This window comes from Trichosurus vulpecula, chromosome 1, assembly GCF_011100635.1.
Source record: "Trichosurus vulpecula isolate mTriVul1 chromosome 1, mTriVul1.pri, whole genome shotgun sequence".
Lineage (NCBI taxonomy): Eukaryota > Metazoa > Chordata > Mammalia > Diprotodontia > Phalangeridae > Trichosurus > Trichosurus vulpecula.
The window spans coordinates 195,437,098-195,688,881 of record NC_050573.1 but is presented as its reverse complement, the minus strand read 5'-3'; the positions used below and the strand labels follow the sequence as shown (position 1 = coordinate 195,688,881).

General features: G+C 40.5%; 1 protein-coding gene, 1 non-coding gene and 2 pseudogenes across 2 annotated transcripts; all 4 read right to left on the bottom strand.

The window, feature by feature from the left end:
• Positions 1 to 24,151: 24,151 nt before the first annotated feature.
• On the bottom strand, positions 24,152 to 182,303 carry PARD6G (par-6 family cell polarity regulator gamma). Its single transcript, XM_036766905.1, has 3 exons — positions 181,931 to 182,303; positions 138,405 to 138,627; positions 24,152 to 26,041 (listed from the first exon to the last, which is right to left on the bottom strand). The coding sequence occupies exons 1-3, from the start codon at positions 182,000 to 182,002 to the stop codon at positions 25,185 to 25,187; spliced, it is 1,152 nt and encodes a 383-aa protein (XP_036622800.1). The 5' UTR covers positions 182,003 to 182,303; the 3' UTR covers positions 24,152 to 25,184.
• On the bottom strand, positions 82,933 to 83,036 carry LOC118835029. Its single transcript, XR_005009394.1, has one exon. It is a non-coding gene; the product is annotated as a U6 spliceosomal RNA (small nuclear RNA).
• LOC118856550 lies at positions 125,296 to 125,831 on the bottom strand (annotated as a pseudogene).
• Positions 182,304 to 238,426: 56,123 nt separating the features above from the next.
• LOC118834742 lies at positions 238,427 to 239,261 on the bottom strand (annotated as a pseudogene).
• Positions 239,262 to 251,784: the final 12,523 nt, after the last annotated feature.

Here is a 251,784-nt window from a genome sequence, read left to right as displayed (position 1 = left end):
GGGGGGCGGCGGTGCAGAGAGGACAAATTACCAAAGATCTCAGGAAGAAGAAAACTCAAAGATCTTGAACATAACCGGGTAAATCACCAGGGAAAACAGTAACAGCAGAAGGAAATATCGTCTCCAGATAAAGTAAATGAATTCAGGCATTTATGAATAGATACTGCAAAACAGAAGAAAATGACCCAACTGTTGACGAGAAGGACCACAACACACTGTTTCTGAATGATTCAAAAGAGACATGAAAATTATAAAAGCAGAATTTTTGTGGCCCGCACAGCAAAAATAATGGGCAGAATAGAAAAACTGGAATCTGTAATGGCAAGTGTCACCAAAGAAACACAAGAGAAAACAATTGTTTGGGAACGCAAATTTACAAAAGTGAAGGACAATCTAGAAGAGAAGCAAAAGACATTAATATTATAGAAAGTATACTCACTATGCAAGCAAAGCATACTGATCTCAAAGACAGGATGCAGGATCATAGGTCTTCCAGAAGAACACAACAGTATCAAAAGCTTAACACCATAATGCAAGAAATAATGAAAGAGAACTGCCCAGAATTTCTATATGTAGTTGTAATACAAGGAAAATTAGGAACCCCTGAGAAACCCCTAGCTACTGACAAGCACCCCCAGAAAGAATGGACTCAGATATCTTTGGCATTTAGCAAACCCCCTGGGACTCCATGACTCCACCAAGGAATGTCAGTAGATAGGACCGTCCCACTGAAGGATAACCTGGCAGACCCTGTCTAGCAGATATCCCTGGGGCTCCGTGACTCCACCAAGGAATGTAAATGAGATTATCCCACTAGTACGATAACCTGACTGAATCTTTTGATTAGCCAGGACCTTTGTTCCTGTTTCTTCCCCCACTCTGTACCCCCATATCCTATATAAGCCAAGCCATCACCCCAACACATTGGCCATTGATTTGTGGTGCCATACCCCGATGGCCGCCGGCTAATAAATTCTCCACTTAAAACTTATACTCTGTGGTGTGTCTCACTCGCTTCTGGTACAACATTTTGGAGGCCCCAGCGAGATGCGGCGGTATTTCGTGTTACCGCCCTGGAGACACACACAGAATTCCGGACCTCAACAGGGAGTCTCTGCCCCCGATCCACCTTCTCTCACTTCAGAGGGCCAGCTCCTGGGGATTTCTTTTTCTAGGACTCTGATGTGGAGTGATGGTCTTGATGAAGGCACAGTCTCTGGGAACCCCTTGAACCCTTGAATTCTCCTTGAATCTTCCCACTCGACCTGGCCTTGGCCTGAGGCTATAACCATTAAGCCCAAATGCCTACCTTGCCCAGTCCTCTACTGTCCAGTTGTTTCCCACCCTTAATCCTGTTTCCCATCCTTAATCCTGATCAAAATATCTATACCCTAGCTCTGTTACCCTAGCCCTTTATGGTCTGTCATTTCCATATAGCCTTCAGCTATTTCCCCCACCCTGGAGTCTGACCTCATCCTTAAGTCCCTCCCTAGACCCCTCTTCTGATCACCCCAGACCACCCCTCAATCCCTCCCACAACCTTTGTGTATATAATCTCCATCTTGCCTCCTTGAAGGTGGTCAGATCCAATCTAGCTCAGATTGGTCTGGCCCTCTTTCCTTACAGGCGTTGCAAGGGGTGGGATGTCTTGGGGCAGGCCTATTTGGCTAACTCTTAATAAACTTTGTCTTTTCCCTTGGCTGAGAAAGCTTGAGTCGAATTCTTTCGGCAGGACCCAGTGTGTCGGTACTTTGGGGTGTCGAGCACCTCTCACCCCAAACCCTCATCAGTCTCGGAGAATGGGCTGTTTGCTGACCTGTCCCTTTTTGGCCTACGAAGAATTCTGGTTTTGTAGACCTCTAGAGGTAAGGTTTTTCTGGTTTGGTTTCTGGTTTGGGGCTAGCCATTTGGGTCTCTGATACCATGCTAAACCCTGACGAGGCTGTGGTACAGAGCTAGGGGGGCTGGGACGCCACCCTTCCTATTGGGGTGTGGGAAGATTGGGGTGTTTTCCTTGAAGAGGGAACCTGGTTTATTTTCTTTCCTCTGAGGGGACCTGCTTAGCCCCAATTAACTCATGCTATTGGTTATCTGTTTTATGTTGGGGTATGGGAAGATTGGGGTGTTTTCCTTGAAGAGGGAACCTGGTTTATTTTCTTCCCTCTGAGGGGACCTGCTTAGCCTTCAATTAACCCATGCTGTTGGTCTCCGTTTTGTGTTGGAGGTGTGAGAGAGGTTGGGGGTCGTATCTTTGAGGAGGAAATCTTTCCTCTGAGGGGACCTGCTTAGCCTTCAATTCGATCCACACCGTGAATTTTGTTACGTTTTGAGTTTGTCTCTGTTCGTGTGTCTGTGTCAAAATTGTGAAATGTCTGTTTTGTTAAAAAAATCTGAAACATAGGCAGCCAGAGATATCAGGCTGCCACTAGGGAAACAGACTCCCTTCCTTGTGGCTCCCGTTTGGCCAGCATGGAACTACGGGGAATGGGTTAAAATCTGGCAAATTCTGGGTTTTAAATTGTTAAAGGTTTGAAATTTGGTTAGTTGAATTTGGGAAGAAAGAACTCCTGAAATTGTAAAGTCATTCCAGGAGCTCACTCTTGCTAGAAACATCTCCTCCCAATGAATGCCTTCTGGCTAAAACCTCCTGATGGACTCTGAATGCAGAGTGAAGGATACTATTTTTCACTTTCTTTATTTTTATCATGATTTCATTTCTTTTGGTCTGTCTTCTTTCACAATATGACTAAAATGGAACTATGTTTTGTATGATTACACATGTATAACCTATATCAAATTACTTACCATCTCAGGGACAGGTCTTCAGCGGGACTCTCGCATTTGTCTTGGTCCCGGATTCCCTTAGATTCAAGTACAAAAGAGGTTTTTGGGAGTGAGCAAGGGGTGAAGTTTACCTGAAATGACAATCATTGAGATCTTTTCACTAGGGCTGCAGTAAAGGTTAGAGCAGTTAAATCAAACTCCTCTCCCCCCAGATCCCCCAGATCTGATTAGTAGAGAATGCAGGAGAACTGTAGGGAAAAACTTAAATCACCCTCCCCACCGGGCAAAAGGAGGAGAGGGACTGAAATTCACAGACGGACAGTCAGTCCTGTGCCCCTGCATTCAGAGTCCATCAGTTCTTTCTTTGGAGGTGGATAGCATTCTTCATCATGAGTCCTTTGGAATTGCCTTAGATCCTTGTATTACTGAGAATAGCTAGGTCATTCACAATTGATCATGGTACAATGTTGCTGTTACTATGGTGTCCTGGTTCTGCTCGCTTCACTTTGCATCAATTCAAGTAAGTCTTTCCAGATTTTTCTGAAAGCATTCTGCTCATCATTTCTTATAGCATAATAGTGTTCCATTACAATCCTATACTACAACCTGTTCAGCCATTCCTTGATTGATGGGTATCCCCTCAATTTCCAATTCTTTGCCACCACAAAAGGAGCTGCTATAAATACTCTTGTACAAATGCATCCTTCCCTCCCCACCCCTTTTTAAAAAAATCTCTTTGGGATACAGACCTAGTAGTGGTATTGGTGGATCAAAGCGCACGCACAGTTTGATTACCCTTTGAGCACAGTTTCAAACTGCTCTCCAGCACGGTTGAATTAGTTTACAACTCCACCAGTAGTGTGTTAGTTTCCCGATTTTTCCACCTTCTCTCCAACATTTATCATTTTCCTTTTCTGTCATATCAACCACTCTGATGGATGTGAGTGGTACCTCACAGTTGTTTAATTTGCATTTCTTTAATCAATAGTGATTTAGAGCATTTTTTCTCATGACAATACATAGTTTTTATTTCATCTGAAAACTGCGTGTTTATATCCTTTGACCAGTTTATCAATTGGGGAATGACTTGTAGTCTTATAAATCTGACTCAGCTCTCTATATGTTTGAGAAATGAAGACTTGATCAGAGACTTTTACTGTAAAAATTGTTTCCTAGGTTTCTGCTTTCCTTCTAATCTTGGTGTTGGTTTTGTTTGTGCAAAATCTTTTTAATTTAATATAACCAAAATTATCCATTTTTTAAAATTTAGTAATGCTCTCTATGTCTCGTTTGGTCATAAATTCTTGCTTTCTCCATGGATCTGACAGGTAAACTATTCCTTACTCTCCTAATTTGCTTATGGTCTCACCATTTATGTCTAAATCATGTACCCATTTTGACCTTACTTTGGTATACAGTATAAGATATTGGTCTATACCTAGTTTTTGCCATAATGTTTTTTTGGTTAATCAAGCAGTTTTTGTCAAATAGTGAGTTCTTGTCCCAAAAGCTGGGATCTTTCAGTTTATCAAATACTAGATTACTATGATCATTTACTACTGTGTCTTGTGTACCTAACCTATTTCACTGACCCACCACTCTATTTCTTAGCCAGTATCAGATAGTTTTGATGATCGCTACTTTATGATGTAGTTTGGGATCTGATATGGCTAAACTACCTTCCTTCACATTTTTTTTCACAAATTCCCTTGATATTCTTGACCTTTTGTTCTTCCAGATAAACTTTGTTGTTATTTTTTTCTAGCTCTATAAAATAATTTTTTGGTAGTTTGATTGGTATGGCACTGAATAAGTAAGTTAATTTAGGAGGCATTGTCATTTGTATTACATTGGCTCAGCCTACCCATTGATATTTTTCCAGTTGTATTTGTGTGAAAAATGTTTTGTAAATGTGTTCATATAGTTCCTGGGTTTGTCTTGGCAAATAGACTCCCAAGTATTTTATATTGTCTACAGTTATTTTAAATGGAATTTCCCTTTCTGTCTCTTGCTGCTGGTCTTTGTTGGTAATGTATAGAAATAGTGATGATTTATTTGGGTTTATTTTATATCCTGCAACTTTGCTAAAGTTGTTAATTATTTCAACTAATTTTTTAGTTGATTCTCTAGGATTCTCTAAGTATGCCATCATTTCAGCTGCAAAGAGTGACACTTTTATTTTCTCATTGCCTATTCTAATTCCTTCTATTTCTTTTTCTTCTCATTGCTTTGGCTAACATTTCTAGTACTCTATTAAATAATAGTGATGGTGATGATGGGCATCCGTGTTTCACTCCTGATCTTACTGAGAAGGCTTTCAGCCTATTCCCGTTACAGACAATGGCTGCTGATGGTTTTAGATAGATACTATTTATCATTTTATGATTTTTGTGGTTTTGTTCTTGATATGATCCATTATGCTGATAGTTTTCCTAATACTGAATCGGCTCTGTATTCCTGGTATAAATCCTGCTGGAACGTAGTATATGATCCTTGTGATTTATTGCTGTATTTTCCTTGCTAGTATTTTATTTAAAAATTTTGCCTCAATATTCTTAGGGAAATTGGTCTGTAGTTCTTCCTGATTTAGGTATCAGCACCATATTTGCATCATAAATGGAATTTGGTGGGACTCCTTTGCGTAGGTTTCCAAATAGTTTATATAGTATTGGAATTAATGGTTCTTTAAATGTTTGATAGAATTCATTTGTAAACCCATCTGGCCCTGAGGATTTTTTCTTAAGGAGTTCATTGATGGCATATTCAATTTCTTTTCCTAAGATGGGGTTATTTAAGTATTCTGTTTCCTCTTCTGTTAATCTGGGAAGTTTATAGTTTTGTAATATCAGTCTATTTCCTTTAGATTGTCATTGGTGGTGAATACTCCCTTTTCATTTTTAATGCTGATAAATTGCTTTTCTTCTTTCTTTTTTAAAATCGGATTAACCAATGGTTTATCTTTCTTATTGTTTTTTTCATAAAACCAGCTCCTAGTCTTATTTATTAGCTTGATACTTTTCTAACTTTCATTTTTATTAATCTGACATTTGGTTTTCAGGATTTCCAATTTGGTGTTTAATTCAGGATTTTTAACTTATTGTTTTTCTAGTTTTTTAGTAGTATACCCCATTGATCTGCTCTTTCTCTATTTTATTGATGTGAGTTGGAGAGAGAAATTTTCCTTTAATTACTGCTTTGGCTGCAAGTCATAAGTTTCGGCATGTTGTCTCATTAAATTATTGATTGTTTTTATGATTTGTTCTTTGACCCACTCATTCTTTAGTAGTCAATTATTTAGTTTCCAATCTTTCTACTGCCCTTTATTGAATGTAATTTTTATTGGATTATGACCTGAAAAGGATACATTTAATATTTCTGCATTTGATTGTGAGGTTTTTGTGCCCTAGTACATGGTCAGTTTTGTGTAGGTGCCATGTACCATTGAGAAAAAGCTATATTCTTTTGTCCCTGTTCAATTTTCTCCACAGAGCTATCATATCTAACTTTTCTAAAATTCTATTCATCTCCTTAACTTCTTTCTTGTTTATTTTGTGATTAGATTTATCTAGTTCTGAGATGGGAAAGTTGAAGTCCCCCACTAGTTTAGTTTTACTATCTATTTCTTCCTTTAACTTACTTAACTTGTTGTTTAAGAATTTGGATGCTATGCCACTTGGTGCATATCTGTTTAGTAGTAATACTACTTCATTGTTTCTGGTACTTTTTAGCAAGATGTAGTTTCCTTCTTTATCTTGTTTAATTAGATCTATTTTTGCTTTTTTCTCAGATCAGGATTGCTACCCCTGCCTTTTTTTTTACTTCAGCTGAAGTATAATAGATTCTGCTCCAGGCTCTAACCTTTACTTTTTGTATGTCTCTCTGCATCAGGTGTGTTTCTTGTAGAGAGCATATTGTAGGATTCTGGTTTTTAATCCACTCTGCTATTTTGTTCCTTTTTATGGGTGACTTCATCCCATTCACAGTTATGATTACTAGTTGTATTTCCCCACATCCTATTTATCCTCCTCTTTCTCCTTCTCTTTCTCCTTTTATCTTTTCCCGCCTCATCAGATGTATACAGTTTAGCCTTATCGAATCCCTTATTTTTCTTTTTCCCTTTTTATGCTTCTCTTGAGTCTTGTATTTAAGATCAATTTTTGTTGTTGTTGTTCGGCTCTGGTCTTTTCATCAAGAAAGCTTGAAAGTTCTCTATTTTGTTGAATGATCATTTTTTCCCTGAAAGATTATGCTCAGTTTTGCTGAGTAGGTGATTCTTGGTTGTAGTCCTAGTTTCTTTGCCTTCCAGAATATCATGTTCCATGCCCTCCAATTCTTTAATGTAGAAACTGCTAAATCCTGTGTATTCCTGACTTCGGCTCCATGATACTTGAATTGTTTCTTTCTGGCTGCTTGCAATATTTTCTTTTTGACCTAAGAATTCTGGAATTTGGCTATAATATTCCTGAGAGTTTTTATTTGAGGATCTCTTTCATGAGGTGATCAGTGGATTCTTTCAATGTCTGATTCTAGATTATCAGGGCAGTTTTCCTAGTCCTATTATTCTTAAATTATTTTTCCTGGATCTGTTTTCCAGATCAGCTGTTTTTCCAAAGAGATATTTTACCTTTTCTTCTATTTTTTCATTCTTTTGATTTTGATTAATTGATTCATTATGTATCATGGACTCATTAGCTTCCACTTGTCCAATTCTAATTTTGAAAAGTTATTTTCTTCAGTTAGCTGTTTTACCTCATTCTCCCTTTGGCCAATTCTCCTTTGTAAGGAATTGTTTTCTCAGTAAATTTATGTATATCTTTTTCCATTTTTTTTGTGCTTCCTTTATCAAGCTATTGACTCTTTTTTCATGATTCCTTGTAATATCAATTGAGTTGGGACTTTCTTACTATTTTAAAATGATTAATTGTCTTTGAGTCTTACTAGGTGCTAAGCCCCAGGCCCAAACCCCAATTAGGAGCTAAATCTATGTGGGTGTGACTTGGTAACCAAGGTGGGGCCCCAGGTGGGGCTAACTAAGGGAGGGCCTAGTTTACACATGAGTTTGAGTGATAGGTTTGGGACATCAGAGGCTCTTAGACCACGTGGGTTTAAGTCACCTCTTTGTGACGATTCTAGGTCACGTGGGTGAGTCGAATGAGTGACTCACCCCCGACCCTGAAAGAGATATAAAACCAGGGGTTGGCTTTCTCTTCTTTGGAGCTCTTACCCACAGCAGTGGTGGCATGAGTGACTCTGGGTCAGCCCTTGTTATGAGCTCCCAGGCTGAACCTAGGTGTTGGTAACTATGAATCTGTATTTGGTCTGTCTGTCGATGTTTGTAATTTGTTTAGGGGCTCTCACTCGAGATGGTGCTGATGCGGAGACTCTGGGCAGCTGTAGCTAAGGGCCCTCCGGCTTGTAACCCGGATGCTGAAACTTTGTTAAACTCTGGTAACTATGTATTGGGATTTGAATCAGAAGAGGTCTGTCTGTCCATGTTTGTACTTTGTTTGTATTTTGCTCTGAAGTTCAGGGTGCTGGTCTTTTCCCCTGAACTAAGTGAATGATATTTGTATGCTGAATTAAAGTAAGCTTGTCAACCCCTTAACGTTGCTTTCCTTACTAAAGCAGATCAAAAGAACCTGTGCTTATGCAGCGTGTTGGCAGCTTTCTGGGTGCCGGTTGTTGGTGGATCTTACACCCCCACAGAAACTGCTAGCCGGATTGTTGAAACATTCCTTTGCATCATTCTTATTTCTTTTCCCAATTTTTCTTCTAATTCTCTTATTTGATTTTTAAAGTCCTTTTTGGGCTCTTCCAAGAGTTCTTTTTGGGCCTGAGACCAATTCACATTTGTCTCTGAAGCTTTGAATATAGGCATTTTAACATCGTTGTCATCTTCTGAATTTGTGTTTTGATCTTCCCTGTCACCATAATAACTTTCTATGGTTGGGTTCTTTTTCTGTTTTGTTTTGGTTTTTTTTTTCTCATTTTTTCCAGCCTAGTTCGTTACTTTTAAAGTTCAATTTGTTCCTGGGGTGGAGTGGACACTGTTCCAAACCTCTGGTGCTAGGGACTATGTGCCTTGGTTGCTAGCCTGATGTTATACCTGGGTTACAGGGGGCCTGGCTATTCACCTGGTGCTGTGCTGGGGCCATGGGTGGCAGGGGCAGTTGGCTGGCCTCTTGCCTGATGTTGCATTGGGCCCCACAGTGGCGGGGAGCCTGGTGTTGTGCTGGGGCTACAGGAGGCCTGGTGCTGTGTTAGGGTCCATGAGAGGCCTGACTGTCCTCCTGGTACTGCAGTGGGGTGGGGAGGGTCCTCTGGCTGCTGGCCTGGTACTTCGCTCGGGCATACAGAAGGTATGGTGACAAAGGGCTTTGTTGTGCTGGGACCCAGGGCTTCCTGCTGGCTTGCTGAGGTGGGCCCTTCTGCTAGCTTGCCAGGACGCTGCCCTCTCTGGACTGTGCCTTACCTGAGTGAGACAGACCTTTCCTGCCAACCTTCCAAGTTGTCTTAGGCTGGAAAATTGTTTCACTGGGTCCTTTTCTTGGTTCTGCCTTTCCAGAATTCGTTTTGAGGCTCTATTTTATGGTTGGTGGAGGTGGATTTGGGAGAGTTCAGGCAACTTCCTGTTCACTCTGCCATCTTGGCTGACACCTTTGAGCGGCCCACTCTCTCCTTCTTTGACTTTTATTACCCAGCTGTCTTCTGGGATAAGTTTGGATATTCCCCAAGAGTCTGTCCTTGGCCTTCTTTTTTTCTCCTATTATTTTACCAACTTTCAGTTATCATCTTTGCTTGGTTGACTCAAAAATCTGTGTCTCCAGCCCTAGTTTCTCGCTTGAACTCCAGCACAAAAATAAATACAAAGTTATTTAATCATGGTTGGCAATGTGAGCATTAACAACTGGGGGGACCGTGTAGAGGGTGGTATTTGAGCTGAGCCTTGAAGGGAGGTAAGGGTTCTAATAAGCAGAGGTGAAGAAGAATCTTTTGGGTATTGGGCACAGCCTATGCAAAAGTAAGTGGGCCAGTTTAACTGGAATGCCTTCTTGCCTTCCTCCATGCCTAGACTGTACACTCCTCATCTGACTCATCATAATCCTTTTTTTTTTTTGCAGGGGGTGGGGAGGGGAAGGGGCAGGAAGGCAGATAGATCACTAAGGCAGAATTTGTGACTTCAAAGATAACCATGAATATGGCTGAATGGTCCAGAATCGCAGGATATAAGGAATTCTCTAAGTAGAAGGCAGAGGAGTTAAAGCATTTATTGAAACTCAAAAGTAGTAGACCCATGGACCAGTGTCCCCAATTCGACATCCTGGCAAGAGCCTTCCAAAACCAGTATGCCCATCTCACAATAGTGACCAAGAGGCTGCAGAAAAACATTATGGCAGCAAGCCAAGCCATACTGGTGCTTTGCCCCCAACCAATGCCAGGGCCCTCCAGCAAGAAGACCACCCACTGGCCTCAAGCCCCTGCTCAGCACTCTCTGGTCTCCACAAGGGTCACTCCTGCTTTTTATAGCACCTGCCCCCGTTGCCGCCGCTCCCGCTGCTTCTGCCACAATCTCCAAGCTATGTTCCAGCTAACTGACTGCTTCCTCTCTCCTTTAGCTCTTAACTGCCCTCACTAACTGCCTCACCAACTGCCTCTTAGCTCTGCTTCAACCATTCAGCAAGCTCCTCCCACCACAGGCTTCATGTCATCATGTGGACCAGAACTCAGGTGCCTACCATTGGCTCCAGTCCTAGCCACTCCCCCCAAGACCCTGAGAGCCCCGCCCCCAAATGGGTGAGATTCAAATGGGCGGGAAAGATCTTCCCATTCACTGATTGCCCTTACAGCAAGGCATTTGGGGATAAGTGACTTGCCCAAGGTCACGCAGCTAGTAAGTGTGTCAAGTGTCTGAGGCCAGATTTGAACTCAGATCCTCCTGACTCCAGTGTCGTTCATCATAATCCTAACCTTTTTTAAAGGCTCAGCTCAGGTCTTACACCCTGTGATTCTCCCAGTTATTAGTATTCTTTCCTTCCTCAAATGACCTTGTATTTACTCATCTTGTATCTTTCAATCAATATGCTCCTTGGGGACAGCAATTTATATTTTACATTTATATTTCATATTTCCCCCTGAACCTGTTTTAACTCACATATTAACCATATATTATATATTATATGCATATAATATAGAATATGTAACATATAACTATATTATATATTAATTCATTGTATTAATGAAGTACAAGGGCCAGTTTGGTTCCTTTACATCATTGGTCTTTTTCTTGCTGTTCCTTCAGTCTTGCTGTGCGTGGTTCTACAATTCTGCTGCTTGGTTCAGAAATTTGGCACTGCCTGGTAATTTCTTTTACTGTAGACATGTTTAGTTTGAGATATCTCTGGTACATCCAAAACCTCCCATTTAAAGTGTCCAAAAGGCCAAGAAAGATGATGACTGAGAAAAGGCTGTCCTCTTTGACAGTTAAGATATAACTGATGATTTTGGAGAAAACCATTTTAATAGGGGGGTGGGGTTGGAAGCCAGCTTGTCAAAAATTGAGGACCGAGAGATGAGGAAGGGAGGTAGCTGAGGAAGGGGAGGGAAGGGTGATAGAATAGCTACAGTGGCTGCTTAAAATGCTTATTGACCTGATTAAGCAGACTCCTCCAGGTCTTAACACTCTATATTGAAATACAATAATGGGAATAATTAAAATATCCACTTTCCTACCCAGAAGTGATTACATTTTAAATAAAGATAGAGAGTGCAGGGAGAAGAGTTTAAGCCAAAGGAATATACTTCTAATAGAATTTAATGTATTAGCAGTGAGCAAATTTAGGAGATGTTTAGGCAGCTGCATTCCGTACTGTTTGTGAAAACACACCACTAGGTGGCCACCTATTCCGCCCATTCACAAGACAACCTTTTTTTTTTTTTAGTTTTGTTATTAAATTAATGGAACAAAACAGCTAAGGGATAGCAACTATGACTACCTCTACAGTAATACTGCTTTTGGGAGAGGGTTGCCTTTTAGTATATTTTCTTTTTTCCTTTATGCATTTTAGAAGAAGAATAATGGCATTATAGTTGGACATTTCCTGTCTCCTCTCAAATGACTACGTTCAAAGCCTGAGGCAAACTATAGCATTATCTTTACAGCTAGGAAGTAGTAAACCAAGATGGTATTAGAAATAAGACTATTGTGTAATTACCTTTAAAAAGGCAATTTTCATTCTCCTTTTAAAAAAAAAGGATGTAAAAAAACCACTATCCTAAGCCCCCAAATCATTATACAAACACCAGGTAGCAATTATTCTATTATTTATACTATTCTTATAATTTGGTGAACTAAATAAGGCTTGTTGATATCAACAAACCTGCAAAATATAACAACAAATTAGATTCAGAACCAAAGTCTTAAGCATCTGTATTTTACTGGCTTCTATCTGTAGATAAGTCAATTTAAAGGAAATAATCTTTTGGGTTTTTTTTCTCCCCTCAGAATTGTCAGAAATAAGATTAATTTTGAAGGGAATAGAAATTAAAAAATAAAAATAAAGATAGAGAGCTGGCTTGAAATCAGGAGACACAGATTCAAGCCCCACCTGTTACACACTAGCTGTATGAACTTGTCCAAATCACCTAATTGCTTTAGGTCTCGGTTTCTTCATCTGTAAAATGAGGGGTCCCTATGGCCTTGTCTTTTGATTGGCATATTCCTAAGAGGACTAACATTTTAAGGAGGATGCCTAGGCCAGCCATCTCTTCCTTCTTCTCTAGGCTGCCCTCCTGACTCTCCAGACTTTCTTTATCATGTCTAGAAATGGGTCATCTTCTCCCATTAGAATGTAAGCTCCTTGAGGGGCAGGGAATGTCTTTCTTTCTGCTTGTATTTTGTGAGTGCTTAATAAATGTTTAACTTAACTTGAAATATGTATCCAGTGCCTACTAAGGATAGAGCATTACGTTAGACACAAGTTTAGATAAGATTCAGACCTTACCCTCATGGAATTTAAGACCTAGTAAAGGACGGCATATAGAAGTGACTATAGTGCAAAATACTGTAAGTGTAAGAGGCTGATCAGGGGAATCTTCTGCTCGAGTAAGTCTATAGGGAGGTAACCTTTTGTTTGATGTTGCTGTTCACTCGCTTTTAGTTGCGTCTGACTCTTCATGACCTCATTTGGGGTTTTGGAGCGGTTCTCCATTTCCTTCTCCAGCTCATTTTACAGAGGAGGAAACTGAGGCAAACAGGGTTAAGTGACTTGCCCAGGGTCACACAGCTAGTCAGTGTCTGAAGTCAGATTTGAACTCAGGAAGACTCATTTTCCTGACTCCAGGCCCAGCCACCTAACCACTGCACCACTTAGCCGCCACCTACTCGTATCAAAGGCTGTGAACATTCCTTGTTGTTTCCTCTTTCTCCTCCCCAGCTCCCGAGCCTGGATTCTAAGCCCAGGTACCTGGGCTCTGATAGGTGAGTTTTACACTTTATCTTGCCAAGAGCAAGCTCTCTACTTCCTGGTTATCTCACAAGGATCAAATGAAAAGGCTTTTCCAAATGCCTTATTAAAATGTAGGTATATGGTACCTATGGTATTATTCACCTTTGTGACATTATCAAGAAAGAAATAGTCTGAAAAGACTTGTTCTTGTTGAAATCAAGCTGGATCTTAATATGCATAACATCCATGTCCAAATACACACCATTCCTTTAATAAAATATTTTAGAATTTTGCCAGGAATTGAAGTCAATTTCACCAGCTTGTAATTTGAAGACCACTCTTTTCCTTTTTTTTGAATCAGGATATTTGCCCTTCTCAGGCCTGTACCAGCTCTCCAGTCTTCCCAGTCTTTCACATACCCACAACAGCAGCTTGGTAATCATATGTACCATTTATTTTAGTGCTCCAGGTGGTAGTTTATCTAGGCTTAGAGACTTGATCTCAATGAGGGCAGCTAGGTATCCTCTTACCAAGCTCAGGCTTATCCTGAGGATCAGCTCCCCATTTGAACTTTATTTGTGTAAGAAGAGTCCCTTGAAGGCCCCCTGAGGATTCTGGCTCTGGAACCCCATGCCACTTCTCAGGTTCAGTGTAAGCTGTTTTGAGTCATTTATTTAAATTATGGCTTGAGTCCTGACTAGTGCAGTTCTCTTTTCACAGACCATGAGTGAGGTGGATCCCCTTAATACTTGTACCTGACCTCTGAGACAATCTCCAAATTGTCCTGTATATATTTTGTTTGCATGTGGCTGTTTGCATGTACCCTTCTCCAAGAAATTATAAGGTGCTTAAGGGCAGGAACTGTTTTTGCTTTTCTTTGTATCCCTAGTGCCTAGAACATAGTAAGCAATTAATAAATGCTTGCTTGTTGACTTGATACATCAGGTGGCCAAAGAGGTGATGTAGCGAATAGAGTCAGGAGTTGGGAAGTGGAGTCAGATACTCACCAGATATTTGCCAGAAAATACCATGATGGTAGCAGGGGGAGAGTAATGCTTCAATCACACACAAAGGCACAAAGAGTACAGAGGCAAATGGCTGGGGTGGGGATAGGAGATGGGGTGGTAGAAGGAGGTAGGCAGTGGTAGGGGAGAGAATAGGGAGTGGGAAGGGCACAGAGAGTCATTTATATAATCTTGGGAGTTGGGAGCACCCAGACAAAATGGACCTGTAGCAGGGAGAGGAGTGCTAAGTGGGACAGGAATCTGGGGTCCCATTTTTATAAAGTTTTGGTGATGGGTGATAGACTAACGCTTATCCATGCCATGGTAAGTTTAGTTCAATAACATAACCACATCTTCTCAACGCTTATCAACAACATCTTAGATTTAGTTCATGAGCTTAATGTTTTGCTGGTCTTACTGAGAATGTTTGGAGCTTATCTGAGGCTTACAGACCAAGGGCAGTTGGCAGGACTGAGGGGCCATTACATTAAGGCTTAGCTGCCTTCCCCTAATTTAGCACAGTTTCAGGATGTGGCCTTAGTTAATTTATGAGGCAGTTTCAGCAGCTCCTGTGCTCCCCTAATTTATGAGATAGTTTGTAAATGATTTCTAGGTTCCCCCTTGCAATACTACTTCCTATTAGTATTATCTTGTACTGACTACTTATAACCTGACTGTATTAACTGCGGAGAGGGGTGGTCAGGGGGACCAGAACAAGATACAATTTCAACACACTGGGGGACTGAGAGGATGGTGGTGCTGTTGACAATGATAAGGAAATTTTGAAGTGGGTAAAGTTTAAGGGGAAAGATATTTTCAGCATGTTGAGCTTGAGAGGTCTACTGGACATCCAGTCAGAATGTCATATCTGTAGCAACTGATGGGACCTCACCCAGATGTGAGACCGGAGATCAGCAGAGAGGTTAAGGCTAGATAAGTAGGTTTGAGAATCATGAGTATAGATATGATAATTACATCCACAGGATCCAATGAGTTCACCAAGGGAAGTAGTATAGAGGGAGAAGAGAAGAGGGCCCGGGATAGAGCTACCATAGGATACCCAGGGTTAGTTGTCACAACCTGGATGGAGATCCAGAAAAGGAGACTGAGGATTGGTCAGATCGGTAGGAGGAAAACCAAGAAAGAGAGTTGTCATAAAAACCTAAAGAGAAGAGAATATCAAGGAGCAGAGGGTGATCAACCACGTTAAAAGTTACAGAGAATTCAAGAACGATGAAAACTAAGAAAAGGCCATTGGACTTGGCAGTTAAGAAATCATTGTTAACTTTGGAGAGAGCAGTGTTGGCTGAATGATGAGACTGAAAGCAAGTTGTGGAGAGTTAAGAAGAGAGTGAGAGAGGAACTGGAGGCACCTATTGTAAACGGCCTTTCGTTTTCTTTTTAAAATTTATTTATTTTCAGTTTTCAACATTCACTTCTGTAAGATTTTGAGTTCTAAATCCCCTCCCAACTCTCCCCTCTCCCCAAGACTGCATGTCATCTGATATAGGCTATATATGTATACTCTTATTAAATATATTTCCACATTAGTATGTTGTAAAGAAGAGTCAGAACCAAAGGGAAAAACCACAAGAAAGAAAAAAGAGAGAAAAAAATGCTTCGATCTACATTCAGTCTCCATAGTTCTTTCTCTGAATGTGGATAGCATTTTCTATCCTGAGTCTTTTGGAATTGTTTTAGATCATTGCATTGCTCAGAAGAGCTAGCTAATAAAGTCAGTCATCCCACAATGTTGCTGTTACTGTGTACAATGTTCTCTTGGTTCTGCTCACTTACTCAGCATGAGTTCATCAATCCACCTGCTCATCATTTCTTATGGAACAATACTATTCCATTGCATTCGTATACCACAGCTTGTTCAGCCATTCCCTGTAGATGGCCTTTTCAAGGAGTTTAGCCACAAAGGGGAGGAGAGATATAGATGATGATAGGGACAGTGGAAGTATCCAGTGACGGCTTTTGGGGGATAGGGGAGACACATATAGACATATTATAGGCAGTAGGGAAGCAGCCAGTAGACAGGGAGAACATAAGTGAGAGGAGAGATGGTAGAGGGGACAATTGGCTGGAGGAGATGGAATGGAATGGGATCACTTGTGTAGGTAGAGGCAAGGAGTAGGGCCACCTCTTTGTGTGAGACAGGGGTGAAGGAGGAGATAGTGGCAGAAGATGTCTGAGTGATATAAGATGGAGAAAGGGGAAAAGAGGGAGCTCTTGGCACAAATGTTCTCAGTTTGTTGTTTTTTTTTAGTAAAAGTTCCCAACTGAGAGGGGTGGCTGGAGGGGAGCCAAGGGAGGTTTGAAGAGAGACGAAAAGGTTTGAAAGAGCCGCTATGAAGAGTGGAAAGTGAGTTGATTAGGGAGATATAGAAGGATTGCCAAGCAGCAGTGAGGGCCCAGTTGATGTCATGTAAAAAAATCCTATTGGACCCAGTCAGAATGGTTGTGTGATTTTCTCCACCTTCATTAAGCAGCACCTTTGTAGGAATGAAGGCAGAAGATGATGGGAGTGATTGAAGACAGAACCTTGTTCTTGGAACTATTAGTGATAGGATAAGAAGAAAAGACACTGTGTTGGTAAGCAAAATGGGCTCTTAACACTCAGTTCAACCAAGTGCCCTTGAAGAGTTTGGCTTTTTGTTTCCTTTGATTAATTCAGTGTATTTCATTGAGTCTTACCAGGTGCTAAGCCCCAGGTTCTAACCCCTATTAGGTGCTAAGCCTATGTGGGTGTGAAGCTCCCAGGGTACTAAGGGGAGGTGCTAACTCAAGAGCCAATCATAGGAGCCTAAGTTCTGGTCATTCAGATGACGGTTGATGACGTCTGAAATGGTATAAGAAGAGAAGACAGAGCCATTTGCACGGGGCTGTCACTCTTGGTGGTGCCCGCTGATGCGGAGACTCCAGGCAGCTGTAGCTAAGAGCCCTCCAGCTCATAAACCTGGATGTTGGGACTTTGTTAAACTCTGGCAACTATGTATTGGGATTTGAATCAGACAAGGTCTGTCTGTCAATGTTTGCACTTTGTTTATATTTTGCTCCGAAGTTCAGGGTGCTGGCTTTTTCCCCTGCACTAAGTGAGTGATATTTGTATGCTGAATTAAAGTAAGCTTGTCAACCCCTTAACATTGCTTTCCTTAGTGAAGCAGATCAAAAGAACCTGGGCTTTGGCAGCGTGCTTGTTGTTGGGCTGGTGTTGGTCTTTCACCCCCACAACAGCTGCTAGCCAGATTGTTGAAACAGACACTGGAGAGAAGAGTACAGAGAGCTGAACTGGTTCACCAAGGGGTCAAGATGGGAAAAACACGAGAATGTGTTGCATGCAGGGGTGGTGACCTGGTCACCTAAGGGGTCAAGGGATTGGAGGTCATTGTGTGGATGAAAAACAGGATTTGGTATTGGAAGTCAGCAAGAGAGGTGGAAATTCAATAGAATATGATCAGATAAGGCAATTTTAATGTTCAAGAACATGAAGATGGTGCATTTGTGAGTGATGGCAAGATCAAGGGTATGACCATCTTTGTGTACAGTTGAGGTAGAATAGAAGATTAGGTCATGGGAAAGAAGTAAGCAGGTTGAGGAACTGAGAGATTAGGGTGTTTGAGTGAGTATCGGTATGTATATTGGAGCCCCTTAGTATGAGGGCAGGATTTGGGGAGGGGAGGAAGACTAATCCAGATACTGAACACATTGAGAAAGGAAGGACAAGGTCCTGGAGATCTGTAGCTAGCAGGATTTTGATTGGGTGGCACATGTGGATTGTATGGACCTCAAGGGAAGAGGTTACTGAATGATGGTTGTAGGAGGAGAACCTGGGAGGGGCAGTGGGGGGAGCAAGGAATAATCTAATTCCCCCATGACCAATGAGTCAAGAGGTATGAGTGAAAGTGCTGCCAGTGCTGGAAATGGTAGCCAGGGAGGTGGCAACATTAAGGAGGTGCCAGGTCTCAGTGAGAGCCAGAAGATGGAAGGAATGGGAAAGGAAAACATTTAGGATGAAATCCAGTTTGTTGTTGATGGTATGGGCACTACAGTGGAAGGAATAGGTAGCATTTGACTGGGATTTTGGATGGGTGGGCTGAAGGAGATGGGAATAAGGAACTGGCTACTAGGGGATGTGGGGATGGGGTTTGGATGATGACCTATAGGTGTTCAGAATCGCTGGGATGTATAGGATATGAGCAGGTGGGGGTTTGTTTATCATTAAGTGACAGCTACCTCTCCCCGTTCCAGAGGAAGCTGGAGATGGGGCAGGAGAACTGTGTACCAGATGGAAGGTATCTAGGGTCACACAGCCCTTATGGATCAGATATGGGACTTCCTCAAGCCTTTTGGCTTCCAGTCCAGCTCTTTCCTCTACACTAAGCTGCTACAAGGTGGCAAGTAGGAACAATGCCAGCCTAAAATCATTTCTGTAATGCTGGTGGTTGAGGGAACTCTCTGTCAGCACCTTGCTATTTTTAGTTTCCTTTGTTCCATAGGTAGCTTGACCTAAAAGTTAAATTGGAACTTCAGAATGGATACTGAAAGGTGACTGTGGCATTGTGGATAGTGGGCTCAACCTGGGGTCAGGAGTCAGGCTTGACTTCTGCCGCAGATACTATGTGATCCTGGCCAAATGTCCTAAATTTCCTCTGTAAAATGTTGCTAATGCTACTAGTGAGGCACTGCTTTGTAAATGATGTAAATGAGTTAGTTTTTTTGTGTGGATTTGTGATTTCATTTAAGGAATTCCTGGTGTGGAAACTGAACCAGTGCACATCAGCAAATTTTCTGCCACCTCTAGTTTTTCAGAACACAAATGACTTAACTAGAGGGTCACATAGCTATTGGCAGATAGGTGGTGCAGTGGATGGAGTCAGGAAGACTCATCTTCCTAAGTTCAAATCTGGCCTCAGACAATTACTAGCTGTGTGACCTTAGGCATGTCACTTAACCCTCTTAGCCTCAGTTTCCTCATCTGTAAAATGAGCTGGAGAAAAAAAACGGCACACCATTCTAGAATCTCTGCCAAGAAAACCCCAAATGAAGTCACAAAGAGTGGGACACAACTGAAAGTGACTGAATAACAAACATAGCTATTATGTGCACATAGGGCATCACACAGCTAGCATGCGTCAGAGGCAGGACTTGAGCCCAAGTCTTCCTAACTGCAAGCTAGTTCTCTGTCCACTAATTTATGTTGCTGCTCAGTTTGAGTTATTGTTATTAATTATACCTAAAAGCTTGACTTTTAAGACTTTGCCTTGAGATTCATAAATTCAAGAATCTTAGATTCCTAGTGCAGGCAACATCTTCTGTTCCAGTCTCCTAATTATATTTAGCCACCTCAGATAAACAAGGAAGGAAATTTGATTGAAGGAACTGGGCATGATTTAGGCTAGAGAAAAGAATGCCTGTGGAGCATATAGCTGTCTTAACATATTAGAAGGGCTATAATGTCCAGGATTAGCATGTGATGATAGCCCTGTTGTAATCTGCTCTGGTTAGACCATATCTGGATTTGAGGAAATCTGTTGACAAGCAGAAGAATGTCTAGAAGTGGGTGACCACAGTGAGGGATTTTGAGATCATAAGAGATCAGTTAAGGAACAAGGGAATGTTTAATGTGGGAAAGAGAAGACTTATGGGGAGACGTGATAACTATCTTCAAGCATCTGAATGGAAGTCTCGTGGGAAAGGAGTTACACTTGTTCTGCTTGGCATTCAGAGAGAACTAGGGTAGAAGGAAAAGAGCCACATTTTTGCTTGGGGGAAAAAACCAACTTCATAATATTGAACTAGATGGCGTCTCAAGTCCCTTATAATTCTGATGTTCCACAAAGGATAGTTTTACCCAATAAATTATCACTTGAGGAACGAGAGAGTGCCAGCAACCTGAAGAATTAAGCTCCTGTGGAAGAGGTAACAGAATTAATTTTTTAAGGGAGATGACGATTCTGAACTTGATTTTAGCCAAAAGGCCAAGAAGCAATGAAGATAAAGGATTCTGAAAACCAGAGATGAGGGGGAAGTATACATTTTTCAACAAATAAGGGAAGGTACTAGAAATTAAAAGATGAAAGATAATTTATATGTATTGACATAATCAGACTTGTACTTTAGAAAAATCAATTTGCCTACTCTGTGAATGAGAGACTCAGGTTATTGCAATAATTCAGGTGGTGGTGTAGTATGAGCAGAGAGAAGAGGATGTATCCAAGAAGTTTCATGTGGAATTTTTAAGACTTGGCAAGTGATTGGATATGGGGAATGGAGAGTGAAGCACTGAGGATGGTTCTGAACCTGGGTGACTGGAAGAATGGTGGTACTCTTGACAGAAATAGGGAAGTTGGGAGAGGTGCATTTAAGGGAAAAGAAAATGAGTTCTTGCACATGCTGAAAGAAACTTATGGGATATACAGGAGATGGTAAACAGGAAGTTGTAGATGTGGGACTGGAGCTCAGGGAGGAGATGAAAGCTAAATATTTCAGGATTCATTTGCATAGAGCTGATTGACTCCATGGAAACTGATGAGATCATTAAGAGAGAATATAAAGGGAAAAGAGGAAGGGACCCAGGACAGAGCCCAGACATTTATCTACATATTGGGGTGATCTTGCAAAGGATACTGAGAAAAAGAAATCAAATGGGTAGTAGAAGCAGTATAACAGAAGCCAAAGGAGAAGAGTGTCCAGGAGGAAGGGGTGATTTCCAATGCCTAATACTGCATAGAGGTCAAGAAGGACTGAGGACTGTTGAGAAGTCATGAGGATTGGGTAAAGGCCATTCGATTTTGCAATGAAGGGATCATTAGTGACAATGAAGAGTGCAATTTCTGTCAAGTAGTGGGAATTAGAAGCCAGACTGTAAGTGGTATAGAAGTGAGTGGAAAGTGATAAAATGAAGGTAGAGTTGCTGGGTGTGTCATAGTGGATAGGGTTAGGCCTGGAACCAGGAAGATGTGAATTCAAATTTGGACTCACTTATTAGCTGTGTGACCCTGGGCAAGTCACTTAACCTGTTTGACTCAGTTTCCTCAATGGTAAAATGCAGATAATAATACCACCTCCTTCCCAGGGTTTTTGTGAGGACCATATAAGATATTTGTACAGTGCCTGGCACATAGTAAGCACAGTCATTTTTCAATTGTGTCCAACTTTTCATGACCCTGCTTTGGGGTTTTCTTGGCAGAGATACTGGAGTGGTTTGCCATGTCTTTCCGTAGCTCATTTTATAGATGAGGAACCGAGGCAAAAAGGGTTAAGTGACTTGCCCAGGGTCACAGTTAACAAGCATCTTAAGACAGATTTGAACTCCAGAAGATGAGTCTTCCCGATTCTAAGCCCAGCGCTCTATTCACTGTGCTAACTCGATGCTTCTTCCTTTCCTCTTGGAGCTTGGTCTAGAAAGGAAGGAAATCTTTAAGATGATTGCTTGAAGGGATGGTATGGTCAAATATTTTAAGGTTGGAGAGATTAGGGCAGGTTGCAGGGAAGGAGCTAGTGAATAAGGAGAGTTGTATAAGTTGCATTACCTTTACCCCAGTCATATCGGATTTTAGTTTCTCTCAAAGATCCACAAAATACCTCTTCCTAATCTCTTAACTTCATTTTAAAAGTCCTTTGGTCTCCTGCCACAGGAAAAGAAATTTTTGACTCATAGAATCTGGATGTTATTTGTCCTTGGCTTTTAGATGCAGACTCACAATTTTAGAGCCAACAGATGTCTTAATACCAACTTCTTCATCCAGTCCCTTATAAAGGGGAATCCTTCATTTTGGAAAGGATTGAGCATGCTTCTTAAACTGAGGGTTAGGGTCAATTGTTTTCCTTCCAACATACAGTATTTGTCATATGTGAATGTATATATCTCAAAACAGTACTTCGATCAACCAGTAAGTGGTTAAGGCATATGGAGTTGTGACCCAGAGTTTAAGAAGCCCTGAAGCTGTTCACTGTGTGCTTTCAAGTTCTAATATTCGGTGGTTCTGTGTTTTTATCAATAACAGAACTGAGGCTGAAACATGAAGTAATATAGATGACAACACCGGCAACCAGTGCTATTGATACCTAGTTAAATGTCATTAGTGCAACGTTATGCTTCTCATCCCCTTGGCTCCTTTGTCTCCCTTCATTCAAAAGGGAGATTATTTAGGCATTTAAGTCTATTATCAGTAATATTCTTTACTTTGTCTAGCTTGCAACTGAAAATCTCTATTAACACATTTTTAGTACAAAGGCAAAGGAAAAAATACTTATTCTTCCACATACAAAAAACCAAAACTTTAATAAGCAATACTACAAAGTTGTTTGTTTTTTTTAAGAAAATGACAAGTAGCCGAAGGTAGAAAAATACACTTTGTTCTTAAAATTGAAGACATTTCCAACTGAGTTTTCTTTTCCTTTTTAATAGCTGACATTTTCTGAATTGGGCAACAGAACTAGGCTGATACAAAAGGATTCTTGACTTTGGCTAATAGAATGAATTACTAAATGAACCAAGCAAGTCAACAGCCAGCATAATATTTAGCATATGATTGTTAGGGTTGACATGATGAAGACAATAATTTGTTCAGTAATATTCATGTTTGCATTCATTTTTCATTATTGTGTATTGTGTTCATCTTGCTTGAGTCTTTTTCCCTAGATCTCTAAAAGCAGGATCATCTTCAGATTTACATACATTGTGGACCAGAAAAGCTTATTAAAGCTGTTGGCATCCCACAGTGTACAAAAAATAGTAGCACAGGTGAAGAGAACCACAACACCAAAAATACACAATTTCTGATATAAATATTTTCCAAAAGAAAAAATTACTTTTTCACATAATTCATTTAATTAAAAACCCTTTAAGTGAACTGTTTTCCTTCCAACATACAGTATATGTCATACATGAATGTATGTATCTCAAAACAGTACTTCCATCGACCAGTAAGTGGTGCTGATCTAAAAGAAAACACGGAATCAGCAGCCTTAGCTTTCCGTGTCTGCTGCAGTGTTTGAAACATATTTTATACACACATATTTATACAAAAATTTATTTTGGATGAACTCACAGAATAAATGTTGGATGTCCCCCCCCAATAAAATACATTTCATATAAAATTTAACTAGAACATTAGGAAATCTTTAAAATTAGTTAATATGTAAACACATTTCTGGAAGAATAAAGGGAAGTGGCCATAAAAACTATGGAATTAGGATTTGCAAGGTAACATTGGTCTCTGTTAAAAAGCAGTAGGTTCTATATGACCTGTAAAAACTTAAACAAAAGAAACATATGCATCATATAAACATGTTTGTGTACATATATAAAAATGTGCATGTATGTAAATATGCATGTATTTGTGTATATATATATAGATGGCCTCATATATAGACAACATATTTATACACACATGTATGTATAAATATATGGACTGCCTATATATGCATAAGCATGTGTTTGTGTCTATATAGATATGGCATACATACATATAACACACACTATATACATATACATGAATACATGTGCATGTACACAAACATGTTTATATACCTACACACACATACAATATATATTTATATACATTCTGAAGGCTATTCCACAACTATTTGTAGAAATGGAGCAATGGAAGCATCATAGCGATAAGTTCATGCCTTCCTCCAAGAACACTACTTCATAAGACAACAGTTATTTGACTGTATAAATTCTGATTTATAGGTGTGTGTGTCTAAGTATATATAGCTATAGACACTCATACATACATGTATACAAGCATATATATATGAACACATACATATGTATATGTTTCCTAGAGACATACATATACACCTATAGAAATGTATATGTATATATGCGTTTCTGTGTGTTTATAACAAGTATATGTAGATATACTTCAGAACTTAAATATTCAAATGACTGTTGTCCTACAAAATAGTCACCTTGGGGGGGTCACACGCTTACCCAAAGCACTGACACTGCTATAGACATTTTTTGGAATTGCCTTCAGACGTTGGAAAAAATTATATATAGGTTCTTTCCTCTTCCTTTTTTTAAACCACTTCTTCCTTGTTAATGTGCCTAGTGACTTTTGGATTTTCCTAAAAATCAATTCCCTCATTCAAAAGAGGGGACTCCAGAATTTTTAAAGTAATGGACGATAGCTACCACCCACCCCCGGTGCCTACTTTGACAATACTGTGATGTAATTAGACTGATTTATACAAACAGCATAGACAGCATATTTCTTTTTTTTTTTTTAATATATAGCTGTACCTTTTAAGACTCAGATATGTTTGTAACATTCAGCCTCATTCCTTATAACTAAGCCTTGTGTATAATGTTAATGCCTAGATGCACGAACCAATACATTTGTAAAACCCATCGGCAAATAAGGAGAGGAGATTTGCCCATGTGCAGTGGCCAATTAATGTTGGTAAATTATATCCTTATTTGAGAACTTGTATGTGTTTTCAAACTCATTTGGTTTTTTTACATACAACAACTTGGTTTCATATTTTAAAAGCTTTGAATAAGGCTTTTATTGCATTTGGATGTGATATAATTGATTTGCAAATGGGCCAGTTTTTGCATGTAAGCATTAATATAAATATAATTTATATGCATTTGCAAAGTCATTATAATTACAGAACATTTCTATTTGCCAATCTATACCTTTGAAAGAACCGTGCAAACAGGAAAAGGAAATTGAAGACAAACAGGAAAAGAAATATACAATTGAGTTTCTACTTATTTTTAATTGGGGATAGCTACTTTCTGTGTTATTTCTCCCTCAGTGTTTTTGCAATGTGACCATTATGCATATAATCAATGAGATCATACTCTCCCGCAGTTTTCCTTCCACCTGTGAGGTTTGTAAAAATATAGGTCCTTTAGTCCTGGGTGTGTGTGGTTCTAGTCATTTCTGTTCTGATTCATTTTCAGATCACACACACAATGGAACCACTAAAGGGTGATCACTGTTCCATCCTCCTCAATACCTCCCCTAGGAATGACCAGACTATGACGTGGATCTGATTTTAGGGAACTTAGTAGTTTGTGGAGGCTGCCATTGCTTTCTCTACTGGAGTTGTTCAGTGTAAGATCCCGCTGTAGTCTGTGGCTGAAATTGGTGCCATTGACCCGTGAGAGGCTGCCAGAAGGCAAACTTGGTGTTTTAGAAATATGCTGGGGCTCCAGAGCTCCTTCAATGACAATGTCGGTTTCTTCATCACTCTCCATTTCATCAGGGTGGAAGTTCTGTAGCACATGGGAGGAAGGCAAGCTATGGTGACTGGCTGTACTGTCTGTTGACTGACCTGAGCTACCAGACATCCGGCTGCTACGGATAATATTGTTCCTTTGGTTGGCTGGCTTAACGGTGATAATAAGATTATGGCTGTTAGCAATCATCATGTCTGTGACCTGGTCAAGGGTTTTGCCGGCCACTTCAATCCCATTCACTTCTAAGACTTCATCATTCACAGCCAGCAGCCCTGTGCTTTCAGCAAGGCCGCCAGGGACCATGCGGGAAATGAAGATGCCCGGGACTTTCTCAAGGCCATGGGGTGTCACCCGCACACTCGTACCATCACGAATATAAAAACCAAGTGGTTTCTCACACCCATGCCGATACAGCCGGACCCTCCTGTGGGTTTCAGGAAGGATGTCCACATCAATGATGGAAGATACTGGTCGGAAGTCATGGGGCATGCTGATATTGAGATGAGGACGCCGGCGGAGGTTATCATTACGAAGGGTAACCAGGACCTTCTTCTTCCTAGTTAATGTGCTGGTCCCAAAGTTACAGTAGTCTACCTCTTCTGAAACAACAAAAAGAAATTAAAATTAGTAATGATCTCCATTCCCATAGATCACAAAATAACAACTTCTATTTTTATAGTGCTTGAAGATTTACAGAGTAAAATCTACAATCCAGTAGAGGAGGTGGTACATGTATTTGAACCCAGGTCTCTTGACTCTGAGCAGTGTTGTACTGATCCTTAAGACTTGATACCACCTCACACCCATCAGGTTGGCTAATATGACAGAAAAGGAAAATGGCAAATGTTGAAGGGGGTATGGGAAAATTGAGACATATTAATACTGTTGGTGGAGTTGTGAACTGATCCAACCATTCTGGAGAGCACTTTGGAACTATGCCCAAAGGGCTATAAAACCTTGCATACCCTTTTACCCAGCAATACCACTACTAGGTCTGTATCCCAAAGAGATGCATTTAAAAAAAAAAAAGGAGCCTATATGTACAAAAATATTTATAGCAGCTCATTTCGTGGTGGCAAAGAATTGGAAATCGAAGGGATGCCCATCAATTGAGAAATGGCTGAACAAGTTGTGGTATATGATTGTGACGGAATAATAATATGAAATAAGAAATGACACACCGGATGCTTTAAAAAACAAAACAAAACCTGGAAAGACTTAAATGAACTATTTCACAGTGAAGTAAGCAGAACCAGGACAACATTATACACAGTAACAGCAGCATTGTACGGTCATCCACTGTGGATGACTTAGCTTAGCAATACAATGATCCAAGATAATTCCATAGGACTCATGATGAACAATGCTCTCCACCTCCAGAGAAACAACTGATGGTGTCTGAATATAGATTGAAGCATACTTTTTAAAAACTTTCTTTTTCTTGTTTATCGGTCTGTGTTTTCTTTCACAGTATGACTAATGGAAATGTTTTTCATGACTGCATGTGTAATCTATATAAAATTGCTTGCCTTTTCAGTGAGGGGGGAAGACTTGGAATTCAAAATTTATAAAAATGAATGCTAAAAATTATTTTATGTGTAATTGGAAAAATTTTTTTCTTAAAAGACAGATGACATAAAAGACACATTGCCTTTTTTTAACTTCATGTTTTTTAACAGTGTTGTTTTATTAGAAAATTAATTGTGAGAGCATAAAAATAGTTTTTAGGGATAGAAATCTGACTGTGGATTTGAAGTCACAAATTGGTTTGAGTCCTGGCTCTGCTACTTACTACTAGTGTCCTCTCATCTCTGGGACCTCTTAATAAAATGAGGGGCCTGCACCAAATATTCTCTGTGGTACTTTCTAGCTTTCAACCCTGTGGTCCTATGCCCTTCTTAGTGACCCAACTCTAGCTACACAGAAATGCTTTCTAATTACTAACTTAGTACTTGCTCCTACTCCACTGTCTTTTCTTCACCTCTTGCCAACTTCAAGTCATCGACTTTTGGGCATTATGAAAAATCCCTACTTGGTTGCTGCTGAGCAGGCTGCCAGAAAGACCCACATTTAGTTAAATACTTTGCATACTGGCTTCTGTTGGGAGTTCTCTCTTGGTCTCTCAATGGCATCTGCTTTGTTTGGGTTGGTGAAACTGTTTGCCAACTGAGAAGCGTGGCTAGTCAACAGTTTCTTCTTCCTCCTTCCCCCATTCTCAAATGCTGGCAATTTTTCTGACATTTCTCTTTATATGTGGCACCCTCTTCTTTACCTCCATCCTCCAAATCTCAACCTCAATGAAGTATCTTGAGAAAGAAAGCCCCTTAAATCTGTGTATACCTAACAGAACCCTAGAATCCTGTTGTTTGACCTCTGTGAGGAAGCTGACCTACTTCACTTACAACTATTTCTATAAAACTCAAACAATCAATTCATTTTACTTTAAATATATAGTGGGGGTGGGAATTGTGGCAGAAAACACTTGCGAGGAATTCGGAAGTATCAATGGAATATGGTAAGATTTTCTTTTAAGTGGCTAGTTGTTAAAGAGAATTAAGATCGTCTCTAGGGCCTAGCTCTAGCCAAAAAAGCATAATATTTCTTTAATTTACAAGAAACAAGAAGTTATAAACCTTCTGAAATGGCACTAGGAGCACCAGCCACACCCACTGCTTAAACAGCTGCTTTTTGTAGGACTTGCTGCCAGACAGAATACCAAAACTCAGCCAGATAAGATTCTATAAACAAGCTGAATTCCTCAGAAAAGCAAGGGACTAGGCTCCTATAGAAACAGTTTAAACTCTTACATTTTCAGTGTGTGAGAGCTCTTGGCTTATTATTTCCTTTGGGAACCATGGAACATTAGTTGACAGCTCTGGAAAGTACTTCAAAGACAGAATCACTTCCACAGAGGAGAGCAGCCCTTCAGGCAGCTTGGGAATGAAGCCAATGACTCATTAAGAGGGATGTGCATTGTCCCTCAGCCCTGAAGATCACCATTACTGAATATTAAAGTAAACAGAAAGGTCCTCCTACCACCAAGGGACCCAAAACAGGAGGGAGTAGCTCCCAAAACTAACACTACGGTCAGACATTATTTCCTATATCATAGGTATAATAGAATCATAGATTTTGAGCTGGAAAGAATCTTAGTGATCATTTAGCTCAACCCCTTAGGCAGCTAGATGGAGCACCTGGCTTGGAGTCAGGACAACCTGAGTTCAAATCTGACCTCAGGCATTTATTAGCTGTGTGACCCTGGGCAAGTCACTGAAACCTGTTTGCCTCAGTTTCCTCATCTGTAAAATGAGCTGAAGAAGGAAATGGCAAACCTCTCTACTATCTTTGCCAAGAAAAATCCCACATAGGGCCATGAAGAGTCAGACGTGACTGAAACAACTGAACAAGCTCAACCCCCTCATTTTTCATCGAAGAAACTGAGGCCCAGAGCTAGGTAAAGTGATTTGTTCAAGGTTGCACAGGTAGTAAACAGAAGGTACAGAATTCGACACTTTTGATATCAAATACTGTTCTGATACACCAGGGGTTCTTAACTTTGTGTCATGGACCCTCCTTGGGCAAGTATGGTGAATTGAATCCTATGTACCTTTTCTGAGAATAATCTAAATTTAAATGCATAAAATAAAATACAAAGGAAACCAATTATATTGAAATATGATTATTGAAACATTTTTTAAAACATTCATAGACCCTAGGTTAAGAATTTCGCTGCACTACATCATGCTTCCTCTCTTTATGTCCATTGTTTTCTGCCCAAGTCCTTACAAAGAAAGCTGCCACAATAAAGTTCTCCAAGTATCATTTCAAAAACTAATCCACTTAAGTAGGATGTCATTAATAGTATCAAATGTCTAAGACCTGAAGTTTCACAATCATTTTTATCTCCCGTAATAACTTTCCAAAGATGCACGGTATCACCTATTATGTAGTCAATTTTTAAAATGCATTACATTTAATTTGCCTTTTAATATATGTGGTTTATATGGACAAGGTTATCTTGCAGAACAAATTCAACTCAATTTAATGCTCCAGCCAGTTAAAATCTTGTTGATTCCTATCACCCAGTGATCATGTTAGCTATCTCCATAATACATCATAGCTATGATGGTGCCATGCACTTAATCAAAAATCTTCATCGGCTCCAGGCTTAAATACAAACTCCTTGGCCTGGAATTTAAGGCCATCCAAAATCTGCTTCAACCTACCCTTCTAACTTTATTTCCAGCCATTTGAGGCTACTAGCTGTTGCCTTAGCTCACCCTGTCGTCTTCTTCCTCCTTGTAATTTTCTAGGCTATAGTTAATTGATTTGCCCAAGATCACACAACTAATTTTCTGTCTTTATTTATAGATATCTACTGTTTCTCTCAAAAGAATGTAAACTCTTGTGGGCAGTCACTGTTTCATTTTTTCTGTCTTTGTATCCCTACAGTATCCCACAGTAGCTGGCACAGGTACTTAATAAATGAGTACATGAATAAATGGATGGATGGCAAAGCTGTGGTATTTTTCAACCACTGAATATTTTCCACTGGGCTAACTTACAGGGAAAAAATTGGCTACAAACAAGAGCAAAGGCACATTTACATTTTCAAAATTCTGCTTCCAGTGATAAGTGTTATTAAAGGGTAGGCTTTTAGTGCCTGTGCTAAAAATTAAAAGCAAAAGTTTGGCTGAGTTTTCTTGTTTTCACTTGAGAGTATTTTACCCATCACAGTGAGATTCCACAGATTAATGCAATTACTTACTTGATTTTGAGCCCAGATTTCCCCATTTGGAATTTTAAACCACTTTTAGGATATTTGTTGTATACAAACAAGCAAGAATCCAAGGCAGACTATATTCACAACATGTTGGCAGTCCATTCTTGGGAGGGCAATCACAGACAGAAGACAAGGTTATTTAACAGGAACCACAAGTATTCCCCAGAGCTGACAAGTTTTCCAGCACTTGTGACAGTTCAGTGAATGACCTCTTCCTGGAAGTGAGAGTTGGGGTTGGCTATGAGGAGAATCCTGAAGCTCTCATAATGAGAACAGGGTTCTCATTACCTTCCCTCTAAAACACTGGGCTGATAAACACCTGATGAGGATTACACCATGGGAAAAAGAGCTGGAAGGCAGTTATCCAGCTGGCCCGAGCTGGACAATGGGATATCTTACATCATCTCTCACATAAGCAAGCGGTCCTTCACTAACTGGAAAACAGAAGACTCTCACGACTGATTATCACTGAGAGGGCGTGTGAGTAGAGTAGTGAATGAGGCTGAAGAGTATGAGTTTTTAAAACAATGAAAAATGAACCCCAATCAAGATATTAGATCTGTAACTATTCCTTTAAAATATTTTTATTTTAGTCATTTGTTCTATTTATACATATTACATTCATCATATTCATATCATGCATATTTTTACATAACCAAATAGAATAAAAATCATTCCTTTAAAATATACTACTTCAATTTATCTCTTTCTTCTCACTCTAGTCAACTACCTTCCAACTGCTCCTTAGCCTAGGAAGCTTACAACTTATAGACAAAGCTACCTAAATTACTACCAACACAGAAGTCCTACATGGATGCCTCATTGTACTATGGCATTAACCATGGTGGTATATTGGAAATTGTGCTGGTAGTAAGTAACAGCTGGCAGAGTTTATCAGGCTAGAGAGAATTAGAATACAATCCTCATCGTAGATAGCATGTGCTCTACAGCGCTTCTTAAATTGTGGGTCTCGACCCTATATAAGCGCTGAAGGGGTCGCTAGTGGAAAAATGTTAAGAAACTGCTCTAGAAAGACCGGCCTAGCGTGGCATGGAAAACTGTATCACCATTACATTGTCCATAGGGTGATGAATTCTTTTTTTTTTTTGGAGGCGGGAAGGCAGGGCAATTGGGGTTAAGTGATACAAACAAGGTCACACAGCTAGTATGTGTGTCAAGTGTCTGAGGCCAGATTTGAACTCAGGTCTTCCTGACTCCAGGGCTGGTGGTCTACTCACTGTGCCACCTACCTGCCCCTGGGTGATGAATTCTTTGGCCTCAATATCAAATTCATTGTATCTCCTCCTAGGGTATGATTCTACCAATGCCCCCACTGCCAAGTCCATCAAGTCTGAATTCTTGTACCTTCCTAGTCTTATTGTTCACAATGCCCCAAAATAGACAGAAAAAAACCCCACCCCATAATATTAGAGATGGCAGTAGGCAGAATGGCTATTCTGTGCCTGGCAGATATTAAATGCTAAACAAGTGTTTGTTGGTTGAGCCATTGATTCCGGGCCCAGAACTCTATCTACTGTGCCACATAGCCGCATGAAGTCACTGAAGATCCTCAAGTTTCTCAGAAGATGATCTTGAACATTTTAAGATAACTGAGAATCCCTTTTGGGTTACATTTCTTTTATACTCCTGTGACTGTAGGACAGTGCTGGAACCAACGGAGGCATTCAGTAATTATTTGTTCATTGATTCGTAGAGGAAGGGATTTTATTTCCCTTACCCCAGCTCACATTATGTAGTCAAGGGATATTGCTCAGTTTTGCCAGGTGTGATAGTACACACCTGTAATCCCAGCTACCAGAGAAGCTGAGGCTGGCAAATCTCTTGAGTCCAGGAGTTCTGAGCTGCAGTAGGCTATACAATTATATTTCCTCACTAAGTCAGCATCCATATGGTGAATCCCCAGAGCAGGGGAGCATCAGGTCACCTAAGGAAGGGTGAACCAGCTAAGGTTGGAAACACAGCAGATCAAAGCATCCAGACCAATTAACGGTGGGATCAAGCCTGTGAATAGCCCCCGCATTCCCCATCTCGAGTGAAACGGGGAGATCCAGTCGTTTAAACAAAGAAAAAAAAAAGATGAGATTTAATTTAACAACGTGTTCCTTGTGATCCCTTTAGGAAGTGTGAATAACTTTCTCTGATGAGTCTTCATTAAACAAGCAAAAATTAGCCACGTCTTTGCAGGACTAGAATTAGCTAAGCCTACCAACAGTTCTTAGCAGTCTGAGACAGTCCAAGCCTGGGATCCAGTGGTGGAAGAAGAAACCTGAAAACCCCCAAGGAAGAATCACTCTTGGAAGACAAAGGGAATTTTCCCTTCATCACTCATGGCATCTAGCTGCTAGATGGTAGCTGACCAGAAGTAGGCACTGCATCCGGCAGCTGACATCACATACTCGAATCAGACATAAATACAGAGAGGCAGTCATTTAAGGCCAGAAGCAATTCCCAGGAGTGTGACATCTGTCAACAGAGAAGAGAGCTGGCTATGAACTCAAGGGAGGACTAGTCTTGGCAATTGAGAATTAGGTTTTAGAAAAGCCTACACAAAGAAAGGACTTGGAGGTTCCAGAGCTGTGAGTGGCCTTTGGCCACAAGACCCCACATGTGTGTCTCACTATTACTGTATTATGTTTGTGCCTCTTCTTTCCTTGGATGCTGTATAATTGGAGGAATGTGCCCCAAGTTTATGGCTACCAGTTTTGTAGCTACTGGTTTTGTAAATGCTTTTTACTTAGAGCCATTTGTGCCTACTGATAGACTGTTAAAAAGGAAGCAGACGCTAGTAGGGACTCGGGAGCTATAGGACCTGGAACCCACAGGATACCCTAAAACCCATGGGAATACTTATTCCTCTGGGGACCTAATCTACAAATACAAATTGAAGGAATGGTCCAGAGGGGAGTGCTACATATTAAAATAGGGAAACTTACTTACAACTACTGCTCCTTTAACAGACATTTTAAAAATGTTCTAACTTTAATTTCTACTTAGGTCTTTAAAAGCCATTTCCCTGCCACATCATAAAGTTTGGGTAGATTCTTTCTTATGATGTATTTCTAACCACCTAGTGTGCCTTGCTAAAAATAAGATGCAATTTATTCTTTTAAGTCCTTTCCAGACTAAAAGACCTACCATTTTGTCACCATCTGGATGTGTAAACAAATGCCGTCCTTTTTCATTAGAGTTTATCCTTCTGAAAGCATGACATAGGGAGAGATCACAGTGTAATGACACCATATGGCCAAGTCAGCTCTAACAAAAATATACTGAATTAATCATTCATTTGTTTCTGTTCTCACATAATGGACACGCATGTATGCCAAAACAAAACCCTCAAGGTTCAGGTGTGTAATCTTTCTGAAAAACTGGACTATTGACTGCATTCCATACTGTCCCTGTCAGGTTCCTTTGGAAAGGTGATGGCAGAAGCTGAGTTGATCCAGATTCTCAAACTTTTTCAGACTTTGCTGATACAAGGGAGAGCTGTTCTAGATCTTGGGTCAAAATTCTACAATTAGGCTTTCAGGAAGAATTACATTTCTACTTTTAGAAGAACGAAGAGTACAAAACAGGTTCTAATTTATCCACAGATGACGTGGAGGCTTGATGTTGTGCTCCAACACTGAAGATGTCAAAGGGCCTGACCAATTGAATTGTTAATCATAAAGCAAATAGCGAAAACCTTTTTAATATTCAAACAATCCAAACACGGCGTAAGGAAAACACCACGTTTCCCATGTCTGTATACTTCCTCATATTTTTTGGTAAAGAATTTAGGTTGCAAAATTTTACTTACATGATAAATTTCTCTCCTTTAATATTAACAAACTATTTAAAATTATGAAGTATAATAACATTTTGACACGGCCTTATTGATGTAAGCAGGAAGTGGGGTACAGGGGAAAGACGATGGAGTCAAAGGATCAGTTCCCATCTTTCTTGCTGACCACTTGTGTGACTTTGGGCAGTCCCTTTAACTTCTCCGGGCTCCAGTTTCCTCAACTAGCCTAGACAAGAGGTAGGTCAGATGGTCTCTGAGGTACCTTCCAGCTCTAGGTTGGTTTTTTTTCTAGCTCTAGTTGTGATACTCTGTATTAGTATTTAAACATCTGAAAGTCACCAACCTTCATACCCCATCCAACTGTGCCCACGATCCATAAGCTATGAGAAGATTCTACAATGTTATTTATTGTGAGAGCAGAACAAAGAATATTCATTTTACTAAGTACTTTCTACTCAGAATTTTAAAATTCTAAATCTTAAGCGATTAATCTATAACTCTGCCATTTTGAGTCATGATCCCTGGGGCAGGGGGGAGAATGGGGATTTTTTTTTTACTAGTCACCAACACTCCCTCACCCCAAACTATCGAATGTTGCTCAATCCAGAAAGCTAATTTTAAATGTAAAAATATAAAAAAAATCATTATTTGTCAGATGCTATCAATCAAAAGTCAAAATGTGACTGGAAGGAAAACTTATATAACTCAACTGTCAATTCTAAAGTTATAAATAATTGTTAATAGAAATTAATATAGTACTTTAAAGTCTGCAGAATGCTTTAAAATACATTATCTTATTTGAGCTTACAAGGTATAATAGAACTTACTATCTCCATTTTATGTATGTGAACATGAATGTCTAGTACAGCTCACACATTTGAACCTTGGTCTTCCTTATTCCAAGTCTAGCAATGTACCTACTATGGGACTTCTTGTAACCAGCTGGAGATGCAAAATACCAAGGGCCTTCAAAATTAGAAACCATATATTGATTAATGTCTATCAGTGATCTGCTGACTGATAGATCTCCCTGGTTTGTTTTTTTTTAAAACATAGCTACCTAGTACATATAAAAGCTATTTGGGAGTGGGACTGGTGGTTGGAATTTTCCTTAGGGTGACCATAGCAAAAACTGGAGGGTAATTTATCATTTTACTTGAATCATACAAAAAAAAAATACTTATAATCCTTTGGTTAAATAAACAAACCATTTTTCTGCAAGTGGGATCATGTCTTACAGGAGGAAGAAAACTTAGATTTTCATCTCCTTCAAACCTCTTCTTTTACAGAGAAGTGACTTGCCTAAGGCCACACAGCAAGTAACAGAGGGAGAAATCAAACTCAGGTCCTCTGACTGCAAAACCAATAGACTTATCTGTCAATTCAACAAGGCCTCATGTGCATACTGGTGGGAACTTTAAAGTATAAAGAACTTTGTGCTTCATGATCTTCATTATGTTTTCATTTAATTTGAATGATATAGGTCCAAATCTAGGTCACCCTTTCCCCCAAATCTGACAAAGAAATCCAGAAGTCATAGTCCAAACCAATCAAACAAACAAAAAACCACTACTGAACACTGACCGTTTTATTTTTCATAAAAAGGATCATTATTAATCTGATGCCGTGAGTCTGTTTTTTTTTAGAAATTTTTTTAGAAAGATAAGACATAGTACACAAAATTAAACACAGGCAGGAAGCAAGGTAGTGAATGCCTGTAATCCCGCTGAGGCTGATAGATTGCTTGAGCTCAGGCGTTCTGACATGCAGTTCCCTAAGCTGTTTGGGAATCTGCATGAAATGTAGCACCGAGATGGTGAACTCCTGAGGAGGAGGGTTTGGAGGGAGGGGTGAACTGGTCCAGGTCAGAAACAGATCAGGACAAAGCTTCCATGTTAATCATCAGTAGGACTGGCCTGTGAAAGAATGGCTACACTTTCAGCAGGGTGAGATAAAGAGACCCCCACAGCTACCCCAAAATAGACAGACACACAGATAGATATATGGACAAGTGAATGGATAAATGAATAAACATATAGATAAATGAAATTTAAGAAATGAAGGGAAATAGTAAACAACATAAGAGACAAATACTATTATTTATTACACAAGTGAAACCTTCCCCAGTAGGTCAGAATAGTCAGTGAAGCCTTCCTGGAGGAGGTGGGGATTCTAACATAAATGGTTAGAAAGATGGAACATCCCAGGTGGCAAAAAACTGTAACCCCAAACAGTTTTCAGTCTCACAACGTAGATGAACCGTCACAATCGTCTTCTCTAAAGTTTTACCAGCTGCTGTCCCATACAAAAATACCTTCCTTTCGAGGTAGAGAGGGAGGTGCCTGGCATCACTCACAAACAAGTCCTGGGGCAGATTAAGGAGTGCCACAGATAGCGCCCTAAAAGGAAGTAACATCCTGTCCTCCTTCCCAGAGACTGCCACTGACCTGGCCTTCAATGCTTTACTGAGAGAAGGGAACAAGGGGAAGAGAACATTTAGGTTTTTGTCAAGGAAGAAGAGGAAAGGGGCTTCTTCACAGCCTGTGGACCACTCTTAGATCTTTGTTTCCTGACACGCAGGACGGTGCTTATGTGTGGTAAGAGCTTAATATATGTGGAATGAAAGATTAATGTTAAATATCTTACTTGTCTGAATATAGCCACCCTTCCTCTAATGACATCATTTGAAAGGAAAATTTTTGTTTTGAAGGGAAAATAAACAGTTATAAAATACACACACTTAAAAATAACTGATTTATTTGGCCTTATACTGTATAATATTAAAATTAATAGGGGCAGCTAGGTGGCACAGTGAGTAGAGCACCAGCTTCGGAGTCAGGAGGACCTGGGTTCAAATCCAGCCTCAGATACCTCAGATAATTGATATACTTACTAGCTGTGTGACCTTGGGCAAGTCACTTAACCTCAGTTGTCCTATCTTCCCTCCTCCAAAAAAGAAGAACCCCAAGGGATTTCCAAATAAGTGTAGTGATTTTATGTTGAAAAATCACTAAGCATTTAGGTATCCCAAATAATGACAATAGCTCACATTTATATAATATTTTAAGGTTGCAAAGAACTTTATGTCCATGATCTCATTTGATCCTCATAACCCTGAAGTAGGGGAATTATCCCCATTTTATAGAAAGGTTAAGTGGCTTGCTCTGCAGTCACAGAGCTAGTTAAGTACCTGGGCTGTCATTCGAACCCGGGTCTTTTTTTTTGTCACCAAGTCCAATCAATAATCAATTAAAAAACGTTCTCTTTCCTCACTTCAGGGGTTGGCACACCACCTGTTTCTGTACATATAGTGAGCTAAGAATGGTTTTTACATTTTAAAATAAAGTTTTGTTGCTTTTTTAACAGGGGGGCAGGCTGCATTTGGCGCACAGGCCATAGTTTGCTGACCATTCCACCGGGTCATACTGCTCAAAAACATGGTCCTAAAGTGAGAAGTAAGTATCTTTCCCAATGAAGAAGTAAGGAAATGAGATAGCATCTAATCTCATCCTGCCTTCACGCATGGATGCAGATATCCAAGATATGCAGGTTTATTTATCAGCACATGGCGCTGGCCCTGTTATTTATCAGCACATGAAGCTGGTGTTTCTGGCCCTATTTTCCTTCTATTTTCAATGAGTTATGTAAGTATAGTAAGTGAACCAGCTTTTTCCACTCTTCTTTTCCATTGTGGAAAAGTTGGGGAAAAAAAGAATGCTTCCCTTTATGAAGCAACTTGCTCTTTTTTTGGTCCCAATTATGATTTTGCAGTTGAAGGGAAGAATATCCCTCTACCAGTACAGATCAGCAACTCTTCTGCAGCCTACTAGTCTTAGAAAGTGCCTCTGGCATTTTACTGGAATGACTGCCCAGCCACTTGTCACAGAGGTAGGCCCTAAATCTTAGGCCTCCTCCCTATCCACTAGGGCCACCCTTTTTCTCTAGACAAACCGACTTAGGATGGTATACAAAAAAATTATGCGTATAAATATAGTGATGGAACCAACAGTGATTGATAGGAGAAACTCCTTTTGCCAAGAAAACCCAAATGGGGTCATGAAGAGTTGGGCATAGCTGAAACAAATCAAAAAGTTACGCATATACATTTTAATCTATTATGTTTCTTTTTAATGATATCCTTTTATATGATGATATTCAATTAGCCAGGTTCTTCTAGTTATTGTAAAAAACAAAGGGATGGAGATGGCCCTTTAGTTTCTAAAGATTCCAACATGTTTTACTACATGAGAACACACTATTATTTCCTAAATGCCTTTGGATAACAATGTGGACCGCCAAGGGTAGTTTTTTTTTGGGGGGGTGGGTGGGGGTGGGTGAAGGGGGGTTGCTTTTTTACTAAAGTCACATTTCTGATCTCGTGCTACATTTTCATAGCAAAAGCCAACAATTAAGGGAGAAGAAATGTTTCTGAAGCAAATCATGGCCACCCACCCACTCGCCACACCCTGCTTAACATTTTCACTAAAATAAAGTGTATTTTTCTCCATTTCCCTCTACTTCAAAATTCATTCACAAGGGATGCGGGAACGAGAGCATCAGTAGAAGTAAAATGTTTAATTTTAAGCTGAAAGATTGGTATATGAAACATCTTGTTGTCAAATAATCCCCAAAGATCATGATGGGGGTTAGTGTATATGTGTTTTAAAAAAGATTTAAACTGTTCCACCTCTCCTAACTGCAAGCAAGGGCTTTTGCCCTCCCACTGGAGTGAAAAGGGGTGTGAAACCTGTATAACCGGTCTCTTTCCCATTTTCTGACTGACATCTCCCTTGGCACAAGAACCTGAGGAACCAGACTCCTACGAATGGAGAGAACTTAAATGAGGGAGGAAGTGTAATTCTCTAAAGGCTTCCCTCATTTTGTCACATCTGGGGCCATAATTAGGGGGCAGGTAGAAGAGAATGGGGGGAAGGGAGAAGCTGGAGGAGGGAAGTTGAGTACAGGGAACTTGGCCACTCTTTCTAAACCAAAGCAACAGACATTTATGAAATGCCTGATATATAATGTGCGTGCAACACACTGTGCTTGAGACACTAGGGAAGTAGATACAAACAGACACAAAAAAACTGTTCTTACCTTCCACATGCCAAAAAAAAAAAATTTCCACGGAAACAGGTAGACCCCAATATCATGATGTGGATGATGGAACAGTCCCCTCCTCCCCCACCCAGTTGGAAGTAAGCTTCTTCCTCCCATTTGACCCTCACCACAACAAATGTTCTTTTGTTTCCTCAATAAAGAGTAGGTAGTGGCTTTTTTGGATAGATTGCCTTCTCCCTTTATCTTTCAGGCATTTCCTAAGTAGTGACTAAATGCCCAATCGTTCCTTTTTAAAAGCACCAAACACATGGTTTGCATACAGGAACCAAAGTAAAATATGTTCCAACTCCATCAAAGTTACTTACTTTAAACCTTCAAGGACCTATATAATTTGATTGATATAGATGCTTTCCCTCCACCTACACAGGTCACAGCCATTCTACACTTTAGTTATCTTAGGTGACAGCCTGCCAGTGTTATTGCTTCCTCCCCAATGCCCATTCCCCATTACCAAAAACCCTCACAAAACATCCCCCTATGTTCAGATATCTAGAGATGAGTCTCTCTGACCTTAGTCTGGTTCTTGGCCAACTGGCACAGATTCTGTCATTAGTAACTAACACTCCACGGGTACGGCCCCTAAGAACCCTACCACTATAAGACTCTGGAGCAGAAATTTATGAATTATGTATTATTTCTATTGACGTAGTTAAGTTCAATGCAATGAATATTATGCATGCATAGTGCTTTCAATAATCCAACCCCCATCTCTTTAACACTAATGTTCTCCTAGTGATACTATTTGGATGATCTCAGAAGAATTGTAAGTGCTGTGGGGTTTGCAGCTTATTACCAACGATGGCTAGATATTATCCAGGACACATACGACAATGAAAGAAGTGAATAAATAATGTAATAAAAATGAGAGACAATAGAGGAACATTTTGAGTGTGTCTTTGGTACACTGGAGATATCAAAAGAACCAGAGAATTAGCCTCCATTATACTGGATAGATCCTTTATGGAGGATTTATAGGTGGGCATGGATGAGAATCACATAGAAAACAAGGAGGGGTAGCCACCTGCCCAGTGGGGGAAGTACCCAGACTGATAAAACTACTACTCACTGATCCATCCAGGTATATGAAAATTATTTATTACAAATTACAGTTACAAATACTCTGATGTTACCTTACTTTGAAATTCTTTATATAAATAGCACATATATGTCTTTAACTAGGAACGTTTCCTAACAGCACTGTATTATACCCATTTCAAAGACTTGCCCATCTTACCAAAAAGTGAGCCCTGGAGGAGTGGTGGATGTGAGGACAGTTTGTGAATACACACCACACTCCATGCTTTCCTTTGGTAACCTAAAGGCCACATTTCCTTTTAGTGAGGAAACCCAAAATGAGGTTAGTCTTTGGCCAGGGGTTCTGAAATTTTCACTTACTCAAAAAGGAAACATCTTGACAACCCCTGGCTGGCTACAGGCCTCCTGAATGTCACATGCACTGTGTCTATGAGTTTTTGTTTAAAAATCAGGAAAAATAAAAAAGTAGAACTATCCTATGAATCATATAAATCACCTACTTGTCGGGACAAGTTGCATTTAAACAATCTGTAGAGGACTGGCAGGCCTGGAGGCTTGGACTCAGTGATTTCCGGAATAGGGTTATCACAGCTGGACACTTGATTCAAAATACGAAATAGCCAACACCTCATGATTCTTTTCCCAACTAAGATGGGAAGTTATGGAAACTATGGACAAATAACATCACTAATATTCCCTAAACCTAATGCTTCCCTCATGCCCCCTCTTCCAGTAAACATCATCATTCGCAACTCTTTGTTCCCTGTTTTTCCAAGTGCCTGAGAAAACTTTTTTTTTTATCTGAGGTTGGTTCTTTGACTATTTTAATGAAACCATATTCCTTGTACTACACAGCTCCCAGGAAAAGAGGAGTGACTTAACCATATAATAATGTTAGCCAAGAGCTCCCAGCACATACTCATTACCAGCATGCAGTCTATGAACACGGCATTGTTAGCTCGACACGTCGTGGGATGGTGTTGGAGACGAGACTGGTCACATTGTGCAAAGTCAGCCTTATTCTTTTCACAATGAGAGCTTTCTGTGATGGGACTGATTTCTAAAAGAAAAGCTTCATAAACGATAGAACCAAGTAAGCAAGTTAACTGAACTCAGATTCAACTCTGCCAAGCTCAAATAATGAAAACAAACAGAGGGAGACTGGTGGTTTGGCTTGTACCACATGGGCCTGGATAGACATGGTCCCATAACCAGCAGGAACCGATTCTCACCCACAACCAATGGATGACTTGTCAATATTTAGTTTTCATGCTTAATTTAAGGCCCATTATTGTATAGTCAGGACTGTGGTTTAAATCATTTAATGTGACCTTGGCTAACAGTTACATTCTCTGGGAAGAATGTTGCCATATTTATCACAGATGATGAAAAATGATGTAGGTAACCAAAGATCTGGAATTAATAGGATGAAAACATGTTAATAGGCTCATTTAAGTGGCAGACAGACTTACTCCCACATTTTTCCCTCCTGTGACTGTAATAGCAAACATTAAAATTATTTGGGCCCATCAAGATTTTATTTTGCTCTTTTCTTCACAGAACTGAGGGATTCAATGGCACATAATGCTTGTGAGTGCACCTGTTATTATGAAGTGTTTTCTCATACTCTTACTCACAGGGATCAGCCTATGACAAATTCATAACTAACACTCAGAATTGAGACATACCCTTTGGGCTCTCGGAGGACCTTCAAAAATTTTGCTAAAACTCCATAACCCACTACAGGTTGGATCATTCTGACAGTCAGTCAATAAACATTAGGCACCAACTATGTACAAGGCACTGGGAATACAAAGAAAGACAAAAGACAACCCTTGTTCTCAAGGTACTCATAATTTAATGGAGACACCACACAAAATAGTTTATGTACCAACCAGCTATGTAAAGGAGAAACTGGAAATAATCAATAGAGAGAAGGCACTATAATTAAGGGGGGTTTGGAAAAGGCTTGCTGTAGAAGGGGTGATTTTAGCTGGGACTTGAATAAAAGCAGAGCATTTTATATTTGATCCTGAAGTTAATAGGGAGCCACTGGAGTTTATTAAGTAGGAAAGTAACATGGTCAGATCTGAGTTTTAGGAAGGATAATTTGACAGCTGAGCGAAGGATAAACTGTAGTGGGGACAGACTTCGGGCAGCCAGACTATTACTAATTACTATTACTATATAGCAGGCTATTACAACAGTCCAGGTATGAGGTGAGAAGAGCCTGCAGGAAGGTTGTGGACATGTCAGAGGAGAGAAGGGAACAAATATGAGAGAAGTTATGAAGATAAAAATCAATAAGTCAATTGATTAGATATGAGGACAGAGTGGCGTGTGGAGGAGGACACTTCAGATTGTAAGCCTGAGCATCTGTGAGGATGTGGTACCCTCAACAGCAATGGGAAGTTAGGAAAAGGGGAGGGTTTGAGGAGGAAAGAGAATGATTTTGGTTTTGGACAGTGAGCTTAAGATGTCTACAGGATATCCAGTTGGAGATCACTAGAGAAGAGAGGCCTGGGTAAGTAGCTCTGGTGATCATCAGCATAGAGATGATAATAATATCCCAAGGGAGCTGGTGAGATCACCAGTCAATATTCCTAGGTGCTAGTGACCAGCTCTCAGTGGCCAAGCCATGAATTTGGAAGTTTGTCAGAAGCACAGGGGATGGGATGATGAATGGGGTTATGACTAAACATGCTTAGTTAGGGTGCGGGACGCTTTTCTCTTTTTCTTTATTTTTTACTGTCTTCCCATTGGGGTCACAGATTGGTTTGCTAGCGTGACTGGATGCTTACAGGTATTTCAATTTACTTTGAGATTGGACTTGGAGAAGGTCTGCTCCAACCCCCTTGCTGGGATGTGGAGGTGATCTTGGCCTTTCAAAGACTACAGCAGCAGAACGCAAGCTCCGACAGGTCCTGGGCTGTGTGTCTTGTCATTTACTTACGTGGCCAAAGATAATCATCTTTGGACTGGAAAGGACAGCGTAAGAAATGACTAATAGGACGGTTAAAACTCTTGATAAGGAAGGAGGTAGTAAGAGATCACTCAGCTGCCTTGGATGAGTTCAAATAAGATAAACTATTTTCCAGGGTACTGAAAGAACAGGAGAGGTCCCTCAGGCAGAACAAAGTTGAATGGTCTAATTTTCCAAAAGCGAAGACAGTAAAGTGTCTAAACCATGTGGCCTTTTGGCTGAGTCCAAGTTTTACAGAACAAACCCTTTTATTAGGGGGCTTTGTTCAGTGAAGTTTGGATTGAGTCAAAGGGACATACCTGAGGACCTAGAGGGCCACATGTGGCCTCAAAGCCACAGGTTCCTCTCCCCAGTCTAAACTATAGGCCATTGACCTTGACTTTGATTTCCAGAAAAAAAATTCTAGAACATTATCAAAGGAACAGTTCCTGAGCATTTATATCAGGAAGCTCACTAAGAGCCAGCATGGCTTTAACAAGAATGAGTCTTGTGGGACCAATGCCTTAACTTGTGTAGGCTTCATTTTCCTCGTCCATAAAATGAGGGAGTTAGATAGCCAAATGGTCAACTGTGCCTGAGTTGCCTCTGCTAGGGAAATCTGTAGGTCGTTTTAAATATTCGAATGCTTTAAACTGAACAGATCAACCCAAAACCCACAGGAGTAGGGGCGCATAATCTTCTTAATAAAGATGAAATCATGACCATCGATTCACAATGACCCTTCTCTTCCCCGACTAGTCCTAAGTAGCATGTGTCATTCTTAGTCACGTCAAATCGTTCACTGAAACATTTCTAGTCATTTCTTTTCCTGGGGCAAAACTTCCAGAATCAAAGTTCAGTAAGAAAGTTGATATCAAAGATACTTCCCAAGGCTTTAAGACCAGAAATTCATCACACATTTTCTCCGTCTTAACTGCTTTAAAAGAGAGACCTAAGCTATGGGAGATATCGAAACAATTTGTTTTCTGGAGTTATCTCAAATTATCTTTTCTGTACCAGGAACCAAGCGGATCATTTTGGCACCACATAAAGCCTTTTAGCTGGAGCATAAGCATCAAAGCATACTATCTCTTAAACGTACAAGGGACATCATGCTTCCATTTCCTCCCTTGGAAGTTGGTTACCTTGCTCTGGTTAAGATGGAAAATGAACCTAATTTGCATCACCATTAATAGAAAACTACAACAAAAAAAGAAATATACTAGCCAAGTTAGGAAATCTCGCACAGAGGCACCATGGTTTTATTAAGACTGTGTTACAAATAGAAGAAGTAAATTTAGAGGAACCCAGGGACTTGACAACTTCTGGTCCAAAATATTTCCTTTTTGGCTCTACCACTTTTGCTCAGAAGTACAGGATAGTCCATGTCTAGCAAGTGACTGCCATTTAACAATCTGAAGGCTCTCCCAGCTGTCCCATCTTGGGACCCGGTTAACTATCTAATGGAACCACTGGACGGTAAAAAAGGGTTGGATTTGTCTATCTCAAGACCTTTTTTTATTTCTTTATTTCCAATTTCTTTATTTCTAATTTATTTCTTTCCATGTCCATAGTAATTTAGTTCACTTTAAATTCACAAACTTTGTTACTGATTTATTATAATGCTAATAGTTTCTTCTATTCAAGTTTTTGGCTATTTCTCTAAAGGCTCCTAACAATTCAGCCCTTAAATTCAGCAGCTGTCATTTCATTTGCTTGTGTGCAATGATGTAGAATTTCAAGAAATTTTGAAGCTCTGAGGGGGAAGGAGAAAATGTTTTTCCTCCATTTGTATCAGAAAAAAAAGCCATGGGTAAATTTCAAACATATGCAATGTTTTTTTCTTAGACCTCTTTACAGATCTTAAAGTCAGCTTAGACACATTAAAAATTATATTATGTACAACATGGTTTGCTAATAAAATTGTGTTATAGTAGAAATATATTTTTATCCAGCTATATCCAGTTATTTTAAAATGTCTAATTTTGTTTTACATGGAGCTACATGATGCCAAATTTCAAGGAATCTTGTATTGGGGCAGGAGTTTATGAGATATTATATAGCTATCAAAATTATTGTATACAAAGCTATATGCCAAATAACTATGACCAAAGAGATGAAGAACTTTCCTCCTTTCAGGAGAGAGATGGGAGACCAAGAATGTGGAATGTTACACACAGTTAAGTGCTATGTACTTTGGGATTTGCTTAACTGTTTTCTTTCATTTCTTTTTTTATTTTTTTTAAACCAGGAAGGGTTCATTTGTTGGGACAAGGAAGGAATACCTGGGGAGATACTGATGGGGAAATATCTGGAAATTACTGTAACCTAAAAACAAAAGATAAAAGCTTATTTTTTAAAAGTTATATAATGTCTTGCAGGTATCAAGTAATCACAGAAAGCACTTTTTTTTCAGGAAAGAAGCTGGAAAAGAAAACACCCCGAAATTCAATGAATACAGCTTTTGCCATGAGACACTCATGAGACACTAATCAGATCTCATTTTCTGATTCAACATTTTCCAAATTGGTATTTGGTGAAAGGGGGCATGAGAAAATGGTTATGCCAGCGATATTTTCTCCTTTAAAATATTAAATATGAAAAGTATATATGTATCAAAGATATGTTTTATACAGAAATGTTTTGTAATGAAAACTGGCTTATTCATTTTTCATTCATTTTTCCTATATTTTGTATTAAAACTTTAATAAATACCTATTGCCCCTTGCCTTGATCCTCAAAGCTGCATTTATGGGTTCTAGCAATGAGTATCAATGAGTGGTACAGTGGAAAACGTTCTATTTGGAACCACAGGACTTGGGTTCAAATTCCAGTTCTATCATTTGCTACAGGTATGACTTAGGTTAATCTCTTTACACTTATAACATGAGATTATTTGATCAGATGATTTCTAAGGTCCCCCTCCTGCTCTAATCTATGGTCCTATGTTATGAACACAGCAGGTTGAGTTTTTTTTTTTCACTTGTCACATTCAGATGTTTCTGCTGTCTCTGGGGCTTCATTTTTAACAGCTTCATAGAGAATTCTTGCTCAGATTAAGATAAGCTTTATCACGTCACAGTTTAGCTTATTTCTTTATTTAGTCTGACTCCCAACACAGGCTGTTTTCTTTCACATGCTGCAGAAGATGGAGGAATTGTTAAGTAAGAAAGCCAAGAAGAGACAAAGGCAGAGGGAAAACCACACCACCTACCACTACATTGCATATGGGGTCCTCTACCTATCCTACTAGATCTCAGGTGACAAGCCCACCTGGGATTCTTGGAGCACACCCCTTTGAGTCTTCTGGATTTGGCAATGTTGCAAAACAGTAACAAAGAACAACAAAAATACAACCTCATTACATTTAGTCCTAATCAATGAATATGCTGCTGATCTTGTAATCCAAAGGCACAGGGCCACATTTCTTACATTTCTGCCTCTGAATCATGACTCCATGAGATATACAGGAGCACAAACTGACTAATAATCTAAGTAGCCATAAGTACTTTTGTCCCTATCTGTATTTTTCTTGAAAATATTTGCTTTTGCCACCATGAATGAGAACATATGCTCAAGTCAACTTTTAGGCCAAATGACAGACTGAATTGGTGGGTAAAGGGCCACAAATCGCTTCTTAATTCTACGGGAACCAACAGAAGCTAATGAACTAATAGGTATTGGCCAGATTACCACATTGATGCTCTCAGAATACTCTGGAATGAAGAGCAACAGCAAATCCACCTTAGGAAATAACTTTTAAAAAAATCTGTATTTTTGGTTTATTAAGGTTGCCAACTCCCTTCCCATTAACAAATAAGTCAAATATTTAAACACACTTGGGGCTGCAAGGATTGAGGCTGGATACTCATGAAGTACTCAATTTATCTCAGAGTAGTCATACACTTGAATGTGGTCCAGTAAAGACTGCTGACGGAACCTTAAGTGACAAATACCCAGCAAGTAATATTCAATAATGGAACTGACCCAAGCCCTGGGAGTAGACTATTAGTTTGGTGTCATGGTGCTCTTTCTTGGGCTCTAAATGTTAATATATATTAAATATGATTTCTAAAATTTATATATCTAGCCTTATCTATTTTTCTAACTCTAATCCCACCATCTTGCCTGCTATAGATACCTGAAACTCAGTTGTGTTCAAATTAAGCCCATCATTTCTCTCCCTTCCTCCATCTTTCCCTACTTCTATTGAGGGCACCACCATCCTTTCCCTATTATCAAGTTTTTAACCTCAGAGTTGAACTTTTCTTTCTCACTCACCCCAACCCCATATCCAAACATCTATCACATCCTGTTGATTCTCTTTCCACAATGAGTTTCAGCCATCACCCCTCATTTCATGAGATTCTTATCACCACCTCCCTGGACTATTATTATAACCTACTAATTAGTCTCCTTGCTTTGGTCTCTCCTTTTTCCAATCCATTCTTAACACAGATTCCAAAGTAATCTTTCTAGACACAGGTTTGACTATGTCATTTTCCTGCCCAAAAGCTATCATTGGCTCCCTGGTGCTTCTAGAATAACATACTAAGTCCTTACCATGGTATTTAGCCCACCAGAATCTAGTTCCAGCCTAACTTTCCAGGCTTACTTCGTATTTCTCTCTGGACTATTAACTAGGCCATCTCTTGCATTTGCACAAGCCATTCCCCCATGTCTGGAATGGACTCGCTCTTCAACTCTGTCTCTCAAAGTCTACTGTTGAGCAGGATAATGTTAATGGATATGTTATCCAGAAGAGTAACTGGGATAGTGAAAAGACCATGTTATAGAAGGATCGAATGAAGAAAGGAAGGATATTTAATCTGAAGAGAATATCTAATTTCTATACTTCAAAGAGAAAAGGAATATGATGGCTATTTTCAAACATCTGAAACTCTCCCATGGAAAAGGGAACGGTGCTGTTCTCCTTGGTCCCCAAAGGGAGAGCTAAGACAAGAGAATGGAAGTGGAAGAGAAACAGATTTTGGCTCAATTTAGAGAAAAATTTTCCTAACAATTAGAGTTAAGAGTAGTGCATCTCCCTTCCTGGAAGTTAAGTAGAGGATGATCACTTGGGGACATAATAGAAATAATTCTTGTTCCGTTGTGGTTTGGACTAGGTGACCTCTTAAGTCTATCCCAAGATTCTGTTTAGTTTTTTTTTTTAATGGGACCTGTGATTTCATTGGTATAGGGAACTTCCCATGAGGAAACTCCCTCTTACCAATGTAGGTCAACACCTGCTCTGCAATTTATAGTCTTAGTGGGTTGCCTGGGGCACTAAAAGGTTAAACCAACTAACTAGACCGGAGTTACATGGCAAGTATATGTCAGACACAGAGAGTGGTGTGCTAGACCTGACTTGTTTATACTGGCTCTACAACAGCTGGTTGTTAAATTTTAAATGAATTTTAAATGAATGGAATTTAAATTTTCAGGAATTTTGGAAGCTGATTGTTAAGTAGCTATTAGTAAAAATTAAATTATATAAACTTATAATTAATTATATCAAAAGTGATAAATACTTAAAACTCATCAATTCATAAGAATTTCAGTACATCTTAATATTATCTGTACTCTTTAGGCTACTTACTATTACTAATGATATACATATATCTTCCCATCCCTGAGTTCCGTGTTGTCACTATAGCTTTATGGTGGGAGTATTTGTACCACAGAAATTAAAAAACCATATAAATCAGGACTTGAGGGTTTTGCTGGTTTCTAGACTTAAAAGTTGTGAAGAAAATGTTAATAATGGCATATAAAACTTGTATCATGTCTGTTACATTGTGAATAGTACAAAAATCATGGAAATATTTGAAAACTATTATCTAATCTAGGAAAAAGTTGCTTGTCATTAACAAATGAATCAACCCAAATCTTCCTGATATGGATAACAGCTCTCTGTCATGTTCCCCCCATTTAAGTATTAACCTTTGAATGTATACTTTTAAAAATCATCATCAACCCTTTACCAAGGCCCCAGGTTAGGAATTCATTCTTCCATTCAAGTTCTACTCATGATAGTGAGCAGATTAAATGAGATTTAATGATGACAAATTTAAAGGGAAAAGAGCTGGTGGTTTGGGATGCAACTTCATTTGGTGCATAGGGTTCTCACAGACTTTGGCAGTAGGGCCACCAAGCTGGAAAGGCTGATTATGTTAAGTCTTAGTCAACAGCCTAAGAGAACTCATTAGTGGATCCTAACTGCAAGGAGCCATCAGGGTAGCAAGATTTTTAGCCGTAGCAATTCTTAAACCCCTCCTAAATTTCAGAAGAATATACATTAACAACTGCTTATTATTATGCACATCTTTATAGTTTCCAGCTTACACAGCATTTTCCTCACAACTACCATCTAAGGAAAGTAAGGCTTTGCTCATGTCCAGATCACCTAAGATGAAGTCACCTATGTAGATGCCCGCCCGCTTCTGAGATAGCATCCTCCTTTCACTGGCTCTGTAAACTGTCTCGACTATCAAAATGGTACAGTCTCCCCTTCTGGCAGCCTCCAGAGGACTGAAATATCTGTTCACCCAAAGCACATGAGCCATAAACTAAGCTGGGTGGAAGAAAGGGAGAACTTGCAAAAGAAAAGTAAGCCAGTAACGTAGAACCTGGGGGGCTAGGTAGAGTAGTGGCTAGATCACTGGGCCTGGAGACAGGAAGACTGGAGTTCAAATGTGATACTTACTACCTGAGTAGTGACCCAGGGCAAGTCAATTTCCTCATCTGAAAAATGAGCTAGAGAAGGAAATGGCAAACCACTCCAGTACGTTTGTCAAGAAAACCCCAAATGGGGTCAAGAAGAGTCAGACACGACTGAAGAACAAAAATGTTGAGCCAGCAGAGGGCGAAAGTGGACCTTCCGATACGATCAAGAAACAGAAAACTTCAGATTTTTAAAATCCAGGATCACTTTTTTAAAAAATTAGATAAGTTGTAAAATAGGCCAAACTCTAAGACTAAAAAACAGAACAAAACAAAATATGACTTAATTTGCTTCCATTTTGGGAGAATTTAAGAAATGGGTGAATCAGATATCACCCTGGAAAAGTGCTGGTCAGTGGAAAGAGTCAAGTTTATCAGCTGACAAACATCTAATAAGCATCTACTATGTGCCAGCCAATGTGATAAGCAATGCAAATACAATGAAAATCTAAAGTTGTTCCTGCCCTCTAGGAGCTCACAATCTAGTGAGGGAGAGAGAACACGCAAAGGACTTGGGTCAAAGACCAGCATTGCTATTTATTACCTATGTGACCGTGGGGAAATCATTTCACCCCCCAAGACCTCAGTTTCCTCATCTGTAAAAGGAGGGCATAGGACCACATGACCTCTAAGGTCTCTTCATCCTCTTTGCTATATGCTAAAATGTTTCAGATTGGCATCTGCCTGAAATGCTATTTAAAATTTCATTTGATCTTCACTGTCTCATAAACAGAAGGTAACCAAGAAGCAAGAGGAGCATTGCAATTTCTTCCACATTTATTTTAACGAAAACTTATTCCAATACTAGGCCTTGGTGAATGCAGAATCCATTCAGAGTCAAGAGTTTTGTGAGAACACATTATCTTTTCTAAGAGGAGTTTCTTTTATTCTCAATAGCTTTCTTCCTTTCCCTGCGACTATTTGCAAATTATAAAAACTTGTACTACCAGGGGAAAGTTTTAGAAGGAACAGCTAGAGAAAGAATGCCAGTTTGAGCCTAAGTTCAGCCATCTGTGGTGCTTTTTGACACCTGGTGTCCACAGACATAAAGAGGTACTTCACTTGAACAAGTCTATTTCAGATACTGGTCAAAAGGGAAAGAAATGATCCAAGAAAGGTAACTGAAATGTGTTCATGAGTCATTATTCCACGTAAATTTTGGAAATGAATTTATGATGGTACAGGTGAGGCTGAAAACCAGGTCCAAATGGCTGTGTGTGAGGAAGGATGCATTTAGAAAGGCAGCATGTGATTAGGGGGAGGCACAGCGGGAGTGGGGCTAGATGAGAGAGTCAAGTCAGCTAAATAAGAGCCTACCTTGTTCAAAATAATTTCTGTTGAGTAACTCTATCCTTTAAGGGAATGGGATTTGGCTTTAGATAGAAATAACTTCCTTCCAGAATATTCCTGTTTCAATGTTGTGGGCTTTAGCCACGAGGAGAGCCATAAATAGCATGGAATGAACAGGACTTTTTGCCCTAGGATGCTGACCCTGAAAGAGTGGTGTGTCCTTCACATCCCTAGGGTTCTGTTGCCTAAGCAACAAGTGCAGATGCTACACCCACGACCTCTCTTCTGGGGCTACCTAAGCACCATCCCCACCCAGGCCCCTGCTGAAGTGTTTTTTGATCCAAAATGTCTAAAAAAAAGTCTAATTACAAGTGTATCATGAAACAAGTGCAACAGAACTATGTGGTACAAGATAAATGTACAAGGCAGTGAGTGGTAAGGGAGTCTTCTGTGCAAAACAAAGCACTCTCCCATATCCACATTCTGATGAAGGATTATGTATTTCTGACTGTTTCCTGTTCACTCCTACCATAAACAATTTTTATACTTCCCCAGAGGTAGATTTGCAGATGCATAAAACATCAATCAGACCTATAAGGGTCCTTAGAAAGTGACTTATCCAAGGTCTCACAGCTACATGCCAGGACTTAAACCCTGGGTTTTTAATTCTTAGAACAATAGTCTCTATTTAAAAAAAAAAAAAGGATACTTTCTGCTTTTGCATCCCCTTCATTTCATTTTTCTTCCTCTTTTTCATTATCCTTCCTGAAAGAACCATTCATTATACCCATGGATCCATCCATTAAAACAAAGAATAAAAAATAAAGAGGGGGGAAAAAAGCATCTCAGTAAAACCAACCAATACAGCAAGTATAATCGAGGGTATAGGTGATATTCCATACCCATAGTATACCTGCCCCCCACCTCTGTTAAGAAAGGAAAGAGTTGTCTTCTTAACTCTTCTTTAGAGCCAAGCTTGCATTCAGTTTTCCTTCCCTCCCTTTATGTAGTAGTAGTAGTAGTAGTAGTAGTAGTAGTAGTAACAGAGTAGTAGTAGTTTGGGACTTCTCTAACTTACTTCTCCCTACCATGTTGGGTACCTTCTCCTCCTCCCCTTTCAGCTTCCTTTTGTGTTTTGTCTTCCCCATCAGACTATAAGCTCCCTGAAGGCAAGGACTGTCTAGTTTGGATTGGTTTTGTGGGCTTGTTTTTTTTTTTTTTTTGGCATTTGTATCCCCATCACTTAGTGCCTGGCATATAGAAGGTGCTTAATATATATTTGACTATTTTGACTAGTCTATTTGACTAGACTATTTACTGCTTTTCTGATTCTGCTTATTTCATTCTGTATCAGTTAATATAACTCTTTCTATGCTTTTCTGAATTCATTGTATCCGCTTATTAATGTACAATAATATTGTTACATGTATGTTTTGCAATTTGGTTAGCAATTCCCCAGTTGAAGGGCATCTATGTTGGTTCAAGAAAGCACTAGGAATATTTTGGAAGGACCTTTTTTTGGGGGTGGGGTAGGGAGGATCCTTCGGGTATATGCCTGTCAGTGGGGATCTCTGGGACAAGGAACAAGGCCACTTTAGTCACTTTATTAAAAAAACAACAACATGATTTCAAATAGCATTCCAGAACAGCTGGACCCCAATACCCCTTCAACACTGTCAACTTTGCCAATTTGCTGACTATGCAGTGAAATTTCAGGGTCATTTTGATTTGTATTAGTGAGTTGGAGCAATCTTTCAGTGTTGTTGTTTATGGTTTTTCTTTTAAAGGCTGTTTGTTCATATCCATTAGCTACATATCCCTTGAGGGAACCCCAGATCTCTTTTTGACAAAATGCTTTCTAACTATGCCTCCCTCATCTTAGCTCTTGGTCTTCTCATATAGGATGTCCCCCAAGTTTTAGTGCAGTTTTAAGCTTTATATCTATATCTTTGTTAGTTCTATGCAAAGATATCGCCACTCTCCTCCACTGGCACTTTCCCTTTGCTAGCTTTTCCCAGCCTCTGCCCCTCTGCCTTTCTCCTCTCTCCCCACCCCATCCCCCACTTTTTTTTCCTATTCCACTAAAGAGTCTTGATCAGGGAAATCACTTCTTTAAGTGAAACTAAATGAAATCGATAAATAGTTAATATTTAACTATGGCAACCAAGGAAAATTTCACATTCCTGACCATCCCTACCCAGAGAAACTACTAAGGCAGCATCTTCATTTCTTTGAATTATGTTTTCCTGAAAGGCTTTACATCATAAGCCCCTATTTAAGTCAGTATTTAAGTCAATGATGACTTTAGCTTGAACTTTGGCTGCTTTACACGTGGGTGTGGTGTAATGGAAAGAGGGCTAGTCAGGAGAAATCTGGGTGTGAATCCTTAGTCTGGGGCTTACCAGCTGTGGCAAATTGCTACCTTTCTGTCAAATGGGGAGAACAATGATGAAGATCAAGTAAGATAATGTATGTAAAACACTCTGCAAACCTTAAAGCACTATATAAGTAGAAACTGTTACTATCATTATTATCAATTTTTATCAAAGGGAGGGGGTGGTGAGGAGAGAGAAAGGAGAAAGGTATTTACATCTTTGTAACAGCTGACAGGGAAAGGGGTACTGTCATACAATTTATAATTTCAGAGATTAAAAAAACCTAGTCCGATTTACTTGTTTTCCAGATTTTGAAATACTTTGCCCAGTGACATGAACCTTTATTGAGATATTATTGCATGTTACTTTTGTACTTTAGAAAGCCCATGGGGGCCTCTTCAGAAATGTTGGCAAAGGGATCTGTGATTTAGCTTTTCAGTGATCACATAATAAAACCAAGTTCATCATGGTTTGTGGTGCCCAGCAAGGGAGACTTGCAGAACTGACCCTCCTTGCATAAATATATATCATTATAGGCCTTCTGGTTTGAATGAAGCTCTACTAGAGTACCCTTCTTTGCTCCAACAAAACCAAATCATTTTTTACAGTTTAGCCACAAATTCTTCTGTTTTACAGAACACATACAAGACTAGATGGGGAGGAATCCTTATGTGACCATGTCTATAAATCTGGTATAGATTTCTCTATTAGCCAAAAGAACTTGTGTCCATGTACGCTTCAAGACATTAGGGACCCCTCTCTTTGCTTGGCCATTTCACCCCTATCAAGGATCCTTTGTGTTTAGGGGGCTCTTGGCATTTGCATTTTAATATACCCAGGAGAGAGAGGGAAGAGAGAGATGACTGAAAATAAGGAGGGCCAAAGTGTAGTGGAAAGAGAAATCGGAGCATCTGGGTTCAAATTCTGGCTCATCATTTACTCCCTGCGTGCCCTGTAAAATTTAAATTTCCTTCCATTTCTAAATCTTAACCCTGGGCAGGAAGAGGGTAGGAAGGAATGAAGAAAATAAGGGAAGGATGCACTCAAATCAACCCTGTAAACAGTCACCTCTTAATATAGTATACTAACTCCTTGGAATTTGGAATATGTAATGATTTCCCTCCTAAAGAATATAGGTAAACAATTCAAGCTGCAAAAGTGGACAAAAGAGGAAACATTTTAGCTTTCTGTCAATGGATTTAATGAGAACTAAATTTCATTAAGATTCAGGCCTGCAAAATTGGCCAAATATTTTATTTCCCCTGATCACAACTACACATATTATAAGGACAACCTATTCAAGCAGTTGATCTCTAATGGGGATCATCTATGTTTAGTGCTGGAAGAAACCTTCAGGATCTTTTCAGTTTTGTGCTATGTCAAATGTATCTGCAGAAGGCCTACCTTTATAGACAGGAAGGAAAACAAAACTGAGTGACAGTGTCCTTGAATGACTTCATCCCGGTTTCCCTGCAGTGATACAACCCTTGAGAGCTACCAGAAATCAGAGTCCCAGTCTATAAAATCTGAACTTCAGCTTCTCCTCTTCAAACTTCTCAGAGCACTCCTTTGCATATTCTGCCTTGTATTATAGTTAACTCTATACATATCTTTTATCCACCTTAATAGAGTAAGTTCCTTGTGCCTAACTTCATCTTTGTTCCTCTAGTGCAGAGCACAATTGTAGGTACTTAGTAGGTCCTCATTGAATTCCCTATCTGTTTAATAAAAAAGGACATGCTTTAAAAGTGCCTACTATGATCTTCAGAAACTGATCATTCTGCAACATCATCACTCTGAATCTCAACCTCCTTAGTACCCCTGCCCCTACACCTCCGTCCCTCTGGTTGGAAAAGGTGGAAGGTGAACACTGGATACCTCCTCCCTGATACAGACCAGAGAAGCCAGTGTAAGATGGGCCACTGGACTTCATCACACACCCTCACCTTTTCAACTTCTTTTAATGTGGCGTCTTCCCCTGCTAGACTGACATACCTGATGGTTAATAAATGTTTGATTGACTAATCTGACCATTACAAAGACAAGAACAGTGCTTGCTCTCCAGGACATAATAGTCTAATGGAGGAGGCAGCATGTAAATAAGTAACTGCAAGTGAGGCATATATAGAATAGGGGGAAGGTAACCTTAGAGCGGAAGGCTCATTAGTCAACTATCTTAGCCAGGATGCTTTTTGTGTCTTTGGTATCTGCCTCCTCAGGCCTCACTCCTAGTATGTCTGTAGATGGCTTGGTGGGAAAGAGGGTGGCTTAAGACCCCTTGTTCACCAATGCTCTCTCAACTATACTAATCTCACTGAGCTGCTCCTTTTCTCTTTCCTGTTGCTGTTCAGTCCTGTCTGACTCTTCTGGACTCTGTGGAACAATACTCCATGGGGTTTTCTTGGAGTGGTTTGCCATTTCCTTCTTCAGAGGTTAAGTGACTTGCCCAGGGTCACACAGCTAGTAAGCGTCTGAGGCTGGATTTGAACTTGGGTCTTCAGACCCAGTGCTCTATCCAATGAGCCATCTAGCTGCCTAAAAAATGTCATTATCCCCACTTTTCTCTTTTTCTATGTATCCAGATTAGAGTTGCAGGAAGGAAAAGAGCCTGTAACAATCAGTCCTTGGCTCTATGATCAGTCCTTACATTTAGGAGGTAAGAGCTTATCTGTTGCACTGCTCTAACAGCAGGCCAGACCTCCTCTAAAAGTTCACCCCAAACCCTCAATCAACCCTTCCCTTCCAGTCCTATCCCCCTCACAAACAAAACAAAGCAAAAACCTCCAGTCTGCCCCAGTTCCTCACTCGGTAAACCTGTTTCCCTCAATATTACTAGGAGGATTAATTAGCTGCTTCCAAAATAATATGAAGAGAAGTCGGCACGGCTTATTCATGTGTCCACTTCATTTGGGTATCAGAAAATCTGAGTACCACTGTATTCTACTGGGGCCACTAGAAAACTTAAATCACCTAAATCAAGTACAAAAGGATGGGCAGTCGGCCGGCTCCATCTCATTACAACCCACTCAGCAGGGTTGCTGTGAGGACGAGCGTGCTGTACAACTGTACAGTGCCATCTGTATAAATGGAGCTGTTGCTGTCTCTTCATAAGCATCCTTCATTCTCCCCTCTGAAGCCAGGATGTCACACGCACAAAAGGAAGACCAGAAATGTTCACATGAGATTACTTTAATCCTGTCAGACCAACATGCCCCTGTTAAAACACCTTCCAGCCCTGGCTTGTTCAACCATAATTAAGACCCAATATCTTCCCTCCACGCACTTCAACAGACATGCAGACACACATACTAAATATTCCAGGACTACAGCAATTTGGCCAAAAAACAAGTCTAAGCAAGGTTGTGTTGTTTTTTTTAAAGAGATCAGAAATGTCAACATTTTAAAAGCCTGCCACTGACTAGAAAAACAAAACACATGCTATACGAAAAAAGCAAAACAGGAATACGCATTGGCCATTTTATTTCCATCTTCACCAAAACCTCATGAAAACTTCTCACACTCCCTTCCCAAAGCTCCCTTCCCTATATCTTCTCCCCCACCCCCACCTTAGGGCCCTAACCCATAAACACAAAGTTAGTGAGAGACACTGAGTGATAGATCCTGTGTTACCGCTTGAGGTTTTCCTGGCAAAGATACTGAAGTGATTTGCCATTTTATCCTCCAGCTCACTTTACAGATGAGAAAGATAAGTTAAACAGAGTTAAGTGACTTGCCCAGGGTCATACAGCTGGTAAGTGTCTGAGGCCAGATTTGAATTCAGGTCTTCCTGACTCCAGGCCTGGTGCTCTATCCAACACACTGCACTAGTTGCCCATAAAGTGACAATAACCCTAAAGTTCCTTAAGATCTGTGTTCAGTAATGTTTGCCAAGGGGAGGCTGTTTTGAAAATCTGGATGCCTTTAATTGAACAAACACTGGATACCAACTAGGTGCAATGCACAATTAAGGCATAGTCCCTGCACTCAAGAAGTTTACCATCTTATTACGGGTAGGACAAAAGAACATAACATAACACAGGATAGAAGATGAGTAAAAATAATAAATAGCTAATATTTCTATAGCACTTATTATGTGCCAAGTACTGTGCTGAGTTTGACCCTCACCTCAACCCCAGTGGGTAGGTGCTATGATTATCCCCATTTTAGAGATGAGGAAACTGAGGCAAACAGAGGTTAAGTGACTTGCCCAGGGTCACAAGTAAGTCTTTAAGGCTGGATATTTCAATTCACATCTTCCTGACTGTAGGCCCAGAGCTCTTTCCACTGGACCACGTAGTGTCATAAGAAAGGTATAAACATGAATGTAGTGGAATACTATTGTGCTATAAGAAATGATGAACAGACAGATTTCAGAAAAAGCTGGAAAGACTTGCATGAACTGATGCTGAGTGAAGTGAGCAGAACCAGGAGAACATTGTACACAGTTACAGCCACATTGTGGGATGATTGACTTTGATACATTTAGCCCTTCTCAGCAATGCAAGGACCTGAAATAATTCCAAAAGATTCATGATGGAAAATGCCATCCACATCCAGAAAAATATGGAATCTGAATGCAGATCGAAGCAGACTCTTTTCTTTTTTTGGTTTGTTTTATGTTTTTCTTTCTCATAGTTTCTCCCATTGTCCTATGTCTTCTATACAGCATGACTAATGTGAAAATATGTTTAATAGGAATGTGTATGTAGAGCCTGTATCAGATTGCAGGTCTTCTTGGGGAGGGGGAAGGGGAGGCAGGGGAGAAAATTTAAAACTTATGGAACTGAATGTTGAAAACTAAAAATAAATAAACTTATTTAAAAAGGAAAGGTACAAACAAATTACTCTAGGAATCCAGGAGGGAAAGATCAGCTCCTTTTCAGTGAGGGTTGTTTAATTCACTGTATTTATATCCCCACCCCACAGCCTAGCACATTATAGATACTTGATAAATGTGTGTCAATCATGTCTAATCTATGTCAAATTGCTTGCCTTCTCAAGTTGGGGGGAGGGGGAGAATTCAAAACTCACAATTTTAAAAAAACAAATGTTAAAAATTTTTGTTTACATGTAAATAAGAAAAAATAAAATTTTAAAAAAGAAATGTTTCTCAACTAATTGATCACATTCAGATTCTGGAAGGGAGGAAGGTTTGGAAAGACTCCATGGTGCCTTGGCATGGCTCTTGAAAGAAGATTATGAGTTTAACAAATGGACGGAGTGGAGGAGGGATGGGCATGATGGGCAAATGGTGCAAAGCGAGTGGACACTCTGACAGTCAGAGAACATGGGTGTGTTTGAGGAATAGAAATAACAACTCATTTATATGACACTTTATAGGTTTACAAAGTGCTTTCCTCATCAATTCTGTGAGATGTAAGTGCAGGTGCCATTATTCCCACTTTACCAATGAGAAAACTAAAGTTCCATGAGGTTGCTTTGTGACATATTCAGAGGACTGTGGATTTAGATCTGGAAAGGACTATAGGGGACATCTAGTACAACCCCTTTATATCACAGCTGGAGAAAGGACATCACTCTTAGACCGTAGTCAAGGCAGAGGAGTAAGCTGTAAGAATTAAGGTAGGCTGTGGCTTCCTCTGCTTCTGCTTTTCCAGACTTTGCTACTGTGCCTCAGGTGCCCCTTTCACCCTGGACCCCTTCAGTCCCTTCCTCCCATCGATCAGTTCTTCCCAGAACCTTCGTTTTGAGGAAGGGCCCAAGCCAGTCATCCTTTGCCAACATGCCCCTTTGTAAGCTCCTTGAGAACACAGATTGTATTTGTATTCCTACCACTTAGCCCAGTGACTGGGGCATAATAAGCTTCTTGATTTGACCAGATTACATGGGCCTCAAGCTGAGGAGTTTTGTTCTAGGCTTTCCTCAGTCAATGGAAAATGGTGGCAAAGGATGGGAAATACCCGGGAAGCGGGGAAAGGACACTCTAGTTCTGTGCTTCAGTGACTAGGGAGCCTGTGTGATCATTCTATTAGATATCTTAATTACAGTATTAACATACCTATAAGTATATGGTAGCTGAGACATTCTCATGACCCATTCAACAAGAAGAGACCAAGCTACCACAGCACCTCCTGGCCCTCTACCCTCCATTCTCCCCTCAACTCTGACCTTGGTCAGGATTAGGGGCAGTGGAGATATTTCTGGGTTTACTGAATCGATTTTCATACAAGAATTGTCCATGTAATTTGACCATTGGTTCTTGGGGTCTTGGGACCAAATGCTCAAGTTTTCCTAATGGAAAAAAGGATCTCAAATGAACCTGGTGAAGAAGAAGAGTGGGGCAGGTAAAATAAGAATCAATTACTCTCAACCAGGGTGAAAATAAGATTATTTTCTGCCCTCTGTGAGTCTGATTGAAACAAATCTCAGAGATAGAGTCAGGATTTCAATCAGCATTCAGATAGTAGGAAAATGCTTTCCTAAGGGTCTTTTAACCTCCCTAGACTATTTCATTTTATATGGAGCATAGGACCAAACTTCCTCCCTCCTATCCAATCAACTTGGCTGCTGGATTGCCATATGACTGCCATGGGAGAGGTCAGGACAGTTGTCAGAGACTTGGTTTTATTTTTACTCTAATTTCTTGATGTGGCAGCTACATGGCATAGTGGGTAGAATGCCAGGCCTGGAGACAGGAAGACCTGAGTTCAAATATGGCCTCAGATACTTCATAGCTGTGTGAGCCTAAGCAAGTCACTTAACCCTGTTTGCCTCAGTTTCCTCATCTGTAAAATGAGCTGGAGAAGGAAATGGCAAAACACTCTGGTCTCTTTGCCAAGAAAACTCCAAATGGGGTCATTAAGAGTCAGACATGACTGAAATGACTACACAATTATTTATTGATGCCCTTTGTCTTTGTCAATCACAGTCAATTCCCACCCTACCTCCAAACTAAATCAAGTATTTTAATTATCTCAAAAGGAAAAAGAAAAGAATGTGCAGTTGGAATCCTTTCTGGGCTTACTATCCTCATTTGAAGCAGCCCAGCTGTTTGCTGCTGGAGTCCTCAGCCTGATTAAGGAGAAGGAGCCTGGGAACAGGAGGAGAGAGTTCCTGAATAGTTGGGTGGGGGACAGCTGCTCCCTGAAGGATGGAGCCACCATGTTCTTCCCACTTTTCACTTTCATGTCCCTCTTTCTCTAGTAAACATGATGGTTTGAAGATGAACATTATTTCTTGAGTGCTAAGTGTCAGCCAGTGCCTCCTGGACAGCATGTTCTCACGAACCACTGGAACTTATTCCTCAATATAATTTTACTCAGTGCTATGTAACCCACTTCCCTAATTCTATAAGGTTCTCTTTAGTATTTATTATCATTAGATGAGGCTTTACTGGGTCAACAGCGTATATTAAGAAGCAGTGCATTATGATGGGTTGAGTCCTAAACTATGGGGGTGAATAGGTGACTAAAACCAGATATTCTCAAGAGGGCATAAGAAGTGACTGAATGATGTCAGGTCATATTTATAGAAATCCTCTTTTTGGGGGGTGGAGAATTGGGATTAAGTGACTTGCCCAGGGTCACACAGCTAGTAAGTATCTGAGGTCAAATTTGAACTCGGGTCCTCCTGACTCCAGGGCTGGTGTTCTATCCATTGCACCACCCTAGTTGCCCCCAGAGAAATCCTTTAAGGGATGAGTGAGCCTGCCTCAGAACTGGAAGACCTGTGTTCAGGTCCTGCTTCCATTCATCTGTGTGACCCTTAGGGCACTTAATCTCTCCATGTTCTAGGCAGTTTGCTAAAATATAAATTTTAGCTCAGTTCTCTATATATTTTAGAAATGAGGCCTTTATCAGAGACACTGACTGTAAAAATTGTTTCAGAGAAGGTGCTAACTGGCAGGAACAAATGGAGAGTTTCTTCAAATGGGAGTTCTCTATTACTGATATAATCATAGTTCCAGTCCCATTCCTGGAAAGTTTACAAAATGCTCCCCCACCCCGATTTGTAGCTTTAGTTTATTTTTTAAATAAAATTAATTTTTCATTTTCAACATTCACTTCCATAAGATTAAGTTTTAAATTTTCTCCCCCTCCCTTCCCTCCCCAAGATGGTATGCAATCTGATATAAGCGCTACTTATACATTCATATTAAACATATTTTCACCTTAGTCATGATGTAAAGAAGAATTAGAACTAACGGGAGGAAGCATGAGAAAGAAGAAACAAAATAAAACAACAAAAGAAAAGGAAAGCAAATAGTGTGCTTCCATCTGTATTCAGACTCCAAAGTTCTTTCTCTGGATGTGGATAGCATTTTCCAACATGAGCCTTTTGGAGCTGTCTTAAATCCTTGCATTGCTGACAAGAGCTAAGTCTATCAAAGTCAGTCACTGCACAGTGTGGCAGTTACTGTGTACAATGTCCTCTTGGTTCTGCTCATTTCACTCAGCATCAGTTATATTTAAGTCTTTCCAGGTTTTTCTGAAGTCTGCCTGCTCATCATTTCTTATAGCACAATAGTATTCCATTCCATTCATATGCCACAACTTGTTCAGCCACTCCCCAGTTGATGGACATCCCGTCAATTTCCAATTCTTTGCCACCACAAAAAGAGCTGCTATAGATATTTTTGTCTATGTAGGTCCTTTCCCCGCCCCGTATGATCTCTTTGGGATACAGTCCTAGAATTGGTGTTGCTGGGTCAAAGGGTATGCACAATTTTATAGCCCTTTGGGCATAGTTCCAAATTGCTCTCCAGAATGGTTGGATCAGTTTACAACTCCACCACAACTCTACAACTCTTTACAACAATGCATTAGTGTTGCAGTTTTCCCACATCCTCTCCAACATTTATCATTTTCCTGTTTTGTCATGATAGCCAATCTGATAGGTATGATGTGGTACCTCAGAGTCACTTTGATTTGCATTTCTCTAATCAATAGTGATCTAGAGCATTTTTGCCATATGGCCATAGATAGTTTTAATTTCTTCCTCTGAAAACTGCCTGTTCATGTCTTTTGACCATTTATCATTTGGGGAATGACTTGTATTATTATAAATTCTACTCAGTTCTCTATATATTTTAGAAATAAGGCCTTTATCAGAGACACTGGCTGTAAAAATTGTTTCCCAGCTTTCTGCTTCCCTTCTCATCTTGATTGCATTGGCTTTGCTTGTACAAAAACTTTTCAACTTAATGTAATCAAAATCATCCATTTTGCATTTCATAATGTTTTCTATCTCTTGTTTCATCATAAATTCTTCCCTTCTTCATAGAAGGGGCAGCAAGGTGGTGTAGCGGATTGAGCACCAGCCCTGGAGTCAGGAGGACCTGAATTCAAATACAAAATGCTTTCTTCACAACAAGTATAGTGATTTAGATTTGAAGATCTTTCCCACTCATTAATAGCCATGTGACCTGCTTACAACACAGGAAGCCTATGTTACATGTGGTAGAACGAGCTTCCTGACAGGAAAAGGAAGTTATGTAACAGGAAATGGGGGGTGAGGGGGGAGGAGAGAGAGAGAGCGTGTGAGCGAGCGCAGTTATGCCTGCTAATGGCTGGCTTGTGTTTCAACAATCCGGCTAGCAGCTGCTGTGGGGGTGTAAAACCAACAACAACCAGCTCACGGAATGCTGCAAACCCAGGTTCTTTTGATCTGCTTTACTAAGGAAAGCAACGTTAAGGAGTTAACAATCTCACTTTAATTCAGCATACAGATACCATTCACTTAATTCAGGGGAAAAATGCAGCACCCTGAACTTCAGAGCAAATACAAAGAAATTACAAACATCAACAGACAGACCAAATACAATTCATAGTTACCAACATCTAAGTCCAGCTGGGAGCTCGTAACAATGGCTGGCCCAGAGTCACTTGCCTGCTGTGGCTCAGAGCTCTGAAAAAGGAAAGCCAACCCCTGGTTTTATATCTTTTTCAGGGTCAAGGGTGAGTCACACATGTGACAAAATTGTCACAAAGATGTGACTTAAACCCACGTGGTCTAAAAGCCTCTGATGTCACAAACATGTCACTCAAACCCATGTAAACTAGGCTTTCCCTTGAGGCAAGGAGGTCATGAAGGACTCCTAATTTAATCAAGGAAACAAAGGCCAAACTCTTCAAGGGCACTTGGTTGAATTAAGTGCTAAGAGCCCATTTTGATTGCCAATACACGTTGTGATAGAGCTGAACAGGCTGACTTAGCTGTACTGTGAGTTTGTGTTTGGGGAAGACCCCAGCAGGGGGTCAGAGAGGTTTTGGGATGGCGAGGCTCCATGTTGCGATATTGTGTATTGAATGTTTTACTGCTCTGATAAATTGGATAAGTGGCTTGTGGGATCTGGTTCTCTGGTATCTGAATAAATGGTTTACTTCTACCATCTATGTGGAGAGTCTCGTATACTTGCAATACAGAACTACACAGGCATTTTGACAATTATCATCTACATTGTTATTACTGCCTTACTGGTACAAAGCCCCAGGCCTGATTGTAGTTGTGACAACTCTTTGCCCACTACTAAAGAGTATAGCTACCAGCCAAGGGTTTTGTCTCTGAGGCTCCCCAGAAGGGAGTTGTGGAAGGAGTGGCAGATAGTTTTTTCAATGTTGCTGGCCCATGCTGCAGGTCATAGGAAATCACTGAAGGTTTCTGGAGGGCCTCTGAGTTCCCAGGTCTGCTCAGTCTGAGAGTGCAGGACTCTGCTTTAATGAAGATGCATCTGACATTAACCAGCAAGATTTCTCAAGAGGCTAGAGCCAGGAAGGTCAGTGGGGAACCTACTGCTTCCAATAATCCTATAGTGAGAAAAAGAAGATTGAACTACGCTTAAGGCTGTATGAATGGAAAGAAGGGGAAGAGACTGGACCCTGGGAACTGTACATAGTAAGGTTAAGAAAAACAGGAGCACACAAAGGAGACAAAAAGAGTTCAAAGAAATAGGAGGAAAATGAGGATAATTCAATGTTAAAGAAGCAGAATGCAGATAAGAGTTCTAAGAAGGGGTGTGGGTAGTATTCAATGGTTTTGACCCAAAAAAGGGCTATTGGGTTTCCTTTGTCTGGAAAAAAAAAAACAACCACAAAACTTGTAGGCTCATGGCTCATAATTTACTGTGACAAGTTCAGTAGGGACCAAGTTTCTCTCTTTTTGGTTTATACACAATTCAGTCTCAAGACTTTAAATGGATTATTCTAAAATCAATGACCTTATTTAAAACACCAACTGAGGGAGGAAGTCTGCAGTGGCAGACTTGGGACAAAGGGTGGGTTATAAACAAAAGAAGGGTTCTTTGCCTACAATGAGCCTCGTATTTTCTCTTGATATGAATGCTAGAAACTCCATATTCACTTAAGATATCATATCTGACCCTCTGCTCAAAATATTCTAGACCCATGATCTTGGGAGACATATACACCACCTCTCTCTATAATATACTGGCAATCTAATTTCAATTCAGCGATTATTTTTTGGGTGGAGGTTTAGAAGGAAACAAAGCCATCCCAACTTCCTGGTTAAACGTCAGGAAGTCTGACTTTGAGGATTCATTGTAGAGCTACATAGAGACAAGGATTTAGTCTTTAGAGTAAGAAACTGAATGTTTGGGGTTCCTTACAGAAGTATATTTTAGAACTGTAGCATTTCTCGATTTGAAAAAGAAAAAGAAGATAGAGGCAAAGAAGGTATCAAACATATTCTATGAACATTTCAAGACTGGCTTACCAGTTAGAGAATTACTGTGAAACAGGGAGGTTCTGCCCTCAGGAGACAGCAGTGAAAGTGAAGAAGGCAACAGGAATGGTTATGGTACCAGAGTTGACAAGACTTGGAAACTGGATGGCTCAAGGATGAGGAAGAAGTCAAAGATGACTCCAACCTTTTTAATTTGGGTCACTAGGCAGATAACAATACCATAGTCGAAGGAAAGAAACAAAAGGAGTGTAATTTTGGACATGGTAAGTTTGAGACACCAAGTTCAGGAGACAAAGATCTTGGTGTCATTTCTTCAGGAATTATAGTTAAAGACAGAAGTGGATGAGCTCACTAAAAGACTGTGCAGGACAAGAATTTTCCTCATCAACTCAATTTCAGAAGAGGAATTAATTTATCTTTTGCTACTCAAGTGGAAACTGACTAGGTTCGGTACCCAGCTCTCTTCTCTTCCCTTCTCTCTACTCCAGAGCTTCTTAACCTTTCTTGTGTCATGGGCTCTTTGGGCACTCTGGTGAAACCTTCTCAGAATAATATTTTCAAAATATCTAAGACTGCAAAGGAAACCAATTACATCAAAATACAGTTATCAAAATATCAGAAAAATTCATGGACCCAGGTTAATAACCACTGCTCTATTTCTACACTCCCCGCAGAGCGCATCTACATGCCTAGGCCAATTTATCAATATAAAACAAAGGATTACTTATAAATACCTATCTTGAGTCCCATCCTCTTTCTTGAGTACCATATTTCTGTAGTACCTTATTTGTTTTTGTTTGTTTTTTTAAATTAAGTTTTATTTTTTCACTTAACAAGCAATTTCTTTCTCCCTCTCCCACCCTGATTTTTAAAAGATAAAACCTTTGTAATAGATGTTCATGGTGAAGAAAAATTCCCATGCTGGTTGAGTCCAAAAATATATATCCCATTCTATATGTTTAGGCCATCACTTCTCCATCAGGAAGTGGGTAACGTTCTTCATCATTAGTTCTCTGGAATCATGGTTGGTCAATGAATCTAGTTCTGTCCATTTCATGCCACATCAACACATACAAATCTTCCCAGGTTTCTCTGAAACCATGCCCGTCATCCTTTCTGACAGTACAATCGTATTCTATTATATTCATATACTGTTGCATAATTTGTAGGCATGCCCTTAGTTTCCAATTCTTTTCATCACAAAAAGAGCTATTAAAAATACTTTTGCACACATCAAGTGCTTTTCCCTTTGACTAGCTCAAAAAGTACTATTGCTAAGTCAAAAAGTACACAGTCTAGTAGTTTTTTGGGTATGGTTCCAAACTGCTTTCCAGAATCACCAATTCATAGCTTCACAAGAGTGAGTTAAATGTGCCTGTTTTGCTGCAATCCTTCCTACATTTGTCATTTTCCATTTTTTGTTAATTTTATGCTGATCTAATGGGTGTGAAGTGGAACCTTAAAGATGCTTTAATTAGCATTTTTCTAATTATTACTTATTTGTAACTTTTTCATGCAGTTATAGAAAAATTCTTTCCTTCAGAACTGCCTTTTCATATCCTTGGACCATTTAATAGTTGGGGAATGGCTTCTAATACCATATTTCCACGTGGATATCTTCAGGCCCCACAGGTCTAAAGAGGATCTCCTCCTCTTGACTTCCATATTTCTGTTAATGACAGCACTATTTTCTTTGTCACTAGCCAAACACCTTCATTTTACAAGTAAGAAAGCTAAGGCCTAGAAAGGTAAGATAAGAGGCCTAAGGTAATCCAGGGAATAGAAAGGTCAGGACTCAACTCAAATCCAGTGTTCTCTCCATTTTGCGGCACCAGCCATTCTACAGACAATCTCACCACTAGCTAGGCTGACAGTTGCACACAAGCCAGTTTCTTTTCAAAACTTCTTTGTTGTTACTTCATGAATGAGGTTTCCAAAGGCCATGAAAGAAGAATGAATCTAAACCATGAGATTTCACTAGTGAGAATGGCACACTATAGCAATCAATAGTGATAAAAATAAGTACAGGGACTCCCCGAAGAATGGAATATAAACTACAAAAACATGAATGGGCAAGTCCAGTAGGGGAAGACCTACTCTTTTTTAGGAGCAACCACATAGCGGATTAGGATTGGATGAAGACTATATTCTGGCCTGGGGGAAAATGGCAGGCTAACAAAACTCATGGGCAACCGGGCTTAAATTCTCAACTCCAAATGAGTCCAGTGAAACACAAAACTGAACATGGTGCCTACATCCAAGACAATCCTCCAGGCATATGACGTCTGGCAGTTCAAGTCCTATTCCAAGAGACTATGGGCTACTTTCCACAAGTTGGAGCAAAGGACTTTCAGAAACATTTGAAAGTTTGGCTTCGTGCCTTAACCAAACATAATCCTCTTGCCTCTCCATGAAGAGAGCTGCCAATCAGCAGCCTGAGCTGGGCTACTTTGAGCACATTTCCTCACCATAGTTATTTTGTTTACTGCCATTTATGACGTGGGTTGAGGTGGATGATCAGAGATATTTTCCTAGCTGCAGTGGAGAAATATTGCCTCCTCACTCCCCAATCAAAAGAAATCACTGATTTAAAAAACAAAACAAAAAAACCTTATGAGGGATTAGGTCAAAATAACAATTGACATTTATATAGCATGTCAAGTCAGTCATAAGCTAGAAATTCTTGTAAATGGGGGCAAATTCAGTCAGGATAGGGAATTTGCTGCATATTTATATTTATTTTATTTATGCTATATTTATTTTTATGCTGTAGATAGTTATACATGTACTTGTCTCTTTCATTAGAAGCTTCTTGTATGTTGTTCAGTCATTTTCACTCATGTCTGACTCTTTGTGAGCCCATTTGGAGTTTTCTTGACAAAGATAATGGGGTGGTTTGCCATTTCCTTCTTCACCTCATTTTACAGATGAGGAAACTGAGGCAAACAGGGTTAAGTGACTTGCCTAGGGTCATACAGCTAATAAGTATCTGAGGCCAGGCCTGTCACTCTCTCCACTGTGCCACCTAGCTGTTCTTCTTGCATGTAGGGATTGTTTTCTTCTTTGTATTTCTATGTTCTCAGGATCTAACATAGTGCCTAGCACATAGTAGGCACTTAATTAATACTTGTTGATTGATTGGCACCCTCTCCAACAGAAAGTATCAGAATATTTATCCAAACACCAAACTATTTAATTCCCTAATTGTATCATCATTAGGGTGGGACTTTCTGTTTTCTTTTTTAGAATGCTAAAGTAATCAAGTGCCTTTGATTAAGTCTTGCTAGGTGCTAAGCCCCAGGCCAACACCCTTTTGCTGATTGGGTATGAAGCCTTCCAGCCCTTAGAAGGGTATATAAACCCAGAGGTCAGCATTTTGTTTGGGGCTCACTCATTGGAAGAGAGTTGGTGTGGATACTCTGGGTAGGCGTTAAGAAGCCCCAGGCTTTGGAAAACCCAGATGCTGGTGCTTCTCTGGTAACTATGTATGTTGTGATTTGGTTAGACAGAAATGTTGATCGGTTTATATTGTCTCTGTTTGTAATTTCTGTTTGTATTTTCTCTGAAGTTCAGGGTGCTGGTTTCCCCCCCTGAGCTAAGCGAATGATACATGTATGTTTGATTAAAGTGAGATTGTAAACCCCTTAAAGTTTCTTTCCTTAGAAAAGCAGATCAAAGAACTTGTGCTAGCAGCCCCGCCCCCCCCCCGCCCCCCCCGTGTGCTGGTGTTGGTCTTACACCCCCACAGCAACTGCTAGCCACATTGTTGTTACACTAATCAAACACTGGGAAGAGATCTATCAATGATAATAGGGCTATATTAAAGGGAAGGTCCTATGCCATCTTTCAAACAGGCAAGACAGCTATATCATTAGGGCTATAGTTATATCTTCATATAGATATACAATACCAGGGTAGGCTGTCCTCTGGGGCAAGCCTCACTCATGCCCAGCTCAAGGGACAAGGACAGGGGAAAGGCTAGTGATGGTGCCCTCAGCAAAGCTCTGTTCACCCGGCTCTCCCTAGTTACAGCTCTGTTTTAAAGTTTGCAAAGCACTCTATAGGCATTCTTTCATTTCAGTCTTACAACGATTCTATAAGGTTGGTATGAAAAATATTTCATTGTACAGAGGCAGAAACTGAAGTTCAGAGAGACTGAGTTGCCCATTGTCACATGGCTAGTAAGTGTCAGGGATGGGGTCTGAACTCAGGTCTTTATGTGCTACTAATGCCCATCACCTGGATTTGGGTTGCAGCAGCCACTGTCGGTGGACTAGCTAAAGTGCCCATTTCCCCCAGTTCCCTTTCTGCCTGAATTTGGAAGTGAACTGTAGCTACATTTGGTCCCTAGTTCTCAAGTGTGTGGTCTCAAGATGGTTAGTAGTGGGAAAAGTCTCTCTTGTTGTTATACACGTTATATTTCTGTCATTTTAATTATGTAAAAATGGCTTTTTTTTTTGGGAAAGGCAAGAATAATTTACTGATGACATTTCCTATTGCGTTGTTTTAGCTTCCCCTAACTATGAGAAAGATGTTATTTGTGTCTGAATTTCCTACTGACAGATTACTTTGTTTCTTAGGAGTAGTAGAAATCATTCTGAAGGCCTGGTCAGTATAGCTGAAGAAGAGACACTGCTGTAAGAGTTTTGGAGTTGAAGACCAGGTCTTCAGAGACAGTGTCTCTTCTTCCTCCCTGCCACCCTCTCTCCCTTCCCCCAATGGTCTTGGTTGCAAGAACTTCTTTTATTGGGAAAGCTAGCACCAATTCACCAGCACAATTCTCCCTCTGCCTCTGACCAATCAATCACTCCAACTCACCTATGCTTACTTTTTTTTTAAGAGTGGAGGGTAGTAGGGAATGGAGAATTAACTAAATAAATATAATTACAAAAGACAGACATCACCTCACTAGTATCTCCTTAGAAACAAGGCCATTTCCCCATTAATTTTGGTGATGATATTTTCTTGTGTCTAGCAGGAATCAATGAAGGTAAAGGAGTTCGAGTGGCATAGTGGATAGATTACCAGCCCTGGACCCAGAAGGCATGGAGTCAGGAAGATTGAAATCCAGCCTCGGACACTTAACTAGTTTTGGGACCCTGGGCAAATCACTTCACCCTGTTTGCCTCAGTTTCCTCTTCTGTAAAATCAGCTGGAGAAGGAAATGGCAAACCACTCTATTGTCTCTGCCAAGAAAACCCCAAATAGGTTCACAAAGAGCCGGACACCAATGAAATGATGATCCAAGTTTGAAACCCTCTCCTTCAGACTGATTGTTTGATGAGTACTTCATTCTACATTTTCTTCATTAAAGTGGGACCTGTAAACAGGATTTAGCTGTTGACTTATCAACATAGGGACATCTTTTCAAAGTGAATCTTTATTTTTTAAGCCCCAGGATTTTCTTCTTCTATTGATTAGCAGTAATGTAAATGAAAGAGGGAAGGAATGAGCATTTGTATAGTGCCCGCTATATGCCAGACACTGTGCTAAGCACTTCACAAATATTATCTCATTTAACCATTCTTACAACAAGTCTATAATGTGGGCAGTATAAGTCTAACTGTGGCTCAAAGCCCACTTCCATATGATTCAACGCATTGATGGAGAATAGCGACTGAAATCTCCCTGCCTTCAAGACGGGCAAAGCTGCCAAGAGCACGAGAGAAGAGAGCCTTCTGGCTTCCAGCTTCTAGAGAGAAGGATGGTCCTAAATGGTCCCAATTCTCTTTTTAGGACAAGATCCTTAAAGGGACTTTGGGAAGAAGCTGACATGTAGGAGAGCTGGAAAGCTGGATCATGCAAGGGCAGAGCACTCACCAATCAATTAGGAGAATTCTATGCAAATGGGCTTTAATCTCAGATTACGTAATGCATCCTTGTTCACTTGTTGCATCTGACTCTTCGTGATGCTATTTGGGATTTTCTTGACAAAGACATTACACAGCGTTGCTCATACCTGCCACTCAAAGCCATCTTTTAAAAATTAGTATCAACTGCCTTAGACAAGTGTTCCCCTCCCCTATCCCCCAAATGCTAATCCTAGCCCCTGCTCCCAATTTACTTTGTGTTCATTTTGTGTCTATTCTGTACATATTTATATACAGTACATATCTTGCCTCTCTGATAGAATGCAAGCTCCAGGGAGTATTTAATTTTTGTCTTTGTATTTCTAGCACCTAGAACAGTGCTTGGCACACAGTAAGGAGATGCTTAATATGTGTTTGTTGACTGATTGATTGAATCTGTTTTCGAAGGAAATAGTAAATTGTGGAAGGGTCAGATGCCTGTTTCCAACCTTGGGAATGAGGCTGGGTCTGACCAAAATCTAGGGATGTGGGAAAATGTTTCAACCCCCCAAAGGTCTTGCAGAGGAGAGATGACTTATGAAATGGACCCAGAGAATCTGTGTTAACTTGAGAAAGCATATGTGTGTTCTCCTCACTCTTACCAGAAAGCTCTATGAGCCTTGGCTTATCTATCTGTAAAATAAGGAGCTTAAGCTTGGTGAACTTTGTTTCCTCCCTTCCAATCATGGGAGGGATCTGGCTGTCTCATTCTTGATATCCCGCATAGAATAACATATAGGAAGCAGTAGATATACAGCAATTAAGAAAATAATTCACCTTCTTTGCTTAGTTGTTCTTACTAAGGTGAACAACAAACATGAAGAAAAAGTCTTGGGGGTAGGGACAGAATAATTTTCACAAGTACCATATAGAAATCCCAAATGTAGTTAAATGGGAATGTTTTCTACCCTCTGAATTTAGGAGAAGGGAAAAAAGAACTTTTTATCAGTTCATCAAAAAGAATGATGGGCTATCTAGGAAGAGTAAGGAGAACACACACATGCTTTCTCATGGGTTTGAGAGAAAAGCTCATTAATGAGATTACTAGTCCTTGACCCTTTTCCTTCCTTTAACCTCCAAACATATTCTTTCAAAATAAACCTTCCTTATGAGAGATTTCGGAGGGATTGGGGAGCTTAGGGTGCCTAATAACAAGCTTGCTTTCACCAGAGAAACGCATAAAGCAGTAGTTTTCATCTAAGTGGTGCTTTTTTTGGGGGGTAATTCTTCAACAATATTTTATTGCCACTAATATAGGAGGCAAAGAATAGGGTTGTATACTTATTTTTGGATTCTGCCTTTGGTAACACTGGACTAAAATGTGGCAGAACCCAAGCCATGCTTATATGGAGACTGGTGGTTTTCTCCAGGAAGAGAAGATATTTTGAAATGGAGGAGAAAGAGGACTCCTAATGCTAATGGCAAGAGATGGAACACAGAAAACTAACTGGGGGGACGAGGTGGGGTGTTGAGAAATGAAGGGAAAGAGTATCAGGGAGAGGAGAGTGACCATGTACAACACCAAAAGAATTAAGTAGTAAAAACTTAAATCATCAAACAACTAAAGAAAGTCAGTCCTTGGGGCAGCTATGTGGGCCTGGGGTCAGGAGGACCTGAGTTCCAATCAGGACTCACACACTTACTAGCTGTGTGACCCTGGGCAAGTCACTTAACCCTGATTGCCTCCACCCCACTCCCCCCAAAAAAGGTCAGCGCTTGTTTTAATTCTTTAATTCTCTTGTCATGATTTATCCCTATCATATGTCTGACTTGGCAAATCTTTAGCTTTCAACTCTTTCCTTTTCTATCATAAAGAATCAATCCATCAACAAATATTTATTAAGCACCTACTGTGTGCCAGGCACTATGCTACTGGGGATACAAAGAGAGACAAAAAGAAAGTTCCTTCGCTCAAGGAACTTACAATCTAATGGGGGAGACAACACGTTAACCAATACATACAAAACAAAGCAAGTGATATACACAGGGTAAATAGGAAGTCATTGACAGAGGGAAGACATTAGAATTAAGAGGGGTTCTGTGAAATAGGGTATAATATAGTATTCCCATTTTAGAGATGAGGAAACTGAGGTTCAGAGAGGTTAAATCATATGCTGGAGGTCATATCAGCTAGTAAATAAATGACAGAGTGGGTCTTCTTATTCTAAGTCCTTTAGTAATTTTTTTGGTTATACTGAGTCACCCCTCCATGGGAGAGTTAATGGAGATTTGTTTGAACAAGAAGAAAAAACTTCTGAAGGTGTACTATTCTTAATCAGTTAGCAAGCAGACATATTGACTGTATGTAAAAAGCACAGTATTATTAGGCACTAATCAAGTGGGGAAAGAATAAAGTGAGAGCTTTACCTAAGAGCTTACAGCGGAGTAGGAGATTTTCTGCCGGACATTTGGGAACTACTGTAAACTTCAAACAATGGAACCTTGCAGAAGACAATTAAACAAACAGCGCCAACCCTGAAATCCTTTCAACCTTCTCCTAGATAGGACCTCATGCTGAAGTTCTGGGCAGATCTTGGACTATTTTGCTGACATCAAGCTCTATTTAACTGCAACATTTTCCAAGATTTTGTAAAAGTCTCTAACATCATAAGTAGGCCAATGGGGCCAAGTCTTCTTTAACATGGTATGGTGAGATTTTTTTTTTGACAAGTTAGTGGGTACAAAATGCAATTCTGGGTCTCTAAGAAAAGTTAAGACAGAGCAGAGGGGAGACCTCCTGAAACCCAATGCGATAGTACCCTTTGTATCCATCTTAGGCTGCCCCTCCCCCTCCATTTTGGGTGCTTCTAATCAAGGCCAAGGGAGCTTGGGCAAACAAATGGAGCCCTATGTTTCCAGCCTTTCCCTTTCTGTGGTTTCATTTTTTTCACTACCAAGGTCACCTACTGCATCCTGGGTCATCACAAGATGTCTTGATTTTTGACTTAATGACTGGAGGAGAGAGTGAGGCTGATGACTTTGTGCAGCTCCACCTCACTCAAATCCAATTCACTAGCCAGTCAAGACATTGCTCTTGTGATGCATTCCCAACACCTAACACAGTGCCTTGCACATTTTGTATTGGGCTGGGGGGGCGGTGGCAGGGGATGAGGGAGAAGGTACACAGCTCCCTCCACTGATAAAGATCTGCAATTGGGTCTGTAACTTAAGAGGGTTGCCTAGGGCATTGAGAGGTTCAGTACCCAGGTTCATATATTTATGACTTGAATTTGGTCTTCCCTTTCCAAGAACAGCTCTCTATCCAGACTATTGCTTCTAGGTACACACAGTGGATGCTTAATAAATGTTGGCTGGATCAAACTGAATTGAAGTAATGACTGCTTCTGCTGTTTGAGCCATAGAACTGGTAGGCCCCAGGGAGGAGGCCCATGTGCAGATAAACGCACCCTGGCCAAGTCCAGCCTGTTACCAGATTCAACAACGAACTGCTTGCCTGTGCCAACACAGGGATTTAAATTTTGAGTATTATGAAAGGCAGACTTTAAAGCATGTGTTTCTCCTTTAGCATAGTGTAGGGGGTAGATTATCCAACTCTGAGGGAGGCAAATTCTCACCAGCCACTCAAAGTTGGAAGAAATCTGAGAGATCATCTAATCTAGTTTCTCATTTTTACTACACATAAAGAAGCATCCCCAGAGGTGCCTTGCCCAAGGTAACACAGAAGCAGTACTGAATCCAGATCTCCTGATTCCTGGCTCAGAGCTGCTTCCACTACACCCTGGTGAATGAGGGGAGAAGTGGCTGAATGAAGGTCCTGGAGAAAAGGAAAGAATGAAGACAGGAGAGCTGAGGGACAGATGAGCACAGGAATCAGGGAGATCCAGGCAACTCAATGTCACTTTCATGTGAGAAGCATCTTTGAGCCTGAGGTATTCTGAGGACTACAATGAAAGAAGCAGGCAAAAAACAGAAGTGAGCAGAGAAACTAATTTTAAAATCTCATATGGAAGGTTATCTCTTTGTTCTTATGTCCTAGAAGGGTTTAAGGTATTTGATGGGAACATCTCAGTGGGACAGTGTTTTCATTAATACTAATTAATCTGTCTCTCTCCCCAAAAAACGGAGGAGGAGCTTTCTTGTTTGCAAAGGATTTTACACAGGCAATCTCATGTAGCTCTTGTAATAACACTGAGATAAGTGCTATCATCATTCTCACTTTATAGATGAGGAAGCCAAGGTTAAGGAGGGATAGAGTGATTTGCCCCAGGTAGCTAGGAAGTGAACTCTAGGTCAGGTTCTCTACCCACTGGGCCACTTAGCTAATCAAAGCTACCAAGACTTATCAAGAGGTTAAACAACTTGTCTGAAGGTAGACACAACAGTTAGCTAGTGGCAGAATGAGGAGTAGAACCCAGATCTCCTGCCAGGACCAAAGCTCTTTCCCATCCATCACATCCCATGACCTCCTTGACTCCACAGAGATTGGGGACTCCTCACTCTGACAGCTTCAGGAGACCTGGGAAGAAATATCATTAAAATCTTTGGAGACCTTGCAGAAGGACAAATGTGTTTTTGCCTTAGCAAAACCATTCCTAAATAGCAGCCATTTGTCAAATCAGACAGTTAACTGCCTCTCCTCACTGTGTTAGCTGTTTCAGGGGAAAAGTAGAGTCAAAATGAGATTTTCCTTTAGGAATAAATGTGTATTTATTGAATACAGATTCATGATTGATGATCCAGGATCATTTTAGGACATTATTTCTTTTCTTAGCTCACACTTCAGATTTCAACCAGTATTAACAATATCTTTAGATATCAGCAACAGGTTTTAAATGATCATGGGGAAACTTTTGAGGACTGTCTTTTGTAGGAAGGTTGGAGAGCAGGAAAGTAGAAAAGGACCACTACTTTTGTGAGGAATTGTGGAGAAGAAAAGGAATAAAAAAAAAAAAGTACTGGTTAAGAAAGCTATTGATTTCTTAGGAACCGTTCCTCAATTTGGGAGACCCTTCCCTCCCAAACCCCCAGGAGCCTTAAGCAGTAATGGCCAACCAAGCTTCTCTACGTCCTATATAAGAAGTTTTAGAAAAGCTCACTTTTTTCCTTTTTCATAAATTGAGTTAGTTACAAACAGCTCTAAAAGGATAGAGTATACCTGAAAAACATGCATCTTCATTTTTTCCTATGAATTGTCATTCAAGTCCCCAAGATTTAGCTTTAGGCTTCAAAAAAAGTCATAGTGTCATTCTTGTCAAGAACCTCCATCACATTCAATTAAAAAATGACTATGTACCTACTGTGTGCAGAGCACTGTGGTAGGCCTGGGGAGAGTCAAAGTTTAGACAAAGTGGGACTCTTCCCTGTAGCCGCTGCTGATTCAAGCCCAATATCAGTGATGCTGTTCACCTCTTAGCCCAGAAAGTAAGGGTGCTGCCTCCAAGATCTCTATCACTCGTTCCTTTATCATCCCATGTATACCCTTGGCAAACTGGCCTGGGCTTCATTTCTCCTTTTCTTCCTTAACTGGCTCCCTCTTCGCCCCTTCAGATGAACTTAGCAGTTGGACACAGGTCTTGCCCAAAAGATCCAGAGTTTCGCAATACTGTCCAAGCCCACTGTTCTCTGGGATATAATTAAAAGAGGTAAACAAGCTGTAAAAATCACTGTATGTCCTGCCTCAAAGAACTTCTGAGTACTACTCCACACCAGTGCCTGTTACTGTACGTAGAGTCAATCATTCCAACCGCTCCTGGATTTGGTGGCTCTCTGATGTCACTGATGTGGGTACTCCCTCAAACACAACCTATGTATGCAGCTGCAACCATGTATGACTGGTTCATGACCTTCCACAAATCTGCAGTGGAGTGGGGGTAGTCCTAAGGAGCTTTTCTTCCTTTCTCTGGACTGCTCTACTTTGCACGAGAGTCAACAGCTATCCAATGGTTAACTCTTGTTCTTGCTATGCTTTCTCCCCACCTCATGATTCCTTTTTCTGATGGTGGCCTTGAGACAAAGAATAAAAAATGGCCTCAGTCTTGAGTGGCTGGCCTAGTGATGCTTCTGCAATAATGGTGGCCCACTGACAGGAGAAGCAGAGAGTGCTAAGACCCATTATTTAAAAACACACCTCCTGTAAACATTAACTTTTAGGAGTTAATACAATAAATCTTTGCCCTTTCAGTGGACATGCTTCAGCCACATCCCTTGTCATTGCCAGTTTCTCTCTGTATTCCACCTGAGAAAAGAGCTGTATGCTTTTGGCTTTGGATTTTTCTGGAACTGCTTCCACTCCCAAATCCACATTATCTTTTGCGGGAAAAAACAGATCTTGACCCTCACTCCTGGCTACCTGCAAATGCACAGCAGAAAACACTGTTTTTCTTTTTCTGTGAGCCTTATACTTTTCTACCCTGCCACCCCATCCCCACCCCAAGAATGTAAAGGGGAAAAGGACTTCTCCTCTCCTACCTGTATCCCTCCAAACCTAAGCTTAAAAAAAGATTATATATACACATATATAATATAAAGTATAAAGTGTGTATACGTATGTGTGCATATACATTATATGTGGGTTGTGTGCGTGTGTATAAAACTTGTTATAGACCAACTTAAATCCTGCTGCCTAAGGGAGTCAGAGTGATTCCTCTGTAAGACTGTGTTGGATGGTTTCTCTTTCTTCAATAGGCCAATGATTAAATCCTTCTCCAGGACAGAGAGGAAGTGCTCATTAGGCTTTCTGAGCTTGTCTGTATCCAGAATTACCAGTTTCTGAGAGCAGGACAAAAATCCTGGGATAACCAAGGGCTTCCCTATGTATAGTCACTTCCCCATATGATACACTGTACCTTTAAAGGAAAAAGAAAAAGTCTTGAAAGAATGACTGAAGCATTTTTTTAATTACAACTAGAGGGGAACATTTTTTCCTTCAGTAATCCCCACAAGCTGAAATCGCTCAGGTGTGTCTCCAGTGAAGCAAGCCTCAGACGCATGGCAAGACCAAGAAAGGATGAAAGGATGAAATCATTCCCTCCGCAACTGAATGGCACATGCCCCAAAAGCGCAGGGACATGCTTTCCCTCCCACTCAGCCCATCTCAGGGAAAACCCTGACGTGTGCATCAGAGTTTGTGAGCACCTGTGGTGGCTGCTGAGCTCCCACAGAGGACTTCAGGGGGCTGGGAGCTGGGTTTGAAGGACCCTTGCAGAGACCCAAGAAAGAGAAAGCCCATTCCTCTTTTATGGGTCATGTTGTAGAATCTCATCTCTGGCCCAGACTACAAATCAGCTCTAAAGTTACCAAAACTTTTAAGTTTAATATGCATAATTAACATTTTCTTCCTTGCTTTCTCAAATCTATACAAACAAAATAAGTTGTCTTGATTTTTAGTGTTTGCTGATTTCTGAGATGTAAATATTCACAAGGATAATTTAACAATCCCCTCCTTCTGTTATGTGCTGGCTCAAGCAAACCATTGGGTGTACAAGATATAAAGCCTAGAGAGGAAGGATGGTGTAGTACCAGTGGTCCTGACTTTGGAATTAACAGGCCTGAATTTGTGTCTAGGCTGTGATTCATGCTACCTTTGTGGCTAGGGATAAGGTACATAAGTTCTCTTAGCCTTCATTTCCCCCTCTGCAAGATGAGGAAAATAACACCTCCACAGGGTTGTTTTAAGGAAAGGACCTTTGCATGCTATAAATATTACATGAATGAGTTATAATTATTATCTGTACTATTATTGGGGAGCAACAATTTGGATAATCCAGAAAAAGCACAAAATGCAAAATCATTTATATTTGGTTTAGCAATAGATGTTGCCTGCTTCAATCCAATTCAACAAAAAATATTAAAAGTCTGTTATGAACAAGTTAGGGCAGCTAGGTGGCACAGTGGATAGGGTGCAGGGCCTAAAGTCAGAAAGCCTCATCTCCCTGAGTTCAAATCCGGCCTCAGACACTTACTAACTGTGTGAACCTGGGCAAGTCACTTCACTGTTTGCCTCAGTTTCCTCACCTGTAAAATGGGCTAGAGAGGGAAATGGCAAACCACTCCAGTATCTTCCAAGAAAACCCCAAAAGGGGTTACAGAGAGTCAGAAACGACTGAAATGACTTAACAACAACCAGAAGGACAAGTTATTGTGATTGGTGCTATGGGTACGAAGATAAAACAAGAGAGTCACTGCTATTCAAAGAGTTTATGCTGTAAAAGGGGGGGAAAAGACACGATATCAAGAAGAATGTGAAACATGTAGCCTAAAATATGACATAAACAAAGTAGAGGAGCAAGGAAGGAGATTCTTTCCCCAACTACAGACAAGACAAGATCACAGCCAAAGAAGGGACAGGGAAGATTACAGAAGAGAAAACGGGCAAAGATGCGTCTATAGGGCTCCATGGATAGAGCACCGGACCTGACATTGGGAAGATCTGACTTGGGAAGTTGGGAAGATTCTGTCCCAGACACTTGTTGGTTGTGTGACTCTGGGTGAAGTCATCACCTCCATCTCCCTCAGTACCCTCATCTGTAAAGTCAGGATTAATAATAACGCTTATGTCACAGGGTTGTTGTGAAGAGAAAATGAAGTACTATTTGTAAAGCACATTACAGATTTTTAAATGCTAGCTATTGTTTTAGCTATTTATATATTATAGTTAATTTTATTACTAAAAATGGAAAGGTCTTTGGACAAACAGAAACAATGCAGTTAAAATTAGAGAGAAATTAGTTAATTAGTAAAAAAAATTTGTAGCAAGACTCTCTGATAAGGTCTGGTATCCAGTGTATATAAGGAACTGATTTAAATATATGAGGCATTTTCCAATAGATAAATGCTCACAAGATATGAACAAGATAATTATCAAAAGAAGAAATCCAAGCTATCAGCAGCCATATTAAAAAATGCTCTAATAAACTAATAATAAGAAGTAATGCAAAATAAGACAACTCTGAAGTTTACTATCAGATCGCAAAGATGATAGTTGCTATAGGGGCTGTGGGAGAAGAGGTATACTAATAAACTGCTGAGGGGGTTAATGATAGGAATGTTCTCCCCCCACACCCAAAAATGAGAAAAGAAAAGAAGGGCATTGGAACACTTAAAAAATGCATAGAAAGTTCAAAAGCAGACAAACAAGTAGAACAGCTTTGAAACTAACACACCGAATTTATGTTTTTAAAAATTTAAATTCTTTAAAACTAATAAAATGAAAAAATAAATTAAAATTCAAGCAGAATGTACTAGATTCATGCACAACCCATTTTCTATTCTTCAGACATGTTTGATGATGTCTGTCAAGTAGAGAAACAAATTAAATAAAAGCAGAAAGAAACAAAGGACCTGAGCTCAAATTTTGCCTTTGATGCTTACTGCCTGAATTTAAGGAAGGAGAGAGTGCATTTTCAAATTAGATGTTCAGGGGTAGTAAAGGAGGGAAAATCATAGAAGGCTCCATTTATAGAGGAAGTAACACCTGCATTTCAGTGTTTGAAGTTATGAGAATCTGCTATACTTCAAAAAAAAGCTAATCAAACTGCACTGAAGTGCCAGCCGTCCCATCCACTTTCCCTTTTCCTAGCTGATGCTTGGGATGGACAGCACCCCCTCTCAGAATAATGCAAAGCATAAGTCTAAGCAAAGTTGTCTTTTCCTTCATTAAATGGAATCCTTAGTGAGACTCATTCAAGCTCCTGCTTGGCCACAGGCTCAACTGGAAGTATTGAGTAAACAAGAGTTAGTGGTAATGTTAGCAGAGGAGTTAGTAAGCAAAGCAAGCCATGATAACATCAGAGTCTAGGGCCTGATCCACAACAGTGCAGTGATCAATGACGGTGTGTAATTAAAAGTGGATGGGATTGCCAACTGTGACTTACCCATGCTAAAAGAAGGGACAAAAACATAAATAAATACAATTCTCGAATAACCTTTAAGCATAAGCAAAGCTGCCACCCAAGTATCCCCCATGGTGATGAGGGTCTCCAGGAGTAGAAGAACCTTTTCTCTTTCTATCATGACTGTTGAGGCTCTTCTTGGGGACAGAGAGGCGGGGAAAGAGGCCATTTCCATTTTGTTTGAGACCCAAAATTTAAACATTAAGAACCATAACCCCTAAACCTCTTCTTATGATCAGAGCTTCTGTTAGACTTGCAATGATAGATCTGCTTTCAATCGTACCTCCTCATTCTGCTTTAGGTGGTGGTGAAATTACCCAAAAATCAGATGAAAAAAGGAGGAAATGCCAGAGCACTGAATGAATAACTACCTCTTTTAATAAGTTGAAACTGGGGGGAAAAATAAAGAAAATAATGATCATGGGAGACGTACAGCCAGCAAATTCCTTATTCTCTTGGGGCTTCAAATGTATGCATCTATAAGATGAACAGGTTAGATTAAGATGATCTCAAAGGTTCTTTGCGGCTTCAGCATTCTATGATTCTCTGACCCCAGGTCCTCAGATCTTTCTTTTTTTTTTTTTAAAGATTTTGTTGCTGTTATTCTATATGTGACAAACATCAAACGAGAAATTTCCATATACATGCCATCTTAAGGAGGAGGGAGGGGAGCTAGAGAAATCTGGAACTCAAAATCTTATAAAAAACAAATGTTAAAATTTGTCTTTACATGTAATTGGAATAAAGTACTATTTGGAATTTTTTTAAATTTCCATATGCAGAGAAGGCTAGAAAATACATACAGCTTGAATTTTTTAAAAGGACGTAATAAATTCAACGTGTTAGTTTCAAAGCTGTCTAGTTTCTCTCCTGAACTTTCTTCAGTTCTCTCCTATGCATTTTCAGTGTGTTCTATACAATGATGCCCTTTTTTTCTGTGGGGGGGTGATCCCTATCATTAGTCCCTACTCCTGCTCCCCTACCCCAATTTACACCCCCTCCCCTCAACCTCCCCTCTTGTGACAAATAAACATAATCAAGCAAAATAAACGCACACAACAGCCGTGGCCAAAATGCTTATCTCAAATGACCCCTCTGTCAGGTGATGGGTAATATGCTTTATAGAATGTTTGAGTAATGTTGTAATAAGTAATAGTGCTTTAATCTTGAAAATGTTGATATTTTATTGTAAAGAAAGTCAGAGAAAGCTAATGCAATTTGCTGCAACACCTTCATTGACCTGCCTTGAAATTAATCAAATACAGTAAAAAGTAGTTTATCTAGCCTCCTAGAAATCTGAAACTATCAACTAATTTAAACCCAGTTGAAATAAACATTTGTCCAAGCACCTACTAATTATGCTAGGTGCTGAGGGGACCTAGATGGATAAAGACCGTGTCCCTGCCCTTCTGGAGCTCATAACTTTAGAAGACAATCTGCCATATATGCAGACAGCTGTAATACAAAATAATGCGTGATCAGCATACAAAGAAATACTATAGGAAAGACAAAGAAGGAAGAATCATGTCTGACTTTGAGGGGCAAGGAGGAAAGGGAGAGAACCAGAGAAGTCTTCATGAAGGGGATGGCATTTGAGGTGGGTAAAGTTTCAAAGGATGGAAAACAGTTTGTTTGAATTTTCTGACATTAATGACACTGAGGCATTTGTAAGATCCTGAATTACCTTCTAAAACATTCAAGAAAAAAAGAAAGAAAAAGAAAATTCAATGGACTTTTAGTGTTGAATAATTCACTGGATTCAAACTCTTCGAAAAACTGGTGATCTACATTCTCCACAATGGTGATTATGATTATTACAAATAATAATGATAATCAACTCACTTAAAAAACTTATTTATTCATTTTTAGTTTTCAGCATTTGCTTTTATGAGTTCTAAATTTTCCCCCTCCCTCTGATTCCCCTGACATAGGCTACAGATGTATGGTCATATTAAACATATTTCCACATTACTCATGTTGTGAAAGGAGAATCAGAACAAAAGGGGAAAACTATGAGAAAGAAAAAAAAAAACAAAAAAGAGAAGAACACTTCACAAATTTGCATGTCATCCTTGCACAGGGGCCATGCTAATGTTTGTATCTTTCCAATTTTAGTATATGTGCTACAGAAGCAAGTACCAACTTACATTTGTAGAGAATTTTCTGGTTTGTAAAGTGCTTTTCTCACAACAGTCCTGTCAGTTTATTCTTACAATCAATATTATTGCCTCCATTTACAGTTGGGGTAAACTGAGGCTAGAAGGGATTATTAAGTCACTTGCCCAGGTCATACATCTAACAAGTGTAGGAGCTCCTTTTAACCCTAGGGCCTCTTGCTTTCAAGGTCAAAGGAGTTTACAAAAATAATTGAATCAGATGCTGATATAATTGGACTAGTAAAAAAAGAAATGCTAAGCACTTTCCGTGTATTCAACCTTTTCTATGCTCCCAGTATAAACAGCCTATTTTCTTAGAATGAAAACTGGTTGGGGGCTGGGGGGGGGGAGTTATTCTTGTGTATGTTTCTTCATAGCCCCTGGTGCATCGGGGAACTCAAGCACAAAATAAAAAACACTTGTTCTTTGACATATTGATTCTCTTTGAAATTTTCCAATGTATATTCAAAAAGAATAACCTGGGATTGGCACAGCTATAGGGGGAAGGGTTTATAGCATGTGTCTACCAGACTATGAGAAAGGGGAAACCCAAAATTAATTCAATTCAATTTCAAAAACGTTTACTAAAAGCCTGTTATGGCCATGGCACTTTTCTAGGCTGTAGGAATAAAAGACTAAAATGAAACAGATCTTGTCCTCAAAGGGCAAGTATTCTATCAAGGGAGACAAGACAGGGACACAAATAAGCAACAGTACATAGGTAGTTGAGGAGAAAAGGAGAATTAAACTGGCAGAATCGAGGAAGGCTTCATGGAGAAGGCATCTGAATAAAGCCTGGAGGGAAGACGAGAATTCTGAAAGGCAGAGATGAGGACAAAATGAATTCCAGATTTGGGGAAGAGGTGCCTGGGAAAATGCATGGAGGCAGGAGCTAAAGTGTCATATCTGGAGAACAGCTAGTAGTCTAGTTTGGCTGGAGCATAGAGGTCTGAAGTAAGGCTAGAAAAGTTAGACATCGGACAGACTGTGAAGGATCTTAAATGCTAGGTTGGAGAGCTTTCATTTTATCTTAGAGGCAATGAATGGGGAGCCATTGAAGACTTTCGAGCTGGGGAGTGAATAATCTCCTCTTGGAGATTATTTTGGCAGCTGTTTGGAGGATAGATTAAGGGGATAGGGAGACTGGAAGCAAGGAAATGAATTAAGAAGCTATTAGCAAGAAATCAGGGAGAGAAAATGAAGACCTGAACTAGAACAGTGTCTTGTGTGAGTGGAAAAAAGGGGATGGATGACAGAAGAATTGAAAAGTCTTGAGTAAAAGAGAGGGAAGAATCAGATGACTTTGAGAAGGTGAACCTTGGTGACTAAAAAGATGGTGGCAATTTAAACAGAAATGGGAAAATTTGGAGGAGAGACAGATTTAAGTAGAGAAGCATACTAAGGGTCCATTTTGGACACACTATTCCCACAAGCAGCTAGGTGGCGAAGTGGACTCAACTTACTGAGTTCAAATCTGGACTCAGACACTTCCTAGCTGGGTAACCCTGGGCAAGTCACTTTAACCCTGTTTGCCTCAGTTTCCTCATCTGTAAAACGAGCTAGAGAAGGAAATGGCAAACCACTCTAGGAAAACCCCAAAATGGAGTTACAAAGAGCTGGCCTGAAACCATTCAACAACAACGACAAAATTCAGGGAATTTTGGGAAATTCAGAAGACATCTGTGGGTGGTTGATGATGCCTAACCGGAATTCCCACAGGATTTACTTCATGGACTAAATGTAGATCTAACTAATCAATTTTAGGCTTTAGATGTAGGATGTAGAGCTGTAAGGAATCTTAGAGATCAGCTCCTTTCATCTTAATATGACCCAAAGAGGTTAAGTGTTTTGCCCAAGTTCACACATGTAGAGTGGAACCCCAGTCCTCACACTTCGAAACTAGCATCCTTTCCACTTCCACTGCATGTACAGGTATGAGGATGGGAAGAAGGTACGGGCAGGGAGGAGATGCACAATATACCATCTGATTTCCTTTTTCTTGATTTGCTCACATCCCCATCAATATATGACACATTGCTATCAACAAGGCACCCATCAAAATGTCTATTTCATGGTCCTGCTGTTCTGATAATAATGCACTATGGCTCATTGACCAATATTTGGAATGCTGCTGCCGAATCACATGTTTTAACCTAAGGAACCAAGGGTATTCTAGGGCAAGGAGAACAGCCAGCCTATGAAAGGGAAAACTTATTTTTCATTTTATTTTTCCACTTTTCTAAAATTTATTTATTTTTCATTTTCAACATTTACTTTTATAAGATTTTGAGTTCTAAATTTCCCCCCCTCCCCAAGATGGCCTGCAATCTGATATAGCCTATATATGTACAATTATATTACACATATTTCCATATTAGTCATGTTGGGAAAGAAGAATCAAAACAAAACGAAAAAACCACGAGAAAGAAAAAAAAGAGAGAAAATAATATGCTTGGATCTGCATTCAGACTCCATAGTTCTTTCTTTGGATGTGGACAGCATTTTCCATCATGAGTCCCTTGGAATTGTCTTAGATCATTACATTGCCGAAAAGAGCTAAGTCTATCCAAGTTGGTCATCACACAATGTTGCTATTACTACGTAATATGTTTTGGTTCTGCTCACTTCACTAAGTCTTTCCAGGTTTTTCTGAAATCCACCTGCTTATCATTTCTTGTGGAACAACAATATTCCATTACATTCATATACCACAGCCTGTTTAGCCATTCCCCCATTGATGGGCATGAAAGGGAAAACTTTAAAGGCAAAGCTGTGATGACTGAAATCCTGAGGGAAAGTGTACATAAAACCTCGGGGCATTTTAATACTTTAAGAGGAAAACTGGAGCCTACCATACAGTTGGGTAAATAAATACAATTAGACAGCAACATGTAACTGTATTCAAAGAAATCGACCCTTGGTGTAGCCGGTCTCAACAAAAGGCACCATTTAAATTCACTGAAAAGTGTCCATTTGAAGTGCACTCTACAAAGCTCTGAATTCTGCTGCCCTTTTTAGGCCCTGTTTTTCAACAGCATGAACACACCCCTCAAGAGTTCTGCCTTTGCTTCTGGCACTTAATGAATGTTAATTACCCACGGAACTTGTTAATACAAGGCAAGCATGGGGGTCTATAATGAATGCTGGGAGGTAGGCTCAGTGTCTCAGCCCAGGCTACAGGCCATACAACCCAGTCACAATTCCAAGAAGGTACCCACCTTTTAACCACTGGGTATGTCAATGCCTCCGGCGGGTCTCCTGGTCAGCGGGACTCCTCTGAGACAGCCCACTATGAAAACAGGCTCATCTTGCATAACCTCTACAGAACGGTTTACAAAGCAGTACTAGGACTTGCACAGTCAGCTTCCACTTTACACCAATGGTAGGATCGAAGGGGAACAAATGGAGGCCAACTTCATTAGGGTGAACAAGGGTAGGTAAAAGGGGTGGGGGTGGGGGTGTAGAATATGCTTTCTTGTCCACTGACAAACACTTCAATAAAAGAAAGAAAAAGAAACAAAAAACCAAGAAAAGGAAAGGAAAAAAAAGAAAAGAGAGGGAAGGAAAATGAAATATAAGGGAAAAGAACAGAGAGAGAGAGATTAAAAAAAAAAGAACAGAGAGAGGGAGTGAAGAAAACATGAGATGAGAGGGAGGGGAGGAGAGAGAAAGGGAAAGAAGAGGGGAGAGGCATACAGGAAGAGGAGAAAGGAAGGGAGGGAGGGAGCAAGAGGGTGGAGGAAGGGAGACAGATTCAAACCAGCTGCTAATTGACTCCAGCTTTACATCACTCATTTCATTTTATCAGCCTCTTCACTCCCTGCTCCTCTCAAAATCCCATATGTAAAAGTTACATTAAAGGTCTGGCTTAAAGCCAAAATGGAACAGAGATGGGAATTACTGCTTGCAGGCTATCATTACCTCTGCCCCACTGTGCCTAGGTATTTAAGGACGTGAGATCACTTCTTGGTGATACAATCTCCCACAATGCTCATGTCTGAGGAAAGAGTGTGAAGAGAGTGGGCCCTTTGACTCCGGTCCTTCATGGTTTGGGGAGTTTCCCAGAAGCAAGGGCCAGGCAGCAGTGGGTGGTGACAGACAGGCACTTGGGACAAGCGGGAGCATGCAGGAGCAGGATGGGGATTCTTTGATGGGGCCACTATACCAGAGCCGTTGTGTGGTATGGCTCTTTTTAAAAAAAAAATTTTTTTGAGGGGCCTGGGAAGGGTGGCTAGCAAGGCAGCTTAAAGGTGCTTCCTCAGTACCCTCATCCGGATCCCACAGTAACTACTACAGTGAAGAACCAACCCCTAGGTCCATAATTTAAGGTAAGCCTCAAGAAGCATCCAAAATTGGTACCTCTTTCCAGACACCTGCTAGGTCATGTCTCCCCCACCAAAGGGCCCTGTTAATAGTGCAATATATATAAACTGAATTAAACATAATAGGGGTGAACAATATATAAAAAAAAACAGTATATATATTTTTATAGATGGAATGGAATAGATGGAAGGTAACCTTAACAGGGAAGGTTCTAGTGCATGGTGGCACCAGAAAAGGCATACTAGAGAAGGTGGTACATGAACAGAATTTCTAGCCTCTCCTTTATCATAGCTAAGCCAAAACCTACACAACTAGGCTAAAGTTAAAATATATGTTCACATAAGGCAACGAGCATGGACTGACTGCTAAAAACCCAAGTCTAGGGAAAAACCACACTTAAAACCCCCAATATCTAGCCTTTACAATAACAAATGCCAGTGCCCATAGGTAGGTAAACTTGAAGGAAATGTAACAGCAGTTTTCTAAAGGCTTGGAAAGGGATGAGAAGCCTCAGGTGTTTTTTTCTTTTCCTCTTTTAGAATTGGGTATCATTGGGCCAGAGAAAACAGCAATTATGGGCCATTAAAAAAAACAACCTAGCAAACTAAAAATCATTTCTGGGCTAGGTCAAGGTAAAATTGTGGTCTGTGACAGGTGAGTAGTAAGGAAGCTATGCTGGATAACCTTTCCCCAAGAAGAGTTTGCTTTGTAATAGATGAAGACCTTGAAAAGCAACACAAGTAAGTGGCCTTGTTGAGAGATGCAGAAGCTGCCTCAGACTGAAAAAGGGAATGGGTCTAGGGTGCTTGCATTGACTGGCAAGAAAGCACGGGGCCTGGGATGATACTCTGGGAGTTATACAGAAGATGACCTTCCTGATCAGACTTGAGATCAAAGATCTAGAAGTGGAAGGCACCTGAGAGGCCATTGAGGCCACTCCCCTCATTTTACAGGTAAGGAAACTGAGACTGAGAAAGAACAAGCAACTTGCTCAGAATCACATACCTATTAAGCATCTTAAGGCAGGACTCCAGCCTTCCTAACTCCAAGCCCAGTTTGCTTTTCATATGGCCATTCTAGCTGGAAGTCCACCTACTAGAGATGTTGTGGAAGGGCTTTTTATTCAGGTGTGGACATGACAAGATGATTTCTGTGGGCCTTTCAAATTTGAGATTCCCTTAATCAGTGATTCTTGGATTAATAAAACCATACTCAATCAATCAATATTAAGCACCTCCTATGTTCCAGATTCTGGGCAGGTAGGTGATGCAGAGGATAAAAGTACTGGGCCTGAAGTCAGCAAGTCTTCCTGGGTTCAAATCTGGCCTCAGACACTTAGTAGCTGTGTGATGCTGAAGAAGTCATTTAACCCTCTTGCCTCAGTTTCCTCAGCTGTAAAATGGGTTGGAGAAGGAAATGGCAAACCACTCTAGTATCTTTGCCAAGGAAACCCCAAGTGGAGTTGTGGAGGAGTGGGATGTGACTGAAACAACAACAAACAACAATAAAATGTTATTGTGCTTAGGTTTGGGGAATAGAAAAAGAGTCAAAAGACAATCCTGGCCATCAAGAAACTTGAAATATAATGAGGAAAATAATAACATGCAAACAAACACATACAAAGAAAGCTATATATGGGATAAACAGGAAATAATTATCAGAGGGAAGGAACTAGAATTAAGAGGCACTGAGGAAGGCTTGCTGTGGAAGGTGAGATTTAGTTGGGACTTAGAGGAAGCTAGTGAGGTCACCAAAGAAGGGAACACACCGCTTTTGGGGTATTCAATCTATATGGTTCACCACAGGAACAGGCAACAGGAACCATGGGTAAGACTTAGTCCATGAGACTTAGCTACTTCCAGAGCCGGATGGCCCTAGAAGACAAGGATGTGTAGTCAGGTGTGGTGGAAACTCTCTCAAAAGGACTCAGCTCTGAGGATAGATGGTCTTGATCTGGGCAAGACACGTAAAGGGGCATCTATGTCAAGAGCGCTCATGTTTTCAGTAGTTTAGACCTAGTGGTCACCAGTACATACCTTACCACCTATGGGTGCCTTGGTGACATGCTCAATCATGGACCCCTGTGGCCAGATCTGAAGCCAGATCTCTTCTTAGCATAATATTTTTAAAGGCATTAAATAAAATACATGATATTACAAAGGGTGTGTGTGCATGTATTTTTAAGCTCAAAAAGTCCAACTTAAGAATCCCTGAACTAGGACCATGCCCATCTTCCAATGTGAGGGCACAATGTGGAGAACACTAACTGGGCTAGATGTCAAAGACCTGAGTTTGATGCCCAGCTTTGCTACATCTTAGTTGTGTGGCCTCTAGAACATCTATTAAGCAGTTTCCTTAGCGATAAGATGGGCACAACAGTCCCTGCCTTGCCTGTCTCTTAGGGTTGTTATGATGATAGGATGAGATAACAAAATATTAATTATTATAATAGGAACTTACATTTACTCATCTCTGTAAGTTAGCTAGAGCAAATACCTTCCCCAAAATAGCAGTGGGGAGGGGGCTTAAGTGGAGAAGGGAAGTGAAAGACTTGTAGGTGAGAAATACCCAGAATGACTCCTAAATCCAAGAGTGGGTGCTCCTGGCATTTTTTAAAAAATAGTTTTTATTTTTTTCCCAATTACATGGAAAAACAATTTTTCATTTAAGGTATTCTACCAACCCCTGTGTTCATCCTTATTCAGTCCACTCATAATCCAACCCAATAAATATTCATTAAGCACCTACTATGTGCTAGGTAGGCCTGTGCTAAGTATAAGTACTAGGGATCCAATTAATAAAAAGACTGTCCCTGCCCTCAAGAAGCTTACAATCTAAAGGGGAAGACAACACACAAAAGAAATCAGGAAAAGAAGGCATCTTGTTCTGTGGAGTTGAAACCAGGCATAACAGCAGCAGATGAAAAATGGCCTCTACCAAAAGGAAGGGAGGGGAGAGGAAACTGAGGGAGTGGTGTTAATTAAGGCTTGAGTTTGAAGTATAGTGGTGGGCTTAGGGTGACAAATTTATCCTGGGATTGACATCTTATTCTGTGAAGGTGAAACCAGGATGGGCAGCAGAGATATTCAAAGGTATTCAGAGGCTTGTTTTGTAGGGGTTTGCCCAGTGCCCTCTGACTACCCCAGTTAAAAAAAAACAAACAAACCTGTATAGTCCCTAGTAGCCTGGGTCAATTCTTAATTGGTCTCCAGTCCAGATAAACTAATTTCCTGGGCTGAGTTACCCATGTGGTTTTATTTTCTAGAACTAGACCAAGATGGACGCAAGGTTAGCAGTGAGGTAGAAACACAAGTCTCCTGAGGATTTCACCAGCACTGTATATGTTATTAATAAATTCTATAGGTTATATTGCAATTTTCAGGCAGAGGATGTGGAACCTTCAGTTCCAGTACAGTTAATTGTTAAGCGTGGACAAGGAGGGACTAAATCCGTGATCCTGTGTGGATGTGGGGGTGTTCCTTTCCTTAAAACAACCCCATGGGGCAGGTACTACAGCTAGTAGCCTATTTTACAAAAAACTAAACTTAGAGAAACTGATTTTGACCAGCACCACACAGCTATTAAGTGTCAGAACAGATGAAATAAGTTCTCGACTGCTGATCTCAAGGCCATAAGTTCCCCACCCCTGCTCTAGACCCAGCATTTTCCACCATATTATATGGCTTCCCCATTGTAACAACAATGCCGCTAGCAGCTGCTGTGGAGGTGTAAGATCAATAGCAAGACCAACAATACCAGCACACAGGAGAGCTGCTAGCACAAGTCCTTTTATCTGCTTTTCTAAGGAAAGCAACTTTAAGGGGTTTACAATCTCATTTTAATTAAGCATACATATATTATTCACTTAGTTCAGGGGGAAAAGCCAGCACCCTGAACTTCAGAGAAAACACAAACAGAAATTACAAGCAGAATTTATATAGACAGAGCAAATAACACAAATCAACAGACAGGGCTTCTAACTGTCCATAGCAATACATACATAGTTATCAGAGACAGAGAGAGAGAAGCACCAACATCTGGGTTTTCAAAGTGGCGGGAGCGGGGGGTGGGTGGTGGGTGGTGGGTGGGGTGAGGGCTCCTTAACGGCTACCCAGAGTCTCATCTGGCTAAATCACAGGAATACTCTTCCAATGAGTGAGCCCCCAAAGCAAAATGCTAATTTCAGCTATATATACCCTTCTTCAGGGTCATCTCACAGAGGGCATCACAACCATGTGACTCAGGCTTTCTTGTGATTTAAGCAGGTCATCAAAGACTCTTGATTAATCAAAGACTGTTGATTCAAACAAAGGCAAGTCTTAATCAAAGGCACTTGATTACCTTAGTGCTGAGAAGCACTAGAACTCCAAAAGAAAAAAGAGCAAAACAAAAAGTCCCACTTTGCTTGCCATTACACCTATAAAATGTGATACAAATATAACATATTAATAGAGTATCAATTTTTGTTAATATTGACAATTTTGTTAATATTGAAAAGGCAAGTACATGCTGCATATAATACACAAATACAATATACCCAGGCACCGGCATGATGGGCACAAGCGCGCACACGCACACACACACTCACTCTCTCTCTCTCTCTCTCTCTCTCTCTCAACAGTGAGCATAAGAAATCTAGCAATGGGGAAAAAAATTGATTTTCTGCAATATGAGATATAGGAGCAAATGAATAAGAAAACTGCTAATCCCCATAGCTCCTCAGAAAATCAAGTTCCTGCTCTGATAATTTGGAGCAGAGCTATACTACCCACCTAATTGTCACTTCAGATGATGGGGTACGGGGAGAGAGGGACTCTTTGCTCAAGGCCAGTCAGCCAATCAGGTGCTATCTGGGCTTAGAATCTACACTCGTAGTCAGAGAGAACAAAAACATGAAAGCGATAGTTCTTCCATTGAGGAAGGTGTTGAGGCAGGGGCATGCTGGGAAATGTTTAACAACTAGTCCTGGGAGTGGGGGGGAGGGGGAGGGTAGGAAGGCCCATGACACATTCTTAACTTTAATCATCATTTTCTCCATCAATTTCCTAAATTTAGACAATCCACGAAATAATAAATCAAGCCCCAATTTGCAGAATTTGCATATTTCTGAGGAGTAAATTCTCAATTCTCTTAAAAAGTGAGCCCAATGAGCTGACTCCAGCAGACTCTCCCCCCCCCCCCCCCTCCGCCCAGTGAAGGGGTCTTGATTGATTACTTCTGCAAACCTACAGTCACCCTGGCTAGATTGCCTCTTAACTTTAAAAAATAGCCATCACAAGATGATTAAGTAGGAGGAAATAGAGAAAGAGTGGATTTGGCCAGAAGAATGACAAGTCGTCCTTCCCTTACTTCCCCCACACCTGACCCCACCCACTCTGAGTTTGAGGGATGCCATACTGTGCATTTCATAACTCCAGGCAGAGTCACAGGCACAGATGAGCCTGTGGCAGGTCAACAGCACAGCTTCCTGGAGTGAGCCTACCTCCCTTGCCGTGTGACTTCACTAAAAAAACACTGCCAAGCATGAATCATGGTCTTATCACAAATCCTATCCCACCAGGGCCCAAGGAGGAAAGAAACAGCAAGAACCAGAATCAACACTCAACACTGTTCCACCTAGAAGACGTGGGCACAGTCCAGTCCCCCGGGGCCATTGGCACTTCTCTAGAGAGCAACTAGTGACGAAATGTTCTGAGCCAGTAGTCTGACAGTAAGACAAGTGTTAACTACTTTTCACCCTGCTTCCTGGGAGAAAATTGTCCTGGGAGACAGTGGTGGTGTGTAGAAAATAGTACCGATTTAGAATGAGAATACCTGAGGCAACACCTGACTTCACTGTGATCCTGGGCTTAACCCTTGTTGGCCCCAGTTGGCTCACCTATGAAAGGGGTATGATGATTATGTATACCACCCACTTCTAAGGGCTCTCCTGGGGCATAAAAAGATTTTCAAGGCAAAAATCACAAGAAATAGCTATCATTTCACTTGCACATCAGAAACTCCTTTTGAATCACCTCTCTGCTTAATCAAAGGTCAGGTCTTGCTGATTTTATCTCCCTCAGGGTTCTCTCCTCCTTATTATCAAATGTGATAATATATGTAAAGTGCCTTGCAAACCTTCAATATTATGTATATGCAAGCTATTCTTATTATAATCGGAGATGTTATTCCATCCTTTTTCAGTCTTGTCCTACACTTCCAGATCCCATTTGGGATTTTCTTGGCTAAGGTACTGGAGTGGTTTGCCATGTCCTTCTCCTACTCATTTTATATATGAGGAAACTGAGGCAAACAGAGTTAAATGACTTTCCCAGGGTTACCCAGCCAATGAGCGTGGCAGAGGCTAGATTTGATCTCCAGTCTCACGGACTCCAGGCCCACCACTATTTTAGTGCACTGCCTAGCTGCCCCCATATATAATCTACGCTCCTACCTTAGCTCAGGACTGCATTACCTTTAAAATCTTCTCCAGATCTGATCTTAACTGCACATAACAGGCCTAATGATCTATCCTTAAAGCATATATAGCTCTACTCAGTTACAGCTTTGCTTAAAAATCCTGAATGTTCCTAATTACATACTGAGTAAAGTCCAAACTCCTGGTGCTTGAATTCAAGGCCTTCTATCATGCGGCTCCGATCCACCTTTTCAGCTTTCTCTCTCAGTATGCCCCTTTATGCGCCCAATGTTTCTCACCATTCCTCCAAACAAGAGTATGCTTTCTTACATTCCTTCCCGCTAATGGACATCTCCACTCCACCCCACTCCAAATACTTAATCTCCACCCAATGATATCTTACACCTCTTTCCAGGAGCAGCAGTAACTCTACTTCATTCATGAAGGCTTACATGATCCCCCCCACCCAAAAGGAGGCCCGAGTAGCATTTATTTCCTCTATATGTCTCTTAGGACATTCTACAATGTATTAAACCTGTTTGTTTACATGCCTCATTTCTCCATGTGACTGAGTTCTTTGGGAGTAGAAGCTGTGCCTTGGTCCTTAGCACAGTGCCTTCCACAAATGAGGGATACGGTGTTTATCCAAAGAATACATGATGCCTGATTTTTAAAGCAAATTTTGAAATTAAGTAGTGAAGCCCATTTAATTTTGCAATCAAGTCTTTAAAAAAAAAAGTAGCATTCCAAAATGGCAGGTTGAAAAGATACTGGCCTTTTCTTTTTATAACATTTTAGGAAATATGTGTTTCCAAATCTGATACTGTTACTCTTATCTTCTTTCCCCACCAACTCCAGAGGCTGCCTGGACCAAATTTTCAATTTTCCTTAGGTATTCAATTTCCCTATCGCCATCTCTGACCATGGAAACTGTCTGACTCTTATTTCGTAAAAACAAGACATCCTATTGTTGAGACCCACTTTGGCAGCTAAGGTGGCCCAGTACATAGAGTACTGCTCCTGGAGTCTAGAAGACTCACCTTCCTGAGTTCAAATCTGACCTCAGACACTTCCTAGCTGTGTGACCCTGGGCAAATCACCTAATCCCTGTTTGCCTCCATTTCCTCACATGTAAAATGATCTGGAGAAGGAAATGGCAAACCATTCTAATATCTTTGCCAAGAAAACCCAAAATGGAGTCCAGAAGGGTCAGACACAACAGAAAAATAACTGGACAGAGACCCATTTAGCCCGATAAATAACCTGGCTCTTGACAGTGACACTGAGGGATGGAATTGTTTTTTTCTCAATGTCATCTTCGAAAGCTATGAATGTGGCCCCAAAGTCCTGGTTCTCCTTAGCCAACTAGGGCCTCACATTTATAAAGTGGGAATAATATTAACAGCAGCACTTGGGGCAGCTAGGTGGTGCAGTGAGTAGAGCACTGGCCCTGGAGTCAGGAGGACCTGAGTTCAAATCCAGCCTCAGACACTTGACACACTTACTAGCTGTGGGACCTTGGGCAAGTCACTTAGCCCCAATCGCTCTGCCTTCCCTCCTCCAAAACAAGCAAACAAACAACCAAAAACAATGACTTTATAGAATTAGGGTGATACAGGATAACGTATGTCAAGTGCATTCCTTTAAACAATGTCATGAAGCAGGTATTACAAGTGGCAACCAGTTTTCACAAAAACCTAACGTACAGATAGCCTGGCAAACTTTTGCTAGTTCTATATCCTTCTCTTCCCCACCCTCACGCAAGTTCTCTATAAAAATAGGACCATTAGCAGCATTCTCCACCCTCATCTTCCCAAATTATTCTACAAGATGACTCATAATCACGGTATTTTTACAATCTGAACAGCTTGATCCCTCTGTGAATGGGTTTGTGACAGAAGAGCATACAAAACAAATGATAGTCATAATTAAATACACAAGCCACACAATCAAAAGAGGAGGGAATAGACTAAGTATTTATTAGGCACCAACTGTGTTAGGCAGGGCAGTTAGTTGGCACAGTGGATAGAGTACAGAGCCTGGAGTCAGGAAGACTCATCTTCTTGAGCTCAAATCTGCTCTCAAACACTTACTAGCTGTGTGACCCAGGGCAAGTCACTTACCCACGTTTGCCTCAGTTTCCTCACCTGTAAAATAAGCTGGAGAAGGAAATGGTAAAGCACTCCAGTACATGGCAGTATCTTCATCAATAAAACCCCAAATGAGGTCACAAAGCCTAGGATGCAACACCAACAATGTGTCAGGCACTGTACTAAGACCTTTACAAATGCTATTTCATTTGATCTGTACAACAATACCTGTGAAGTAGGTGCTATCATGATCCTATTTTACAGCTGAGGAAAGTGAGGCAGACAGAACTTTTAAATGTCTAGGGCTAGATTTAACTCAGGCCCACAGTTCTATCCATTTTGCCACCTAGTTGTGGCCATGGACTGTGAGCCCTGGAGACTTTTGGACTACCGATTCTGAAAAGCCCTAGAAAAGTTGACTAGTTCTCTAGAAAGGGTGACTTCCCCACCCCCTCCCCCTCCATTCCTTTAAATACATACACATTGCCTACAGTCACCACCCACAAAGAAATCCAAGAGCATCACCAAATGGTACACGAGATCTGTTTCCCACTTCTACTATCTTCCCGTTTCAACTTTTGTCTTCATCTCTGTGCCATGAATCACATCAAACTCCTTTGTGGAGGTTGAGAGAAGCTAGTCGTTTGTTTCTGCAAGCATTCCTTAAGGTTTTAATAGCCCTTCCAGTCCCATCTGGAGATGGTTTTATCAAGGTTAGCCTTTACAATGTACGTGGGGAAGGAGGCAGGTAGCTCTAGGGAGAGGGGAAGAGGGAGTGAGGAATCCTCTAGTACCTTCAAGCCTGTGGGAAGTCAGAATCTTTGAGGAAAATTCCCTTGTCATCACAAGCCAGAGCAAATGAATGAAGTGGCCTAACATTCAACTATCCAAGTACAAATCACCCCCCTCCTTAAAGAAATCCTTTTTCTGCAACGATCTGCAGATTCTTAACCTGTAACTCATATTTATCTCTATTGAAATGGTCCTTTTTTCTTTGCAAACCAAAGAAAAATATTCCCCCCACCCAAATAACCATTCTCATCCATCACAGAAGGAAGACAGCAACACTAAATCACAGACAGCCTTGTGAAGGTCTCATGGTATTCTAGTGCCTTCTCCTTTAGAATCCTAGAAACTCGTAAAATTCCAGCTACTTCTCAGCCCCACCCCCACCCTCCACCCCCAAGCAGTCTTCCCATTCTGTCCACCATATATAGAAATCATTGCTAATAATACCCCATCCCTCAATCTTTGCCTTTTAGAATTCTTGCTTCTAGGTATTAAATTGTTTGACAAGCAACGTTCTCAAAACTGAAAATCTTCACTTGGGGAGGGGGGAGATTCATTTTCCTGAATTTATTCAAATTTCCAAGGCAAGTTGTAAAGGTTTATCAAATCAGGGAAACTGCAGATTCCTAACTAGAGAGGGAGAATAGCACCAGGAAATAACCCCATTATGATTCAGAAAGACAACTGCGATGGCTAGAGAAACAGAGATCAGAAGTCAGTTTGTTGGGTGTTTCCCATCTATAGGCCTTTGAAATGGCTGTGCCCCAGACTTGAAATGCACTTTCTTGATGGCCTCTACCTCGGAGAATCCCAAGTTTCTTTTTAGATCCAGCTCAACGACCATTTTCTACTGGAAGACTTTTCTGATTTTCCAATCTTCTAGTACCTTTTCCTTCAAATTACCTCATCTTGATTTTCTATGAATCTGTGGTTTCCCCTTGCAGAGGATGTGCTGGACTCAATTCTGACAGGCTGGAAAGCTGAATGTTAAATTTTCAATACAATCACTTATACCTCAGAAATTGGTAAACACTACAAACCAGAGCTTGCTTTACTGTTTTATTGATTGTCTAGACTAGACTTAAGAAAACGATGGATAAAATATTAACGATTCAAATTAAACTTAAAAGTGTATTATAGGTATATGTGTGTATGTGTGTGTGTGTATAAAAGCTGGTTGTTAAACATTTGGCCACCCACCCCTAAATGTAATAAACCCCTCAAAGGCAGGAATTGTTTAACTTCTGTCTTTGTATGCCTTGCACAGTGCTGAGCATAAAGGAGGTGCTTAATAAACGCTGGTTAATTGATCGATGGCTCCATCTTTGCCTCTAATAATTCTGTGATGGTAGGCAAGTCCCTTTACCTCTCTGGGCACTCTCTTGTCCAGTGCTTTAGGATTTGTACCATTTAAAGACACAGTGACCACACATGATTTATTGATTTACTTTGACAAAAGCCATCTGGTTTTAATTGCAAATATTATATCATAAACCGTGACAAAAGGTGACATTGTAGAGAGACTATGGAATTCAGTATTCTCAGATTTTTTACTCTCTAGGTAGCACCTAGCCTTTCACAATGAATCCTGCTCAGCAGAGCTCTGACAAAGCTGCCATTGACTTCCAATAAAGAAAGGTTAGGATGGGGACAGGAGGTGTGAGAATTACAGGGTTAGCAGATTAAAGGAGTGACAATTAGAGAAGTTCTCTAATAAAGTTAATCCTGAAGTTAAATTCTGCCTTTTCATTTTCAATCCAAGGCAGAAGGAAAGAAAGACAAAACAAACCTGTTAATTACTGTTAGTTTTAATGATACTTCATATACACATGGAGCCTTTCTTCTTCCAAGCTCCTAGTAATTTGCAAACATTATCTCATTACCCCTAATAGCACCTTTTTCAGGCAGGCAATTGACAAGTAAAATTATCTCCATTTGTAGATGGAAGACAATGCAATACAGAGAAGTCAGAAGGATATAGGTACAAATTTAGTACAACCTATACACTCTAGATGTGATAACCCCCAAGATGGTCTTCTCCCACTGTATTTGTATATTGTATAGGATTCCTTATATGGACAGAGGGAGAGGAGGGAGGCCAGCCTTACTCAGTCATTGTTTGGATTCTGATGGCTCCGAGTGAGTATAAATAGCAATTGTTTCTGTTTGTCCAGAAACCCTGAGAGTCTTACCCTCCCAGATTGATTTTTTTTTTTTTAAGCTAGGTAAAGAAGGCCATTTTTTGCCTCTTTTCTTACCTAATCTTAATCACTAAATGGGTTGCTGCTGAGACCTGAGTTTAAAAAGGCCAAGGTCTCCCCGCTGCTTCCAGGGGCCATCTCTAGTCATCCTGATCTATATTTTGCCACTGGACCCAGATGGTTCTGGAGAAGAAAGTGAGGCTGGTGACTTTGCATAGCCCTCCCTCACTCAAATCCAAGCAACTTGCAAGTCATGGCATCACCTTCCTCGTGTCATTGGTCCTCTTAAAGAATGAAAGACAAACCACACATATTGTATATATCTGTATATAAATGCTCCGTACCTAGGGCAGAAAAACTGAGGCTTGGTATCAGGGAGCTAATATTCAGGGCATGTAGGTCTTCACTGTTTGTTTCATGCCTCTTGGTCTTTTGCTGGCCCCACATCATGCCTGAGAATCCTACTTATCTCCTGGGAATGCTTTACTCAACCCTCTCTCCCTTCCACAACACCTTTACTTGCCTCCCCCGGGGGTTAGGGGTTGTCAGCTATGAGGCAGAGTTTGGGGGCCTCAGGTCCTCTGGGCACACCTTACCTCCCCAAACTGAATTTACCCTAAACTAGGTCATAAACACTGTGACCTTGATCTGAGAAAGGATCATGGATTTTGGAGCTGGAAGAGACCTTAGCGATTATCTAGTCCAAGCCCCCTCGTTTTGCAGATGAGGGAACTGAGGTCCCAAAGTACCTGCCATGATTACCTAGGTTGTAAGCAGCAGAGACAGAATTTGAACTCAGATCCTCTGATGCCAAACAAGTATTATTTCAGTTATACTGTGTTGCCTCCATGGCTCAGGGGTCCCACATATTATACAAGAGGGGTGAAGCAAAGATCTACCCTGTCATCCATTCTCCCAATCTCACAGCACCCTCAGTACTTAATTCAATTCATAATAACCACTAGCTGGTCTGCTTGGGTGCACTATACCTGAGATAAGGGGGCAGCTAGATGGTGTCGTGGATAGAGTGCTGGGCCTTCAGTCAGGAAGACTCAGCTTGATGAGTTCAAATCTGGCTTCAGACACTCACTAGCTGCGTGACCCTGGGCAAGTCACCTAACCCTGTTTGCTTTTGTAAAATGAGCTGGAGAAGGAAATGGCAAATCACTCCAGTATCTTTGACCCTAAATGGGGTCATGAAGAATTGAACACAACTGAAAAATGACTGAATGAATCTGAGATAAAGGTAAGTCTATATAAATGCTAATGAAAATGGACACAGTGATCAAAGCCACAAACTAAGACCAGATTGCAATTTATTTACCACAGCAGGAGAGGAAGGTTTATGAAGCTGGGAAGGAATAAAAAAATGAAAACCTGTCAGGCTCAACCACAATTTTTCTTTTGTCTCTTTCTCATATGCTAGCTAAACTTAAATGAAGTAGCATGACTGACTGGTTCCTGCCTAGGCTGGGGGTGGGGAAAGGAAAAGGTCTTGAAAGACATTCAAAATAAACCATCCATAGTCAGGCTCCAAAACTGGACATCAAAACAACTTATTAAACCATTTCATGCTCACAAACCTAGGTTACAGGTCATTTTCCTGGTTCTAATTCCTAAAAGCTAGAATCCCTGAGGGTTTGGGCTTTACCCAAACAAATAAAATTTACATATTGCTTACTACTGCCAAGCCCTGTGCTAAGAAGGACTTACAATTATTTTGATATTATATTGATTATTATCTGATTTTATTTTGATCCTTACAAAAATCCAGGGTGGTGGTGGTGGTAGGTACTATTATTTTCCCCCTTTTACAGATGAGGAAACTGAGGCAAATAAGTGACTTGCCCAGAGTGAAGTGTTTGTGGCTCCATTTGAACTCAGGTCTTCCTGACTCATGCCCAGTACTCTATCCACAGGGCCACCCACCTTATTCCAGATTCAATATTAGAGAATAATGTTACGTGCCATAAAGTTTCTGTTATCAGTACTTAACTTCTTATACCAAGGGTTAAGTGTACAGGCCGAGAAAAATGAATTTGCTTTTGTATAAAGTGATTATAATATCATTCTGGGATACATATGTATCTCACATTTGCAGATGAGGGAACTGAGGTCCCAAAGTACCTTCCATGATTACCTAGGTTGTAAGCAGCAGAGACAGAACTTGAACTCATATCGCACACTGAACTGTATCTCACATTTAATATTTAGAAGAGGAAAATATGCCTAATATCATAATTTCCTCAGACGATGAAACTCTAACCACATTATGAGGATCACCAAGGTTTGGGAAACTTTGTTCAAAGAAAGTAGTTTGTTAGCATTTGAGAAATTTGACAGGCAGCAGGGTGTAAGGGACAGGCACCTGACTTGTAGTTAGGAATCTGGGTTTGAATCTTGTCTCTCCTACTTACCGTGTGACCATGGACAAGTCACTTGAAGCATCAAGACCCTCATAAAAAAAAAAAAAAGATTAACAAGGATTGCTGTGAATTCAAAATGATATGGTGTAATTTTGCCTACTCTGAAGGACCACACAGGGTGTTCCAAAACTCTATTTATTAAATATTAAAAGATTTTTGAGACAAGCTATATATAAATTGCTTTTGTTGTTCCCATTCAAATCTCGTATTTAATAGAGTTCAGATAGAAAACAATCTCAGGACAAGATGACAATCTACTACTGTTCTTTCACACTTAACGTTCAGGGCAGTATTGCACAGTATACAGAATGATCGCCTTTTGAAACTGATTTCTTTGTATGCTCACTGAAAGCATCTACAACTCTAGAAGCAGAGAAGATGATGGAGATAATATAGATTTCATCCTGTTTACACTTGGTTTTGGTTTCTTCATTTGGATCTCTCTATTTGGGAGTTTTCATTCCATATAATTTGGACCTGCTACATATTATGGCAGCAACTATTTTAAAAGTTTCTCCAGGTTTTGTGGGCCAATGTGATATCTGGGCAATTGTGGGCAAGTGATCATGGTACAGTTTCAATACAGTTTATATGCTACCTTCCCAAGGATATTTTGGAGTTTATAGTTATTTGCTATTTGTTAGTTTATGAAGGACAGTGAGCTGCTGGTATATATTTCTGGCCATTTGATCATGCCTTTCCAGGCATTCAGTAAATGGAAAAAAACAACATTGCAACTTTTGTATTGTGCCATCTACTTTTCTTTTCCTTTATAAAATCTGTATTGATCAGTAGGAAACTGAGTCAGACAGAGGTTAAGTGATTTGCCCAAGGTTACATAGCTAACAAGTGTCTAAGGTAGGATTTGAACTCTTCTTGACTTCAGGGTCAGCTACCTATCCATGTTAGTTATTAATTCTTATTGCAATTATTATTTCTGGAATACCAATAAGAAATGGTGAAGTGTTATAAATCATCATTTCCTGCTGAATGAAATTATTATCCATATTATTTCTCTAAAGTTGTTCGGGGTTTTTGCCAGGTTTTATGCACTTGAAAATACGAATTCCCTTTAAAATATGAATTTTTATTTTCTGGATCACAAGAAAAAAAACAAACAAAAACCTGTTAGTTATGCTTTTTCCTGCCATCCTTTGGAGGTGGTGGTTATTTGTCACGCATAAGTCATGAGTAACTCACCTCCATCGATAAACAAATTCAAAACTACCGGTGTTATTTACTTTGCTGAGATAAATAACTCCCTTTGATTATGTAGACAGCAGGATCAAACAAGTCCGCCATTCAAAAAGGAGTTATTAGATAACTACAGAGGAGCCTGGGGGGTGGGGAATTTTATTTCTAACCCATTAAAAGAAATGGCTTCCAAATTATTTTGAATGAAAGAAGTAATGGCAAAAGACCATTCACCCTTTAGCTGGAGTTAAAAATGAACTGTATGTATTTCACCAGCCTGGGGCCTAATTATTCTTAAGAATTCTTTGCCTCAAAACATATTAAAAAGAGTGCATTTAAAATGATTTTATGTCTCAAAGCCACTGAATACTCTTTCCTGCCTTGAATGTGCTACACCCACATTTACAAATAGCATAAGGGCTTAAGATGGGTTTCCTCTGTTAAATACTCTGTTTTGCAAGAAGCTCCTACTCCTTCCTTGCAGTTTTTTGGAATCCCAAATCAAGACAGTGAAAAGACAGGAAACTTTTCTTGCTCTCTAAAAGTTACAGTGGTTCTCAAAGAGATAGCAAAGATGGCACAGGCCAGACAATTTCTCACAAACCTTCTGACCCATAGAATTACTTTAAAAGAGGTGGTGGAAATAACTAGGTGTGTTTGCCATTCTTGGTCTTGGTGAGCTCCCCATTATGGCTGTGGTGCGGTTCTCTGACAAATACTGAACCACTAAGACCCCCCACCATGCATGTCTTTTGTTCTTCAAAGCCTTCTACCAGAAAAGCTCTCTGCACTTAAGCCACCCCTTTGACCTTGGTGACAAAATTTTGTTTACACATCTCCTAGTCCCAGAGGGCCCATGGACAGCATCACAGGAGCTAGTTGGACTGAAGTGTTGGCACATCGGTTTCTTCATGCTGGGACCTGCCTGGATTTCAATATGAAAGGAATGTGGGGTCCTCCCCCAAACCCCAACATACACACTAACCAGGAGAGCCTGGCTGGTATGAAGGCAAGCATTTAGCCAGTATGGACTTAATAAAACTTCACAGCCAGTTTCCACAAATAAGTTGTCTGTCATTAACTAAGAACTCCTCCATCTGTTCCTCCCTCCACTTTTTACCTCAGGAAAAGCAATTCCTTCCTAAGGCAAAACCAAACCATTGAAAAAATGCCCCGCTGTGATGAGTCTGCCTAAATGTCAGTCCTCCAGGAAATGCCAAATGATGTCCACCTCAGGTGATTTGGTCACAGAGAGACAAACTGAAAACGGTGAACTAAGCAGAAGAGATAAGCTGTGCTTTGGACAAACCACTATACTACCTACCCTCCATCACCCTCTGCCCCAACCCCACGTTCCCTCAATCACCATGCCTGGAATACTCCCCCTCCCTCCCAACTCAAGATTCTTGGAATCACCTGCTTGAATCATTAAGCATTAATCATTAAGGGCTGCCTCCTCCAGGAGCGCTTTCCTGGGCATCCCTCCCCTCCCCCTCCCACTGACATCCCATCAGCTTCCACCTACTCTGTAATTTTATTCTATGTACTAAATTATCTAGGTTGTCTCATCAATTAAAATTTAAGTTCCTTGAAGGCAGAGACTGGGTTTGCTTTTTCTTTAAACGTTTGGTGATCGATCAGTTGGCGATTCAGGTTACCTTACGGCAGATTCAATAACTGAAATACCCTTTTAATTTTGAGTCACTCAATAGGGGCCAGGTGACTACTGATGATGGGAGTGTAAATAAGAGGTTTCAAGGATAGTTAGGTAACACCCTCTCTCCCTTCTGCCTCTTATGAACACTGGGGTGATAGGGTACACCTCACGTGGGCAACAGGAACGGCAATGCAAACTACCGAATCATTCAGGGGAACCAGCAGAGCAATAATTTAGGAGCTAACTACCCTAGGTTTCCCCATAGCAAGGAAGTCTCAGAAATGAAATGTTCTTTTGGAATCCAGGAAGCAACAACAGCTCCGGACACATTTGCAATTCCCAAGACACCTCCCTATCCCCTGGCATCCTATGAAGGTGTCTAACCATCCAGGAACTGACCACCTCCCCCAGAATTTTATCATAGAAAAATGGCACTTCTTACTGATATATCCCATTAGAGCTGCTTTGTTGTTCTTGTTCCGATATGGGTAGCCCTCTGTGCTATACTAATCTGTTTTAACAGGAGTTTTAAAAAAATTCCAAGAAGTTGATTGACCCTGGTATCATTCCCCTACGAGACAGAAACACATCTATTTTTAGAACACTATTCAAAGCTAAAAAATACTTCCCAAAATATAAGCAACACAACAGAGACCACTCAATACCTCCTTTCCCCATAAAGTCCAAGTGACTCCTTTTTGTTTCTTAGGCTGTGTACAGCCAGTGGGGCCCTGCCCCCAAAGGGTCTTGAAAAGGCAGTGTGGGGTAGAGAAGGCCCATCCTAGTTTAGCTCCAACAGCTTGGTTGTTGTGATTCAGCCTGAATTTAGGTGACATGACTATGATTACCCAAGAAGATGATTGCAACTGAAAGAGCAATGACCTCTGGGTTAGTCCTCTATTAATGCGGGTTATCGTGATTATCAGAAAAGTTAAGTCAACAAATATTTATGGATTACCAACCTTCTGCATATGGATTTCCACCACATTCAAATGTAAATCCTAATTAAATGAAGAATAAAATCAGATGCTCTTTTTTTTTCAAGACAAATTTTCCTGAAGTCTAATACTGGGATTTTTCTCAGTTCCCCCAGCTCCTCTTTAAGTAGGCACACCACTGAGATTGTGGCAGTTCAAGCATCTAGAGATAAGGGCTAATTCTTTAAAACTAAAAACCTGAAATTCTGAACTATAGTTCACAACCTCCAGGGTTCCTGGCAACCAATCATGGTTCAGAATGTAAAGTGGCTGCAGGTGGGTTGGGAGCAGGTAGAGATGAGAGGAATTGTAAACCAATCACCCCAAACTAATGAACTCTAGGGTGGGTGTTATGTAACCTGGCTGTCCTAGGAATAGGAATAAATACTAGACAGGATGTTGACTAGAGAGTTAAAATTGGGTCCATGCCTAATACTGAAAGGCCAGATTTAGATCTAAAGCCTAACTTAGGTACCTAATGAGAACCATTAGTGAACAGATGCCAAAAAAGAGTAATGTTAAACCAAACTCAGGCTTAATTTTCATCAAATCAACTTTTCAGATCATGTCATCCTTTTTTTTTTCACTTCTTTCTACAGTCTTATTCAGATTCTATGTATGGTATGAGGAAGGGGAAAAGAATTAAAGTCATTCACCCATTACAGGACAGAGTACACTCATGACTTATACATGCACAGTATTTTTAGGGCAGTATGCTGGGAGAGGGAAATTCTTTAATTTTCAAGTCATTTGCTTCTTCAATGCTCTTTGGGCCTATGATTTCATCAGTGTGGGTGGTAAGCAGTGCCTCCACCAATACAAACTTCTACCTTCTGCAACTCACTAGCAGATGGTATGATCAAAGATATATAACTAGAGGGTCCTCAAAAGCTATTTAGTCCCAAGCTTTCTTTTTACAGATGAGGAAACTGAGGTACAGGTAGGTTGAGTTGCTCATAGTTACATAGGTAGTGTCAGAGGAGAAATGGTCCTTTCAAGTTAGGATGGCTGAAAAGTTCATCACCAACCTGATGATGGGCATCCTTAAGCTAATCAAGGCTGGTTCTAAGACGGTACAGATATACTATCCATCAAGACTCTCATCCTCAGAGCCTTTCTAACTTGGTAGGACTTAGAGCAGACTTAGTAGTAGAGCTTAGCCTCTTCTACAATAGCCTTTGGGAACCATCTGCATGCTACGGTGAGGCATACAGCATAGGGCTAAAGTCCTAAAGGAAGAATTAAGGAAGGTTTTTAAGTAAAAAATATTTAGAGAGTGTTAAAGACATCCTTTGGCTTCAGGAAGAAGCCCTCTTTAAAACGTGTTTAAATGGAAGCAAGTGACAAGCTACAAGACAAAAAAATGTCTCTATAGATCAGTGACCAAAAGACTTCAGAGAAGAAAAAGAATGTTCTGAATTAGCAAACTCTTTACCTTGTTCAATATAACTGAACATAAGGACAACTTTATTTGCATGCTTAGAGGATATGGCTGGACCGGGATTTAAGCCAATCAAGCCATTCAGAACAGTACAGCACAAGGCAACCTCAGCAGTAACTGTGCTCAAATTTTCCCTCAGAGACAATATTTAAAAGGCTAACCACCACCCTGTCTCCAGGGCTGCCTCTTCCAAGTTAAACTTCCTGCTGCTGCTCACATTTAAAGTCCTCATCATTCCCATGGATCTGTGGGGAAGGAAAAGTATACCAGGATGACGGGAAAGGGGAAAGAGCTGCACCCTCGTCATCCACTCCCACCCTCTAACTCTCCTCCCCCACCCCAATTTGGCTCCAACAGCTGGACTGTTGTGATCCAGCCTGTATTTACATGACAGGACAGCGGTTACCCAAGAAGACGACTGTAATTGAAACAACTGAAAATAACCATTGGCAGGGAACCCCCGTATTTAGAGCCGACCACCTTCAGCAGTTCTCATGGACAAGATTCAACAGTGCAAGCTTAGCCAACCCACCAGAAAGAAAGGATTGCTTCCCCCCACCCCAACCTTTCTTTGAAAAACAACAACAAAACACACAAAAAATGCAAACAAAAACTGAATGAAGGCATCCTAGGAGTTTTCAACGAGGGTCCTACAGAGTCACCCACCGAGAAGTGGCACCGAGTCACTTTTAGAGCTTCAGGATGATAGAGTTGTCAGCAGCAAGCCTCAGAACCTATTCTTCCCCACAAGGCAAGCTAATCCCTATTGCTTTTCTTATTAGCTGAGTCAAGGAAAACTCAAGCTGAAGGGTTATTGCAAACTGCATCCAAGGACAGAGGCCAGCAGGACCGGTCACTGGATCTCACAGCGAGCAACAAGAAAAATGTCAAAGGGCAAAATTCTCATGGGAATATTGCTTTTTTTTTTTCAAGGCCATACAGAAGGCCACTAACTACATAGCTGCTTTCAAGTACACATTGCTAACATAGGTTCTCTTTTAGTAACAAATGACATAAGTTCCTAAAAGTTTATCCTGAGGCTCATTACAAATTCATAATCCCTTTCCACATACTGGAGTTAGACATTTTTGCAACTGGTAGTGAATGATGAATGGTAGGGCAGCTAGGTGTTCTCAGTGGATAGAGGCACCAGGCCTGGAGTCAGGAAGACTCATTTTCCTGAGTTCAATTTTGGCATCAGACACTTACTAGCTGTGTGACACTAGTCAAGTCACTTAATACTGTTTGCCTCAGTTTTCTCATCTGTAAAATGAGCTGGAGAAAGAATGGCATACTACTCCAATATCTCTGCCAAGAAAACCACAAACTGGGTCAGAAAGAGTTGAATATAATCAAAACCACTGAAAAATAACAAAAATGAATGATAGGGACAGCTAGATGGCTCAGTGGATAGAATACTGGGCCTGGAGTTGAGAAGATATGAGTTCAAATCCAGCCTCAGCCACTTACTACCTGTGTGACCCTGGTCAAGTCACTTAATGTCTGTTTGCCTTAATTCACTGGAGAAGGAAATAGCAAAGCACTTCAGTATCTTTGCCAAGATAATCCCATGGACAACATGGTCTACAGGTTGTAGACCAAATGAGCAACAACGTGAACAATAACATCAAGACGGGCACTTCACCTTGGCAAAATCTTTAAACAGACATCCAGCTAAGTCCTTTGCCCATCCCATAGCATATACACTTATAGTGGTTGTTCTTAATCTGGGGCACACACACTTCCAAGGGCTCCACAGGGAGATTACAGGTCTGTGAACTTGGATAGGAAAAAAAAAATCACATCTTTATTCTCACTACCTTCTAAACTGAAATTTATCATTCCTTTCCACTATGAATGTCCTCCACAAAACATTATTTGGAGAATGGGCTCGTAGGCTTCACCAGACTGCCAAAGAAAGGGTCCATGACCCCAAAGTCATTTAGTCAGCCAATAAACATCTATTAAGCACCTACCATGTGCCAAGCACTGTGCAAAGCATCGTGCATTACAAAGAGAGGAAAAAGACAATCCCTGCTTTCAGTAAACTCAGTTTTTAATAGGGAGATGATAGAGAAAACAATGTTAGATAGATAGAAGAATCTGGAGATAATCAATACAGGGAAGGTACTAGCATTAAGAGGGAGCAGGAAAGACTTCCTGTGAGATTTCAGCTGAAACTTAAAAGAAGCCAAGGATGACAGGAAGCAGAGAGATGAAGGATAGATTCCAGGCTGGGGTCCCTATCCAAAAGAGGGAGGGACTCATTCCCAGATACAGACTAGTTTTAGGTGATTAGGGACTCAGACCAAACGAAAGGTTGGCTTAAAGAATATTTTGGTTTTTAAGTTAATTTTTAAGAAGAAGTAGGACTAGTACTAGTACTGGTTCAAATTGGACCATTTCTGGGACAAATTCTGGCAAGTTTCTCACCAGAACTCTGGTTCAATTTGAAGAAAAAAAATCCCTGGTAGAAGCAGGGACTCCCTCCACTAACAATGATTTTAACTCTTTAATTTACTAGAGAATTATAGGATCTTGGATCTCCCTCATTTTACAGATGAGGAAAGTAAGGCATAGGCAGGCCAATAGATTTGCTCACAGTCATGCTGGAAGTTCACTGGTTTCTCTGCAAGATTCAGCCAAGTTAGTAGCCCAGTCTAGTTTGAGGTCTCATTTCTGGTTCTGTTTAAATCCCTACTGATGCTATCATCAGTGTTAAGCATATTGCAGTGGAGTGTAAGCTACATGGAAGTTGGATTCAGGGGGTCCAGGTTCAAATCCCACAATTGGGCAATTTGTTTTCTTTCTTGGGGCCTTAGTTTCATCACCTCTAAAAATGAAGTGGTTGGACCTAATGAACTCTAATTAAAATAACTGATATTTATATAGTGCTTTAAGGTATGCAAAGACACCTTGTAGACACTGTCTCATTTTAACCTTACAACTACTCAATGAAGCAAGTTCTACAGGTATTTTTATCCATATTTTACAGAGAAAAAAACCTGAAGCTAAGAAAGGTCAAACAACCTTTCGATGGTTATAATCTCAAATGATTAGAGGAACTCCAAAGTAAATCAGTAGGTCAGTGTAGCCTTAACTTTAGCTCCCTCAATAATCAAAAGGAAGCTAAGTGCTATACAAGGTTATGCAAAAAGGTGCTTACTTAAGCTGGCAATGGGAATGTTTTCATTGAAGGCTAGTGACCCATAGAAGCTAATCAATTGAATAAATTTACTATACACATATACAAATATCACTATACAAGTAAAAAAGTTACAGGAGACATCAAGAATTTTTTTTGAGGGCAAGAAACATTCAGCTGAACCACTTTAAACAATAGGAAACATCAAAAAATAACAAGGATAGAAAATAAATATTTCAATTTAATATTATATCCAGTTAAAGGAGAGAGAGACAAGAATAAAAATGAAAGGCCATGAAGACAATTTTCCTCAGGCTCTGCCAGTCCCCAATCTACCCGCAGCCTCCTCCGCTTCTGAGGCCACTCATATATGAAGTCACGAGGAACTGTAGGGGTTATAATCTATAGCTCAGATTCCCAGATATCTATGTATCCCTTTGAATTACCTAAATCCCAGTTATCAGGTTTGTCAAACAGGGTGAAGCCAGAGAGAAGGAAAGGATGAGAAACAGTCTTAAATCTCGACAGATCCCTTTTCCACCAGGCCCACCACACGCACCTATGTCTTTCCCAACTAAAAGCTGGCCAGAATGCCATAAATCAGAGCCAGCCAGCATCAGTGTACCACCTCCTGATGTGTGTAAAGCACTTCCAGATTCATACAATGCTTTCCTGTACATTTCTTTTATTTGGTCCTCACAACAACCCATTGATACAGGCAGGATAGAAGTTTTGCCCAAGGTTATATGAGCTAGGTATCAGCAGAGCAAACGTTACAACCCAAATCATAAATTATTACCCAAGCCAAGATTACAGCCCAAATCGAGGCTAGAAGTGGCCTAAGGGGCCTTCTAGGCCAATTCTCTCTTTTTGTTGTTCAGTTGTTTCTTAGTCTGTGTCCTGCTCCTCATGACTCCATTTGGGGTTTTCTTGGCAAAGATACTAGAATGGTTTGCCACTTTACAGATAAGGAAATTGAGGCAAACAAGGTTAGGTGACTTGCCCAGGCTCACACAGCTACTAAGTGTCTGAAGTCAAACTGGAACTCAGGTCTTCCTGACTCCAGGCCCACCACCTAAAATTATTCAGGGCTGTATCAGATTCGGAGATAGAGTCCTTTCTACCCTCCCACACTGCCTCCCCTGATTCCTAATCCAGTACCTCAAGGGGCCTCTCCCAAGGCATTTCCCTACCAATACCCATGAGACTCAGCCTCCAAGCAGCATGGGCCTCATCCTGCAGCCACAAAGCTCTGGCCCTAGCCCACATTCAAAGCCAGCTGCTGTGAATGTACTCTGGCGATTGCCCCAGTGCCTTCTCCTTTGTTTCTGTAAATGCTGTCTCAGAGTGGGGCACTGAGTGAGATGAGGAAAACCCTCTGTAAGGCATGGGGGCCTAGTGCTCACCGTTGGAATAACTGACATGTGGAAGCATTTATTGATCACAGAAGTGGCCCTGCCACTTACTTGATGTGTGACTATTAGCAAGTGGCTTAACCATTGTGAGCCTCAGCTTCCTTGTCTATAAAGTGGGGATAATGACAGCAACGTGCACTTATGTAACCCTTTAAGGCTTGCAAAGTGCTTGACAAAACACATTAGCTCATAGGATCCTCACAACAACTCTGGGAAAAGAACCAGAGGATTTAATGTGTACCCTTTAAGCCAGGGTGGAGAATCTCTGGCCCACAGGGCTGATGCAGGAAGCTTTCTTTATTATAAAAGCAGCTCCCATATTTAGCATTTATCAGACAGCCACCTGTGAGGTAAGCAGTACAAATAATAACATCCTTTACATGCAGTGCTGTAGCTGAGACCCGTTATGATTATCCCAATAAAAATGAGAAAGTACTAATGATTATCATCATCATAATAGCAGACGGTTACATAGTGCTTTAAGGCTTTCAAAGCACTTTACAAATATCATCTTATTTCATCCTCACAAATCTGGGAGGTAGACGTTATTTTTATCCCTGTTTTACAGATGAGGAAACTGAGGCAGACAGTAAAGCGACTTGCCCAGGGTCACGTGGTTAATAAGTGTCTGGATTTGAACTCAGTCTTCCTGATTCCAGACCCAGTGCTCTTGCCACCTAGATATCTCACCTCTGACCCAAAAGGACACCCAGATTTCTTCTAGTTCTTTTCCCCCCACCTCTCAAGCACCCGTCAGAAAAAGGTTCAGATAAAAATCCCCATGTAGTTCTTGGGGCGCTATGGCCAAGAGCACCTTGCTAAATAGAACAGTCTCGTTTCTAATCTGTCAACCTGATGTTCTGCAATCCACAAAAATACCAAGAAATAAATGGAATCATGATTTCAGAGGGAGACGTTTTATTAATAGCACACTCTAAGGTTTGGGGTGGGAGGCAACCTACTGCCTCACTTACATTCTGCTCCGCTTCTAAAATGGAGGGAGAAAAAAACCCCCAAAGTAAGTAGCAGAGCGGAAGTAGTCAGGCTCATGGTGAAAGGTCTGAGTAGCCTATACTTTCTTCAAGATCACCCTCTGCACACCTATGGCACCCCTCCATCAGCCAAAAGACCCTCTAGATAAAAGATGATCTCAAATTGACCTGACAAAAAAGTTATCAACTCCACTTCATTAAGGGCAAGGTATGAAAGGAGTCAGAGCAACTCTTCACTGTCCAGAGACTTCTGATTAGGAACCCCTATACCTGGAGACTGACTGCATGTTTTTCCAGCAAAGGGATGCTTACTATAGTCCAAGCTGGAGTGAACTTTTTTCAAGAGACTGAGAAACTTGGAACTGATAGCGGATGTCCTACAGGGTCACCAAAGGGGACCCTTGTTCCCACAAAACTGTATGGATCTAAGAAACTCCATTAATCCTTATAGTACCTACCAGGTCTTCCTAACAAGAGGTTAGGAAATTAGTTTAAGATAATGTTGATATAGTGCTTTAAAGTTTGCGAAATGCTTTGTACAAATTAACTCCTTTAACAATTATAGCTGTCTACCATCTTGGGGAGCGGGGAGGAGGAAGGGAGGGAGAAAAAAATTTGGAACTCAAAATGTTGAAATGTTGAAAACTATCTTTACATGTAATTGGAAAAAATAAAATACTTTTACGTGGTGGTGGTGGTCAGGGGCGGGGAGAGAAGCAATTATAGCTGTCCCAAAGTAGAATGTGCTCAGAGGTTCGTAGGTTCCAGCTCCCTGTCCCCTCTCATCCCCTCCCCACTCCCACTACTGAAGTCTTCAAACAACAGTAGGTATGTGGCAAAGGGAATTATTTTTCAGGTGCAGATTAGACTCAGTGGCCAGTGAGGCCCCTTCCAACACTGGTATGCATTCCTTTCATTTATACTGGGTGCGCTGAAGACAGTTTCTTTTATAATGTACCATTAAAAAAAAAAAGAACTTTTAAAAAATGGTACATTATAAACTCAAAACCAGTCAACAATACAGTCAATTAAACTTGACTTGCAATTATTTATAAATGAATGAATTTCAGGACACAAGCTTTCATAACTTCTTTTCCTGTTACCCCTTCTAAGACTCGATCAGGACTCTGTTTATCCATTCATTCACATTCACTTTTTCTCTTTTATGGCCATAATTAGTATGTGCTCTGTTCTTCTGCTTCTGATTTTTTCATTTTGCATCATTTCATAAAAGGCCTTTCCAGAGTTCTTTATATTTTTAATGCTTGTTGATGATAATTAAGTTACAACCTTCCATTAAATATTCTGCAATTTATTCTCCTATTGTTGGACAGTTAGATTGCTTCCAGACTTCTTTTGTTTTTTTTTTTTTCAATTACGAATGATGCTTCCATGAAAGTCTTTGAAGTGATAACATTTTGTTGTTTTTACTAACACTCTCAGGGTATATTCCAAGCAATGGAATTAATTATTGGGGCAATGGGTATGATTATTTTGTGTAACTTTTACTGTATACTGACAGATTTGCTAGAGATGGCTTCTGGATTCCCATCCTCAGCATGGAGGAACCACATCATTGGCATCAGTTTTCAGCCTACCTGAATAATCTGATGAAACCACCCACACTTATGAGGTGTAGCTCTAATACAACCCATAATACCATGATGTGTACAGGAAATGCATGACTGGATCCCCAGCCAAGATTTGCAAAGCACACATATAGTCATGTACATATACTCCTAACCCAATCCTCTCCACTCCCAGGAAATTGTCTATTGCTCTCCACAGTCACCCTGGGAAACTTCCACTCTGGAGCCCATCTCACCTCACTGGTAACTCCCCTCCTGGGATTACCATTTTAGGTAGGACGCCAGCCATATTAGACTTTACTCTCCCCTTGACTGTGTCAGGCTTCTACTCACCAGCTACACTGCCCATAGGAAGTTACCTTCCTCTCCCCCTCTCCACCACCCTTATCATACAGTCTTCCTCCCATTAGAATGTAAGCTCCTTGCAGGGTAGGGGTTGTCTTGCTTTGCTTTTATCTGTATCCCCAGTACTTAGCAAAATGCTTACTAGCACATAGTAAACATCTAATAAATGTTCTATTTGTCCATCTAGCTAGCTAGGTTTGCTTCTTAGAACCCCAGAGTGTGTCTATGTATATCTTGCTCATATTCACTCTACCGCCTCTGAGGCAGAAGATCTGGGTTAATAATGACAGATGGGTGAAAAGAAAAATTGAGAAGCAACAGTAAAGAATTCAATTTACTTCAAAAGCATTAGAGACTGTAGTTCACTAAGACAACGGCAGTGTAATTAAGAACCATGTAAGCACTGTGCAGCACTTAGGGACACTAACAAAACACCAGCAAAGATGCTCCATTGGGGCCAAACTTTTGTGTATAACTTGCCAACGAGTACCAGAAGCAATACCTAGATGTTCCTGGGAACTTTTAAGAATTTCCCAAAAGGTGCTCAAAAAGGCAGAAGACAATGCCTTCTAAAGAGAAAGGAAACTTTGAAGAGAAGTCCAAAGTTGATAAGCTTTGCGGAAGGAAATTCAAGTATCCCAATGCACCAAAGAGGCTCCCCTGGGCTTTTCTTTCTTTGTCTGTTCTGAGTACTTTCCAAAAACCAAAGGGGGAATATCCTGACCTTCCTACAGGAGATGTGACCAAAAGAATCAGGAGAACTGGGGAATGATGCTGGCCCCACTGCTGAGAACAAGCACGTTCACTGCTAAATTGAAGGAAAAATATGGAAAGGACATTGCTACAGAATGGGTTGAAGGAGAACTTACTGGGGCAGGGGTATCAAATCTGGGAAGAACAAGAAAAGGAAGATAAGAGGGATGATAGAGATTTTTTTTGGTTACACTCAGCTTGCACATACTAAATGCTTAATAAACGCTAATGACTGACTGCCTTGTCTATAAAATATTAAACCACCTCCCTATGCACAATTCACTCCTTCTAAAGAAACAGTGAATTGTAAGGCTAGGTTTTCTTTTTTAACTGTATAATGTCTTTTTTGGGGTGGGGGGGGCGGTATAACATGCTATCCTGCATGTATTAAGATAGTCTTGTCCTTTAGTGGCATTGTCAATAGTCAATAACTCTGCTTGATACACTATGGGCCTTGTAATTTGGCCTGGAAACTGAAAGCAGATTCATGTCATGTACATTCATGTACAAATCGGTTATATGTAGGGATGAAATTTATTTTTGTCTTGGTCTTTGATGCAGAATACAAAATAGCTGTTCAGTTAACTGAACGTTGGTTTGTTGCCTGCAAAAGCATTTGAGAATGCAGTCACAACAGGTTGTATGGTCTAGGAAGGCCCATATGGAAATTACATTATTCGCAGTTGCCTGTGGCCCTGTGTCTTATGCCTTGATCATTACCTTATGTGTGTGTATAAATTTTATGCACTGAGATGTGTATGTGTCATCTCTCTGAAGAGAGTGCATGTGAAAAATTTTTGTTGCCTCATTAATCAGTCACAGGATTTTGAGTTAGAAGGGACCTTGGAGATCATCTATTCTGGTTCGACCCTATCATTTTACGAGGAAGAAATTAAGATCCATGGTGGTGTGGGAAAAGTCCAGTGAAGGCCAACGAATTAGACAAACAATTGCTCCACATTCAATAGACAGGCTCTTTAGCAAGTATGGAACAAAACCATGAAGCACCAACAGGTCACCACCTGGCCACTTCCCACCTGCTGCAGAGCTATGTAAGCCAACACCTCCCCCAGGAGTCTTTCCTACAACAAACATTCATCCAAGCACTCACAAACAAGAGGGTGGTTGACTCCTCTCAGCTAGCACAAGCAGAAAGTTTCTTTTACAAACAATGTTGGGTTTGGACAGCCAAATGGTTTTCTTTCCTTAGTATTTGCTGCTGAAAGCACTTTCGCTGTGCCCCAGTCCTCCAACACATGATCTCAAAACAACTGTGCAAATTGGTTTCCCTCCTCCCAGTCCTCCAACACATGATCCCAAAACAACTGTGCAAATTGGTTTACCTCCTCCCTTTTCCCTCCTCCGTCTCTTCCCCCTAAAAAAGCCACAGTACCAAAGGCTGGAAGAAGCTTCCCTTTCATGCAAAACCATTCACACCATGGATATTACAGTGCTGACTTCAAAAGCGCTTACTTAGGAGGTCTTCTCAGGTTCTCTGCTCCTTCCCCTCCCCACCCAGTTTTGTTCTTTGGGCTGCTGTGACCTAGAGGAAGCCTTTTCACTGACCTGGGGGCAATGGGAAAGGACTCTGCTCAAAACATACCCAATGCCAACAACAGCAGCTTGACAGATTGAGAACCCCCATCTGTTTCCCCGGAGCATTTCAGTAAAAACACATTAATTCTATGCCACGGAACTGCAGTCCTTTACTCAGGCTGCATAGAGTTTGAATTTGTGAGGTCCCTCTGAACCTATCCGCTCCACATAAATGGGCTTGACACACACTTCCTTTGAAACAGAAGATATTTCTCCTAACAACAAAACTACAGCAATGATACAATTTTAAAGATTTCATCTTTCAGGCTATAGCAAAACCAAGTTAATAGAGAATAAACTTGTTGCCATTGATTTAAACATATATTTTAGAGCAGCGTAGAAGAGGCATTTCTCCACACAATTGTTTGAGTCAAATTACCTTGCACAAAGATATATGGGTTTTGTCTGTAGTGCTGACAAAAAGTCAATTCCTAAACCTCAGAATCTAAAAACTGACTACATGCACAGTATGCATTCAAACTTGCTAATCAATCACTTTGAACATTGCCGTTCGAAGTCACTGCTAACTGAATGAATTATTAAATTACTGTTAATGAATTATCGAAGTTCAATCCTAACCCCAAAATGTAAACGGGGGGTTCTCAAAGCCACTGGAAGAAGTCAGTAAAGCTCAACTGAGAACTAGGAGGTTGACTCATGCTCTAGAGGAAAAGGTGCTGGATTTAGAAAAATCAGAGGATGAGAGTTCAAGTCCTGCTCAACCTCTTAGCACCTGTGTGACTCTAGGCAAATCCCTCTGTTTTCTCAACTGTAAATTGAGGGGGCCACACGAGAAGACCTCTACCATTCCTTATAGCTCTAAACAATGACATACTTGTACGACAAAGAAATGGTGTCCTCATTTCTAGATGGCCTGAGGTCCCTTCCGGCTCTGTATCAATGATCTCCAAAGCCTTGAACTCTCTACCCAGGCCTTCTCTCCCTGAATGTGTTTGATGTCAAAGGATCAATCCTGTTTCATAGGCTTGGAGGTGAACAACCCATTCATGTCAGTGTGCAGGGTTTATTTTTAATTATCATTAGAACAATAGTCAAAGATTTTTAAAATTAAATTTAAATTTAATTAAATTAAAATTAAATTTTAAATTAAAATTTTAAAAAATAATTCCCTGAATGTTTACATTATTATTGATTAGACTATTCAGCAACATTCAAAAGACATTAACCTAGATTCATACTGAGAAGTACATTCCACTTGAGAGATGTGGTTGATGAGTCTCAAATATTTCCATCAATTATCTCCTACTTGACGTCTCTTGGCATGCTGTCAACAGAGCACTTCCATAGATTATCAACTATAGGGAAGGAACTATAGGAGCATGACCTTTTAGGTCTGATGAGATGAAGCGGCATAAAGATTCCATTGCTTGCCTGTTGGTGGTTTGTTGTTCTTGGTGTTGGTGGTGAGGGGAGCCTCAGAGATAAAGGAGGAAAGGTATAGGAAGAAGAAAGATGGGCTGTGTATGAGTTAAAGGACCCATATGTATAAATTATTTATGCTAGCACTCTGTGTGTTTCAAATAACTGAAAACAATGTAGGTGTCCATCAATAGAATGACTAAACCAGTAACAGTATATAAATATAACAGAGCATTACTGTGTTATAAAAAATGGTGAAAGGCACAGATTCAGAGAAACCTGGGAAGACTCCTATGAACTGATGCAGAGTGAAGTGAGCAGAACCAAAGCAATTTATATGATGACAATGATGTAAAGAAAAATAATCTTTCAAAGAATCTAACCAGTGATGGTCACCAGAATACCACAAGACATGAGGAAGCCTGCTTCCCAACTCTTGCCTGAGAGATGATGGACTAGGTTGCAGAATGAGACCTACATTGTCAGAAACTCTCAATGTGTACATTTGTTTGGCTTGGCTGTACTTCTTTGTTATAAAGAATGGCTTCTATTTAGGGAGGGAGAGAAAGAAAAAGGGGAGTGGGTGGATAATGATGGGGGAGGGAGTATCAATGAAACATTTAAAAATACACAGAAAAGAGCAGTAGTTCAGAAGAGGATAAAGACAAGCAAAAAAAGTTGTGTATGTGTGTGTTTTTACTAATGTGGTCAATTGAATGTACAATCAAAACCAGTACATAATAAAGCTCACAATTCATAAACAATCTTATTTTTTTCTTTGCATATTTCCCTTTCTTCTTTGTATACTGAAATATTCATATTGAACTTCCTTTTTTTAAGTATTAAAAAGATGTGTTGTGTGTAAGTGGACAAATTCTACTTTTCTGGAGCTATTTTTAAAACTTTTAGTAACTTTTTCACCTGTAATATTATTATCAAACTTGTGCCCAAACCTATTTTGGTTGTCACTTATAGAATTATCAAATCTTAGAGCTTCTCACCCAGAATAAGAACCCCCTTCAAATATATCTCTGAAGATGACCACTAAGCCTCGTTTGAATGGACACCCTCATTTCAGAGGGCTAACCCACTCCTAAAAATACTCTTTATGGAACTCAGAAAGAACAGCAATCTATGAAGATCACTTGATGGTGACGGATGATCTCCCTGAGTCACTGCTGAAAAAATGCCCGAACATGTTCTGAATGGGCACCAAGCTTCTGGGTGGTGCTTTCTTCCGAAGACATTTAACTTAAACATTCTCACTACTTTGTAATCAAAATATCTGGAGGAGTGTCTCCCCAAATGCCGAAGGTGGCTTTTACATTGGAGCTAAATGCCAAGAAAGATAATTGCTTAACTACTCCTCTAATTTGAGTGGCCTAAGTGTGCTATTTCTTATTGAACACACTGGCGAATAATTAATTCCTATCATTTCTATTGGTCTGGGGCATGGGGTTGGGGACAAGTATTGCCTACCACGTACCAGGCACCGTGCTAAATGCTTTTTTACTAATATTTTTAAATTTGATCCTCATAACAACTCATTTATTCCCATTTAGCAGTTGAAGAAACTGGGGCAAACAGAGGTTAAGTGATTTACCCAGAGTCATCCAGCCAGTAAGTATCTGGGACTGAATTTGAACTCAGTACTTAGATTCTAACACAGCACTCTATCCACTTTATCACCAGCTGCTTTCAGAGTAGAGAACTGTGTAGGGGGTAGGGGTGGGGAGGGAATCGGTGTTGAATAACACAGGATGGAACAATTGCCCAAAGATGGCTGCAAGGTACCTTGTTAATACAAGCACACCCAGCTCTAGTTACGAAGGTATAGAGGGAAAACATAGGCACCAAAATAATAAGTATCATTAGCCAGTTTTGCCTCTTAAAAAGTCTAATACCCAACAACTCGATTTTAGACATGCAATATGTGTGCTCATGGGTAAATAATTAACTTTTCAATAAGCATTTTTAGTTGAACTTCCCAACAAGCACTCAGAAGTAAAATACTCCAAATTCAAGTTCAATTCATCTGCCCTAATTTTCTCCCCACCTCTGGGTCAACAACCAGCGAGAGAGAGAGGCTACGGGTTTATGAGGACCCCTGGGATCCAGATGGAATGTGCCACAGATGATGTCAGATGTGCTTTACTATGACCTCCATGCTGTATCATTTTCTATCAGCAGAGAACGGAAACTACAGAAATGTAGATCAGAAACAGGAAAAAATCTAGTGTGTGTGTGGGGGGAGAAATCAATATCTTGTTTACATTTCTAGCAAAGGGGAAAAAAATTTCAGGGTGGAAATTTCCCTGATTTAGGGTTTCAAATTAGTTCAGGCAAATCACTTTCCAGACTAACCTTCTCTCTGTAATCAATACTCCCTTCAGCACCAAGCCAAACGTTCCCTCCACGTATTTTTCTAATGCCCAGCGTGCCAGGGAATTTGGTATGGGCTCTACATTTCAGCCTCTTTAACAACGATCTGCATGAAAAGCCAGGGCATGCTTGTCAGCTCTGCTGATGAGGTGGAGCTGGAAAGGGTGGCTAATAACCATGGCTAACAGAAACAGGATCCCCAAAGATTCTGAGGAGCTGGGAAAATGGGATGACTCTAACCAAATGAAACATGATCGTGGAAGATATTTTGCCCCTTCATATTTGAGCAGTTTGATTGTTGAGTGTGCCACACATAGTTTACAATGGGAATCTGTTAAAAGTTTGAAATTGGGCCAAGAAAAAAAAACAATTATAAAATAGGGGAGATATGGCTGGTCAACAAGCATTTAGTATGAACCTACTAAGTGCCAGGCTTTGCACTAAGCGCAAGGGATACAAATGGAAAAAAAAAATTAAAAGAACAGTTCCTGCTCTCAAGAAACTCAGAGTAAAATAGCGGAACGGGGAACAATACGCAAACAACTATGTGCAAACAAGACACATAGAGGTCAAATTGGAGATCATCTCAGAAGGAAAGTACCAGTATTAAAGGGAATTGGGAAAGTTTTCTTACAGAAAGTGAGATTTTAGTTGGGACTTGAAAGAAGCCAGGGCACAGAGACAGGGTAAGACAGGGTTAGGAGAGAATTCCATTCTTGGGGAACAGCTGGGAAAATACCAATGGTCAATAGTGTCACGTCTGAGGAACTACAAGGTGGCCAGTGTCACCAGATCAAGGGAGTAAGGTGTAAGAAGACACAGGGCACATTATGAAACTCAACAGAGGTTTTTATATTTGATATTATAGATAATAAGATAATAGATAATGAGGAGCCACTAGAGTTTATCAAATGGAGGGATGGAGTAAGAAAAAGGACAACATGGTCCATGTTGTTGTTGAGTCATTTTTCAGTCATGTCCAACTCTTCGTGATTTGGTTTTCTGGGCAAAGATCCTGGAGTGGTTTGCCATTTCCTTCTCCAGCTCATTTTACAGATTTTACAGAAATGAGGCAAACAGGGTTAAGTGACTTGCCCCAGGTCACACAGCAAGTGTCTGAGGCCAGATTTGAACTCAGGAAGATGAGTCTTCCTGACTCCAGACCCGGCACTCTATCCACTGCACCACCTAGCTTGCTTTAGGAAGATTAACTTGACAGTTCAGTGGAGGATAGACTGGAGTGAAGAGAGATTTGAGGAAGGGAGACCAACCATAAGGTACTACAACAAGGTTAGATGGATAGCAGGTCATGTGAAAAAGGTTTAGGGAGTTCAGTGGACTCTAAGTCCAATGAAAATCAACAGTATAATGCAGCAACTAGAGGAGCTAATAGCATTTTTTAAAATGTCTAGGACAAAAAGTGCCCACTGTTTGCTCTGGTCAGGATACACCTGGGGTATCGTGTTCTTCTCTGGGTACCACAATGGCCAACTGGCACTTGCCCAGACCAGGGTGACCAGAGTGGTTGGGTATCTTGGAAATATCTCATGCAAGGAACAGTTGAAGAAACATGGAGTGACTACCAGGGGTGGGGAACCTGTGGCCTTGCGGCTACATGTGGCCCTCTAGGTCCTCAAGTGTGGCCCTTTGACTGAATCCAAACTTCACAGAACAAATCCTATTCAGTTACCCCTGTGACCTAGACTATTCACCTAGCCATCTTGCAACCTTGCCCAGCTGCTATGTATGTGTCCCTCCCTCCCCATCAGCTTCCTACTTCTTTCTCTAGGAACCACAAACAAATTAATGCTAATCCTGCTTCTGGACAGAGTGTGAAAACCCACTCCCTTATGGCACCAATTGCCATCCTGAGAGTGCCTTGGCTTCCCTGGACACTTCTATCATATGTGTGTTTTTTCCCTATTAGATGCTAACCCCTTCCCCACCTCCCCTCAAGTACTTTCTCACTTTTGTATTTAGATGCTTTGCACTTAACAGTTTTTGGAATGTCTATGCACTTTATCATACACAATTGATTCAATCACTGGCTGGGAGATTATAACAGATAAACTACAAATAGCTATCTTTGGACTTTGGGATTCTATGATTTGATAGTGCCAGTGCAATACGAAATCATAATTGTCATTTTTCAATTGCATCCCACTCTCTGTGACCCCTTGTGGAGTTTTCTTGGCAAAGATACTGCAGTAGATTGCCATTTCATTCTCCAGCTCATTTGACAGATGACGAAACTAAGGCAAACAGGGTTAATGACTTGCCCAAGGTCACATAGCTGGTTGGTTAGCTAAGGCCAGATTTGAACTTAAGAAGATGAGTCTTTCTGACTCACGGCCCCAGCACTCTATGTGACATTTAATTTATGCCTGTTGGATTAGATTTCCAATAAAAATCTTTCTTTATCTAGTCCCTTAAGATTACATTTCTTAATTTTAGGAAGGTCTTGGGTTGGTGATGGAAGAATACAAATTCTAGATTTAGTTTGGATATGGGGAGCCAGAGGAGTTCTGGAGCGGGGGAGTAATCTGTAATTGAACATGATTATTCTAACAGTAGAGTATAGGTTGGCCAGAGACAGAGAGGAGGCAGCTCCTTGAATAATTCAGGAGTGAAATTCTGAAGGCTGGGCAGAAAGTGGAGTGGTAGCCATGGAAACAAAACTGAAGTAGCAAATCCAAGAGCTAGTTTAGAGGATGAACAAATACTTGAAGAATGACCAGATTTGGGGTGGGAGGCTGATGACGAAAAGAATTTTTTTAAAACCCTTGAGATTGTAGGGGAAACTCAAGGATAGTCCATATCAGGGGCTTGCAAATTATGGCCCACAAGTGGCATGGCCTCTGGGTTAAGAATGGTTTTTACATTTTTCAAAAAAATAAAGTTTAATGGAACACAGCCACACTCATATGGCCACTTTTGCACAAGGGCAGAATTGAGTAGCTGTGACATAAACTATTATACACTGCTTCACACTACTGTTTGACATACTACCAAATCTCAGTGAAGCAGTGATTACTTAACAGCGTTGAGTGCCATGTGTATTTTTACTCTTGGTTGGCAAAGCCTAAGTATTTATTATCTGGCCCTTTACAGAAAAGGCTTGCTGAACCTTTGGAGAGAAAGAAAAGAGACAAGGGGAGAGGGCGGGGGGAGAGAGAGATGAAGATAGGGGGGGGAAGGAAGGAGAGAAAGAGAGGGAGAGGTTGGAAAGGAAAGGGGTAGGCTGGGTTTTTAGTTTTGAGCACCAACTGTATCGTCATGATATAAGGGTACAACATCACTAGCTGAGTCTCTAAGTAACTAATTTAAAGTATAGTCATTAAAGTCAGAAAAAAATAAAACATTAACTCCCTGATTATAACCAGGCACTAGGATCTAAGTTGGCCTAGTCCTCAGGGGTTAGTTCTACAGTTCAATTCAATCACATTTGCAAATGTTCCAAGCTAAAGGTAAACCATTGATTTTGCAAAATAGCCACTGCCCTGTCTCAGATAAACACAAATATGGTTGTTCATTGTTAGCCTGGTCTTTTGTGGAAAGAAAGGTTAGAAACAGTGAGGTGTGTTTCCACTTCTAGTCTATATCACTTCTACCACATTTATTTAAAAAATGATGAAGAGAGGCAAGGGTCCTGCACCAGATTCTGTGAATTTCAAAAACAGTAAGGGTAATATTGAGATACTTAAAAGCTTGAGCTTCACCTTGGTCGTCTACAGGAAGGAGGAAGGAGAAAACCCTTTATAACTCAGACAGCTAAGCCCTACGGAAGAAACCAGGCTTTGTTTGACCTCTGTCATGAAACTGTACATTCAGGATTGGGGTCTCTATAGAACACATGCCATTCCAGTCCCTGTGGCCTAGCTCTGTATTATGGGGAAAGGATATGACCAGAGCCCACAGAACCTTTAGTACAGATATGAAAAGGAATGATCAGGGGGTAGGAGGGGAGGGGTGTTTTGCTTTGAAGAGAATTCCCATATAGTCACTGCAGTGCAAAATGACTGAGCACCTTATCTTGTAAAGGGATGCCACTGATGATTAATATAAGCAAGCCATATGCCCCTACTGACTTGCTCAACCACTAGAGGTTAGGTGGTTAAGGTGAAGTCTAGACCATATCAACATGAAGTGTCCTTATGCATGTAGAAATCAATTCCACAAAGGTTAAGTGCCTACTGTGAACATTAAGGAAAGACACTGATATACTGGGGAATACTCAGAGGAGAATAAGAAGGATTGTGAAGGACCTTGAGACTGTGTCATATGAGGATCAGTTGGAGGAAACTAGGGATGGCTAGAGCCCAGAGAAGAGGACTAGGGGGAGAGGGAGAGGTGGGCAAGGGCATCATAGGTCTTTTTCAATATTTGAAATGGCATATAGGCAGATAAATGGATAGAACATTGAGAAATACATAAAAATTTAAAAATCAAATATGTAATTAAAAATAATTTAATTATAGTTTCTCCTTTTGCAAATGTACTTTAAATAAAGATAATTAGGATGTCATACTTTTAATTTGAAATATTTTCATCTTATTAAAAAAAAGAAAATCTAAGTTCAAATGCAGTCTCAGACACTAGCTGTATGATGAAGTCACTTAACCTATGTCTCAGTTCCCTCATCTGTAAAATAGAGATAATAGCACCCATCTCCCAGAGTTGTCATAAGGATCAAAAGAGATAACATTTGTGTTATTTTTTCTTTTTCTGAAGGGTTTTTTAAAGTTTATATTTTAAAATGTTTTTTAAATTTAATTTTTACTTGTTTTGGTCACTTTTAAAATCCTGAATTATCTCCCTCCCTCTCCATCCTGCACTAAAGAAGTCCCCCATTGGATACAGGTGTGTGTGTGTGTGTGTGTGTGTGTGTGTGTAAAACTGTACTTTGAATAGTTCTATTTGTCAGTTCTTTCTCTGGAGGTGGACAGCATCTTCCTCCATAGGTCCTCTGTAGTTTATCTGAGCATTTAGAATACTCAGAATAACTTAGCTGTTCTTTGAACGACATTGCTACTACTATATACAACATTCTCTTGGTTCTGCTCATTTCCCTCTCCATTATTTCATCCAAGTCTTTTCATGTCTTTCTAAAATTGACCTGCTCTTCATTTCTTTTTGTTTGTTTGTTTTTTCCCAAATTTTATTGAATATGAAACATATCTCTACAGTTTCTATTAAGGACGTTGACCACGTCCACGACAAATCCACCTCTAAATTGGAATTCTGTTGCTGACCCAGCCCCGGCCTCAGCCTTCTTGTCAGCACCAGGGGGAGCAGCACTTCGTCTGTATGTGTCTCTGTCAGCTTCACTCCGAGTAAGCCCGGCAGGTCACTCGCCCTCCAGACCTTTGGGCCTTGGCCTTCCTGTCTCAGGACGACTTCTTTGGAGTGTGGCAGGCACAATCTCAGGGGGCAGGTGAAGGTAATCCTGGAGGTACTGAATGCCCTCATTGGTGAGGTACCAGCAGAAATGCCTCCATGCAAACTGCTCCTTAACATAGCCACGAGACTTTAGAGACTGCATGGCCTTCATGACGTGGAGATTGGGCACGTTCTTGTCTGCCAGCTCGGGGTGCTTTGGCATGTGGACATCCTTCTTGGCTACCATCACTCCCTCCTTAAAAAGGAGTTCATAGATGGCAATTCGGTTCTTCTTGGGCATCAACATCTCAGCGGCTGCAGCAGGTGCTGCTCTAGACAGAGCCTGGGCTAGAAAGGTTGCTCTTCATTTCTTACAGCACAGTAGTATTCTAGAAATAACATTGTGAAAGCACTTTGCAAACGTGAAAGTGCTACAAAAATGCTAGTGTGCTCACAGAAAAGTGAGAGGAATCCATTCAAAATCTGAGAAGGGCTAGATAGCCGTTTCATCTAGGGCAACCAGAAGGGCTTCCTGAACAAGCAGATCCTGGGCTGAGTCTTACTGAAGCGAATGATACAGTTGGAAGCCATATAAAGGGAGTGTCTCTTAGAGAGACCCTTAGAAAGGGGTCTCCATGAGCAATTTGGAACTATGCCCAAAGAGTGACCAAACTGTATATACCCTTTGTCCCAGCAATACCACTTCTAGGTCTGTATCCCAAAGAGAGCATAAAGGGAAAAGGACCCACGCGTACAAAAATATTTTTAGCAGCTCTTTTTGTGATAGCAAAAGAATTGGAAATCGAGGGGATGCCCATCAATCGGGGAATGGCTGAATGAGTTGTGGTATATAGGCAGATATCAGAAAAACCTGCGAAGATTTACATAAACTGATGCAGAGTAAAGCGAACAGAACCAGGAGAACATTGTACATAGTAACAGCAACACTATGCAATGACCAACTATGATTGACCTAGCTCTTCTCAACAATACAATGATCTAAGACAATTCCAAAGGATTCATGATGAAAAATACTGTCCATATACAGTGAAAAAATTGATAGAGTCTTAATGCAAATTGAAACATGCTATTTTTACTTTGTGTGTGTGTGTGTTTTTCCTTTTAGTCTGTTTCTTCTTTCACAACTGTGACTAATATGGACATAAGTTTTACATGATTGTACATATATAACCTATATCATTACCCTTTGGAGAAGAAAGGAGGGAAGGGAAGGAGGAAAATTGCCAAAGGTAAGGAGTTTTATTCAGACAGATGAATTATAAAGAGGAACCTCTCCAGCCCTAGTACTGTAGACTGCCTGATGTGGAAAAGCAGACCTGGGCACTTAAGACCCTTAAACAAATGGAACACTATCAAGAAAGTTGTCTACACATTCCTTCTGTCAGTCAGCAAGCACTGATTAAGTGCTCATGTCTACCAGGCACATGCTGTGCAGTACACAGAAAGGGAAAAATCAACCCCCTAAAAAAAAACCAAACAAACCCACAACCCCCTACCCTAAAGGAGTATAAAGGAGGAGACAACATGTAAATGACTTGGACCAGAGAAAATACATGCCAAGTACATGAAGGCAAAAGCAACAATCCCTGGAGCAGCCAAATCTGCATGCGTGGCTAGCCAAGCCATCAACCACATAACCCAGGAAGACATCTCTCAAACTAAAGAGTCTCTAAGAAGGTTTGTCCTCTGGGAGGAAAAGAAATCATTCAACAGACAATCCATGACACCTGGGCAGACCAGATAGGTCCTGCCCCTCTTCATTAGAGCATTAAAATTCCAGCAGTGCTCTGATGAAGGAAGCCTGGCAGCTTGTTCCTCCGAATCATGCACATTCCAAATGGTAAAACCATCCCCACACAGGGATGGGTGTAGTGTTTACAGGAACAGGGCTATTCCAGATTGCTGAAGAATCTTTGGTTGGGCAGGAACCCTCTCTCTCTTGAAAAGAAGGCCAATTATGCTTAATCTACCACCCACCCTGGGAATTTAGAAATATAGCTCTGTCTCACTATCTGAAAAGGGAGCTCTCTTTTTGTTTAAAAAAGATTTTGTTTCAAAGACAAGTCCTGCAGAGCAGAGGCTCCCTGACAAATGATCACGGGTGCTGGGGATTATCTGCTTAGACATAAAAGTGAAAACACAAAAAAACAGGCCTCAGTGCTTGGCCATCAGGACTGGGCTTCTTTGCCATTACCTTTCGAAGGCTATAAATTCAAAAGATTAGCCCACTGCAAAAAGGACTTCAAAGTAAAAAAAAAAAAAGTGGATAGTCAATTTTACCTCATTGAAAAAAATTTCTCTGCTGTACAATACTTTGGTTAGTAGTGAATAAAGATTATTGGGAGGGGAGGGGTCCCAGTAATAATCTGTGGTGGATATAATTTAGTCATAGTCAGATCTGTAGGTAAGAGGTCAAGGTCTCAGAGGAGGAGCCTCTCACTGAACTGTAGTCTTGTGATTTTCAGTAGACACTTAGACAAGATACTGAGTGTGACAAATCAGTTGGATCAGCTTGAAATTCCTGTTTAAGTCAGTAAATGGCTCTCAGGTTGACTTTCAAGTCAAAACTATTTTTTTTTTAAATAAATTTATATTGATCTTTGGTTTTGGTACCACCTACATTTCTGAATGTATCCTTCCCCACTCACCTTCCCCCTCTCCCAGGGACCAATCCTACATAAGAAAAGAGAAAAAAGAGGGGGAAAAAACAAAACTAATCAACACATTGAGAAAGTTTAACATTGTCTGCAAAGGAGAGAGAGACGTGCCTCCCCATGTCTCTTCTGTGGGGTCAAACTTGGCTGTTAAAATTTCACAGCATGCAGTTTTGATTAAATGTTATCGTCCTTCCCATTTACATTGCAGGCACTGTCTATATTGTTTTTGTGGTTCTGCCTACTTCACTTTGCATCAGTTCATATGTCTTCTCATACTTCCCTGCACTACGGCACAGTGATATACAATTATTTTAATGTACCAAGACTTGGTTAGCCATTCCTTAGTTGATGTGCATCTACTTTGTTTCAGTTCTTTGCTACCACAAAAGATGCAGCTGTAAATGTTTTGATGAATATTGGACCATTCTGTTATCCAATAACCTCATTAAGATATATGCCTAGTAGTGGTATCTTTAGTTCAAAAGGCATGGGCATTTATTTTGGTCACTTTCTTTGTATAATTCCAAATTACTTTCCAGCCATTCACAGCTCCATCAACAGCACATTAACATGCCCATCTTTCCAAAGCCCCTCCAACATTATGATTTCCATTTTTTGTTATCTATACCAGTTTCTTGGGTGTGAGGTGAAACCTCAAGACTATTTTGATATGCCTTTCTTTTACTGGTGATTTAGAACAGTCTTTCATTCCTTTAATGATTTACAACTCTTTTAAAGAACTGTTTGCTGATGTCCTTTGATTACTTATCGGTTGGGGCCAAAATTATGTATTTTCAGAATTGAGAGATGGCCACAAAGAGCACAATTAAAGAACACTTCCTTTTTGTTTGTTGGTTTAGGAATAACAAGATGGATTAAATCATTTAAAAAGGGTAAATTCAAGGCTCATTTTTTTTTCCATACTGAGACTCCTCTTCAAAAGCTGTATCTATATACAGGGTGTCCCAAAAGGCTTAAAACTGCACTGATACTTTTAGAATTGTGTGTGTGTGTGTGTGTGTGTGTGTGTGTGTGTGTTCTAAATTAAAAACCCTGCCTCTAAAGAGATATCTATAAGAGAGACACCTTAATGAGCATACCCTTTAGGACTAATCTCCCTAAAAAACCCAGAGAGGGCCTTTGGAAGCAGCTTCTGGGGATCTGACAGGCTGTTTCTTTGTTGTTCTTAAGTTCTGTTGAACTAGATCTGCATATTCTCTCTCTCCTTATCCTCCCACCGGCTCCAGCTCCTGTTCCCACTCCAGGGGCGATCTCAGCTCAGAGCATTTTGTTCTATTCTCCAAGTTCCCACGGTACAACATGAAGCAGTGGTTGTTTTTTAATTCTTTAAAAAAAAAACCATAAAAACAGCATAGAACAAACATACTCCCCCCCCACCCCAAAACACATATACACATGCATACATACATACATATGTGCAAACACACACGATTTCCAGGATTGTGTGGCAATTAAGGAAACAATGTTCTGGGACAAAGACTCTAACCCGGATGACAGTTTTCAAAACATCCTAGGCTTAGAGCTAGAGATGACCTTAAAGGTCATCTAGGCGAGGTGTCAGACATGTAAGCCACAGAGTATGGGTCCCAATGAGAATAAATTATAACTGGGAAATGTTTAGCAAAACAAATATTTTTGTTTTTCAGTCCTTTTCGTCATGACTGACTCTTTGTGACCCCATTTAGGGTTTTCTTGGCAAAGATACTGGAGTGGTTTGCCATTTCCTCCTCAAGCTCATTTTAAAGATAAAGAACTAAAGCAAACAGGGTTAAGTGACTTGCCCAGGGTCACAGAGCTAGTTAAGTATCTGAGGCCATATTTGAACTCAGGTCTTCCTGACTATCCATTAAGCTACTTAGCTGCTCTAATATTACATTAAAAAAAAAAAACAAGTCAATATGTGGTCTGCAGCATCTTTATGTATAGCTTAGTGGTCCTTGATGCTATTTGAGTCTGGTATCACTTATCTGGTCCAACAAACTTATTTTCAAAAAGGAAGAAAATGAAGCCAAAAAAGATGGAAAGGATACTGTTGAAAGTCATCCAGGGTCCTTGGCCCTGCAAGACAATCCAGCATTGTCTTGACTAAACCATGTTGCTTTCCCCTGGCATTCCAAGTTTGCTCTTTCAAGTAATCCAAAGAGACTATGTGTGATATGCATAGATGAGGGGTGTCCAGCCTCCTCCCACTCCTCTTTTTCTCCCTCTTCTTCCTCACTCAAATTCAGCTTAAGGAAGAAAGAATCAACAAAGATCAAAGGTAGCTAAAGGGGGAGACAGAAAGGTGGGAAGCCTGGCATGATGGAGGTAGTGTCGAACTGGGGTTAGAACCTTGGCTTAGGCTCTTTCTAGCTGTGATTATGGGCAAGGTCCTCAAACCCCAAGTGTCCTCATTTGTATAATAGGGATAACAATGCTTGTACTATCTAGATCACAGCATCCTGAGAGGAAAGGATTTGTAAACCTTAAAATGCTATATAAATGTGAGTTATTATCATTATTATTACAGAAACCTCCAGGGAGGTCTTCATCCTCTCTTAACAAACACAACTATTATGTCAGCATGGCACAAGATTACAGGAAAATAAGCAGATAATAAAGGCAAAGAAAGGGGAGGAATAAAGACAGACAGGAAAGAAGCTGGGAGTAGGAGGGAAATCTATTTTCTCTCAGCACTTTAAAATGAGTTACCTGTGAAGAAACGAAGAATATGAACCATGCTCCATATCTTGGTTCTGAGAAGAAATGATAAAACATACTTGCCTCCTACTGGTAGAGAGATAGGGAACTACAGTTTTAGAGGTGTGTGTGTGTGTGTGTGTGTGTGTGTGTGTGTGTGTGTGTGTGTCCTTTTTATCAATTGGTTTTTAACTGTTTTTCTTTGTTACAAGGTGTTCAAAGGAGAAAGGAATTGGGAAAAGACAGGGGTATATAAAATAACTTTGAAAAAATAACTTTTCAAAAAGTAAAGAGACTTAGACATAGGCAGAGTTTTAAACATCAAATGCATCAAAATTCCACCTTTCAGACCAAATTCTAGATAGAATGATAGAATCTTGTGCATTAGAGAATTCTGAAGTCTCTTCCTTTTATCCAAGAAGTCACTAAACTGAGTCAGAAGTGAGTTTCCTCTAAGGCCACAAGGAATGTAGATGTAGGCTTCTCAAGGGCTGGGAACATTTTTTTTCCTTGCCTTTGTATCCTCAAGGCCCAGCCCTGCACAAACCCATGGAGTAGGTTACTAAATGTTTCAATTAAAAAGAAGGACAAGGTTGGAGTCAGAAGGAACCTAGGTTGGAATCCTCCCTCGGGGACCAGAAGAATCATAATTTTTCTGAGTTTGCTCATCTGCAAATAGCACCTGCTTCACAGAGTTGTTGCAAGGATCAAATGAGAAAATGTATGTATAGCACTTTGCAAACCTTAAATTGCTACACAGATGTTGATGGTGGTGGTGGTAGTGGCAGTGGCGATGATGATAGGCTGACTAAATTGTGGAAATGAATGATGGCTCTTTCCATATCCAGGCTTGAGGTTATGGAATCCAAAGAATGTCAAATACCAAGAATAATTAACAACTGAATATGTGCATGTGCCCTGTAAAAGAAAAAAAAAATGAATTCCCACTAGACTAAAAATTATTCAGTGCAACTAAGTATCCATCACAGTCTCAAGAGAAGGACCACATTCATTGGATAGACCTGGAAAGGTTTAGTGCTCTAAGCTAGTGAGCCAAAGAGAGCTCATTCCCTCCTCTACTTCTTAGCCAGAGGAAAATGCTTCATTGCCTCATAATTAAACTCTGTGGTCTTACATCTGTACTGTTTTTTGGCACATGGAGTATTTATTGGGTAGAGAAAATAAATGTGGAATGTGTTTGTTCTTCCTGTTTACTGTGCTAAAAATGGAAAGGGTTGATAAATATCTTTCACAATGACTAGTCTCAGTCCTTTCTCCTGAAGGAGGGGCCAGAGGAAAAGTCTGGGATTTTATAATCCAAGTAAGGTACTATTGTAGATTCTCTCATTTTTTGGGTAATGACTGCCTCTCAGTTTGAACTTGAATTGCATTGCAAAGAAGTAAAGGAAAAGCAAAACACAGCATTAGTTATTTATGCTACCCAAGAACAAGGTTAAGTGACAAAAAGGGAACCAAAATCAAGTTTCTAAATAGAGGCAGGAATGATGAGGCAAGGGAAGCATCTTTGCTTTCTTTTATATGTTAGATTTCTAATGGAAATTTAACACCAAATTGACAAATATCCTAATGACAGCATCCTTAACCAGAGATTCATATCTCAAGGGTTACAAATCAGGTTCCTCAAAAAGCCAGGACAGGAAACCCAGCAGGTGAAAGCCAGATGCCCTCAAATGAGGTGGTACCCCCAAATGCTATTGTAAGTCATGTAAGGGCACCCCCAGATTCCACAAATCTACAAACCCGAGCACTATGCCTTGCCCAGAAGCTATAAGGAGCTAACAGGTGAAGGGAGGACTGAGGATAACAGTCGGGAGGGAAAGGAATGATGTCACCATTCTGGCTTCATGCCAGAAATAGAAGGGATGAAAAGTTCTAACCCCCAAATATACAATTTATGGTGTTATTTTGGGGGTGGAGGTACAATGGGAATAAGTAGGAAAAAAATAGAGTTCAAAACTTCCCTGTAAATGTTTTTGAAAAAGGATGACTAAAAACAACAACATGTTTCTAATCCAAAACTAATACATTCCCAATTACAAACACAGACCCAAAGCTTCCTGTCTTCACCTCCGCTTCAGTAAAAATGAAAACAGTCCACTAGGCATTCAGGCTGGGCCAGGTCTTTTTAAAGAGGCGAAAAGAGGTCCTCTGTCAATACAATAAAAGTTCCTTCTCCAGAATCTAGTATGTATAATATAGTGGATACAGTGTGTGAGTGTGTGTGTGTGTGTGTGTGTGTGTGTGTGTGTGTGTGTGTAAGTGTAAGTAATATAGTTCAGAACTGTGATTTCATCTGTAAGTTCCTTCTCCAGAACCTAGTATACACAATATAGTGGGACTGTGTGTGTGTGTGTGTGTGTGTAATATAGTTCAGACCTGTGATTTCATCTGTAAGTTCCTTCTCCAGAATCTAGTATACACAATATAGTGGGAGAGCGTGTGTGTGTGTGTGTGTGTGTGTGTGTGTGTGTGTGTGTGTAAGTGTGTGTGTGCGCGCATGTGTGTAACATAGTTCAGAACTGTGATTTCATCTGTATTAGAACCTCCTGGTATAGAACCTCTCTTGGCCAGTGTAGATAGTCAAGCTACCATGTGTAATTTAGGGTCTTAAAGTTGGCTGACACACTGAGAGGTTAAGTGATTTGTCCAGAGTCAGAGGGCAAGTTTATTTCTATGGCAGTATTTGAATGCAGGTTCTTCCTGACTATCAGGCTAGCTTTCTGTACACCATGACATGATGCATATGTCATTTTAATTTTATTTTTAAATTTTATTTATTTATTTTTGGGTTTTGACATTCACTTCCATAAAATTGAGTTCCAAATTTTCACCCCCTCCCTTCCTTCCCCCCATGATGCATATTTCTTAAAAGGCTGTATATGATTGCCCCAGTTCTCCTTCTTGTCGTTAAAACTGTAGTGATACACTTGTAACCTATGTCAAATTGCCTGCCATCTCAATAAGGGGAGGAGGGGAGGGAGGGAGAAGACTTGGAATTCAAAATTTGGGGGAAAAAAAGAATTGTTTTTACAAGTAACTGGGAAAAAAATCAAATATTAAATAAGAAAAAAATGTAGCGATAACTCAAATATGACATTAAGATATGTGTCATTTGGGGATGGGGCAAGAGAAATCCAGAGCCTCCATAGTTTACTAAAAATTATAGAGATGAGAAACACTGATGTGTTTTAAACTTGCCATTTTCCATACATTAAGCAGTTCCAGGAAAACTCAGACAAAAAAATCCTTAGTATCCTGTTTTTCATGCCTTTGGTATGTCTTTAGCAGAGCTAAAGTTTGGAATCCTAGACCTTGTCCTCTCATCCCCACTCATCCTTCAGTCACTACTGATCATGAGACAGTTAGGTAACCCAGAGTGACGTGGAATCAGGAAGACCTGAAGTTCAAATCTGGCCTCAGACACTTACTAGTTCTGTGGCTGTGGGCCACGTCATTTAATCTCTCTCAGTCTCAGTTTCCTCATCTGTAGAAAGGGAACAGTAATAGCACCAACGACTTCTCAGGGCCATTTTGACGTTCAAATGAGTTAATACATGTGGAGTGCTTTGCAAATCTTAAAGCACTATAGAAATGCCAGCTATCAGTATCACGAAGTTAACATTCCCACCTGCAACTGTTACTCACTGGGGTGATCTTGGGAGCCTGACACGAAGCCAGTATTCTGTTATCCGGCGCTCCTGCTAATTCCTGCTTTTGGCTGTTTTATTGCTCATTAACACCTGCACTGCAGGGCAGGGCAGGAAGAGGAGAGGACATACCAAATCTGCTGATTCGTAGCTATGGCAGCAGGCGAGGTTAAAATAACAGTTAAAAAGAGAACCATGAGGATCCTCTGTAGATTCCTGTTTATCTGTGCTCCTGTTGTTGTCCGGGGAGGATTGAGAACGAAGCTGCCAGGTGTGAGCAGGGCTCGAGAGACCTGAATTCAAATCCCATCTTGGCCACTCGACTCTGAACAAGTTAGTTAAGATCAGGTTTGGAATTTAGCACCTTGGACAACATCTAGTACAGGGCCCTCACTGTACGGGTGAAGAAAGTCATCCATAGAGTGAGGCCCAGAGAAATTAGGCTTTTTACCTACAGTTACACAGGTAGTAAGCTGAAGAGTTGGGATCTGAACCCAGGACCTCTGACTACAAATCAAGCATGCCTACTTCCATTGAGCCACATTGCCAGTTTCACTTTGTCTGAGCCTCAGTTCCCAGTGGACTAGATGCCCACTGAGATTCCTTCCAACTTTGAGATTCTATAATTCTTTACTCGTTAGCAGAATATTTAAACTCATCATGAGTCTGTGACATCAGAGAACCTATCTTAAATGAATTAGTCATAGCTGAGGCAAGCATATGACTTCTTATTATTCCACCCAGCAATCATGCGAAACATCAAAGCCTTCCTCACATCGACTCTATGAGGAAGGTAGGACAATTACTATTGCCCCATTTTATAGTTGAGAAAACTGAGCCTTCCTCCTGGGACTTGCCCCCAGTCACATAAATAAGATACAGCAAAGTCAGACCTCCTCTATTCACAGAATGGCAGAATTTTAATATGGGACAGGACCTCCGTGACCATCTTGTCCCTTACTTGGAAAGAAATCCTAACTATAACACCATCGATAAGTAGCCACAAGCTTCTGCTGGAAGATCTCCAATGAGGAAGCCATCACTTCCCAAGGCAGTCCATTCCACTTAGGAATAACTTCAATTTTTAGGGAAGGGGCAGCTAGGTGGTGTGGTAGATAGAGGGCCAGGCCTGGAGTCAGCAAGACTCATCTTCATGAGTTCAAATCTGGCCTTGGAATAGTTACTAACTGTGTGACACTAGGCAAGTCACTTAACCCTGTTTGCCTCAGTTCCTCATCTGTAAAATGATCGAGAGAAGTAAAGGGTAAACATCAGTATCTTTGCCAAGAAAATCTAGAAAACCCCAAATGGAGACATGAAAAAACTGAACAAAAATTTTTTTAGGAAGTTTTCTCTAATATCGAGCCTGGTCCCGATGACTCCATGAAACTCTCTGCAACTACATAGGTCCAAGTTTGGAGTCTGGAATAGTAACCACATGCATTATTCATAGGATTTGCTTGACATCCAACACAATCCCTCATTCCAACATATGCCTCATGGAAAGCAAACTTCAAACTCTGCATGAGTAAGACAGGCCCAGTCATATTCAGAGAGGTATGGAGCATCACAGAACAACATTTTGCTTATTAGGAGGTCATATTTGACCACTTCAGCCGTTTCTGGAACATAGCCCAGCCAAGCAAGATGCAAAAAAGGCCTCTGAAAAAGCAACGTGGATGTGACAACTATATACTTCAAACCTGATGTATTCTACTTAGGGCCTCAAGTGAAACCTAGTTATTATTACTTTATGCTCAATTCTAACAAAGGGAGGATTTCCTAGCCCCTAGAAAGAAGAGTAAATTAAAAGATGATTGAATTGCTGCTGGAAGCAGACAAATCTACTGCTGACCACCCCAAAATGAAGGAGACTAAACTCTATAACATCAGACAAAAGAATTGAAAAAGCAATAGTTTTAGGCCATTTGGTGAAGGAACAAACAGACCATATCTCGACAGCTCCAATGGATATCACTGTATTATAAGACAGTCTAATGCTGTTCATAATAGAGACCCGAGTCATGAAAAGGCTAAATTGTAACAGCTCAACATAGTGTGGTGGTTCTCAAAGTATGGTCTGAGGACCCCCCAGGGTCCATGAGGTCAAAACTATTTTCATAATAATAGTAAGACATTTTAATGTCTAATACAGTAAATAGGGATAGATCTAACAGACAATAAAAGGTCTTAGGGTGAATGTGACTCAATAATTTAAGAGTATAAAGGGGCCCTGGGATCAAAAAGTTTGACAACTCTGGCACAGTGGACAGAGAACTATCCTTGAAGCCAGGAAAATCTGGGTTCGAGTCATATTTCTGATGAATACAGGCTATAGAAGCCTTAGTAACTCTTGTAACTTCTTGGTGCTCTAGCCCTACGGTATCAAAGTCAAAACGGGCAGCTAGGTGGCTTAGTGGATAGAGTGCAGGCCTGGAGTCAGGAAGACTCATCTTTTGGAGTTCAAAGCTGGCCTTAGACACTTACTAGCTGTGTGACCCTGAGCAAGTCACTTAATCCTTTTTGCCTCAGTTTCCTTATCTGTAAAATGAGCTGGAGAAGGAAATAGTTAAGGGCTCCAGTCTCTTTTCCAAGAAAACCTCAAATGGGGACGGACATGAGAGTTGGATACGACTGAATGCAACAAACTCAAAATAGAAACAGAGGAGACTAAGCTACACACATGCATCCCTGCAGGCTGAATGTTGACTTAGAAAACCACACACGTTTATATATTTCTTTTTGTATTAATATATCAACACATTAACATCAGATAAGAACTTCATTTTAATCTGATTCAGGCCCCACACTGTGGGCTGTGTATTTGACACTTCTATTGCAGACAATTTTCTAAGCATTTAAGTAGCAGAAAAGGTACTGACCTACATTGGTAAAGGGAATGAGTTACTTTATGGATGTTCCCCACACCAATGGAATCATGAGTCCATTCCTGATCCCTGACCATCCCCCCTATACTCTGTTTAAAGGCAGGGAAATTTATAACTTACTTTAGACAGAATTCCATCCAAAATGATTTTTTTTAAAGGATTTTTTTTTTTTAAGAATTAGCTTCATTTACTGGGAAATGAATTAGAAAGAATACTTCATTTCTCAAAGACGCTATGTAAATGAGGCATTAACATACCTGCTTCTTACTAAGATGCCAAACACAGGGTTAAGATCAAATTTTTCTCAGAGGGCAGTTCTTCCGCAGGAATATTATTTTGGTAGAAAGAGATAATTTCCAGTTCACAAAAGGGAAAAATCCAAGTATGCTACCAAGAAGTGACTAGCGAAAGGCCCAAGATGAGCCAATTGTAGGGCATGCAGGAATATCAACCTCTTTTTAGCCACTAAACCTCCATTAATAATTATTTTAAGTATAATGGTATTATGTTGTTACTTCTAACCATGCTGGGCTTCAGTTCAAAATTAACCAAAGTTATAATTTAGAGCTAACATTTTTTTCCCAACTCTGAAAAAAAAGGATGGAAAATATATGCTACTGTTCTTCAGTTACATTTTTAAGGTGCTGACTGGTGCCTTTTCTTTACTGAATTCATTTGCTTCCAATTAAATACTAAAAAATATCATTATTATATTTCTCTCCCCAGGAACTCAGAACTCTTCTCCAAAACTCAGAAATTACAATCCTAGTTGAAACAGAATCCTTTTCAAGTCCTCTATCAAACTAATTAAATGTTGTACCACATGATCTTAATTTCTACAGTTACCAATTTTCACAAACTATAACGGAACAGAAAAGGCAACATGAAACCTTGAGAAAGTAGAGAAAATAGAAGCCATGATACGAGAGTGAAGAATTTAGGATACCTTGTCTCTGAATGAAGACTCTGAGCAGTGGATTTGCACTCGAGACAGCCTTGAAGAAGTTGTCGTCATTATTGATAGGCAGCAGGTCACCGTGCACATCGGCATACCCGATCATCACGTCCATGTTCGAGATGTGATGGATGTGAAGGATGAGCTTGTAGAAGTCTTCAAACTTCCCAGGTTTGTAACGGTCCAAAGAAAATCTTCGAAACTCGGCCCCAAACTACAATGAAAAAGAGGAGCCCATAAGTAGGCAGCGAGTGAATGGACTTGTGAAAGGAATGGAATAAGCATTTGTGCGGCACCTACTATGGGCCAGGAACCGTGTTAATCTCTTTACAAATAATATCACACTTGATCTTCACAACTCGGTAAGGTAGGCGCTGTTATACTCCCCATTTTACAGTTGGGAAAATTGGGTCGGATAGAGGTTCGGTGATTTGACCAAGGTCTCACAGTTTGCAGGTATCTGAGGTCATATCTGAACTCGGGTCTTCTTGACTCCAGAAGCAGCACCTTATCTACTGTGCCACCCAGCAGCCATCTGGTTTGTGTTTGCTATTATCCTCTGTTTTTCAGAGGTACAGAAAAGCATGGAGACAATCTATGTTCTTAGAGCACAGCTATCTATGCAAGAGAGGTGGTACATTATTAACGTGCGCTTAAAAGCAAGTTTAATGACATTGGCATAGCAGTAATTTGCTATAAAAATGTTAGTCTTTCCCTTCCTAATTAGGTTGACCTAGCAGATGCCACTGGAAGACCCCTGCTGGTATACACTGACCCCAGAACATCCTTTTGGTTGGGCTGATGTCGACTGACACAGATGCTGGGTTCCTTTGGATGATGTCCAATTATTACAGCATCAAGGCACTCCCTAGTCAGTGCCATACTTCAAGGATATGGCCACTAGGCAGTACAGCTCTAGAGCTGGAATTAGGAAGGTCTGAGTTCCAAACCCAGCCTTAAGCAACTTTCTAGCTGGTAACCCTAGGCAAGTTACTTAACCTCTCCCAGACTCAGTTTCCTCACCTGTAAAATGGAGATAATAGCACTTACTTCCCAGAGCTGTTGTAAGGATCAAATGAGATGATATTTGTAAAGTGCTCTATAAATGCTAGCTATGTTATTATTGTGGTTACTATTATAGGACTCCATGAGTATACTCCCTCTATCAACAGGGATCACAACTTCTCTAGGATGCAGGCGATGGTCCGAAGACCACCTTTTTCTGCCACCCACATGGTAGTGAACTTCTCCAACTTAGCTAGCCTATTATCATTCCTCCCCCATAGTCAAAGTGCTAAATAAATGCTTGCTGATGGATTGATTGATCCTGAGAACGTACACACAGTCATAGGACCTGTCCAGGAAGGCTTTCCAGCTTGGCTACAAAAGCTTTTCAGAAGCCAGGGTCTCCTTTCTTTGCAAAGGTGGGGGATCTGGGATATCAGGGATTGCATATATTGTCACAATCAGATTTTGTATTGGTTTGTTTTTGCGAAAGTAGGTTTTTAAATTTTTTTTTTTAAATAAGGGCACACTGAGTGGTAAGGGCACACGGGATTCAGAAATGAAAGTGACGTAAAAAGGAAAGATCTTTTTTTGTAAGAAGCTAGGATCACCTCCCTACCAAGATAAGCCATAAGAGCAGGTTTTCAGTTGGTTGCGTAACAACCATAAAAATAGTAAAATCTTGCATCTGTATAATAATGCATTGCAAAACACACTCATATACATATAAAAGACTCAAGGAATGTCCCCTCCTTTTACAAATGAGGAAACTGATTCCCATTATGTTCAGACAAAGGCGATGCATCCATAATGAGATCTAGGGTTCACATGGAGATACGCGTTACTGTCTGTGGTCCAGGTTGTCTAAAGGTAATTTAACTGGTTCAAAATCTGTGTTATTTAGCCCTTGACTCTCCACAATCCTTCCCCCACCTGCTAACCTAAAGGGAGCTGTCCTACTTGAATGGGGCAACGGTAAGTCTTTAGCCAAACTCTAGCACTAATAAAACTCATCTTAGGAAGTTTTCAACAACACAGCAGATGTTGTTACTGTTGGCTGCCCTATGTCTAGGAAATGCCGCACCACCCCCACCCCCCAAAAAAAAAAGAAATCAAGGAAACAGGCAGCTGCATCAGCAGGTTCAAGTTTTGGAATTATTTAAGAGCGGTCTCTGGTGTAAACCATCTAGAATCAGAAATGTATCAGGGTCACAAAGAGGAGCTGATCAAGCTGGAAAAGCAACAAGGAACAATTGCTGGTCAGTCTAACTCTTTTTCTGATTCCTGCTAACAAGACATTTCAGAAAACTACGTACCAAATGTTCCACATAATGTGGTGATGGTTTTTCCAAAATTTAAATGATTGTTGTTCTGTTTTGTCTTGTTTTAGTAAATGGTTAAGTTCATAGTAGGAAAAAATCCCACTTCCTTTAAAAATAGCACACCAAGATGTCAAAGATACTGTTGAGAGAGTGATCCCTTCAAGAGGTAGGGAGAGAAAAAGCATCCTAGGTGCTTATGTAAAGGACTTTATCTTCTGATTGCACAGCAAGAGATTGTTGTTTTTCAGAAACAGTCAACCCTAAGATACAGTACGGTACAGTGGATGGAGTGCAGGAATTGGAGTTGGGAAGAAGTTGATTCAGACATGGCTTCTGGCACAGACTAGCTGTGTGGTCCTGGGCAAGTCACCGCTCAGAGCTTCCAGACAACTCATGAGACTATAAAGGTAAGGAACTGCAGTTCTGTGTCAGCAAAGGAAATTTCCACACCAGGAAGGTGTTGCTCAGTCATGTCCAACTCTTCGTGACCCTGTGAACCACACTGTTCATGGGGTTTACTTAGCAAAGATACTGGAGTGGTTTGCCATGTCCTTCTCTAGTAGGTAAAAGCAAACAGAAGTTAAGAGACTTGCCCAAGGTCACACAGCTAGGAAGTATCTAAGGCCGGTCACACAGCTAGGTGGCAAAGTGGATAGAGCCCTAGGTTTGGAATCAGGAAAACTCATAAGACACTTACAGCTGTATGACTCTGGGCAAGTCACTTCACCCCATTTGCCTCAGTTTCCTCATCTGTAAAATGAATTGGAGAAGGAAATGACAAACCACTCAATTATCTTTGCCAAGAAAGCCCCAAAATGGGATCATGAAAAATCAGATAGGACTGAAAAAGGGACTGAACAACTTGCTGATTCCAGGCCCATGGTTCTATCCACTGAGCCATCTAGCTGTCTCTAAATTATTATTTTTAAGGAGAATAATAATAAAACTAAAAGTTTATCAAGTGCTTTGCATGTTATCTCATTTGATGCCTACACCAGTAAAATCATAGGTCTGTGTAAAAAAGTCATCACAATAATGATACTCAGAAAGGAGTGAGAACCTGAGAATCCAGTAGAATATAAACTCCTTGAGGGCTGGAACCATTTAGTTGTTTGGTTTTTTTTGCCAGTGCCTTGCACACAGTAAACACTTAATAAATGTTTATTCACTTGGACAACACAGAGTGGTATGAGCATGGAGGTGGGTAGAAGATACTCTTTTGTAAAATAATTGGGGGACCGCAGTTCAGCTTTCCATAAATGCCAAAAATGTCACAGAAGAAGAAGGAAAAACATGAGGAATCACAGAGCAGTAGCCACGGCTGTTTCTCACTAGCCAGCAAATTGGGATAAAGAATGGAGGCTATGAGGAAGCCTCTTTCTCAGTCTAATTCCTCCAGAGAAAACACAGGATATGACACCTCAACCAATCTAACAGGTGGAGCAAGCTTTTCTGGCCCCTGGTTTGTCCTCCAGTGTTTGTGGGATAATTGGTAAGGAAGGCAGAGGGCAGGCACTCCTGAACAGGGCAGAACTTGTACTTGCACCCTTTCTACATTCTCCCTGATCCCTCACTTCTGTCTGTTCTTCCCGTCCTCCTCCTTCCACTCCCGCCCCCAATCGAACCATTTTAGCTTAAAAGACTATTCCTTCCTCACTGCCACCCAAAATAATGCTGCCCTTTTGAATGTCAGGCACAGCAGATATTCTACTTCCTCTCCTCCACCTCTGTCCGCTCCCAAAGAAAGTTATTTATGTGAACCCAACTCTAATTTAGCAATCACCTCATTGACCTAGAAAGAAATCTTTTCCATCAATAAGAGAATATCATTATTCCATATTTTCATCTTAAACATTATAAAGGATATATTTTTGAATGCTTCCTTCTCCAAGTCCTAACTTGTTTCTCTAAAAATGGAAGGGACTCTATTTAAACTTACCATCATATGAATCTGCCCTGTGGGGAATCTCAACAACTCCTATTCCAGGCCTCTGTGGCTCTAGCAACTAGAAATTCTTTTAATAGAATCATACTGTGGCAGAACTTGAAGGCATACTTGAGACTACCTAGTCCAAACTCTCCATTTGGTAAATCAAGAATCGGGCCCAACGTGTCACACACTATTAATGGCAGGGCCTAAACTAGAACCCAGCAGAGTCTTTTCTATGATTTAATCTGCCTTTCTTTCCTTTAAAAAAAGGGTTGTTGAAACATTTTTTTTTGAATGCAGAGAGGAGAACAGAAGGAAAAGAGACAAACAGGACAGCTTTTAAAGTATGTTGAATTTTTATAAATATAAATATTTAAAGAAATTATACTTATTGGACATTTGTGGTTTCATATATAATCCTTTGTTCTGTTGTACTTTGCATATAGAAATTTTTTGGTGCTTAATTTCTGAATAAAACAAATAAAATTTAAAAGGAAAAAAATAGTACATCTTAAGAATCATCCATAAAATGAAAGTATTGGGCCACAGACAGGATTATAGAGTGGAAAGAGAGTGCTGAAAGTGTAGTGGGTGCAAATTTCAGCTTGGACACTTATTAGCTGTGGGTCCTTGCTTGCTCATCTATAAAATGAGAGGGAGACTGGATTCAAAACTTCTAAGATACCATAGAGGTCTAAATCTATAATCCTATGATTAGGTCTCCTCTAAAGTCTTTCTGCTCTAAATCTGTAATCCTATCATCCAAAATCATCCCAGACTAACTAAGCAAGGTTAACCACTCCCCTTACCACACCCCCAGCCAATCCCCCTAGCACTTGGCCTTTTCATCTAATCCCAGAGTTTATCAGCACCGGGCAGATGATTCCCACACTGTTATCTCTAATCTAGACCTGAGTCTTAGTCTCAAATTTCCAGACATCTCCTAAATTCTTCCCTCTGGTTGTACACACCTCAAACTCAAAACTGAGCTCATAATCTGAACCTTTCCCTTTCTTTATTACTATTATTTTAGTACTTTTTACCAGGGACCAAAGGCTCCGAACCTTAGCATAATTTTTGCCTCTTCTCTCTCCTCCCACAACTAGTCACCAAATACTGTTGATACCACCTCTCCATCTCCACCATCTGTTCTCTTTGCTCAGTTCCCACTGGCACCACCCTGGTTTAGGCCCTCATTATCACCTGCCTAAACTATTATAATAACATCCTAACATCTTCCTGCCTTCACTCCAGTAGCCTCCCCCATATCTTTTATACCACTGCCAGATTTTTTTTTCTGTTATGCCTTTTTTTCATGTTATGCCTTTACTTAAAAAAAAAAAACCTACAGATGATAGTCAAGTAAAGTCAGACTTCTCTGCTTAGCTTTCAATGCTCCCTATCATCTTGTCCCACTCTACCTTCCTAGTCTTAGTTCATATTGTTCCTACCCATTCACTCTGGCTCTAGCCAAACTGGTCTGAACTATCCCCACCCCACTCATATACTTCCTTACCTCTATGCTTTTGCTCAAGCTGTTCCTGTGCCTGGAATGTTCTCTCTCTCCTCTCCACCTACTTGGAAAACCCTTGTGGCTCCCTATTATTTTTAGGATCAGTTAGTCAACAAATATTTATTAAGTAGTTATGTGTCACAAACTGTGCTAAGCACTGGGCACACAAAGAGAAGCAAATGGCAGTCCCTGCCTCCGTGGAGTTCACGATTTAAAGGAGGAGACAACAAGCAAACAAATGTACAGTCATCCCTTCCACATCTCTACTTTCCCCATTGTGGTTTCAATATATTGAGGGTCAGCACATGAAACTAAATTGAGATTTTGGGGGAGTTTTGTGGAAGCCGCAGACAACATGTGAAGACCAGCAGATGACACCAAAAAAAGTTTAGAAAGTCAGAAATGCATAAAATATATGTATAGCATTACATAATATTAACCCAAATTTTACAATAAGGTGCTGTAAACACCTCATGATAGAAAAAGAAAAAATTCAGGATTCTTCTTTGGCACAAAGAGAGAGCCAAAAAATTTTACATGGATTCTCTAGATCAATGGGTACCACTAACTCCCCTAATGTGGAAGGGATAACTGTGTATAAATAAGCTAAATACAGAATGAATAGCAAATACTTATGACAACCAGGTAACTGGTTGTGGGAGGACAGAAAAGAGGCACAAGTGTTTCCAACAGCGGAAGGCATTAGAATTAAGATTAATGATGAAGCATGCTCTCTTTGGCACTTAAAGCTCTACACAACTTGCTCCATTCCTATTCACTGTCCTATTTGCTGTTCCTCGAATATAGTAACCCATCTCCTGTCTCCATTTACACTGGCTGGCCCCCGTGTTGCAATGCTCTCCCTTCTCACATCCACATCTCAGCTTCCCTGGCTTCTCTGGAGACTTAGCTCAAACCCCACCTTCTACAGGAAGTCTTTCCTTTTCCCCATTGGAGAGATGAGGAAACCAAAGTTGGGAGAGGTTACATGATTTGTCTGGGGTCATCATGCCAGGAAATTGTGTGCGGATGGATCTGAACTCATGTCTTCTTGACTTCAGATCCAATGGTCTATCCAGTGAACCACCTCTTCTCTTTATAGTTCACTAACTAAAAATTGCTGACGTTTATAGCGCTTTTAAGATTTAGAAATTTCATTACCTCTTCTGATCCTCACAGCTCTGTAAGGTAGAGAAGACAGGTATTATCCACCTTTTACAAATGAGGAAACTGAGATTCAGAAAGGTTAGGTGAATTGCCAGTAGTCACAGAAGCACAGATATTCTCCAACCAGAGGCATAATTTAGACACTATAATGCAAAGGTTTATTAACTAACTCGCCTTCTTAAAAACGTTCACTGAAGCCCCACTGATGACAGGATACAATATTTCATCTTTTCCTCTTCTATCTCAATATATTTGCTCATGAGCTTCCATATTTAGAAAAGACTCCCTCAATATTTCTTTTCCCCCCTCAATTTCTACATGTTGAAATTCAAGACCCTCTTCCCTCCTATCTCTGCAGTCTCTCCCTAGGTTTTGCTTTGCCTTTAGAATAAAATGTAAGGTCCTCTGGAATGTAAAGCCCTTCACAATCTGTCTCTAGTTTATCTTTCCAGATTTATTACATTTTGTATGTAATTTGTCATGTATATAATTTGTCAATACAAAATGCTTATCGATAGAAAATACATTCAAACGTGTGATCAAACTTGCTATATTTCACTTCAGACAGGATATTACAGTTCCTCACTTCCAGGCTTTTGCCTAGACTGTTCTCCCCCCATTTGAAATGTACTCCTTTGTCACCTCTACTAGAATCCCTAGATTGCTTCAAGAGCTCAGCTCAAATTCCCTTGACCACAAAGGGTCTCATCCCCCCCCCCCCCCATAAGCACCTTATATTGACTTTTACACACCTTTGTATTTACTTATATGCTGGTCACCTCCTTTTGTCTTTGCAATTCCAGGACCTAGCACAAAGCCTAGCCTAAGCAGCCTAAGGTACTTTCTAAATGTTTAACCTCAGCAGAGTTCAAATCAATGCGGACTGACTCCTAAATCTTTCTTTAACCTTCATCCTTCTCCTCAACTCTAATCTCCAGATGGACTTCATCCCCATCTCAAAACTCAAATAATCCAAATTGAAACTTCTTATGTTTCCCACAGATTCATTCCTCCTCCACATCCACATTTCTGTGGATGATATAACAATCCTTCCAGGCTTTCGGGTGTAAAACCAAAGGAGAGTCACCCTTAATTCTTTCACATCCCTCAATCCCTATATCCAACCAGCTGCTACGTCTTATAGAACTTAATTCCACAATATCTCTGGAATCTCTCGCCTTCAGCTTTAACACAGTCACTATCTGATTCATACCTTATGTCATCTACTGGCCTACCTCTGATAACTTCTTAATTGGTTTCTGTGTCTCTTCTCTCTCCAATCAATCCTCTATAGAACTTTGAGGTGGATATTCCCAAAATACAGAATTGACCATATTACCTTCCCATCCCAAAAAATCTTCAATTGATCTCTATTGCCCCTAGGATAAAATTCAAGAAAGATCCACAGCCTGGAATTTAAAGCTCTTCACAGTATGGTTCCCACCTACCCTCCCTTTGTCTTATTCATAATTCTTCTCTCCACCCCCCTTTTCACAGTCAAACTGTTCTCTGTAAATGACATACTATCTCCCACCTTTGTATGTAAACGTCCTACACAAGTAATCTTTCAGATATAAAATGAACTCCTCCCTCACTGTTTCTAGAATATCTCTTTGCTGTTGTTCAGTCATTCAATGTTTGACTGCGTGACCCTATAGACTTTTGTCCATAGGGTTTTCTTGGCAAAGATACTAGAGTGATTTGCCATTTCCTTTACCATGTCCCCATTTTACTAAAGTGGAACTGAGGCAAACAGGGGTTAAGAGACTTGCCCAGGATCACAAAGCTAGTAAGTGTCTGAGGCTGGATTTGAACTCAGATCTTCCTGGCTCCAAGCCTGGTGCTCTATCCACTGCATCACCTAGCTGCCCTCTAAAATACCCAGCTTCCTTCAAATTACAGCTCAGGTACCATGTCTTACATGAAGTTTTTCCTGATCTTCCCAGTAATTAGCACTTTCCTTCCTGAAATTTCTTGATATTTCAACCTCATTTTACAGATGAAAAAACTGAGAACCAGAAAACTGACTTTGTATATAGACAGCACTTTCATATTTTTTAAAGTGCTTTTATTTTATCTCATTTGATCCTCACAACAACCCTATGAGAAAGGTAATAAGATTTTACAGATGAGAATATTGAGACACAGAAATTGAATGACTTCCCCATGGCCACATGAATGAGGACTCTAGAATCAGGAGTACAAAGCTTTGGGTCATTTTTTTACCTTAGTGTTCTTAGCATCCTGAATAGTGCCTTGCACACTTTTAGGATGTTTCCTGAATTTACTCAAAATGTTTCCATCTTACATATTCTTCCCACCTCAGCCCAAACTGTATGCTCTGTCTATTTAATCTATCAGTTTTTAGTGGTACTTACATTTATGAGGTGCTATCACTCTCCTCTGATGGAAAAAGCCCCTGGTTTCTACAATTTCCTCCCTTTCCCCAAGAAAAAAACTTACCAGGTTTTATCTTACACTCAAATCATAATGATTATTAAAACTTTCACACTTGTATTTTTAGACCACATATTTTATACTGTTTATATGTTCAATCTGAGCTGTATCATTCTAGAGACTAGTAACCTTTAGTTAACTTTATCTGGTTAAAAAGTAACATCACTAATATTAGTGACTTATTTGCTTTCTCCTTCCCCTACACTGTCACCAACTCCTTAAGATTCAATTTAGGTTTTTCCTTCTCTTATCCACTGGCTAATCAATTTAGTTAATGAAGCTCAAATTATTTTCTTCAAGGGCTAGAGAGAGAATTCATAAACATTTTTTGTGTCACCTTTTAATCTGTGCCCTCTATTAAAGAAAACATGGCTGACATAAAGCAGTTGGAGCAGTTTCTGTAGCTAATACCATTCAAAAAAGGGATGTAGACAATGAAAAGGTATTATTTTTTATCATTATTTACAGCCAAGAGAAAATAAAAACCTTTCAGGTAGAGGAATTCAACTTTGGCATTTTAGGTAGGCCTCTACTGCTAATCTCAAAAGTCTTTTTCCTGGTTTTAAAACTATATGGTGAATATAATCGAATGAAGTGATCACTGTTCTTCATCCCCCAAATTACAGGAGGTTTGTTCTTCCCCCATCTCTGGCAACACTAGCAAATTTCCTTCTGAGAAATAACAGAATAGGAATAACTAGAACAAAAAAATGCCCATCACCACACTCTGTGTCATAGAGTTGCAGGGGTATGGGTAGAGGGGCCACCTGTTGGAGGATACCCTCCTTCACATCCCCAGCTGGCTCTGAGGCTAGGTCAGAGGTGTGACTCTAAAGTGGAATTATCCTCCAGTTAAAGGATCCTTAAGAGACTTCTACTTGGCTGCCGGAGAATTAAGAGAGGATTTAGGGAAGGCAGCCTGGAAGAGGATGCCAAGTAACACTCTTTCCCTCAATGCTTGTCTGATTGGATGGTATATGCTGGTTTGTGGTAGGACTCGAAAGCCAGGGCCGATGGGGTTTGGCAGCTACAGAGGAGTCAGGAGCAGATGGCCTTCTACAGCCAAATTCTACTCCAGCAGCAAAGTTGTTTCTAAGGCTACCTGTGGTCATCTTTCAGTTTAGTCATAAAGTTAACATTCCAGAAAAATAAACAGAACAGAAAACTAGCACAGAGCCTCAATGCTTCTGAACAAATGCTACATGGTCCTCAAAAAGAATTCTACAACTGATTACATGGGTGCCAGGAGAAGCAAGGAAGGCGGGCAGAGGTAAGCAGGGCAGAAGTGTACAGGGAGCAGAGAGAAGAAGAGAAACTGGGAGAATATGGGGGGGGTGGGCAGAGACACAGAAAGGGACAGAGACAGAGAGACAGAGAGAGATAGAGAGACAAATACGGATAAACTGAGACATTGATGCAAGCAAGTACAGAGTTATAAGAATAACTCCAGAAGCCACAAAAAACAACTCCTTATTTACTTATTAGCCACAGACAAACTGGAACAAAATGCCAATCCATGTGGTAGGTGTATAAATTAGCTTCACACACAATGAATCAGTGTCTAGCACATAGTAGGCACTCAAAGAATATTTGTAAACAACTGTGGTTTAAAAATTGGGTGAGGCAGAATGTCTTTTACACTTACAGCCATCTCTTTCCCCTCAGCTGAGAAGGGACGAAGCCTTAGAATTTACATGCACAAAGGCTGTATTTTTTATAGATTAAATAGTTAAATGACAATCTCCCAATTAAAAAAAAAAAGACCAAAGCTGATGTGGTCTTAACCACAACATAGCAAACACTAAAACTGATTGGGCTCTCCGGCAGAACCTCCCCTCATTATAAACAAAAGGGCTGCATTTAGACCTGCTGACTCAACCAGGAGGTGAAGCAAATGAAGCTTACCTGCCTATCGAATTCTGATAGAACGGAGGGAGGGGGGATATCAGCACTGGTGTGGAGGGAACAAAAACTATCAGGTCTTTTGTTCTAATGACTAAAGAATTAATCACAATGGTGCTTTTCAGACAATTTGGACTATTCCTTTCATTTTTTTTATTATGGACTTAAACATTTTATATAACAAGGCTTTTAATTAAATAGCAATGTAACTAAAGAACAGAACATTTTCCCCATAAACTTTGAGCTCAATCCCCTATGAATATTATACAGGGTGTTTCTAAAGTCTGGACACATAGGCAAAAATGCATTTTTCAAAAAATGAAATGAATGAAATTTTCAACGTTTAATTGGAATATTAGCAGATAACATCTTCAATATGATTTCTATCATTTGTGATGCAAAGATTGATGCGCTTTGCAAGATCCACATGAACTCAATGCAATAACTTCACATTTCCTATGTATCCAGGCATTAGGAATACCCTGCACACTCATTGATGAGAGGGAGACCTTCTTAGGAAATGTGTGGCCTATCAATACATGGAGCAGCTAGGTGGCAGAGTGGGTAGAGTGCTGGGCCTTAATGGTTAAGCCTGTTTGCCTCAGTTTCCTCATCTGTAAAATGAGCTGGAGAAGGAAATGGTAAACCACTCCAATATCTTTGCCAAGAAAACCCAAATGGGGTCATGGAGAGCCTGTCACCACTGAAATGTCTGAACAACAAGAAATAATTGTTAATAAATCTAAATAAATAATTCAATGTTCAGAAGAGGATTGTGTGTAAAGCTGTACTTCTGTTATATGGAAATTCTGTTGTTGTTTTTTAAAGTATACGTTAAATTTAACAAGATAGTAACAAGAACTGCCCTGCTTGTGTGTGTGCCCTTTTGAAATCCTCCATATTTTTTTAATTTCACTGGTGCTCTTTTTTTTCTTTCTTTTTGTACTGCCCCCCACCCCACTCAAATAGAAGCCCACACTTGTTAATCAAAACTATACTCTATCCAAGTGACTTAAAGCAGGAGTCTAATTTTTGGTGTCTGTCATTCCATTCTCCATCTTTGGCTGGTTTCAATTCCTAATTTCAATTCCAAAATGCCTCTCCCAGGATAAACCAATCACTTCTAATCTCATCAGACATTTACTAGCTGTGTGACTGGACAAGTCACTTAACTCTGTTTGCCTCAGTTTCTCCATCTGTAAAATAAGCTAGAGAAAGAAATGGCAAACCACTCCTATATCTTTTCCAAGAAAACCCCAAATGGAGTCAAACAACTGAATAACAACAAAAGAGGGCAGAAATCCAACCTCCAGGTCACTCTACTCTTTATCAGCAGCTCTGCCTGGTTTCAGCTTCAAAGGACAAGATTCCCCTGAGCCAGGCACCCCCTGGTGTCTTCTGCCCCCCCCATCCCCCTGCCCCTTCCAGCTTCTTTTTGTGTTTAGTCTTCTCCTATCAGACCATAAGCTCCTTGAGGGCAAGGGCTGTCTTTTTCCAATTTGTATCCCAGGGTTCAGCACAGTGCCTGGCATACCGTAGATACTTAATAAATGTTTATTGTATGATATCATAGACACATTTGCCAGCTGCTGAAGTTACGAGAATAACATTTGTTGCCTACATGCATAATTCAAAGAAATGCTAAATTTTAGTTACAAGTTAGTGAAAAGAAGTAACACTTGTACATAAGTTCAGATTCCCCGGAATGCATACAAAGGAGCTCAGGTTAAGAATTCTTGACTTAAAGGTACTTCCACACCCTTCCCTACACCAGCTTGCCCCCCTCAGGAGCATCACAAGCATCAGCAGTACCAATCAGAGAACCAACTGAAACCTGGCTTTCCCCTGAAGAAATCACATGCCCTGACACCCTCTGCTGCATTGGTCCTCTTTGAAAAACAGTGGATCAGATCATCAAACCCTCAAAAGGGCAGATGAAGAGTCAACCCACCCCTTGCTTCCCCACAGGCACCCAGTCCTGCCTCTCTGCCACCGTCACTCCATAGTCTCTTTTGGAAAGTCTATTCCTCTCTTAGGGATTAAAGCCCAGTTCCAGTCTGTGTCTCCTAGCTGAATACACATTAATCCCCTGACACACTTCAACTAAATTGACCTAACTCTTTTATCTGTACAGAACATGACATCACCTCCACAGCTTGTTCCCCAGGCTTGAAATAATGTTTTCCCTCCATATTTTGGAACCCCTATCTGCCTCTTACAAGAAGCCTTTCCTGATTCCTCCAGGGTCCTCTCCCGTGGCCTTTTTTTTAAATCTTTATATTTGTGTATATATTTTACATTTAGTCACTTATGTGCGCATTGTTTTTGCTGCTGCTTAGTCATTTCAGTCTCTCCATGTCTCCATTTTCAGACTCTCCATGACCCCATTTGGGGTTTTCTTAGCAAAAATACTAGAGTAGTTTGCCATTTCCTTCTCCAGCTCATTTTATATGAGGGAAGTAAAGCAAACAGGGTTAGAAGGCTTGCCCTGGGTCACAGGGTCATAGTAAATATCTGAGGTTGTATTTGAACTCAGGTCCTCCTGTCTTCAGGGCTGGCACTATTCACTGCACCACCTAGCTGCTCCAGTGCCTGGCACAGTAAGTGCTTAATAAATGCCTTGACTGAATTCTCCTGTCTCTTAAGCATTGGTGACCCCAAAAATAATCTCCTTGGTTCTTTCTTTCCTTCTATATTTTCTCCTTTAAAAATCTCATCCTCTCCTATGGTTATAAATTGTGAATTCATGAAGGTGACTCCACAATCTCTATCTAGCCCCAATCTCTCCCTTGAGCTCTGGTTCAAAACCCAACCTGTTTGTATATCTCCATCTAGCCATCCCACCAGTACCACAAATTAATATCTGAAGCGGAATTAACCATGTTTCCTGCTAACCTTTGCCTCCAAACTTTTGACAGCACCAAATGACAAATGTCAAATGACAAACATTTGACATCAACACAGTTATCCAGAATTCTGGTCCTCTTTGACTCCTCCTCACCCTCACTTTCCACATCCAATCCATTACAAGTTCTGTTACTCCTGCTACAATCTGTCAAACCTGTCCCCTCATCTCCACTCAGACTACCATGATCCTAAGTTTTGTAAGAGCCTCCTCCCCGGCCTTCCTACCTCCTACCTCCAATGTCTCCTCTCTAACACAGACTTCACACAGCTGCCAAAGAAATCTTCCTCATGTAAGAGGCTGACCTTGTTATTCCTCACACAAAAAACTTCAGCGGTTCCCTGTTGCCTATAGGAAAAGTCAGCATTTAATAAGAAGCGTTTATTAAACCCTATGTGCCAGGCAGCTAGGTGGCACAGTGGATTAGAGTGCTAGGCCTAGCTTCTAGAGGACCTGAATCAAAATCCAGGCTCAGACACTTACCAGCTATGTGACCCTGCACAACTCATTTAACCCTGTTTGACTTTGCTTCCTCTTCCGGAAAATGAGCTGGGGGAAAAAATGGCAAACCACTCCAGCATCTTCGTCAAGAAAATCCCAATTGGGGTTATGAAAAGTAGGATGTGACAGAAACAACTGAATATATAATTTATAAATAAGTAAATATACACATTGTGGGGGTCAAAAAATCTTGTAGTGATAGGGCTAAATGATCAAAAAAGTTGCAAACCACTCTTCTAAATCACTTCTTCAAATAATATTTGCTGATTAACTAACATATGCAGGGTACTGGGATAAGGAGTCGGACGACATAGTGCCTGTTCCTAAGGAGTTTATAATATAGTAGAAGTTAAGATACATGTACAAAGAACTACAATGATACAAGAGATTAGATAAGTGGTACAAATAAGTGTCATTGGAGTCCAGAGGGAAGAGAGAATGAGGGAAAGTATTATGGCAGAGGGAACGTTTGAAAGATAAAGGGAATTTGAAGACAGGAAGATGGCAAGGTAAGGCCAAAAAGAGGGGTCTAGTTAGAGAACACAGTATGAACAAAGGGCATGGAGACAAGAAAGTATGATTTATGTCTGTAGAATAGCACGTACTCTAAATTGGTTGACTTCTTGTAGATAAGTAATAGGTGAGGAGGCCAGGCTAAAGAGGCTGGATTTTATTCATGGGATAATGGGAAGCTATTGAAGGTTTTTAAAGCAAAGAAATGATATGACATTTTTAAAACTTGTACAATTTCTTTGGGTAGTTGGTAGCACAGTAGATAAGATTCTGGACCTGGAATCAGGAAACCTAAGTTCAAATCTTGCCTTGGAAGTTTGTAGCTGTGTGACCCTGGGTAAGTCACAACCTCTGTTTGCTTTAGTTTTATCAACCGTATAATGGAGATGAAAAATGACAGCATTTACCTTACAGGATTATTGGATCGAATGAGAATAATTGTTTTAAAAATGGGGAAGGGCTTAGCACAGAGCCTGGCACAGAGCAGGCACTATATAAATGCTTATTCTCTTCACTTCTCCTCCCTCTCTCCAGGGCCATCTGTAAAACGAGTAGTTTGGACCTGATCTCTAAGGTTCCTTCTGTCTTTCAAAGTTATGATCCTATGATAAATCAGTCAGTGTTATGAAGGACAGATTTTTTTTTGGAGGGGATAACAAGGGGAGGAAGACCAGATCTAGTGAAACCAAAGAGGAGTGCATTTTGAAACTTCAGGCATGAGATGATAGAAATCTCAATTAGCATGGTGGCTCACAGCATGAACGCTAAGGAAACGATAGATACTTCTAAGGAGATAAAAAAACAGACACATTCTAGAAGCAACAAGACGGAAGACACAGAAGGGCAAAATTTCTAAAACTCTTCTTGAATAGTACACTCTCCTCTTCTTTTAATATTTCCAAAGCAAATTCTTAAATACTTAGTTTGAAAAGTGAAGAATTCAGAATTACAGCGCTGCTTCACTATTTAAAATGTTTTTAAACAAATCTAAAGGAATATTTGGTAACAAATATAATTTATACCAATAACTTGCTTTTAGTTTTTAAAAAAATCAGCAGAAAAGTGTTTTCAAATCTATGCTATAGACTACTGAGGTTATGATTGCAACTCAAAAGGCACCCTTTAAAACCTCCAGGTTAGAGTATATGTTTGTGGAGGGGTTAAAATAAACTGACATAATAAGACCAGAGTGATAATCAACGGGTTTTTATATGCAACCTATAAAAACAAAAACAACCCTAAATAGCCACTCTCTCTTTTTTTCTATATAACTCTTACAGCAATGAAAACTGTGGACATCTGAATTCACTTTTACTTTGGCCTGTCTCCAATTTACTCATTGATTTCAAACCATGCCATGAGAGGAAATACAAAGAAATCACTCTACAAACCACTATGTGTGTGTGTGTATGTGTGTTTGTGTGTGCGCACACACACAAGCATGCCACAAATTACCAGAGACAAAAGGTAGAAAATTCATACTTTGGAGCTATGGAGAACTCAGGATACCAAAGTGAGGCCTCTACATATATTTGGAGGAAATCTAGACTTAGTTCACCACCTGGTAGCTTCCTATTTCAACTAATTAATTACTCTTGCTATCTTAATATGCTAAGCTCCACTGTTTCTATGATGCTGAAATACTTCCAAGTGCTGTCAACACAGCCCTCAAAATTTGGTGCCTTGGAGCAAAACCTTGGCTACTCTACCTTAGTTACAGGCTCTTTCCTTAAGAGTAGTTAATCCAACCCCTTCCTTTACAGAGGAGGAAACACGTTCAGAGATGTGAAGGGACTTGTCCATGGACACACAGGTGGTAAGTAATGGTCAGGTGTAGTATGAAGAATAGATTCTCACTCCGCCCCACTCCAATTCCTTGATCAAGGCTCCCTTCTCTAAATCAAAACTATGACACCTTAAATTGTGATACACCACAGGACTTGGGAAGCCTGACAGAGAATAGTGGCAAGATATCAGTGTATCAGTGGCAAGATACATGGTTGCTCACTCAGCTACATGTCTGCTTGGCATATGGTGTTGGTTAGGTGTTGTCCTTCCTTCTCGGAGAGGACCAAAATGACATCACTAAGTTAGAGTCAAGTTACAGTGTTTCCAACTGTGGCTGATCAGACTGATCATGAGCTCAGAATGCTCTACCACAGGTCAGGTACAAATACTCCTTGTGAACATTTGGGGAAGATTCTCTAAATTTGTACATCTCACTGTTTCTTTTGAGTTATTTCAATTCTGCTTTGCTCAGAGAGCACAGCACCTTCTCTGATGTGGGCATGCCATGCTGGGGGGTCCTGTGCCACTGTCTCCCATGTCACACCATCAATTCCAAAGTTCTTCAGAAAGACCTTGAGAGCTCCTTGTGACCACAATGTTAGCGCTTGCCTTGTGTGATTTCTCCATAAAACAGTATGTGAATCAAGTTAAGCTTGATAAATGTTTGTTGATTGATTGATCTTTCTCTACTCCTTAACCAGTTAATCTCACCTCCTAATTCCCTAGTCAGCTCTGCTTACACTTGCAATATTGCTGAGAAAGGAGAGCTTTGGGAGCAAAAACCACAGTAGAGAGCAAGGCATATCAGTGGTAATAGGCTCCAAAGACACTTAGAATAGGACACCTAGTGAAAGAAGAAAAGCTTTATAATCTGTTGCCCCTTCTTTCCCTCACTTCCCACACCACACATTCCTATAGAGACTGATTTTTGTTTATCTCCGGGGCATATACATGAGAAGAGCCCATCAAACTTTGGCTCAAGCAAACTAACCCTAAGGGTTCAAAGTTCAAAGATTGCATGGGGCAGTCTCCCAAAGATGTCCTGGGATGAGGAGCTATGTGAGACTTCACTGATCAGACCACAACCTTGACTCCTCCAGCTTAAGAGGAACTGGACCTAGAAATAAGGTTTTATTAAATACTCAGCCACAACACAATTTTTGCTGTATTTTCTCAGACTCTATTATGCCCTTTAGCACAAAGAGCTGAGGGAATTGATTTTAGATCATATAAATCTTACTTCATTGTGGGGGGGGGGGAGGGAAGGAGCATGTTGGATCAAATGACTTTACCATCCAAATGAGTCCTATTTTCCCTACAACAATTCTATGTATAGCTTGGATATAATTAATACCTACTTAAGAATGTCCAAGGGGCTGCTGTGACCTTCCATACTAATCACTTCTAAAGCTATATTTTTTTTAAAAAGGAATAAAATTGAGAAACAAAAAAGTACTACATAAATTATTCTGAATACCATTGCCTTCCAAGCTGACTCAATTCAATTGTCAGGACTAAATCCCTTAATTAAGAGACTTAGGGCACACAGTGTCATACGTTTATCCCTAAGTCTCCCCAAAATAGTTTTCCGATACTCAGAGGAAGCAATGCTGGTTTCTCCTGTTCCCTAGGTTTCTCTAAATCCATTTCACCTACTGAATTCCAATGTCCCTTCCAGCTCTGGGTCTTCAATCTCATGGAACAACCCATATCCTCTGACACACAGATAAAATGCCTCCTTTTCCACAAGCCTCTAATTATCCCCATTGACAAAGAAAATTCTCTCCCCTCTCACCCTTCCTGCTCAGCTCACAAAACATTTTGCTTGCACCAATCTCTATGATTTCAGGTGACAGTTGTGAACATAGCATGACTTCCTAGTAGACTGTAAGCTCCATGAGGGTAGGGTCATACCCATTCAGCATCTAACAGTTCTACACATAATAGCAGGTGCTTAATCAATAATGGTTGAAGTGACCTAGCCAGTTCCTATGTGTTTAATCAATGTTGAGCACTGTCCTTGGTGCTGTGGAGGTATTGAAAAACATAACAAAAGAAAAACCTTAGTCCTTCCCACAAGAGGTTGGCAGGGGACTTTTGGGGGCGGGGGGAGGGAAGAAGAGCACACACACCCCTAACAAGAGAATAACACTGGCAAGGCAAAGCATGAGCAAGTAAGTACAATTTAATCCAATGCTACAAATGGAGCTCCCTGGAGACACTAAAGTCAAGGAGATGGAGTTTATCTTACAATGGAAAATGGTCAGGAAGCCAAGACAAAATCTGACCTACACTTGTATTTACTACTACTTCTCCTCATGTACATTTTTTCAAATGAAAAGAATGTGTGCTCTCCCTCCTCTTTTCTTTCTCCAAACCCACAAAGTACTCATGCTAAAGCCCTTATCCAGACATAAAAGGAGCAGAAAGAGCCAAATGTCCAAAGGATGCCTGCTGCCAGCTTGGACTGAGGAGGCATAAGGGGACCAAAGATCAAGGATTTAAAGGTGGGAAGAGTCTTAGAGGTCATCTGGTCCAACCACATTTTAGAGATAAGGAAACAGGTTAGAGAGGTTAAAGGATTTGCCTTTGCAGCTAGTTGAGTGGCAGAGCCAGGATTCAAACAGTTCCTCTGACCAAAACCAGCAGACTATCCTCCATACCACCTGGCTTGGTAGATGGCAGATTGCCAAAGTTAGGAAGGGGGAAGTGGTGGGGACAACGGCACAGGATGAGATGACATAGACGTCTGCGCTGTCGGAGAGAGCGTGGATGTGTATGAATTTTGTTGACATAATAACTCATAATAATAGCAGCTAACATTTATCTAGCACTTTTAAAACACTCTATTTTCTTATTTGATCACAGATCCTTTCAAGTATAAATGCTTGTGCATGTGTCATATCCTCTGATTTGTCAACAATTTCTGCAGGGGACCCAGTCTTATCTAAACTTGGGATCTCATTCTTCCCATAGCAAAAGGCTCTATCCTCCAAGAGGACTTAAATGTTTCCTGTATTATTTGGGGTTGGTTGTATTGACCATTTCTGCCAAAGCCTTGGTCTAAAAAGAAATAAATTGTCTTTAATCCTAATTCTTCCCCAGTGAGTAAGTCAGAGGTAGGCCAAGCTAGTGATTGATACTGTCTCGTGTAAGTAAGAGAATCCAGTGACAGAAATACTGCTAAGAAACAAATATAATCTAAAGAGCAAACCATCCCTGCTGCCAGTTTATTTTTGGTTATGCAGTTCCCTATCCCATCTCATGGATCCTGGAAAAATGAGTGCTACCAAGGTTTCGAGTCAATGGTCAATGGGGTGGAGGTATAAGTTTGGTTTCTTGCCCATTTCCACACCTCTGACCCCCACCCCTTCAGATGTTTCTGAAAGAGTCTGTCACCAAGATGGCACCTGTGCAATCCACCACAAGACTGGGATTCACATAGATTCCACCTGTATGAATCCTGTGTCTTGGACAGAATGTCATGACCCATCTGGCCACCTGATCATTCCTTTTACCCATACAAGGCACTGTGCTAGGACCTAAAGGAGATGCAGATTGAATACACCCCCACCCTCAAGAAGCTTACGTTCTAGTAAGACATCTTCAATCAAGGGACAGATCACTCCCTTCAGATTGAGAGGATCAGGGAATGTTTTACAGAGGAGGTGGTATTTTCTCAGGGCCACAAAGGATGGATAGGTTTTCCAGAGATGGCAGATGGAGAAAGCAAGCAGGCATCCCCAGCAAACAAATAGAATGAGCAAAGGCTTACGGGTAGCAAAGTGCAAGTCTTGCTCAGAAAACACCAAGCAGACCAATTTGGCTGAACTAAGGGAGATATGAATGGAAAGAGATCAGGATGTAAATCCTGCCTGAGCCACTAGCTTTGGGACTCTAGACAAATCACAGCCCTCTCAGAGCTTCAGTTTCTTAATCTGGAAAATGGCTACCTACACCTTACTGGGCTGTTCTGGTGAAAGTGTTATGCAAACCTTGGATCTCCATATAAAGTTACAACTGTTATCCTTGTTATTAAAAGTACACTGGAGGGGCAGCTAGGTGGTGCAGTGAGTAGAGCACCAGGCCCTGGAGTCAGGAGGACCTGAGTTCAAATCAGGCCTCAGACACTTGACATACTTACTAGCTGTGTGACCTTGGGCAAGTCACTTAACCCCAATTACCCTACCTTCCCCCATCCAAAAAAAATAAAAAAAGAAAAAGAAAAGTATACTGGAGTCAGAATACGAAAGGTTTTAAATGCCAGGCTAAGGATAGATCTCTAGCATGAATGGATTAAAAACCATTTATTAAGTGCCTATGTTATGCCAGGCACTGTTCTAAGTGCAGGGGATACAACAAGCATTAAAGTGTGACAGTCCCTACCTTCAAAGAACTTATGTGTTCTTGGAGGGACATATGACATCTTCACAGATAAGTAAATAAGAGAGAGAGGATAGGGACTGGACCTGGCATTTAACAGGCATAGAAGACTTCTAGATGAGGAAATGCCTGCTTTCAATACAAGTTGGCACCCTCTCTGCAACTTTGAGTCTTAAAGGAGGAATGAAAGGTTAGGTGACCTTCCAATCATCATACAGTCAGGATGGGGTCAGAGGTCATCCTTGCATATGAGTCCTCTTGGCTCCAAGTTCAGCTCCCTATCCACTAGGCCAGTATATACAAAATAAATTACAAGGTGATTAGGGAGGAACCGAGGAGTGGGAGAATTAGGAAGGGCCTCTTAAAGCAGGTGCACTTGCGATCACCCTTCTGGGGACAGAGAAATTCCAAAAACCAAATTCGAGGAGAGCTTTCCAAATGTGGTGAACCACCTGGTCAAAGGTATGGAGTTTGAGGTGAAGTGTCTTGCTGGAATGTGGAGTAATGTGGAGTAATGTGGAATGAGCCTGGAAGGGTAGGCTGGAGACTGATTGGGAAGGGTTTTAAATGCTTAGCAGGAGTTTGTACATTACCTTAGAGGCAATAATAAACCACTGAAGCTTTTTGAGCAAGTGACTGACATGGTCAGGCTTTAGGAAGTGGTAGCAAGTGACAGACCCTTTTCCAGAAAAGAAACACAACTTGAAGGAAAGCCTGGGAGTTCGAGTCTTAAAAATGCAGAGGTCTAGGGGCTTAATCTCATCCAATTGAATCATATTCTAATCTTGAATCCTCTAAAAGAATAAAACCACAGTTTCCCAGCTCAGGTATTCTCCATGGGAGTCTCTCTCTTTTAAAAGTGAAAGATGGAATAATTAACTGGACTCTCAAAAACATACTCTCTCCACCAAATGGCAAAGCCAAGGGGACCCACCCAAGACAGTGTTCAAGAAATAGTCTTGTAGGAGGGCTGACTGGGGAATGGGGCAATCAGAATATGTGCCATCTTAGAGTGGGGGGGGGGAAGGTAGAAATGGGGAGAAAATCTGTAACTCAAAATCTTGTGGAAATCAACGTTGAAAACTAAAATATTAAATAAAATATATACGGAGGGAAAAAAAAAAGAAATAGTCTTGTAGACAACCCATCCCTTTGTGGCATGCACACATATCACTCTGGGACAGATCACAGTGGGAATGAGTTGGGAATTCTCTCATTTTTGAAGGGAAAAATCACAGCTATTTCTTGCATTCTGCCCATGTTTATTAAAAATATTTATTCAAGGCTTTAAATTTTATAAAGCACTTTCTTTATATCATTCCCATTTTAGGGGTGAGGAAAATGAGGATCAGAAGTTAAATATGTCCTTAGTCACTGCTACTAAGTTTGATAGGCAGCATCTATATCCAGATCCATCTATATCCAGTCCTGTGTTTGTTCCATTCCACTGCCTCTCATTTAAAGGCTTTTAGGAACATATCTCAATCCTGCCCATCTTAAAAACTTACCATGAGACTTCCTTCTCTCAAGTTCTCAGGCTTGAAGCAAGGGAAAGTATTCTAATAGTGAAAATTGTCCAAAAAGTGGAAAGGACTGCCTAAGGAAGTAGTAGTGAGTTCATAATCCCTTCAAGTCTTCAACAGCTGCTATGTTAGGAAAAGGGGAACAGATTCCTGTTCAAACATGAGTCAAGCTTAGATGATCTTTGAGGTCCTTTCCAACTCTGAAATTCTACAAGTACATTCTTTTAGGCCAATGACCCAAGTGACCCAGATCTGGCAATCAGATCTTCATCAGTTACTACATCCTCCATCTTCAACATCTCCCCCTCCATCGTCTGCCATAGAAACCTCTTCAAACCTTCCTCTTTACCAGTGGAAACTCTTCTGCAGATCCAGATATTCTCACAAGCTATTGTCCTCCCTCTAGTCTTCCCTTCAGCAGTAAGTTTCTGGAAAGAGTAGTTTAAATATCATTGCCATCCATTTGTACTCAGAGGACCACAAATATAGAGCCAGAAAGAAGCCAACAATTCCAACTCCTTCATCTTTTCAGATGATGAAACTGAGGCCCAAAGTTAAGTGACTTGTCTAGGGTCATGATGGCTGTAAATGTCAAAAGCTAGATTTGAAGCTAATCCTTGAAACTGAATCAATGCTTCTCTCTCTCTCTGTATATATATACACACATATGTATGTGTGTATGTATATGCATTGTGTTACATATTATATCTACGCCCCCATAAACACACCCACACATATATACATACATAGGTACACACACACACACACACACACACACACACACACACAAGATATGAAAAGATTTCACAAAAGGAATTGCAAGCTACATAACCTATGAAAGAATGCTTACAATCACTAATAAGAAAATGGGAAGTTGACACAACTATGAGGTTTCAACTTCCATCTCACCCCTAGCATTGAGATGATAAAAGACAAAAATGATGCATGTTGAAAGGGCTATCAGGAGACAGGCACACTAATTTACTGTTGATAGGGCTGTGAATCGGCCCACCCATCATGGAAAACAGTTTAGAATTACCCTGTACTAAAAAAGGTTACTAAATTTTACATGATCTCTGACCCAATAATAATACTATGAGTCATAAACCCTAAGAAGGTCAAAGGCAGATGAGAAAGTTCCCATAAATACAAAAATATTTATAGCAGCACTTTTTTATAATATCAAATAACTGGAAGGAAAATGGGTGCCCATCAATTGGGAAATGGCTGAACAAACTGTGGTAGATGGATGCAATGGACTATTATTACAACCTAAGAAAAGATAATGCAAGGAACTCAGAGAAACTTGAAAACATATTGAAACTGAGGCAGAACAAAGGAGGTAGAATAATTTACACAATTACAGTGTAATAAGGCAGGTAGGTGGCACAGTGGATAGAATGCTAAACCTAGAGTCAGGCAGACTCATCTTCCTGAATTCAAATCTAGCCTCAGATACTTACTAGCTATATGGCCCTGGATAAGTCACTTATCCCCATTTCCCTCAGTTTCCTCATCTATAAAAATGAGCTGGAGAAGGAAAAGGCAAACCACTCCAGTATCTGTGCAAGGAAACCCCACAAAGACTTGGACACAACTGAAACAACTCAATAATATAGTGTAATACTGATGTAAAGGAAAGCAACATTGAGAGACTTCAGAATTTAAATCCCTGCAGTGGTCAATCTTTTGTTCAGAAAACTTGATGAAAGCATGTCTCCTGTCTGTCAACAGAGAGGTGGTGGACAATGGGTGGAATGATTCTTTAAAAGGGTATCAATAAAACATTTTTTAAAAATGGAATGCCCTTTTCCACCACATCAACTCAATGAAATCCTACCCAACCTTTAAGGCCCAGCTCAAATGCCACCCTTTCCATGACACCTTCCTTATTCCCCAACTAGAAATGATACCTCTGTACTTCTCATTGCACTTTCAGATTCTAACCTGTGTGGTAGTTACTAGACCATATATAAGTTTACACACACACACACACACACACACACACACACACGCGTATATGTATATGCATATGTATAGACGGTATCGTATTCATGTCTTGATAACCTGTAGTAGTAACTACAGGATGGCACTTTACATATGGTCACTGCCCAGTAAGTATCTTTGGAATGAATGAGAGGATCCTGTCAGAGTCAGGATCTACATGGGAAGAACCTCAACAATGTCACTGTGGAACTATAAGCATCTCTTCCCTGTACACTAGGAAATGGCTCAACTCAGGAAGATTCAAGGTTCTTGGTTATATCTTGAGTCGTTGAGGATAGTGGAAGGGGTTCCCTTCTGAAGCCTTGGGACACCAGAGTTTGAAGTTGATTACACCTCAGTGGTCTGCCTTCTTGTCACTAACAATCCTTGACTAGGCATTCAGTGACTTGAGAATATGCATTCTGGGGCCACATTCCCTTGTTTTTGGTCCACCATCAGCAGCCAAAAGATATGAGCTTTGTGTGCATGACACCTTCTAGATACACCAAACACCTACGGTACTTGCCAGCATTGCCCAGGTCAAGCAATGCCCTTTAATTACTGACCTTCCTCTGTACTTGTCATAGGGCTTGCACCTTGCCCTCACACCTATCAATTAATTATGTGACACAATCCCAAGGAAGAATTTTAGCCATCATCTCATCTAAGAAATATTCATAGAACTCCTTTAGAGAGAATTTAAGTTATTTAGGCAATAAAGGTGGGACATTCCATTCTTCACCATAGCTAAACTGATATCCCCTGTATTAATGAAGGTGGAAAGGGGCCAAAGAGTGGAGACCAGGTCAGAATGAAGTAGAATAAAAAACTAAAATATAAAAAGAGCTCTCCCCACCTCTGAGGTGAAATGCCCATTCCAATTCCTCAGAGAGCTCACCAGCAAATCTGCTTCTGTAATTTTCTGTAAGTTTCTTTGCCTTGCTTGACGGCCCAACCGGACACTTTCCAATATATCATAGGCAATAGGATGTACTGGGTTTAAAGGATAATTTCAGGGAGCTTGAACACAATTGAGTAGATACATTAAGTGATGGTCAGTTCTCATGGGATCCATACTATTTCAGAGGTAGAAGAAAATCTTAGAGTCTCCTCACAAACCATAGAATCAGAATTGGAAAGGTACTTAAGGACTCCCTCCTTTGAGGAACCCAAGGCCCGGGGTGATAAAGTGACTTGTAATGGGCAAGATCACACACAAAGTGGTCAATTTCCCCACAACTTCCCAACCTAAAACCCTAACAAAAATGGAGATATGCAACAACTATACAGCAATGAAAGCTGAATCACAAGCTAAGAGAGAAACATTGCATGGGCTTCATGATATGACAACAGAGAACATAAATACTTAAGAGCTTCTATTAACCTTTCCCAGCTCACCAGACACAGTTAGAGCAAATAACGTCATAGGCTTAATGAAGAACCATGCCTAAAAAAGAGCCCTTCTCAATCAATGTGACACCCAGGGCGAAGGAATTATCTGGCTGGTTTATAATGTTACTTTCAATTAACAAATGCTTTTATGTAAAAAAATGAGGCTGAATTTCAGGAAGAGAAGAAATGATAGTTCCTTAATACAGAATAACAGCCTTTTAGTCTAACATGGGTTATCTATATTCCTCCTTCAGGTCAGACACGTCTGACGCATCCATAAAGATGTTAAAGGTTTTACAGACAATCCTGAAGGCTGCATGTAGGAACACTGTCCTGTGTTACTCCTCCTCCTCCCAAAACCAAGCTGGTAGACAAGTGCTTATAGTAGCAGCCCATTCTCATCCCTCGTGTCATTTGCATCATACACAGAGCTCACACAGCCCCACCTCAGTTCACCTGCTTGCATTCTTCACTTATTGATATTTTCAAAATGAGATTTATCCCAAATCAAAGGTAATGGCTTGAGGGAGAGTTTATGTCTGAATTTAAGATGAGGAAAGTGCTCATGATATACATGAGCAAGCAAAGTATTTTAATGGGGGTAAGTCTGAAATCTCCATCTGTACAACCATAAAAAATTAAGCATTTTATCTGGGGGATACCTGAAACATTTCTTGACTACAAAGGGAAGTGTTCCGGTTTAAGAGAACTGGGCTGAGTTCCATTAATTGCAGATTATTGTTACCAGGGTCAAGTTCTCTAAAGTGAAATGAAACACAGACCCATCTTACTTTACAAAATAGTCATGCTCTTGAAAGCCATAAACCAACATTTTTGTATATCAAGTTCAATGTTTCCTGACTTTATTTTTTTTAAATTTTCAATGTTTCATTGATGTCTTTTGTCTTCATATCACAGAAACCTTGCCTAGCAATGTATGTATAATATTATGTTCTGGTAGCCCCTCATCTCTCTAACATGGGGAGGAAGTATGTTTCATAATCTTTTTTCCTGAATCTTCACTGTTTTTTCCAATATTCAATGTTCTACTTCCTTTTAGTGAATTCTGTTCATTTACATCACTGTAGTCGTACATTTTGTTCATTGGCTTCTGTTAATTTCACTGTGCCACAATTCACACTCATTTGTGCCATGTTTCTCTGAATTCCTTGTAATCATCATTTCTTACTAAACAATAAAATTACATTACATTCATATATTATTTTTCAGCTATTCCCTAATTGATGGGCATGGTTTCCAATTCCTTGATACCACAAGGAGAACTACTATGAATGTGCATGTGTGTGCATGTGTATCGGACCTCTATTTTTGTCTTTAACCTCCTTAGGAAATAAACCCCACAGTGGGACTTCTGGGTCAAAGGGTATGGACAGTATAGTCTTTTTCCTTTCATAATTACAAAGTGAAACACAGAACAACTGGACTTCACAAATCTACTAAAAGAGAAGGCATCAGTTTCCCTGTCCAAATGTGGAATGGAGGGGCAGCCAGGTGGTGAAGTGAGTAAAGAACCCACCCTGGAGTCAGGAGGACCTGAGTTTAAATTCAGCCTCAGACACTTGACACACTTACTAGCTATGTGACCTTGGGCAAATCACTTAACCCTAATTGCCCTGCCTTCCCCCCTCCAAAAAAAAAAAAAAAGACAAATGTGGAATGGACTTTCTCAAAAGATAGTGGGTTCCTCCTCCTTGGAAGTCTTCAGACAGTAGCTGCATGACCAACAGTGGGTATTGTTTTTGAATAGGAGTTGAACTAGATTGGCCCCTAAATGTTTCCTTCAACTCTGAAATTCTCTAATTCTTCCTGTAGCCTCACCCCCAACACCAACTTCCCATCTTTTCTCATCTTTGCCAATTTGTAATGGAACAAGGTAAAGTTTCAAAGTTGTTTTTAACTTGTATTCCTCTTACTATTCATAATTTGCTGCACATCTTAAGTGCTATCACTTAGAGTTTACGATTTTTTTTTAACTGTTCATATCTTTTGAAAATTTATCTATTGGGGAATGGTTCTTGGTATTTTATGTGTATGTCAATACTATATATTGTGGATATTAAGACTTTCATCAGTGCTATTTGTTGCAAATATTACCATTCTACCATTTCTTTTCCAATTTTGACATAATTTTATTTGTGTAGAATCTTTTAAGTTTTATATAATAAGAATTGCACATCTTTTATGATATTCCCTATTCTTTGTTTCATTTGTAACTCTCATTCATTATTATGAAAGGTACCTGGTTTTATCTAATTTTTATATTATTTTTATGTTTATTTCATAAAATCCATTGATTTCATTGTGATAGAGATGACTGAAAGAAGAAACAATGTTTAAGAATATCAATTACTTTTTATAGATAAAAATTGTAATTTCCTGTTTAAATGTTTTTAAAATTAAAAATGAATTGCAAAATAAGAGTACGAAGTACCTAGGGTTGTTTTCATTTTGAAAATATATTGAATCTCTTCAAACCAACAACTGCAACCTTGCTTCTAGCAAATCTGCCCACCAGTAATCCACAGCAGAAGAATATGCAACTCTATTTGTTGCTCAGAACTGTGGGGATTCACATTCTAGATGGTGCTTTGAGGAAGCAAAATGTTCCCTCTCACCAATTCACAGATTAGGAAGTTAAGGCTTTAAAAGATATGTAGCTTCAAGTCAGTGAACATTTATTAACCACGCATGTGTGCAGCAAGGCATTGGGAGCATAAGGACAAAAGTGATTTTCAGGAGGTATCATAGCCCAGTGGGAAAGTTATTAATTTTGGATTCAGGAGACTTGGGTTTAGAGGCTACATTTGATCTTTACCAAGTATGTAAATGTTAGGTAAATCAATTAATCTCTCTAGGCGTCATCTATAAAATGAAAGGTTTGGATATTAGAGCCTGGCACCTAAAAGGTAATTAATAAATGCTCATTTACTTGGCTGTAAAGCATTTATTAAGTGCTTATAATGTTCCAGACACTGTGTATGACACTGAGAATACAAAGTGGGGGGGGGGGGAGGGAAGGGGGAAGAGATGGTTCCTGACCTCAGGGAGTTTACGATCGATCTACCAGTGTTTTCTTTTGGTTTTTTACTGTATCTTTTCCCAATTCCACAGCAGATTGGTATAGGTATTCAAAATGTTTACTAACAAAAAAGTGTTACTTCTCAAAACCAACTATCTTGAATGGATTCCTCCTTCTCCTTGAGTCCTGTTCTTGACACAACAGGTTTTGGGTTCCCATATCCTTACAGGTGAGGAACCACTCTGTTCAAAAAGGAGACTGAGAGTGACGTAGTCCTCTAGAAAACAGGCATTTTACCCAGTCCCTGGCTTAGGCCCCATATCCTAGCATTCTGTGAATGGTTCTGACTTTTAGAAATGGATAAGCTAACCTGGACAGATGGAGAAGATGGAAATTTAACATCAAATGAAAATATAAAATTTCCTAGAACATTCTTAAAGGAAATAGGAAATTCTGTCAATGAGTCTTTAGGTAATGTATATTAAGTTAGTTCCTTGAATTATAAGTCAATCAACCAACATTTCTTTATGAGAGACTACAAAGTGTATTAGGTGGGGAGTCAGAAGACTGGAGTTCTAATCCCAGTCTTACCAATAGATAGCCATGTGACTCTCTGCTAGTCATTTCTGGACTTCTTTAAGCTTCAGTAAAGTGACAGGATTGGATGAGATAGCTTCTAAGGCACTTTTTATCTTTAAATAATATGTTTCTAATAAACACTGATTACCTACAATTTGCAAGTCTCTATTTTAAGTATGACAGGGAATACAAAGAAGCTACAAGCTGATATGTTCCCAGTCCTAGCTGGGATGAGACATATATCCAGGAAATTATTTTAACTGAGTAAGAAAAAGATGTCAGATGAGTTTTACCCATGTATTACAAGAATTTGGTAGAAGCCATCACTTTGGGTTTGGTTATTAGATATCTAGTCCAGGGGTCCTTAACCTGTTGCCCATGAACTTAAAAAAAAATTTTGATAACTATATTTCAATATAATTGGTTTTCTTTGTAAACTTTCTATTTTATTTTATATATTTAAAATCATTCTGAGAAGGGGTCCAGGTTTCACAAGACTACTAAAGGGGTCCATTAAAAGTCAGTAGAGATGATGGAATACTGTTGTGCTATAAGAAATGATGAGCAAGATGGTTTCAGAAAAACCTGGGAAGACTTATCCAAACTAATACAAAGTGAAGTGAACAGAACCAGGAGAACGTGTCCATAGTGACAGCAATACCATACAATGATCCACTGTGTATGATTTAGCTATTCTCAGCAACACCACAATCCAAGACAATTTCAAAGGACTTATGATGAAAATGCTACCCACCTCCAGAGAAACAACTGAGAGAGTTTGAATGCAGATCAAAGCATACTTTTTCTCGAAATGTTTAAAATTTTTCTTGGTTTTTTTCTTGTCTGTGTTCTCTTTGCAATGTGGCTAACATGGAAATGTGTTTTGTATGATTTCACATGTACAATCTATATCAAAGTGCTTGCCTTCTCAAGGAGGCAAGACATTTGGAACTCAAAAATTATTTTTAAAAAAATGAATGTTAAGGGGCAGCTAAATGGTGTAGTGAGTAGAGCACCAGCCCTGGAGTCAGGAAGACCTGAGTTCAAATCCAGCCTCAGATACTTGACACAATTCCTAGCTGTGTGACCTTGGGCAAGTCAATTAACCCCAATTGCCCTGCCTTCCCCCCTCCAAAAAAAATGAACATTAAAAATTGTTTTCACATGTAATTGAGAAAAAAATAAAATAAAAACCATTCTTTTTTTTAAGTCAGTGGAAATGGAGTTTGAACTGGAAGTAGAAGGATCTATGGGATTTCAACAGGCAAAGGAGGTGGAGGGTAGGAAAGGCATCTCAGGTGGGAAAATGGGGTGTGAAAGGACAATATTTAAAATTTATTCTAGAGAACAGAGATCAGACCAACTTGACTGAAGAGAAAGGTTTATATAGGAAGAAAGCTGAAAAGTGAGGGTGGGACCAAGTTGTGGAGGGCTTTGAATGCCAAACTACGGAATTTGGACTTGATCCACTAGACTCTGAAGATTTTTTGGTGGGGGGAGGGGGGGTAACATGACGAAAATAACACTCATGATGGATTGAAAAGTTGGCAGAGTAGGAGCTGGGAGGCCATTTAGGGAGATACTCCAATAGTCCAGAGGTGGTAACAGTGAATTATCTATCCTGCTCCAATGTCTCTGCTGACCTCCAATTTCACATCTCCAAATGCCTTTTAGACATCTCAACCTGGATGTCCAGTACACATCTTAAACTAACCATGTCTTTCCTCCTAAACTGTCCCTCCCTCCCTTCCCAGTTACTATAGAAGGCAATACCATCTTCCCAGGCCTTCAGGCTCACGGCTTAGGCGTCATGCTTGTCTCCTCACTTATCTGTCACCACACCCCATATCCAATCTGTTGCGAGATCTGCTGATTACACCTTTGCAACATTTCTCCAATACACCCTCCTCTTCTCAGATGTAGGCCCACATCACCTCACCTGTGTACTGCTGCTATGTGATATCCTGTTGGTGGGTCTCCCAGTTTCAAGTCTCTTCCCACTCTAATCCATCCTCTATTCAGCCACCAAAGTGATTTTCCTAAAGCAGAGGTCTGACTATGTGACTATTCAATAAATGCTAATGACTCCCTAGTACCTCCACGGTAAAATGTAAAATCCTGTTTGGGGGATTTAAAACTCTACAAACCTACTTCCTGTCCTCTACCTTTCCAGTCTTCTTACACCTTACTCCTGACATGTACTCTTCCATCCAATGATATTGGCCTTCTGGCTGTTCGAGGGAACAAGACAATCCATCTTTCACCTCCAGGCATTTTCTCTGGTTGGACCAGCCTGCCCTCCTTCCTCGACTCCACCTACAGACTTCTTGGTCTCCCTTTAAGTACCAACTAAAATTCTATCTTTTATAGTAAGCCTTTCCCAGTGCCTCTTAATTCTTGTGCCTTCACTATGTTAATTATTTCCTATTTATCCTGTGTATAGGTTGTCTGAATATTTGTTTACACGTTGTCTCCCCCAAATAGATAGTGAGCTCCTTGAGGGCAGGGACTGCCTTGTGACTATTTTTGTATTCTCAGCACTTAGCACACAGTAAATGTTTAATAAATGTTTAATGATTAATTGATAGTAGTGAAAGAGAGACTAATAGATGTGAAAGTACAAACGAAGACTCTATAGGGAAAAGCCTAGGTGAGTGATTGTATTTGGGTATCAAGAAAGAGGAATCAAAGCTAAATCACTAACAAATTTCCATATAACAAGGTATGCAGATTAGCAGAAAGCCACAAGAGACAGTCTAGGTTACAGGACTTGGAGAAAGGGCCATCTACAAATTCAATTAAGCTCACAAGCAAGGTTATGGAACAGCCAGCCCCAATGATCTCTAAAAACAGGATAGACAACCTACAACCTGTTTTAGATGGCTTAGGTGTGGAATATGCCTGGAGGCAGTTGGCTGGCCCAGGTGACCCCTAAGACCTGCACTTCCTACAATTCTACATTATGAGAAATTGGAGAATTCTATTAGACCAACAGTAGTAGCCACATTAGCAAGGATTAAAGGGACCATCTTATTTAAATTTCTCTAAAAATATTCTCAAAAGCTTCTCAGCCAATTAACAAGCATTTATAAAATGCCTAAAATGTGAGAGTTGTTACTTATTCTTCCTACTGAAAGCAGACAATGTCCTTTAGGAGATCTGGAAGGGACCTCAGATATTATCTAGACTAGGACACCCTAATCTGGTGTCTTTAAGAAAAAGACTGATAGCTGTAACTGATTTGCTTTGTAATCGTATGTATTCTATTTTATGCATTTAAAAACATTATTCTGAGGAGGACTGCCAAAAGGAGTCCAGGACACACAATAAGTTAAGAATCCCAGATCTAATCCAACCCTTTTATTTTACAATTGAAGAAAATCTTACGAATCCTGAAAATTGCAGGTGGTCAATAAAAGAGCCAGGATTCAAACTTAGGTCCACTGACTCCAAATTGCATGCCCTTGTCACTAAATAAGCTGCCTCTCTAATCCTTAATTATTTCTGAATCTAAAAAAGGAGACCCCCAAAAAATGGGGTGGGGGAGGGGAGAGGGCACTCAAGAAAAGAAATTACTGTCGAGGAAATGACGATAAGTTAATTAAAGTATTTGACTTTTCATGCAACTGAGTTTGATATCAGTGCAAACTAGCAGTTTCAAAATATCACAATAGGGTATTTCTGTTTAAGCTGATTGTCTCCCCCTTATTTTAAGCTAGTTACTTGACAAATTCTGTCTTTTTTTTTCAAGAGATGTTAATCAACTAGGGTGCAGAATTATTTCTGCAATTTCTCTTTAAGAACTACTGCATTCCAGAGTGCAGGGAGCAGAACCAGAGCAATTTATACAATAACTACAACACTGTAAAGACAAATAACTTTGAAAGACTTAAGAGCTCTAATCAAGAAGGATTGCAGAGGTACCAAGATGACGCATGCTATCCACTTTCTGACAGAGAGGGGATGGACTCAGGGTGCAGATTAAGACATGTCTTTCTTGGATATGGCTTGCCTAGGCATATTTGTTATAAAGGTTGTGGTCTTTTTTTTCTTTTCCCATTTTTTTTGAGAGTAGGAGATAAGGTGGAAGCATGAGAAAAATCGAATTTTGTTAATTAAAAAATTAAATTAAGATGTCAAAATTCTGCGTTCTTTACTGTCTCTGGTATTTTAGTACTTCCCTGTGCTTTTAGGGTGGACTAAACAGATGAGAGACAAAGAGACATGAGGGGAGGGGAGGGAGGGGAGAGAAGGAGAGAGAGGGGGGGGGAGGGGGAGGGGAAGAGGGTAAGGGAAGGGGGGAAGAGAGAGAGAGAGAGAGAGAGAGAGAGAGAGAGAGAGAGAGAGAGAGAGAGAGAGAGAGAATGGTGGAGACTAGCTTCTGGAAACCATCTGTGGTAAGGGCTTACCCAGAGGGGAAAAGATATTTGACCCTGCCACCAAATCAACCTAAGAGAGAATCACCCATTCCAGATGCTAGAGACTAAATATGGGCAAATAACTGATAGTGATGATGGTAGGTCTTACCAAATGCTTATACTCCCTGCTGGGGTCCGTGCCTCTAAATATATTCCCAATTGTGGATGGAAGATCTTTCACTTGGAGACATAAGATTTCTTTCCCTCCCTTCGCGCCACAATCCCTGCCTTCCTGGCAATGTAGTAAGCGAAAAGGCCTTAGAGCTAATTTAGCAGTGCAACAGGGTCATTTATAGAATTAGAAATCAAATTCTTATAAAACACTGCATTTAGAACTGGAGGCGCCTCAGAGAAGATCTAGTTCAACCTACTCATCTTTCAGACGAAGAAAGCTTCCAGCTATGACCTATCAACATGCCCATTTCTGTGAAAATGAAGCGAAGACTAGCTGTCTATGGGCAGGCTTCTCACTTTTTTGTCCATTTTAACTTGATCAGTTAGCTAAAAAATAACTAAATATTCAAATTGTCCTTCAAGTCCCCTTTGGCATGGAGACACTCAGAATGCAGACAATGAGCTAAAAACTCAGGGGAAGGACTGGAGTTTGGAGAGTAGCTACAATGTATCCAGTCTCTCTATGCTGTCCAGCAAGAATTCCCTATAGCAATGTCAAAAAAAAACCTAGCAAACTCTTAACTAGTAGGTGCAAAAAACCACTCATCTTCTCCCTCTAAAGACTGAACCAGTCATTCTCAATGACAAGATAACCTAAATATAACCCATCTTCTGGAGTCTCTCAAGAGACTCTGGTCCACACAGACAGAGAGCTCTCTCTTATTCCAGGCAAGAAATCCTGGCTCTCTATCTTAAATCTCGGTTTTCAAGTTCATGGTAGTAGGATCACAGCATTCCAGCTGAAAGGGACCAGGAATCTAGTCTAGCACTTTCAATTTGCAAAAGAGGGAACTGCATGGTAGAGAGGTTGGTGTTAAGATTTTTAGGAGTGCAACCAACAGTTCATCCCACCAGCCTGGGTTGGGTGTTAACAGTAATTGACATGTCAATGATACCAGCAACAGCTTAAATGTATATAATGTACTATGATAATAAACAAAGCCCTTTTCTGGACAGTTCCTCAACCCAAAGCAAACTTGTATGAACTGATACAGATCACGAAAAGCAACAAGTACGAGTACAATGTTTACCATGACTACAATAATGTAAATTAAAACACCACCAAAAGACTCAAGTCAGATTAAAAGGCAGCAACCAACACAATTTCTAGGAGAGAGATGAAGAAACACACCAACATTAAGATGTGGAATATCACATATATGCATGGGGATGGAGGGGGTGGGGGTGTGAAGTATGTATTGATAAAGATCTAAGAGGTAAAAGACCACAGGATTCAACAACTAAACAAAGCTTAGCAAGAGAGAGCTGCTCCACTTCTTAAGCCACTCTGCTAAAATCTAGAAGTGGTTCAGAAGAAGAAATGAAAGTGAAAAAAAATGCTCTAAATCACTTTTGATTAGAGAAATGCAAATTAAAACAACAGAAAAGGAAAAGGATAAATGTTGGAGGGGATTTGGGAAAATTGAGACACTAATGCACCATTTTGGGGAGCCATTTTGAACCAAAGGACTAGAAAACAGTCTTTGATCCAGCAATACCACTACTAGGAATGTAGCCCAAAGAGACCAAAAAAAAGGGGGCCAGGGGAAGGACCTACATATACAAAAATATTTACAGCAGCTCTTTTGGTGGTGGCCAAGAATTGAAAATAGAAGGGATGCCCATCAATTGGGGAATGACTGAACGATTGTATTACTGTGAGGGAATACTATTGTGCTATAAAGAAATGACAGGCAGGCTAGTTTCAGAAAAACCTGGTAAGACTTATATGAACTGATGAAAAGTGACGTTAGCACGGGAGGAGATCATTGTACACATTAAGAGCAATATTGTATGATGTTCAATTGCAAATGACTTAGTTATTGTCAGGAATAAAATAATCCAAGACAATTCCAAAGGGTTTGTGATGATGCCACCTTCAGAGAATGAAATGATGGAGTAGGAATGTGAATCAAAGCATACTTTTTTTACTTTATTTTTCTTGGGTTTTTCTTTTTTGTTTGTGTTCTCTTTTGCAATATGGCTAATATGGAAATATGCTTTGCATGACTGCATATGTATAATTTATCCCAAAGTGCTTACCTTCTCAAGGAGGGGAGAGAAGGAATTTGGAGCTCAAAAATTATAAAAATGAATGTAAAAAAATTGTTTTTTTACACAATTGAGTAAAAATAAAATAAAATCATTCTTTTTTTTTTTTTTGCAGGGGAGTAGGCAGGGCAATTGGGGTTAAGTGACTTGCCCAAGGTCACACAGTTAGTGTGTCAAGTGTCTGAGGCCGGATTTGAACTCAGGTCCTCCTGACTCCAGGGCCAGTGCTCTACTCACTGACCCACCTAGCTGCCCCTAAAATCATTCTTTTTTAAAAAAAATCAAGAAATGAAATTCTTTTCCTTGGCTCTAGTAAGCTCCTAAATCATAGCTCATGGGACATCATGGGTTCATAGTTTTAGAGCTAGAAAGTGATTTAGACATAATTTAGTCCAACTCTCTAATTTTATAAAATCAGGAAACTGAAATCCAAAGTCAAATGGTAACAAACAAGGTAATAAATGGTAATGCTCAAGGTAATAAATAGCAGAACCCACTATCCAAATCCAGCACTCTTTGCAACTCAAGAAACTCCATCATCATCACAAGCAGATCTGTTTACATCATAGCTGATAGAGTCCTAGACTTCAGCATGTTCAAATCTTGCCACAGATACTAGCTATTGTGACCTTGGGCAAGTCACTTAACTGTTCTCTGCGTTGGTTTCCCCAGTTGTGAAACTGGGATAACAGCACCTATTTCACAGGGTTATTGTGAGGATCAAATGAGAAAACATTTGTAAAGTGCATTGCAAAATTAAAAGTTCTATATAAATACCGGCTATTGTTATTACTGGGCAACTAGGTGGCCAGTAGATAGAGTTCAGGGCCTGGAGTTAAGAAGACCTGAGTTCAGATGAATCCTCATGTTCTTACTAGCTGTGTAATCCTGGGCAAGTCACTTAACCCTGTTTCCCTCAGTTTCCTCATTTGTAAAAATGAGCTGGAGAAGGAAATGGCAAACACTCTAGTATCTTTGCCAAGAAAACCCCAACAGAGGTCACAAAGAGTCAGAAACAACTGAAAATTACTAACCAACATTGTTCTTACTATTACTAGTAGTGGTAATACTAGTAGTAGTAGTAGAAGAAGCCACAGAAGGCCAGACAAGCACAACACAGAATTCTGAGGATCATAGAGGAGGTAATACTATTTCCAACCTAGCTGATGAGCCCCACCTGATAAGATTCTTGTCTAGATGCTACTTCCCAAATCAAGTAACCAAACCTGTCTCTGTGTCACATACAAACACACACACACACACACACACACACACACACACACACACGCCAAAATGTTACAAGGGTGCAGGTGACTCTAACCATGTTGGGACAGTTCTGAACCACCCCTTGATGATGCAAGGAAAGCCACTACCTGATGGAAAAGAGCTGTTTTACTCAATCACTATTCCAAGAGAAGCAGTGAAACGCAGTGCAGAAGGGATGTGTGACTGACTGTGTAGAGAGCTGGAGCACACTGGACCACTGGTGCCAAAAACCAGAGCCACAAAGATAAGGAAATCTCAAGTGCCAGGATAAAAACACTTCGATGAAATTCTTAACATCCTACTGTCCCTTCAGAGACTGCCAAGTGGCCTGCTCAGTCCCAGTCCTGAAGCATGATATACTAGTGTACCCACTGACCCGTTTTCAGAGAATACATGCCAGATACTTCAGGATGAATATTCCTAGGAAAAAAAGGTCATTGTTCATTCAAAACATTTGGAAATAAGAACCGTACCACAGCCTGGAGTGACTTAAAAATCTATGCTCTGATGTGATACTCACAAATACTATCAGATATTATTTATGCAGACTCTCTTCGGATTTAGCAAGGCAGAGCCCCACATAAGTAGCTTTGTTAGAAAAGAAGTGACAAGAGCAGAATTGGTCTCCAAGTGTGGGATGCAAGAGGTTTGTTTCTTTCAAGATAAGGGAGAATTGGCAATATTTGAGCCTGGTAACATACATAGGAGAGGTCTGATTAACACCTGGTACTGGAAGTACTATCCATTATTAGAGAACAGTCAATGGTGGGCGTTCTGGAATGATGCAGGGCAGCTATCAGACTCCCTCGTTCACTATTTATAGGAACAAAAGAAAAAGAAATCCACAGAAATGCCACGAACTCCTTAAATGCAACTCTATGAAGGACACCAAAGGTGATAGCATCCAAAAGGACCTGGGTTTAAATTCCAGTTATGACACTTATTAGCTATGTGACTATGAGGCAAATCAGTTAACCACCTGGGAAGTAGGGGGAGATCCATTCAAAATGGAAAAAAAAATACTACTTGAGCAAACTATTTCACAGTGACGAGCTTTGTATACCGTAAAGTACTACATAAATGTGTATTGTCATTATCATGGCTGTATTTGGGTTTTCAGAAAACATTCTTTACAAATTCTTTTCGTATATATTTTTTAATCTTGAAGAACAGAACACAGAATTGAAATCAACCAATAGGCATTAGGAATCTACATAAACAAGCAAGTACAGAAAAATCAGGGTTAAAATAAGTTTCTTCAATGATTATACTCATACACATACATGTTCTTCCCCCATGAGACTGCAAACTCCTTGTGAGCAGGGATTATTTTATTCATTGTATTTATATCTCTAGCTCCTAGCACAGTCCCTGGCACACAAGACAATAATTGCTAAGAAGAAGTAATAACAACTAAAAGGCAGAGAGAGGAAAAAGGGTAAAAATCATACTTCTCCACTTTTTTAGACTATGAAGAGTATTATGGTTCCTTGGGCTCAGCACCAAGACCATCTACTGAAATACTTAGTCACTTCTCACATCTATATATGAATATTATGTGGTTATATGTACACACCTACATATATTAGTGAGCAACAATCTCTACCTCCGGCCCCACCTTCCCAAGTCCCCAAGTAAAGCCAACTTTAAAAAGTCCTGGGAAACATAAGCTCACAGGATGATGAAGATATGTGTTCCATGAACGGCCAATGAATATTTACTGACTATCTTTTACCTGTCTCCTTCCCTGCTCCCTCCCCTGGTTTCCTCCTGTTTCCCATGCTTCAAGGTACAGTCCCACAACTTGGGATGTCGGGTTCTAGAGATAAAAGGAATCTTAGAGATCTAGTCCCACTCCCTTACAGATGAGGAAAATGTTCTGGTTAGCAGCAGAGTTGTGATTTAAATCCAGATTCCAAATCCAGTTACACCGCACTGCCTTTTCATACCCAGGTTCTAGAGCTCCCCTATGTGAGAAATAGTGTTTGTTGTTCAATCATTTCAGTCAAGTACCACTCTTTGTAACCCCCATTTGGGGTTTTGGTGGCAAAGATACTGGAGTGGTTTGCCATTTCCTGCTCCAGCTCATTTTAACAGATGAGGAAACTGAGCAGAGTTAAAGTGACTTGCTCAGGGTCACACAGCTAATAAATGTCTGAGGTCAAATTTGAACTCAGGAAGATGAGTCTTCCTGGCACTTTAACCACGAGAAATAGTGTAGGCAGGTGAAAAAGCACTGACTTTGGATTCAAAGCACCTAGGTTCAAATTCTGCATCTGATGATCTTGAGTAAATCAATTAAACTCCTTCGGCTTCTGTTTCCTCACCTATAAATAATGGGGTTGGACTAGATGGCCTTTGAGGTCCCTCCCAGCTCTGGATCTCTGCTCCTAAATCTAAACATTTTTTAGCCATCTACTATGTTCAGAGACAATACTGTGCTCAAAGGAGGAGTAAGTGATACAAAGGGGGAAAGGAATGTTACGCATATACAAGTAACTATAATATAAATAATACTTAAGACAATTGAGCAGCTAGGTGGCAAAGTGGATAGAGAACAGGGCCTGGAGTTAGGAAGACTGTGTGACCCTGAGCAAGTCACCTAATCTGGTTTGCCTCAGTTTCCTGGTCTGAAAAATGAGCTGGTGAAGGAAACAGCAAACCACTTCAGTATCTTGGCCAAGAAAACCCTAAATGTGATCACAAAGTGTCAGACATGATTGAAATGACTAATAACCATAACAAGTTAAGAAAGTTGCGAAGTGTTTGTGGAAGAGAAGGTAGGGAAGAGATCAGGGAAGGTTCCCTAGAAGAGGTGATATTTAAACTGAGTTTTAGAGGAGGAGAGAAGACAGGGAATTGGAAGGGTTGAGGGCATCACAGAAAGAGAAAAGCACAGAACACGTATAGGAACAAGGAGTCCAGTTGGGGCGGCTCACAGAGGAGATAAAAAGGAGCCGTATGAAATAAGGCTGGAAAGATAATATGGTGCCAGGGCGTGGGAGACCTCAAATGCTGGGCTTACAAGTTTCATCGTGTAAACTACTCAGTAACCAGTAGAAAGACACTATGGGGTTTTGGCCAGAGGAGTGACATGAACAGCTTTATTCATGGAAGGAAGGAAGGATGGACTGAAAAGGGATAGAAGGTTAGGAAGGAAGACTAACAAGTCTTCTTAAGCTGCTGCAACAGTTCAGGCTGGTGGTAATGAAGACCTGTACCAGAGTGGTGGTGGTAGTAACAGAGAAGAGCGGTCAGATGTAAGAGATCCTGATGAGAGCTGGTAACTGAGACGCCAACTAGAGGAAGGAGCAGAAGATAACAGCAGGACTTCTAATGTGGGAGTCTAGGTGGACAGTGGTATGGGTGACAAAAATAGTGACATCAGAAAGTTTAGGAGAAAGATAAACAGCTCAGTTTTAGACCCATTGAGTTCCAAGTGCTGGCAAGAAAACCTGGTAAAGGCATCCTGTAGGCAGTGTAGATGTGTTGCTAGATAGAGAAGTGAGAGCTGATCATAGAGTTCTGTCATCTGTATGGAGGTGATAGCAGAAGCCACTCTTCAAGGGATGGGGGGAACCTGCAGCCTCCAGGCCATATGTGGCCCTCTAGGTTCTCAAATGCGGTCCTCCAACTGAATCCAAACTTCACATAACAAATCCCTTTAATAACCCTTCTCTGCTTAGTAATAAAGCCTTAGCTTCCAGGGAATCCTGCAGGCTACTTGTTTGGGGGGGTAAGCAAAGGGACAGGCCCTTTCATTTACTTCTGATTGGTTCGATGGCTCTAGCTCAGGTCCCTTGGCTCTCCTGAGAAGTCAGCACCCACTCACCTGCCTTCAAGATACTAAAGGATTTTAAACCGTATTGTTTGTAATGTACCTCGACTTAACTCAGCACAGGCTTGGTAGATTTTATGTAGATACTTCCAAAAGAGGTGGAAGAGGGGAAAGGGCAGAATTTGCAACGAAGAAAGAAGGGTTGAGAAGATGACATCCAGCTTCCTCCTGACAATCTTGCTCCTACAGCACAATGAAAGAGAATAAGTGTGTAGTGCCTGTTGCTGGATGTCGAACGTTTGTCTACCTCCGGCAGTTCCAGAATTCGGGAGCCGGGCCCAGGCTCTTCAGCAACAATTTGGCCCTCTTAAGATGTGAACTAAATCGTGGGGGTGGGGTGGTTTCAAGACTCCCGAATCTAGATCGAGCTCTAACACTACCAACACCCAAAGTGCTGGCCTTGAGCATCCCAACCAAGGGCTCTCCATCCTTGGTCGCCCCTGGGGCCCCTGCAGCACCTTCTGCTAGCGAGCCCCGGCCGGCCGAAGCTGTAGTGATCTGACGGGTTTACAATCTCGCGGGCTCCCCACTACGTGGGGAAGCTTCAGCAGCTTGGGCTGGTTTCCAGGAACAACAGAGAAGTCGCGGACCCATCCGAGTGCAATAGTCTCCAAAGACGCAGAGAAGCAAACCTTCAATGCTCCTCACCTCCTTCCCCTACCCCCACCCCCAAAGAGCCTCCGGGTCCAGAGGAGCCCGCACAGTCTCTCCAGGAGATAATAATCCGACACAGACAAGCGTGTCTGCAGATGAAAGCAAGGAAGGGAAGAGAACCTTCGCCCACAGAAGAGAAAATTCGGCAGATCATATCAGACTATTGCACACACACATACACATTAGACGATTACACTTCACACACACACACACACACACACACACACACACACACACACACACACACAAAACAAACAAGTTTAAACAAGCTCTCAGAAGCAAACGAGCTGGGCTCAGTGCAGGCAGGCAGGCGAGACTGACTCACTAGTTAGGATCCGCCAGAAGCCTTCAGCAAACTGCCCCAGTCAGGGGCGCAAACGGCTAGCGGGGGGTGGGGGGACAGAGAGGAAAGAAGGGATCCAAGAGGGCAGATTTGGGAGGGGAGATGGAGAAGGAAAAAGTGAGGGGGTGTCTGGATTCCTTCTTTTTGGAAACATTTCTCCCCCTGGAGCCTGTAGGAAGGGGTCCTTCCCGTCCCCGACCCCCAAATCTTCCATTCCATTGATCCTAATCCCCCAAAAGCTCTAAGACCGTCAGCCCAACCCCCAAAAAGATGGTTAGCCTAAGAAATGCCGCTCTCCTCTAGCCTCCGCGTCTCGGGTTGCTTCTCAGTCCGACTAAACAAAAGAGCAAATTTAAATTGAGTGGGTCGGCAGCAGTAACATTTTTTCCATAGTTTCCCTGCACTACGGACGCGCTTAGATCTAACGGGAATCTCCCCCCAGTTGGAAATCCAAGCTTTTTACTCTACAAGGAAGACAGCGGATAGACAGGGAATCTACTACCCTGGCTGATTACACTGTGGCTGCTGGAATCTGAGAACAGCGAACCCCAAACACAGGCTTACACTGCAACAAAACTTCTCCCTCGCTGTCTGGGTTGCAGAGGGGGTCCCTCAGTCCCCATCGCGGTTGCAGGAGAGGTCGCACATTCCTCGGATTCCCCAGCACAACCCCGGAGGAGAAAGGTGGACCTGTTACTTGATCTCAGAAACATCAAAAGAGCGCAAAAAAAGTTGTCACTAATAATTGTCTCGCCTCCCACTTTCCTAAAGTCACAAAACGCCAAAGAACCTCCATTCATTTGCAAGAGAGAAAGGAGGAGAGAGGGCTGGATCAGGACTGGGGGCTGGCATTCAGCCTTGCTTACCTTACTCTTGACTTCCACTGCGTTGCAATCGAAAAACCGCAGACTCTGAGATTTATTAAAACTCCGATTCATTTTTTCGGTCCCAGTTATCTCTATTCTTCGCCCTTGTTCAACAAGGGCTGCAAAAAGCTGATCCGTCTGTGGGAAAGCGCCCCCCTCCCCCTGCCTGTGGCTGGTCCCCCGACCTACAGGCGATTTTATCTTCCTTTGGAACTCCGCAGCCCCGAGAGAAGTCTCTACTTTGCCCCAGCGTTCTAATTGGAACGCCCGCCTCAGTCTCTCCGCTCTCCCCAGGCTTCGGTAGGTAAAAATCGCCCGAACTGGGCTCACAGCGCGCGGTGACTCAATGGGAAGAGAAGCTAAGAGGGAAGACGCCTGCACGTATTACTCCGCCTCACTGGAGAACCCGCCTCCCTTTTTCTCCTCCCCTTCATCATTCCATGTCCCTGGAGTCTGCAAGCTTGCTGCGGCTGCTGCTGCTGCCGCCGCTGCCTTAGCAGGCTCCTCGCCGGCAGAGGACGCGCTCTGTTGTCAGCAATTCAGTGGCGAAATTCCTGAACTCGAGGCAAAGCCACACAAAGCTCTGGAAACTGCAAACCCGGTTTTCTAGCCAGTGAAATTTGCACCGCACCGTGGAACACCTATCGTGGCCAAGCTTCCCGGCTTTAGCGGCCCCGCGAGATCCTAGTGTCTGCTCGGCTTTCGTTTCCTTTCTTCAACCATCCCTTCTAAAGAAGCATTAGTATTTTTGTTTCGTTTTTTGGTTGTTGTTGGGGTGGGTTTTTTGGGGTTTTGTTTTTTGCTTTTCCTGCTCCCTTGGGCAATTGTTTAAGCGAAGCATAGCAATGAAAACCACAGGGGGAAAAGGCAAAAGGGAAAAATGCATTCCCTATTTAAGAATTTCTTAAACTTGTAAAGTCAGGAATAGATAAAATCGCGGGGGACGGGGGCAGGGTGGGAGGGGGGAGTGAAATATCTTTGGATCATCTACAGAAATGGCATTGTTACTTTCTGGCTCAGGCCCTGAATACTAAACAAATTCCATTCACGAAGTTTTTGGTGTTTCAAAAACCTCCCCAAGAATGGATTACAGTGAGAATTTTACCTTGGCCGAGCTCCCTGCCCCTCTCTGCTTGAGCGGGGGTGGGTAAGGTGGGGGGAATCCCGTCTTTATATGCCTCGATAGGAGAGCCTACGAACAGCTAGGGGATGCTGTGGATAGAGCTCAGCGCCTGGAGTCAGGAAGACCTGAGATAAAATATGGCCCCTGAGCAAATCGCTTAGCCTCAGTTTGCCTCAGTTTCCCCATCTGTAAAATGAGCAGGAGAAGGAACTAGCAAATCATTCCAGAATCGTCCAACAATAATAATAACTTTCACATAGCGATTTAAGGTTTGTAAAAACAATGCTTTACAGATATTTAATCCTTACAACTGATCCCATTTTAGAGATGAGGAAACTAAGGGTGAGAGACATTAAAGGGATTTGTGCAGGGTCACACAGCTAGTAAGAATCTGAGGTCGAAGTTGAACTCAGGTCTTCCTGGTTCCAAGTCTGACCCTTTATGCCACCTACCTGCCTGCCTACCCAGGGGAGCTCAGAGGCCACTTCTTCTATGAAATCTTTCCACCTCTCCAGTGGTTACCAGGAGTACACTGGTAAATGTTTAACATTTAACGACTGGCTTTCCAAAAGAAATGTACACACGATGTACTTTTAAATTTAATCTGCCTTATTAACATTTTCTCCATCACTTTAAGTCTAGACAATTAAGAAAAAATAAGGCAAGCCTTGATTTGTAGCATTTGCATATTTTCAAGATGCTTTCCTCAATGGGTTAGAATTGGCTCCAGCATACCCCTGGATCCTCCCCCTCCTCAGTTTACTCCATATTGATTCATTCCTGTACTTGTAACTCTCAGTAACACACAAGTTCCTTGAGCATAAGGGTTATTTCCTTTTTCCTCTTTGTATTCTCAGAGGTGGATGGGGTGTTCAGGGAGGACTAGAACCTGTGGTGTAAGGGCTGCTCATCCACCTTTGTTGTCCACCTGTCACCCAACTTTCACCTGTGGCTCCAAGAAATCAGCATGTACAGTGGCCACACCTCAGCAAAACCATCTCAGTGGACAGACTAAAAACTAGGTTCAGACTAAAGGGTCTCAGACCTGTTGGTGAGTTGGCGGGGCAGGCAATGTCTACCCCAAGCATGTGGGTTCTAAGGGCCATGAAGGTGGCTGAAGCAGGTGCTATGGAATGCTCAGAGCTTGGTCAGACAATGAAGACACCAAGGTCATCCACTGCATCCCTGTTCATCCAAGAAAAGTTAGGTAGGGGAGAGGGGAGCCCTCCTACAACCCAACGCCTTACCCTCTGTATCCATCCTACACTGCTCCCTCCCCCCTTCATTTTGTTTACTTCTAATCAAGGCAAAGGGAGCTTAGGCAAACAAATGGAGCCTTCCCTTTTCCTTAATTTCATTTTTTTGTCTGCTAAGGTCACCCTCTGCATCCTGGTCTGTTGCCAGTTGCCTTGACTTTCGTCTTACCGCTGAACTTTGATGAGTCTGGGCGAGAGAGTGAGGCAGATGACTTTGGGCAACTCTGCCTTGCTTAAATCCAGTTCAGGTGCAAGTCAAGACATCACCCCATGATGTCATTGGTCCTCTTTGAAACAAAGGATGAACAACCTCAGAGCCCAGAGTTCGGTTGAATTGGCCTCCAATTGCCATTGACCTGAAGGCAACCGAAGAAACCATCTAGCCAAACCCTTTTGTTTAAAGATGAGGAGAAATGAAGCCTCCAAGAAGTATATTGATGTGGCCAAGGATACACAGCTAGTAAGTAGCCACACTGAGGCTCTGACTCAGGTATTCTACTGCCAAGCTTAGGCCTCTTTCCATTTTATCACTACATCCTCAAGCTAAAGAAATGAAGTCCAAGTAGGGGAACTTCAGCAATAAACTTGTAGGTCCAGTCAGTCAATAAGTATTTATTAAGTGCCTATTATGTGCCAGGCACAGCGCTAAGCACAATACATAGAAAGAAAGGTGGTTTTGTTTGTTTTGTTTTCCAGAAGTTTTGGATTTGGGAGAGGAAAGACTTAGGGTCTTCTCTGAAATCTCCACTCCCCCCCAAAAAGCTCAGGGCCTGGGCAATACTGGAGCGAGCTCTGAACATAAATGTTGGTGATAAAATATTTGCTTTTTAAACAAAGGAAAATGACACTCATAATTTCAATACTTCAAACATCTAATTTTTTTTTTCAGCAAAGGCCCACCTTCCAGTGTTGAAGGTCACAATGCTGTCCATAGCCTTCATGGCGGCCATCCTGGAATTTATTAAGGCTAGCCCTTAGACAAAAGACATGCCTATTACTCTCCAGGCTTTATTATGGACTTTCTTTATTACGCCTAGAAATCCTTCTGCTTTCTAGTTTCCCCAAAGTGTTGTGTTCTTCCATAAAAGGATAAGCTCTTTAAGGGAAAGGACTGTCTTTTTTTCAGCTCATGATGCTATTCCTAACAATTAGCACTGTGCCTAGCACTAACTCACTAATTACAAAAATGCTTTCCTCAAAATAACCTTGTAAAGTAAGAAGTGCACGTATTATTGTCTTATGATCATAGATTTAGAGCTAGCAAGTACTTTAGAGGTCAAGTCCAACCCCCCTATTTGAGAGAGAAACAGACAGAGATAGACAAAGACAGAGACAGACAGAGAGATAGAGACAGAGACAGAGTGAGATGTCGTTGTTATTCAGTTGTTCAGTCATATCCAACTCTTCCCATGGACTATAGCACACCAGGCCCTTTTGTCCTGAACTATATCTTGAAGTTTGTCCAAGCTCATGTTAGGTGTTTCTATGACATTATCAATACATCTCATCCTCTTCTGTTCCCTTTTTCTTCAATATTTCCCAATATAGGGGTCTTTTCTGATGAGTACCATCTCATCATGTGGCCAAAGGTATTTAAGCTTCAGCTTTAGTATTTGACCTTCCAGTTTCTAATATGAGTTAATTTCTATAAGTAATGACTGATTTGACCTCTTTGCTATCCAAGAGATTCTCAAAAGTCTTCTCTAGCACCACAATTTGATAGCATCAATTCTGTGGTGCTTAGCCTTTCCTTATAGTCCATACACGGCTTCTGAAAAAAACCATGGCTTTGACTCCATGAATCTTTGTTCGTAAGGTGATATCTCTGCTTTGTAGAAAGAGATAGCATTTATTAAGTGTTTTCTATGTGCCAGGCCCTGTTCTCAGCACTGGGGATAAAAGTACAAGCAAGCAAGACAGTCCTCATCCTCAAGAAGCTTACACTCTAATGGGGGCCGAAAGAAGGATGGTTGTTGGCAAGATAAGGCTTTGAAAGCTCACCCATCAAATTCCCAGGGATCTAGGGATAGAGTCAATCAATCATGCAATAAGCATTTATTAAGCATCTACTATGTGCCAGGCATAAGCCCTGGGGTAAGAAAATAGGCAAAAAACAGTCCCTGTCATTAAAGAGGACAGCCTAATGGAGACAACAAGCAAGCAAATATGTACAGACAAGCTGTATACAGTATAAATTTTTTTGTTGTTTAGTCATTTCAGTCCTGACTGACTCTTTGTCACCTCTTTTAGGATTTTCTTGGCAAAGATACAGGAGTGGTTTGCCATTTCCTTCTCCAACTTATTTTCCTGATGAGGAAACCGAGGCTAAAAGGATTAAATGACTTGCCCAGGGTCACACAGCAAGTAAGTTATCTAAGGCTGGATTTGAACTAAGATCTTCCTGACTCCAAGCTCTATCCACTGCACCACCTAGCTGCCCCCATAGGAAATAATTAAGAGAGGAAAGGTATTAGAGTTAAGAGAGGTTGGGAAAACCTATCTGAAATATTTGGGACCTAAAGGAAGCCAGAGAAGATAATAGGCAGAGATGAGAAAGGAAAACATTCCAGGCATGAGGGACAGACAGAGAAAATGCCCAGAGTAGAGAGACAGAGTGTCTTGTTTGTGGAAGAGCCAGGAAGCCAGTGTCATTGATGTTATTGGGAGAAGGAGAAGGATGAAGGCAACGTGGCATAGAGAGGTAAGGAAACTAAAGCCCACAAAGGTTAAGTCACTTTCCCAGCATCCCACAGTTAGTGGTTGAAGCAGAATTTGATTCCATGTCTTCCTGACTCCAGGAAGCTTGGCGTCATAGTGGAGAGAGCCTGGAGTCTGGAAGACATGGGTTCAAATCTGGCCTCAGACACTACAAGGTTAATGGGGTATAAGATCGTTCCCACCTATTAATAGGCCTCACATGGAACCCATGAAGAGAAGCTTGCTTAGGGGAGGCTTGCTTGTAGGAAGGCTTTCTCACCTTTTGCTAATTTCTAATTAGTCACTGAGTCACAAGGGCTGTGATGCCTTCTGGCTCTGAGAAGTGTATATATACTCTGAGTTGGCATTTTGCTTTGGGGTTTTGCTTATGAGAAGGATGTTTAGATTCCCTGGTCCAGACTCTGAGTATGTTCAGAGCTGCCCTACTGCCCAGATGTAAAGGCTCTCTCAGTCCAGTGGTGTATGTAAAGTGTATGGCAGTATTGCTTTGGCTCAGGCAGTTAAGAGCCCTGTTTGTTGGTCTTTATGCTAATTTCTCTGCTTGTATTTTCTCTGTTTATATTTTCTCTGACATTCGGGGTGCTGACCCTTCCCCTGAACTAGTGAATGTAATTAAAGAAAATTGTTGACCCCTTAAAAAGCTGTCTTTCCTAGTTAGGCAGACTAAAGAACCTATGCCAGTACGCCATCCTGGGTATGCTAGGGTGCTTGCTGCTACAGACGCTAAGTCGTGTGACCCTGGGCAAATCACTTAACCCTGTTTGCCTCAGTTTCCTCATCTGGAAAAATGAGCTGGAGAAGGAAATGGAAAACTGCTTCAGTATCTATACCAAGAAAACCCCAAAAGGAGTCACCAAGAGTCGGACACAACTAAAACAACTCAACAACAACAGATGAAGAACCTTTAAATGTGGACCGTAAATCATAGGGATAAATCTGACAAAGCAGATTATAGAATCTCCATTTCTGAAAGACTTGAAAACAGTCTGGATTCTCCTGTCTTTCTTCAGTGCTATAAATATATTCCTGACTGAAGGTCGTCGAGAGGCTTTGAGTGGGGGACTATAACACTTTGTTCTTCTGGGATCCAAGAAGCTACAGTCTTCATCACTCCTTTGGCTCTTAAGCAAATGCTGCCTGGTATTGTTATGTAACTTTTCAAGTGTGTGTATTTTTTTCCCAGTGAGATTGCAAACTGGCAGAGGACAGATAAAGACTATGGCATAGGTTTCCCAGAGTCTCCTCTCCCCTCCCCACACTCCCCCTGTTAATACGGGGCTACACACAAGGGAAACAATCAATTCAATAAATATTGATTAGGGCCCTACTATGTGCTAGGCACTAGAAATAGAGATTACAAAGAATGAAACAACCCCTACTCTAAGCAAGTTTACATTCTATTTTTTTTTGAGGTAATCTGGGTTAAGTGACTTACCCAGGTCATACAGCTAATAAGTGTCTGAGGCCACAGGTGAATTCAGGTCCTCCTGACTCCAGGGCCAGTGGTCTATCCACTGTGCCACATTTCTATTCTATTAAGGAGACAATGTGTATTTATACAAGAACGTAGACCCTTCCTCTACGAAGGCAGTTCTGCACCTTCTCGGCCAACTCTACTCCTAAACAGCTGCCTAGGGTGCTGGGAGTTGAAGTGACTTACTCAGGGTCATCTAGCCAGTATGTGCCAGATGCAGGGCTTGAACACCCACAGCTTCCTGGTTTCAAAGCCAGCTCTAGCTACTAAACCATTCTGCCTCTCCACATAAGTGGAAGTACCTATATATCTGTACAAGGTTTCCCAAAAGTCATAGTGCAATTTTAAGCTTTAATATCTCAATGCTGTCATGTTAGTGCAATTTTTAAGATATTGAAACTGCACAAAGACTTTTGGGACACCCTAAATATGCACAGAATATGAAAAATACAGAATAATTACAGAGGAGGAAGAACACTGGGGAGTATCAGAAAAGGCTTCCTGTAGAAGGTAGTGGCTGACTTGCCTAAGGAAAGCCAAAAAAAACAAAAACAAAATTAGTCTTTGCCCTCAAGGGGCTTGCATTCTCCTGAGTTTTAATTCATAATTTAATTCATAATCCAAGAAAGGATTATGTAGCCTAGCCTCCTATTTCTTACTGTACCCCTAATGAGCCTTTTTCTCCTTCCTCTACGCTGGAAAGAAGATCATTGCCACCCATCCAGTCTTGACTTTCACATAGAGTGTATTGTATTCGAGGGGGCTAGAGGCACCCACCAAGCCACATCTCTAAACAAGCCTGTGCTCAATGCAGCTTCTGGTATTGATTTAATGACCCCTCTAGGCTAATCCGCCAGTCACTTTTCCTTTCTGTTCAAATTTCTGCCTGAAAAACTGGCAAGTACTAAGTAACAAGCCCTTCTCCTCTGCAGCTCCATCTACTGCAGGGAAAGTCGAAGAAATGCTATTTTAAGGTTGTTTCTGCTGAGTCAAGCATTGTTCTTGGACAGGTGCTTTTCCAAGAAACCTTCCTAGACCACCCCAGCCTGAGGTGCTCTTTCCCTGCTCTGAATTTCTCCAGCAAAAGGAAAAAAATGTGTGCCTCATACTATACAGCTTCATAGTACGTAGTATATAGCTTCATAATGTTACAATAGTTATTCATTCACAAATCTCTGTGTTATCTTCCGAACCAGGCTGTGTTCCTAAAGCCAGGAACATGAACTGATACCATTTTACATTCTCCTCAGTATTCAGCACGGTGCCCTGTCTCCAGTAGATACTAGAAATATTTGATGTGCAGTTAAGTGGCTTGGTAGCTAGTCATGAATTGAGGTAGGAAGCCCTGAGTTCAAATCCTGCCTCAGGCACTTACTATGTGACCCTGGGCAAGTTATTTAACCTCTCTCTGCCAAATTTTTCTCATCTGTAAAATGAGGATCATAATATAACCTATCTCCTAGGTTGTTGTGAGAATCAACTGAAATCACATAAGTAAAGTAGTCTAAAATGTTAACATGTTCTATAAATTGTCATGAGTATTGTTCTTTGGCAGGTTACTTCAACATTTCAAAAGATGTGTGATTTCACCCTGCACCGATCACAAGCCTCCCAAACCTTGGCAAGGAGGTCCTGGGTTCAAATTTGGGCTCTCCCACTCACATTTATTTGACCTTTAACAACCTTTTGGAGTCCTAGTTTCCACTTCTATAAAATGAGGGAGTTGGACAGTCTCTAAGATTCCTTAGGAATGTTAAGTGAGGGAACTACTGCAAAGCATTCCCCTCACCTATATCTTTTCTGGAGCAAAGACCCCGTCACTCAGCTCTGCTTCTAGTGCCTTGGGCAGGAAATAGTATGTAATTAAGTGACCAAATTCCAATTCAACAAAAAACATCTTGAACTCCCACTGAGCCATGATGCAGCTTCATCCTGAGAATTGCATCTTCCTTTCTTTATTTGTCCTCTTCTCTCCCTGCCCCTGCCTGAAAAGTCATTTCTTTTTTAAATATTTTATTGATATCTTTTGTTTTTACATTGCCTACATTTATTAATGTGGGTATCCTCTCTCTTCCTTACCTCCCTTCCCACAAACCATTCCTTAAAAGAGGAAAAAAATCTGTTCAATGGAACCAACCAATAGATTGAAAAAGTTTGGTATTATATACAATGTTCCACACCCATAGACTCCCACCCCTGCAAAGAAGGGGGGGGAAAGAGATACTTCCTCCTATCATAAAGGAAATTCTTGATGATTTGATCAGGTAAATTTGAAAACATATTGTCTAGGGCAAAATTAAGAGCAAGAGCATCTCTAATTAGGCATCTTTAGAATGTAACAACAGAGATTTAATTCAATTTAACAAGCATTTTTTCAAGGCATCTACTATATATATGCAGAGTATCACATTAAGAAAATGTTGTTTATCTTTCGTTTTTGAAGAAGACCAATGACGTCATGGGTTGATGTTTTGACTTGCTCATGAGTTGGATTTAAGTGAGGCAGAGGTGCACAAAGTCATCAGCCTCACCCTTCCAGAGTCATTGGAGTCCAGTAGCGTGACAAAAGCCAAGGTGACAGGCAATGGACCAGGATGTAGTACGTCTGACCAAGCTCCAAGCACTCCACAGTGCCTGCTTCAGCCAAGTTGTCATCCACTCATTCCATATGAGGAAGTCTTCATGTGCTTGGGATAGATATCCCCCCAACTCACCAATGGGTTTGAGGCCTATGGGTTACCCTCAGCCTGGTTTAGCCTGTCTGCTGAGATTTTTAGGGTGTGGTCATGGTACATGCTATAGCTTCTTGGAGCCACAGGTGAGAGTTGGGTGACGAGTGGACACCGAACATGGATGAGCAGCCCTGAAAAGGGCTCAGCAAGCCCACACACCAGAGGTGCTAGTCCTCCCTGAACAGCCCATACACCTCACATTAGGAAAATACAAAGTTAGAAAAGAGACTCAAATAGAAGTTAAAACCTTTCAGGGAAGTATCACACATATGTATCAATAACTATAATATTCAATAAATACATGAAAGAGGTGCAAACAAAGTACTATATATTAGATAATGGGGGAAAGGTCATTGCCACTAGGGGTATCAGGGAAGACTTCCTGGAGGAGATAGAATTTGGTTTGAGCTTTAAAGAGTAGGGGAGAAGGTGTGGCATGTGGAACAATGTGAACAAATGCCCTGAAGTGAAGAAGAATGGAGCATGTGAAGGAAATGGAAAATGTCCTAAATCATTCGGAGTATGTAGCATGTTGAAAGAAAGAGTATGATATAAGCCTGGAGCAGTAGAGTGATGCTATAACCTGGAAGATTTTGTTAGCTCCCTAGCCTCAGGAATAGGACCAACTTGTGATTGAGAGCAGTTAAAAAGCCTGGAGGAAGATACTCTGCTTGGGTGGGAAAGGGTGAGATCCAAAAGGGTAACCAGTGTTGCATCAGAACCAAGTCAAAAGAATTCCCCAAAGACCAAAATCCAGAAGGCTAGTCCAGAGACTAAATCATCTTTCCAAAGCAAGGGGAAGGTCATTTTCAGTTGGATCAGGAAAATAACATGGGGAGAAGCACAAGGCCCAGGGGATGCAGACTTTTATCATGCAAAATCTCTACCTAAAGGGAGACAGGATCCTTTTAATGGCAGTAGGGTGCCAGCCAGGCCCACCTTTTCTCTCATTTGCATTAATGCCACAGAAGGACCTAGAGATTCCACAAAATATCATATTTTGCCAAGCTAGAGCCAACTTGCCAGATGGAGAAAAGCACACAGACTTGGCTGATGCTGGCTTTTTTTTTTTTTAAATCTCTGCTCTTTTTCTCAGCCTACATTTACCTAATGTTGTAGGAGGCCCAAGACTCCTTGGGAAGACAAGCTAATCATGCTGGGACACGTTAACTATTTTCTCTACTCTGCTGCTTCTAGGCTATGCAAAGAGTGTTTCCAGTTAAACTAAAGTTAAGCAGAATCACCTGAGTTACTAGGCAGACTGTTTTTGTATAGAGCCCGCCCAGCTGTGGGCATGAAGCCCTAAAGAGTTCTGTTCAAGTCTCAGCTAGTAATTTATATTCATGGCATCTATAGGGAGGAGTCTTTCCCAGCCAGGACCCTTTAATTGTGCAATTAAGACAGAAATGTTAAAGAGCCAGCGTTGTAGTCAAAACAGCCTGGGTTCAAGTGTAGCCTCTAACACATACTAGCTGTGTGACCCTGGACAGCTCGACCTCTCAAGTCACTTAACCTTAACTCAGAGTTGCCCAAAACAACTCTAAAAGGCTCTGATCTCTATCAGTGGGTGTTTCCTTACTTGGTACTTCCTACGTAGGTGATATCATGTCTGCCCTTCCCCCTCTCCCCAAAAGGCTAGACCTGTGATTGATAGAGCCCTGGAGATGAGGTAAAGAAGCAAAAATCCAATATATTCTGGCCATATGATAAGCCTAAAGCAAGGTTTCTTACCCTGTGATTGGCAGGCTTTGTTTTTTAAATTTATTTAACATTTTTATATTTCAATATTTCAGTATTTCAGTATAATTGGCTTCCTTTTAAATTCTCTATATTTATTTTACACATTTAAAAATATTACCATGAAGAGGGCTCCATAGGTTTCAACATATTGCCAAATGAGTTAATGAAACAAATTAAGAACCCCTGGCCTATGGAGATATAATTCCCTTATCCAGGGTAACACAGGTAGTAAGGAGCAGAACTGAGATCTGAACCCATGTCCCCTGATCGAAAATATAGGGTTCTTTTCTCTCTTGTGTGACTTTGCCTCCAAAGGGAGGAGTCTAGCGGAATGACCCAGAGGGCTCTATTCTTTTTTTAAGTTTTTACCAATGACTGGATTGAAGATTTAGCCTCATTTATTCAGTCATTCAACAATTTAAACACCTACTATGAGCAAGGCACTATGCTAGGTGCTGGGGATATAGACACAAAAATCAAAGTAGCCCCTGAACTTACATTCTACTGAAGGAATGTAGCATACATAGGTAAGCAAATACAAGGAAATCTGAGAAGGGAAAGAGGTCTATGATGGGAGGCAAGGAATGAAGAAAGCCTTTCTTTTAAGAGTTGGCACCTGAGCTGAGCTTTGAAGGAAGCCAAGGATTCTAAGCATCTTGAGGGCCTAGGCAGTTTTTTGCCTCTTTTTGTCTCCCTAGCACTTAGCACAGAGCCTGAAACATAGTAGGTGCTTAATCAGTGTTTATTGAATGAATTTGGTTAAGTGACTGAAGCTCATAGATTGGACCACAATAGGTCCCTGCCCAAGCTCCACTTAATGGCTGTATTTTGGGCCCTCCAGGCTTTGAGTGAATGTCAATGGTAACTGTTTCTCTTTGGAAAAGCAACCCTCAGGGTCTTCCCCTGCCAGCTTGATTTTTTTTTTCTTTTTTTCTAATTAAAGGGGCCATCCCTTGGGGCATTACCTCACTCTAAGTGAGAACATGGAAAGGCCTTAGCCTGAAAGGGCCAGGGTCTCCCATTGCATCCTGGGCCATCTCCAGGCATCCTGATGAATATCTGGTCACTGGATCCAGATGATTCTGGAGGAGAAAGTGAGGCTTGTGACCTTGCACAGCCCTCCCTCACTCAAATCAAAGTCAACTGTGAGCCATGTCATCATCTCCCTGATGTCATGGTCCTCTTCGAAAACGAAGGACAAATACAAAAAGCACAACAATAATTAAATGAATTGAACTGAACAATGCTGGAGAAGTAGAAGGAGCTTATTCCAGGCGTCAGGGACAACCTGCGCAGAGATGCTGAGACAGTAAATGAACTGCCATGTTCAGGGAAGTACTGGCCATTTATATTGAGCTTGTAGTGCACTGAAACCCTCAGATCCTTTCTCTAAGAATTATGCTAGTTACATATCTCCCATTCCTATTTGTGAAGGTTCAGGGCATTTTGTTTCTTTGATCCAAGCCTACTTTACATGAATTCCTATTAAATTTAATTTTATATTTGGTCCCTTATATATTATTATGTGATAGAGTGCTGGGCCAGGACCAGGAAGACTCACTCATCTTCCTGAGTTCAAATTCAACCTCAAATATTAGCTGTGTGATCCTGGGCAAGTCTGTATGACCTTTTTTGCCTCTGTTTCCTCATCAGTAAAATGAGCTGAAGAAAGAAATGGCAAACCATTCCAGTATCTTTGCCAAGAAAACTCCAAATGAGGTTACAAAGAGTCTGAAACAACCAAATAACAATATATTATTATATGTTATGTTGTAGTTATCCCCTTACTTGAATATATTAAGGTATTTTTAGAGCCTGCCACCCAATGTATTATATATGCTTGTCAAATTTATGCCATTTGAAAATTTTATAAGTGTGCCATCTACAGCTTTATCTAAGACACTGATTTTTTTTTTATGTGGGGGAGAGGGGAGGCCCTAATGACAGATCTCTGAGGCACTCTATCTCCAAATTTACATCAATTAATGATTATTCTTTGGGAACAGTCAATCAAGCAGTTATGATTATACCTAAGTGGCCTATCATTTAGCTGATATCTCTTCATCTAGTCTACAAGGATTTCATGACACTTTATCTAATGCTTTGTTAAATCTAGGTAAATTATAACTAATGTATTCCCCAGATCTACCAGGCTAATAACCCTGTTAAAGAAGAAAAAAGAAGTGAGCTTAGTCTGCCATAACCTGTTCTTATTGAAGTCATGATTGCCCTTTGTAGTCACTGCTTCCTTTTCTAGATGTTCACTAATTATCCTTTTAATAATATATCTTACGGTTTTGATAAAAATAAAGACAAATTCACTGGCCTATAATAGTTGGCAGACTGGACTCTTTCTCCATTTTTTCTTTCTTAATTGTGACTTCTCAGTAATAGCAACATTATGCAATGATCCACTGTGATTGACTTAGGCTCTCCTCAGCAATACAATGATCCAAGAAAATTCCAAAAGCCTTATGATGGAAAATACTATCCGCATCCAGAGAAAGAACTGATTGAGTCTGTATGCAGATCAAAGCATACTTTTTTACTTTCTTTATTTTGTGTGTGTGTTTTCCTTTTGTAAACTGTAATTTTTTTCGCAAAGTGTTTTTTCTTTCACAACATGACTAATATGGAAATAGGTTTTATATGATTGCACATTTTAAATCTATATCAAATTGCTTACCATCCTAGGGAGATGAGAGGGAAGGGAAGGAGGAGAACAATTTGGAATTCATAATATTAAAAATTGTTTTTACATGTAATTGGAAAAAATAAATGCTATTTAAAAAGAGGGGAAAAAAATAAATTATAAAAAAAGAAAATTGTGACTTCTGTCCTCTCCAGTCTTGCAAGACCTTTTCCATTGTCCATGATCTTTCAGAAACGACTAACAGTAGCTCAGAAATCGGAATAGATACGGGGAGAGATTAAAGATAGGAGAGAAAGCACAATGGGACAATTTTTCTTCCTGACAAGATGGGAAAAGCAAGGGCATAGAGCAATGTTAGCTTGGTTAGCCCTTTAACAAGGAGAAAGTATCTTCCTCCGAGAGTGGAGCAAAGAAGGAGAGATTAGGGGAGGACACAGAAAGAAAGGTTTTGAAATGTGGAGTTTGGGAGATGAGAGAGCTTATGATAGCCTCAATCTTCTTAGTAAAATTGAAATAAAAGTCATCTGTTGAGAGACAACCTCAGAATTGGATGGAAGAAACCTTTGAAGTTAAATAATGCAACTCATCTATGAGCAGGAATCTTTTCTACAATGTCCTTGGCAAATGGTCATCTAGCTTCTACTTAAAAATCTCCAATGTTCAGGAACTCACTACCACCTAAGTCAATTCATTCACCTTTTGGACAGCTCCAACTGTGAGGAATGTGTTCATTATATTTATCTGAAATCTGTCCCATTATAACTTGCACCCATAGCTCATAGTTCTGAGTTCTGAGGCCAAGTAGAACAAGCCTGATCTTACTTGGAACAGCTTTTTGATGATTTGAAAAATATGATCATGTCTCCTTTAAACTCTCTCTTTTCTAGGTTATCCCTGGCCCTTTCTCCAGAAGTGCTAAAATTTGTCAGTGTCCTACAATGTAGTGCCCCAAACTAAAGACAATACTCCAGGTGTGCTGTGCTCCAGAAAGAAGACAAAAGGACCATCACCCTCTCCCTTGTTCTGGATGCTATACTTCAATCGATGTCCCCTACAAAGGGACTGACTATTTGGCTACCGTGTTACAAAGTTGACTCATAATGAAATTTCCGACCTCTAACCTCATGTTTTCAAACTAGGTCTTATTCGTCTTATACTCTCAGTTTTTTTAAACAAAAGTAGGATTTTGCGTTTATCTCTTTACATTTCATCTTCTTAGCATTATTCCAGACTGTCAAAATTGTTTTGGATCTCAGTTCTTGTTTAGTGTGTGAAATATCTACGCCAGTTTTGTGTCATCACAAAATTTGATGAGCATGCCAACTCTGCCTTCATTTTGATAAAAACATTAAGCAGAACACGGCCCAGGGAAAAACCCTAGAGACAGTCCCCTAGAGACATCTCTCCAGTTAGTTAAATCATTACTTTTTGGGTGTGCTCATTCCAACAATTTCATATTCACCATACCATAGTATTATTTAGCTCATTCCTTACTACCTGGCCCAAAGGGACATAATGAGAATTTTTGCCAAACGTGTTCCTGAAATCCTGGTCTATATACCATATCTACAGCTTTCCCCTGATAACTTTAGTCTAATAAGGCTGCCAAAAAAGGAACCACCTTAGTCTGGAATTATAACGTCGTTTTAAAAGAATTTTGGGAGCAATTAGGGTTAAGTGACTTGCCCAAGGCCTCACAGTGTAACAGCAATGCGGCCAGCAGCTGCCAACAAGATCAGCAACAAGAGCTGCCAGCACAGATTCTTTGATCTGCTTTTCTAAGGAAAGCAACTTTAAGGGGTTAACAGTTTCATTTTAATCAAACATATATATATATATATACATATATATATATATACATACACACATATACATATACATATATGTATGTATATATACAATATATCTATATCTATATATCTATATCTGTATCTCTCTATATATATATACATACACACACACACATATATATATATATATCATTCACTTAGTTCAGGAGGAAAAGCCAGCACCCTGAACTTTAGAGCAAATACAAACAGAAATTACAAACAGGGACAACATAAACAGAGCAAATAAGCACGAATCAGCAGACAGGCTCCTAGCTGTCTGTCCAAGCAATACACCAACAGTTACCAGAGAGAGAAAAACCAACATTGGGTTTTCTTCAAAGCTGGGGGGCTCCAGCAGCTACCTAGAGTCTTGTCTGGTCAAATCATACAACACTTCCATCGAGTAAGAGCCCCAAGCAAAATGGGCCTGGGGCTTAGCACCTAGCAAGACTTAATCAAAGGCACTTGATTACTTTAGCATTCTAAAAGACAAAACAGTAAAAAAAAAAAAAAAAAAGTCCCACCTTGGTTAACATTACACACAGCTAGTAAGTGTCTGAGGCTGGATTTGTACTCAGGCCCTCCTCACTCCAGGGCCAGTGTTGTATCCATTGTGCCACCTAGCTGCCCTGATGTTGAGGTCTTGATAAAGCCATACTGATTAGTAGTGAGAGACCAGCTGAAGTCAGATCCCATGAATGTGAGCAGGATTTTGTGCCCTCCTCCTGCAGTGCTCAGCAGCTAAGGAGTTGATGTGGAGAAGACGGATGGTGGAGGTGATCCTGGGTTGGGAATAGTAGGTGAACAGGAATAATAGGAGGACAGACAGCCAAGGAATTTATGACCAGAGAACAGTGTCTTACTAAACTAGCTACCTAGAAGACCAAAGAGAACCAACATTTAGAGAATCATAGGATGTTAAAGTGGGAAGGAACCAAAGAGAAACTGAGGCCCAGAAGGGTCACAAAATTTAAACCAAATTATGCAATAGGAGTCAGAGCAGGAACTGTAATCCATATCTCCTGACTCCCTCACTAGGGTGCTTTTTCCTACATTCTGTTATTTCAATTCAATAAATAGACATATAGTATAGTGATAGATGCTGGGGAAACAGCAAAAATTGAAAGCCATCTCAGCCCTCAAGTGGATGGTGGGGCTACAGCTGTAAGAAGGCAAATATGTACAAGATAATTGGAGGAGAAAAAGAACACTAACAGCTAGAGAGATTTGGAAAGGCTTCCAGTAGAAGGTGGCACATGAGCTAAACTTTGGCGGCAGCTAAGGATTCATAGGCAGCTAGGTGGTGAAGTGGACTCATCTTTTTTTTTTTAATTAAAAAAAACTTTTTTAGTTTATAACACTCAGTTCCACAAGTTTTTGAGTTCCAAATTTTCTCCCCCTCCCTTGCCTCCCCCCTTCTCACCCAAGACAGCATGTAATCCAATATAGGTTCTACATATATCTTCACATTAACCTTATTTACACAATAGTCAAATTGTAAAGAAGAATTATAACCAATGGAATGAACCATGAGAAAGAAGAAACAAAACCAAAAAAGAAGGGAAAAAGAGAGAGCAAATAGCTTGCCTCAATCCACAATCAGACTCCATAATTCTTTCTCTGGATGTGGATAGCTTTTTCCATCATGAGAGCTGTCTTAGAACCTTTTATTGCTGAAAAGAACCAAATCTATAAAAGTTAGTCCTTACAAATACCATGTGTCTGTATTCGTGTATGATGATCTCCCGGTTCTGCTCCCCTCACTCAGCATCAGTTCATATAAATCTTTCCAGGTTATTATGAAGTCCATCTGTTACTCATTTCTTATAGCACAGTAGTATTCCATTACATTCATATATCACAACTTGTTTAGTCATTCCCCAATTGAGGGCCACCCCTTTGATTTCCAATTCTTTGTCACCACAAAAAGAGCTGCCATAAATATTTTTGTACATATGGGTCCTTTTCCCTCTTGTATGATCTCTTTGTGATACAGCCCTAGAAGTGGTATTGTTGGATCAAAGGGTATGCACATTTTTATAGCCCTTTGGGCATAGTTCCAAATTGCTCTCCAGAATGGCTGGATCAGTTCACAACTCCACCAACAATGTAACAGTGTTCCTATTTGCCCACATCTTCTCCAGCATTTGTCATTTTCCTGTTTTGTCATGTTAGCCAATCTGACAGGAGAGGTGTGGTACTTAAGAGTTGTTTTGATTTGCATTTATCTAATCAATAGTGATTTAGAGCATTTTTTCATATGCCTATAGATACGTTTAATTTCTTCCTCTGAAAACTGCCTCTTCATATCCTTTGACCATTTATCAATTGGGGATGGACTCATCTTTCTGAGTTCAAATCTGTCCTTAGACACTCACTAGCTGTGTGACTCTGAGCAAGTCATTTAATCCTGTTTACCTCAGCTTCCTCATCTGTAAAATGAGCTGGAGAAGGAAATGGCAAAACGCTCTAGTACCTTTGCCAAGAAAACTCAAATGGGGTTACAAAGAGTTAGACACAACTGAAACAACTGAATAACAATGAAGACACGAAATATTTTTTATTCATTTTCATTACAGTCAGCAAGCATTTATTATTTTTAATTAATTAATTATTTTTTAGTTTTCAACATTCACTTCCATAAGATTTTGAATTCTAAACTTTCTCCCCCTGCCTTCCCCCGCTGTTTGCCAAGATGGCATGTAATCTGATATAGGCTCCATGTACATTCATATTAAACATATTTTCCATTAATTATGTATAAAGAAGAATTAGAACCAATGAGAGGAAGAGAGAGAAAGAAGAAACAAAAAAAGGACAGAGCAAATAGTATACTTCCATCTGCATTCAGACTCTACAATTCTTTTTCTGAATGTGGATAGTATTTTTCATCATGAGTCTTTTGGAGTTGTCTTAGATCAGCCCAATGCTACAAACATATTAGGTGCTTAAGAAACGGTTGGTGAAGGAGAACATTATACACAGTAACAGCTACAGTGTCAGCAATGCAAGGACCTAAAACAATTCCAAAGGACTCATGATGGAAAATGCCATCCACATCCAGAGAAGGAACTCTGGATTCTGAATGCAGAGTGAAGCAGACTATTTTCTTTTTCTGTTTTGTTTTGTTTTGGTTTTTTCTTTCTTTCTCATGGTTTCTCCCATTCGTTTTAATTCTTCTATACAACATGACTAAAGTGAAAACATGGTTAACAGGAATGTATATGTAGAGCCTATATCACATTGCAGGCTGTCTTGGGAAGGGAGTGGGGAGGGAAGGGGAGAAAACTTATGCAGTGAATGTTGAAAACTAAAAACAAACAAATTAACTAATTAAAAAAAGGTTGGTGAATTCAGTTGAATGGAATCTTTAAGATGTCTCCCGAATTGTACTCTTCCTCTTAGACACGATTGCCTTTCAGGAAAGGCAGTATGGTATAGTGCAGAGATGTCAGACACAGCTTGGGGGCAGCATGACACGGAGGCCCGCAACACTCCTGAATGTGGAACCAGATTAAAATGTAATTAGGAAATGCTTAACAAAATAAATGTAACTCGAGACCCAAAGCCTGTTGGTATGGGACTCTTTCCTCATTGGTGGAGATCAATGTCCCAGACTGGTATAAGAGGAGGGTTAGAGCTGGTGAGAGCAGGATAACAATAATAGCTAACATTTATGCAGAGCCTATTGTATACCAGATCCTGTGCTCAGTACTTTACAAATGTTATCTCATTCAATCCTCACAGCAATCTTGGGAGATAGGTACTATTATTATCCTCATTTTTACAGATGAGGAAACTGAGGCTAACAGAGGCTAAGTGACTTGCCCAGGGTCACATAGCTAATAAGTTTCTGAGGCCAGATTTGAACTCAGATCTTCCTGACTCCAACCCTAGAGCTCTATCCACTGAGCTACCTGACCACATTGAATTTTCTTATGTCACTATTTTGAGACCTCTGTTCATTCACTTCATTCAGCTCTTATTTCTTATGGCACTCTCCTCATAGGTTGCTGGGAGGAAGATACTTCATAACCCTAAACATCTATAGAAGTATGAGCTATTAAAAATCATTTTTATTTTTCTGTACTTGACAAGCACCAATATCGCTCATGTCTCCCTCTCATAGACTCCCTCCTAATTTTTAAAAACAAACCTACCTTTATGTCAAGTAAACGTAAATATGAGCTCTTACTATGCCTATTTTTAGGATCGTTTCTTTGATCTCCATGACTTTCTACCTTTTTCTTAATAACCCACCTTTTCTCATTTCTTTCATTTTTATATATTTTCCCTTAATTTTTCCCCTCCAAAGAAGATAGCCTTTTCTCCAAACCTGCTCAGCAGTTTGTCTTAACTTTAAATAGGTTCCTCCATGCCTTCCCCAAATCAAAGAGGGTTTCTAGCTGAAGGGGGAATACAGAGATACAGGATGGTCTGTCTGTCCACTCTAGGTCTCTGGGCTTGTTGCTACTTGTTCTCCTCTGTTATCTCCCTCCTACCGTAGAAGGCTCACCTCAGTGCTTTCTTCTGAAAAAATGATCAGGTAGAAAAGGATCCAGCAAGGGATTGGATTGTTCTGCCCACTGTGGGGGGAGGGGTGAAAGGTGGGGGAGGGGTAGACAGAAGGTAAGAGACTTGCCCAGGGTCTTGCCCAGAATGTTAAGCCTTCCCTCACAGGGGGTGGAAGGGGCATGGGGGAGGGCAAATCCAAGGAGTGTAGCTAGTGTGGGAAGTGGAAAGTTGGTTAGTCTGTGAGCTTTCTTTAAATAGAAACTTTGGGAGGAGTTTTTGATTCCACCCTCCAGTCAGGGGTCTGTATGACCCTGGGCAGGTCACTGAACCTCTATCTGCCTCAGTGGGCACAATAGCAGCTTAAGAAGTTATCAGAATGAAGCCTAAAGTCACCAAAGCCCAAGAAAATGCCACAACTGATGTGGTTTTGTTGAGCACAGGAGTGTAGAGAGCTTTTTGGATCCCAGAAGTATAGACAATACACAGAAAGAGCCTAGAATCATAGAACATTAGAACTGGTAGGTACCATCTAGTCTAACCCTAGTGTTCATTTTATAGACAAGGAAATTGAAACCCAAGTGACAAAGTGGCAACTTCCCTAAGGTCACAATTAGAGGTAGAACTGCAGCTAGGATGCAGGTCTCCTGATCCCCAGGCTAGTATTCTTTTCACTGCATCAGGGGTTCTTAACCAATCTGTGCATAGATTTCAGAGGGTCTATAAATATGGAGGAGGGGGAATTACGTGTCTGTTTTTCATATAATTTGTTTCTTTTGCAATCCTATGTGTTTTATTTTATGCTTAAAAACACGATTCTTAGAAGGGGTCCATAGACTTCACCAGCCTAACAAAAGGGTGCATCACCCTTGTTTAGTCATTTTTCGGTTGCAACTGACTCTTTGTGACCCCTTTAGGAGTTTTCTTGGCAAAGATACTGGAGTGGTTTGCCCTTTCCTTCTCCAGCTCATTTTACAGATGAGGAAACTGAGGCAAACAGGGTGAAGTGACTTGCCCAGGGTCACACAGCTACTGAATGCCTGATGTCAGATTTGAACTCAGAAAGAGTTCTTCTTGATTCTAGGTCCAGCACTCTGTGCACCATACCATCACCTAGCTGCTACTAGGTATTGTAGCTAGTGCAGCTAGGTATTGTAGTAGACAGGATACTGCACTTGAAATCAGGAAGACCCAAGTTCAAATCCTACTTCACTCTATGTCCGCCTCAATTGCCTCAACTGCAAAATGAGGCTATGATAATAACCTTTATTATGTAGGCTTCTTATGAAGATCAAATGAGATAGTCTGTATAAAAGCACTTTGTAGATCTTCAACCACTACATAAATGTTAACTCTTATTGTTCTGTAAAGCCAAATAGGTCACAGGCTGTGGAATGGGGATTGGGTCTCATTTTGTGTCTGGGATGACTCTGGTGTTGAATCTTGGGTGCATTACCTGACAACCAGGGTGAGGGACTGAGGCCAGCTGATTTTAGGGGCCCTTTGCCGAGTCTGAGCCTAAGAATCTGGGTTAGAGTGGTAGTGGGTAGTGGAGCAAAGAGTTCAACCCCTGGGTTCGAGATTTAACTTAGAAACAGAAAGAACCTGAACTTCTCTTTCCCTTCCTTCCCACATAATAGAAAGACCCTTTCACTGGGCCAGGCTGTTTGGGTTGTTAAACAGAAAAGAGAGAGAGTTAGGTTGTTAAGCTGGTGGTCAAGAGTTTGATTAACTGAACCCGCCTTTGAACTTTTTAATGAAAAATAAACAAACTCTCCTTTCCCCCTTGCTTACCACTCCATGCTCCCACACACATTTCAGTAACCAAAGTTCTTAACCTTTCGCTCCTGTAAGAAACTGATCTTGCAGATTCCTGTGGAACCTGTCAAATGTGCAAAATCTTCGTTGACTTATTTTGCTTTCAGTCCTGTGATAAAGGATGGGAAACGCAGGAATCTCTCACTTGTCTGCCCTGCAAAAGCAGGCAGTAATCGATACTAGTTTTGGCCCCTTCCCTAGGCTTCGTTGGCATTTCAAAGTAGTGGCAACCTGGGCAGCTCCTATTTATATAGAACTATCTTTAAAATACATCTTTGTATGGGTTCCAGATAAAGTTGCATCAAGAAAAATAGCCTCAGTTCACCCTTGTTTCGGAAAAAAAGGACTCTGGTTTGAAAATTTCAGTGGAATCAGAGGGCCTGAAATAAATCTAGGCTCTGCCTCTTGCTGCTTGTGGGCCTCAGTTTCTCAATTTTCTCATCTGCAAAATGATAAGTTTGGACGACATGACTTCCAAGGTCCCTTCCAGCTCTTAATCGACAGTCATGAGTTAATTTCTTTGGAAAAGATAAAATTGGAGAAAAAAAATATTCTACGAATACTCATGGTATCATTTCCTCTCTCTCCTCAGCCTTTGGCTGTACAATTGGCTATACAAATTCATAAATCAGGCTTTTGGTTTGAATCTCATGATTTTGATACTAATTTTGATGGTTTGAATAATTGAATTCTCTTAAAAATTATGAGTAAGACGTAGGGGAAAATATACTGGATTATGGGGCAGGAGGCAGGTTCTGATCCTGACTCTGCTGCTAATTTGGTGTGTGACCTCAGGTAAATTATTTCAATTCTTTTTCTCCTTATCTTTTAAAAATGGGATCAATAATAACATCGTGGTTCAGTGTGGAGTGCACTGGCTCTAGGGTTAGAGGGCCTGGGTTCAAATGCTGTCTCTAAAGTTCACTACTAGTGTGATTCCTGTGTTTAGACCTGTGTAACCTCCAGGGGCCTACATTTTCTCATCTATAAAATAAAGATGTTCTTCTCGTCTAGAGCCTCTGAGCTCACTTTTACCTCTAGGTCTATGATTATATGATATCTACTCTGCCTACCTGGCAGCACAGGGACCAAGCAAAATACCCTACCTAAAGAAAGGGCGGCAAGGTGGTGCAGTGGATAGAGCACTGGGCTTAGAATCAGGAAGACTACCTGAGTTCAAATCCAGCCTCAGACACTTACTAGCTGAGTGACCCTGGGCAAGTCACTTCACCCTGTTTGCCTCAGTTTCCTCATCTGTAAAATGAGCTGGAGAAGGAAATGGCAAACCATTCCAGCATCTTTGTCAAGAAAACCCTGGCTCTACTTCTTTAAAACATAGAACAAGGACATTCCTGGCAAAGTAGGTGGTACCTTCAGGCCTAAGTCTCTTTTTTTTACACTCTCCCCTTACTGTGCTTGGGGGTGGGACAAGGGCTGGACCCTGTAGGCAGGTTGTTGTGTTTGTCCTTCATTTTCGAAGAGGACCATTACATCAGGGAAATGATGACATGACTTGCAGTTGACTTCTCTTTCCTTCCTTTCTTCTTTTCTTCCCTTTCTCTCTCTCTCTCTCTGTCTCTCTCTCTCTCTTCCTTAAAAGAGGGCTGTGCAAGGTCACAAGCCTCACTTTCTCCTCCAGAGTCATCTGGATCCAGTGACCAGATATTCATCAGGATGCCTGGAGATGGCCCAGGATGCAATGGGAGACCCTGGCCGTTTTAGGTCACAGCCTTTTCTTGTACTCACTTAGAGTGAGGTAAGGCACCTCTTTAAGAAGCAAGTCAGGGAATGGCCCCTTTAATTAGAAAAAAAAGAAAAAAAATCAAGCAGGGAGGGGAAGAGCCTCAGGGTTGTTTTTCCAAAGAGAAACAGTTACCATTGACATTCACTCTAAGCCAGGAGGACCCAAAATACAGCCATCAAATGGAGCTTGGGCAGGAACCTATTGTGGTCCAATTTATGAGCTTCAGAGTGAACTGGTTTTAAGGAAGAGAGAGAGAGAGAGAGAGAGAGAGAGAGAGAGAGAGGGAAAGGGAAGAAAGGAAGAAAGGAAGAAAGGAAGGAAAGAGAAAGAAAGAAATCTAGGCAGTAAACCCACTGGTTGAACTCCAACCGTGTTCTCCACTCCCACCTCCACCCCCAACTGTTAGGTATTAGTGACCAGCACTAATGAAACTAAGTTTATCTAATCATCAATTATTTAATTATTTTAAAAGATTATTTATTTTTTAATTAATTTCCAATTAATTATTTAATTAATTGTTTGGCCATTAATGAGTTTTAGTTTCCTTTTCTGTAAAATGAGGTGGTTGGATAGATAGCTTCTGAGGTCCCTTTCATCTCTGGATCTATGATCCTCTTTTATTCATGCCAAAGAGCCTAGAAGGTCAGGAGATTTTGAAGCTTGCTTCCCCTTGATATGTGTGGTCATGGCTTTGGCTTCTGACTTGGGAATGAGGATAGTAAAACTCAGGGATATGCAGCTTGTAGGTGTTAAAAAAAATTTCCAGGTAAATTTTCCAGAATGGTTTAGTTATCTTACTTTGTCTATTGCTGAGCCACTAGAACAAAATGGTACCTAACTGTGTGAATTCTTAACATGTCTAACAATGTCTTTTTTAGACTTTGGAAAGTAATTTACCCATTTGGTAGTCAAATGAGGGTGATGAGAAGAATCATTTTCCAATTGGATGTCAATTATACATGAGAAGTCATGCAAGACATATTTCCACATTAGCCATGTTGCAAAAGAAAACATAAACAAAGTAAAATAATAAAAATAGGGTAAAAAGAGGCTTCAGTTTGCATTCAGAGTTCATCAGTTTTCTCTCTGGAGGCAGATAGAATTTTTCATCACGGGTCCTTTGGAATTGTCTTGGATCACTGTCTTGATCAGAGTAGCTAAGTCTTTCACAGATGATGCATCCTTACAACGTCACTGCTACCGTGTACAATGTTGTCCTGGTTCTGCTCACTGCCCTTTCTATGAGTTCATATAAGTCTTCCCAGATTTTTCTGAAACCATCCTGCTTATCATTTCAATAATATTCCATCACAATCATATATTACAACTTATTCAGCCATTCCCCGATTGATGGACATCCCCTTGACTTCCAATTCTTTGCCACCGCCAAAAGAGCTGCTATAAATATTTTTGCACAAGGGGCAGCTAGGTGGTGCAGTGAGTAGAGCACCAGCCCTGGAGTCAGGAGGACCTGAGTTCAAATCCAGCCTCAGACACTTGACACATATACTAGCTGTATGACCTTGGGCAAATCACTTAACCCCAATTGCCCTGCCAAACACCAAAAAAAAAAAATATTTTGCACGAATAGATCCTTTTCCCTTTTTATAGTAACAGCTACCGTTTATATAGTGCTTACTTTGTGCCAAGCATTTTTCAATTATTATCTCATTTGATCCTCGCAACAACCCTGGGAGGTAGGTGCTATTATTATCCCTGTTTTCCAGATAGGGAAACTGAGGTCAGATGACTTGCCTAGGATCACATAGCTATTAAGTGTCTGAGGCTGGATTTGAATTCAGATCTTTCTGTCTTCAGGTCCAGGTCTCTACCTAGGGTACCACCTAACTGTTAGGGGACGGGGAACTCTTCTGATTGGGGTTGCCTCCAAGACTACTGGCAACAGACAGATTCTTCTGTCAGAGAAGCACTCCCTGCTCCCTGTCACCCTGAACCTGTAGTCTATAAAGTGGGAGCTGTGAAGCCGCTCATTTCTGTCCTGCCCCTCCCCCTCTTTCCCTTGCCTTTCTAGATCAGAAGGTAACAAGGATGGGAGAGGGGAAAGGATTTTTCTGTATCCATCCTCCCTTCAAGGACTGGTGATATGAAGGAGAATCGTGTGGCGAGCACATGCCCAGGCAACGCTCCTGGCATTCTTCTGCCTTTCTATTTCTTTTTCTGGGCATAGCTCAGACATCAACTAGCAATCCTGAGAGTGGATGTTTCAGGTTTGGGAAATTACCTTCTTAATAAGGTATGGAAGTATCTGGGTGGCACAGGGTTATGATAAAGGGCTGGATTTGGAGTCAGGAAGACTCGATTTTGAATCCTGGCCCAGATACTGAACTACAAGTATGTCAAGCCATTTAGCTCAGTTTTCTCACCTATAAAATGGGAGTAAATAACAGCATTTACCTTATTGTGCTGTTTTGAGGATCAAATGAATTAACATGGAGAACGTTTCACAAACTTTGAAGTGCCATAGAAAAGGTAGCTTTTGTTATCAACATCATCATCGGAAATAACAGTCTCGAGTTCTAGAGTTCCTGAGTTTGAGAGTCTGGGGACTGGACTCCCAGAGGGAGAGGATTTCCTTAATAGTGAACTTTTACAGGGTAGAAGAAATAACCTGTCTCCAAAACACTCCTGCAATTCCATCTTTTGTTGTTGTTGCTGCTTCTGCTCATCCGTGTCTAACTCTGGGTGACCCCATTTGGGGTTTTCTTGGCAAAGATAGTGGAATGGTTTGCTATTTCCTTCTCTAGCTCATTTTTATAGATAAGGAAACTGAGGCAGAGTCAAGTGACTTTTCCAGGGTCACACAGCTAGTAACTCAGGAAGATGAGTTTTCCTGACTCTAGGCCTAGGACTCTATCCACTTCTATCCACCTACTTGCCCTAATTCCATCTTTAGAGAATATTCATATTCATGAGCCTTTCCGCTCATCCCCTCTCTGATGTGTTCTACGCAGAGAGGCTAGAGGTAGAAGTGAAAGCTCATTTCTAAATGGCCCATGGTTTGTTTGTTTTGACAACACCTGCAATGTCTGACAAGTTAGCAAGTAAGAAATGTTAAATGAACAACCAAATAAATGAATATGAACACGAAAATTGTTGTGTTGGAACAAAATTTAACAATTCATGTCTGGCTTAGAGGAGCTTAATCCATATAGTGATTACAAAAAGCAAAACCACAAATATGAAGCCTCCAGCAGAAGAGGGGAAAAGCTGATGCTGAGGAGTGAGGAGTACCATCTCTCCTCCCCACTTAGACTCTAAACAATAACAATGATTACATAAAAACATAAGTCAAAGGGCAATGTTGAATAGTTCCCACAAAAACATCACAAGACTAAGAGAAACTAGAAAATCACATCAGAGTTAATGAAATGCTCTGTTATGGGGCAGTGCATGGTAGTTAACTGTGCAGCCTACCACACTGTCATCTTGAAACCAGAGTTGGAGGAGATAAAAAGAAACAACTAGTTTTCCACTCACCAATCTTAACCACGTCTTCCAACTTTTCTTCCCCCCCTACCCATCCTAATACTGGTGTCTGCCTTTGGCTTGTGGGGTGGAGAAGAAAGAATGGGAAGCAGTGAAGTGGAACGTAGATTTAGAACTGGTAGGACATTGTTTTGTAGTTGTTTTTGTTCATCCTTAGTTCTCAAAGAGGATCAATGACATTAGGAGGGTGATATCTTAATTTTCCTGTGAATTGGATTCAAGTGAGGCAGGGCTGCACAAAGTCCTCAGCTTTGCTCTCTCCTCGAGTCATTGAAGTCCAGTGGCAGGATATTAGAAATCATCTAGTCCAACTTTCTCATTTTACAGATAAGGAGACATATAAGGATCAGAAAGGTTAAGTGACTTGTCCATAATCACACAGCCAGGAAGTATCAGAGATGAGATTTGAACCAGATCTTTCTGACCCTAAGTCAGATCGTGTTTATTTACTACACCGCGCTGAGAATAAGGGGAGGTCTCTTGAGAAGCATTCCAGAACAATTCAAGTTGGAATAGAATTAAAATTATCATAAAAGCCCTCCTAATGATAGATTTTAATTCCTGAACCCCTTGTCTTAAAAAAAAAAGATATCATATGAATTTTGCATTTCCATTGTCTTGAACACTCTGGGGATAATTATGTCTCATTTTTCCAGAAACAGGATTCTTAAGTTGATGTGAGAGTCAACTCTCAGGTTTCGTGAGGGATTTTTTTTTTTAGAATCCCAATAATATTGCACGTTGAAAAGGGCCAAATTTAGGAAGTAATGGTTCATGTGTCACTTAGCTAGGATATTGCTCTGTGCCTAGTGACAGTTCTTAGAGTAAGCACTGATTTATTGCCTCATAACCATGAACAGATCTGAGTGCACCGCTGATTTTATTGTTTCATCTGTGAGAGAATATAACACCAGGGAAATATGACAAGAAAAGCAAGCCGGATCCATCATATCTTATGGAAAATATGCTTTCTTTGACCCTAAGGCAAACCCAGTTATGATAAGACAGTAGATATTGAGTTTAAAGCCATGACTTGATTAAATATGATGCAGCCAGGTCGTACACTAGAAAGAGTGCAGAACCAAGAATCAGGAAGACCTGAGTTCAAATTTCATCAGTCTAGGCAAATAACTTAATCTATCAATCAATAAACATTTATTAAGCACCTACTATGTGCCAGGTATTTTGCTATATTCTGGAGATACAAAGACAGGCAAATAGTCCCTGCTCTCAAGAAGCTCACTATACAATGGGGGTACAACAAGCAAACAGATACGTATAAACATTCCATGTACAAGAGAAATAGGAAATAACTAAGAGCACTAGCGCGGGAATTGAGAAGGGTTTAAAAGATCTTCCTGTAGAAGATGGGATTTAACCTACCTTAAAGGGAGCCAGGAAAACTAATGAGTAGAGCTGAAGAGGGAGAACGTTTCAGGCACAGAGGACAGCCAGAGAAAATGTCCAGAGCTGAGAGATTCAGTGTCTTGTTTGAGGAACAGAAAGGAGGCTGGCATCACTGGATTGAAGAGAATAGAGCAGAGAGTAAGGGAATGAGAAGACTGGAAAGGTCGGGAGAGGGGAGGGCCTGGGAAGGGATAGGTCATAAAGGGCTTTGAATGCCAAGCAGAAAGTTGAATGTGTATGTGTGTGTGTGTGAGACATGTTCAGACCCTTGCTTTAGGAAAATCACTCTGGTGGCTGACTAGAAGATGGATCAGAGTGGGGAGAGGCTTGAGGCAGGCAGACCCATAAACAGGGTATTGCAGCAGACCAAATATGAGGTGATGAGGGTCTGCACCAGGGGAGAAAAAGAAGAGTATTGGAGGGATGTTGCCAAAGTGATATTGACAGTCCTTGGCGACAGATCAGAGGGGAAGAGTTAGTAAGGAGTCAAGGGTGACACCTAGATTGTGAGCCTGAGGGACTCCCTTCATAGAAATAGGGAATTTAGGAGCAGAGGGGGAAGGTTTAATAGGAAAGATAATTTGTTCAGTGAGATGTCTGCCAGACATCCAGTTTGAGGTGTCTGAAGGACAGCTGAAAGTTTAGATTGGATGTCAGCAGAGAGGATAGGACAAGATAGGTATATTTGGGAACCATCGGCATAGAGATGATAATTCAATTCATGGGAACTGATGAGATCACCGAGTGAAGTAGCAAAGAGGCCCTTGTGAGACAGGTGTCTCTGGAGTGTGTGTCATCTAGAGAAGGATCCGGCATAGGAGACTGAAGAGGTCATATAAACATGAGGAAAACCAAGAGAGAATGGTGTTGGGAAAACCTGGAGAGGAGAGAGTATCAAGGAAGAGAGAGCAATCAACAGTGCAGAACATTCTAGAATAAGAGGGCTGAGAACAGGCCATCGGATATGGGAGCTAAGAGATTATTGGTAACTTTGCAGAGAACAGTTTCAGTAGAATGATCAGATCAGAGTCAGATGGTAAGAAGAGAGTGAGAGAAGAGAAAATGGAGGTACCTATTGTAAACAGCCTTTTCAAGTTTAGCCACAAGGGGCAGAACAGATATAGGATGTTAGGAAGGGTCAGCTTCAGTTTCCTGAGTTGTAAAATGTGATTTATAATAGAACTTACCTCCCAGGGTTGTTGTGAGGATCAAATGAGACAATATTTGTAAAAACTTGGCACATAGTAGGTGCTCTAAATAAATGCTTATTTACTCCTTTCCTTCCTCACCTTTCCTCCTTACCCTATTTCAGTGCATAATTGTTGCCACTGCCTAATCTTCACATCCTGTTTTTTTTTTCAGTCCAAAAACTGGTTTATACTTTTCATCAGGTAATCATCACATGATATAATTCTGTTCGTCACACTGCTTAAAAGGTAAACAGAGGAGCAATATATTCACAAGGGCATATGGATATGCATTTATCTCTTGTGTATTGCAAGCCCAGAGCCTAGAATTGTCAACGCTGGAGCATTGTCGGTACTCAATTTTAATGTATATTCATGAGTATTTCATACATCCTAATCTTGCACCAAAGACAGTTTAGTAATAAATGATTTTTAAGTACTACTAGCATAATTAAAAAGAAAAAAGCTTCATATAATGGTCATACTCCACTTTAAAAAAAGAAAAGAATCTTTGACGATTATGCAGTGAAATACAGTATTCCATAAACATGATGTGGGTGGTATGGCTGATTTCTTCTTGGCCTCTACCTCAGCCCAATGTGGTCCCTCACCCGGCTTTCTTAGTCTTCCTTCCACTGTCCTATGTCCTGACATAGATATCTTTCCCACAATTTAATCATGCTCTAATAGTCTTAATTTTATTGAGTATCAGTCTACTTAGTGTCTCCCCATTGATCACAGTATGTGCAGAAACATTGTTTCTTTGGAAATATCGTCCCATACAATGTTGTTTCAACTTACAAAGTTTTTTTCCCCCTTCAGAACCTATTTATGATAGGCTGGGGATGCAAGAATGACATACATAAGACGCATTGTAAGACAATAGCAAATGACTAGCAAATGACTGATCAGATCTCAAACCTGGAATACATGAGCCCTACTTGGCTTCTCAGCAGCCCCTTCCCCACCTGCCAGGAGTGTTATGCTGCTCTTTGTCCCTTTGTGAGATAAATATATAATCATCTGAATGAAACTTTGTGATGATAAGCACGTGTTTAGATAGTAGTGTTAACATAAAACAAACATAGATAGAGACCACCTAGCAATGATAAGTGCCACAAATTCACAGAGAGAGATAATTGCAGACAGGAGTTACCTGGAAGCCTCTAAGATGTCTAAGGGCCTTAATAATTTTACAGAACAAATAGCATCGGTCAGAAAATAATTAACATTTGGCAGAATGTTCAGGACTCTGATAGGTCCTGAAAGTGTTTGACAGAGAGGTATAAGTAGTATAAATAAATGTAGTAAATATTAAACAGTACAGCATATAGTAAATATAATAAAATAGTATAAAAGTATATATTTTAAAGTCATAAGAACATTTTGAAGGTATGTCTTTTTCCTTTTTGTATTTTTTAATTAAAATATTATTTAAAACATCTAAAACATTAAACAATGATGTTCAATTAAATATAAACATAAAAAAATTATGGGTGTGTTTTGTTTTTACATTGCAAATATTTACAAATTACTCTCACTTTATGAGAAATCTTTTGTAACAAAATAAAATAGCTAAATAAAACTAATAACACAGTGATTTCACACGAAAATACATGGGATGTTTCATATCTGTAACAACCTCCCCACCTCTCTATTAAGGAGAACTTAGGATGATGGGAGGGCTTGGGAGGAAAGATAGTGAGTTTAGTTTTGGACGTTCTGTAATTCAGATGTCCACAAGACACAGAGTTCAAGATATCCAAGAGGCGATTAGAGATTTAAAACAGGAGCCTCTAATTTTATTTACTCCTTAGTCTGTTGTTGTTTAATCATGTCCAACTCTTTGTGACCCCTTTCGGGGTTTTCTTGGCAGAGATACTGGAGTGGTTTGCCATTTTCTTCTCCAGCTCATTTTACAAATGAGGAAACTGAGGCAAATAGGGTTAAGTGCCTTGCTCAGGTTCACACAGCTAGTAAGTATCTGAGACTCACAAAGATGAGTCTTCGTGACTCCAGGCCTGATCCTCTATCCACTTCACCACCTAACTGCCCCCACCTTAGTCTACAGAGTCATTAATGTCAACTCTAGCTTCCCAGAATGAAGTTTCCTGCAGAGGGACGATAGATAACCTGATGAAGAAGGAAATGAACAGAACCAGGAGAATAATTTAGAACAAATTTTACAATACTGTAAAAATAAAAATTTGAATCAGATCTATGATCAATGCCATAACTACTCATGATTCCAGAGGACTAATAATAAAACAAGCTATAATAATAAAATTCACTCTCTCTCTCTCTCTCTCTCTCTCCTCTTACATATGACATATTATATATGTGTATGCATGTAAGTATGTATGTATTTATGTATGTATGCATGATGTATTATTCTCCGAGAGAATTTGTTTTGCTTGACTGTGCATATTTCTTCCCCTATAGAGTGGAAGTGAAAGGCACAGAAAACCCATATGCTCACTAGAAGGTTGGGTCCCCAGTTCAGCAGACTCCATCTCCCTCTCAGAGTTCCCTTTCTTCCCAGTGTATTTTGCTTCCCATCTCTTTCCATTCTTCTGTTAACATCATTAAGACATACCAGCACCATTCACAGGCCTTTTGTCTAATTCAACTCTTTCTTTGACCACCAATGATGATAGAATTCAGAGAGAGCACATGTATTATCTCCCTGTTAGAGTGTAAGCATTTTATTCTCATTTAGTCCCTTATGATTGTTGGTGTTTATCTTTACTCTCTTATCTCATGTGTTTGAACTTCAAAATTTCTATATAGTTCTGATGTTTCATCAGGAATGTTTGTAAGTCCTCTATTTCAATATAGGTCAATTTCCCCTTCATCGTCTACCCTCATAGGACTATAACTCGGTTTTGTTAGGTCGGTTATTCTTGGCTACAATCCTATATCCTTTGCTGTCTGCAATATCATATTCCAAATTCTCTTCTCCTTCACAGTGGCAGGCAGGAAGGAAGGCATTTATTAAGTGCCTACTATGTGCCAGGCATTTAAATATCATCTCATTCTGTTTTCACAACGACCCTGGTAAATAGGAGCCATTATTATCTCCCTTTTATAATTGAGGGAACTGAGGCAGATAGAAGTTGTAACTTACCCAGGGTCACACAGCTAGGAAGTGCCTGGGCTGGATTTGAACTCAAGTCTTCCTGACTCCAGGCCCAGTGCTCTCTCTACTGTACTACTTAGTTGCCTCTATCATGGTGGCTGATAAATTGTGCATGATTCTAACTATGGCTCTCTGGTACTTGTATTCTTTCTTTCTGGCCACTTGCAGTATTTTTTTTTCTTTGACTTGAAAGCGCTACATTGGCTACAATGTTTCTAGGAGTTTTAATTTTGAGGTTTCTTTCAGGAAGTGACCTGTGGATTCTTTCTGTTTCTACTTTGCCCTTCAGTTCTAAGAAATCTGTGCAGTTTTCTTTTTAAGATTTCTTGAAATATGATTTCTAAACTCTTTTTGGAGTTATCGCTTTTAGGTAGTCCAGTGAGTCTTAAATTTTTTTCTCCTCATTCTGTTTTCCAGGTCAATTGTTTTTGCTGATACCTCACTTTTTTTTTTCTATTTTTAAAAGTCATTTGACTTTATTTTAGTATTTCTTGTTGCCTCACAGAGCTATTGGCTTCTATTTGGTCCATTCAAATTTTCAGGGAGTTTGTTACTTGGGCAAAATTTTGTACCACTTGTGCCAAGCTGTTAATTCTTTTTCTGATTCTTTCTTTTGTAGCTTGCATTCCTTTTCCAATTTTTCCTCTAGTGCTCTCTTTTAATTTATTTTCAATTTTTATTTCATAAATTTTTTTTTAGAATTCATTTTTGAAAATTTTGAGTTCTAAATTATCTCCTTCCCTCCTACCTCTTCCTTACCCCTTGAGATGGCAAGCGATATCTCATTTAACTTAAAAGAATATTTTTCAACTTCTTAACAAAAAAGCCCTCTTGCTTCATCTCTTTTAGGAATTCCAGTTGAGTTTGTGCTTAAACTATGTTTTTATTTGAAGCTTTGCTTGTGGATGTTTTGGAATCATTCTCTTCTGAGTTTGTGTCTTGAGAATCCCTGTCACTATAAAAACCTTTTTATGATGGGATTCTTTTTTTTTTCCCCTCCTTATTCTCCCAGGCTATTTCCTGACTTTGAATTTGATATTAGGCTGGGCTCTGCACATTCCTGGAGAGATATCAGCTAGTTCTGTTGCTGCTTTCTTGGGGATATTGAGTGTTATGTTCTTCTAGTATCTTAGGGACAGCTCAGGTTGTGGATTTGTAAGTTTTCAGTGCTCCCAAAGTGGTGCGATCAAGGATAAAGTCTGATTGTTGCCACCTCATCTGAGCTCTGTACCTCACCTGTATTTGGTTTTGAGTAACAGCCGACTGCTGTTGTACTGAGCAACTATCAGCCAGGTAGTGATGCTTCAGAGGTACAAAACCGTAGGCTTCCCTGTGGTCTGGGATTATTCCTCTGCAGGTTTCAGACTGGGCTAGAAACTGGAACTGAGACCCTACTCTGCTCCTGGGGTTTGAGCTACATCATTGCTGCTTACTTCTGAACTTGATCCAAGTACATAACCGAGGTTCTGAGACTATTCCCTCCTCCAGAACGTCAGCCTTGGTCTGATCTTGGTCATCTCTTCAGTCTGCTCTGAATCTGTGAAAAACAGAATATGTATCTTCTTAATAAATTCCTACTCCAATATGTTATTATGACATGGAGGTGGTTTTATATCTTTGAAGGCTAGGTCAATGGAACATAAGCTCTGGCAGTTCATACTAAATTGGGAAGGCTTTGATTAGGTCCCATCAACAGATTGCATCTGCCTAAATTTGGAGAAGCACATTACCAAGTTGACACATTTTGGGTGGCAATAACACTTAAAAACCATCTCTCGAATCATAGAAGATCTGGGATCCAAATCAGTGGTGGTGGTGGTAAGACATCAAGGAGTAGAGACCAGCTCATACCAAAGGCATCTTGAATGCTTGAAAGATTCAATTTAGTAACTCAATCCTCCTTGAATGACGGACATGTGTACGTATATATGTATGTATACACACATTGATACACACACATATTCACCCTATCAAATTTCTGTGAAATCAAAGCAGCTTAGCGATAGGATTGGGAACTAGACCATAAATACCCTCACCAGCAATTGTAGCAGTCTCCAACATTGACTGGGTATATAGCACTATCTGGGAATGTGGGAAACATACAGGAAGCTAAAGACAAACACTCAAAAGCGTTCCACAATCTAATTAAGGGCACACAGCTATGTGACAAAAATATACTTGAAAAACAATGAAAAGAAACAAAGAACCTATGAGGAACAAGTGCAAATTAATATGTGATATTTATTTCTATGGTTGCCTTTGATATTTTCCTTCTGATTCCACACAACTCAAACTAGGAGGTTGGGAGGAACGGGAAATGAAAAGTGAGGGGTCGTGTGAGCGTATGAGTATTGAAGAATCATCGTGCAGGCGTAATTCAGAGATATTGCAGGTTAAGTTCCAGATCACTGCAATAAAATGAATATCACAATAAAGTGAGTCACATAAATTTTTTGGTTTCCCAGTGCATATTATGGTTATGTTTACCCTATACTGTGGAGTGTACATTAGTCTAAACATATCTTTTAAAAGTGTATATACCTTAATTTTAAACTATTTTATTGCTAAAAAATAGTAACCATCATCTGAGCTTTCATTGAGTTGTAATCTTTTTGCTGGTGGAGGATTTCACATCCGTGTCGATGGCTGCTAACTGATCAGAGTGGTGGCTGCGATGGCTGGGGTGGCTGTGGCAATTCCTTAAAATAAGGCAACAATTAAATTTGTTGCATTAATTAACTCTTCCTTTCATTAGAACACTTAGAGGCCATTGTAGGGTTATTAAATGGCCTAATTTTAATATTGTTGTGTCTCAGGGAATAGATAGTGAGAAAGAGACGGCAACGGCTGGTTAGTGGAGCAGTCAGAACACACACAGTATTTATCGACTAGGCTTGTGTGTGGTTTGTGGGCCTCCAAACAATTGCAATAGTAACATCACAGATCACTGATTACAGATCAACATAACATGCATATAGTAATAATGAAAAGGGTTGAAAATTGTGAGAGTTACCAAAGCGTGACACAGAAGTGCGATGTGAACACATTCTGTTGGAAAAATAACACCCATAGACTGGCTTGACCCAGGTTGCCACAAACTTTCAATTTGTAAAAAATAAAATTTTCAAAGTTCAGTAAAGTCCAATAAAACAAGGTATACCTGTACTTGGCACCTTTCATGAGTCCAAGACAGAGATTTGATTTAAGAGGAGGCAAATGGAGATTAAATGACTTGCCCAGGGTCATACAGCTCTGTCAGAGACCTCTCTGAATGGTGGCGACTCAGGGATAGTCACCCAGCCAACAGTGGCTAAATTAGATAGATGCTAGATTGGTCATTTGCATTCTTTTTTTTTTTTTGTCTTAACAATTTCTGGCTATGTAAAGGAAAACATTATGATCAGAAGAAAGGAGTAATTCAGAAAGGACCAAAAGATATTTTGCACTCTAAGAATTTCTTTTCCTTTTAAACTGTAAGTGGGCAGCAAACACCATATTAGACTGACTACCAAACAACAGTCTATGGAGCTGTGGTGCTGACCTCATCGTTGTATGCCTGTGAAACCTGGACAATATGCCAGTGCCATGCCAGGAAACCGAATTGCTTCCATTTGAATTGTATTAGGAAAATTTTGAAGATCACTTGGCAGGATAAGGTACCAGACACTGAGGTCCTTTCTCTAACTAAACTGCCAAGCATTCAAACCCTGCTTCAGAGAGTGCAACTCTGATGGGCTGGCCACATTGTTTGAATGCAAAACGCATACTTGCCAAAAGACTATTTTATGGAGAACTCACCCAGGACAAGCGTTCACATGGTGGTCAGAAGAAGCGATACAAGGACACTCTCTAGGTCTCTCTTAAGAACTTTGGAATTGATTGTGTAACATGGGAGACACTGAGACAGGACCTGAAGGTGCTGTGGTCTGTGAGCAAAGCAGAATTGAAACAGCTCAAAGGAAGTTCAAGGTGTGCAAATTTAGAGAATCCACCCCAAATATTCACACGGATTATTTGTACTGAGCATTCCGAGCTCATATTGGTCTGATGAACTACAGATGACACATTAAAACTCGACTCTAACACAGTGATGTCATTTTGGTCCTCTTCAGGAATGAAGGACCACAACCAACAACCAGCCAACCAGAAGGTGAGTGGCTTAAGGAGAAGCCGAAACCCACAGAGGAAAGAACACTGGATTTGGAGCCAGTTTGAATTCTTGTTCTGCAATTTACTATTTTTTTTCCCATCAAATACCCCACAACTCTCTCTCATGTAAAGCAATGTGTAAATGTCAAAGCCACATGTCAATTCTTACTATTCTGGAAAGATGTAAGTTCACTTAACTGGAAAAATCTGCTGGTAGTGGGGTCTGTGTTTCAAACTAAAGGGGATTAGGACCGAGGTTAGGGAAGAGAAGAGAACAGGCATTTATATAGGTCCGTTGTTGTTCAGTTGTTTCAGCTGGTTTCCACTCTTTGTGACCCCTTTTAGGATTTTCTTGGAAAAGATGACAGAATAGCTTGTCATTTCCTTCTCCAGCTCATTTTACAAGTGAAGAAACTGAGGCAAGCAGAGTGTACTACTGTGCTAAGTGCTTTCCAAATATAACCTTATTTGATTTCCACAAACTCTTCAAGGTAGGTGCTACAGTTAACATCCTCATTTCTCAGTTGAGGAAACTGAAGTAAACAGAGATTAAGTGACTTGCCCAGGGTCACCTAGTCAAATCCATCCAGTACTCTTTCCTCTGCATGTTTTTGCTTTTCCTTAAAGACACTCACTTGCAATTTAAAAGGAAAAGAAATTCTTAGTGCAAAATATCCTTTGGTCCTCAGGTCCAGAGCTCTAACCACTGAGTCACTTAGATGTCCAATTAGTGCACCTGGTCTAATTATTTGAATTCATACTGCATTTTTTTCCCACTGGGCTGGAACAAATGACCATATTCTACATAATCATAACTTCAAATAGTGTAAATATGAGTACATTCCACCACTTCAGGGGATTCATCATTTCGTCTAATATGCTCATGGTGATACATGAGGGTGGGATGAGGGCAAAGGAAAGTAAATGAGCTTGGGTAAATCAGGACTGACAGGACACAGATTGAGATAGTTCAATGGAGCTGTTATTTCAACCCTCAAATCCCCTTCCAAGCAGCACTGTCTGTGGTGAGATCCAACCACAAAGAAACATTCCATTTGGTTGAACATTCAACTTTGGTTGAAGTCAGAAGGCTCAGCAGCTTGTGGTCAAATCCTTTATTTCTTATGATGAGAATATTGGTTGAGATGCCATGAGTGAAATATTATGTTTAAAGGAAACATTCACCAACCAATAAAAAAAGTTACTGGTGTTCTGAAAATCGCAGGAACTGGGATTTTTAAAGCCAGTAAAAAGTTTCAGAATGTCATATGGAAAAGAAAGACCTGTAGCAAATCATTACATCCAAGTTAAGAATGCTTTCTATCAATAGCAGAAAACAACCAGTCTAGGATTTAATCAATGTCCTAGGAGTTGCCTCAGGCTCAGACAAGGTAAGCAGGACATAGCTAGTAAATATTTGAGGTGATACTTGAATTTATTCAAATATTGTGTTTCTTTCTCCAATCCTAGGACTCCATCCATTACTCCACAATGCATCACATTTAACAATAAAAAAAAATTTGTACTACTCTCTACTCACATGGTCAGTGCCCAACTTCAGGCTTTTGACTAGACTATTGTAACAGCCTCCTAATTGGACTCCCTCCCAGCTTCCAGTCTGTCCTCTTTCCAATCCTTCACACAGTTGCCAAAATAATCTTTCTAAAGCATAGGTCTGACTATGTCACTTCCTTACTCAAGAACCTTCTAGAGGTCCTATGTCCAATGGGTTAAAGTGCAAAGTCATTTGAAATATGGGTCCAGGCTAAGTTCTAGACAAATTGGCTTCCTTACTCTTCCCCAAATTTGGCAATCCATCTCCCATCTCCATACCTCCAGACTCCATACCTCTAGAACCCACTCCATTCTCACTTTTGCTTTTTAGAATTCCTAGTTTCCTGCAAGGCTTAGCTCATGTGCCCATCTCCTATGGGAAGATTTTCCTGATGTACCTGATCTTAGTAATTAGTGCCCTCTCCTGTCTCTTCAAACTGCTGCTGTTGAGTCACTTCAGTCATGTCTGACTCTCTGTGACCCCATTTGGGGTTTTCTTGGCAAAGATACTGGAGTGGTTTGCCATTTCCTTCTCCAGCTCATTTTACAGATGAGGAAACTGAGACAAACAGGGTTAAGTGACATGTCCAGGGTTTCAACATCTCCGGTCTTCCTGACTCCAGGGCAGTGCACTATCTACTGCACCAACTAGCTGCTGACAATTTATATTTTGATGAGGTGTATCCAGCATGCGTATTATAAGGTCCTTGGGGATAAGGATTTTTTGTTTGTTTGTTTGTTTTCTTTCAATCTCTAGCCCCTAGCACAAGGCTTTGTTTACATGGTAAATTGTTTAACAAATGCCGTTGAATTGATTGGATTGCACTTAAAACTTTTTAGGGCCGTGCCTGAAAAGTGATAGTTTTTTTTTAAAGCCCCAAAGTACTTTCTTTCTTTTCTGATTTTGGCTGGTTCTGCCCCTCCTTAGGTGAACTAAGTAGTCTAAATGAGTGGGTTACCCACCCATTTCCAAGGATCTCCTCATTTAATGGTAATGTCTGATAAGCTTAGCCCAGTCCAGTTCAGAACTCCTGAGCTCGAGACCCACCAGATTCAGCCTCCAGTAGCAGGAAGTACTGGTGTACGCCGCCCCCCCACCCCCCACTGCCGCTATGCCCCACTACTATTCTTTCAAATGCTAATACTGAGGAAGAAAAAAAGAAAAAAAGGGGAAGAAATTAGCTTTCTGAAAATGGAATCAAAGCACAAACAAAGGCTGTAAATGATGTAAATCCATTAATTACCTAATGACCTTGGCACAACCCTGATCTTGTATTTCAGAGGTGTTCAGTAGGAAGCTGCTATCCAGGAGGCCTCTCGTGAGAATGTTCTTTACTAACTAGGCATTTAGAACCTCTCCTATAGAGTCCTCAGACTTCAGCATAGTACTCTGGCTCTGTCCGGAGGGTCCAGTGGTCAGATACCTCTCTGTGTCTCTTTGCCCTAGAGCAGATCCCATCTCCTCCTACTAAAGAGAATAATGATTGACATTTTTATGGTGCTTTATGGTCAATGAGCCCTTTACATACATTATATAATTTGAACCTCACAACAATTGGCACTACTGGTATAATTATCTCCATTTTTACAAGTGAAGAAACTGAGGCTCAGCAAAATTAAGCAGCTTGCTTATGTTTATACAAGTTAGCAAGCATCAGAAGTCAGAATTTGAACCCACATCTTTCCTGACACCAATTCTAGCACTCTTTCTACTATGCCACATGGCAGGACTCACAACCTTAAGGTTGAAATTTTTAAAATGTATGTTTCTGTAGGAGAAGTAGGGTTTAGGAAGCACTCATCTCATCTGATGCTCATAACAACCCTGGGAATTCAGTAATGTAGGTATTATTATCCCCATTTTTCAGAGGAGGAAACTGAGGTTCAAAGACTTGCTTAAATTCTGTTCCCAAATCTAGTGCTCTTCCTACTACATCACAGCTACCACTCAACTGACAAAAGAAAGAAAGAATTCATATTTAGACAAAAATGGACTACGCAACTGAAAACCACACCAATTAAATTATTGTAATGTATGTTCTGTAAAGGCAGATGCTATCTTTTTTTTTCTGTTTGGGTCTTTATATCCCTAGTGTCTAGAAAAGTACCTAGAACCTAACAGATGTTTAATAAGTGCTTTTTGGGTTGGATTGGATTGGATTGGATTAAATTATGTGGTTTGTGTCCTGGTCTCCTAAGGGACTTTCATCTCAAGGAGCAATGAGGATTGTCATGAGACAATGGTAGGGACAAGGAGAGTGAGTGAGTGAGTGAGTGAGTGAGTGTGTGTGTGTGTGTGTGTGTGTGTGTGTGTGTGTGTATGGGTGGATACAGCTATCAAGGAGAAAAGAACTAAAGAACCAAAGGGAGTGGAAGGATCTCCTTCTTCACTGGCTGTAAGCTAGCTTCCGTATGCTCCCATAACTGCTATCATAAAGGTGGAAGTGAAGGCTGGTCCTGAACACTGTTGCTGAAAGTTTTTCCTTCTCTCTCTCCCTCTTTTCCCCCCTCCCTACAAAAAAAAAAAAAAGAAAAAAAGGCTAACCATACAGAGTGTAGGGAAGGTATCATTTTAGGAATGTCAATTTGCAGTTGCTAAATTTAGGCTGAACTCTTCTGCCTTGGCAGCAATGTCCCAAGGGTTATGGATAGGAGGAAAGGCTGTGCTTCATTTTTTGAAGACCATCCTTTGCTGCTTAGGGAAGCATACATATGGAAAACACACTGCCTCTCCCTTTGTAACCCTTTATAAAAACGTGGATTGTCTTAAGTAGTCAATTCTGTTTAGGGTAGCACATCGATAACCCATTGTTTGGTAGAGCTTAGAAACCTTGTCCTACATATGCTTTCTTATTAAAAGAATCCATTTTAAAATGAATTAGGTCCCAAGCCTCTAAATTTATAAAGACAGGATCTTTCTAAATAAAGAAAAATACATGCTATTTTTTTTTCCTCTTCTGGTGGAACATCTGTTCTTGATGTATTTTCCTTGTGAAAATAAACAGCCTTTCAGATATGTTTTCATTTGGATGATATGAAAGCATTACTGTATTCTTTGTATTAGAGTGCTATTTCCTTTGTAATGCCTTCAGATATCTTTCTGGAGAGGGCTGAGAAGGCGGAAGAGGAGAATGGAAGTTTAAGCGAATATAAAGTATAATGAAGCTTTTATACAATCATTTCTGACTTAGTGTCTGTATCTTCCCTCCTTCCTCTTTTTTTGCTCCTCACTAACTCAAACCCTGATCATTTTTCTCTTTCTAAGATGCTGTCTTGAGAGTAGAGAGCCTATAGCCCATCTCTGGGCTAACTGGTGAGGCAGTTCATTTGTCTGACTTTGTCTCCAAAGCACTTTAGAAGCCACACATCGTTACCCAGAACTGAAGAATTTGCCTGCATTCCAGAATCATGTGGGAATCATTGTTCCCATCTGCTCCCCAGCATCTCCTTTGAATGTGGTTCTGCATGAAGCCCACTGGACTGGCTGGAAGCACTCCAAGCTGAGGTTACAATGTCTTTTAAAGAAGCCCCATAGAGTTGGACTTTGGGGCCTAGCTTATTAGCTCAGAGTAGCTACATGTCCTCATATAGGAAGCTGATGGGTAGCTGGCCAAGCATAACCTAAGAGCTCTCAGATTTTAATACAAAAAAGGCCTGAAGGGCTTATTCAAATTGCAAACAAAATAGAGGCCTGGAATATAAAACACAATGGCAGTTGTCCCTAGGATCACTTTCAGCTTAGAATGATGCCTCCAGATCAGCATTTCAAACGGAGAGAGGGGGAAAAAAGTCATTTGGAAAATGTTTTCACTGACTTCTTGAAAAATATATGGACATGATTTCATAGGAGATAAGTGCAGTCAGCTGTCAGCAGTATAGCTGGTTGCTGGCATGGTATGACTCCCAGCTGCTTTTTCCAAGGTACTTTAGTCTTTGAAAGGAATTGCACAATTTGCTGGATTTTCTGTGAGAAGAGAGGGCTTCTTCCAGGTTCTACCCCAACCTCAGTTTCCTTGAGCCCTTTTCCTCATGTCTGCCTCAGTAGTGTTTCTTTCCTAGGAAACTGACTCCATCTCCCACTACAGAAAGAGGACAAATGTATAGGAGGAGCCTAAGCTGATGAGACCAAATCAATGCACTCGACCTTGCCACATCCAGTTCTATATTGCCAAAGATCTAGGCTAGATTAACAAGCCCCAGGAGGCACAGCTGGTGTAGAGCAATGGTCTCCAAAGTAGTGGCCAAGCACTTCCTGGGACCCCGGGGGGTAACCAATTAAAGGATGGGAGGATGGGTTGCCATCCCACCTTCTCCAAGCAACTTAGTTGCAGAGACTGTCTCCAACCCAACTATATCATCCCATCCACCATTGTCATTCAACACCCCATCATATCTGCTTCTGAATTCCCATGGTCATGCAAGCTCCCAGTCTCTCCCAATTTTCTGTGCTCTGTTTTTGGTCTTTCGAAGTAGACCTGCAGACGCTACGTAGGTGCCTTTGAGAACCCTCCTTCCTGTCAGTGTACCCACACCCTGTGTCCTAGATCATCTCGTGGAGGAGGCAGACGATCCTCAATGGGGCAGACTTTGCAAGCCAGAAGAATGACTAGTGAATAAGATCCATACTCACCCTCTTTTTCATTTTCATAAAGGGCAGAATGAGCCATAGTGAGGATGAACAAACATGCATAGGTTACAATCTACATGCAATGTACATCATTGAAGATCTCTTCTCATTATCTTTCCCCCCCAAATCCATTCCTGTTCTGAACTTCCTTCCCTCTGCCTATTGAGAACATCACTACTCTTGCAGCCTCCCAGGTTCTCCACCTTTTATCCTTTACTCCTCACTCAACTGAAACTGCTGTCTTCAATGTCACCAATGAATTTTTAAAAATACTTTTTAAAAAAATTTAATTAATTTTCTTTTTGGTTCTGAATTCTCTCTCTTCTTTTTTTCCTCTGACTGACAAGGCAAGACAAACAAAACCCATTGCAAATATCTATTGTCATGCAAAACAAATTCCTTTATTAACCATATTTCAAAGAGAGAAAAAGGATGAAAGAAAGAAAAAGAAAAAAGAGAAGAAAATATACTTTGATCTCTAGTCTGAGTCCATCAGCTATCCATCTGGAGGCAGATAGCATGGTTCTTCATGAGTTCTTTGGAACTGTGGTTTGTCCACAAATGATTTCTTAATTGACAAATCTGATGCCCTTTTTTAAAAAAAAGTTCTTATCTATCCTTACCTCTTTGTAATATTTGGTCCTATTGACTGTTCTTTCCTTCTGGATATTTATCCTTTCCTTTCTGGGCTGCTGAAAATGATATGGACCATCTGTAAAAATTCCTATCTGTACATGTATAAGGATCAGAGGCAGAATTTTCTAATTTGTTTACAAATATTCCAAGCAAAACATTTTGGTGAGTTTTGAGAATATCTGTTGAAAATAAATATGCAACAATAAATAATGCAAAAATAAATATGCAAATAAAATGCAGTACTTTATGAATGATTTGTAAGCACAACTGACAACTGATGTCAAGGAAGATGGATGTTCCAACTGAATCTCGACCAAAACTTTTGCATAATTGGTGGATGGGATTAAAAAATGAGTATGATGATTTACTAAGTGCAGTCTATGATGTATTTCTTTGATTTGGATCGACCTACTTTTGTGAAGTAAGCATCTTTTTTAGCTATCACAACTATTGAAACCCAGTATGGAAATAAACTGAATTTAGAACCAGACCTTTGAATCATTGTGTCATAAAATGCTAAACCACAACTTCCAAAAATAACAAAGACTGTTCAATCCCATTGTTATCACTAAAATATCATTATGAATAACACTATTTTTAGTGAGAGCAAAAGTTTTTTGTACCATTATTAAATAAAATAATATTTTTAAAATGTCAAATCCCTGCTACCACTTTGGTCACTTAGACCATGATGGAGATGGCTCCAGTAGCCTGAGCCTAACAGCCTCTGGAATAGCAAGGACCCTGCTTTTTTTCTGGTCCCTGCAGTCATCCTTGAGAGAAGCAACCCTTGTGGAGCACAGATTAACTGCCATGGATGATAGGGTAAGCCCAAGAGGCCTTGTAATAGCAATGTTACCCAGGCCATAGACCCTTCTTCTAGCCCAGTCCTCACAGCCTTTGTCCAAAGGAGCAACCCCTGTGGTTCCAGTCATCCCCATGAGCTGCCAATCAACTGCCAGAGACAGGGCCGGCAAGCCAGCTTAGGTGAAGCAGGGAGGTGCCCCAAGGGGAGAGACAGGAGGTGGTATATATCAAGGGAATCAAACTACTTCCCTTATTTCAATCTCTACCTCTCCTCAGATCACAGTGGAGACAGCCCAGGACCCTGAGTCCCAGAGCCCCTGCAATGGCAGGGCACCCTCCAGACCCCTCTCCCCACCCCAGCAGTTAACACCCAGGGAGTCATCTCTCATCAGGAAGCAATAGCCTCCCCAACAGCCACAGCTACTGAAGACTCAGAAAAAAAAGTTGTCACCATTGAAGACGTTGGCATTCTCAAATGGTTCAGCATCAGAAATGGATATGGTTTTATCAGTGGGAATAATATTAAACAACATGTGTTGGTATGTGCTTTTCCTCTACACTCTGAGGAGCATGGGGCTTTTCCTCTGATTTGCATCTGAACCCTCCCAGACCTGCTGTCTCCCCTTTGCCCAGAGTGAGCACAAATGCCTTTTCATTCATTCATCTTATCTTTATTTTAATATCTGTATAATTTGTGCTATGTACATTTATTAGTACTGTAGTATATGTAAATAATTTACAAATATGTATGTATACATTCATACACATATACTATATGTGTGTATATGTATATATGTATATACACACAGATATGGATCATGTGCTCAAAACTGTTTTGTTGATAGGCATGGATGACCACTGGGCTGTAAGCAATTTCATCTCTAATATTTACTAGCTATGTAGTGGGATGAAGGACCATACCTGTAATGTTGTAGGTAGAGGGAAATCCCAGGTGAGGACATTCCCTCCACCAGTGCAGACTGGCATCTTCTCTGTAACTTACAGTCTTAGAGAGTAGCCGGGGGCACCTATAGGCTCAGTGACATGTTCAAGGTCACACCTTCAGTGTGTACCACAGGTGAGACTTGAACTCAGGCTTTATGGAACATGAGGGCATCTTTTTCATCCACTACCCTGTGCTATCTAAGCATAGACAAATCATTCAATGTCTTTGAGCCTTGATTTTCTTATCTTTAAAATGAGAATGATAATATCCTACCTCACAGGGCTGTTGTGAGCATCAAATGAGCTAATTTACATTGCAAACCTTAAAGTGCTCTATGCATGTCAATTATTATTATTATTATTAATCAAGCAGTATGTTTTCAACTTTGGGGGGAAAGTTTCCTGGAGAGCTGCTGTTATCCGTGAGATGCAAGGTCTATAGTAATGCTAAGATTAAAAAAAAAAAGCCTGAGGGGCACGTAGGTGGTGCAGTGAGTAGAGTAGGGGCCCTGGAGTCAGGAGGACCTGAGTACAACTCTGGCATCAGTCACTTGACATACTTACTAGTTGTGTGACCTTAGGCAAGTCACTTAACCCCAATTGCCTTGCCTAACCCCCTCAAAAAAAAAAAAAGCCTGTTCACTCTCAGGGCAACTATTCTTAGTCGACCAAATTGACCTATAAAGATAGAGAATCTTTGTGTCCACACTGTGTATGATTTGACTTCTCTTCCATGCAATATATGCTCAAGTTTCCTGTTCTGAAGTTTCTCAATGAAACCCACAAGTAAGCCATCTTAGGTCCTAATAATAGCTTACGTTTTTATAGCGCTTTAAAAATTTATAAAGAACTTTCTTTACCTACCTGTGAATTAGGCAGTGCAAGTATATCATACCCGTTTTATAGGTGAGAAAACTGAGGCTCAGAGAGATTAAGTCACAGGGCTATCACATAATCAATAAATATTAGAAACAGGATTCAAACCCAAGTCTCTTTTGATTTCAAGGTCAACACCCTTTCTTCCAGTGACTCTCTGATATCATTCGTCTATGTCAATACTTGTTATAATTGGAAGGGGTCTTAGAGATTTGATTCTGTTTAGCATTCGTTAAATAATTATTATATTCAATAATAATTACTACAGTGCTTTCGGGAGAGATGCAAAGATGGAACAAGAAAGTTGGGGTAGCTAGGTGGTAGAGTGGATAGAGCGCTAGGCATGGAGTCAGGAAGACTCATCTTTTGGAGTTCAAATCTGGCCTCAGACGCTTACTAGCTGTTTGACCTTGGGCAAGTCACTTAACCCTGTTTGCCTCAGTTTCCTCATATGTAAAATGAGATGGAGAAGGAAATGGCAAACAATTCTAGTATCTTTGCCAAGAAAACCCCAGATGGGGTCACAAAGAGTTGGACATGACTGAAAATGACTGAACAAGAACAAAAACTTCATGGAATTTAATTTATAACCTAATTGGTTGGTGGGGGTGTGTGGATAAAACAAATATGGAAATACATAACTATAATATATAGATATACTATAAAATAGATAAGTACTATAAAATAGACTATAACTATAATATGAAAAGTGCCTATCCAAATAGAGTGATATTAGAGCTTTGGTGGCATTTCTTGCTCAGGGAATCAGGGAATACTTCGTGGAGCAGATGACACCCTAGTTGGGCCTTGAAGAAATGGGAGGGATTCCATAAGGTAGAACTGTTGGATGAGACCATTCCAGTTTTCCAGGGAGAGGGAGAGATATTATGCATAAAGACATGAGGATGTACAAACAGATCAGGTACAAAGCATTCTAACTATGCTTTTTTAGAGGGGGGAGGTGGTCAGACTACCTGCAAAGGAGCCATAAACAACGAGCCTGAGAATGAAGGCTGAGGAGTTTAAGCATTATTCAGTAAATAATGGTGAGACACTGGAATCTCAGAAAGGTTAATGAAGGGATAAGAGACTGTGTTACATGAGATAGGTATGTTTGGCCTAGAGAAGAGGACACTCTTTTCAAGAGCTTGAAGATCTGACACTTGCCAGAGGGATTAGATTTGTTTTGCTTCACCCCAAAGGGCAGAACGAATAACCTTATTGGAAGTTGCAAAGGGGAAGAATTAGGCTGGATATGTGAAAAAATTTCCCCAAAATAAAAACTATCTTAAATTAGAATAGGGTGCATTAGAAGGTCATAAATTCCTTTTCTACTGGATGTCTTCAACTGGATGGATGACCACTCAGAGATTCCTGTTCAAGCATCACCTCTGAATTTCCTTCCAATTCTGAGATTCTAGGTGAGTTAAAATTGTATCTTGTTCTGGTCCTCCTGGCCACTGCCATCCTCACTCCAGTCAGTACAGTAAATTTCTAAGTATCGAGATAAAGGGGAAATAGCAGGAAATAAGATTGTAAAGGGGAACCAGGAAGTCATGTACAAACCATCCCAAAGATCAAAGGAACATAATTTAGAAATTATGTACAAATTTATAAATCATCATATAGTAACCAAAAATCACATCCTGGTTATATGTTCTAAATCACAGGAAGCCATCTAGGCTTTGCTCTCTGGGCCTTTTGGCCCTATGATATGTAAATGTCAAACAAAATGCAGACCTCCGCAGTAAAGACCATCAGATCATTAAATGATGCTGATAATTTTAAGATCATATGGATATGTTAACTTTAAACTGGCAACTTTGAAATAATTTGAATTTGTTGATAAACTAACCTTAAGGTGGCACAGATAAGTTAGTCTAGGGGTGGGGAACCTGTGTCCTCAAGACCACACGTGGCCTTCTAGGTCCTTGGGTGTGGCTTTTTGACTGAGTCCAAGTTTTACAGAATAAATTCTTTTGTCAAGGGGATTTGTTCTGTGAACTTCGGATTTAGTTGAAGGGCTACACTTGAGGACCTAGAGGGCCACATGTGGCCTTGAGGACACAGGTTACTCACCCCTGAGTTAGTCTGTTTTCCCCCAAAACCCTAAAAAAATGAGACTTCAAACTCCTGCTTAACACCGCCCCCCCCACCTCCCCAGCACTCCATCTCCATAGGGTCCATATTGCCAAGTCTTTCCAACTCTAATCAGTGGTTTTGTGAGCAATACCGTTTGCCTCTTTCCCTCCTTATCCTCTTCCTCAAGCTTCCTGCCTCCTTTCACTGCCATACCATTCCCCACCTGCCTCTGCCCCCTTTTAGCTGCTTGTATCTGTACTTTTTGGGGTTTTTGCTTCCACACCCTCTGGGGTATTAAAGAGTGATTATGGCCCCATTTCCCACTGCCATCATGGTCTCGATAACATGACTAATGTGGAAATATGTTTAATATGATTGTACATGTATGGCCTATCAGATTGCATGACATCTTGGGGAGGGGAGAGGGGAAAGAGGGGGAGAAAATTTAAAACTCAAAATCTAATAGAAATGAATGTTGAAAGCAAAAAAAAAAATTCAAAAAAAGAAAAAAAATTGATATTTTTTGTTTTCATATCATCTTTATTTCCAAATGTGTCCGTCCCCTCTCCTCTTTCATAATTGGGCCATCTCTCTGCGTCAGCCTCCTTAGTTAGATGTTTCCTCCCCATCTTCTAATTAAGCTTTACTTTTTCTATGCCTCATTTCTCAGATCTATGCTTTCTGCCCATAAGTTAGTGATTTATCTTTTTATGGTGATATGATTGTATTCAACCTATTACGTTGCTTATGAATGTTCTCCCTCCTCATCCCTGCCTCCTGGCTTCCATGGCTTCCTTCAGGATTCAGTTTACATCCTACCTTCTGAGGAAGGCCTTTCATGTTCTTTCCTGCTAGCCCCCTCTCCCCAAAGTGGCTCCTCTCTGAGATTAACTCATTTTTACACAGTATATCCTCACTCACATATATATATATATATCCAATCCAATAAACATTAGAGGGCCAAGGGTGGTCATTATAAATGCATAGTGTTCAGTTTCTCTCTCCTCTCCTCTCCTCCCTTCCCTTTCCCAGTCCTCTGTCCTCTTCTTTCTCCTCTCCTGTCTTTCCTCCCAGACCATGCTTCATCTTCACATCCCACTCAGCCATCCAATGATCCACCCAGGCCATGTTACCATCTGTCTGCTACCATATGCGTAACAAATGCACGCCTCCCTCCCCCACCCCCGACCCATTTTCCACCTTTGTTGTAACAAAACTCTCTTCCTTGGTAACGACTTGCTTACATACGTTAATCTTTCCCTACTGGAATTTAAGTTCCTTGAGGGTTGAGTTGGTCTTTAAAAAAAATTTTTTTTGTATCCCTAGTGCTTAACAGTATGCCTGACATATAATAAACACAATTAAAAATATATGATTTTATTTATCTTGTTAAATATTTCTCAATTGCATGTACATTTTAAAATATTCATTTTTTTAACATTTTGAGTTCCAAATTTCCTTCCTCCCTCCTCCCCCTCTCCCATCACTTGAGAGGCAAGCCATATGATATCAGTTACATATGTTAAGTCATATAAAAAACATTTCCATATAAGCCATGCACATCAATTTTTTTTTATTCATTTGTCCATCCATCCATCCATTCCATTTACTTTATGGTTAGTGTATATAATGTTTTCCTGGTTCTTACTTTATTCTCTATCAGTTCATAGATAATCTTCCATGCTTCTCTGAATTCTTCATATTCCTAATTTTTTATGGCACAGTAATATCCCATTATATATCACAATCTCTTTGGCAATGTCCTAGTGAATGTCTACTTTGTTTCCAGTTCTTTGCTGCTACAAAAAAGTGCTGCAGTGCATGTTTTCATGTCTATGAGACCTTTGGGACTGGAGGTATATGCATCTACCTCTGGGTCAAAGGGTGTGGACATTTAGTCTGTTTTTTTAAAGGCATGGTTCCAAATTGGTGGTTGGAATGGTTGGAGTAACACCAAGATCCACCAACAGTATATTAATGTGCCTGCATTTCTGCAGCCCCTCCTACGATGACCCCCAGGGCTGCTCCAACGTTGACTTTCTTAATTTCACATAGATGGAAGAATGACTTATGGACTGTCTATGCGTTCCTTTGGTATCCATGAAATATCAAGAGATAGAGCAGAAGGGCTCCAGCACATTGGGGGGACTTGCTGTGGAGGATTTAAAGGAAGACTGGGACAAGGTTTGCACAGGATGAGACACATGGATGGGATGTGTTGGACACATTGGTGGGAATACCCACCAAGATAAGGTAACATCCATCTAAGTCTGCAAATCTAAGATAAATGGTCTCAGAGAATGAACAATTGTTGCTCAATCAACTTTTAGTTTGGGACAAATAAAAAACCATATTCTGCTCATCATAAACATCACGTTAGTAACATCACTTAATAGATACCTTTGCTACTACTTGGCTTGTGGTCAAGTACCAGGGTAGACAGAGGGAAGGTGGGGTCAAACCCAGAGCTTGGACATTCCTCTTAGGAATGCACGGGGTGGGTATGTCCTTTTCTCTATTAGCAACAATGCACAGCTGTACCTGACCCATCCCTCTGCTCCCTCTCCCATCAGAGCCCTCCAGAAGGCTGTTTGAGAGGGGATATCCACACAAAAAAACTGCTCTGTACACTATTTTAAAAAATTATCTTGTTTTTAAAAAAAAATTAATAGTATTTTATTTTTTTCAATTACATGTAAAGACAATTTTCAACATTCATTTTTTGAAAGATTTTGAATTCCAAATTTTTTTCCCTTCCTCACCTCCCCTCTCCCCAAGATGGCAATCTGATATCGGTTATACATTACAATATTTTTTTCTCAGCCAAAAATCACATATATACCATTGTTTGTTCTTCACTCTGTAAAGGGTGGGAGTGGCTTTCTCCCTCATACAAGGATCAGGAAGATGTATGTGTTGGGGGCTTCAACTGAAGTGTGATTTGACAGGGTTCAAAAAGACTCCTCAAAAATATAAAAATATAAATGAACCCAAAACACAAATAAAAAATATATTAGGAGGCAACTTGTGACCCAGTGGAAAGAGAGTTAGACTGGGAATTAACAAGAACCAGGTTCAATCCCTGCCTCAGATATTTACTAGCCGTGTGAGCCTGGGCAAGCCATCTAGCCTTTGCCAATCTCAGTTTTCTCAACTGTAAAATGGGATAATAATAGCACCTACCTCCCAGGGTTGTCGTGAGACTCAAATGAAATTATACGTGTGTGAAGCGCTTTGCAGACCTTAAAGTGTTACATAAATGCATGTCATCATCATCATCATCATTACAAATATTTTGCTCCTTGGTTTGACATGATGTCTGAAATTCCCAATTCATTGCTTTGAGTTAAGAAATGGTTAAGCCACTAACACAGTCACTATGACACTTGACCAACAAGATAGTGAAAATGAGAACCAACAGATAGACAGCCTAAGTGACACCCTGGTTTGATAGGAGATTCCCTATGGAGGATTTATAGAAAGACGCAGACAAGATTCATGACATTCACTAGTAGAAGAATGCTCCTAACAATGAGATTGCAGATCCACCTAAGTAAAGTGTAAGTACAGGTTGGTTTAGCAGACTTTTTAGCTTTTCAATAATTTTTTTCTTCATTTCTGCATTATACTCCATCATTTATTTAAGCCATGTTCTACCTGGCAGTTACCTGCTTTCCTTTTAGGGCCCAACTCACCTCCCCTAGCAACTCTCAGTTACTAGTTTAAAATAGAATTTTAAAATGTTTCCATAGATGTTGCTAAAAAACATTATAATGCCATTGCAGTCTTTGAAAGATGGCTGGCCCATCTCTCTGGTTCTTGCTTATTAATATTGGGAGGAGCTGCCCTCAGGCTGAAGGGCCTGGCTGGATTTGAAGTTCTGTGATTCTGCTTTAGGGAAACTCAGCCAAGTTCTTTCCTCTCCTTTGATTATCATGTTTTTGCCATCTTGTTGATCATGGATACTGATTGCCTGACTAATTATAATAATGCTACAGCTGCAAAACTCAATAGGGTTGATCTTCCTGCCCACCAATCAAAATAAACTAAGAGAGAAAAATTTTTCCCCCCTATAGTTCAAAAGCTAAGAATTTTTCGGTAATTTCCCAGGCATTTCTATGTGTGGATTAACACTGTGGTTGTTTTTTTTTTTTATAATTACACCATTTAAAATAATCGTCTGTTTTAATAACTAATTTTTTGTTCTACTGCTAACCAGTTCCATTACAGCAATCCAGTCATTCTTACTGGCCTTGGCACAACCAAAGTGTGGCTAACATGATTGTTTCTCAGCCACTCTTGAAGTCACTGAGTATGCACTAGCTAGTCAATGTAACTTACCAACATCAAAGAATGACCCATCAGAACATCATTTGACAGATAGTAGGCATGCCGGAACATAGCCAGTGCGGCCCTCTGGGCAAGGCATGTGCATATGAGTCAGCCCAGTCCACCTAATGGCATAATTGTGTTGGGATGGAGGAATCAAAACAAATATCCACTTTGTTGAAAGGTTGTGCTACCTCCTTTGGGTTGCAGCAGGATTTGTGACCCAGAGTGTAGCCATTTTGAGGAAGTCAGTTAACTGTGTAAAATCTAGGTAGGAAATCCACCACTCCTCTCACAGGCAGGCTAACCTTTCTATATCAAGACAAAGAACTCCAGTGGGGACTCTCCTACTCCTTTGTAGTGTCAACTCGACCTCAGCAGTTCCCAGCCAACTCCTCTCTACAAGAGCCGCTTACAGGCAAAACTGTTGTCTTCAGTATCTTCTCACTTCTCTTCTGACCTTTTGAATTTTGTTGTTGCTGTTCAGTAATGTCCGACTCTTAGAGTGACCTCATTTGGGGTTTTCTTGGCAAAGATACTGGAACAGTTTGCCATTTCCTTCTCCAGTTCACTTTACAGATGAGGAAACTGAGGCAAACAGGGTGAAGTGACTTGTCTGGGGTCACATAGCTAGTAAGTGTCTGAGGTCAGATTTGAACTCATGAAGATGAGTCTTCCTGACTCCAGGCCTGGCGCTTCATCCATTGTGCCATCTAGTTGACCTTTTGGATATTTTTTAAAAGTCCCCAAGGCACCTAATTTGACATGTATCCTTTGGCTACCCAGTTCCCTCTTTCATAATTGGGCCATCTCTCTGCGTCAGCCTCCTTAGTTAGATGTTTCCTCCCCATCTTCTAATTAAGCTTTACTTTTTCTATGCCTCATTTCTCAGATCTATGCTTTCTGCCCATAAGTTAGTGATTTATCTTTTTATGGTGATATGATTGTATTCAACCTATTACGTTGCTTATGAATGTTCTCCCTCCTCATCCCTGCCTCCTGGCTTCCATGGCTTCCTTCAGGATTCAGTTTACATCCTACCTTCTGAGGAAGGCCTTTCATGTTCTTTCCTGCTAGCCCCCTCTCCCCAAAGTGGCTCCTCTCTGAGATTAACTCATTTTTACACAGTATATCCTCACTCACATATATATATATATATCCAATCCAATAAACATTAGGTGCCAATTATGTGCCAAACAGTGTGTCAAGTGCTGGGGATACAATTAATAAAAAGATAGTCCCTGCCTTCCGAGCTTTAGACTTACAGTCTAAAGGGGAGAGACAATACACAAAAAAAGGCAGGAAAGGGGAAGAGGGGCAAAGCAGGGGGTTCCATAGAGTTGAAAGCAGGCCAAGCAGCAGATGCAGAGTGGAATGGGCCCAGAAATCCAGTTTCTGCCCTCTGTAAAGGAAGGCATTGGGAGAAGTTTGGTACTTCATCCTCCAGCCCTTTAATCACAGGAGATAGGAAGCTGACTGAGGTGATGTCAAGGTGTCAGTGAGCAGCAGGTGTTGATGAGCTTAGCCTGAGAGGGGTATCTTGTTCTGTGGAGCTGACCCTCATGGATGAAGTTGACCCACTGAGCCCCTGCAGGTCTTGCAACCCAAGGGTTGAAGGGTCAGATTCTAAAAGGCCAACCAGGCATCCGTGTATCTGGGCTACCTATGAGGAGGGACTTTTTAAGGGGTATTGTAATACGAGACTTCTGAATCAATGTAGTTTATCATATGGTTATCAAACACTAGCTATATTCAAGACTTCAATTCATACCAACTAGGTTCATAGATTTAGAACTGGAAAGTAGGTACCTTATTAACCATCTAACCCAGGGGTGGGGAACCTGTGGCCTTGAGGCACATGAGGGAACTGGGTAGCCAAAGGATACACGTCAAATTAGGTGCCTTGGGTGAAGCCTTTTGACTGAGGCAAGTTTTACAGAACAAATCCTTTTATTAAAGGGATTTGTTCTGTGAAGTTTGGATTCAAAGGGCCTCACTTGAGGATCTAGTGGGCCACATGTGGCCTTGAGGCTGCAGGTTCCCCACCCCTGAAACTTAATCTTCCCATTTTATAGATGAGAAAATTCAGGTTGAAAGAAATTAAATGACTTGTCCATGGTCCTCCCTGAATAATCCTTACTCCCCTGAACACCACATATACCCCATAATACCCCATATGAGTATATATATGATATCTATCAATCTATCTATCTATCCATCCATCTATCCATCCTCTATCTATCATCTATCTATCTATCTATCTATCCATCCATCCATCTATCCATCCTCTATCATCTAACTATCTCATCTCATCTATCTATCTATCTATCTATCCATCCAGCTATCCATCCTCTATCTATCATCTATCTATCTCATCCATCTATCTATCTATCCATCCATCTATCCATCCTCTATCATCTATCTATCTATCTCATCTATCTATCTATCTATCTATCCATCCTCTATCATCTATCTATCTATCTACCTACCTACCTACCTATCTATCTATCTTCCTATATCACACAGCTAGTAAGTGTCTGAAGCCAGATTTGAACTCAAGAAGATACATCTTCCTGACCCTAGGCACTGTACTCTATCCACTCTTAGGCAAATCACTTAACCCTGTGTGCCTCAGTTTCCTCATTTGTAAAATGAGCTGGAGAAGGAAATGGCAAACCACTACAGTATCTTTGCCAAGAAAACCCCAAATGGGGTCACAAAGAGTCTGATGTGACTGAAAGGACTGAACAGCAGAGAGTAAGAGAGTATTTGGAAAGACACGTAATAGTTTACTTCCTTAAAGAGAGGAGGAAAATTTAGGCAAATTCTGTATGAACTCCTGGGATTCTTCTTAATACTTTCTGGGAAAATGCAATTACTTTATGACATGTCTTACATTGTTTTTTTTTTTTGTGAGGTAGCACCCCTTTATTGAAGCTTATGGATGTGCTGGACTTTTGGCCCCTACAGACTGAAAACAACATAGAGATGCATTGGCAACAGCAGGCGACATGGGGTGGGCTGGAGAGTGCCTGCCCCCAGATACTCAAGCAGCAGGGGGTTCAATGGGAATCGCCCTGCCCTGCCGTGTCCTGCCCTGGTCTCTGTTTCATCTTCAGAAACCCAAGTCTGTCTAATATAAAATGACACAAAAGGAGGTGAAGAGAATATATACGGTGGTAAGAGATGAGCTAGCGCTGATGTAAGCCATCAGGAAAGGCCACAAGACTTGCCTGGATAGGAAGGCCTGGGCTGACTGAATCAGTTGAAATCTTGAGCTGAAGGGCTGAGCCTCGTATGTCCCAGGCCTGGAGGTGAACAGAGGCTGCCTACTGGTGAGGATACTGTTATGCTGCCTGAGGGATCAGGTCCCCATGCCGCCCTGGGGTCTACAGGGGTGGTCACTCCTCTCATGTTGCAGCATGGCAGTCACGATCAGGTGCTAAGACTCCTTCCTAGGAATGTTACCACTCAAAGAAAGGGGAGCTCTACTTTATTTTGGGGGCAGTGGTGAGAGAAGGGAGAGCACAGGGAAGAAACCCCCTTCACTGTTTCCAGTTTAGGGGGGCGGGGAAGGTTCTTCAAGGTCCCTGGATCTCCAAGGCTAGGCATCCCCTCCTGCTCTGCCCCTAAGGAGAACTCATGCATTGTGTTGAGGTCACAACATCCGTGAGGCTGTCATGATGAGGAACTCCTCAAAGCTGAGCCGGACACTGCCCTACATGCTTGTGTCCTTCTCCTGGAAGGCCTCGGTCAGCACCTGCAACTGGGTGCACACCTGGATGAAGCGGTCCAGCTGCATGGCAGGGTTGGCAGAAAGAGGGCAGTACCAGGACAGCAGGAACTGAGTAAACTGAGGGCTCAGGTTGTAGCCCATCTGAGACAGAACTTGCTGCAGCTCATTGTAGCTGATGGAGCCCGAGTGGTCCCGGTCATATTGGTGGAAGAGGTTCTTCCATTGCTGGATGAAGGTCCACAAGGCAGAGAAGCCAAAGAGGTCAATCTGGCCTGTTTTGGTCTTGTCAAACATGTTTATCATCATGAGGCAAGCTTTGTCATTGAATGTGGACCAATTGGAGTTGACCAAGGCCTGCTTGAGCTGCTTCACAGAGATGTAGCCACTGTGATCTGAATCCACTATCTGGAACCAGGAGTATGCTTCAGGGTCTACACCAGGAGGAATGTTGCCTGCTGCTGGGCCTTGCCCATAAGGTCCTGGCTGAGGGGTATTATAGGGATTTGTAGCAGGCTGGCCATAGGGACCTCCGGGGGCACAGCCTCCATAGGGTCCTCCAGGAGCTGATGAAGGGAGCTCCCCAGGGCTGGGATGTCCATAGGCTCTGCCACCAGATGGTGTCTGTAAGGCCCTCCAGGAGCTGGGCGTCCATAACCCCCACTGGATGTCCTGGGTAATAACTGCCTGGTGGGGCTCCTGGGGCCTGTCCAGCAGCTCCTGGGTAGCCCTGCCCGTATGGGTAGCTAGCCATGGCGTCTGTCCATGTCTTACATTGTTAATGTTGGTGGTACAAAAATATTGGCCTTTGAATTTTGGTCCAGAATTGTGATCATTTGAAACAAACCTCTGGCCAACGGACCAGGATGTTACTTACTCCTGACCCTGTGTCCTTTGTGATATGACCAGCAGGACAGTGGTGTGGTCATTAATAGATCAATCTCCATTAAGAGACAGAAGTGAAAGAAACAGGCTCTCCCTCATTAGCAGGGCAACTTCCTGTAAAATTGACTTCTATAGACTATTGTCTCTGGAAATACAGTGAAAGAAAAAGAAGGAAAAAGAAATTAACTTAAAACCAACAGATTCTGAATATGAGTTGAGGTACCCACCAAAGGTTGTGATGGTAGTTTATTTGCTCTGTTTTTAAGTTCAGGAGGAATGGGTACCAACAGGCCAACAAACAAGAGCTCATTTCTGGGTAATCCTCTTCTTTTTAAATGTTTGTCTTTTTAAAGCCACAGTCAGTTCAGTAGAACTACTGCCCCTCACCCAGCCCCCTGAGCAAAATTGTCAAGTGTGGCAGGCTGGAACTATTCTAAATCAAGTTGGCCCTTGTGCATGCAAGAAGGGGAGAAATGACAACCCTGGTCTTCGTTCATGCCAGCAGACAAAAAAGGGCTGTAATACTGTTGTTCCAACTACATACACTGACTAGTCCTCCAGGGAAATCTCAACAGAACCTGAGCTCTAAGATATTTGCATTCACTTGTATAAATCCTTTGATTAAAACCAATGAAACTCCATTCAGTTTCCAGCTGCAGATGCCTCCCAGCTGTTATTTGGAGGATTATTCAGTTGATTTCTGTGGTGTCCAACTCTTCACGACCCCATTGGGGATTTTCTTGGCAAAGACACTGAAATGGTTTGCCCTTTCCTTCTCCAGCTCATTTTACAGATGAGGAAGCTTAGGAAAACAAGGTAAAGTGACTCGTCCAGGGTCACACAGCTAGTGAGTGTCTGAGGCCAGATTTGAACTCAGGAAGATGAGACTTCTTGACTCCACTAGACTACGTAGCTACCTTCGGAGGATTGGAAAACATTAAGCAAGCTGTTGTGGTATAGGAAATGAAAGAAAGGGTTTAAAAAAATTTACTACATATATTATAGTGTATATATATATATATGTGCACATATGTATGTACATACACATTTAAATAATGTTTATATATGTTGTTGTTTGGTCATTTCAGTCATGTCTGACTCTTTGTGACCCATTTTGGGTTTTTTTGGCAAAGATACTGGAGGGGTTTGCCATTTCCTTCTCCAGCTCATTTTATAGATGAGGAAACTGAGGCAAACAGAGTTAAGTGATTTGCCCAGGGTCACACAGCTAGTAAGTGTCTGAGGCCTGACTTGAACTTAAATCTTCCTGACTCCAGGCCTGGAGCTCTATCCATTGTGCTAACTTGCTGCCCCTATGCTTTATGTGTGTTTGCATGTGTGTGTGTGTGTGTGTGTGTGTATGCACACACACACACACACACACACACACACACACACACACACACACACATAGCATTCACTATGAACTGCTTCCTTTAAAAATTTTCTGTGTGCCCCCATTAATCTTCTCAAAATTATCTCTTTGGTGGTATTTAGCCTTTTAATTTTCTTTTCACTTTCTTCTTCTGCTTCTTTCCATTTCCTCTTTCTCTCTGAAAGGAGCCCTCTTTTAGACAGCCACTTCCACAGTGAACATGATATTCCTAACCGGCAGTTATTACTGCCCTGACAGCTGTCAGTGCAGAATGCAGCTCTGCTTCAGGATTAATGACTCTGGGTCAGAACTCTATGACCCAGCCCCTCCTCCTCCCCCACCTCACACACTTAGCTCCTTGTCCTTGGCACCGAGCTGCCACTTTCTTTTGGGAGATTTTTATAAAGTTGGAACGCTTGAAGGCATACATTTTGAAAGTGCCCACAGTGAGCACTCTGTTGGACATTGTGTGGAGAGACAAAGGAAAGAGTAGATATTAAAGGGTTTTACAGTCATGAGGAAAATGGGACGAACCATGTTTGTTATGGTGCATCCTACAGCACTGGATTTGGGGTCAGAGATCTTGGATTGAAATGCCAACTCTGATACTACCCATGTGACTCTGGGCAAGTCCCTTCATTCTTAGGTGCCTCAGTTTCCTCATGTGCAAAATGAATGAGTTGGACTGATGACTTCTAATGTCACTTCTATCTCTAAATCCATGATATCCTGTAAAAACAAACCTAAGCATCCGTACAGAAGACCATTGTAATTACCACTGATGCACACAGGGTGTGTATTGTTTTTGAAATATGGGTGCTGAAAAGATGTAATTGGGATCGCTGAAAGTATGTCACAGTTTCTCAAATATATGTTCTCCTGGTGATGTTATATGGCTTTGAACCCTGAAAGACCAGGACCATGGAAGATTTACAATTTCAGGCAACTCAAAGGACAATTGGAAGATGTTATGTGGGTCAAAAAAAAATTGTGGTAAGTAGTGTTTCCCAACCTACAGTGGAATAATTAAATATCTATATTCTACTTTGAAGATCAGTAAAAGGACATAAACATCTAATATATATGTATGAAATTCTTCAATACTTAAATCTTTTTAATGAATTCATTTTGACATTAAAATAAAGCATAAATCCACATCAGGAAATTATGTTTAAATAAGTATTAAGTGATACATGCACAACAATACAAGTATAGAAATTACAGCTAATCAGGTTGTCCTTCGCTAATTTTTCTGTCCTTGGATTTAAAGCCATCGCTGCAACACAGAGCAGGATGAGACACCAACTGGTTGCTTTGATTTTACTGTGGTCAAAATGGTTTCTTTCTAATACCAAATCAATATTAAATCAAAAAGCAATTCAAAATAAAGCTTCTGCGTGTGGTTTTTCAGCTAATGAACACTTTTTGAAAGAATGCTAGCAATTAATTTCAAGATACTTTAATTTAAAAAAAAATTTATTTGAAAATTCTGAATGTTTTATCTTTTAAAAAAAAAACTTTGCTGAACTAATACTTTTAGTTGATAACATATTCTCATGAATGATACTCTGCTGTTTTGATGAACTCTCCTCTGATCCAGGCCAAACAATAAGCCTGGGCAGCTGTGTGACCTTGGGCAAGTCACCTAATTCTATTTGACTCAGTTTCCTCGTCTATAAAATGAGTCGGAGAAGGAAATGGCAAACCACTCCAGCATCTTTGCCAAGAAAACCCCAAATGGGGCCATGAAGCGTCAGACATGACTGAACAACAACAAATGACAAAAAACCAAATTAAATCTCATATAATAATTGCAATAATAAAAATAGCTAGCATTTATTCTTATGGTGCTTTGAGATTTGCAAAGCACTTTACAATTATCATCTCCTTTGATTCTCACAACAGCCCCAGGAGGAAGAGACTACTGTTTCATAGAAAAGGAAACTGAGACTTCGGTTAAATGACTCGCCCAGGGTCACACAGTTAGTTTCTTCAGGAAGTCTGCTTTGTCAAGAGTGGTTAAATCTAACATATTTTGTTCATTGCAATTTTTGTGATCAAAACCAAAGAACTTCCCTTGCATCATTCCCATTCATTTAAAAAATAGAAAAATATACTGCAGAAATTTTAAACACAAGGCAACAATCATTGAAATAACCTCTACGATGTTACTGAAAATGAACTTCTCCCACTGTTAGGTCTCTGGTAACTGTAAACAGAAATGAAGTCTAGGGCACATGTGTGGACATGACAACCTCTCTCCCATGTGTGTTCTTCTACTTATTTCCATCCAAGAAATTAATTGAGGGTTACAGCTTGATCGTACTGACCACATTAAATTAGGGTGTAATTCCTCTTGTCCATCAAGAGGAAGTACTTTAAGTTAATAGACTTTAAGAAATAAGGACCTTTGACAATAAAACTTTTCTGGATGGGCAAACATTTGCCAACAAAATTCTGATCCATAGACCAGAAATGCTGGCAAAAAAAGGGGCTTCATGGAAGATATATACGAGTGAATGCAGATGTGGGCCAGTTGGATATGGAGAATGAAAAACAATAGAATGTCTCCAGGGTACATTTGTGGCACTGAAATACCGAAAGAAGAAGAAGAAGATGGCATTAGAGAGTTGGGTCGATTCTCAATAGAAGATTTATGGGGAGAATATAAGTAAGAATTATATAAGGAGAAAAAACATGGAAGGTTCTAATGTGTGTTATCGGTATGTGCATCCATATTGAGGAAATGGAAGCTCTTTCAGTCTCTCTCTCTCTTTTCTCCACACCTCCTTAGAGGGATATACATACACACACACACGCACACACACGTGTTTATGCAAAAAGCATATAACATACCATTTATATGAATTATATATTTCTATATATTATATATGTATATAATTATACATTATTATGAAGATTATGTTATTAAAATGATCCTACAGATCATTATAAAATATTTATAGATTATATAAATGCATATGTAGCCACATCCCTGACCAGTTGGATTTGGTGGTTCCTCCTATGTGTAGGGAGACACGTTTGTCTGTTGTGTTATAAGTGTTGGGAGGGGAACTAAACTAAGATTAAGCTGTTACCCTCTAGGTCTGGGCCGAACTACTCTCCCAAGAGTGACTAGGGAAAGAATCTTCTATCCTGAAACCCTGACATACTCCCTCCTCCAAAGAATCAAACCCCTAGACTGCAAATATCTGATGTATAATAGATATAACTCCAAGCCCAATACCCCTCTTGAAGGCAAGGAAGTGAAGAAGTATAGGAACCAGAAGCCCATCTTTCTATTCTCCACAAAGATAGAACCTTAGTCTCCCTGAGTGGGACATTTTCAGATTTATCCATAAATCCATGCTACATATGGGCCACTTGTACTATCTTACAGCTGTTTCACACATAAACACAGACATGTACATATATGTCAGCTCTAACAGGCATGTTTGATGGAGAAAGTACTACACTACCCAGGGCCTCAAAGGATATAGATCCAGAGGCAGAAGGAATCTTATCTGTAATTTAATTCAATCTTCTCATTTCAGAGGTGAGGAAACTCTAGTTTGGTTTCCTTGAGGAAATCAGGAGACTTGCCTGTAGTCACACAGATGGTAAGCCAGGATTTGAACCCAGGTCTGCTTATTGCAAATACATCACTCTTTACAATGTACCATGTTGTCTTTTGCCAAAAGCATGAACATTCACTGGAGGAAAGCAAGGAGTTACTTCATTTCCCATCGGGCTTTGATCCCATGACATAGCTATACATCAGAGGCACCTAGGTGGCACAGTGGATAAAGTGTCGGGCCTGGAGTCAGAAAGACCTGAGTTCAAATCTAACCTCAGATACTTCCTAGTTGTGTGACCCTGGGCAAGTCACTTAACCATGTTTTCCTCAGTTTCCTCATTTGTAAAATTGGGAAAATGATAGCACCTACCTCTCTGGGTTGTTGTGAAGATTAAATGAGGTAATCCTTGTAAGCATTTAGTAGGTACTATATAAATATTGGTTACAACAACAACCTTTTTTGAGAAGGTGTGGAAAGGCCATGAAGATGAGGAGTCTGTGAATAGTGGAGTCCAGAGGCCAGGGAGCAGTGGCAGCAAAGATGCTGGTTGCCTAGGCATCCACAGAATGAACTTGAAGCAGGTGGAGCAAACATATTTTGCTTTTGTTCAGTCATTCAGCTGGGTCTAACTCTATGTGACTCTGTGGACAAAGTCCATGGGGTTTTCCTACTGGAGTGATTTGCCACTTCCTCCTCCAGTGTGCTCCCATTTTAAAGATGAAGAACTGAGGAAAGTAGGTGTTAAGTGACTTGCCCAGGATCACGTCATAAGGGTCTGAGGCAGGATTTGAACTCAGGTCTTCCTTACTCCAGATCTGATGCTCTGTCCGCTTGCAATTAATAAAATGCTTGTGGACTTGTTATCCCGCTGCTGCAAGCTGGAAGGACTGAACCGAATCTGAGCTAGGACTCAGATGCTTCTTTCACAGAAGTTTTCCACCCCCTCCTCCCCCATCCTAGCTACAGAGAGACTTTGCTCAAACCTTCCGTATCAAAAGTATGAATATTTGAAGGAATTTAAGACCCAAACTAGTTGGGGGAGGGGGTGGCAGGGAGAGGATGATTCTCCTTACTGGGAATGTGGGTAGAGATTGCCTTCTGTTGCTTTACTGTGTCTTTCTGTCCTAAATAAATATTCTATGCTTCTCAACCTGTTGGTAGCCTTTGGTTTACTGGCAGGACCGGCCCTGGATCACTTATGCATGAGTTCATCTCAGAAGTTCCCATATTTATCTGGGTAGGGGCAAAAGTGAGCCGTAGAAGTGATCCATTAACGAAAAGGCTCTTAAATGATGATCGTAGGTCCGGGTGATTCTAGAGCTGTTTGGGGCCGTGGGCCCCAGTCAGGGACAAATAAGGACATCTCTGTGTAGATGTACATCCATACATATTTGCAGCGGTGTGCTGGTAAATATTTAACAACTAACTCCCTCAAAATATTATGCAGAACACTTTTAAATTTAATCTGTGTTATTGACATTTTCTCTATCACTTTCCTAAGTCTAAATAATCAGCAAAACAATAAATCAGTCTTCGCCAATTTCTGAGGTAAAAAATTTCATCCTGAAAATTTAACAGTTTGCTTTCGAAGGCTGGTCTGAGCTGGCTTTAGCACACACACACACACACACACACACACACACACACACGCGCGTGTGTATTCGTGTATGTGTATATATGTATATGCATGCATATATGTGTAGATATGTATATATGTGTGTATATATGCATATGTGTGTGTGTGTGAGTGTGTGTGCGTGTGATTATTAGGTTGAGAGGAGTTACCAAGACCAGTTATTCTGGGATGGCTTTGCAGAGGAATTGAATTTTGAAGGAATGAAGTATACCATGAGTGGGGGCAACGATGTATGAAAAAATTCAAAGCCAGGAGTGAGTGAGTCTTGAGTGGAAACTTAAAGCAAAAAAAATTTTCTTGGCCGTAGTGGAAAATACAAGATGGGCTATGATGAAAGGAGTGTGATAAAACTTGGGATGGTGGAGAGAGTCAATTAGTGAGAGTTTTAAAAATATTTCGCTTATGAGCATAGAACATAGATAAATGGTGTTCAAAGAGATTTCCATTTAGTAGTTACCTAGGACAGATAGTAACCAAAACCATACGAATGGATGACAACGACAACAGCGAATATTAATGTAGTGCTTTAAGGTTTTCAAAGCATTTTATACATATTACCTCAATTTGATACAAAAATCCTCTGAGGTAGGTACTATTATTATCATCCCCACTTTGCAGATGAGGAAACTGAGGCTCAGAAAAAAAAGTTAAGTGACTTTCCCAGAGTCACAGAGACAGTACATGTCTGAGGCAGGATTAGAACTCAGGTCCTCCTGATTCCAAGTCCAGCACTCTATCCACTATGCTAAGCAATCTCATTAAAAGATGTCCCTAAAGTCTGGACACAGAGGAAATCTCATTAACATCTCATTCACCGTTTCATCGAAGACTTCATGTTGTTCAGTGACTTCTTTTTCCGGGGAACGCTAAAGGAGAAGGTACACTCAATGAAAATGAAAATCACAAATGCAACACGCTTGATTGAACGCATTAAGAGTGGACGTGCTAAAATTGACAGCAATGTGGAGTTATTGCATTGAGTTCAGGCGAATCTTGCAAAGCGCATCAACCTTTGCATCACAAATGATGGAAATCACATTGAAGATGTTATTTGTTAATATTCCATTGTTGTTGAAATTTTCATTCATTTCATTTCTTGAAAATATGCATTTTTGCCCATGTGTCCAGACTTCAGGAATGCCCTGTAGAATAACAGCTGACTTTTATAGAACACTTTGAGCCTTGCAAAGCACTTTAAATACAGTTATCGATCCTCACAACAACTCTGTTTATCGATGATAGGTACTAGTATTATTCCTGTTTTAGAGCTGTGTGAATAGAGGAAGAGTGAATTTCCAGGGTCATACATCTTGCAAGCATCCGAGGCAAGATTTGAACTATTGTATTCCTGACTCTAAGTCCAGCGCTCTAGATACCCTGCCTCCTCTGAGGTACAGAAAGAGGGAGAAGAGCAGGGAGTCATCATTGTGTAGTGGAAAGAGTTCAATATTTGGAAACAGAGGTCCTGAATTTGACTCTTAACTTTGTTATTTAGTACTTGGGTTTGTTTTGGCAAATTACTAAAACCCTTAGGACTTCAGGTGGTAAATCTGTAAAATCTGGATTCCATGACCTTTAGAGTCTATTACCTCTCTAAATGGGTGATCCTCTCAGCAGAGGCGTAGGACTGAACCTTGTGAAACACATTCCAAATGGGGCAGGGAAAGAGACGAGCGCAATGGGTAGACCGGGACAAACAGGCATTGGAGGATCTGTGGAGAGCTGACCAGAACACTTGGGGTGTCTCGAATGACCAGGATTTCTTTTACTTCCTCAATGGAGTAATCTACCCCTGCTTTACCAAAAGGGAGCTATGCAACAAGACACCTTCAGCAAAAAAATACATTCTTCCAATCCTCTTATCAAAATAAGTGACTTGCAGCCTTTAATGTGTGATGGTCAAAGAATAATCATAGGAACAGAACAAAAGCAAGCTCTGGACATAGATTTAAAAATAAATACAGACCCACTGACTTTGGGTCCAAATCTGTCTTTTTAGAGAAGAGAAAGGTACTATTTAGGTGTGTCTGTCTGATTTCTTGATGCTGATTACTTGGGGAAGGCAAAATATTCATTAGAGGCTGGATCCTTATAATTTAGAGCTATGATGTTCTCATTACTCCATCCAAGACTATGAATCCTTGAGATGTTTTTACGACAGACCCTAAGAGTCTCACTTCTCACAAGACTAAATCAATGAGCATACTTTGCAGATACCAGCAATAATCTGAGAATTTAAAACAGATTTGCAGAGGGATTAAAATAATCTTTTTATTCTCACCAGCGAGCTATTCTCAGGCTTTTCCGTGTGAGAGCAATGTTACATTTGAAAACTCAGATTCATTCACCCCAATCCAACCAGTTATTTAGTCTCTCAGTATCTTGTTGCTCCGTGTACACTAAGTTAATATGTACCTGTTTTATATTACTCTAAAAATGTTCTTAAGTCTTTCCTGTGTGGGTATTCTGTTTGCTCAGATAAAACTGCAGAGACCTCAGAGGGATAAATACAATAGGGCCTGACCTTGGCGGAGTTGACTATGTTCTCAAGGGCATTTACAGCTATAAGGAAAGTGAATCGTGGAATTTGACTTCAAGTCAGGACAGTGGCCCTGGCTTCCAATGGGCCCTTTACCAGTAGAAGATTCCTTAGTGTTCCTGTCCTAGGACAAGTTGTTCATGGATCTTTAACTCCAGGGAGCTCCCTTGGTCTGAGTCAAGGTGTTCTTGGTTGTATCCTGCCTAATTGTACTCTGCATCACCATTTCTCTCTGATCAAAAGACATTATCCTCTTGGCTGTGGCTAGCATATTGTAATCAGGAGGAGAAACTCTGAGGATCTTCCCCTCCCAGTCTGATTCTTTTGAGAAGGCAAACTAGGTCACCTAGCTTTTAAATACTGAATGGGTGTTGCCTAAGACAAACTGAGATCTGGGAAAGACCTTAGCTTAAGAAAGCCAATGTCTCCCACTGCATCCAGGGCCATCACCAGTCGTCATGTATGTCTTGCCACTGGACTCTGATGACTCTTGGAGGAGAGAGTGGGGTTGATACTTTGCATGGCCCTGCCTCGCTTAAATCCAATTCACTTGCAAGTCAAGATATTACCCTCCTGATGTCATTGGTCCTCTTTGAGAATGATGAGCAACAACAAACAATTTCTTCCCATTGGAATAGGCACCCTGTTGAATGAATGATGCTTCAGGTGCTGAAGGATACTTTCAACTTCCCTCTTAGATGCAATGCTTAATGAATGAATAAAAAAGCATTCATGAAGTGCTTACTATGTGCCAATTAATCAACAAGCACTTATTATGTACCAGGCACTGTGCTAAGCTTTAGAGGAACAAAGAAAGACACATCCCTGTCACCAAGGAGCTTACATTGAAATGGGGGTGACAACTTATATTAAATAGTGTATAGAAGATACATTCAGGATAGATGGATGGCAACCTTGGAGAAGGTGGGATTGGGTGGGGACAAATAGGAAAGGTTGTCCTGGAGGAAGCAGCATTTGAGCTGAGTCTTAAAGGAAGCCCCTACCTTTGCAGTCTCCTTAGTGTTACTGTCCTAGGACATAGCTAAGCCCAAAGCCTACATGCCTGAGTTGTAAAGTATCTATTCCTATCAGGTCACAGATTTATACACATTGCCCATCGGTATATATGTGACACTTATAAAGTAAATATGAGGTAACCTCAGAGGGGAAGCACTCACAGCTATTGGGGAGGTGGAGCTTACTGCTTGAGGTGACTTTGGAAGGAAGCCAAGGATTCTAAAGGGCAGAAATGACTAGTGAGAGCCTTCCAGGAATGGGGGACAGACAGTGTGGAGACAAAGAGATGAAAGATGGGACACCGAGTGTGAGGAACAGTGAATAGGCCAGTATGCCTGGACTACAGCCCATGGACGGGGTGTGTAAGAGGACCGTCGTTGTTGCTGTTTGTCCTTTGTTCTCAAAGAGGATCATGACATCAGGAAGGTGATGCTATGCCTTGCTAATAAATTGGTTTTAAGTGAGGGAGGGCTGTGCAAAGTCACCTAGAAAGATAGAAAAGGAACAGATGATGGAGAATTTCAAATGCCAACCAGAGGAGTTTATATTTGGTCCTTTAGGTCCTGGGGAGCCACTGAAGTTTATCAAGGAGGGTGTGATGTGGTCAGAGTAGCACTTTAGGAAAGTCACCTTGGCAGTTATGTGGAGGTTCGATTATAGTTGGAAGAGACTTGAATCAGGAGACCAGTTAGGAGGCCACTGAATTTTACACACACACACACACACACACACACACACACACACACATACACACACACACACACACAGATATATATGTACATATATACACACACATATATGCTCACAGATATACAGATACACACACACATATACACATATATATGTATATACCTATTTGTATCTAAAGATAGCCATCTCTAGGCCATGATAACTTTGTTATATATTTGAAAGGAATAGCAAGTGGTACATAATAGATTTGCAGTTTCATGTACAATCATCTTTTTTATTATACTGTGTTATAGAAATAAATGTTTTATTCCATAAATTAGAAACAAAGTAAAGAAAGAAAGAAAGGAAGGAAGGAAGGAAGAAAGAAAAAGAAAGAAAGAAGTGATGAAAAACTGAGCTAGGGCAGTGGTATATGAGTAGAGAAAAGGGGATATACATGAAAGGTGATGTGAAGGTAGAATTGAGAAGATTTGGCAACCGGTAGGATATGTGGGGTGAGGGAGAGTAAAGAATTAAAGATGAAACCCAAGTCGTACGGTGGTACCCTAAACAGGAATAAGGAAGCTTGGAAGTGTGTTTGGGGCAAAGATGAGTTTTATCCAAGCTTTCCCCAAGGATGCAGTCAACCTCTTGTTTGTATGCTATATTGATGGCCTACAGGATGGTTACCTTGGGGTACTCTATCCCTCCCAAGTAGTCATTGACTACAGGAACCATGATATTTGGGGTGAAAGTAGGGAGAAAGTGAGGGTGGAATGCATAGTTTTATAAAACTTTGGGGCATCTAGGTGGTATAGTGGATAGAATGCAGGTCTGGGAGTCTAGAAGACTTGAGATCAAGTCTGGCCTCAGACACTTACTAGCTGGGTGACCCTGGGTAAGTCACTTAATCCCTGTTTATATCAGTTTCCCCAACTGTAACATGGGGATAATAAAAGCACCTACTTCCCAGGGTGGTTATGAGGATCAATTGAGATAATAACTATAAAGGGCTTAGCATATAGTAAATGCTATGTGAATGTTAGCTATCATCATTATTATTACTACAAGAAAGCATCTTTTTGGTGCACAAGTGAACCAAGTTATCATAACAAAATTATACAATGGGTTAACCTAGTCATTGGATCATAGATTAAGAACTAGAAGGGACTTAGAGGTCATCTAGTCAACCCATCATTTGTAGACGAGGAAACTGAGGCTGAGAGAGAAATATACTTTCAAACTATAATAAATGTTTTCCTTTCAGGCCATGTAAAGTTAGGAAAGAGATAAGTGTCTTATTGGGAAGTCAGACAAGAGATATGTTTGGAGGGTTTCCCAGGGCTTAACCTCTAGGTGGGAGCAAATGAGTCAACTTCTGATAAATTTATGAAATGTAGTATGTGAATAATTTTACATTGACCATGATGGTAAAGAAAATTCAGGGCAGCCCTGGAGTCAGGAGGACCTGAGTTCAAATCCGGCCTCAGACACTTGACACACTTACTAGCTGTGTAACCTTGGGCAAGTCACTTAACCCCAATTGCCCTGCCTTCCCCCCCCTCCAAAAAAAAGAAA

Excerpts from the sequence above, each read along its gene's own strand:
- PARD6G (XM_036766905.1), bottom strand. The coding sequence starts at position 182,002 with ATGAATCGGAGTTTTAATAAATCTCAGAGTCTGCGGTTTTTCGATTGC. Across the intron at positions 138,628-181,930 it reads CAGTGGAAGTCAAGAGTAAG|TTTGGGGCCGAGTTTCGAAG; the intron begins GTAAGCAAGGCT and ends TTTTCATTGTAG. Across the intron at positions 26,042-138,404 it reads AGTCTTCATTCAGAGACAAG|AAGAGGTAGACTACTGTAAC; the intron begins GTATCCTAAATT and ends TTGTTGTTTCAG.